Raw genomic sequence first — 288,358 nt, 5'->3', positions numbered from 1 at the left:
TGGCTGCGAAACCCTACATTTCAGCAGCATAATGCATGACCGCATATTGCAGGTCCTGAACGGGCATATCTGGATACAGAAAATGATAGACTGCTGCCCTAGCCAGCACATTCTCCAGATCAATTGAAAACGCCTGGTCAATGGTGGCCGAACATCTGGCTCGTCACAATACGCCAGTCACTACTCTTGACGAACTGTGGTATCGTGTTAAAGGTGCATGGGCAGGTGTACCTGTACACGCCATCCAAGCTCTGTTTGACTCAATGCCCAGGCTATCAAGGCCGTTATTACGGCCAGAGGTGGTTGTTCTGGGTACTGATTTCTGAGGGTATATGCACCCAGATTGCGTGAAAATGTAATCACATGTCAGTTCTAGTATAATGTATCTGTCCAATGAATACCCGTTTATCATCTGCATTTCTTCTTGGTTTAGCAATTTTCATGGCGAGTAGTGTAATCAAAGATAGCGGCATGGTCTTGACTTTCAACCAGTGGAGTTGTCGGTGATAGTCTGAGCAGAGATCCACTGTAGAACGAATGGTCTACTGTGTGAGGGCGTAACTCCCTGGACGCTAGGAAGCCCATTCCGCGCTCCTTGGCGCAGCGAGCAGCCAATGGAAGGCCCCGGCTGGCGGACGTGGAACACCCGTCTTCCAAAGTAGACCGTTCCTCTCCGGGTCACCTGCGTCGCCAGGACTTTGCCCGCCATTCTTCCTGGGCCCCGGTCTCCCTGGAGTACTTCCGTTTGATGCACGGCGCGGCCGCTTCCTTCCGCTGGTCCATCTGTTCCACTCAGCGCTGACACCACATTCGTCTCAGTCGAGGCTGAGTTGCTCCTCCGCCAGCACTCATTTCCAGTTCGCTCTTAAAGTACACATACGAAATGTTGCTCTCAAATGACGAGAATCGGGAGCAGCTCAGTCAGATAACGTGACATTACGAGCGTTATCCACGTACTTTTTTAGACTGTCTTTATAAGGAGGCTGTTTAGGTTTTTATATTGGTAACGCCACGTAGCGCTCTCTATGAAAATCTCTGGCTGTGCTGTGTGCAGTCTGTGGCTAGTTTGCATTGTTGTCTTCATTGTAGTGTTGGGCAACTGGATGTGAACAGCGCGTAGCGTTGCGCAGTTGGAGGTGATCCGCCAGGTGCGGTTGATGTGGGGAGTGAGATGGCAGAGTTTTGAGAGTGGATGATCTGGACAGAGACAGTAAATTTGTAAGACTGGATGTCATGAACTGATATATATTGACTTTTTTAGAATTATTGGCAACTGCCCAAAACAATTTGTAAAATTTTTTTGTGGGGAGCATGGGGGCTATGTAAGTAGGCTGTTTAGGTTTTTATATTGGTAACGCCACGTAGCGCTCTCTATGAAAATCACTGGCTGTGCTGTGTGCAGTCTGTGGCTAGTTTGCATTGTTGTCTGTCATTGTAGTGTTGGGCAACTGGATGTGAACAGCGCGTAGCGTTGCGCAGTTGGAGGTGAGGGAGGTGGGGAGAGAGATGGCGCAGTTTTGAAATTTGTAATACTGGATATCATGAAGTGCTATATATATTATGGCTATTAAGGTAAATACATTGTTTGATCTCTATCAAAACCTTTCATTTGCTAACTATGTTTACCAGTAGTTAGTGCCTTCAGTAGTTTGAATCTTTTATTTAGCTGGCAGTATTGGCGCTCGCTGTATTGCAGTAGTTCGAGTAACGAAGATTTTTGTGAGGTATGAATTCATGAAAGGTATAGGTTATTGTTAGTCAGGGCCATTCTTTTGTAGGGATTACTGAAAATCAGACTGCGTTGCGCTAAAAATATTCTGTGTCATTTTAGTGTTGACCAGAGTAGGTAAAGAGCGAAATGCGAAATGTCTGAATACGTTCAGTTCTGCTCAGCTGTTTGAAAATCAAATAACGTTGGGACTTATCTGCATAGTAATACATTAAGTTTTATAAGGGGACGTTTCACATCTTGAAGGGCCGCATTTAGGCACAGGCTAACTATCCACGAGCTTAAGGACCTACACCACAAAGGGGCACACACAACAAATATTTGAAATAAATGACTGTCTTGGAAACGTGATGGGAGCCGTCTTGCCAAGGACGTACATGCAGTTATTTTGTATGGGTTTTGCGGATTAATTTTTTTCAGTAACAATCATAATTAAAATCTGAAATACGGCGCCTCTTCGTTTCCAGTTTGCAGAGGTGCCCGGCCAATAGCGTGGAACTTCGGATATTAAAATCGCTAAAACTCTTTCAGAAGAACGGTTTGACGGAATTTTGACAGTTTGAGGTACATTAGATTTCGCGAAAAGCCGATTTCTTTCACAGTGCATTCAATTCGTACCAGGGCCATAAAATTTCATGTTATGCTAGGAGCGGATTCTTGAAGTTTTGAAGCTGGGGAAAACCACTTTCAGACATTGTTCCCTAACGAGATATTGCGGAAATAGTGTGTGGCAGTTACCTTAGTGACAAGTGACGTAATCGCAAGGTCACGCGGTCAAAATGAACGTTTTCGCCGGAAACAAAAAAAATAAATGAAAGAATGCGTAAAATAATAGAAACAAGTATTTTTGCCTTAATAGTTGTACTACTACCAACTGGAAACAAAACAATTCAAAAAAATGGTTCAAATGGCTCTGAGCACTATGGGACTTAACATCTGTGGTCATCAGTCTCCTAGAACTTAGAACTACTTAAACTTAACTAACCTAAGGACATCACACACGTCCATGCCCGAGGCAGGATTCGAACGTGCGACCGTAGCGGTCGCGCGGTTCCAGACTGTAGCGCCTAGAACCGCTGGGCCACCCCGGCCGGCAACAAAACAATTCATAAGATCACTATTACAGCAATACGACGACTGTACCCGTTAGTGGAGCGCAGTACAAAGAACTGGCAACGTTGTTGTATCCGCCATTGCAGGCGCAAAAAAACAATGTCACAGCAAAGACATCTGCCGGTGTAATCGGAAATTACAGTAAAACTTCGTACAATTGCAAAGCAAACCTTATACGTTGCGTTATAGTCTTTTAACCCCAAAACTGCTCTGAAACCAATTTTTATGGGTTATTTACCACAAAATATCTCCTGAGAGAGCAGACACCCAGGTTTATCCTAGGGCTCTATAGATGAAAAATATGATCCCACTACCTCGCTCTTAAAGACTTCTGTCAATCGCGAAGTGTTTACTCAAGCTTAAGATTGTCCACATTAGAAAGCCTCTAGCTTGCGAAGGAGAAAATTACAATACATCTGATGTAATTATTTTTTTTTTGCCTGTTTGAAATCGTTGTGTTACAGTTATATTGCAGCCAAGTAGATGATAAACTGGAAGTATACTCGGATGAAACACATCTGCCCATGAGCTCCAGCAGTTTCTGAACTAATTTATGTAAGAAGCATACTATAACGACTCACTCTACACACAGACTGAAATCAAACGAAATTAAATTAGTTAATTTGTTTTAACGGAATCTTGATAGTGAGTAAATCATCCAACAAACCCGCAAAAAATCGTCCAACAATAAGTCGTGACATGTTAATTACGATACAAGAAAGTTTTAAATACAAATCATACCAATAACTAGGACTCCTTTCACGTCAGTGTTTCGAAGGATTTAATTAAGTTTTTTATCAGTACAATAATAAATAGATATAATCAGATCATGCAGACAGACAGAGTAATCTGGATAAATTTTAACCCTAGCTCCATTCAGATTGAGAGATTACTTCAAAATAATGACCGAAACATTTCCCAGGGTAGTAACTTACAACGATTTCACATTTACCGGTAGAGACACAACCACCCTTTAGGGTTCTGGGAGAGTGGAGCTTGGGTGAGTGGTGAAGGGGGGGGGGGTGAGGGGGGGAGGGGGGGAGGCGATTTTATCAGGATTTCATTAATGTGAATGGTATCTATGCTTCTTGAAAGCAAAATTTCAGTAACAGCTTTTTAGCAAACACACTGCAAAGATGGGGAAATTTTGTCATTCAGATAAGAATCGTATCTCACCAATTTCTGACACAGTGTATGCGTTCAACAATAGGTTCCTGTGAGCTGTCTCAAATATAGGTGGTTGCCTATAATATCGTAACATTGTACGAGTAAGAAATATACATTATTCAATGGCCAAGCCGGAAAGCCTTTGGGAACACACAAATTTGGGACACTTAGGAAGTCAGTATACCAAAAATCTCGGTGAACTTCGTCAAGTTCATCATTGGCGACTTCGCTGCGTAGTTAAATCGAGAGAGGAAATACGGGAAACTAGTGCAACATTACCCAGCGTACAAAAAATCGTGTAAGAGCAGAAAAAAATCAATCACAATCATTTAAAAATACGCATGCTTCCTCCACTTACACATAGAACGAACAACATGAAGATTTCCAAACGTAGTTCTTGAAGGGCTGCAGATAGATCATATCACGATATGGTTCAAATGGTTCGAATGGCTCTGAGCACTATGGAACTCAACTTCTGAGGTCATCAGTCCCCTAGAACTTAGAACTACTTAAACCTAACTATCCTAAGGACATCACACGCATCCATGCCCGAGGCAGGATTCGAACCTGCGACCGTAGCAGTCGCGCGGTTCCAGACAGTAGCATCTGGAACCGCTCGGCCACTCCAGCCGGTTATAACGATATCTCGAAAACATAGCTCTGAAATAGTGAATGTTTGGATAAAAAGAAATCTGTTATCAATATCAGTAGTAATGACTTACTACAGCAATACCACAGAAATCTGAGGACGAGGGTCAAAAGATCGAAGCATCCCGCCGTTTGATCCCAAAAGAAAGACAGAATTCTGTCAACCTTAAAAGAAGAGAATTGAAAAATATCCATTCTAGCCTAAAGCGTTTGATTCGGAGCCGCAAACAATATTTCCATGGCTTATGTGTCTCAGGAAACAATTTGAAGAAATGTGTGTACAGTCACAAGACGCATATGATGAAGACACTTGAACAGGGTAAAAGGACAGATTACCACTGTGCTAGATTCAAAAGGCTAAAGGAAATGAAGCTGGTCTAAGAAAATGGACAACAGTGTGAATGTCCAGTGCAAAGTTGTAAGAATTTCTATATTGACTGTTAGATCCGTAATATCATATTGTATTGTTAAGGTCTCGTACTTTTGTTTACTGTCTTTATTGTGTCTTGTAAAACATTGGTGTGTTTCAAAATACAGTACAGTTCTCGTTATGTTAATGTCCTACTCGACAATTTAGAGCGATATGTCGTTTTGAAGCGTGCCTGTAACACGTAAACACGAAGAACCATAGACACCACTGCTACATTATGTTGGCTTGCTTGAGATATTCCGTTTTAATTGAGATCGGCTCATAGAGTAGTGCAATAGATATTTTAAGGAAAGAAGCGGAATGTGGCCTGTATTTAACGATGAAATATTCGACGCCTTCCAGAACTTTTGGTTGAAGTAAATCTCTTCTGAAGTTGTAACACAGAACACCACTATGTTTTACTAGGAATGATCCTGCTGGAAATGGTCTTGCCTACTTCGGATACTGGAGCCGCTTGACATAGGATAACAGTTCAATACGGGCTTCAACTCCTGAACTCGGCATTCTAAACGTCAAGAAGGGAACTCTAGGACCGACTGCAAATAACGTCATGATGACAGTTTTGATTGTAGTGGGACAACTCTTAGCAGCCAATGTACGATGTGCATTGTTATCCTGTGATAAGTTGAATTGCACTTTCGTTCCACAGTTGGTAACGGCGAACTGAAAAGGTAGAAGAGTCTGATGTCAGTTGTGGACAAAAATTACATTTTAGCTAATCATGAATCTATAAAATAATTGCGTAATTTATTCAATGAATTTCCGGTTTCCTTGCAGTTATGGATATGTTTCAATTAACGATGTGTATGATATAACACAAACTTAAAACTCCATTGTATTACACTTGCCCCCTGGTGTGAGACAGCAGTAACAAACACAAGTGTCAGTTGTAGCAAACATTATACATTTGGTGTAGATAATAGATGTATACCTTCTTCAAGTTATTGATTATGCATATAATTACTACACATTGTAAGAAAGGTAGTATTAAATGGCAATTTAATACTTAAAAGTAATCATAACATGAATGTATAACCACATGAAACTCCAACATTCGTACGACAGACAAGTAATAAACATAAATACAAATACGGAAAAATAGCGTTCATATTGCGGTCTACCCTTCGTCTATCTAACAGTACGTTCCCACTTCGATCATGTTATGAACTGCACCGATTATTCACATGATCAATTGTAATTGTCCATTCAGACCGATGAAAGGTAAGTTTCTTCGTCATTGTTAGTGTGGTAGAACTGAAATTTGAGTCCTTAGAAAGGACGGCATGTCTTCATCTTTTTCTGGAACTCTTTTTTCTTAGCATTTATTTTCCTTTTATTTGAAATTTCTTCAGGCACACGTTTTTCTGAAATACAGTAATAAATTTACTTTCCCCAGTTCTTTTGCTGGGCGTTGTGTGAAAATGTCCTTCATGCTGGATTTAGGAGACGTGTGCACAACACCAAGTGGAAAAACTGAAGCCCCAAATCCTCAAGGTGAGGCGGCATTGCAAGGCGAGGCTACTGTTACTCTGTCATGAGCACTAACAGGATTAATTTCTGGATCTGGTCAGTCCGTAATTTGGCAAGGTGCGAAATCCTACTCCTGAAGAAGCTTTCATTAAACGGCCGAATACTATTTTCTGAGAACCCTTACAAAATATTACTATTTGCAGCTGACTGAGGCAGGACCATTGTAAATATATCTACAATATCATTGCAGATTTCATACAAATCTTGAAGGATTCATAAAATTCAAAGTAAAGCAGCTTGAACGGGATTTGAACGTTGAAGTGCGAATAACAAAAGAACTACTACACTCTCTGTACCGAATTCAACTGCAAATATACTTACATTCGTGATTTTAAGAAAGAAGCAAAATTGACCTATAGAGAAGGTTCCATACGTTTTGCAAAGTGCTTCCCAAAAACTAAATATTCAGCCCTCTGCATCCATCCAGAACCACTGGCAGGTCCATTACAACCTACGGAAGCATACGATCCACGGGAGCATCTTACAGAGAATCATCTCGAAATATTTTAGAAAGAAACTTAAAAACTGGAGGAACGCAGTTCCCTGTACTTTTGCTTCAACTAATTTGCCACATGACATCCACCTCATGCGGAAGTAAGTTTCCCTGCAAGTTTTTTTTGTTTTTTTTGTTTTTTTGTTTTTTCTTCGCTGTCAATAGTTTTGCTGAAGCTTTCTCTTCATGGACACTATGCTACTCTATATTAAACACATCTTGACTCATCGTGAGATGGGGGGGGGGGGCGGTGTTTACACGAACATTACATCGTGAATCAAGTGTAGCTAAATGCTGTGATAATGGAACTGGCGAAAATGACGGAAATTTCACTTATTCACAGAATGTAAACACTGGGTGTTATTACAAAGAATAGGGATGCGATAGCTATGACATTTTCCTACGTCACAATCTTTGGCCTTAGATGCATTGTATTACAGGCATAATGTTAAGACACAAGGGAGTAATAGGCAATCGCGGACGTGTATCGGTAGTAGTTTCTTAGAACGTCGAAATTAAGAACAACCCTGTGAAACTGGAACGAGCAACAAAACCTGTACATAGACGTGCAGCTAAATGGGTAGAACACGATGGAGACATTTTTCAACATTTATTATGAATGTACTGTGAAATTGTAAGTACACTGTACAACTTCCTTAACAGTGGCCTTTGTTTTTTCCGGTTTAACATGAATTCACGTGTGCTATAGTATTAATAAAAGCAGATCATCTGACACATTCGTACAGTTTCAGTTAACGTTATTACCATCATTTTTCCAAAATTAAATTCTCTGCAACTTCTGTTGAAAACTTTGTGGAGTTGTCTGGAATTTAAAATAGGTGTTCGGCCAAGTAGTTAATAAAATAAAAATTTAACGAAATTATGTCTTTGCTTCCCTGGATGTTCGGGAAAACTGCTGGAGATATACATCTGAGACATGTTTTAGATTCACCAGATCAATAACAATAAAATAAATGGAAATCGTGCTTTATTTTAACCCTGTACAGTTTAGCGAAATTTCAGGCAAAATCTTTTATTAGCCGTAACTCCGTGACTGAACATTTGCAGACCTATGTTTATATGAACTTTTTTCTTTAGTTTTACTTGTAGAATAACATATTAAAATATTTGTACATCTTCGTGAATCACCCTCTGTGTGTGTGTGTGTGTGTGTGTGTGTGTGTGTGTGTGTGTGCATGCGTGTCCTTTCGGACGCGTCCGAAAGAAAGAACACTATTTTAATCCCGCAGCCATTATGAATTAACACTCAAAGGAATTATAAATATTGGCGGCAAGGTGGCGTTGATTGAAAACAATGGGGAGAATTTAAAATTTGTGCAGGGTTGTGATTCAAACTTGGGTCCCCTGCTTACTAGGGAGAAGCTCTGACCGCTAAGCCTTCTCCATTGATTTCAATCAGTGCCCGCTTGCAGCCGATGTCTGTAATTGCTTTGTGTTTTGATTCATAGTGACTGGAAGATCAAAGTGGTGTCTGTTGTTTCGGACACGCCCCAAAGGAAAAGACGCCACATATTTAGACACAATGTTCCTGTAACTCCTGAAAGGTGGCTACACACAGTCACAGCGCCAGAGATTGCGCCAAAGATTATTATTACGCCGCCTCCACTGGGGCAGTAGTAGTTCAGAGGATGTCGAGCGCAGTTGTTCTGTTGGGCGAGAGAGTAGATGCTGTTCGGTGGGTGTAATGTTTAGATGGAATATGTTGCAATGATCATAGTGTATTTTTCGTCAATATATATGGAGGTAAAAAAAAATCATTTCACATTTCTTAAATGACAATGCCTTTTGCTCACAGGTTCAGTCAACAAAGCATATGGCTCGTGTTCATGTATTAGACTTGTAATTATGGTTTCTATGTGCAATTATAGTATTTCTGGTTTTTCAATTAGTTCATTGTAAATAGTGTTTAAAATATCTCGTATTGAGGAAGAACCGTGCCAGATACATGTACGTTCAATCACACTACCACAGACAGAACAGTTACACTTGTGCTTTGTTGTTTCGTAGCTTTCATAGTTGGAGAGGACTTAATTAATCAACTGCGTTAACGGAAATTTCCGTTCATTCTTTATTGTTATTTTATGAAGTCAGATTGCGTACTAATACTACTTAGGGCCAACCGGTTACGAGACTTCGTAACCGGATACACAGCTACTAAAATTATTGCATTTTAATAATTAAGCCCCCATACACACCTCCATCTGATGAAGAGCCCGCAGTGGCTCAAAAACATATTAATGGTACAATTAGTAGTAACAAAAACCCAGAAAAGCAATTTGTTTGCTATTTATTCTCTAATTTGTCACCAAGCGGAAAGTAGTTGTTATCGTAGGGTAATATACGAGGTGCATTCAAGTTCTAAGGCCTCCGATTTTTTTTCTAATGAACTACTCACCCGAAATCGATGGAACTCGTGTTACTTCTCGACGTAATCGCCCTGCAGACGTACACATTTTTCACAACGCTGACGCCGTGATTCCATGGCAGCGGCGAAGGCTTCTTTAGGACTCTATTTTGACCACTGGAAAATCACTGAGGCAATAGCAGCACGGCTGGTGAATGTGCGGCCATGGAGAGTGTCTTTCATTGTTGGAAAAAGCCAAAAGTCACTAGGAGCCAGGTCAGGTGAGTAGGGAGCATGAGGAATCACTTCAAAGTTGTTATCACGAAGAAACTGTTGCGTAACGTTAGCTCGATGTGCGGGTGCGTTGTCTTGGTGAAACAGCACACGTGCAGCCCTTCCCGGACGTTTTTGTTGCAGTTCAGGAAGGAATTTGTTCTTCAAAACATTTTCGTAGGATGCACCTGTTACCGTAGTGCCCTTTGGAACGCAATGGGTAAGGATTACGCCCTCGCTGTACCAGAACATGGACACCATCATTTTTTCAGCACTGGTGGTTACCCGAAATTTTTTTGGTGGCGATGAATCTGTGTGCTTCCATTGAGCTGACTGGCGCTTTGTTTCTGGATTGAAAAATGGCATCCACGTCTCTTCCATTGTCACAACCGACGAAAAGAAAGTCCCATTCATACTGTCGTTGGACGTCAACATTGCTCGGCAACATGCCACACGGGCAGCCATGTGGTCATCTGTCAGCATTCGTGGCACCCACCTGGATGACACTTTTCGCGTTTTGAGGTCGTCATGCAGGATTGTGTGCACAGAACCCACAGAAATGCCAACTCTGGAGGCGATCTGTTCAACAGTCATTCGGCGTTCCCCCAAAACAATTCTCTCCACTTTCTCGATCATGTCGTCAGACCGGCTTGTGCGAGCCCGAGGTTGTTTCGGTTTGTTGTCACACGATGTTCTGCCTTCATTAAACTGTCGCACCCATGAACGCACTTTCGACACATCCATAACTCCATCACCACATGTCTCCTTCAACTGTCGATGAATTTCAATTGGTTTCACACCACGCAAATTCAGAAAACGTATGATTGCACACTGTTCGAGTAAGGAAAACGTCGCCATTTTAAGTATTTAAAACAGTTCTCATTCCCGCCGCTGGCGGTAAAATTCCATCTGCCGTACGGTGCTGCCATCTCTGGGTCGTATTGACAATGAACGCGGCCTCATTTTAAAACAATGCGCGTGTTTCTATCTCTTTCCAGTCCGGAGAAAAAAAATCGGAGGCCTTAGAACTTGAATGCACCTCGTACGTGTTTCGTACGATCCCAGTCGATTTAGATTCGCCAGAAGCGTGACAGCGCTACAGAGCGGCGTGTCTTCAGTCGCGTGGGTGGGTGACAGGAGGCAGTCGGGTGAGGGGTGTGGGTTTCTCCAGACGGGTGAGACGCCTTCAGGGGGAGAGCGGTGAAACCCCAGTGCGGGCCGGCGCGGCGCCGAGCGCTCCCGTCCCGGAGAGGTTCTGAGCGGGCCCCATCAGATAACGAGCATCCCCCCCCCCCATCACCATCACCGCCGCGCAGCCATCACAGCGTCACCATCACTCGCCGCTCAGCATTTCTCTGCGCGGCTGCTGTCAGCCGCAGTCTGCTACTCGCGAGCCGAAGGCGCCGAGGGCCATCAGACAAGAAAGAGAGAGACCCGGGAAGAGAAGCGAAACAGGCTAAGGGAGACGGTTGGCCGGGGTGTTCACCTGTCTAGAGGTGGACGCTCCCACTCCACGTCTGCTGCGACCACTTCACGTCTACCAGCACTGAAGGGTCCTCTACAGTGCCTAGCTCTTATTTGTAGGAGAATGTCTGCATGTAATATTCTTTTATATTCTTCCTTTCTTGGAAAGCAAGACACAAAAGAAGTCTAAGACTTCTCCCGACATCAGTCTCTCCGCAGTATATTTCATAACTTCTGCTAAAGATGGTGTGGTGTGGGTACTGTAAGACCTTCAGTACACACACCATCAGAGTATTTTACTTGTCGCTTTAACGAAGTAGGCGAGTGTCAGTATGTCTCGTGGTCTTATTGTGGCGTGTTTATCTTCTGCCGTTAAGTCAGACGATAGAAATGCCACTTGCACGCTTAGAGTAGTTGAATGACGGTGACCCACTTTAAACAGAACTTGATTAATTTTCACACACATTTATTAAAATAATAACCAGCATAAAAATTACTTAACTTGGTTCTGGATGCTGTTTACAATTGACAGTCTGAAGTTCCTTTGGTCTTGGTACGTTAATCTTATTCTCACATATCTCTGATACTTGACAAAGTGTCTATACATTTCTCTTCATGGCTATGTACAGGAATATGATAATCTTCTTAGGTGCAGACTGAAACTTGACTATAGACTGATATAGACTAATGCAGACTAGTACAGGCTAATGCAGACTAATGCAGACTGGTACAGACTGGTGCAGACAAACGCAGACTGACTAATCGGAGGTCTGTACACTCGTTACAGTACCTGGCGCGTTCAGGTATCACTGCGCGAGTGTGATCCGCAAGGAGAAAAGGTTCTACGATAGCAGCAATCTCATTGGCTGCGTTACATATTAATACGCGGATCGGCGGAAGCAGAATTTGGTCCGGCTTTATGGCAGCGCCATCTCGTAGAGCGGAGACGGACGAGCACTGCGCCTGCGCTGTTGTGCTTAGCGGGGCGCGCTCTAGTGGGAAAGTTGCGTACGCGCTGACTACGCGGAACTATGTACACAACAGATTGCTAGATTTAATTTCCTTCTTTCTTGTGTAGCGTGACACTAAAGATCACGATGTGTGGCAGCCCAAGAATTCTCACAACTGACGTCTTTGTCTAAGTTACTTGAATATTCTTTGGTTCACTTGTCACGTGCAGGGTGGAGAGGAACAGCTGAATTATAATGTGACAGCAGAGTATTCGTCGTAGAATGGAGCAAAATCTTTTCAATAACCATAGGTTGAATACAAACCATTATCGAGTTTCGCCCACAAAACGACAGCCAATGACTGGCGATCGTTGTGGAAATGTGTGCCTTTAACCATCCTGCCGTAGCTAGGACCTGTTATGCTGATTAAAATCATTGAGAGTGTGGGACCACGTCATTGTATAGAATAACTTTGAACAAATAGCCCTAACTTCTGAATCTGAAACCTCCCATTAGAAGAATTTATGAATGATTGTGCTGATAAACCCCTTACGTTATTTAATTTTCAAACAGCTGAGCAAAACTGAACGTGCACGCACATTTCTCTCTTTACTTATTCAGATCATCAATAAACTGACACACAATTTTTTAGCACAACGCAATCTGACGTTCAATAATCCCTACAAAAGAATGGCCCTGACTAACGATACCCTATACCTTTCATGAATCACTTACCTCACAAAAATCATCGTTACTCGAACTACTGCAATACAGCGAGCGCCAATACCGCCAGCTAAATACAAGATTCTAACTACTGAAGTCACTAATTACTGATAGACATAGTTAGCAAATGAAAGATTTCGATAGAGAACAAACAATGTATTTACCTTAATAGTGTTAAAAAGCCATTATATATATATATATATATATATATATATATATATATATATATATATATATATCAGTTCATGACATCCAGTCTTACAAATTTACTGTCTCTGATGGACACACGTCCAGATCACCCGCTCTCAAAACTCCGCCATCTCTCTCCCCACATCCACCACTGCTGGCGGCTCACCTCCAACTGCGCAACGCTACGCGCTGTTCACATCCAACTGCCCAACGCTACAATAGCGAATATTACAGCAATGCCAACCAGCCACAGACTGCATACAGCAGAGCCAGTGATTTTCATACAGAGCGCTACGTGGCGTTACCAATATAAAAACCTAAACAGCCTACTTACAAATCGTTATTCCCCCGTCTTGTCTACTGTGTGTAGAGGACACATTTGTTATCTGGTCTCATATTTAAGCTAACCACAATACTAATGATCCTACAGCAGTGAACGCTGCTGTAATAAGATTGAAACCCCAATTACCTGTTACGTTGGACTTCGTTTATGTCCCAATTATTTGCAAAAAGCTATACATTTCTAGATGAACTTCGTTGGTTCGGTTCAAATGGCTCTGAGCACTATGGGACTCAACTGCTGTGGTCATCAGTCCCCTAGAACTTAGAACTACTTAAACCCAACTAACCTAAGGACATCACACACATCCATGCCCGAGGCAGGATTCGAACCTGCGACCGTAGCAGTCACACGGTTCCGGACTGCGCGCCTAGAACCGGGAGACCACCGCGGCCGGCTCGTTGGTTCGGTCTACGATTTCAGGGAAAGAGGATACGAGCCTTACTTAATGTTAGATTGCTTAAAGTGACATATTGCAGGTATTTGAATTATTTTACACGAAGAAAAACTGAAATTCTGTTCATACATTGCTAATTGACAGTTCTTCATTGCACAGAAAAAAGCAGAAATAGATTAAGCAAGCTTGTGCAATATGGCAGTTTATCAACGTACATCAAACGCTACTCCTCAAAACCGTGAGCAAAGTTCAAACTCTAAGTCTGATTTGGTTAACGACCACAAGTGAGGATCACATTCACACTACTAAGATATCCGCTTCAGTAATAAATGAAATTTTACTAGCACGACTAGTTTCGAAGCCTATTAATCTATCATCCTGTGCTACATATCATATTCTTTGCAGGGTCTTGGGAGTGGGAAAGATAGGGCAGTTAATCGCAGTTTGTTTAATCCACGCATATGTGACAGCAAGATGCACCGGAGCTACGAGAGAAGCGCCTGTCCGACAGCCATGACTTGACAAACTGTGTTGTGTAGCAACCGAGTATGGAGCACTGGTTTGAGAAAATAGTCATGTTAATAAAACAGCAATTGCAACTAAAGCGGGTTTCTCAGTCTTATCAATGCCAAACGCATGTGTGTCCCCAACGTACTCAGTGGCCAGAGATGCTCATATCCTCCCCTGTGTAATTAACAATCGACACCCTGCAGGCAAGATACCATGTAGAGATACAGGAATCCTCCGGCAACAAGTCAGCTAATGATATCACAAGTTAAGTAACACTGCCTGCCACTTCAGAACTCCTTAATCTTATGCCGATGGACGAATACAGTTGCATCAGAGTGCAAAACCATCAAACCCTCATTACCGTCCAGCGTGCATTAAAAACGAAGTGAGCGCAGAATACAGGGTTAAAGCTCAACCCATGAAAAACTGAAGTGGTACTGGTTGGTCATTCTACGTTCATTAGCCCAAAATATTTGGAATCCGTGCCTCCTTTCGCCGTAAAAGGAACAAATATCAACGGCATTCCTTCAGCAGAAAGTCTGGAAGTAATAAAAGACGAAAATCTAACTTGGACTGACCACTTAGCTGCAGTGTGCATGAAGGCATCAGTATCTCTCCATGCCCTACTGATCTATAAAGAGCTCTTCCCCCTGAACCCGAAAAAGAAACTCCTTACGAAGACTTATACTTCCAATATTGATTACAGTAATGTCAGTCTGCAAGATCTTTCTCAGAAAAGCTTATTTCACCTGAAACTGATTATGAAGTCCTGTGTTCGTTAAGTTTATGATGTTCGACTCTTTAATCGTATTTCACCATCGTATGTACAGCTGTCCTGCTGCGTGCAGCAAACACAGATATTTCCATATCTTCTGTCTTCCCTAGTGTCGTATCAACATACACCATCGACGTAACTCTCCTCCACATGAACACTCTTTTTCTCAATAACATGGCAGAAACATCTGTTCTCATTAGACCAAAATCTTTTCTGCTCCATACCACCAGGCAGCCACATTCATAAGTTCTTCTGAGTACAAGGAATTGATTTCTAGGGTTCTGGAATAATCTCCCGCATTATATTAGAGAACTGGATAGCGTCTGCAGACGACAGCTAATGACACATGTACTAAAGCAACAATTATAATTACCTTTAACCCTGTGCACAGTCGTTACCTTTGCACAGCTGTCTTTCCAACCAGATCTACCTCATTTCCCATTATTCTTAGCTGCTGCAGTCTTCTTAAATTTCCTTTCACCAGAAGTCGAATCAGAAAACATCTATTTTCTGCACCTACAAATTTCTTTTATTTCTGCCAGTATTATTATTATTACTACTACTGTTAATGTCAGCAAAAGCATAAATACTGCCAGTATCAACTTCTTTACTTCACAGTACTATTTACTCACATCGTCACTGTAGATAGTCAAATCACTGTAATAATGTTTCTCATTTTAAAATTGTCATTTCTTAGGCGATTCTAATGTAAAAGTGGTACTGTAAGTGCGAAATTCCAGTCCAACGTACAAGAGGACCTGATGGCTATTATTACATCAGATTAAATAAATAAAGGAATACAAAAATAAATAAATCACGTAGTTTAATTTTGTAAATGTTGGGATGCTTTGCAGGTGAAATTCGAGACTTAAAATGTAACTGTTTACTGACACGTAGTTTCATCGGCTTCCATAGTAAAAAGCAGATTGCAGTTTATATCACATACTCCATTATCGCTTTTAAACTGTTGGTAATAACACAGCGATTTCCATAAGAATTTCTTAAGGCATATTCATAAACAATCTGAAATGTTATTACAGCAGTTTTTGTGAGTTCTTTCTACCGACGTCTGAGACTTATCTTGGACATAGGGAAAGCTATCCTTGGCTTTCTTAGTATCAATCAAACGAAACAAGTTACTCAGCTACACAAAATCTGTTTCTTCCACAAATACTAACCTCTTTACTCCGTAATCTAACAGCTGCATGTTCAATAAAACTCCGAGATTTGTGTCCTCATAATCAAGTGCAGTTTTTAATAGACATGTCAATGATATTCTGTTGAGCTTTTTATTCTAGTAGTTTATTGTAATTTTTTTCTCTGTATCTTTTTGGTCCATCTATCAGTTTTTCAACCATGGATATCGATGTATTATCAACGTGATACGCATTAAAGCAGTACCTGAAAACTCTGAGGATCTCCAGATTCTGTTTTTAACATGTTTCTATTACGTCGCTTTCTTGTTTGGTTATTGGTCTTTATACCACAGTTGATTTAAAGTAACCTGTCAATGATCTGGAAACTTGAAAATATTAAGCATGGTTCAGAACTGGTTTATAATGGAATATTAATTCACTCTCTTGTCTGTCTGCACAGTAGAGATGAGTGTGGGACGAAAAAATTTGGTGACACCTATCATCTAGGCTGCATTGCAAAACTGGTAGGTTGTGCTGGTAGTATCAGAACGTGTATCAGGGAGTATAGGTGCAGAAAGGCATGTCGAAGCAGAGAAATGAGGCAGGAGAAGAAGGTTAGTGAGAGAGAGAGAGAGAGAGAGAGAGAGAGAGAGAGAGAGAGAGGATAAGATGGACTGTGGTGGAGTTTGGGGGGGTGGGGGGATGGGTAGCATGGACAGGTACTGGAGTAGGATATAGACAGAAATAGAGGGAGAAGCTGAGATGTATGGCGGCTGGTAGAGGGGAGGGACAGAGAGATGCCAGAGGAGGACATGGAAAATAAGAGGGGTTAGGAAGAGATGGGAAGAGGTAAGGAGAGGGAGATGATGGAGAGAGGGTGAGAAGGTGAAGGACTGAGACAGAGGGAGGGAGGTTGTAGTGGGGTAGGTAGAAGACTGGACAGAGTGGCAAAGGAGAAAGGGACACAGATGTTATGAAAGGAGAGAGGACAGGAGGCAATGGAGAAAGAGAGGGGGAAGAAATGGGCAGAGCAGAGGAGGAAGAGAAAGGAAAGGTCAGAAAAATCAGGAGGAAGTGGTGCTGAGAGAAATGGGAAGAAGAAATTGCATAAAGAGGGTGTGGAGAAGATGGACAGAGAGAGAGAGAGACAGACAGAGATCGGAGGTGATGATGATCAAGGAGAGAGGGAGGTAAGATGTGTTGGAAAGAGAATGATGAGGAGAAAGTGGATGAAGACAGGGAAAGATATGGACAGAGAGGAAGAAGTTGGGGATGAGGAGAGAGGAGTGAGGGGGACAGAGATACGGAGAAGGAGGAGATGGACAGAGACAGGATGGAAGTATGCGGCAGACATGGAAACGGTCAAAGCTGTGTGTGTAAAGTTAGTAGTGAAATAAAAACATTTAAAAAATCAAGTAAAGTTAATTATTGTTGCTTCTTTAGTTTTTTAGGAAAATTACAATTAGCCTGATATTTTATTAGCAGGCAGCCATAACACCACGTGTTCAGGATTTGGTCTTGTGAAAAACACTGACATAAACCTAAAATGTAATAAATGTCTGTCTTAAAATCTCTCAAAACTTAAATTTCTTTGAGACATTTCGCATACACTATACTGTAATGCAGAAATTAATTATTTAATTAACAACAATCAAATGAAACTCGAATGAAAATTACTACCGAAAGTGACAAAGCCGTTGAGTATATCTGCCAATTATGACGGCCAATGTGGTCTTGATGGAAGACGGATTTTTTTTAAAGAAATGTATAAGAATTCGGACTACTGATGTTGTAGCCTTAAAAAAAGATACTGCAATAACGCACTAAATCACACTGGTAATGACAGAAAGAAACACGCCGATTATGCGACTACGCGAGATTAGAAAGACAGAAACTGGTAGTCAGACGCTGGAAAAAAGAAATAAGACACTGCGGTCAGGAAGAGATAAATGAAAAACATTGTGTGACAATAATAGTAGCTAAGGAACTGGCGAACGTGTAGGAAATGTATGCGACGGAATAATTAAATTTAAGGTAACGATGGAGGGAGGTAATCTTGATGTGGTCCAGGTCTACGCTCCCAAAATGGCAAATAAAACGGAAGAGAAAGAAGAGTTTATCACTAAACTGGAATACGCTGTAAAATTTAATAAGATTGTGATTATAGGAGACATAAGAGGACAAGAAAGAGTCATAGAAAGCCACGGAGAAGATCACAGAAGTAGGGAAGGTGAGGTATTACTAGAAACATTTCTAAGAAATGAATTGATAATTGATAATGTGTAGTACAAGAAAGGAGATAATCATAAGTCTACCAGATACAGTTGCAGTTTGGAACACAAAACCATAACAGACAACATGATAATGACTGAAGAAATGAAAAGATGTCTGACAGAAGTGGAATTGGTGCCAAACATTAATCTCGACGGAGACTACACACTATTGGTAGGGACACTAAAGAAAATCAAAATATGTATGGGAGAAACAAGCAGGCTAATATCGAATGCTGGAAAATGAAAGATAGGGAAACCGAAGAGATATACAAGCAGAATCTGTCTACAGGACAGATGATACATGGAGATAATGGTTCAAGAACAGAACATGACAGGGACAAGGGGAAACGACTAAGAAGAGCAGCAAGGGAGACGGTAGCACTGGCGAAGAGGAAGTAGAATAGAATTTTAATGATGCCAAGAAGTCATTATACCGCATAAGTACACAACAGAAGGAGGCAAAAATAAAATACTGCAAAAGTCATCAACAGAGTAGGAAAACCCATTTCGGAGGAAGAAGAAGTATTGTAAGTATGGAAAGAATACTTTTAAAAACTATATAAATGACAGGAGGAAACAAATACACGTAATGAGATAGAGGGAGACGAAAGAAATTTCACCAGTACAGAGTAAATAGAAAGGTAAGATCTACAGATATTACATGTAGAGAAAACTGCCATAGAAACGAAAAGTTGCGAAGTTCCTGCAGTAGGCAAGACCACACTGGAAATAATGAAAGCTACAGAATGTATCGAATTTAGTGGCTGTATAGAATAATGAGAATAGTATGGATTGGACAAAGGCAACTTTTGTCCCCATCTTGAAGAAGGGTATGAAGCGCTATGTAAGATTTACAGAGGAACTACACTACTATGACACTGAAAGAAGTTTTTGAAATGATAATTATACAGAAAACCAGAAACAAGATAGACAGACAATAGAAGAACAACATGGACTTCATCCACCAACAGTTAATGCATATATACACAGCCAAAGAGGTTAGAAAAAGGAATTGGTAATTTACGAAACACGTAGTAGTCGCATTCACAGGAATTCACAGATATAAAATAAGGAATGCACAGTACAGGGCGTCTGTCTCGGCGCTTTAATTGAAGTAACCTTTCGTCATGTCACAGGGGTGCCAACTGTTGCTCAAATTGCTGCTGCAGATTCAGTACGATACGCCAGAGCCATACGCACGACACAATTGCCTTCCCCTCCGGTAGTATCACGTGGTCGTCCAAAGCACTGTCTTCTTGCGAGCGTACATTCTCGTGAGCACCACTGCGAGCAGTCATGTAGAGTGACTGCATTCCTACCAAGTCTAGCTGGAACATAGCAGAAGGAACATCCAGCGTCTCGTAGCCCCGTTCAGACTCAGTGAGGTTTTGACAACGGTGTCTTTGCCGCCTGTAAGGCATTCTTGACTAACATCAACTCACCATGTCCAACCTCAAATGTAACTAACACAACCGTTACAGCTTGCATATAAAGCACACGTGATTTGCATCATGACAATGGCGCAACTCTTACGCAACTGGTGCAAAATCTGAACAGACATTATCTTCCACATGTGGAAACAAAAGTACGAACTATCATTTATGTCGCACCACTTCTTATTTGTGCTGCGATTTCTTTCCGTCAGTATATATTCGCAACTGGCGGCTGTAATCAAGAGGATCAGCTAGACCCCGTTAATTACTGGACTGCTAGCTCAAGGCTTACGGACCAACGACGCGGACGTATCCGACTCGCCGCTAGCACCAGATAACTGGTGGTTGATTTTAAAACATTAATAGAAAGGAAGCTCAATTTCCGCGAACTATTTTTTTAAATGATGTGGTAAAAGCTTTTGCAAAAGCGATGGTAGTTCCTCATTGTCACTGGTTTTGCGAAACTTCATATTATCATGCTGAAATGCAATTCCTTTTCTTTTCAGTAATATTCACAATTGAATTTAAAAATTTGTTTGTTTCATGAAACCACTTTTTACCATAAACGTTATAATTATGCATACCCATTAACTTCCAACCTGACCTTTATTATTGTAAATAAATACTATTATCACTAATGAGATCAAAGTTATTCAGTCGTCGTCTCCTTCGCTCTTTAATTGGTTACGCATATTTCTTTGTGTAACTTGTAAATGTACATGTGCATTTGCTAGCTTTCGTTTTGTTATGCTCATGCTCGTGTGGATTATGATACTGTGCCTATCACGAATCGGCGTTGTGCAGCGTCTCCTGTGCCAAACTCTTCATACCAGAGTACTATTTGCAACTCACGTCCTCAATTATTTGCTGGACGTATCGCAGTCTCTGCCTTCCTCTACAGTTTATGCCCTCCACAGGTACCTCTAGTACCATAGAAGTCATTTGCTAATGTCTTAATAGATGCCCTGTCATCCTGTCCCTTCTCCTTGTGTGTTTTCCACATATTCATTTGCTCTCCGATTCTGCACAGAACCTCCCCGCTTCTCGCCTTATCAGTCCACCTAATTTTCAACATCTGAAATGCTTCGATTCTCTTCCGCTCCGGTTTTCTCACATTCCATGTTACATTCTCTTCCTCAAATTGAGGCCCTATGTTTGATATTAGTAGATTTCTCTTGACCAGGAATGCCTTTTTGCCAGTGATATCTGCTTTTGATGTCCTCCTTGCTCCATCCGTCGTGGGTTATTTTGCTGCGTAAGTAGCAGAATTCCTTAACTTCATCGTGACCATCAACCCTGATGTTAAGTTTCTCGCTTTTCTCATTTCTCCTACTTCTCATTGCTTTCGTCTTTATTCGATTTCCTCTCAATCCATACTGTGTACTCATTAGAATGTTCATTCCGTTCAGCAGATCATTTAATTCTTCTTCGCATTCACTCAGGATAGCAATGTCATCAGCGAATAGTGTCATTGATATCCTTTCACCTTGAATTTTAATTCCACTCCTGAACCTTTCTTTTATTTCCATCATTTTTTCCTACATGCACAGATTGAACAGTAGAGGCGAAAGACTACATCCCTGTCTTTCACCAGTTTTAATCCGAGCACTTTTTTCTCGCTCGTCCACTCCTATTATTTCCTCTTAGCTCCCGTACGTATTGTTCGTTACCGGTCATTCTCTGTAGCTTACCCCTATTTCTCTCTGATTTTCGAACATCTTGCACCATTTTACGTTGTCAGAGGCTTTTTCCAGGTCAACAAATCCTATGAACGTGTCTTAATTTTTCTTTAACCTTGCTTCCATTACCAACCGCAACGTCAGAATTGCCTCTCTCGTGCGTTTATCTTCCCTGAAGCCCAGATGATCGTCCTCCAATTTCCTTTTCCATTATTTTGTAAGTTATTCTTGTCAGCAACTTGCATGTATGAGATGTTAAGCTGATTGTGCGATAATTCTCGCACTTACATCTCTTGCAGTCTTCGGAACTGTGTGCAGTCAGATGGTATGTTGTCAGAGTCATACATTCTACACACCAAAGTGAACAGTCGTTTTTTTTTGCCACTTCCCCCAATGATTTTAGAAATTCTGATTGGAACTTATCTGTCCCTTCTGCCTTATTTGATCTTAAGTCCTCCAAAGCTCTTTTAAATTCTGATTCTAATACTGGAGCCCCTATGGCATCTAAATCGACTCCAGTTTCTTCTTCTATCACATCAGGCAAATCATCCCCCTCGTAGAGGGCTTCAATGTACTCTTTCCACCTATTCGGTTTCTCTGCTGCATTTAACAGTGGAATTCCCGTTCCACTCTTAATGTTACCACCCTTGCTTTTTTTTTTCACCGAAAGTCATCTTCACTTTCAATACTCTGAGTCAGTCCCTCCGCCAGTCATTTCTTTATCGATCTCTTCACATTTTTCATACACCCATTTCGTCTTAGCTTCCATGCACTTCCTATTTATTTTATTCCTCGGCGACTTGTAGTTCTGCGTTTCTGAGCTTCCCTGAACATTTCTGTACTACCATTTTTTATCGGTCAACATGAGTATGTTTTCTGTTAGTCGTGGTTTCTTCGCAGTTACCTTCTTTGTACCTATATTTTTCTTTCCAACTTCTGAGACTGCCCTTCTTAGAGATGTTCATTCCTATTCAACTATACAGTTTACTGAGATTTTCCGAATTGTTGTACCTATAGCCTTAGAGAACTTCAATCGTATCTCGTCATTCCGTAGTACATCAATATCCACTTCTTTGCGTATTGGTTCTCCTGACTAATCTCTTAAATTTCATCCTACTTTTCATCACTACTACATAATGATCGTAGTCTATATCAGTTCCTGGGTACGTCACACGGTCCCTTATCTGATTTCGGGATCTCTGTCTGACCATCATGTGATTTAACTGAAATCTCCCCACGTCTCAAAAAATAAAAAATGTTCAAATGTGTGTGAAATCTTATGGGACTTGACTAAGGTCATCAGTCCCAAAGCTTACACAATACTCAACCTAAATTATCCTAAGGACGAACATAAACACCCATGCCCGAGGGAGGACTCGAACCTCCACCGCGACCAGCCGCACAGTCCATGACTGCAGCGCCTTGGACCGCTCGGCTAATCCCGCGCGGCTCCCCGCGTCTCCCAGCCTTTTCCAAGTATACCTCCTTCTTTTGTGAATCTTGCAGAGAGTATTCGCTATTACTAGCTGAAATTTACTGCAGAACTCCAAATTCTCTCATGACCCTTTCTTCTATTCGTTCGCCTACAACCATATTCCAATCCCTCATAACTATTAGATTTTCATCTTCCTGTACATACCACATTACCCTTTCAATATCCTTACATGTTTTCTCTATCTCTTCATCTTCAGGTTGCGACGACAGCATGTATACCAGCACTGTCGTGGTCCCAGTTGGTTTTCTCGTGATTCTGATCATTTGCTGCTGTTGTTAATATCACCGTATATTCACCGTTCCATAAATCCTTGTCTTCCTTCCATTTCACTTCAATGACCCCTACTGCATCTCGATTGAGCCTTTGAATTCCTCTTTTCAGATTTTCTATCTTCCCCATTACGTTCAAGCTTCTGACATTCCACGCCCCGACTCGTAGAACGTTATAATTTCGTTAGTTATTGAACCTTTTCCTCATGGTCACCTCCCATTTATCAGTCCTCTCCCAGATATACAATTGGAGGATTATTCCGGAATCTTTTGCCAATGGAGAGATCTTCATGACACTTTTTCAATTATAAGCCACGTGTTTTGTGGATATATGTTATGTGTCTTTAATGAAGTGGTTTCCATTGCCGTCTGCATCCTCATGTCCTTGATCATTGCTGATTCATTCGCCTTTAGGGGCAGTTTCCTACCCCAAGGAGAAGAGAGTGCCCTGAACCTCCGGCAGTTCCCCTGCCCTCTTTGACAAGGCCGTTGGTGGACTGAGGGTGACTTCTTACGTCGAGTGTCTTCAGCCGCCAATGCTGTTTATTGGATGTAGTAAGTGGGTAATTTCCCAACCTCCACAAAAAAAAATATTGAGTGTCATGTAATATTTTGTCTAATGTAATATCTAGTATAGGCACCTTTTATTAACCTGACACATTCCACATCATTACGAAGTATCGTATTCATGATCTATGGAAGAAGTACTAATCTAATCTAATCAAAATTTAAGCGGTGGCGGGTTTCGAACCTGGGGCGTTTTCATTATTAATCAAAGAAGCAACCCCTAGACCATTTGGTAAAACTTACAAATTGTGCTGTTTTGTCGATTTCATTTTATTGAAAGTTTTTCCTGAGACCACCATTTTTATATTCTGTGATCGACTTTGAATATTTTCCTACAACTTTCATCAAATATATTTTTAAATTTCCCATCACAGCTATCCTCCATTCTTTTAAATTATCTGCTACCGCCATACCGCAGTATTCAAATTCTCTTCTATCTACCATCCTGAATTTTTTTTTTTAGTTTACCACTCTTCGCCATCTTGATTTTTTCCCACCATTGCCTTCTTGCACTTTTTAAATTTTCCGTCATTGCATTTTTGACATTTCATACACTATATTTCATTTTTAATGTTCCTGCCATCACCATCGTTGCGACAGTATGCTTTCAATGTCTTTGGCCCTGGCATGTAGTCAGCTACACAATACTAGCATTTTCGAAAGTCTTTTGAAGTGCAAAGATAGCCAAACGGACATAGTTATGTTGCTAGCAAATGTTGAGCTGTGTGAGCTTTTCATGCCAAAGAGTATACAAACTATTTACCTTAAGGTTACTTTCACTTAACACTCTTGGGTTTTATTAGATTTTAATACATGTTGGTCTTTTTTAGCATTACTTCTATGTTTAATTATTATAAAGTAATGTCAATTTACTCTTGTAGAATGTGTTGTACTGTGACCTTAGCCAGGACTAGTGGCAACCAGTGTGACGTTCTCTATGACCAGGTGTACCTGTCTTTTTTTACCTAGACCCTGACTGAGGCTTGGGAAATATTCGGTTTCAAAGTGAGCAGGCGCATTTTTATGGAAACAGTGACAAAGCACCCTCTAGCACATGGATGAATATCAGTTAGTGCTGTTGTTTTAATACCGATTCTGCCATCGTAGAGCTATTTGAAGCGGTAGCTAACACTATTTAACACACTTAACACTCCTCATCATTTCATTCGATGAGGAGGGAGGGGGGCGTCAGGTTGGTGAATCAAACTATACATTCAGCACAAAGCAGATGATTGCGAAAACCAGACTACTGGAGGTTGAGCCTAAACATTGTTCTCATACCATCTCTCGTAAGCAGTAATTTAGAGTAATACGTGTCTGAATAGCATGTTATGAATTTCCTGGTATACCAATACGTGAATTAAATCTAGAATTGGCATATTAAATGTGACGGAATATATACTCCTGGAAATGGAAAAAAGAACACATTGACACCGGTGTGTCAGACCCACCATACTTGCTCCAGACACTGCGAGAGGGCTGTACAAGCAATGATCACACGCACGGCACAGCGGACACACCAGGAACCGCGGTGTTGGCCGTCGAATGGCGCTAGCTGCGCAGCATTTGTGCACCGCCGCCGTCAGTGTCAGCCAGTTTGCCGTGGCATACGGAGCTCCATCGCAGTCTATAACACTGGAAGCATGCCGCGACAGCGTGGACGTGAACCGTATGTGCAGTTGACGGACTTTGAGCGAGGGCGTATAGTGGGCATGCGGGAGGCCGGGTGGACGTACCGCCGAATTGCTCAACACGTGGGGCGTGAGGTCTCCACAGTACATCGATGTTGTCGCCAGTGGTCGGCGGAAGGTGCACGTGCCCGTCGACCTGGGACCGGACCGCAGCGACGCACGGATGCACGCCAAGACCGTAGGATCCTACGCAGTGCCGTAGGGGACCGCACCGCCACTTCCCAGCAAATTAGGGACACTGTTGCTCCTGGGGTATCGGCGAGGACCATTCGCAACCGTCTCCATGAAGCTGGGCTACGGTCCCGCACACCGTTAGGCCGTCTTCCGCTCACGCCCCAACATCGTGCAGCCCGCCTCCAGTGGTGTCGCGACAGGCGTGAATGGAGGGACGAATGGAGACGTGTCGTCTGCAGCGATGAGAGTCGCTTCTGCCTTGGTGCCAATGATGCTCGTATGCGTGTTTGGCGCCGTGCAGGTGAGCGCCACAATCAGGACTGCATACGACCGAGGCACACAGGGCCAACACCCGGCATCATGGTGTGGGGAGCGATCTCCTACACTGGCGTACACCACTGGTGATCGTCGAGGGTACACTGAATAGTGCACGGTACATCCAAACCGTCATCGAACCCATCGTTCTACCATTCCTAGACCGGCAAGGGAACTTGCTGTTCCAACAGGACAATGCACGTCCACATGTATCCCGTGCCACCCAACGTGCTCTAGAAGGTGTAAGTCAACTACCCTGGCCAGCAAGATCTCCGGATCTGTCCCCCATTGAGCATGTTTGGGACTGGATGAAGCGTCGTCTCACGCGGTCTGCACGTCCAGCACGAACGCTGGTCCAACTGAGGCGCCAGGTGGAAATGGCATGGCAAGCCGTTCCACAGGACTACATTCAGCATCTCTACGATCGTCTCCATGGGAGAATAGCAGCCTGCATTGCTGCGAAAGGTGGATATACACTGTACTAGTGCCGACATTGTGCATGCTCTGTTGCCTGTGTCTATGTGCCTGTGGTTCTGTCAGTGTGATCATGTGATGTATCTGACCCCAGGAATGTGTCAATAAAGTTTCCCCTTCCTGGGACAATGAATTCACGATGTTCGTATTTCAATTTCCAGGAGTGTATAAAGACTAACTTTAACATGCATTGATTGACCAAAAATATCACTTGTTATTGTTGAATTACTTAATCAGCAAACAAGATATCCATGACCAATTTCGAAACCCATGTGCCAGTGAAAGGGCAAGATACAGTATCTTAAACAACACTGATCAAATGAACCATTCCCCAAATTCTCTCATTTTTAAAGAACTGTATATGAGGTTTTTATATTGGAGGGCGCAGTATACGAGCGGATAGTCCTATAAGTTACTTTACTGTAGACTTCTAAGAGTAGACGCTGATGTAATCATTCATCTTGATATGTTGGGAGAGGTAGGTATGGCTGTGTGCGTGTAATCAATGGCTACTCGGGCATGTCAGTCGCTCGGCTAAACTCACAGACAACCAACACAGGTGTCGCAGCATTCCCAGCAGTTGGTGGCAAGGTCGAGTCCTCTTGATTGAGGGATGCGAGAGCATGAGGAGAACAGCAGGTACACTACTGCTGTGGCACATAGTTTGGATAGACCAGATGCACAAAACAGCAAAAGGACAGGCAGTGGTAAAACTGAATTGGCACATCATACACTAAATAAACGTAAGCCCAATAAAAACCAATTCAAAATGGTAACACAAAATTAGCAATACCGTAACGAAGAGAAAAATAAGACGAGCGTGTACGTGAAAACGCGCCGGCCGTGGTGGTCTCGCGGTTCTAGGCGCGCAGTCCGGAACCGCGCGACTGCTACGGTCGCAGGTTCGAATCCTGCCTCGGGCATGGATGTGTGTGATGTCCTTAGGTTAGTTAGGTTTAACTAGTTCTAAGTTCTAGGGGACTGATGACCTAAGAAGTTAAGTCCCATAGTGCTCAGAGCCATTTTTCGTGAAAACGCGCCCCTGTCCAAGCAAGGTATTCAATGTCACGGCAGGGAGAGCGATGTGCTGACCATAAGCCCCTCCATATCCGAATCCAGTGATGCTTGTGGTTAGAGGATGACACGGCGGCCGGTCGGTTCCACTGGGTCTTCATGGCCTGTCCGTGTGTAGTTTAACTTTTGTTTAGTTATTCAGTGCCAAAGGTTTCGCAATTAAAAGAAACTTTAAAAATTAATATCTCAACAATGCCTTGTGCAACTTTTATAAACTGTCTATGGGCGTAGTTCATAGAGTTCTATCAGATCATAATAGTAGATTTTTATAAACTCTATGTATTTCAAACTACATACCTGAAGATGCATTTATACATAGAAACATAAAATTCCAGTAACATTTAGCACACTACAATGAAATCAGTGTCAGAATTTGATAAAAATAGCAAAATCTCGCTTCTTATAACGAATTTGCTGCGGTTACACAGAAATGCACATTTCTCTCTTAGAGTGGGCCAGGAAACAAAAGTCCTCTCTGAGTGTGGTTTCACGTTTTCGCCAATGTCAGTGGCTGCGTGTATTCAATTGCAGGTCTTCACCCTCGCTACAGAAACAATTTTTGCGATCAGTCCTGGGCTCCCAAGCAAGATTTGAACATGAGTTACAGCAGGTCTCCTATGGCTCCAAGAGGTTCTTATTGCTGCGAGTTCCTTGTGCTGCTGCTGTTTTCTGTTTTGTTTAGAAGGTGTTCTTTACGCTGCTTCTCAACGTGGAAGTTTACAGGCTAGGAGACGCCTCTCCTGCCCCCTGTGAAGCTCTTCTCAGAACTTGGGACACTAAGTAAAGAACTACTTATTAAATTCACAGTCATTGTTGCTTGTTTCTGTTACTTCTGTACTTTCATGAGTCACTAGTCATTTTTGTTGATTTGGTAGTCGAATTTGAATAGTGGGTTTTTAATTACGTTATGGAGAAGTCCTGGAAAAATTCTGTCCCATAACACGGGGTAGCAACGGGAGTGTGTTTTGACCTGACTGGTCTTCAGCATACAGGTACATGCAAATGTTAGGTGACTCATTTTGTGATTTTGTTTCCAGCTTTCCTTCATGTCAACTAGCTGGCAAGACAGTTTGCAAGAGGGCCAATGATTTGGGGTTATCACTGTAATCTACATCTACATTTACATCCTTACTCCGCAAGCCACCTGGCGGTGTGTGGCGGAGGGTACATTGAGTACCTCTATCGGTTCTCTCTTCTATTCCAGTCTCGTATTGTTTCTGGAAAGAAAGATTGTCCGTGTGCCTCTGTGTGGGCTCCTATCTCTCTGATTTTATCCTTATGGTCTCTTCGCGAGATACACGTAGGAGGGAGCAATATACTGCTTGACTCCTCGGTGAAGGTATGCTCTCGAAACTTCAACAAAAGCCCGTACCGAGCTACGGAACGCCTCTCCTGAAAAGTCTTCCACTGGAGTTTATTTATCATCTCCGTAACGCTTTCGCGATTACCAAATGATCGTGTAACGAAGTGCGCTGCTGTCCGTTGGATCTTCTCTATCTCCTCTATCAACCCTAGCTGGTACGGACCCCACAATGGTGAGCAATATTCAAGCAGAGGGCGAACAAGTGTACTGTAACCTACTTCCTTTGTTTTGGGATTGCATTTCCTTAGGACTCTTCCAATGAATCTCAGTCTGGCATCTGCATTACCGACGATCAACTTTATACGATCATTCCAATTTAAATCACTCCTAATACCTACTCCCAGATAATTTATGGAATTAACTGCTTCCAGTTGCTGACCTGAGAAATGCTCAGGAAGACGAAGAATGTGTTGTGAAAAGTAGTGTTGTTTGTGCTACGAAAGACATATGGAAAGGTGCAACGATATATATGTGGTGTCACCGCCAGACACCACACTTGCTAGGTGGTAGCTTAAATCGGCCGCGGTCCATTAGTACATGTCGGACCCGCGTGTCGCCACTGTCAGAATCGCAGACCGAGCGCCACCACAAGGCAGGTCTCGAGAGACGTACTAGCACTCGCCCCAGTTGTACGGACGACATTGCTAGCGACTACACGTACGAAGCCTTTCTCTCAATTGCCGAGAGATAGTTAGAATAGCCTTCAGCTAAGTCCATGGCTACGACCTAGCAAGGCGCATTAACCATATCTGGAGAGAGTCTCACTTGTATTATCAAGAGAAATGTACCACAATGAATTAAAGTTAAGTATACGAGAAGCTCCGTTCTTTTCTTTATAGCTTTCATCACGTATCCTGTTTCAGACTTAACGCCAGTCGGCGTGTGTGTACGCGTGCCTTTCGGTTACCCGTCACTGTGGACTGGCTGCCTTGTCAGTCCACTACAATATATGTCTAATTTCCTAAATCATTACAAAAGGACAACATGTGCAGAACTTGTATGTAACGTTTAGAAACTGATTGCTATACCGTGACCACATAATGTGATTATCATTTATTTACTGTATTTCTCAGACCAATTATAACTACAGAAATATGCAGAAATTATCGGAGATAAGATTCATTAGGATATTAGGTTCAGATTTTACTGTCTAGATTTTTATTCAGACATGTGTACATATCTTTTGTTACGCACAGACACACATATATTTAAATATGTTCTAGAATAATAGTGTAGGAAGTGGTGCATGAGTCAGCAGAGCTACAGCCTGATAAGTTTAATTTTAATTTTGTGTATCTGAATTTGAGAACAACTTTGTAAGCTGCTTTGATGCAAATACTACAGAGCGTGATGCTACATGTGTAAGTAGGCTTTTTATGTTTTCTTATTGGTAAGGCCACGTAGCGCTCTGAATGAAAATCACTGGCTGTGCTGTGTGCAGTCTGTGGCTACTTTGCATTGTTGTCTGCCATTGTAGTGTTGGGCAGCTGGATGTGAACAGCGCGTAGCGTTACGCAGTTGGAGGTGAGCCGCCAGCAGTGGTGGATGTGGGGGAGTGAGCTGGCGGATTTTTGAGAGCGGATGATCTGGACGTGTGCCCATCAGAAACAGTACATTTGTAAAAAAAATGGTTCAAATTGCTCTGAGCACTATGGGACTCAACTGCTGTGGTCATTAGTCCCCTAGAACTTAGAACTACTTAAACCTAACTAACCTAAGGACATCACACACATCCATGTCCGAGGCAGGATTGGAACCTGCGACCGTAGCAGTCGCACGGTTCCTGACTGCGCGCCTAGAACCACGAGACCACCGCGGCCGGCCAGTACATTTGTAAGAATGGATGTCATGAACTGCTATATATTTTATGACTTTTGAACACTATTAAGGTAAATACATTGTTTGTTCTATATCAAAGTGTTTCATTTGCTAACTATGCCTGTCAGTAGCTAGTGCCTCCAGTAGTTTGAATCTTTTATTTAGCTGGCAGTAGTGGCGCTTGCTGTATTGCAGTAGTTCGAGTAACGAAGATTTTTGTGAGGTAAGTGATTTGTGAATGTTAGTCAGGGCCATTCTTTTGTAGGTATTATGAGAAGTCAGATTGCGTTGCGCAAAAAGTATTGTTTGTCAGTTTAGTGTTGATCAGAATAGGTAAAGAGCGAAATGCGAGTACGTTCAGTTTTGCTCAGCTGTTTGAAAATCAAATAACGTAAGGGATTTACAAGCACAGTAATTCAATAATTTTTCTAAGGGGACGTTTCACATGTGATAGCACTCAAGGTGAATATGGAGCAACATGGGGGAGGGTGAGTTATTTATTATAAGGGTGCAGCCCTACATGGCGCTGTACTTGAAACATGAAAGAGTTGATGCGGAAGTGAATGGGCATCTTATGGAGACGGGGGACGTCAGCACAGTCCTGTGTGCATACGATTGACAAGTGAGGTGGTGTTCCAGGTGCTAGGCTTGTCACAGACGGCATTTGCAGGTGTCACAGCGTCGCAAGTAGATGGCAGCAGCTGGTGGACAGTCAGAGTATGAATACTCGTACGGCTGTAGAAGAGCGGCAGGTAAACTCGTGCCGTGGTTCATATCTTCACAAAACCAGGTGATCGCTTACCGTTGAAGAGAGGCATAAAAGGGGTACTAGGCAAGGCGGAACTGAATGGATATGTTGTTGTTGTTTTGGTCTTCATTCCTGAGACTGGTTTGATGCAGCTCTCCATGCTACTCAATCCTGTGCAAGCGTCTTCATCTCCCAGTACCTACTGCAACCTACATCCTCCTGAATATGCTTCGTGTATTCATCTCTTGGTCTCCCTCTACGATTTTTACCCTCCACGCTGCCCTCCAATACTAAATTGGTCATCCCTCGATGTCTCAGAACATGTCCTACCAACCCACCCCTTCTTCTAGTCAAGGGTTGCCAAAAGCTCCTTTTCTCCCCAATTCTATTCAGTACCTCCTCATTAGTTATGTGATCTGGCCATCTAATGTTCAGCATTCTTCTGTAGCACCACATTTCGAAAGCGTCTATTCTCTTCTTGTCTAAGCTATTTATCGTCCACGTTTCACTTCCATACATGGCTACACTCCATACAAATACTTTCAGAAACGACTTCCTGACATTTAAATCTATACTCGATGTAAACAAATTTATCTTCTTCAGAAACGCTTTCCTTGCCATTGCCAGTCTACATTTTATATCCTCTCTACTTCGACCATCGTCATTTATTTTGCTCCCCAAATAGCAAAACTCCTTTACTACTTTAAGCGTCTCATTTCCTAATCTAATTCCCTCAGCATCACCCGACTTAATTCGACTACATTTCATTATCCTCGTTTTGCTTTTGTTCATGTTCATCTTATACACACCTTTCAAGACATTGTCCATTCCGTTCAACTGCTCTTCCAAGTCCTTTGCTGTCTCTGACAGAATTACAATGTCATTGGCAAACCTCAAAGTTGTTATTTCTTCTCCATGAAGTTTAGTACCCACACCGAACTTTTCTTTTGTTTCCTTCATTGCTTGCTCAATATACAGATATAACATCGGGGATAGGCTACAACAATGCAATATAGAACGCTAAATAACCTTAGATTTTGTAAACAATTATCCCAGACCGTTACACATGTGAAAATGCTCTCGCAATCAGGGAAGTAATTTTTAAGTTACTCATTGTCACGGTATTATAATTAAAATGAACTTTAAAAATTAATTCCTCAAAAGCCTTTGTCCGATGTTCATAAACTAAGGATATGCAAACAGAGTTCAGGGGGATCTGCGAGAAGATAATAGCAGATTTCTTACAAACGTTATGTGTCTTCAACTAAGTTCCACAACATGCATTCGAAAATTGAAAAGTGAATTTTCTGTAAAATTATTGATACAAGAATGAAAGTTGCGACAAGGTATCAAATTAGAATTAGTTTCATTTGTTTTTATTTATCAGCAACAAAACAGCTTAAAATAGTGTTTACGAGTACAAAGCACTAAATATGGGACAAACTAATAGACTTGACAGAAAATGAAGCATATCAGTGAACAACTAGGGAAATTTTCATGTCACTTGAAGTATCACACATACGTATATCATAAAATTAGTAGCTAATGAGTATATATTGGAAAACAGAAGAATGTGTATTTCACTACGTCCAGTGTGGTTGTTTAAATAGCCAGCGACCGTCTTGCTCGTGATCATGTGGATGAATACTGGTAGGTCATTCGTTTGCCAGAACCAGAGCAGTGAACGTTTATGCGTGACCAGTGATTGGGTCACCTTTCGGTAGTTTCTGGAAAATTTTATAAGTATGAATTCGGACACTAGTTTTTTTTTGGGTGGAAGTGCATACATGCGAATATTTTAGCGAGTTAGCTTGCGTGTGGACTCAGAATTATTCACGCTAGGTAACAGGATACAACTCTAAAATATTTTCGCCATTACTTTGTGAGCCATTTGAACTTGTAGTTTTCAGTCACTAGCCAGTGTGGAACTTTAATTTTTAAAGACACGCGGACGAATTTTGAAATAACTTTCGTTATTTTTAATGGAATTTACAAGTTACCAAATGTGTCATACTGTTAAGGTTTCATAGGGCTTATGTATTTTAAAGCTTTCGCAAAGTCGTTACTTTGATTCGGTGCAAGGAAGAGAACAATAAACTCAGTTTTCACTAACTCAAAAGTACTGTGAGTTCTCAATATTAATTATTTTCAATACAATATCATGCCTGCATATTTGATTATTCAACTTTTGTGACTATTTATCAATGTTAATTCCGACAAATGCCTTTGATTGGCCCTAGAGAGTAGCGTAGCGAAATCGCAAAAATCAGCCATGCACTCTGAAACGAAGGAACAGAGCCTAGACCAGAATTCATCGATTTTTTCTTCATTATTTCAATTTCGCATTTGGAGCCTCTCAAGTACTTCAGCCGGCTGAATAAAATCAATATATAAAGATACAGAAAGATTGAAATGTAATGATATCTTTATGAGGCCGAAGAAAAATCTTCTTTAAACAGTGTTACATAGCATTGTAGAAAGATATTCTTATACATATGACCAAAAATCTGCGTAAATGCTTTGTTTTGCTGAAATTTGTTTCGGCCAATTCATCACCATCTGGCTTACTCTGGCACAAAGTGGTATATACTACTTGTCTATAACTCCAATACTTATGTCGTAATTATGGATATGTGGTGTGAACTAACCACTCTGAGACTTAAATTCTGTCAGATGAAGACAAAACAAAACAGTTGCACTGATGTCAAATTCGGAAGCAGCTTTTTAGAGATGCTGAAATGCCATTTAATAACGCTGGACTACTTCAAGTTTTAAAACGTTTCTGTTTTGCGAGTAGCTTATTTATGTGCCTCTTTTTTCTGAGTACGAGCACTTTCGGAAACCTTCGACTGTTGTTTCGTAGCCGTCGAAGTTTTTTCCACTTTAGTTATGAGCTTCCGGCTGATGAGGAAGTCGTGAGAGACCGTCACGTCTGTAGCCTCGAGAAGAATCGTTGGGGACAAGAAAGCCCTTGCTGGTAGCGGCTTCGGCCCTCATTAACAGCGAGTATGCTGCGATAACAGTTTTCATCGAGGGACTAATTGCTTTCATTCAGTCGCGTAGGCTTTCAAAATGTACGCAACAGCATGCCAACGAAGAGAACTCTCCCCCTGACATAAAATCTTTTTTATGTAGACAATTTACAGAAGCTTTCAAATACAGTAACTGGAATCTAAACTGATTACTAGAATCCGGAGCGAAGAGAACAGCAGTATAAACGAAATTATTCTATGCTACGTGAACACTTCTTGTGCAATAAATTGATCCAAGAGTGGACGCATAGTGCCTCGTTCCTTAGCGAATGAGAAAATATTTGCATTTTTTCCGAAAATTAATAACGTGAGAAATTCTTATTGCAGTTAATCGGAAATTTTGAACTGGAAGCATTTCAGAGTAAACGAAACCGACCCTGTGTCGTTGTGTCAATCTGCCTTTTACTTTGAACCACTGCCATGCACGTAATAGCGATACTTTTATATTATATTTCCCCGAATCAGTTTCTCCGATCGCGTGAATCATATATACACAATACGGACAGTTAAGAAATTAACTGACAACAATTAATGACGTATCACTTCATGTACTGTTTATTACTTGAATTGTTCTACGTCCCCAAATCCTCTTCGAGCTGCACTTGGGTTAGGAACGTCCCATATTCCACAACATATAATGTATTTCTGAGGTACACTATAACCGCAGCACGAAAAATTAATATGAAGACATTGTCGAGATGAGATCAATTTCTTCCTCGTTATTTCGAAACAGAGCCTCCAAAACGCAAGAATGCTGCCGACAAACTGTACTGAATGAAATGTTACCCTCAGCGAGCCCACACAATAAAAAACGATAATTCAGCAACAACTCTCAGAAGGGAAAGATTATTTTTATTATTGGATACGACTTAACTAGCTGTTACTACATTACCATCCATACTCAGTACACACATAAACCAAAGATAAAACACAAAAACGTCCAAAACAGTTAATAATATGGCATTTAAGGTTATAGAGCCCTCAGATACCACTTGCGTTTCAATTCGAGTTTGTTCTCAATATGATGGACATAAAGATAGACCTTCAGTTGCTATCTTGCGCTGCAGATTCTTTAACGAGACCATTTGAATAACATCATCCTCTGCGACCGATGACGACATAGGTAGACCGCACATGTTGAGGATTACTTTGTATGCGCATAAGCCAATACGCTTTCATATACACAAGGCTTCAAACACTTTTCTTATTGTCTAGGGTGTAGTGTGCCAGAATTCAAAGCAGGTCCAATCCTCCATTTATAGCCAAAGTTATCTGCTTATTTCCCATTGCTGCAAGGCAAATGGCAGGACAGAAAGTCCCCTCCCGAGTATGCTCACTTGGGATCTCCTTTTCCCTAATTACTTCTCGTAGGGTATTGTAGGCATTGTAATTCTATCAGAGACAGCACTTGGAAGAGCAGTTGAACGGAATGGACAGTGTCTTGAAAGGAGGATATAAGATGAACATAAACAAAAGCAAAACGAGGATAATGGAATGTAGTCAAATTAAATCGGGTGATGCTGAGGGGATTAGATTAGGAAATGAGACACTTAAAGTAGTAAAGGAGTTTTGCTATTTAGGGAGCAAAATAACTGATGATGGTCGGAGTAGAGAGGATATAAAATGTAGACTGGCAATGGCAAGGAAATCGTTTCCGAAGAAGAGAACTTTGTTAACATCGAGTATTGATTTAAGTGTCAGGAAGTCGTTTCTGAAAGTATTTGTATGGAGTGTAGCCATGTATGGAAGTGAAACATGGACGATAACCAGTTTGGACAAGAAGAGAATAGAAGCTTTCGAAATGTGGTGCTACAGAAGAATGCTGAAGATAAGGTGGGTAGATCACGTAACTAATGAGGAGGTATTGAATAGGATTGGGGAGAAGAGAAGTTTGTGGCACAACTTGACTAGAAGAAGGGATCGGCTGGTAGGACATGTTTTGAGGCATCAAGGGATCACAAATTTAGCATTGGAGAGCAGCGTGAAGGGTAAAAATCGTAGAGGGAGACCAAGAGATCAATACACTAAGCAGATTCAGAAGGATGTAGGTTGCAGTAGGTACTGGGAGATGAAGAAGCTTGCACAGGATAGAGTAGCATGGAGAGCTGCATCAAACCAGTCTCAGGACTGAAGACCACAACAACAACAACAACAACAGGGTATTTACCTGACAAGTTCCTGATTCTGCAGTGGGTCTTTACCCCAATAGTCTCCTCTACCTAGAGAATGCGATGTAAGTTAATAAAGTTAATACCAGGTGGTCAAAGTTAAAAAGACAGTGTTGTAGTGCTGCACGTGCACACGGTATATCTGACAGGGCGCTGCAATATCGTAGGTATGTTAATTAATCGGTGGGGTCTTGGGGAAATCATCTGAAGCCAACTAACCAGTTGGCTATATGAGTCCACTTACCAACAGGATGTGGGACACACTCTGGGCTGGATGCATGCAATGATTCGGTTGGAAAGGGTGCCGTTGTAACACCATGAGGCAAGCACATTCACAGATTTTGTAACTGGTCCTCAATATTGTGGTGGATACGTGCACTGGAATGTATAACATTACTTCTTTATGGTTCATTCAAATTTTCATATTTTAGTTTTTTTGCTTTAAAATATTCCCGTAATGTATGTAAAACACTACGTAACACACTACGTTTATTGCGTTAAATAATTTTCTGATGACATTTTGTGTTTAAAAATATTTGTGTGTATAAATTGTTCATGTTGATGTAAATTTCACAATTTAAGAAATGGTCACATTTAGGAACAATGTAAGAAATTGGTGTTACGTAAAAGCCAGTGGGCTTTTGTCTGAAACGGATGTTGCTCTGGGGAGTGGAAAGGGTGGCAAGGGCAATTGGCGTGCTACCCAGAGCAAGCGCGGGAAGTAAGTCACACAGTCTGCAGGCAGCAGCGACTGAGGCTACATCTTCGCGGAGAAGGAGATGCTTTGTCTGCATATTTGGACAAAAATGCCTCGGATGAAGACTGCAAATGGCTTACGGCATAGCTGCGAGCTGTTGGGCTACTGTATGTAAAGCCGAACGACGCCAAGAAGATACTTGCAGGCCGTACTGCGGGTAGCGTAGCCGTCAACGCCACACCCAAGTCCACAGCCACCAGATTAGATTTTTTATTTTTGTATTTTTACTTCTGCACAGCGTAAACCATTAATTGAAAGTGAGTTTTAATAAGCATTCTCTAACTTTAAGGGGCTCCGGAACGCCCTATACTTGCAATGTTAAAATAACGCTTATAAATTACATCTTTCCTCACAAAGTATTTGAGGTAGGAAGTTGAACTGTTTACAGATTATTTACTGCAATATGGGCTACAACTTAACACAGGGATTTTACAAAATTTTAGTTCAGTTATTAAAGATGATTTTTTTCAATTGTAATGAAAATTCACAACATTTTTTTGCAATTTTTTATTTATATATTCAAAAATATACAGTTTTTTGGAAAAGGGCTGTGTTAAATTATGCAGAAGGTACTGTGTAACATTTACTGAAAGTTTGAAACAAATATGTTTGGAAGATCCTTAGAAAACATGTAATTAGTATCAGAAAATAAAAGTTTTGGGAATCGAGCGACAAAGATTGGATTAACTTTTTAGTGCATTCCAGGTCCATAGGATGGATTATCTTCATCCTCTGCAAACTCCTCCTCCAGCTTCCTCTTGTTCCTCCTCCTGTTTACTCTTGCTTGTATTTCTAGACTCTTTACAGCCCTGTCTGCAGCCCGAAGGCGTTCCTTGTCTAAAGCAAGCATCGCTCGTACCATGTTAGAACCTATCTTCATTCCCAAATTTCTAAATACCTTGCACCTTACAATGTTGCCATCATTGAAAGTCGCAACAGCATCATACACACCAAAGTGAAGTGTTTCTATTCCAACAAATACAGTCTTGGGGATTCTCGACCATATAACACTATTTACACTTTCATTGGGTTTTTGAGTTTTTCCGTGAATACACTTTTTCAACAGTTCAGGTGCTGCTAAGTCTCTGAAAATAGGTTTTATCACCTCCATTATTGCATGAGGCAGACTATGCTTATGAGTGTACACTTCACCAGTTAGCAATCCTTTGTTATATTTACACCAACTGTCTTCTTCTTTGGGACACAAGCTATGTTGGGGATTTTCATCGTCTTTATTGTTTACAGTAATAACACATACCTTTGGCTTTCCAACATTTCTCCTTTTCTTAAAAGCCTTCAGAGGATTTCTAATAACTTTATTTTTACTCATTATTATACTTCAACAAAACAGAGACTCAAGAAACAGAATTAATTACGAATATTTTCGAGATAACGACAGAGTAAATAAACATGAAACAATCCACAATCAGACCAGCGATATATATTGAACCATCACAGGTTACCCACAACACATACTTTATCTCACTTCACTAAAATGTACCTGATGAACACGGACGTTAATAATAACACCATTTGACAGCAGTTTAACAGCGCCACAGTGGGTCACGCCCATGTAGAACACATTTCAAAAAAAATTTAAAAATAGTTGTAGTCTTCGGAATTGAATAAATTATATATCTATTAAAAGGTAATAGTCTGCAGATTCAGAAAACGCAAAAAAGTAAAAATTGAACTTTTCATGATTCTGAGCCTTTCCGGAGCCCCTTAAAGAAACTGGTTCAAACTGTTAATTGATCCTAATCATACACCTACATAGGGTTCCTTCCTGGTGTTTGATTAATCCGATTACCCTGTTTTAAAGACTAATGAAGTGCGAAGGTTATATAAAGATGCACCATTTCAGTTGTTTTTGTATAAATAATGAGAAAATTTTCCGAAGTTTTGCAAAGTGTTATAGTAAAATTTTACTTACGTAAAATTCAATGAGAGTGAAGCCAACTTACTAGATTCTATTAAATCACTATACAGAATTAGTTCAAAGAGTAATAGGTTTTGAAATTAAATTCCAGGAAGAAAGAGGTTTTCTTGTAGAAAAAGGTTCAGCATAAAGAGTGTGTGCTTTAGTATCTAAGTACTTCAGTATTTAAGTTAGTTGGTTATGGAAAGTGCTTTTCAGAAGGTCCTCCCCCCCCCCCCCCCCGGCAGCCAAATTTTTTTAGTTTCTTCAAGTTATCTACTGGGCTTTTCTCTTTTAAAAACGTAATGTATAAGGGTGTAGTCTAACATTGTTTGAGTGAGGTAATATTTATTTGAATAACCAAATTAAATAGCAGCAAGAAAATAGGTACTGAAGACGCCGGCCGTGAAAGCCTACACGCTATGAAAAATAGGTAAAATTCATACTTCCGCTTTTCCAATAGTTCACTGTTTCATTGCCTGGGTAGGCTGCCGACTGTAAACCACTAAATGAACTTTGAGCTGAGTTGTCCTAACTTCGGTATAATATTATTCATACTGCTTTTCTATCTAACCGCGAAGTGATATCTTAGGAAAAGAAGTGAATAGTCTGATTTACTTATCCATTATACACAACACATGATCAAATGCTGTAAAAAGGTAACCTTATTGATTAGCTTTTCCTATTAACAGGACTACCCTCCCATAGGGTACTCTATTTGGAAACTAAACTAAATTTTAGTAAGAGGGTTATACGTGTTAGCATAGAGGTAGGGTTTCTGATATTTAGGTAAAATCATACTAAATTACAATAGCAGTAGTAGGGTTATAAATAGAGTTGGGGTTCCAGCAGGTCCCACATACGTTCTTTTCAAGGCAGACCTGGTAATCTTGCTGGGCACAGAAACACATCATAATAAAGAGTATACTTCATGGAGACACGTGAAATGTATGTGAGGGCATTGTCCTCTTGAAAAATGGCAACAGGATAGCTTCTCATGAGTGTGTACGTGAAGTACGGTTGAGCCGTTACAATTTCTTCAAACCTTTACCAGTCGTGACCGTCAGTCATACTAGATGGATCCCCACATCATGACGTCATTAGTAACCCCACTGTACGTTCCAGAAAAATCAGGAGAACAGGACCCCTCTCAACGTGGCTGCAATACTCGCCAAAAGTGGTCAACAGGAGCGGCGCAGAACCATGATTCATTATTGAACACAATGTCACACCATTTAGCAGCGGTCCATGCACTCCTGTCACGGCACCACTCCATACAAACGCAGCCGTTCACATTTTGCTGTTAACGGAAGTACATGACTGGGACGGTCGTAACCCTGTACGATTGCAGCTTGTCTGGAACCAGTGGTGCGGTATGGCACAGAATGTTGGCAGGAGTCCTTTACTTGTTGTCAAATGGCAGGCCCAGATATTGCGATGTGGGCACAATACGACGATTCATCCTTGTCGTGGTCACATGTTTCGACCCCAACCTTGACGACGAATATGCCTACCCTCACGTTCCCTTTCATTCCAGCATAGGCCCACTGCCACATCCAAATTCCCCACTAATTTCTATACTAATGCCCTCGCGTTCCCATTCAATCCAACTTCAGACCACTGCAACTCCCAAATTTCGTAAGCCTCTGGATGTTATGCGATTAGACCTGCTGGACAAGCGGAGGCCCACAGGGAGGCCACTTTCTAACTATGGCAGGTGCTGATAACGCTGTCTCACACGGTTATGTGGCTTCTCAGTGTCCATCATAGTGACCAGTCAGCTTCTGATCCTGCCCACACCCCTTATACTTCCCAGCAGACTGAATAACAACACTAATCACGAATGACGCTACGCACTGTAATGGCGGTTGTACATGTCTCAGCAAATTGCAACTCTATTTTTTTCGAACAGTGTAGTACATATGCTGAGGAAATTATAAAACTTACTTTTGTCAGTAGAGCACTCAGGTGCCAAGGAGTAACAGCGGCTTTTGCTTTTAGGATGAAAGTGAGTTACAGAATTGAAATGGTTCCCCTTAGATAAATTGACGAGATTTTTGTTGATATGTATACACTCTGAAGGCGGAAAAAACGGGGATGACATTTTTTTCTCATTTTACTGACCTTTTTTTTAAGTTCTGATTACTTGCAATGTCAATAAAGCCAGACTTACTGGATTTACCTACTAAACGAAAGTTAAATTCGGGACAAAATGGTTCAAAATGGTTCAAATGGCTCTGAGCACTATGGGACTTAACTTCTGAGGTCATCAGTGTCCTAGAACTTAGAACCACTTAAACCTAACTAACCTAAGGACATCACAAACATCCATGCCCGAGGCAGGATTCTAACCTGTAGCGGTCGCGCGGTTCCAGACCTTAGCGCCTAGAACCGCTCGGGACGGAATGGTAACTGCCTGTTAACGGTGCACTTGGTTGTGATTAACAGTGTACGTACTCAATATTCACGCAAGAAAATTACTTCATAAAAAATGAATCGGTTCTCGAAGGAAGTTGCAGGTTCTACTTTCGAAAGACAAAATAACTGGCGATGGAGCGCTTATGGCACTCTGTCGTTGCGTCATCAAACAAGTCGTTTCCAATTTATAATGAACGGCTAGAAATTACTTTCTTCATGTAATTAACGCAGGGAAACTGAAAAGTTGATCACAACACAGAATAAAAATGTATTTTTTAAAAGAACATTCCAATATTACTGGCAAAAATCTATAACCAAGAAACTCACATCTGTATCTTGCCGCTACCAAAAAGCGAGCAGGAAATAAAGTCACATCGTTTTTTGCATAGGTACCGTGATTATATGTCCATAAAACACAGAGTGCTACAATATCACGAGTTTCCAGATATGCCTGTTTTTCGAACAGTCTTAGTCTTATTACAAATTAAGTTTTTTTTTTCTTTTCGTTTGGTATAATTGCCGTACCTCCCCATGAACCATGGACCTTGCCGTTGGTGGGGAGACTTCGGTGCCTCAGCGATACAGATAGCTGTACCGTAGGTGCAACCACAACGGAGGGGTATCTGTTGAGAGACCAGACAAACGTGTGGTTCCTGAAGAGGGGCAGCAGACTTTCAGTAGTTGCAGGGGCAACAGTCTGGATCATTGACTGATCTGGCCTTGTAACAATAACCAAAACGGCCTTGCTGTGCTGGTACTGCGAACGGCTGAAAGCAAGGGGAAACTACAGCCGTAATTTTTCCCGAGGGCACGCAGCTTTACTGTATGGTTAAACGATGATGGCGTCCTCTTGGGAAAAATATTCCGGAGGTAAAATAGTTCCGTATTCGGATCTCCGGGTGGGGACTACTCGAGAGGACGTCGTTATCAGGTTTAAAATTGAAGTGAAACATGGACGATAAATAGTTTGGACAAGAAGAGAATAGAAGCTTTCGAAATGTGGTTCTACAGAAGAATGCTGTATATTAGATGGGTAGATCACATACCTAATGAGGAGGTATTGAATAGAATTGGGGAGAAGAGGAGTTTGTGGCACAGCTTGACAAGAAGAAGCGACCGGTTGGTAGGATATGTTCTGAGGCATCAGGGGATCACAAATTTAGCATTGGAGGGCAGCGTGGAGGGTAAAAATCGTAGAGGGAGACCATGAGATCAATACACTAAGCAGATTCAGAAGGATGTAGGTTGCAGTAATTACTGGGAGATGAAGAAGCTTGCACAGGATAGAGTAGCATGGAGAGCTGCATCAAACCAGTCTCAGGGCTGAAGACCACAACAACAACAACAATTGCCGTAATTCCACAAACAATTTAATCGAATACAAGAGCCCATCTTCTAGGTTCTATCAAATCATGCATTATACAGCGAGCCAGCAGAGAGCGAGGAAATAAAACTGAACAACAGTTGGGTATAAATAAGTCCTGAAAACAATGTTTGGATACTAAATATTGATAGAGTAATACAGATAAATACATACAAAGTGAAAATGTAACTCTGGCATCAAAACAGTAGGTCTACGCGTTAAAACTCCACATAATCCGCACTACATGTCCAGCAGACGACCCTCAGTCAGCGACGACATATCCAGCATCCCAAGTCAGCGGTAACTCATAGCTGGATTAGAGGCGGGTGCTTTGCTGAATGCAACAAAGTAGCCCGTTGTGAACAGTAAGGGCCGACCCCGGTCTTACCAAATCTTTTGGTGTAATTAAATAACAATACAGCGGCCTGAAGATATGAAAATGTAGTGCCGTATGTGACCATTTTCTCGTTAGTGGTGTGTAATTGTCAGTTGGCCTACTAAGCGTGTTATAATGCCTGCAGGTTGCAAGGGACACCTAAGCAGTTAAATTGATTTCCGCATCCCCAGACGCAAGTGACACGCATCTGGAGGTAATTGTCTTCATTAGCGCTGCACACAATAGAGACGTCAGCTGCAACCAGCCGGCCCTCAGATGTTTCTGGGACCCAACAAAGAGACGCGGCTAGTTACCCGTGCGGTCCTTAATGAAGCGGCGTCTGTGTTTCCCTTTAGGGTCCCTTTCTGAGTAGGCAGAACAGCTTAGCGTACTCCGCAAGCAATTCGGAACGTCTCCTCTGCAATGCTCTCGTAATTGGTCAGCTTAACTAGGCGGCGTCTCCATTTAGGAAACAGCCGTCTGCTACTGACTCCGTTGCTCTATCGTAAATTGGAACTCCAGCTTCTCTCGATTTAACGAACAAACTTTGCTGACATATATCGTGATGGAGGTTTCAGTAACAGAAGTGGGTACTCAACTTGCATGGACGATAAAACGTCAGGAGACTAAGGTCCTGGGTAATGAAAAATCTTCTTCAGTTACTAAAAATGCGTTAAGATTTGTTGTTAAACATATTCTCGTGTCTACTGATGAACTGCATTTGGAAACAGAGGAAACTTTTCTCACTGGATGTTGATACTGATAGAAGTATAGGAGATCGACGTATTGTGGAATATCATTTCGATTTTTTAGGATTATTGTCTAGCAGAATGATTAAAAATCTGAAACCAACAGAGACTAAAATTTATTGTTGTATCTTGGGCAAAAGTAGTATCTGAAAACCTTTCTCATTAAAAATGAATGAAATGAAAATGTGTCAAATGGAGGGTAATATTTAATAGAAAGATAATATGGAATAATAATATAAATAAATGGTTGAAAATACAGGTAACTAACTACTTTTGGTAAAACACAAATTGCAATGAGAATGAGATAAAGGAGAATGGAGGAGAAGGAAGAACGAAGAAATGTACCTCTCAAAGCATCAACTAACAACCGTTCTGAATCTGAAGAGCAAAAACGCAACAAAAATTCAATTGACAGTCCATGTAGCTCGGACTCCATAAGAATGACAGGTGAAGAAAGCACTTGTGGAGAAACCAAACACCAGATGGCAGCTTTCGTGATTGAGGACGTCTGGAGGAACCGAGAACAAAACAGAAAGGAATGAAGGCAGTTTGTGGAAGGAGCTCGTGCTCTGCACGGCCTTTGGCCGCTGGATATTTATCTACGTATTTATTAGACATTATAGTTTTGCAGTTCAGTAAGATACATCAGCATATTTTACTTGTAGAAAACACTAACATAACTTAGCAGCTGTACGACAGCACAGTCGAGGTGTACTCGCAGAGATCGAGGCAAACATTGCATTCATATAACTCATTCCACTTTTTTCGAAAAGTAAAACATCAATTTTTTTTTTGGGGGGGGGGGGTGGTTGGTAGAAAAACTGTGACGTCATCTATAGTAACCTACTCTCCGTACAATAGTCACTTAGGGATCGGTAGCTAAGGAGCAGTCCAACGCTAGAAAGGTTCTAAGGGAGAAAACTTAAATCGCATTGCATTAGAAATATAAAAAAGATTAATCATAAACTCATCAAGAAATTACAATTTAATGTTAAGGATGGCAGGCACATTAGGCAGCACGAAGTCCATTTCCGATGATACATTCTGCATGGGAAGCTTCATAATTGACTCCTGTCATCCGTCGAAGCACGTCTGAATTTGTTGAAGAGTTTTGGTTTCTTCTCTTGTCGTAAGGTTTCTTGTTTCTTGCAATTTAGTTTTCGGCCGTTAGGACCTCTGTTGAGTTCTCGCTGTTGTTTAGCGCTTACCTCGGCCTCCAGATGATTTTGTATGGAGAGTAGGTTGCTATAGGTGACGTCAGAGCAATTAAGAAGGATCAGTTGGATCAGAAATTCCAGATGTTCCGAATAACGCGAAAAGGTACTTTAAAAAATATCGACATCTACTGGAAAGTATCTTGAGAACCATCGTTCTGCCGTTAACAGAGGAGAAACATCGGTATCCCATATTTACCGAGTATTACATAGCACCTGGATGTCCTCTATAACAAGGCTTTAAGTAGTGACTTTAAATTTTAAAAAATAACCATGTATCTTTTTTTTATTTGATTACAGTGATTTATTTCTCGGGTCTGACAATGTAACACCCATTTGTTGACAACTGTTTTGTTCGTGAATTCCGCTAACACAGTCTTTCCTTCCCACGAAACATAATCCCCCGTCAGGTGGGCGAAAGAGTCAAACTCCTCGGCTTCACAGACTCTGAATCTATTTGCGTCCACTAGCGGCTCCCAATCGGCCATTCCTTCCGAGATGCAAACTGGTGTAACTAGTGTACAGCAGTAATACTAGGTATCAGGATGGGATTTTCGGCAAATTTCTGTACACGGAGAGTGTTCCACACAGCATGGGGATGTGTATAAAATTTTTATCATCTGTACCATTAATGTGCAGAAAAGAACAAAAGATTTGGAAACATGGTGGTGCAGAAGAATGGTGAAGACCAGATGGATAGATAGAATACCTAGTGAGAGGTATCTAAATCGCACTGGGGAAAAATAAATTTATGGTGCAACTGAACGGAAGAAAATGGATCGAATAATAGGTTCAACAATGGTTCAAATGGCTCTGAGCACTATGGGAGTTAACTTCTAAGGTCATCAGTCCCCTAGAACTTAGAACTACTTAAACCTAACTAACCGAAGGACATCACACACATCCATGCCCGAGGCAGGATTCGAACCTGCGCCTAGAACCGCTCGGCCACCCCGGCCGGCATCGAATAATAGGACCCATGACTAGGATTCAAGGAACTGTCTATCTGATGGCGGTAAAAATTGCAGAAGAAGGCTCACGTTCGGACATAGCAAGCAGGTTGAAATAGGTGCACTTAACAGAGGTTTCGCAGGTAAGGAGGACTGCACGGGGTAGACTAGCGTGGAAGGTAAAGCAAACAAATCATCAGACTCAAGACCACTAAAAGACATTAATAAGAAAAAAGCACTCCGTCTTTCAGGCACGAGTGGCCTGCGGGGACCATCCGACCGCCGTGTCATCCACATTGGTGGATGCGGATAGGAGGGGCGTGGGGTCAGCAGACCGCTCTTCCGGTCGTTACGATGGTATTGTTGACCGAAGCCGCTACTATTCGGTCGAGTAGCTCCTCAATTCGCAGCACGAGGCTGAGTGCACCCCGAAAATGGCAACAGCGCATAGCGGCCTGGATGGTCACCCATCCAAGTGCCGACCACGTCCGACAGCGCTTAACTTTGGTGATCTCATGGGAACCGGTGTATCCACTGCGTCAAGGCCGTTGCCACAAAAAGACATTAATACCACAGCGGTTTTTTTTTTTGCTTAAAGATACATATATGCTTTAACGAACTTTACTCGAATGCAATACATTTCAGTGAGTACATCACGTTTTCTCCAAATGTACCAAATCTCAGGCGGAGTGTTCCGACATAATTGTCCACCTTCATTCCTATTTATGCTTTTATTTCTTTATACACATTAAAGTGTTTCGGCCAGCACCATCATCAGAAACATATTTAAAAACTCAATACACTATATTTCATCAGTAAGTATGCACACACGTACCAATGAACGGACAAAATACAGTGTGTCGGCATTTCTAATGTGATTCTGCTTATGGTTCTGGCAAAACGCTTTAAGTTGTGTACTTTTTTTCGAAACATAAACATAAATAGCGATCTAGATAGACAATTGTATGGACTCGTGATAGCGATAGTGGATTCATACAACGACTTCAGGCCGTCTATGGTCACAGGAGTTTTCCTACACCAAGCCTGCGCCTTTTCGTGCTGTCATCTTCCGGGAAAAATAATTTGATTTTCTTATCCATTTCGGTAAGGTTCATGTCTTGAACCCGTGGTGTAGTGGTAGCGTCTTTGATTAGTTTTCAAATCGACCTCGGTCCCGGGTTCGAGTGAGGTTGCCTCTTACATTCTGAATAAAAATCATTAGCAGTGGCGGACGAAGACTGCGGGCATAAGAAATCTCCCTCATTCAGCAAACAGCATTGTCAAAGAGGGCGGAGGAGCGGACACAACTTCAAGACACTCTGCTGCCCTTGTGGCGGGAAACTGCCCCCAAAGGCGGAAGCATCAGATATAATCAAAAGCGTGAGGAAGCAGAAGGCAGTGGAGGCCACTGTACTAAAGACACATACTGTATCCGCAGCACATGTAGCCTGTAATCGAAGAAGTGTTGTGATGATCTTTCCATTGACAAATGATTCCAGAACAGTTGCCAATTCGCATCTCCGGGATCTCCGGGAGGGGACTGCCAAGAGGGAGGTAATCATGAGAAACAGTTGAATAATCAAAGAAAGGATAAAGTTCATCGAGTAGGGGCGTGGAATATCAGAAGTTTGAACACGGTAGGGAAACTAGAAAATCTGAAAAGGGAAGTGAAAAGGCTAAATGAAGATATAGTAGGAATCAGTGAATTGAAATGGAAAGAAGACAAGGATTTCTGGTCAGATGTGCACAGGGGAATACCAACAGCAGCAGAAAATGGTATAAAGTGAGTAGGACTCGTTATGAAAAGGAAGATAGGGCAGAGTGTTTGTTACTGTGGACAGTTCAGTGAGAGGATGGTTATTGTCAGAGTCGACAGCAAACCAACCCCGACAACGTTAGTTCATGTATACGTGGCGACGTCGCAAGCCGAAAATGAAGTGCCAAAGAAAGTATACTAGGTTATTCAACTGGTAAATCAGTACGTAAACGGAGATGAACACCTAATAGCCATAAAGCATTGTAATGGGGTTGTAGGGAAAGGAAAATAGGAAGAGTTACGGGAAAAACGGGCTTGGTACCAGGAATGAGAGAGGAGAAATATTAACTGAGTTCTGCAATAAATTTCGGCTTTTAATAAAATAATCACAAGGGCAGAATGTATACTCAGAAAACGCCATGAGACACGGAAAGGCTTGAGTCAGATTACGTCATGGTTAGACAGAGATTCCGAGTTAAGATATTGGATTGTAAGGCGTGCCCAGGAGCAAACATAGACTAAGACCACAGATTAGTATTGTTGAAGAGTAGGCAGTAGTTTAAGAGATTAGTCAGGAAGAATTAAACGCAAAGAAGTGAAATACAGAAGTACCAAGGAACGAAGAGGCACGCTAGAAGTTCTCTGATGCTACAGATAATGTTATAAGGAATACTTTAGTAGGCAAATGAGCTGAAAAGGAATTGGTGCCTCTAAAAGTCAGTCACAGACGTTAGGAAGAAACGCATCAGTAAAAGAAGGTAACAGCGAAGAAACCATAGGTCACAGTAGAAATACAATCGATGAAAGATGTAAGTACAAAAATGTTCAGAGAAATTCAGAAATAGAGATCTACAAATCACTAGGGAATGAAATAAATAGGAAGTACTGGGTAGAATTGGAAGGAAAATCAGCACTGACCGTATTTTTGTTATTTTAATGTCAGCAAAATCGATTTTCAGTCACTTAGTGACCATCCTCCGTGCTGTAATATACAATTACAATTGGTAGGCACTGGTATCTAACTATAACCACAAGCTTAGAGCGATCACATAAACTAGTTTGTGGTTATAGCTAGATACCAGTGCCTACAAATTTTAATTGTATATTACAACACTGAGGATGGTCACTAAGTGACTGAAAATCGATTTTGCTGACAGTAAAACAACAAAAATACGGCCAATGCTGATTTTCCTTCCAATTCTATCCACTATTTGGTCGTGGTGCACACAACACTCCATGGAGTCGCCAATCGATAAGTACTGGGTAGTTAAGGCGAAATGGCTGCATGAAAAATTTGAAGAAACCGAAAACATATAAGCATGATCGTCAGAAGAACTACCTCTCCATACGGGAATAACAAAACAACCTTCGCTAAACTGAAAGCAAGGGTCGTAACATTAAGAGTGCAATGGGAATACCAATGTTAAGTTCAGACGAGAGAGAAAATAGGTAGAAAGAATACATTGAAGGACATCGTGAGGAGGGAGAACTTGTCAGATTATATAATAGAAGAAGATACGGGAATCGATATAGGACAGATAGGGGATCCTGTACTAGAATCACAATCTCAAAGATCTTTGGAAGACTTAAAGTGAAATAAGCAAGTAGGAACAGATAACATTTCATCAGATTTTAGAAAATCATTGGCGGAAGTGGAAATAAAACGTTTATTCACATTGGTGGGTAGAATATATGAGTCCAGTGGTATACTACCCGACTTTTAGAATCATCATCCACGCAATTCCGAAGACTGCTAGCGCTGACAAGTGTGAGGATGATCACACTGTCACTTAACAGCTCATGCATCCAAGTTACTGACAGTAATAGTAAACAGAAAAATGTAAAAGAAAATTGAGGATCTGTTAGATGGTGATGTCTGGTTTTAGGAAAGATAATGGCACCACAGAGGCAGGTCTGACGCGGTTGATGATGGAACAAGACTAAGGAAGGATCAAGAGACGTTCATAGGATTTGTCGGCCTGTCAAAAACCTTAGACATTATAAAATGGTGCAAGATATTCGAAATTCTTAGAAAAATAGGTGTAAGCTGTAAGGAAAGTCAGGTAATACAGTATGTAGAAGAGTGAAGAGAGAAAAATAAGAATTTAAACCCAAGAAGGAAGTGCTCGGATTATGGAGGGCGTAAGACAGGAATGTAGTCTTTCACCTCTGATGTTCAATCTATGCATCGAAGAAGAAACGATAGAAACAAAAGAAAGGTTCAAGAGTGGAATTAAAATTCAAGGTGAAAGGATATCAGTGATAATATTAGCTATCCTCAGTGAAAGTGAAGAAAAATTACAGGGTGAGTTGCATGAAATGAGCAGTCCATTGAATACAGAATATGGATTGAGATTAAATCAAATCAACATGAAAGTAATGAGAAGTAGCAGTATTGAGAAGAGGAAGAAACTTAACGTTAAGATTGATGGTCATGAAGTAGATGAAGTTTAGTAATTCTGCTACCTAGGCAGCAAAATAGCCCATGATGGATGGAGGAAGGAGGACATAAAGGGAAGAACAAGAAGAAGGACAGAATGCTAGGAGATCAGTTAAGACATCGGGGAAAACGTCTGTGGCACTAGAGGGATCTTTAGAGGGTTAAATCTGTAGTTGGAGACAGAAATTGGAATACATCCAGCAGGTAATAGAGGAGGTACGTTGCAGGTGCCGGAGAGCAGTGGTGGGCTTCATCAATGCATTCAGAAGACTGATGGAAAAGCGGATGTTGGCTGTCCGGGGCGTCTTCAGATACATCATCGATAGTCATCGGGGCCTAATTCTAAGCATGCTTCTCCAGTCACTGAAGATGCAATTCCATGCTGAAGACGTGACTCACTGTACAGCAGTGGAATATCAACCTGCATTTCGTCCGATGTATAGCACGACAGCCAAGAACTATGATCTGGCGTGCCAGTTCTACTTATAGCAGTACCCCTTTGGTTGTCATCCGTGGCATAGTGGTATGTCGGCGATATTCCACTACCTGTTGTGTTGCCTTTTATGGCAAGCCTTCCTGGGTTTGCATTTTACACGAAATGACTTTCGTGGCCATTGTGATTTGGACGAACTGTAGGTTTCAAATATTTGGCATTTATAAATCACAATATATTAAACTGTACTTGCGTGCGCCATTTTCGTTGTAAATAAAAGGATTTGGGCCGTCAGGGACAAAAATACAAGGAAATTAGACACAAACATTAATTTTTGTGAATTAACTCTATCTTCAAATAATTGGAAGGCCACGATCGCTTTAACATCGTTTACTAGATGACCGGTTTCAGCACTCTCAAGGTGCCATCATCGGATCTGTGAAGGTGTAACATAACATGTTTGAGGGAGGGCTTACATGAGTTAACTATATACATTACAATCATTACAGAACCACATACCTAAAACGTGGATTAACATTCATAAAACCAAATGGACATCATTTCTAAAATCATTGGGGGAAGTGGCAACAAAACGACTATTCACGTTGGTGTGTAGAATATACGAGTCTGGCGACATACCATCTGACTTTCGGAAAAGCATCATCCACAGAGTTCCGAAGACGGCAAGAGCTGACAAGTGCGAGAATTATCGCACAATCAGCTTAAAAGCTCATGCATCGAAGCTGCTTACAGGAATAATATATAGAAGAATGGAAAAGGAAATTGAGAATGCGCTAGGTGACGATCAGTTTGGCTTTAGGAAAAGTAAAGGGACGAGAGAGGCAATTCGGACGTTACGGCTAATAATGGAAGCAAGGTTAAAGAAAAATCTAGACACTTTATAGAATTTGTCGACCTGGAAAAAGCGTTCGACAATATAAAATGGTGCAAGCTGTTCGAGATTCTGAAAAAAGTTGGGGTAAGCTATAGGGAGAGACGGGTCATATACAATATGTACAACAACCAAGAGGGAATAATAAGAGTGGACGATCAAGAACGAAGTGCTCGTATTAAGAAGGGTGTAAGACGAGGCTGTAGCCTTTCGCCCCTACTCTTCAATCTGTACATCGAGGAAGCAATGATGGAAATAAAAGAAAGGTTCTGGAGTGGAATTAAAATACAAGGTGAAAGGATATCAATGATACGATTCGCAGATGACATTGCTATCCTGAGTGAAAGTGAAGAAGAATTAAGTGATCCGCTGAACAGAATGAACTGTCTAATGAGTACACAGTATGGTTTGAGAGTAAATCGGAGAAAGACGAAGGTATTGAGAAGTAGTGAAATGAGAACAGCCGCCCGAAGTGGCCGTGCGGTTAAGGGCGCTGCAGTCTGGAACCGCAAGACCGCTACGGTCGCAGGTTCGAATCGTGCCTCGGGCATGGATGTTTGTGATGTCCTTAGGTTAGTTAGGTTTAACTAGTTCTAAGTTCTAGGGGACTAATGACCTCAGCAGTTGAGTCCCATAGTGCTCAGAGCCATTTGAGCCCCAAATGAGAACAGCGAGAAACTTAACATCAGGATTGATGGTCACGAAGTCAATGAAGTTAAGGAATTCTGCTACCTAGGCAGTAAAATAACCAATGACGGACGGAGCAAGGACGACATCAAAAGCAGACTCGCTATGGCAAAAATGGTATTTCTGGCCAAGAGAAGTCTACTAATATCAAATACCGGCCTTAATTTGAGGAAGAAATTTCTGAGGATGTACGTCTGGAGTAAGCATTGAATGGTAGTGAAACATGGACTGTGGGAAAACCGGAACAGAAGAGAATCGAAGCATTTGAGATGTGGTGCTATAGACGAATGTTGAAAATGAGGTGGACTGATAAGGTAAGGAATGAGGAGGTTCTATGCAGAATCGGAGAGGAAAGGAATATGTGGAAAACACTGATAAGGAGAAGGGACAGGATGATAAGACATCTGCTAAGACATGAGGGAATGACTTCCATGGTACTAGAGGGACCTGTAGAGGGCAAAAACTGTAGAGGAAGACAGAGATTGGAATACGTCAAGCAAATAATTGAGGACGTAGGTTGCAAGTGCTACTCTGAGATGAAGAGGTTAGCACAGGAAAGGAATTCGTGGCGGGCCGCATCAAACCAGTCAGTAGACTGACCAAAAAAAAAAAAAAAAACGGAGATCATGGCACATGAGGCAGACCATCTGATAGAAATCATTGTGACAACCAATAAAAAAGAATAAGAAGCTGCTCTCATGGTCTTTCTTTCCATAAAATATAAAACTGAAGTGACCAGACGAAACTACCACTGCTCGCCTAACACCAGTCGCCATCATCGCTGCCCGATTCCGCGCAGACTTACCTGCTGCGATTCTAGCGGTTCACAACCGACCACCAGATAGCGCTGTCCAAGCAGTCCACACACAGTCCCACGGTATAACCACTCATTACTACTAAAACACAACTTCACTATAACTGCTTGTCACATATCCGTGCAAAGCCCACATTTGGGCATACATTTCCTGTTCCGCTAGGATCACAACAGCAATGCCTGCGTGGAATAGGGCAGTGGTTATGTCGTCCGGTGTTAGGCGAGCAGTGGTAGTTTCATCTGGTGACTTCTGTTTCGTATTTTATGAAAAGAACGACCATGAGAGCTGTTTTTTATTATTTTTTATTGGTTGTGACAATGATTTTTATCAGATGGTCTGCCTCATGTCCATATGGTTTTATAAATGTTAATCCACGTTTCATATATGTGGTTCTGTAATAATTGAAATGTACACTGCTGGCCACCGTAAATGCAACACCCTGAAGGAAGCATCCGAATCAAGTGAAATTTACACCATGGGTTTGCAGCGATGAGATATGCAACTGAATAGAATTTCAGCGCAGACGCACATCACGCGCGCCTGTGGCACCACCTCATAGCGCCATTTAAGGCTTGACGATTTCGACGAGTGTACGTTCGGCACGTGTGTTTACCTTGTGGTTGTTTCACAAGACGATCAGTTATGCCTCGTAGACAACAGCGAAGATCTTTTGATCAAGTATCCGAGTTCGACAGAGGAAGGATAGTGGCTTACCGAGATTGTGGATTATCATACAGAGAAATCGCTAGTCATGTTGGACGAAACCAAACAACTGTAATGCGGATATGTGACCGTTGGATGCAGGAGGGTACGACGGACCGACGTGGTCGATCGCATTCACCTCGGTGCACCACTGCACGTGCTGATAGGCAAATTGTGCGCATTGCAGTGACGGATCGCTCAGTGACATCCCGAACCATAGCACAGCACATTGCGTCTGTAACGGATCATCCAGTGTCTGCGCGCACCATTCGACGCCGTTTACAGCAGAGTGGTCTGTCCGCAAGACGTCCATTGCTTCGTCTACCATTGACGCAGAACCACAGACGTCTCCGTCGCCAATGGTGTGATGACAGACGGATGTGGGCGGCAGAATGGAATGACATTGTCTTTACTGACGAGGCACGCTTCTGTCTGCAACACCACGATGTTCGGATTCGAGTGTGGAGACACCGTGGAGAGAGGATGCTGGACAGCTGCATTATGCACCGCCACACTGGTCTTGCACCGGGTATTATGGTATGGGGCAGTATTGGATATTTCTCTCGCACGCCTCTAGTACGCATTGCCGGTACTTTAAATAGCCGGCGCTACATATCCGAGGTCCTGGAGCCAGTTGTCCTTCCTTACCTTCAGGGCTCAGCCACAGCCATATTTCAACAGGATAATGCGCGACCACACGTGGCACGCATTGTCCAAAGGTTCTTCGTCAATAACCAGATTGAATTGCTTCCCTGGCCGGCTCGCTCTCCGGATCTTTCGCCGATAGAAAACATGTGGTCTATGGTTGCTCAACGAGTGACCCAGATTACATCCCCAGCTGCCACACCAGATGATCTTTGGCAACGTGTGGAAGCTGCTTGGGTTGCTGTACCCCAGGAACACATCCAACGTCTCTTTGACTCAATGCCGAGACGTGTGGCATTGGTGATCTCCAACAATGGCGGCTACTCTGGCTACTGATTCTGGCAGGAACCACATGTCACAGACGTCTGTAAACGTAATCATTTGATACTTGGTCAACATGTTATCTACAAAATAAATCTTGTTGTGCTACCTCTTGTCTTTCCTCGTGTTGCATTTACGGTGGCCAGCAGTGTATATAGTTAACTCATGTAAGCCCTCCCTCAAACCTGTTATCTTATACCTTCACAGACCCGATGACGGCCGGCCGGAGTGGCCGAGCGATTCTAGGCGCCACAGTCTGGAACCGCGCGACCGCTACGGTCACAGTTTCGAATCCTGCCTCGGGCATGGATGTGTGTGATGCCCTTATGGTAGTTAGGTTTAAGTAGTTCTAAGTTCTACGGGACTGATGACCTCAGCAGTTCAGTCCCATAGTGGTCACAGCCATTTGAACCAAACAGATCCGATGATGACACCTTCAGAGTGCTGAAACCGGTCATCTAGTGAACGATATTGAAGCGATCGTGGCTTTTCAGTTATTTAAAAACAGAATGATCGCCCCACGACACACCATGTGTTCACTGCAAAACTCTATCTATCATGGTTATATAAATACAGCTTACAAACTACAAGTACTACTCGTTAAAAGAAATAATTACACGTCCGTTAACACTAATAAGCTTCCCAGAGTCGTTACAGCGGTTTTGCAGTGTGCAAATGAACTGGCAGGCAGACTTTGATGAGAGATTAGTATCGAATTTCCCTGGAAGACGCTAGACTTCTTGTCGCTGAAGCTGACGGCTTGCTGTGGTCGTCCAGACATATCTCCTGATGGTGTCACCGGAGCTAACACCGTACAATGAGAGTTTTTCAGCAGAGGTACAGGGTGTTTCAAAAATGACCGGTATATTTGAAACGGCAATAAAAACTAAACGAGCAGCGATAGAAATACACCGTTTGTTGCAATATGCTTGGGACAACAGTACATTTTCAGGCAGACAAACTTTCGAAATTACAGTAGTTACAATTTTCAACAACAGATGGCGCTGCGGTCTGGGAAACTCTATAGTACGATATTTTCCACATATCCACCATGCGTAGCAATAATATGGCGTAGTCTCTGAATCAAATTACCCGAAACCTTTGACAACGTGTCTGGCGGAATGGCTTCACGTGCAGATGAGATGTACTGCTTCAGCTGTTCAATTGTTTCTGGATTCTGGCGGTACACCTGGTCTTTCAAGTGTCCCCACAGAAAGACGTCACAGGGGTTCATGTCTGGCGAATAGCGAGGCCAATCCACGCCGCCTCCTGTATGTTTCGGATAGCCCAAAGCAATCACACGATCATCGAAATATTCATTCAGGAAATTACAGACGTCGGCCGTGCGATGTGGCCGGGCACCATCTTGCATAAACCACTGTCGGCATGGATTATTTTGCCACCTACTGGCAGAATTCCTTAACTTCATCTACTTTGTGACAACCAATCTTAATGTTAAGTTTCTTGCACTCCCCATTTTTGCTACTTTTGATTACTTTCGTCCCTCTTCGGTTTACTCTCAATCCCTATTCTGTACTCAGTGAACTCTTCATTCCATTCAACACATCCTAAAATTTTTCTTCACTTTCGCCGATGGTAGCAATGCCGTCAGCGAATCTTATCATTCACATCCTGTCACCTTGAATTTCAATTCCATTCTTGAACCTTACTTTTGTTTCCGTCATTGGTTCTTCGATGTATAAATTGAATATTAGGGGCGAAAGACAGCATCCCTGCCTGACATCCTTCATAATTCGAGCACTTGTTCTTGGCGTTCCTCTTCGCTTCGCCCGTCTTTTCTTATTGCTTACCCCTATTTTTCTTAGAATTTCTAACACCTTGCACCATTTTACATTGCCTAAATCTTTTTACAGGTCGACAAATCCTATGAACGGGTCTTGATGTTTCTTTAATCTTGTTGCACTATCAACTGACTCTGAACTGCCTCTGTGCTGCCATTACCTTTCATAAAGTCATACTAATCGTGATCTAATAGATCCTCTATTTTCTCTTACATTGTTTTGTAGACTGCCAGTTTTGTAGATTGAATGCGTGAGCCTGTAACACTGCGCTATTGCACACGATACTCTTTAAAGCCTGTACTATGGTAAGTTGACGGGCTTCACCTTAACAGAAAGGATTTTAGTATAGATATTGACCGCGTGTACCTGAATGGAGGCAAAATCAGACTTACACCCACTCAGTAATAATAATGATACGTCAAGCAAGTCCGAAGTGCAACTATACGTTAGGACGGACAAGAAACAACACAGCAGATGCTACCAATTTGTTAATCATACGGTCGCCAGCCTAATTAGGCATTAACTGAGTTTCTTCCCTGTACAAGTTGATGTACGTTTATACAAAACAACACGTAATAACACTGCATAATATGGTAAATTTTAGAACCAGAAAATCTACTGAACTGATAATTTCACTTTCTGTACTAATATGGACAAGTCATAAATACACAACATTGCACTATAATGTTTACCACAAAACTTCGTACTGTCTATTGGTCTGATTATAATCGGGCATAGGTTACCCTAGAAATAGCACTTTCGAAACACACATACAATGTCAATTTTGATAAAGGTAAAACACTGATAACTTTTGGTTTTTATATTGACTTTAACTTTGCTGGTCAAATCAGTTCAGTACAATTCTGAATTCAAATGAATAAGAAAGAAGGGGGGGGCGCTTAAACTGTTATGATCACTGTATTGAAAATTTTGATTATTGAAATCATTAAGCACTCAAGATTTCCAATATATGAGTTATTACTCTTTTTTTTTTCTTATTTCCTGCTCATTTAACTACCATTATATCTGTCTCAAATTAATTAAACTTCATTACTAAACCAATTTCAGAATTATCTTCCAACTTTGTCAGACCTTTGTTCTTCACTTATAGATTCATTAACAATAAAGTTCTTTAAACATCATACTAACATAGCTAGGTCTGCAGGTAATTATTATTAACATAAACTTTAAATCTTCATTTCGGGACACTCGGATTGCACAACACATGGAAAGGACCCTGTCTAGGTTAGTTGTGAGGATAATTAACTGATAGGACAGTTCTGGTAAAATTCAAGTCGTTATTGAACAGTATGGAACAAAAGTAACACTGGTCCACACGAATACAGTACTAAAAGTTTCAACCTGTTCGTATCGATGCGGCGGTCGGCAGGCGGCGAGATGGCGAGGCACAGAGCACACATACAATCACTGCAATGGCTCTTGATGTATCGGCACTTTGCTTCTTCTTAGCATCGCAATACTTTTCCGTTTAGTGCCTATGGAATATTGCCATGCTGTATAGTCGTCGGGACGGCACATCCGAGGCTCAACGAAATCACGTTTTCCAGGAGAGCCTCCTCGATCCAGAACGTGTGGTTCAGACCAATGCCCAACTCCGACTACTACTGCTGAGCCCGTTATGCCGTGCAGCGCCCGTGTGCATTTTCCCGCGCTCGCCTGCCATCCACCTTTTACCACTCCCCTACAGACAGGGTATCCACCAGAGGTTTTGCATTCCACATATCCTAACACATTGCCTACGTATGGACCAGACGCTCAATTACAATTTTAACATCTTACAATAGTTTCAACGTTTCTTACATTTCAATTCTGTTATAATATTGCTTGAAATTTGACATAAACATTAATATTCACATCGAAAATTGTTTACAATTTCTTTAACACAATGGCATGAAACAAAAAAGAAATGAAATTAGAACATCGATTACACTAATTTATCAAAAATCAGAAAAAAAATTATTATATGTACAATAGTACAGCGTTGTTGTTGTTACAAGCCGTTAACTGATAGTGCGGTGATTGTGCGATAATTATCTCACTTGTCAGCTCTTGCAATATTCGGAATTGTGTGTATGATGGTATTCTGTTAGTTGGTCACACATTCTATCACAAACGAGAATAACTGTTTTGTTTCCTCTCCCCTCCCCCCAATTGATTTTAGAAATTCTGATGGAATTTCATCTACCCATGCTGCATTATTTCATTTCAGGTCCTCCAAAGTTCTTTCAGATTCTGATTCTAGTACTGGATCCCCTATCTATCCTTTATCGTCTCCTGTTTCTTCTTTTGTCACGTCATCAACCACATGGAGGCCTTTAGCTCATTCTTTCCAACTTTTCGCTCTCTCCTCTACGTTTAACAGTGGTATTCCACATGCACTCTTAACGTTACCACTCATGCTTTTAGTTTCAGCTAAATATGTTTTGACTTTCATATTTGCTGAGGCAGCCTTTCGACAGTCATTTATTTTTCGATTTCTTCAAATTTTTCATGCAACCATTTCACATTAGCTACCCGGTACTTCCTATTTATTTCATTCCTTAGCGACATGTATATGTATATGTATATGTATATGTATTCCTGAATTTTTCTGGACATTTTTGTACTTACTGCTTTACTCGATCAATTGAAGTTTCTGTTACTCATAGTTTCTTCACATTACCTTCCTTGTACCGACGGATTTCTTTCTAACTTCTGTGATTGCCTTTCAAAGATACCCATTCCTTTTGAGTTGAACTGCCTACTGAGCTGTTCTTTATCGTTGTATCTACAGCATCAGAGAACGTCAAGCGTAACTTTTCATTCCTTAGTACCTCCGCCCACTTCTTTGCGCAAGGATTCTTCCTGACTAGTCTCTTAAATTGAAGCCTCCTCTTCATCACTACTAAATTGTGATTTGAGTCTATATATTCTCCTAGTTGCGGCTTATAATCCAGTATCTGATTTCGGTATTTCTGCTTCACAATGATATAGTCTAACTGAAATCTTTCTGTTTCTCCTCACATTTTCCAAGTGTACCACCTCCTCGTGATCCTTGAACAGAGTATTCTTTATAATTAACTGAAATTTATTGCAAAACACAATTAGTCCTTTTCCTGTATCATTCCTAGTGCCATGCCGATATTTTCCAGTAATCCTTTCAGTACCTATCCCTGCAACCACATTCCAGCTCCTCATGACTATTAGAATGTCATCTTCCCTTACGTACAGAATTATCCGTTCAATATCCTAATATACTTTCTCTATCTCCTCATCTTCCGCTTGCGACGTCGGCATGTGTACCTGAACTATTGTTGTCCGTGTTGGTTTGCTGTCGACTCTGGTGAGAACAACCCTGTCACTGAACTGTTGACAGTAACTCAGTCTCCACCCTACTTCCGTATGCATAACGAATCCTACTTCCTTTATACCGCTGTTGATATTACCCTATATTCATCTGACGAGAAATCCTTGTCTTTTTCCCGTTTCACTTCACTGGCCCCCAGTAAATCTAGACTGAGCTTCGTCATCTCCCTATTGCTTCTCTAAGACGTTCAAACTTCTGATATTCCATGCTCCAAGCCGAAGAACGTTATCCTTTCGTTGGTTAATAATTTTTTTTTCTCGTGGTCACCTCCCTTTTGGCAGTCCTCTCCCGGAGATCTGAATGGAATACTATTCAGGAATCATTTGTCAATGTAGAGAACGACACGACGTACCATCACGACACTTTTTACGTTATAGGCCACATGTCCTGTGGTTACACAAATGCTGTTGTTCCCATTGTCTCCTGTATCCTTATGACGTTGATCATTGTTTATTCTTCCGCCATTAAGGGTAGTTTCCCACCCCAAAGGCAAGAGAGTACCCTGAGATCAGCTCCTCCGCCCTCTCCCACAAAGCCGTTGGCTGAATGAGGGTGACCTCTCATTCCAGAAGTTTCATCTGAAGTCAGCAGAGGAAACCAGAATTTTCAATCAAAGTTCTCAGACTGCCCAGAGATGTAGATTTTTAAGGAAAAAAAAAGGAACATACCAATAATTCAGACACTGTTGGTGCCTAGGATAATGAATCCGCGCTTCCAGAATTCTCAATGGACACAGATTTCCGATGTGCTGATCCATGATGGAGCTTAGTGGAGTAAAACACTGCCACTATGCAGCAAAATTCTAGTACATAATATCACGAGAATTCTTCGTAATCCCGTAATAGGTGGTGTTACTGTCACTCAAAGAACGTATCGGGCTATTTCATCTCGCATAGAATTTTGGAGGAGATCATGTATTGTACTAATTTAGAAACTAGGTGCACTGTTGGTATAAAGAAAAGGTTGGCACAATTTTAAGTCTGTGAGAATGCTGCGGTTTTTTTTTTTTTTTTTTTTTACTCAGACAAAACAAACCAGGCTTACTGCTACTACAGTAAGGACACTAAGGTAGTCGCCTTGTGGGCTTGCCACAGATAGGCCTATTACAATGGGTTTTTTGACGAGGATTTCATAATTTGAAGAACTAATGCAGGAGCAGATGATAGCAACGGTAACTTTGAGACAGAACAAGAAGGAAATTCCATCAGAAGTCAAGACTTCGAGGTCCACAAATTTTGCTAATCGTTTAATTTTGAAGGCAATTTGACAGCTGGTATGTAATTTACCCAAAAAGAACAAAAGTGTCAAATTGTTTTGTTCTCTGCACAACAGTGCCACAGTAGACGAAGGACTTAAAAGAAGTAAACTAAATCTAAATCTGGAGCTGATTCTCTTTACCAGAAAGTACGCACATACAAATGCAAGGCGAAATCAAGAGCATTGACTTTTGACCTCTGGTCAAACGTAATTGATGTAACACCCACGAATACTCTGTGTTTATTTTCAGAGCAAAGCCTAACCAGCAGGAAGACAGATCTGACGAAAGGAGAATTTTTCTCAAGGAATTGCGGCAAGAACTTATGCGCCCTGCCACGGAAACGAGACTCGGCAACCCACGTCTCCAAAAGATTGTTCTGCAAGCCATGGTATGTTGTGGAGTAACAAGCCAAAAGCTGAAGAATGTGGAAACTTAAAGATCGCCACAAAGAAGATTTTTATGTGCCCGCATCGATTAGACAGAAAAAAGTAAACTTTTTTTTAATAAGAAAAGCTGCCGGTGTGCCGCTAGCAAAACTGAGAGTTCATTGTTTAATGTAAGAAAAAATGCAACATTATTTATGATACTGTATTTCATTTCATAAAATGAACACAACATGCTATTAAACACATTTTTAGTCGTTCTATGCCACCACACCGATATTTTTTTCCGACGTAGAGGTCTCATAGGCCTCCCTGTGGGACCCCTTTTATGCGTTTTTGCGAGTTCAGATACTCAAGTGTACTAGGGTCAATCCCAAGGTGGATTCGATCCGGTGCAAACGCATGTCCCGGAATCTCAGAAGCCACGTGAAGGCGCGCAACTGTATGATCAGGTCTTTCTGCCGCATTTCGCTATTATTCAAAATCACCTGCCCGACTTTGAACTTTTGTGATGTCCTTCGGTCCTATTCGTTAAGGACGATACTCCGCACAGCAATACTCTAGAGATGAATGGACAAGCCGAGTGTAGCAAGTCTCTTTAGTAGATCTGTTTCTGACCTCCAGTCTTATGTCATAAGGGGAGGCCACTACGGTGGGATCAGGGTCTTATTTCAAACTTTGTACACCTTTAGTAGGCCATTAGGAGGGCGCGGTAGTCTAGCAATTCCGAGGAAACAGTAAGAGAACTTTTATGCGTTAATTATCTAACTGTGCGTAGGTGGCAGACGTTAGAGTTCATGGCGGTCAAGTGCCATCCTTGAGCAGCACAGGTCACGGAATGTGGTTGAGGGGAAGCATACGAAGGTCGACTGGCGTACCGTTCGGCGACCGGTGTGCGCTCCTTATCTTGATACTGACGCCCAGTCTGCATGGCACCTTCCTGTCAGTGGGAAGCAAGAATGCCGGTCACGCCATCACAAGATTCACCTGGCCGACACCCTGTTGTGTGATGCCTTGTGATGCTTTGGACACAGACGAGCACCGTCTGGTGTGCAAATTGGCAACAGATGTCTGGTTCTTGGAGTGACAGGTGTTGTCCCTGATTACTCGTACGATTCCTCATCGGATATCTGATCAAATGCTCCTCCTTCCGGACGCGGGACACTTCCCGCAAAGGAAGACGAACTCTTTGCAATGGATTTTTGGACAAGCAGCTCACTACCTGTTTGCTGACAGCGAGAGAAGTGTCCTTAATTTATGGTACTTTCTTAACGAACACCATTGTTCAGCTGTCCGCAATCCAAAATACAATTTCCTTTTGCAGTGTCTTCCTTAACCCACCCCAGAGCTGGGCCGTTCATGTCATGAAGAGGTGGTCCCTGCCTCTTCAACACTTGGAACCGATATATTCTCTCATCATCGAAATGCTTTTCTCCGAAAAACTATACGCTGGTAGTCTCAGCGAGCCTGACGACTTGCTATACATCTTTGTCGGGAAACCGGTTTCCTGCTATTCTCGGTACTATTAAGGGGCTCCGGAAAGGCTCAAAATCATGAAAAGTTCAATTTTTACTTTTTTGCGTTTTCTGAATCTGCAGACTATTACCTTTTAATAGATATATAATTTATTCAATTCCGAAGACTACAACTATTTTTAAATTTTTTTTGAAATGTGTTCTACATGGGCGTGACCCACTGTGGCGCTGTTAAACTGCTGTCAAATGGTGTTATTATTAACGTCCGTGTTCATCAGGTACATTTTAGTGATGTGAGAAAAGTATGTGTTGTGGCTAACCTGTGATGGTTCAATATATATCACTGGTGTGATTGTCGATTGTTTCATGTTTATTTACTCCGTCGTTATCTCGAAAATATTCGTAATTAATTCTGTTTTTGAGTCTCTGTTTTGTTGAAGTATAATAATGAGTAAAAGTAAAGATATTAGAAATCCTCTGAAGGCTTTTAAGAAAAGGAGAAATGTTGGAAATCCAAGGTATTTAGAAATATGGGAATGAAGATAGGTTCTAACATGGTACGAGCGATGCTTGCTTTAGACAAGGAACGCCTTCGGGCTGCAGACAGGGCTGTAAAGAGTCTAGAAATACAAGCAAGAGTAAACAGGAGGAGGAACAAGAGGAAGCTGGAGGAGGAGTTTGCAGAGGATGAAGATAATCCATCCTATGGACCTGGAATGCACTAAAACGTTAATCCAATCTTTGTCGCTCGATTCCCAAAACTTTTATTTTCTTGTACTAATTACATGTTTTCTAAGGATCTTACTTTCAGTAAATGTTACACAGTACCTTCTGCATAATTTAACACAGCCTTTTTCCAAAAAAACTGTATATTTTTGAATATATAAATAAAAAATTGCAAAAAAAGTTGTGAATTTTCATTACAATTGAAAAAAAATCATCTTTAATAACTGCACTAAAATTTTGTAAAATCCCTGTCTTAAGTTGTAGCCCATATTCCAATAAATAATATGTAAAAAGTTCAACCTCCTACCTCAAATACTTTGTGAGGAAAGATGTAATTTAAAAGCGTTATTTTAACATTGCAAGTATAGGGCCCCTTAAGGTAAGAAATAAATAAACAAGTAACAAAAATAAAAAAAAGGAAGAGAAGGAAAATAAATAAATAAACGATGTTGACTGTACCTCCAGTCCCCTTCCCCTATACTGGAACATGATTGCCAGTCCTCGGGTTGCGACCCTTGCTCACTTTGCGCCCACCCCTCCCTTTGGGCGCCGGGAAGGTTCATAAAAAAAAAGAAAAAAGAGTGGTTAGCGCTCGAGTTCCTTAAGGCGACCGTGTATGAGGCGATTGGTGACTCTCACTCAAACCTTCAATTTTGTAGTACAAGTGTAAATTCCGTGATGTTAAAAAATGCAACTACACTATTCGTTCTTTCTATATGAGCAACGTCTCACCGCCACGCAGGTCAGCAGCCAAATTGGGCTTGCCTCTTTGTTTGCAGCTGGAAGCATCGAGGTCCAAAGTTGTTCTGGGTACCTTACCAGAATGCATGTATATGGGATTTCGGAAATCACGGCAGGAAAAGATTTTCACGAAAATATTTGGATTTCTTAATTTACTTGTCGATAGTAATAAAAATGTTTGTTCGAATAATAAAGTTTCATTACAAATAGTTGTTGTTGCTGTTGTCGTCTTCAGTGCAGAGACTGGCTTGATGCAGCTCTTCATGCTACTGTATCCTGTGCAAGCTTCTTCATCTCCCAGTACCTACTGCAACCTACATCCTTCTGAATCTGTTTAGTGTATTCATCTCTTGGTCTCCCTCTACAATTTTTACTCTCCACGCTGCCCTCCAATACTACATTGGTGATCCCTTGATGCCTCAAAATATTTCCTACCGACCGATCACTTCTTCTCCCCATTTCTAGTCAATACATCCACATCAGTTATGTGATCTAACCATCTAATCTTCAGCATTCTTCTGTAGCTTTTCGAAGCTCCTATTCTCTTTTTGTCTAAACTATTTATAGTCCACATTCACTTCGATACATGGCTCCCCTCCAAACAAATACTTTCAGAAACGACTTCCTGACACTTAAATCTATATGTTAACAAATTTCTCTTCTTCAGAAACGCTTTCCTTGCCATTGCCAGTCTACATTTGATATCCTCTCTACTTCGACCATCATCAGTTATTTTGCTTCCTAAATAGCAAAACTCCTTTACTACTTTAAGTGTCTCATTTGCTAATTTAATTACCTCAGCACCATCCGCTTTAATTCGACTACATTCCAGTATGTTCGTTTTGCTTTTGTTGACATTCATCTTATATCCTCCTTTCAAGACACTGTCCATTCCGTTCAACTGCTCTTCCAGGTCCTTTGCTGTCTCTGACAGAATTACAATGTCGTCGGCGAACCTCTAAGTATTTATTTCTTCTCCATGGATTTTAATACCTACTTCGAATTTTTCTTTTGTTTCCTTCACTGCTTGCTCAATATACAAATCGAATAACATCGGGGAGAGGCTACAACCCTATCTGACCCCCTTCCACACCACTGCTTCCTTTTCATGTCCATCGACTCTTATAACTGCCATCTGGTTTCTGTATAAATTGTAAATTGCCTTTCGCTCCCTCTGTTGTACTCCTGCCAACTTAAGAATTTGAAAAGGAATATGCCAGTCAACATTGTCAAAAGCTTTCTCTAAGTCTACAAATGCTAGTAACGTAGGTTTGCCTTTCCGTAATCTTTCTTCTAAGATAAGTCGTAAGGTCAGTATTGCCTCACGTGTTCCAACATTTTTACGGAATCCAAACTGATCTTCACCGAGGTTGGCTTCTACCAATTTTTCCATTCATCTGTAAACAATTAGCGTTAGTATTTTGCAGCTGTGACTATTTACACTGGTGGTTCGGTAATTTTCACATCTGTCAGCACCTGCTTTGTTTGGGATGAGAATTATTATATTTTTCTTGAAGTCTGAGGGTATTTCGCCTGTCTCATACATCTTGCTCACCAGATGGTAGAGTTTTGTCAGGACTGGCTCTCCCAAGGCTGTCAGTAGTTCTAATGGAATGTTGTCTACTCGCGGTGCCTTGTTTCGACTTAGGTCTTTCAGAGCTCTGTCACAGTCTTCACGCAGTATCATATCTCCCATTTGATCTTCATCCACATCCCCTTCCATTTCCATATTACTGTCCTTAAGAACATCGCCCCTGTATAGACCCTCTATACATTCCTTCGACCTTTCTGCTTTCCCTTCTTTGCTTAGAACTGGGTTTCCATCTGAGCTCTTGACATTGATGCCTGTGGTTCTCTTTTCTCCAAAGGTGTATCTATCTTAACCCTAGTGAGATAAGCCTGTACATCCTTAAATTTGTCCTCTTGCCATCCCTGCTTAGCCATTTTGCACTTCCTGTCAATCTCATTTTTGAGACGTTTGTATTCCTTTTTGCCTGCTTCATTTACTGCATTTTCATATTTTCTCCTTTCGTCAATTATATTCAATATTTCTTCTGTTACCCAAGGATTTCTACTAGCCCTCGTCTTTTTACCTACTTGATCCTTTGCTGCCTTCACTACTTCATCCCTCAAAGCTACCCATTCTTCTTCTACTGTATTTCTTTCCCCCATTCCTGCCATTTGTTCCCTTACGCTCTCCCTGAAACTCTGTACAACCTCTGGTTTAGTCAGTTTATCCAGGTCCCATCTCCTTAAATTCCCACCTTTTTGCAGTTTCTTAAGTTTTAGTCTACAGTTCATAACCAATAGATTGTGGCCAGAGTCCACATCTGCCCCTGGAAATGTCTTACAATTTAAAACCTGGTTCCTAAATCTCTGTCTTACCATTATATAATCTGATACCTTCTAGTATCTCCAGAATTCATCCATGTATACAACCTTCTTTTATGATTCTTGAACCAATATACTGCGGTCAATTACATGGTACACAGCGTTTGCGCGCCTGATGGCGTCAGAGCTGGGGAGTCGGGGATGCGTGGCAGGGGCGGTTGCGCTACCCGCACGGCCCGGCGAACATCGCTTTTGTGGCGCTGTCGGCACCGTCCCACACCGTGGTGCGACCTCGTAGTGTGGATCGGGTCGCAGGCCCGCGGCTTGTCCGCCGGACAGACGGACTCAGCGCAGCGTTGAACGCTCGCCACACGTCCGCCCGCTGACCCGGGGCGACGCCCACTGCCAGCCACTGTGCTCTGCTGTCCGCCGCCCACTGTGTGGGCGGCAGCGAGGCGCGAGGTGCGGCCGCCGCCAGACACGCCCCCGGCACCTGCGGAACGGCCGCTGCTGCGATCTCCACATGTGTTTACAGCTGCACAGTTGTGATGGTGTTGTCATTTCAGCGCATCTAGATAGTTGGGCTTGACGTGCAAGACCTAACATTAAATTTAGAAAATTGTCAGTGTAAAACATCTATCAGAACTGAGTAGCGAAGGCCAACAAAACAGTCAAAAACTGAGAAATTTACGAGATTGCTCAAAGAAATTAATTGGATGGATGTTTACAGCATCCAAGACACAAATGGAAAATACAAAACATTCATTAACCCTAGGACGCCCAAGCCTTTTTTCTAACCTGGATGCGTAGGACGGGGGGGGGGGGGGGGGGGGTTCGGCGAGCCCACAGGTATTAAATAAGTTTACAGACGAAAAATTACAACTTTCAAAATGGTTTATGTATTTTAACTAAGGCATCGGTTTATAAATGCTGTTAATTGTCATAAATATTGGATTGAATGAATAAAAATTTCACATATTACAATACAAAGTACAGTTGTGTTCATATAGTACTCTGAGTCCTCAACTTCAAGGCAAGAGACACACTTCACAATTTTTTCTGAATGTGTGTTACACACATGTTTGTGACACTGTCCACAATACTGTTTTGATTTACTTAGATTGTTGTACTTCTGCGTCTTTGTTTTAGCTTTTCTTACACAAATACGGCACCCACCTTTCCCTGCAGGAGGCTGACGTGCTTCTGTTGTTACTTCTTTGATTTTCTTTTCTAGAATAGTCTCCATTGATTGAACAATTTGGATAGATAACCCTCTTGCATTGGCACTTCTTTCTTCTACCTGGAATTTCACTAGTTCTATCCCAGCTTGCAGAAGATAAAGTTTCCTTTTGTTGTGTGAATACGGTGGTTGCATTGATAGCAGAAATGTCGCTGAGAAAGTAAAATACTGATAGAGACCATCTCTTTGTTCCCCTCTTGCAGGTGTACATATGTGTCATTTGATCAATGGTATCAATTCCACTTTTAGTGGAATTATAATATGCATTTATCTCGGTTTTATTCTTCTCTCCTCCAACAGTGCCTTTATCTTGGTGCATTGTTGACAACATCAGTAAGTTTTTACTTGGTTTCGTTTTTGCTATGTAGGACACCAAAGTTACTGGAATCCTACGTGTTGGGAACTGCACTAACTCACCGCACCTTTACAAGATAAATAACCGCTGACTGACATCAACAATCACTTCCTCTGAAAGTAAACCGATTGTTGTGAATATCAAGAATACCAACCAACAAAAACTAACTTGCGTTGTTGTACAGATGAGAAATACGAAATCCTACTAAGGGAAATTTTCTATAGCATGGATGCCTAAGGGGGGGGGGGGTTGTTGGACCCATAATAGGTTTATTTATTTTTTCTTTCAAAGCAGGAAGTTTCTATACAATATATTGACACTAACGTTTCATAAAATAGCCAACAAACAATAACTCAAAGGGAATATGTAGTATGAAAGTTACTTGGGCAAAAGCAGGGGACACAAGAAAATTGTGGGTTCAACGAACCCCCGCCCCTCCTTAGGCGTCCTAGGGTTAATAAAGTTAGCACCTTATTTGAAAATTGTTTTCTCCTGACAGTAACTCAAATTAAGCAGAAGTCCAATAAGAAACCATGGATCACACGAGGGATAAAGATATCATGTGAGACAAGAAGGAAACCCTATTTGATCGTAGGGACACCTTTGATACTAGCATTATAGCTCATTACAAAAATGACTGCAAAATGTTGGAGAAGGTTATCCAGAAATCTAAACACCTGCGTTATAAGAAGAAGATAAATACATCCAGGAATAAAATAAAAACAATATGGGATATAGTTAAGTCAGAGACAAGTAGGACCAGAAATGAGGAGGAACAAATAGCTATAAAAATAAATGAAACCCTGGTAACAAACGTAGTTTGTGTTGCACACCATTTAAACAAGTATTTTCTCTCTGTTACTGATGGCATGGGGTTGTCAGGTTCAGTAAATAATACAATGGAATATTTGCGACCAGTGCACACAAGCAATCTCAGTAAAATGGAATTGACACTTACTTCACCCAAAGAAATAGAATCCATCATAAAGCCCTTGAAATCAAAGCATTCTAGTGGTTATGATAACATATCAACAAAGTTAATAAAAGACTGTTCATGTGAGCTTACTGATATCTTAAGTTATTTGTGTAATCAATCACTTGTCATAGGAACATTCCCGGACTGGCTTAAATATGCTTAAGTTATACCTCTCCACAAGAAAGGGGACAAAGAAATGCCGTTAAATTACCGACCGATCTCACATTTGCCAGCTTTTTCAAAAAACTAAGATAAGGTTATGTTCAAGCGTCTACTTAAGCACCTTAGTGAAAATAACATACCGTCAAAAGTCACAGTTTGGGTTTCTTAAGGGTTCTGACGTTGACAAAGCTATTTACACTTAAATCGAAAACGTCCATAATTCATTGGACAACAAATTAGAGTCAACCAGCATATTCTGTGACCTGTCAAAGGCGTTTGACTGTGTGAATCACAGCATTCTTTTAAGTAAATTAAAATATTATGGCGGCACTGGTGGTGCTGCAAAGTGATTTCAGTCATATCTTACTAATAGAAAACGAAAGGTATCATTACGTAACACTTCATCAGTAGGCAATCAGACATCATCTGACTGGGAAGAAATTACAAGTCGTGTTCCCCAAGGTCCCATACTAGGTCCACTACTGTTTCTTGTGTATATTAATGACCTGTCATCTGTTACATTACTGATATTAATAAGTGGTTCTTAGCCAATTCACTGTCATTAAACTTTGAAAAGACCCAGTATATGCAGTTCACAACTTCCAAAAGATTTCCTTCTGGTGTGTGTATAAAATATGATGACATGGAAATAGGAGAATTTGAGGGTGTAAAATTCTTGGGATTACAACTTGATGATAAATTCATTTGGGAGCAACATACTAACGAACTGCTAAAGCGCCTAGGCAAGTCTGTGTTGGCAATGCGAATTATGTCAGACATAGGAGATATAAATATAAAAAAACTGGCATATTTTTCTTATTTTCACTCCATTATATCATATTGTATCATATTTTGGGATAACTCCACAAACAGAGAAAAAAATTTTAGAATACAGAAGCGTATAATAAGAGTAATGAGTAGTGTAATTCCAAGAACATCATGTCGAAACCTTTTCAAAGAATTGGGCATATTAACCACAGCTTCTCAGTATATTTATTCCTTAATGAAGTTAGTTGTAAATAATACATCTCTTTTTCCAACTAACTGCTTAGTACACAGTATCAATACTAGGAATGAGAACAATTTAGATAAAGATTTAAAATCATGTACTCTTGCCCAGAAAGGAGTCCAGTATTCAGCTATGCATATTTTCAATAAGCTAACAGCAACCATTCAGAGTTTAGTTTCAGACACGACACAACTTAAACATGATTTAAAAGAATTTTTGGTGGCCAACTCCTTCTATTCCATCCACGAGTTTCTCAACAAGTGCAGTAGACCATTTCAATGAAAATTTATTATACTTTAATTTTTGACAATACCTGGTTGTAACAGCCTAGTAAATACCTACTGTGTGAATGATGGATGTATGGAAAGCAGATGTAAGTGTTAAGTCTGTAAATTGTGGAAGTTTAATTTTAAATCGTGTACATAATCTGAATGTTCTTAACTGAGCATCACTGAAATGAATAGTTTATTTTAATTTTTGACAATACTTGGTTGTAATAGCCAAGAAACTAGCAAATGTCTGAATGATGGATTTAATGACAGCAGATATAAGTGTTAAACCTGTAAATATCAGAAGTTTAAATTTAATTCATGTACATAATTTTACTGTTTATTGACTAGGATCATTAAATTTAATGAAACTCAAGTTTTTCTAATTACATTTTTGTAATTGGTTTATCTGACATGTTCCACACCCAGGAGGATTCCCTCTTTTATGTATCTATGGAATGAATAATTAATCTAATCTAAAATTTTATCTTTGTGTTAACACCAGTTAACAATTTTTGGAGCATTTTTCGTAGAAAAATAGTGATCGATAATTTCATTTAAAATCATTTCAATAAAACAGTGTACCTCGCATGTAAGTTGTATGTACGAGGCGTATTCGGGAAGTAAGGTCCGATTCCCCCCCATGAACCATGGACCTTGCCGTTGGTGGGGAGGCTTGCGTGCCTCAGCGATACAGATAGCCGTACCGTAGGTACAACCACAACGGTGGGGTATCTGTTGAGAGGCCAGACAAACGTGTGGTTCCAGAAGAGGGGCAGCAGCCTTTACAGTAGTTGCAAGGGCAACAGTCAGGATGATTGACTGATATGGCCTTGTAACAATAACCAAAACGACCTTGCTGTGCTGATACTGCGAACGGCTGAAAGCAAGGGGAAACTACGGCCGTAATTTTTCCCGAGGGCATGCAGCTTTACTGTACGATTAAATGATGATGGCGTCCTCTATGGTAAAATATTCCTCCATTCTGATCTCCGGGTGGGGACTACTCAAGAGGATGTCGTTATCAGGAGAAAGAAAACTGGCGTTCTACGGATGGGAGCGTGGGATGTCAGGTCCCTTAATCGGGCAGGTAGGTTAGAAAATTTGAAAAGGCAAATGGATAGGTTAAAGTTAGATATAGTGGGAATTAGTGAAGTTCGGTGGCAGGAGGAACAAGTCTTCTGGTCAGGTGACTACAGGGTTATAAACACAAAGTCAAATAAGGGTAATGCAGGAGAAGGTTTAATAATGAATAGGAAAATAGGAACGCGGGTAAGCTACTACAAACAGCTTAGTTCAAATGGTTCAAATGGCTCTGAGCACTATGGGACTCAACTGCTGTGGTTATCAGTCCCCTAGAACTTAGAACTACTTAAACCTAACTAACCTAAGGACATCACACACATCCATGCCCGAGGCAGGATTCGAACCTGCGACCGTAGCAGTCGCACGGTTCCGGACTGCGCGCCTAGAACCGCGAGACCACCGCGGCCGGCAAACAGCTTAGTGAACGCATTATTGTGGCCAAGATAGATACGAAGCCCACACCTACTACAGTAGTACAAGTTTATATGCTAACTAGCTCTGCAGATGACGAAGAAATTGAAGAAATGTGTGATAAAATAAAAGAAATTATTCAGATAGTGAAGGGAGACGAATATTTAATAGTCATGGGTGACGGGAATTCGGTAGTAGGAACAGGGAGAGAAGGAAACGTAGTAGGTGAATATGGATTGGGGCTAAGAAAAGAAAGAGGAAGCCACCTGGTAGAATTTTGCACAGAGCACAACTTAATCATAGCTAACACTTGGTGTAAGAATCATGATAGAAGGTTGTATACATGGAAGAACCCTGGAGATACTAAAAGGTATCAGATAGATTATATAATGGTAAGACAGAGATTTAGGAACCAGGTTTTAAATTGTGAGACATTTCCAGGGGCAGATGTGGACTCTGACCACAATCTATTCGTTATGACCTGTAGATTAAAACTGAAGAAACTGCAAAAAGGTGGGATTTTAAGGAGATGGGACCTGGATAAACTGAAAGAACCAGAGGTTTTACAGAGTTTCATGGAGAGCATAATGGAACAATTGACAGGAATGGGGGAAAGAAATACAGTAGAAGAAGAATGGGTAGCTTTGAGGGATGAAGTAGTGAAGGCAGCAGAGGATCAAGTAGGTAAGAAGACGAGGGCTAGTAGAAATCCTTGGGTAACAGAAGAAATATTGAATTTAATTGATGAAAGGAGAAAATATAAAAAGGCAGTAAATGAAGCAGGCAAAAAGGAATACAAACGTCTCAAAAATGAGATCGACAGACAGTGCGAAATGGCTAAGCAGGGATGGCTAGAAGACAAATGTAAGGATGTAGAAGCTTATCTCACTAGGTGTAAGATAGATACTGCCGACAGGAAAATTAAAGAGACCTTTGGAGATAAGAGAACCACTTGTATGAACATCAAGAGCTTAGATGGAAACCCAGTTCTAAGCAAAGAAGGGAAAGCAGAAAGGTGAAGGAGTATATAGAGGGTCTGTACAAGGGCGATGTACTTGAGGACAATATTATGGAAATGGAAGAGGATGTAGATGAAGATGAAATGCGAGATACGATACTGCGTGAAGAGTTTGACAGAGCACTGAAAGACCTGAGTCGAAACAAGGCTCCCGGAGTAGACAACATTTCATTGGAACTACTGACGGCCTTGGGAGAGCCAGTCCTGACAAAACTCTACCATCTGGTGAGCAAGATGTATGAAACAGGCGAAATACCCTCAGACTTCAAGAAGAATATAATAATTCCAATCCCAAAGAAAGCAGGTGTTGACAGATGTGAGAATTACCGAACAATCAGATTAATAAGCCACAGCTGCAAAATACTAACACGAATTCCTTACAGACGAATGGAAAAACTGTTGGAAGCCGACCTCGGGGAAGATCAGTTTGGATTCCGAAGAAATACAGGAACACGTGAGGCAATACTGACCTTACGACTTATTTTAGAAGAAAGATTAAGGAAAGCCAAACCTACGTTTCTAGCATTTGTAGACTTAGAGAAAGCTTTTGACAATGTTGACTGGCATATTCCTTTTCAAATTCTTAAGTTGGCAGGAGTACAACAGAGGGAGCGAAAGGCTATTTACAATTTATACAGAAACCAGATGGCAGTTATAAGAGTCGAGGGACATGAAAGGGAAGCAGTGGTTGGGAAGGGAGTAAGACAGGGTTGTAGCCTCTCCCCGATGTTATTCAATCTGTATATTGAGCAAGCAGTAAAGGAAACAAAAGAAAAATTCGGAGTAGGTACTAAAATCCATGGAGAAGAAATAAAAACTCTGAGGTTCGCCGATGACATTGTAATTCTGTCAGAGACAGCAAAGGACTTGGAAGAGCAGTTGAACGGAATGGACAGTGTCTTGAAGGGAGGATATAAGATGAACATCAACAAAAGCAAAACGTGGATAATGGAATGTAGTCGAATCAATTCGGGTGATGTTGAGGGTATTAGATTAGGAAATGAGACACTTAAAGTAGTTAAGGAGTTTTGCTATTTGGGGAACAAAATAACTGATGATGATGTTCGAAGTAGAGAGGATATAAAATGTAGACTGGCAATGGCAAGGAAAGCGTTTCTGAAGGAGAGAAATTTGTTAACATCGAGTATAGATTTAAGTGTCAGGAAGTCATTTCTGAAAGTATTTGTATGGAGTGTAGCCATGTATGGAAGTGAAGCATGGACGGTAAATAGTTTGGACAAGAAGAGAATAGAAGCTTTCGAAATGTGGTGCTACAGAAGAATGCTGAAGATTAGATGGGTAGATCACATAACTAATGAGGAGGTTCTGAATAGGATTGGGGAGAAGAGGAGTTTGTGGCACAGCTTGAGCAGAAGATGTGATCGGTTGGTAGGACATGTTCTGAGGCATCAAGGGATCACCAATTTAGTATTGGAGGGCAGCGTGGAGGGTAAAAATCGTAGGGGGAGACCAAGAGATGAATACACTAAGCAGATTCAGAAGGATGTAGGTTGCAGTAGGTACTGGGAGATGAAGAAGCTTGCACAGGATAGAGTAGCATGGAGAGCTGCATCAAACCAGTCTCAGGACTGAAGACCCCAACAACAACAACAACAACAGGTCCGATTAGGCGTGACATGGAAACCTCTGTGAAAATCCGATGGAACTTTGCACAGATGTGTTGAGCAGTGTCTTTAGGGCGCCTGTCGATAGCTTCATGTAGCTCTTTTCAGTTCAGAGCGCAAAGTGATAAAGTACGCCTAAAACAACAGTGTCTCCCGCCAAGTACGTGGATATGGTGAGAGATTTCGCCTGAATCTATACAGCCGGCGTAACATACAAATGTCGTTCAGAAAGTTTTGCACAGTCGTCTCTAATTTGTTTATTTTTTACATGAGGAGAATAAACTTTTTTTGTGAACATACTTGGAACATTTAGCTATAAATTGGAACATAAAAGTATTTTCTTTTATTTACATGTGAGCCATAATGGACCGTGAAGTAGATGTTAGGTTGCGACAACGGTCGGTGGCGGAGTTTGTCTTCAAGACCGGCGATGACTCTGCCACATCGATTCACTGGTAGTTGCTCCCTGTTTATGGGGAGGACACAGTGGATCGCAGCAGTATCCAGTGGTGATTCCAGAGGTTTAAAGAAGGTGATTTCTCTCTACTGGACAATCCACGAGGCGGTAGACCATCGATGGCAGTGAGTGATATGAATAAGGAGATCATTGATCAAATCATCCAAAATGACAGATGTGTGACGACACTACAGCTTGCTGAAGTCACTCGATTGTCATTTGGTAGTGTAGTATCAATGGTACAGTCACTAGGGTACAGAAAAGTCTGTACGCGTTGGTTGCCTAGATTATTGAGAAGAGAAATTCAAACGATGAGGAAGAACGTGTGCGGGGGTCTCATGAAGACCGTTACTGAAGAGTGGGAACAGTGTTTTGACGGCGTGATTAACAAGGGTGAAACATGGTTGTTTTCTTCCGAACCTGAGAGCAAAATCCATCCATAGAGCGGCGTCATCGGGGTTCCCTTTGGAGGAAGAAACCAACAGCAGGCAGAAAGGTGATGGCCTCCTTCTTGTGGGACTAGTGTGACGTCATTTTTATTGACTTTTTTGAACCTGACTCCACAATTAACCGGGACCGTTACTGTCTGTCATTGGACAAGATGCGACGTGCCATCAAGACCCACAGATCACAGCTTCAGGGTCAGCACATCAGACTACACCATGACAATGCCAAACCCCATACAGCCGTTACGACGCAGGAGAAAATCAGGAAGATGGGTTGGAAAATTGTTCTTCATCCACCCTACAGTCAGGACTTGGCTTCGTCTGATTCGTACCTCTTTGGTCGTCTGAAGGCCCACCTGCGCGGTAAAAGATTTGATAGTGAGAAAGACCTTATTTCCTATGTCAAGCGATGGTGTGACAGTCAATCCTCAGAATTTTACCAAAGTGCATTTACATCATGGAAAGAACGTTGAACCAGATGCGTCACATCTGATGGAGACTATACTCAGTAGGTTCAATATACAGATTAATAGCATATTCACAAAAATTTCATTTTCCTCCTGCAAAAAATTAAAAAATTAGAGACCACTATGCAAAAGTTTTTTAACGCCCTTTGTAAATGTCACGCGTTTATTTCTTCAAAACAATTTTCAGCCGCATTCTGCAGGGCAATGAAGACGCTCCTGCAGCGTTTTCGATGAGAAGTGTTTGATCACCCACAATACAGCCCTTAATTGGCTCCCTCCGTTGTGCATCTCTGCTCACGTGAACCGCTCGCTACGAAGACAACATTTTGGTACAAACAACGAAAGGCAAACTAGCTTCGAGAATTGGTGAAAAGCACAGGCGGCTGATTACTGTGACTAGGGTACTGGGAAGTTTATACAACGCCACGGCAGAACTAACCACGACAAAACTATAAGTCGGAGCGGTGACTATTTAGAAAGGTAGCTGGAAGGTGTGGCTAACTGTTGCGAATAAAAAATTTTTGATTTTCACTGTGGTTTTCATTTCGCGACCGATAGGACCTTACTTTACGTATTCCGTTTAGTGAACGCTTTCGCTCTATTATCAGACCACTATCGGACCAGTGTTTCACTCCATAAATAAGAGCATTACATATTGTGTTCGAGGAATGAAAACCGTCGTAGAAATAGAATAACGTAAAATAAATGGCTGCTGTACGTTGGTGACAGCAGGGAACTGTGGCGTGGAGGAGGTGTCTGGAATGCGGCTGAGCAAAGGTCCGTGGCTAGTGACTTTGTAGCGAATGATCCTCTCACCGCCTCCTGATTAATGTCACCAACCGCCGGTCGTAAAGAACTGCTACCTTAATCAGCGAGAGCTGTTCGTAACACATACTATCACAAGTTAAACTCAAAGAAAAACTCATAGAAATCACAGGTATATTATGCATATACATAAAAGACGTGCATTATAAACTGTTTTTTAAGCAGAGCAGAAAGTCGCGCCCAGTGTCACTAGCTCATTTCAATACATACTGCCTCCACAGGTGTTTGTATTAATGGGAGTGTGGCAGAGATGGTGATAGGAAGCCAAGAGATTACTAACGCGACGAATGTGAGGAGGTAAGTTGCGCCGTGAGCCAAAGTTGTTGCGGTTTCCTGTCGGGAACGAAGTCTGTGAGCACTGCCCTCAGTCAAGTTATCTGCAGCTGTTCCTTCCGTATAAGCACAAACTTTAGTTGCCTACTGTACAGTTATGGTAAAATAGCTGTAAAATTATCTTTTACAACCCCATGCCATTTTTTTATACAAACGTTGTAGTTAAGACATTGCTTATGCATATTCGGCAACGGCCTTGCGCAGTGCATACACCGGTTCCCGTGAGATCACCGAAGTTTAGCGCTGTCGGGCGTGGCAGGCACTTGGATGGGTGACCATCCAGCCACCATGCGCTGTTGCCATTTTTCGGGCTGCACTCAGCCACGTGATGCCAATTGAGGAGCTACTCGACCGAATAGTAGCGGCTCCTGTCAAAGAAAACCATCATAACGACGGGAGAGCGTTGTGCTGACCACACGTCCCTCCTATCCGCATCCTCAACGGAGGGTGACACGGCGGTCGGGTGGTGCCGATGGGCCACTTGTGGCCTGAAGACGGAGTGCTTTTTTTATGCACATTCAGAATACCCCTAATTGTTTTTTCTATGACTTTAACTTACAATAACAAAAGCAATAAAGAGCTCTCGCAGATTAGGGTGCCGGTTCTTTACGGCTGCCTGCTGGTAACGTTATGCAGGAGGCGTTGGGAGGAGCTTTCGCTATAAAACCCCGAGGAACTGACCTCTTCTCCGCCGAGTTCCTGATGCCTCTTCCATGCCACCGGCTCCTGGAGTCACCAAGGGCGTAGGAGTCATTTATTTTATGTTATTTTAGTTCTGTGATTGTGTTTATTTCTCGACCACATACAATATGTAGTCCTCTTCTTTACAGAGTAAAAAACGGTCTGCCGATGGGCACCAAGCGAAATATGTACAACTTATATGCGATCTATACCGTTTTACTCAAATAATTTCAATTTATAGTTGTTCAAGAAACATAGGGCAGTGCAGCCGGGTGACGTCTTCGACAACCGCTGGTATTTAAACAGGAGTACGCCCTATCGTTCTCGACATAAATGCTAAGAGGCAGCACTGTGCTAGCAAATTTAGAAGCTCTGCTTGCAGAGCGTATGCCAGAAGACTGCACGCGCGCGTGCCCACGCATAAACACAAACACAAACCAAATACCGCCCACTCCGTATACCATGTATAGAGGTATGAAACCGGAATTTCCTTATAGATGGGGTAGCTGTCAGTGTAGGTTCTTTGAGACCGCAACTGCAGCGCCATCTGCTTCCTGTAACGGGCTGACGACGAATGTCAACACACAGTAACCCATGCTCCATACGTCGGTATCTGTTTCAAACCCGTAAACATGTCGACTTTTGAGCCTACGAACTATGATTTGCGGACAGCAATGATTTTCTGTTATCATTTGAAAAAAATTGCTGCAGAATCGCTTCGAATATTTGTCGAAGATTTCGGCACAGTTTCTCTTGGGAAAACATTGTTTCGAGTGGTTCAAAACACTCTAAAGTGGCCATTTTGACGTGATAAACGACTAGCGCGTGAAAACATCGAAAAATTTCGAAGACAACGAATTATAGGCCTTATTGGATAAAGATGAACTCAACAGAAACTCCCGGGACAATTGAATGTGACACAAAAAGCAGTTTCTCTTCGGTTGGAACCTATGGGAAAGGTGCAGGAAGGGGGAGAATGGTTCCGCATGAACTGAATGAAAGACAGCAAAGAAAGCGAAAGACCACTTGTGAAATGCTCCTCGCCAGATACAAAAGAAAGTCATTTCTTTATCGAATAGTGACAGGTGATGAAAAATGACTATAGTTTTAGAATCCTAAGCGTTTTAAATCATGGGTGAATCCAGGCAAACCATCGACACCCGATGCAGCACCATATCGCTTTGTAAAGAAGAAAATGCTCTATGTCTGATGAGATCAAAAGGGTGTCATCTATTATGAGTTGCTAAAACCTTTCGAAACCGTTAACACTGATCGCTGCGACAATAAATGGTCGATTTAAATCGAGCATTACGTGGAAAAAGACAGGAATATGGAAACAGGCAAGACAGTCATATTACGCTATGATAGCGCCCCATCATACAACGAAACTGGTCACGAAAACGATCGAGGCGTTCAGGTGGGAAACACTAGGACATGCGGCGTATTCTCCAGACTTGGCTCCGTCAGATTACCGTCTATTTGCAATACTCGGACACACTACCGCTAACAACGCTTCAGTTCGTATGAAAATGTACGAAAATGGCTCTCTGACTGGTTCAATTCAAAAGAAGAACTGTTATTTTGGAGTGTCTAACATTCTGCGTGGTATGTGTTGTTCTATATCGTGTCTCCCTACCACTTTCGCGCAACGACGCTCTGAGCGTGTTTTTTAGGGAATTGTCTAGTTTGAACCTGGGGTCTGTTGCTGGTAAGGAGACGCCAGACCACACATGACATGTAGAGTTCAGAAGAGGTCAGTGAGACTAGCGATGATATAACCAAATACTTAATGATTTCAGCGTCAGCTCCACTGCACTCCCTGTAAAAGAATCTTAATACTAACTAATTTTAGTGGAAGGGGTTCAAGGCTTTCCTATTTTTATTTAGCTGGTAAAATAACGTCGAAAAAGCAGTTGAGTTTACCATTGGAAATTTTATTCTACTCACAAAACATTGTCTATAAATTGCACTATTGATAAAAGGAAATGTTTTAATACAGGATGGTAAAAACCAACTGCGTTCAACAAAAATTTGAACGAATATTCCCTGAATGGGTTTCCAAGTTCATCGAAGGATGACCTAAGCCATATCACATCTATAATCTAGGTTTAAATTAAGTTTCACAAGAGAGAAAACTATCAAAATGGTCTACAGTGACCCACAATTATCTTTAATTACTTATCTAACTTGTCATAAATTACAGTGGCTGATGTGGCTTCTCAATAACTTTATAACAGAAAAATCATCGCGTTTCAGATTTTTACTTCAAGTGGCAAATGTGAACACTATGAGATTTAATTGACGATCGACACTAGTATTACGCAAAAAGGGGGTGTAACAGATGAGACTTCTGCAGTTCTGAGTGAAGCTTTATGCGCTGTTATGCGGCATTGCGTGCGTTCATTACCTTGTCGGTGTTCGTCAGGGGGCGGCGGACAGCACAGCTCCGCTCACCTCGCCGTCTCGGAAGCAACTCTCTCCTAACTTCTGCTTGCTACAATTTACCGAAGTTGGTTTGAAAAAACTATCTAGCTGTGTTGATTTCACACATTCACACAATCCTATGAATGTTTAAGCATGAGGCTGGCGAATGTTTTTTGCACAAAGGTGATGGACTTGAGAGAGATGGATGTGGGCAAGTATTTGATATACAGCTTCGTTCTCCGTTCCTTGTTGGCTTTGCAAGTGTGTGTTGCTGTTGTGGAGGTTCCATAATGGAATGGAGCTGTAAATGCAGAATCTTGTGGTTTACTGGCTTTGTATGCGTGAAAGTCATCGTTATGTGTCAATGAAAGCGGTCGTTTTTCGTTGTAATACTTCGCAGACGACTAGTTTATAACAGGATAGGGATTTGGGAAGGTATGTTGTCTATTCTTCACCCATCTTCTTTCTTGGTCTCAGTCTTGCGAATCTTCAACTTTCGTTCTTCCCGCTTTTTCTCTGCTTCTTACTTGCTTCTTGGTTCTTCTCTGGGAAGGATATGGAAATATTTATTGATAACTAGTCGCTTTGAAGTTCACCTTCTAGTAACAGCTTGATAAATGGTTTGGGCATGTGATTTCTACTTTGTGGACGTTTTCTTCAGTTTCTTGCATCACCGTGCTGTTTAATAGCGGTAGTGTGACTTTTACACATATTTTTTTGCCAGTGGTGGCTTGCCCAAGCCGTCTTCTTGTCGCGCCGTTTTTTGATTGCTCCGCTGAGTCGGGGCGTCCCGGGGTTTACGAGCGGTGAAGCTTGGTGTTTGCTTGTCAGTCCCTGCACTGGTACCTTCCGTGTTCCGCCACTCTGTGGTTCCTCTTCTGTCCCAGCAGGGTTCCGCCACCCTGTGGTTCTGCAGATTTACTGCCCACTTCAGCTACCCTCTGTTGGTCTTGCTGTTCTTTCCCTTCTCTCGATGCTTCTGCCTTGTAGGAATTGTGTCTTGCTAATTACGTCATTTTCTTTCTTGATACTTCTCGCAATGCAACTTGTGGGTGGTTGCATCTGGTGTTTGTTGGAGTTTTTACAATGGTTCTTACAAAAAGTTTTACTTATAATCATCTAACATATGTCTAGTACCTACATTGTTTTACACCTTCTTAAAAAGCTTTACAAATTTCGGCACCCTTTCCATGTTACAATTCTAAGATATTTTGAGTCTTAACTTCTACAAAAATCCTCAAATTAGATTTTTTTATTTTTTGTGTAGTGTCGTGGTGTATAGCGTTTTAGTATTTAATGCTGTTAGACTATCTACGATTTATCCTTTCACCTTAATCTATGGTACTATTGGTGTTACTTTTGTTTTTGTTTTTATTGAAACTACTTTCTTTTTCCCACCTTCCTCTCTCTTCATTCTTCTTTCATCTGACGATCTTATCTGCAACATAATCTTGAAATATTGCGCTGATTATTTACCAGTCATAAAATTAATCTTCAAACTTTTTGATATAGCTCACATGGTGAAGTCCTAAGGTTTTGCCTGTTTTTGGGTTCATTAGTTCCACAGCATTATCATGAGCAATTCGGCTAATTATGACAGGTCCTTTGTATGCAGTGTAAAACTTATGTATTTTGTGTTTCTGTTTGCTGGAGAGATGGTGTGTTTTTACAAATAATTTCTGGCCTACTGAGAATGTTGTTTTAAATGCTATCTCCTCTTTCTTTTCTTTTAATGGCTGCCTTTCTGATGTTGGAGAGTGCTGTTGCTATGACTTGTTTGTGCTGTCTACGTGGTACAATAGGAAACCTAACATTTTCTCTGGTTATGTTTGGGGGTTCAATATTTTTAAGTACAGTAACTGGAGGTAGTAGTGTAGTGCTATGTGGCATTTCATTTATTACTTCTTGAAAATCTTTCAGGTATATATCCCAAGTGTTGTGTCTTTTGCCTGCATATAACCGGCATAAAGTGCCTATGTCCTTCATAGATCGTTCTGCTGGATTTACGCTAGGTTTGTACTTAGATATGTAGATGGGTTATATTTTGTGTTGTTTTAACGTGTTCTGCCATTTCACTGATTTGTATTGTGGGCCATTATCCGAAATTATTCGTTCCACTCGACCTACTTATCTGAGAATATCTTGTCTAAATGCTTTACTTATAGTAAGACCTCTTGCCAGTTTTAATGGTGTCAAGGTAACTTATTTAGAAGTAAGTTCCAAAACGACAAATATGAAAATATATCCATTTTTGTGCGTGGGAGGGGCCCCATCAAATCTGTTGCAGCTATTTGTTTTAATCTTTTAGGGATTATTGGAAACATAGGTGGTTTAGTTTCGAAAGTAACGTGTTTAGCCCTCATACGTTTTTTGCATTTGACTAATACTGTTCTAATTCGTCTTTCCATATTAGGAAGATGTCTTGTTTGTTTTATTTTTAAAAAGCATTTCTTTGGTCCAAAGTGGTCATTACTTAAATTTTTATACCATATGTACTCATTAATTAGTTCATCTGGGATATAAATTAACCATTGATTCGTTGCAACATTTCGTCTAAAAAATAACACATTGTTTTTTACGAGATAGTGCTGTCGAATGTCTGGAAAATCCTTACTTCTCCACTTGTGTTTGATTCCTAGTATTTCGGGATCTTTGTCCCATTCTTTGCCTATGGTTTTCAATGCTGTCGTAATGTAGTTTTCGAATGGTACTTGTTTCGTAAAGTACATTGTAAACTGGTCTTCTGCTGCTTCCAAACCTATGTTATTGGATGCACCCTGTGAACATCGTGATAAAGCATCTGCTAATACATTCTCTGGTTCTGGTATGTGTGTAATAGTGAAGTCAAATTCTTGTAGTATTAACATCCATCTGGCTAACCTCCCATGAGTTAGTTTGGCGGATAACAGAAATTCTAATGCTTTGTGGTCAGTGTATACTTTTGTTTTTCTTCCGAATAGGAAGTATCGAAAACGTTGGAAGCCCCATACAATGGCCAATGCTTCCAGCTCCGTGACTGAATAGTTTTTGTCGCTTTTTATGAGTACCTGACTGGCAAATGCAATTGTTCTATATGATCTTAGCCCTGCCTGTTCGTATTCTTGGAATAAAATCCTCCTAAACCTGTTTTCGCGCTATCAGTGGCCATACAAAAATTTAGTGTTAGATCAGGATGTGCTAAAATCGGTGCTGTTGTTAGTGCATTTTTCACTTTTAAAAATTCTTCATTGGCTTGTTGGTCCCAGACACATGGCGCGTTTTTTCCAGTCAATGCACATAGGTCTGGTGTTGCGGGAGAGTCGATCCAAATAAATATTTTATAGAATGCGGTGAGACCTACAAATCCTCTGAGAGTTTTCTTAGTATATGGAGTACAGAATTCTTTGATTGCCGTTAGTTTTTCTGGGTCGGGCATTACCCCTTTCTTGGAAATTATGTGTCCTAGAAATCTGACCTGTCGCCTTCCAAATTTGGATTTTGTTATATTTACTGTGACACCATGCTCTTCCATGATCTGTGAAAACTGATTTAATGTGTCGTTGTGATGTTCCCAAGAGGGTTCTGCTATAATCACATCATCAACATAACAAGTAATTTTTTGTAGAATTTCAGGACTGAGTATAGTATTAAATCCCATACTAAACGCTGCTTATGATATGTTTAAACCAAATGGCAATCGTTTAAATTGGTAACATCTACAGAATATGATAACTGCTGTAAATTTTCTACATTCTGGGGCCAGTTCTATTTGCCAGAAACTACTCCGTAAATCAATTGACGAAAATATCTTAGCACCGTGGAAGTTTTGTATCAATTCCTCTAATTTTTCTGGGCGATCTGTCTCAGTGATTATGATTGCGTTGATCTGTCTGGAATCAAGCACTAACCTGATGCTCCCATCTCGTTTTTGTACAATATGGAGCGGGCTGTTGTATGTGGAGGTAGCTGGTTCAATGATATCATCATCTAACATTTTAGATATCTCCTGGAATAATTTATTCCTGTAGCTTAATGGGATTGTATAGGGTGGCACTATAAATGGTTTGTGCTGTTTTACTTCAAACTTGTACTGAAAGTGTTTAATACTGCCAGTCTTAGGTAAAAATACCTCTGCTTTATCTCGTAAAATACCCTCTAATTCTCTTTTACTGTGTTCCTAAATACCTTGAACTTCTTGCAATTTTTCATCGATTTCTTTATGGACTTCTAACATGAGTTGAGGCGATTGCCCCATTTGTACATACCATTCTAATCCTTCATCCTCTTTATCTCGCATCATTCTTAATTGTTTGTTTATAACTGGTATTTTTTCTAATTATAGCTTTTGCTCAAAGAGAAGTGTGACATTCCCGAATGTTACGCTACCTTTCCCCATATCTGTTATCGCTCGTCTCTCATTTAAAAAATCTTCACCTATAATCAAATCTACAGTTAGTTTAGGTATAATTACGAAGTTGGCTTCGATCCTTTGACCTTGACACGAAAGAGTTAACCTTGTTTGTCTCGTAACTTCCGCAGCATTGTTTCTAATAGGACCTCTTACTTTAATCCTACGTGTTTTCAGAACTGGCAATTCCTCATTGGCATTACACTGCATGAATAAATTTTCTGAGATCGCAGTCAGTTCACTTCCGCTATCAATTACAATATTGACTGGGATATGCTTTACCATGGCCTTCACAATTGGTTGAATTTGAAAGGGTTGGTTCTGTTCTTCTTCTTTTTGCATCAACGAATCCTCCACTCAATCATACATGAGTCTTTTTAGGAATTTCCCTTGTGAATTCGAACTTTCTGTAGGATAAGCTTCCACTGCTACTTCTCTCTCTTTTACTTCCTCTTCTCTATTTCTTCCTTCATTTACGCTTTCTTCAACATCCTCGTCTATCTTCTCCTTCTTCGTCGCTACTTCCACATAATCGCATCTAAATGCTCTAATTGTCGCTTCATAACTTCCTTCATTATATACGTTGGGTTGTGTGCCCACTCGTAACGTATTTTCAACTTCTGTCGACTGCGCATTATCCTCACTCAATTCGCTTTCCCTGGTTTCCATCTCAAATATCTCTGCAATACTCATTACTTCGTCCTTTCCTCCTACATTCGTTGTGCATGCCTCTGGTAATTCATCTTCCTCGTCAGTATTTTCCCAATTAATTTCGTCCAAACACGATATTGTTATTTTCTTGTCTTCGTTTTCATCTGGTCCCTGCGGATTTGTTTCTTCGTTCTTCTCTTCTCGTGATAAGATTTTTACTTCTCTGTTCAAGGTGCTGCAATTGTCCTGGGTCGGTGCGTCATTCTCTTTGGCATGGGCGCTTAGCTGTCAATTCGTCGGGGTTTGGTGGTCTTACCTCCACCTCTTATATCTGTATCCTCTTTTCTTGTTCAGCTTGTTGATAGTGGGTTCTTTGTTGATAATTTGTCGGTCTATTGGTTCTCCAGTACCCGTTCCGGTTGTCGTTATTCCCTCTGTAACAGTAGTTGTCGTTCCTGGTTGAATTATAGTTATTGCCATATTCTCTTCCAACTCCATAACCGGTTCTTTGTTGAAATCTATTGTCGTTCCTTGGTGCGAAGTTATCACGTGGTTCGTAATCATTGTTTCTTCGTACTGTGTCTTGTGGATTCCACTGCTTTTTGCTTTCGTTTTCACGTGCCCTTCGTCTTTTTCTTGCATCATCTTCCGAAAATATGAACTCTAGTTCCCTTAGAATACCTTTAAATGCTTCGACGTCATTGCCTCCGCGACCTACTAATGATTGCTGGTATTTCAATGGTAGCTTCATCGCGCATAATTTAATCAACTCTCCGTCACTGTATGGTACATCTAAGCATTGATTTTTCTTTGCCATTAATTCGAAAAATTTCACGGGAATCTTCTCTCCTGAATTTTTAAAATATGGGTTCTGTAATAATTCGTACTTCATTCGGTTCTGTGCTTCGCTGGACCAATATCGTGACAGAAACTTCTCTCTGAGAGCTTCGTACGATCGGCATGTTGCTGCAATATTCTGCATGGTTTCTGCGACTGTTCCTGACATGTGTGCACATATAAAGCCTAATTTGTGTGCTAGCGTCCAGTGTTCTGGTTGTCCTACTCGGAATTGATCAATAAAAGTTCGTGGATGTAATGAGTTTCCTTCTCCCTAGTGTTGAAATTTTCTGTGAGGAAATAATCGTTGTCGTACTTCGTCATAGTTCCATATGAAATTCGCAATTCTTCGCCACTTTTGTTTCTCATCATTTCTCCCGTCGTTCTTTCCGGTTGTGCTAGATCCATTGAATATTGTCCACTGTAACTTTCGCCTACCCTTGCGTAGTATCGTTGGAGTGGTACGCAATAATTTTCTTCTATGGGTTGTGAACGTGTAGCTGAATGCATTGCACTGTATTCTTCGCGACCAGGCTTTCCATTGTCAGGTATTGGTTCGGTATCTTGTCTGGCTGACCTTGCTGCTTCATTCCACATTCCAGACTGTCTTGAAACATACATTTGTGGTTCCGCATGTGTTTGTGATGACGTTTGTTCATCAAGAATTTCGAAACGTGTTTGTTGCTCTGCAGGCTGTCTGATTTCACGTATGTTACTTTCCGCCTATGACTGGAATCGCAAATGCGTACTATCTTCGTTAATTGCTTGTTTTTCCGGTGCTGTTACAGATACGGATGTGGTTGCAGACTCTGTGCTTGTTAGATCCTGTTCACTACGCTCTTCAATGGTTAGCAACAAGTCTGTTCGCAATTTCTGAAATTGTCGCTTCGTTTGCGCTTCTATTTTGACTATGCGGTTATCATATATTTTCAGCGCTGCTTTTGTGATACGTTTGTGTAACACACTGTTTTCAACAACTTCACGCGCTGTACCTGCTGCTTCTCTAATTATTTCGCTTATCTATTTCTCTAGTTTCTTGACTTCTCCCTGGGTGTTGTTACGTAGTGTTTTGATCTCGTCCTGAATGTCATTACGCAATGTTTGTACGTCCGCTTGTACCTTGTCAATGTCTGTTCGCAATTGGTTGTGACCTGTTATTAAGTTTGCTATCACTTCTCGAGATTCTTTTGCCTCGTCTTCAATATGGCTTAGGTGTAACTGAATTTTTTTGTTTCGTTCTTTAGTCTCACGCATTTGTCTCGTGGTTTCTGCATTTTGAATTTTAATTTGGTTCGCTACGTCTTTATTTTGCCTTGCCATGGTTTCCGTAATTTGTTGTAATAATTCTGCCAGATTGGTGGGTCCTATTGCGTTTTCTTCCGACGTCCTACGCTCTGTGTTTTCGCCCAAGTGTTGGTTCGCAACCGATTGCATTGAACTGTGTTGTGACACGTTTCTGTTCGCATTCCTTGTACTCTGTGGTGAGGGAGCTCTGATTACTTGTACTATGGGTTCTACGTATTCAAGACGCAAGTTAGAATCCTCATCGACTGTCTCTGTCGTATGCTGACTTATGTTTTCTATGCCTTGACGTACATTATCCTCGTTATGGTGCGTTATATGTCCTATTTCTAGCGATACTGCATCGTCTGTTGTCTTGTCCTCTATTCTCTGTCCATTTTCATGCTTGGTCTCTACCTCAATTCGGTCAAAGTCTCGATCTGCCATTGCTAATCTTTCTGAATCCCTTATTTTCTGTTTTAAAAGCAATTCACGCGCCCTACTTCGAGTCAAGATGCGCTCATACGATCTCACGCGTCTCATAAACTTTTTGTTCACACGACTTGACACTTATTATACCCAAGACTGACAATCCATTCACTTACTTGTTGGGTCAGAAACAGCTTGTCAACGATGTATCCGCCACCTGTGCGCTTGCATTGAGGAGAAAAATTAATTCTAACAGTTTTTAAAATTCATAACTTAATTATGCTATTGTCTCTGCTAGGATGTCTCACTATCTATCGCTGCAGCTACTGTCTTCAAATATTTATGCCATTAAAAAAAGTTTTTTTTTACGAATTTTTTTTAACAGGATATTTTTCTGACCTAGTTAGGCATGTGGTCGACCTTCAATCATGGTATTTTACCATCCTGGCAGGGTCGCCATTCTCTAACATTCTGCGTGGTGTCTGTTGTTCTATATCGTGTCTCCCTACCACTTTCGCGCAACGACGCTCTGAGCGTGTTTTTTAGGGAATTGTCTAGTTTGAACCTGGGGTCTGTTGCTGGTAAGGAGACGCCAGACCACACATGACATGTAGAGTTCAGAAGAGGTCAGTGAGACTAGTGATGATATAACCAAATGCTTAATGATTTCAGCATCAGCTCCACAGCACTCCCTGTACAAGAATCTTAATACTAACTAATTTTAGTGGAAGGGGTTCAAGGCTTTCCTATTTTTAGTTAGCTGGTAAAATAACGTCGAAAAAGCAGTTAAGTTTACCATTGGAAATTTTATTCTACTCACAAAACATTGTTTATAAATTGCACTATTGATAAAAGGAAATGTTTTAATACAGGATGGAAAAAACCAACTGCATTCAACAAAAATTTGAATGAACATTCCCTGAATGGGTTTCCAAGTTCATCGAAGGATGACCTAAGCCATATCACATCTATAATCTAGGTTTAAATTAAGTTTCACAAGAGAGAAAACTATCAAAATGGTCTACAGTGACCCACAATTATCTTTAATTACTTATCTAACTTGTCCTAAATTATAGTGGCTGATGTGGCTTTTCAATAACTATATAACAGAAAAATCATCGCGTTTCAGGTTTTTACTTCAAGTGGCAACTGTGAACACTATGAGCTTTAATTGACGATCGACACTAGTATTACGCAAAAAGGGGTTGTAACAGATGAACTTCTGCGGTTCTGAGTGAAGCTTTATGCGCTGTTATGCGGCATCGCGTGCGTTCATTACCTTGTCGGTGTTCGTCAGGGGACGGCGGGCAGCACAGCTCCGCTCACCTCGCTCTCTCGGAAGCAACTCTCTCCTAACTTCTTCTTACTACAATTTACCGAAGTTGGTTAAAAACAAAATATCTGGCTGTGTTTTCATCTGACCAATCAGGGTCTCAATGTTAACCTTAAGCTCCGCCTACAAAAGTTCTGTCTATCCAATGAGAAACGTTATACTTTTCATGGTGGGGCAATGTTTTTAAAGTTTGCAACATAATAGAGACGCGAAAAAGTCTCACGCTAAAACTTGCAACTGGTGTGGTCCTTTTAGTGTTATCGTAAGATCTGTACTGTTCTTCTGGAGGGCTCTAGCTTTTAACATGGGCTGGGGGGTGGTCCTGACGTAACTGAGACGCGAAAAATTCTCACGCTAAAAATTGTGACTGGGGTGGCCCTTTTTGTGTTATCGTAAGATCTATACTGTTCTTCTGGAGGGCTCTAGCTTTTAACAAGGGCTGGGGGGCGGTCCTAGCGGTTACCTGGCGACGTGGGTGTCCGTCCCTTATCGTAGGGCCTTCCAGCTTACCACGATTCTGCTCTCGACGTCTGTTCTCGTTTCTCCCCTCGGAACTGCGTCTTTCTCACGGTGGGAAGGTATGACATGCATTTAGGCATTCTTGTGTTAGTCTGTGGTATTCCATTTGCTCACTCGTTACTCGTATTACTTTGGTTAATGTAATGTCACGATATATTCGGAGCTATGTGACATACCACTGGATTTTCTTATCATGTCAGGGTTTTCATGGAAGGTGTTTGATTTGCCTGACACCTTACAAGTGGCATTCATAGCCTGCCAGAGAGCTGGGAGAAATGTATAAATGGCAATGGAGATTATTTTGAATAAAATATTGTTTATCAGTTTCAAGTAACAGACGTGTAATTATTGCAACCAAATGCGGTGTCATACTTCTACACCTGGTAAACTAGCACTACCGCGAAACCTATGAGCGTCTCAATTTATCGATAATTGTGTGATGACGAACAGGTGAGGTGGGATTAAATCTGCCCCTGTGTTAGTTGTCTAAGCAGAGAGCAGAATCTCAAACAGAATTTAAGCTATTACCTCCGTCATTATTTATAAACATTTGTGTCTTGAAATTGACCAGGTGTGCACCTGTCGAAATATCAGCAGTTATCGAAGACATCACCCAGTTCCATTCTCGTAAGTTATTTGAAATTTCTTTTTCTTTAAATTCAATGTACTATCAAAAGGCTGATGGAGTTGCGGCGGGGAGCCATTTGTCACGTATTATTGACACTTTGTTTATGGAAGATTTCGAGGATCGTGCCCTAGTCGGCAGCACTGAAACCTGCTTTTATTCGTAAATATATATGATGATTTTGTTGAGAATGTAAAAGGCTTTTTGTAACATCTGAATTGAGTCCACTGAATATTCACTTGGCGATGGAGGGGGAAAAGAGTAGCTGCCTTCCCTTTCTTGGTGAATTGAGCAGAAGGAAGACTGATGGTACGCTGGGACGTGCCATTTGCAGGAAGCCAATTCACATCCATAATTGTCACAATCCTGTTTAGCGTGAAAAGACACCTCGTTCGTAAAGCCAGTTTCATTTCACACACTGAAAGTATGTCAGAGGGTAACACCGAAAATGCAGGATGCATGACATTGGTACCGGTATATAACTTTTCTTTTTTTTTTTTAATTGCATGTAAATATTTGTAATTTTAATGCTCTGTTTAATAAGTAAGGACATTGCTTCTTTGTATGTGGACATTTAGGTAGAATTCTGTTGTTGTTTCATTGTATTTATCTGTGTTTTACTGTGAATATTATAAGCTCTGGGAAAAAGCCAAATGAACTGTTATTTGCATCGACTAGCAACGATAATAGCAGTGCTTGAGCGTTGTAAAATCTTTGGGTACGGAGTTGTTGCGCAGAGCACGCTGAGAGAGGGGAGACGGGTTCCAGCGCTTGTACTCGTAGTGTGCGGAAGTGTGGTGTTACGCTCCCACAGTAGAGAGTACGACTTGGGGCGGCACCATGTACGCGCGCCAGCCAGAAATCTAGTAGCAGGAGTATGGACAGTGGACGGGCGGAAGAGGCTGTATTAATTACGATTGCCCATTCCGATAATTAGCCGTGGCTCCACAATGTGCTACCGTCTTCAACAACAGCAGCAACACTGTTTCGTTGTCGGCTCCGAGCTTCGTCATATGCACAGCACTGAAGTAAGACTGTTCATTGGTAGAAAGTATTAACGGCTAACCCAGCAGCACAACTGAATGTGATTTGATTGATAAGATTTATTTAAATAATAATCAGTTAAGCTCAGAGCGACTGTGTCCTCATTGCCCCCATACATTCTTACCAATCAGGATTCTTGTTCCTTGTTTTTAATTTGCTAACTGAATGTCATAAGAAACAAACTGAATAGTTACAGCCAATTTATTAATGAATATTTTCTCTTTTAAGAATTTTAGCCTCAGCCCATTTTTAATTAACTGTTGCGCAACAGACGCTTCAGTATATGACTAAAGTAAAGCAATTTCATTTTTCAAGTTTGAGAATCAGTGACTGGAAAAATTCCAAATCTAAATAAACGCACAAATTAAGAATGCGGAAGTTTTATTTATTTTACATATAGCTTGGAGCACATGGCTGTTTAGTTTGGTACGTATTCTAGTACTTAATACTGTTCAAGTCAGTAAAAAAGGCTCAGTTGTTTACACAATTATATGAAATTCAATTTGCAAAATAAGTATCGGCAAAGTAAAATGTACTCGCTTTTTTCTAAATTTATTTCATGACGTCATGCTGAGGTCACTGAAAGTCATTGTTCACGTAATGAAGTTCAGTACTAACATACAGCTTAATAGCATATTTTCAAATCATTGCTCGATTGCCTTTTTCAAAATTAAATGCCTAACATAATTTAAGAGTGACTTCTGAGTTTTCTTCAGCATTACATACTCACTTAAAATTTGTGGGGAAAAAAAAGTGGCAACCTTTAGTTACCACGTCAGTGTTTAATAATATACACTCCTGGAAATGGAAAAAAGAACACATTGACACCGGTGTGTCAGACCCACCATACTTGCTCCGGACACTGCGAGAGGGCTGTACAAGCAATGATCACACGCACGGCACAGCGGACACACCAGGAACCGCGGTGTTGGCCGTCGAATGGCGCTAGCTGCGCAGCATTTGTGCACCGCCGCCGTCAGTGTCAGCCAGTTTGCCGTGGCATACGGAGCTCCATCGCAGTCTTTAACACTGGTAGCATGCCGCGACAGCGTGGACGTGAACCGTATGTGCAGTTGACGGACTTTGAGCGAGGGCGTATAGTGGGCATGCGGGAGGCCGGGTGGACGTACCGCCGAATTGCTCAACACGTGGGGCGTGAGGTCTCCACAGTACATCGGTGTTGTCGCCAGTGGTCGGCGGAAGGTGCACGTGCCCGTCGACCTGGGACGCTGGGCTACGGTCCCGCACACCGTTAGGCCGTCTTCCGCTCACGCCCCAACATCGTGCAGCCCGCCTCCAGTGGTGTCGCGACAGGCGTGAATGGAGGGACGAATGGAGACGTGTCGTCTTCAGCGATGAGAGTCGCTTCTGCCTTGGTGCCAATGATGGTCGTATGCGTGTTTGGCGCCGTGCAGGTGAGCACCACAATCAGGACTGCATACGACCGAGGCACACAGGGCTAACACCCGGCATCATGGTGTGGGGAGCGATCTCCTACACTGGCCGTACACCACTGGTGGTCGTCGAGGGGACACTGAATAGTGCACGGTACATCCAAACCGTCATCGAACCCATCGTTCTACCATTCCTAGACCGGCAAGGGAACTTGCTGTTCCAACAGGACAATGCACGTCCGCATGTATCCCGTTCCACCCAACGTGCTCTAGAAGGTGTAAGTCAACTACCCTGACCAGCAAGATCTCCGGATCTGTCCCCCATTGAGCATGTTTGGGACTGGATGAAGCGTCGTCTCACGCGGTCTGCACGTCCAGCACGAACGCTGGTCCTACTGAGGCGCCAGGTGGAAATGGCATGGAAAGCCGTTCCACAGGACTACATCCAGCATCTCTACGATCGTCTCCATGGGAGAATAGCAGCTTGCATTGCTGCGAAAGGTGGATATACACTGTACTAGTGCCGACATTGTGCATGCTCTGTTGCCTGTGTCTATGTGCCTGTGGTTCTGTCAGTGTGATCATGTGATGTATCTGACCCCAGAAATGTGTCAATAAAGTTTCCCCTTCCTGGGACAATGAATTCACGGTGTTCTTATTTCAATTTCCAGGAGTGTATGTTTTTCTTTCCTATCATTTTGTACAGGATTTGGGATGTAAATTGCCCTAGTGTGCTGGGGACCGTTAATTACTTCCTTTTGTTTCATTAGTGTAACTTTTGGATTTATGATCGGTGGTACCCCTTTCTGTCCAGTGTTGCTCGTCAGTGAATACACAAAGTAACTGTCATTTTCCAAATTATAGCCCTGTTCGGTTTAATTACATTTATTTTTAGTAGGCTTTCCATCAGAAGTGTTGGTTGTACACTTTCCCCCTACTTGTCGGTATCACTTCATCGGGAAAGATATCCTTATAGAATTAGAAAAAAATCCGTTAGGCATGCACGCGATCCATAAGCATATTTTATATCGCAAGCAGGATAGGCCGATCAGTAAGAGGGAGGTTACTAGCTAAGTTAGCTCACCTCGAAGTCATCTTTCTTCAGAGTGTTTATAGTGATGGCAGGTCGGATGACCATCGCGCTGCTCGCCAATAGTGAATCTGTGGAGTGGTGATATCAGCGAGGCGGTACCAAAGTCTACGCACGTTTGCCTTACACCAGTAGCGTTTCCCACTGGACTGGCCGTATTCTGCTGAAATCCGTAAAATATGATCTTGGTTTGCGTAAGGCAAGTGTCTAATGTATTCCTTGCGGTTCTGGCATGTCATCTAATGGTGAGACTATTAGGACCGTGGAGGAGAGGTGCCTAGAGCATGAGCTTCACACAACAGCCAAGGAAATCTGCTATTACAGAATACTTCCTTGATACTGGTGACCCTATGGAATATGACACAACAGACGTTCTGACATGCACTGTCAGCTCTCGGGGTAATGTTATTAATGCAGCAGTTGAGATTAAATTGGCACGTGTGACACAAACAGAGACAGAAGCTTTTGCCATAATTCTAAGTGGAATCCTATGCTCTTCTGGTCAAATATTACAGTAGTAGAATCACTCATTGTTGAGAAATTCTTACGTTGGTTTTCGTTGGTCATGTGGTGGGGTTAGCGTTTACAGTGTGTGTGTGTGTGTGTGTGTGTGTGTGTGTGTGTGTGTGCGTGTGCGTATGCGTGTGTGTGTGTTTGTTTTATCTTTGGGTATGAAGTCTGTATACCAGGTTTTAAATTTCTGTGCGCGTCGTTCTCTCGTTGTATTGAAAATGACAGGTAGTGCACCAGTCGAAATAATGGCTCTTCTTCAAGACGTCACTCGATTGCCTTCCCGTAAGTTCATTCGACACTCAGCTTTCACATCCGTACGCTTGTTACACTTTGATAATTGTAACTTTTGTTGGAATGAAACTCCCTGCATCATTATGAAGTATTGAAGTTAGATTGAGAAGCCGTTACATGCTGTGGCATGGTCTCCAAGTATCGGCGCGTATTACATATTCGACAAATGCTACACAACGGTGCTCCAGATCGTAGAAAATACAGAGTACGCACCAAGTACTGTTCTAGCAAATCAGGGTAGTACAGAGATAAACACGAATAGCTATCGTAAGAGATAAATAGTAGCTAAAAACGGACGCAATGCTGACGAATGAGAACAGTAATGTATAGTATTGCAAATATTGATTAATAAGTAGTATCTGAGGGAAGCAACCTGTCAGACGAGTTACAACATCGTAACAGCAAAAGTACACAGTGATGCGAGGAGTACTATTTTTGACATACAGGCCATAAGATTTTATATCGGTGTATTAATTTTGGTCTATGATGACCGTCTTCAGTTTGAGTACGAACAAAAATTGTTTTCACTTTTCTTGGAGGGGCCATTTTCACAGCAGCTGTATATAAGTTGCAATTGTTTCAAAGAAAATGCCTTTTGCATGCTGCACAATGAATTTTTATTTTTGCGCCCAGACGCGTTTCGCCTTTTTTACAGGGCATCTTCAGTGGGTGTCCTGAAATATTACATGATTTGTATGGTGTCACCGCCAGACACCACACTTGCTAGGTGGTAGCCTTTAAATCGGCCGCGGTCCGTTAGTATACGTCGGACCCGCGTGTCGCCACTATCAGAGATTGGAGACCGAGCGCCGCCACACGGCAGGTCTAGAGAAACTCCCCAGCACTCGCCCCAGTTGTACAGCCGACTTTGCTAGCGATGGTTCACTGACAAAATACGCTCTCATTTGCCGAGACGATAGTTAGCATAGTCTTCAGCTACGTCATTTGCTACGACCTAGCAAGGCGCCATGTTCAGTTACTATTGATATTGTAAATCATGTACAGACAAGAGCTACGTTCAACATTAATGGATTAAAGTTAAGTATTCCACAAGCTACATCCTTTTTTCTGAAGTCTAAAATCCTTATCCTGTTCCAGACCTCACGCCAGCCTGCGTGAGCTTAAACGCGTGCCTTTCGGCTTCCTCTAAAATTCGTGGGTTGGCTCTCCTGCCAATCCACAACAATTTGTCCTTTTTACAAACAGGTTGTGGTTTTACTTCGAGGTTATAGGTTTAAAAACAGTTCCTTAACGTTTTTTTACGAAATGCAAAAGTACTTACAGGTAACTTCCAATTCACGGCATCTAAGCGAACTGCTTTTTGTCATCTGGCTACCAGGTGGACATCGTACAGTTCACTTTCAATTCACTGTTTTCGTTACACATCACTGTAACTGCCATCTTCTTCATACAGAGATTCATTTGTTTTTCTAAGTGTTACCAACTGTTTTGTGAATGTATGTATGTGTGTGTGTGTGTGTGTGTGTGTGTGTGTGTGTGTGTGTTAGAGAGGGAGAGATATTTTTAATGTGGGTGATAATAATGATAATTATTATTATAATTTCCTGTATATACCTATGAGAGGAAACACATGTGTAATCATTTTTTTGGGATTTCTGTCTATTATATGATCTATCAGTGTAAACAGTGAGTTGTTAGTCATATTTACTTGGTCATTTAGTAGCTGTTTCTTTTCAGCCTTTCTTCTGTACATATTATAATTTTCCTCGAATTATAGGAGATGTCTTTCATTACTTATTCTAATTATTTTCATATCATTTTCTCTTGTAGTAGGTTTGTGGTTATTTTCACTGAAATGTTCTGCAGAAGTTGAGTGGCTCGTTCCATATTTCCATGATCTGATGTTCTTTGTACTGGGTGTCAGATGTTCTGCTGGTTGGTCCTATATTCCTTCCATCACATACGTTGCACTGCAGTTGGTATATTCCTGCTTTTTGGTACATATCTGTGTACCTGCGCTCGTAGGTAGCAAACCGCGTCTAGGACAAGTCTACCGCGGAGCTCGGGGGACACAGCACAGTTGCGACACCTGAGGATGGGCTCATGAGAGCCCGAAACCGCTCGTGATAATAAGAGAAATTTACAACTGATGCCGATTTTCAACCTCTAGTAATCGTACAAAGCCTGTTATGAATACACTCCTCACCTTAATTTTGAGAAATTTTTCAGGAAAGACTTTTGAGGCACCTAAGGTTTGTCAATTGAAGGACGAGATCACAGATTCTGTTAACTAGATCTAGTTAAAAAAACATGCTTTAATTACTATTAATTAATTCAAATACTGACAAAGATAGATCGATAACGCTTGTAATGCTGTAGTTGCACAAAATCCTATTTCAGTTTCGAAATCATCTGCCCAAATAATGTCACCTGATTCATTCAGAAACATTGTACTCTATTGGTTTCGGCATTTTTCTACTGATTTAATTTTTATATGTTTCTAGCCCTTCTACCCGTTTGGAACCAGCTCATTCAGTATATAAGAAACACAATAAAAATCCTAACAGACTAACAATCTATGACGCTCCCTGGAAATTCTTCCGATCCACTGAAACGCATGGAAAATACGCGTTCAGAGTTATTAAAAATAGTTCGAAACTTAACTTTATACATACGACACATCGCAATTCTGATCTACGGTCGTTTGACATCAAGGGACTGACGTCACAAGACACCTGAATGGAAAAACGAGCCTCGGCTGATGAAGTACAGTTGCGTTGATAATTTTAATTTTAGGGAATTAGTTAGGCCAGTGATCCTAATTTTTCAAAATTTTGTTTTATAATGGTGGGATCACTGACAATGTCTTTTTTTCAATATACTGAGCTATAATACACAGACATTATTCAAAGTACTTGTAGCGCCACGATCTCTCATAGCATAAAATGAATCCTAAGACACCGTACCTTTCACAATCGAATACTACAAGATAAGTGTATCAACGGAAGTTATTGATTGGAGAACGTCTGATACGGACTGACTTTTAGTAAACAAAACAATGGAACAGTGGTAGACTTCAAGTGTATTTGGAAACATACACTACTGGCTATTAAAATTGCTACACCAAAAAGATGGCGTGCTACAGACGCGAAATTTAACCGAAAGGAAGAAGAGGCTGTGATGTGCAAATGATAAGTGTGGTGTCACTGCCAGACACCACACTTGCTAGGTGGTAGCTTAAATCGGCCGCGGTCCATTAGTACATGTCGGACCCGCGTGTCGCCACTGTGTGCTCGCAGACCGAGCGCCACCACACGGCAGGTCTCGAGAGACGTACGAGAACTCGCCCCAGTTGTACGACGACGTTGCTAGCAACTATACGGACGAAGCCTTTGCTCTCATTTGCCGAGAGACAGAATAGCCTTCAGCTAAGTTAATGGCTACAACTTAGCAAGGCGCCATTAGCCTTACATAGTTTGGTAGTTATCGTATGAAATGTCTCATCAAGAATGCTGTATTCACAACAAGGATAAATAAAAGTTAAGTATTCGAGGAGCTGCATACTTTTCTTATTAGAATTCACTACTTATCCTGTTCCAGAATTCACGCCCGTCTGCGTTAGATAGCGTGCATTTTCGGCCTCCTCTATCTACAAGGTGTTGGCACATTCACCAACACATCAATAAGCTTTTCACAGCATTCACACAAGGTTGGCGTGTGTGAAAACATCTACAACGTGCTGACGTGATGAAAGTTTCCAATCGATTTCTCATACAGAAACAGCAGTTGACCGTCGGTGCCTGCTGAAACGTTGTTGTGACGCCTCTTGTAAGGCGGAGAAATGCGTACCATCACGTTTCCGACTTTGATAAAGGTCGGATTGTAGCCTATCGCGATTCCAGTTTATCGTATCACGACATTGCTGCTCGCGTTGGTCGAGATCCAATGACTGTTAGCAGAATATGGACTCAGTGGGTTCAGGAGGGTAATACGGAGCGCCGTACTGGACCCCAAGGGCCTCGTATCACTAGCAGTCGAGATGACAGGCATCTTATCCGCATGGCTGTAACGGATCGTGCAGCCACGTCTCGAACCCTGAGTCAACAGGTGGGGAAGTTTGCAAAACAACAACCATCTGCACGAACAGTTCGACGACGTTTGCAGCAGCATGGACTATCAACTCGGAGACCATGGCTACGTTTACCCTTGACGCTGCATCACAGACAGGAGCGCCTGCGATGGTGTGCTCGACGACGAACCTGGGTGCAGGAATGGCTAAACGTCATTTTTTCGGATGAATCCAGGTTCTGTTTACAGCATCATGATGGTCGCATCCGTGTTTGGCGACATCGCGGTGAACGCACACTGGAAGCGTGTATTCGTCATCGCCCTACTGGCGTATCACCCGGCGTGATCGTATGGGGTGCCATTGGTTACACGTCTCGGTCACATCTTGTTCGCATTGACGGTACTTTGAACAGTGGACGACGTTCAGATGTGTTACGACCCGTGGCTTTACACTTCATTCGACCCTGCGAAACCGTACATTTCAGCAGGATAATGCACGACCGCATGTTGCAGGTCCTGTACGGGCCTTTCTGGATACAGAAAATGTTCGAGAGCTGCCCTGGCTTGCACGTTCTCCAGATATCTCACCAATTGAAAACGTCTGGTGAATGGTGGCCGAGTAACTGGCTCGTCACAATACGCCAGTCACTATTCTTGATGAACTGTGGTATCGTGCTGAAGCTGCATGTGCAGCTGTACCTTTACACGCCATCCAAGCTCTGACTCAATTCCCAGGCGTTTCGAGGCCGTTATTACGGCCAGAGGTGGTTGTTATGGGTACTGATTTCTCAGGATCTATGCCCCCAAATTGCTTGTAAATGTAATCACATGTCATTTCTAGTATAATATATTTGTGCAATGAATACCCATTTATCATCTGCATTTCTTCTTGGTGTAGCAATTTTAATGGCCAGTAGGCTATGTATAAGGCTATGTGTCTGAAGTTACATTCATTTTATTGGCGAACGTAATTATGCCAAAAAAAAAAAATCGGGATCGTGCTTGACTCTTGCGAAAGTTCTCGCATCGCCTGTCGCAGGTGGCAACTCCAACCGGCATCGCAGGCGAGGTGGGCGCTGAGCCGATAAAGAATCGCCGATCGTAACGGGGAGCACGGCGGCCCATCCGGGATCGGCGCGTCCCATTTCTGCGAGAGACTGATCGTCCGCGATCAGTCCCTCGGGATGGCGCCCCGCTGCAAAGTCGAAGAACACTCGCCGCTCCGCGAGGCCGCGATGGGGTGGGGGGAGGAGGGCGGCGGCGTGGGTGATAGAGGTGGCGGGCAACGGGCAGCGTGGGGCAAACGGTCCGCTCGCCTGTCTGCAGTTCAGGCGTTGAAGGTAAGCAACCTACCAGCTGGGTCGTGTGCAGCCCGAAAAGAAAAGAAAAAAAAAATCCTCTGTTAAGTCTGCAAAATAATAACAACACATTGGCACTATTAAGTACACTTTTCCTAGAAAATTCACAAATATTAATACGAGTTTAGAAGACCACTCAAATGCATAACATAGATTTGTCCGTCTGTATGTGGACGCTACTGTCAGGTCTGCCGAAAGTTTTTCGTAAAGAAACTTTCACCTGGATGATTTTATGTATTATTTGAAAACAGTCTTCGTTGACGTTTTAGTGTTTTTATTAATCAACTACGCGTTTCACCTTATTCACGCTTCTTCAGGTTAATCTTAATTTGATATTTCTTAGGACGATCCTTCAGACCATGCAGGTCTTGGAGTCACTCAAGTCCCCCTAGAATGTATTTACTGAGGTTAACGAAGGCGATGATGGCCTGATGTACTCGACGATGCCCTTTAGCTACACTATCTAAAGGATCTTCCTAAGAAATATCAAATTAAGATCAACCTGAAGATGAGTAAATAAGGTGAAACGCGTAGTTTATAAATAAAAAAAGTAAAATAGCAAGCCAGACTGTTTTCAACTAATACTATTAAACACTGGTTTGCTATTTCATGCCACACATGGATTTAAAGATTTTATGTATATAATTATTGTAATGATAAGCGTATTATGCAGGGTGCTTCAAAAATACTTTTACAAATAATTGGGGACACGTTCCTTATATTAAAACATGCAACAAAAAAAAATCATATGTAGCTATTGTCGGAAATGCCTCGATTTCATGTTCTTAATAAAACTTTCAGTTAAGGTGATGGGAGCTCATCAACACGTAAATACGTAAATTCCTCGAAATATCCTTCACTTTCTTCTAAAGAGGCCCACAATCGTCGAATCATGTACTGTTCCAGCCTATCAAATACTCCCCAATGGCTTCGAATGAACAGTTTCGCTGGCACCCATGACACATCGATGAAGAGTTTCTGCTGCATAGACCAATTGTTTACAGTATCCCGTCTCCCTCATATACAGGGTGGTCCATTGATAGTGACCGGGCCAAATATCTCACGAAATAAGCATCAAACGGAAAAACTACACAGAACGAAACTCGTCTAGCTTGAAGGGGGAAACCAGATGGCGCTATGCTTGGCCCGCTGGATGGCGCTACCATAGGTCAAACGGATTTCAATTGGTTTCTTTTTTAATAGCAATTCCTATTTTTTATTACATATTCGTGTAGTACGTAAAGAAACATGAATGTGTTAGTTGGACCACATTTGCCGCTTTCTGATAGGTGCCGCTGTAATAGTCACAAACATATAGCTCACAATTTTAGACGAACAGTTGGTAACAGGTAGGTTTTTTAAATTAAAATACAGAATGTAGGTACGTTTGAACTATTTATTTCGATTGTTCCAATGTGGTACATGTACCATTGTGAACTTATCATTTCTGAGAACGGATGCTGTTACTGAGTGATTACCTGTAAATACCACATTAATGCAATAGATGCCCAAAATGATGTCGTCAACCTCAATGCATTTGGCAATACGTGTATCGACATTCCTCTCAACAGCGATTAGTTCGCCTTTCGTAATGTTCGCATGCGCATTGACAATGCGCTGACGCATGTTGTCAGGCGTTATCGGTGGATCACGATAGCAAATATCTTTCAACTTTCCCACTGAAAGAAATACGGGGATTTCAGATCCGGTGAACGCGCGGGACATAATAGGGTGCTTCGACGAGCAATCCACCTGTCATGAAATATGCTACTCAATACCGCTTCAACCGCACGCGAGCTATGTGCCGGGCATTCATCATGTTGGAAGTACAGCGCTATTCTGTCATGAAATGAAACATCTTGTAGTAACATTCGCAGAACATTACGTAGTAAATCAGCATACATTGCACCATTTAGGTTGCCATCGATAAAATGCGGGCCAATTATCCTTCCTCCCACAATGTTGCACCATACACCAACTTGTCGCAGCGATCGTGGATTTTCCGTTGCCCAATGGTGCATCTTATGCTGATTTACTTTATCTCTGCTGGTGAATGACGCTTCGTCGCTAAATAAAACGCGTGCAAAAAACTGTCATCGTCCCGTAATTTCTCTTGTGCCCAGTGGCAGAGCTGTACACGATGTTCAAAGTCGTCGCCATGCAATTCCTGGTGCATAGAAATATGGTGCTGGTGCAATCGATTTTGATGTAGCATTCTCAACACCGACGTTTTTGAGATTCCCGATTCTCGCGCAATTTTTCTGCTACTGATGTGCGGATTAGCCGCGACAGCAGCTAAGAAACCTACTTGGGCCTCCTCATTTGTGGTTGACGTTTCACATGTGGCTGAACGCTTCCTGTTTCCTTAAATAACGCAACTATCCGGCGAGCGGTCCGGACACGTGGATGATATCGTCCAGGATACCGAACAGCATACATAGCGCACGCCCGTTGATCAATTTGATCACAATAGCCATACATCAACACGATATAGACCTTTTCCGCAATTGGTAAACGGTCCATTTTAACACGGGGAATGTATCACGAAGCAAATACCGTCCGCACTGGCGGAATGTTATGTGATACCACGTAGTTATACGATTGTGACTATTACAGCGCCATCTATCTCAAAGCGAAAATGTGGTCCAACTAAAATATTCATATATCTTTACGTACTACACGGATATGTAATAAAAAATGGGCGTTCCTGTTTTAAAAAACGCAATTGATATCCGTTTAACATTTGGCAGCGCCATCTAGAGGGCTAACCATAGCGCCATCTGGTTTCCTCCTCCAAGCTAGACGAGTTTCGTTCTTTGTAGTTTTTTCATTTGATGTTTATTTCGTGAGATATTTGGCCCGGTCACTATCAATGGACCGCCCCGTATTATTTTCTACCATTTCAGTGCTTCCCATGTTAAGGCGTGCTGTGCGCTAGTCGTATAAGGGACAGTCAAACGAAAAATAGACAGCAGGGGAAAAGTACCTAAACCGTTTACTATTTGAAAAGTAGTCAATATAAAAGTTACCCCACTGCGAGACAGGACGCATCTCCGGCGGTAATCCGGAAGGATACTGCCCTTCGATTGGCCTTTCGGTTCTAATCGAAGCGTTAGCTGTATTGCAGGTGCCAGCCACCCTGCAGCAGGCCAGCCAGCAGCCAGCAGCCAGAGGCGGTTCCTGCCAGCAGCCTGCAGCCAGCGTCCTAGCAGCCAGCAGTGGTTCCTGCCAGCAGCCTGCAGCCAGCGTCCTAGCAGCCAGCAGTGGTTCCTGCCAGCAGCCTGCAGCCAGCGTCCTAGCAGCCAGCAGTGGTTCCTGCCAGCAGCCTGCAGCCAGCGTCCTAGCAGCCAGCAGTGGTTCCTGCCAGCAGCCTGCAGCCAGCGTCCTAGCAGCCAGCAGTGGTTCCTGCCAGCAGCCTGCAGCCAGCGTCCTAGCAGCCAGCAGTGGTTCCTGCCAGCAGCCTGCAGCCAGCGTCCTAGCAGCCAGCAGTGGTTCCTGCCAGCAGCCTGCAGCCAGCGTCCTAGCAGCCAGCAGTGGTTCCTGCCAGCAGCCTGCAGCCAGCGTCCTAGCAGCCAGCAGTGGTTCCTGCCAGCAGCCTGCAGCCAGCGTCCTAGCAGCCAGCAGTGGTTCCTCCCAGCAGCCTGCAGCCAGCGTCCTAGCAGCCAGCAGTGGTTCCTGCCAGCAGCCTGCAGCCAGCGTCCTAGCAGCCAGCAGTGGTTCCTGCCAGCAGCCTGCAGCCAGCGTCCTAGCAGCCAGCAGTGGTTCCTGCCAGCAGCCTGCAGCCAGCGTCCTAGCAGCCAGCAGTGGTTCCTGCCAGCAGCCTGCAGCCAGCGTCCTAGCAGCCAGCAGTGGTTCCTGCCAGCAGCCTGCAGCCAGCGTCCTAGCAGCCAGCAGTGGTTCCTCCCAGCAGCCTGCAGCCAGCGTCCTAGCAGCCAGCAGTGGTTCCTGCCAGCAGCCTGCAGCCAGCGTCCTAGCAGCCAGCAGTGGTTCCTCCCAGCAGCCTGCAGCCAGCGTCCTAGCAGCCAGCAGTGGTTCCTGCCAGCAGCCTGCAGCCAGCGTCCTAGCAGCCAGCAGTGGTTCCTGCCAGCAGCCTGCAGCCAGCGTCCTAGCAGCCAGCAGTGGTTCCTGCCAGCAGCCTGCAGCCAGCGTCCTAGCAGCCAGCAGTGGTTCCTCCCAGCAGCCTGCAGCCAGCGTCCTAGCAGCCAGCAGTGGTTCCTGCCAGCAGCCTGCAGCCAGCGTCCTAGCAGCCAGCAGTGGTTCCTGCCAGCAGCCTGCAGCCAGCGTCCTAGCAGCCAGCAGTGGTTCCTGCCAGCAGCCTGCAGCCAGCGTCCTAGCAGCCAGCAGTGGTTCCTGCCAGCAGCCTGCAGCCAGCGTCCTAGCAGCCAGCAGTGGTTCCTCCCAGCAGCCTGCAGCCAGCGTCCTAGCAGCCAGCAGTGGTTCCTGCCAGCAGCCTGCAGCCAGCGTCCTAGCAGCCAGCAGTGGTTCCTCCCAGCAGCCTGCAGCCAGCGTCCTAGCAGCCAGCAGTGGTTCCTGCCAGCAGCCTGCAGCCAGCGTCCTAGCAGCCAGCAGTGGTTCCTCCCAGCAGCCTGCAGCCAGCGTCCTAGCAGCCAGCAGTGGTTCCTGCCAGCAGCCTGCAGCCAGCGTCCTAGCAGCCAGCAGTGGTTCCTCCCAGCAGCCTGCAGCCAGCGTCCTAGCAGCCAGCAGTGGTTCCTGCCAGCAGCCTGCAGCCAGCGTCCTAGCAGCCAGCAGTGGTTCCTGCCAGCAGCCTGCAGCCAGCGTCCTAGCAGCCAGCAGTGGTTCCTCCCAGCAGCCTGCAGCCAGCGTCCTAGCAGCCAGCAGTGGTTCCTGCCAGCAGCCTGCAGCCAGCGTCCTAGCAGCCAGCAGTGGTTCCTGCCAGCAGCCTGCAGCCAGCGTCCTAGCAGCCAGCAGTGGTTCCTGCCAGCAGCCTGCAGCCAGCGTCCTAGCAGCCAGCAGTGGTTCCTCCCAGCAGCCTGCAGCCAGCGTCCTAGCAGCCAGCAGTGGTTCCTGCCAGCAGCCTGCAGCCAGCGTCCTAGCAGCCAGCAGTGGTTCCTGCCAGCAGCCTGCAGCCAGCGTCCTAGCAGCCAGCAGTGGTTCCTGCCAGCAGCCTGCAGCCAGCGTCCTAGCAGCCAGCAGTGGTTCCTGCCAGCAGCCTGCAGCCAGCGTCCTAGCAGCCAGCAGTGGTTCCTGCCAGCAGCCTGCAGCCAGCGTCCTAGCAGCCAGCAGTGGTTCCTGCCAGCAGCCTGCAGCCAGCGTCCTAGCAGCCAGCAGTGGTTCCTGCCAGCAGCCTGCAGCCAGCGTCCTAGCAGCCAGCAGTGGTTCCTCCCAGCAGCCTGCAGCCAGCGTCCTAGCAGCCAGCAGTGGTTCCTCCCAGCAGCCTGCAGCCAGCGTCCTAGCAGCCAGCAGTGGTTCCTGCCAGCAGCCTGCAGCCAGCGTCCTAGCAGCCAGCAGTGGTTCCTGCCAGCAGCCTGCAGCCAGCGTCCTAGCAGCCAGCAGTGGTTCCTGCCAGCAGCCTGCAGCCAGCGTCCTAGCAGCCAGCAGTGGTTCCTCCCAGCAGCCTGCAGCCAGCGTCCTAGCAGCCAGCAGTGGTTCCTGCCAGCAGCCTGCAGCCAGCGTCCTAGCAGCCAGCAGTGGTTCCTCCCAGCAGCCTGCAGCCAGCGTCCTAGCAGCCAGCAGTGGTTCCTGCCAGCAGCCTGCAGCCAGCGTCCTAGCAGCCAGCAGTGGTTCCTGCCAGCAGCCTGCAGCCAGCGTCCTAGCAGCCAGCAGTGGTTCCTCCCAGCAGCCTGCAGCCAGCGTCCTAGCAGCCAGCAGTGGTTCCTGCCAGCAGCCTGCAGCCAGCGTCCTAGCAGCCAGCAGTGGTTCCTGCCAGCAGCCTGCAGCCAGCGTCCTAGCAGCCAGCAGTGGTTCCTGCCAGCAGCCTGCAGCCAGCGTCCTAGCAGCCAGCAGTGGTTCCTGCCAGCAGCCTGCAGCCAGCGTCCTAGCAGCCAGCAGTGGTTCCTGCCAGCAGCCTGCAGCCAGCGTCCTAGCAGCCAGCAGTGGTTCCTGCCAGCAGCCTGCAGCCAGCGTCCTAGCAGCCAGCAGTGGTTCCTGCCAGCAGCCTGCAGCCAGCGTCCTAGCAGCCAGCAGTGGTTCCTGCCAGCAGCCTGCAGCCAGCGTCCTAGCAGCCAGCAGTGGTTCCTGCCAGCAGCCTGCAGCCAGCGTCCTAGCAGCCAGCAGTGGTTCCTGCCAGCAGCCTGCAGCCAGCGTCCTAGCAGCCAGCAGTGGTTCCTGCCAGCAGCCTGCAGCCAGCGTCCTAGCAGCCAGCAGTGGTTCCTGCCAGCAGCCTGCAGCCAGCGTCCTAGCAGCCAGCAGTGGTTCCTGCCAGCAGCCTGCAGCCAGCGTCCTAGCAGCCAGCAGTGGTTCCTCCCAGCAGCCTGCAGCCAGCGTCCTAGCAGCCAGCAGTGGTTCCTGCCAGCAGCCTGCAGCCAGCGTCCTAGCAGCCAGCAGTGGTTCCTGCCAGCAGCCTGCAGCCAGCGTCCTAGCAGCCAGCAGTGGTTCCTGCCAGCAGCCTGCAGCCAGCGTCCTAGCAGCCAGCAGTGGTTCCTCCCAGCAGCCTGCAGCCAGCGTCCTAGCAGCCAGCAGTGGTTCCTGCCAGCAGCCTGCAGCCAGCGTCCTAGCAGCCAGCAGTGGTTCCTCCCAGCAGCCTGCAGCCAGCGTCCTAGCAGCCAGCAGTGGTTCCTGCCAGCAGCCTGCAGCCAGCGTCCTAGCAGCCAGCAGTGGTTCCTCCCAGCAGCCTGCAGCCAGCGTCCTAGCAGCCAGCAGTGGTTCCTGCCAGCAGCCTGCAGCCAGCGTCCTAGCAGCCAGCAGTGGTTCCTGCCAGCAGCCTGCAGCCAGCGTCCTAGCAGCCAGCAGTGGTTCCTCCCAGCAGCCTGCAGCCAGCGTCCTAGCAGCCAGCAGTGGTTCCTGCCAGCAGCCTGCAGCCAGCGTCCTAGCAGCCAGCAGTGGTTCCTGCCAGCAGCCTGCAGCCAGCGTCCTAGCAGCCAGCAGTGGTTCCTGCCAGCAGCCTGCAGCCAGCGTCCTAGCAGCCAGCAGTGGTTCCTCCCAGCAGCCTGCAGCCAGCGTCCTAGCAGCCAGCAGTGGTTCCTGCCAGCAGCCTGCAGCCAGCGTCCTAGCAGCCAGCAGTGGTTCCTGCCAGCAGCCTGCAGCCAGCGTCCTAGCAGCCAGCAGTGGTTCCTGCCAGCAGCCTGCAGCCAGCGTCCTAGCAGCCAGCAGTGGTTCCTGCCAGCAGCCTGCAGCCAGCGTCCTAGCAGCCAGCAGTGGTTCCTCCCAGCAGCCTGCAGCCAGCGTCCTAGCAGCCAGCAGTGGTTCCTCCCAGCAGCCTGCAGCCAGCGTCCTAGCAGCCAGCAGTGGTTCCTGCCAGCAGCCTGCAGCCAGCGTCCTAGCAGCCAGCAGTGGTTCCTGCCAGCAGCCTGCAGCCAGCGTCCTAGCAGCCAGCAGTGGTTCCTCCCAGCAGCCTGCAGCCAGCGTCCTAGCAGCCAGCAGTGGTTCCTGCCAGCAGCCTGCAGCCAGCGTCCTAGCAGCCAGCAGTGGTTCCTCCCAGCAGCCTGCAGCCAGCGTCCTAGCAGCCAGCAGTGGTTCCTGCCAGCAGCCTGCAGCCAGCGTCCTAGCAGCCAGCAGTGGTTCCTGCCAGCAGCCTGCAGCCAGCGTCCTAGCAGCCAGCAGTGGTTCCTCCCAGCAGCCTGCAGCCAGCGTCCTAGCAGCCAGCAGTGGTTCCTGCCAGCAGCCTGCAGCCAGCGTCCTAGCAGCCAGCAGTGGTTCCTGCCAGCAGCCTGCAGCCAGCGTCCTAGCAGCCAGCAGTGGTTCCTGCCAGCAGCCTGCAGCCAGCGTCCTAGCAGCCAGCAGTGGTTCCTGCCAGCAGCCTGCAGCCAGCGTCCTAGCAGCCAGCAGTGGTTCCTGCCAGCAGCCTGCAGCCAGCGTCCTAGCAGCCAGCAGTGGTTCCTGCCAGCAGCCTGCAGCCAGCGTCCTAGCAGCCAGCAGTGGTTCCTCCCAGCAGCCTGCAGCCAGCGTCCTAGCAGCCAGCAGTGGTTCCTGCCAGCAGCCTGCAGCCAGCGTCCTAGCAGCCAGCAGTGGTTCCTGCCAGCAGCCTGCAGCCAGCGTCCTAGCAGCCAGCAGTGGTTCCTGCCAGCAGCCTGCAGCCAGCGTCCTAGCAGCCAGCAGTGGTTCCTGCCAGCAGCCTGCAGCCAGCGTCCTAGCAGCCAGCAGTGGTTCCTGCCAGCAGCCTGCAGCCAGCGTCCTAGCAGCCAGCAGTGGTTCCTGCCAGCAGCCTGCAGCCAGCGTCCTAGCAGCCAGCAGTGGTTCCTGCCAGCAGCCTGCAGCCAGCGTCCTAGCAGCCAGCAGTGGTTCCTCCCAGCAGCCTGCAGCCAGCGTCCTAGCAGCCAGCAGTGGTTCCTGCCAGCAGCCTGCAGCCAGCGTCCTAGCAGCCAGCAGTGGTTCCTGCCAGCAGCCTGCAGCCAGCGTCCTAGCAGCCAGCAGTGGTTCCTGCCAGCAGCCTGCAGCCAGCGTCCTAGCAGCCAGCAGTGGTTCCTGCCAGCAGCCTGCAGCCAGCGTCCTAGCAGCCAGCAGTGGTTCCTGCCAGCAGCCTGCAGCCAGCGTCCTAGCAGCCAGCAGTGGTTCCTCCCAGCAGCCTGCAGCCAGCGTCCTAGCAGCCAGCAGTGGTTCCTGCCAGCAGCCTGCAGCCAGCGTCCTAGCAGCCAGCAGTGGTTCCTCCCAGCAGCCTGCAGCCAGCGTCCTAGCAGCCAGCAGTGGTTCCTGCCAGCAGCCTGCAGCCAGCGTCCTAGCAGCCAGCAGTGGTTCCTCCCAGCAGCCTGCAGCCAGCGTCCTAGCAGCCAGCAGTGGTTCCTGCCAGCAGCCTGCAGCCAGCGTCCTAGCAGCCAGCAGTGGTTCCTGCCAGCAGCCTGCAGCCAGCGTCCTAGCAGCCAGCAGTGGTTCCTGCCAGCAGCCTGCAGCCAGCGTCCTAGCAGCCAGCAGTGGTTCCTGCCAGCAGCCTGCAGCCAGCGTCCTAGCAGCCAGCAGTGGTTCCTGCCAGCAGCCTGCAGCCAGCGTCCTAGCAGCCAGCAGTGGTTCCTGCCAGCAGCCTGCAGCCAGCGTCCTAGCAGCCAGCAGTGGTTCCTGCCAGCAGCCTGCAGCCAGCGTCCTAGCAGCCAGCAGTGGTTCCTCCCAGCAGCCTGCAGCCAGCGTCCTAGCAGCCAGCAGTGGTTCCTGCCAGCAGCCTGCAGCCAGCGTCCTAGCAGCCAGCAGTGGTTCCTGCCAGCAGCCTGCAGCCAGCATCCTAGCAGCCAGCAGTGGTTCCTGCCAGCAGCCTGCAGCCAGCGTCCTAGCAGCCAGCAGTGGTTCCTGCCAGCAGCCTGCAGCCAGCGTCCTAGCAGCCAGCAGTGGTTCCTGCCAGCAGCCTGCAGCCAGCGTCCTAGCAGCCAGCAGTGGTTCCTGCCAGCAGCCTGCGGCCAGCGTCCGGCGGCCAGCCGCGGTTCCTGCTAGCAGCCAGCGTCCAGCTGCGGTCCCAGCCAGCGTCCAGCAGCAGCAGCAGCAGCACTAGCGTCCCCACTGGCCGGCCAGACAGGTCACCTCCCCCACCAGCAGCAGCAGAGTGGGGCTTCGGCCCCAGTCTCCTACATAGTTTCTCCGTCCCTTCCACTCTGTGTTTCTCGTCGCTTTCTTTGTCCTGTCCTGTGCTTTTCCGCTTCTCGTAATGTCGACCCCCACCACCTCCACTACTGCCACCACCACTGCCATCATATACACATCCCCTCCGCCGCCGCAACCACTATCACGTGGTGTGCCACATTACTCCCCCCAGTCCATCCCCCCACTCCTCACTCTCCCATCTCCCTCACTATTTGTCGCCCCATCCCCGGTTCCTCCCTCCCGTGCCTCCTCTGATCCCTTCCCTCCACTCCCTCCCTTTGCTCCTTCCGTTTCTGCAGCCCCCGCTATGGTGGTCGCCCGGAGGGCTACGGCCCACGCTCCACTCTCCCCTTCGCCTTCCTCGTCCTCGTCATCGTCTTCACCATCGCCTTCGCCATCGCCCTCACCATCTCCAGCGCCGCCTCCAGGACTGGAACCTGCCACTCCCCGCCACCTTCCAGTCGCTCCCATCCCCCACACCTCGTCCATCGCTGTCAAGCGCCCCAGTGGCACCCCTGCCTCCTCTACTCCCAAAAAGGCTCCGCCTCATCCCCCTTCCCCCACCCATGATGCCATGGATGTCTCCCCGCCTGTCTCTGCCCCTTCCTCCTCCTCCTCTACCCCCCTCCTACCGCTACCTCCTCTCCCGTCCTGATCCCTCCCTTCATGAAGCCCGGAACCTCACCCTCTTCCATCGCCAGAATTTTCCTGGTGCCCCCATCTCCCTCCTCGCCGTGATTTGGTGCTCATCTCCTCCCCCAGCCCTACCCTCCACACAGACCTCCTTTCCCGCATCCCTGTCACCCGCTTTGGCCCTAATGCCTCCCTCAGCCCTGCTCCTTCCCCGTCTCTCTCCCGCCAACCCCAACCCCCGTGTCGCCCGCCAACCCACACCGCCATGATCACTCGGTTTAGTCCGACGATCACGGAGGAGGAGGTGTTGGCGGAGATTCAGGCACATCCCCATCTGGAGGAGCGTGCGGTTCGTCGCAAACGCAATGCTGCCGGCCCCACCCGCCTTATGCGGGTCTTTTCCGAGCACGCCCCCTCCGTAGACCGTCTCCTGAAGGAGGGTGCCCTCCTTTTTAACCAACGTTATAAAGTTGACCCCTCCCGTTCCCCTCCTCAATCTCTCCGCTACCACAGGTGCTTGCGGTATAATGCACACCCGACATCTGAGTGTCGCGAGGCCCTCACCTGCCCGCACTGTACGCAAGCCCACTTTTTACGGCAGTGCCCCAATCTCCAGTCCGCCCCCTCCTGTAATACCTGTAACCTCCCTCATCCTACCTACTCCCAGAAATGTAAGGCCCGACCCCCTCCTACCACTCCTGAACACACCATTCCTGTCCACCCTCTGGACGCCCCCACCCCTCCCGGCAATTCCCTTCGTCCACCCCCTACCGCTGAGGACATCATCAGATCCCTCACCATCGTCCTTCAGAATGTTCATCCTTTTCAGCGCCCGCACACCCTCCAACAGATCTCCCTCGCCGCCCGTTCCGTTTTCCAACTCAAAGTGTACGCCACCTACTCCAACAACCAGGCCCATTTCACCTTCTCCTGTCATGACACCCTCGTTTAAATCCCTGTCATGGCGCGAGAGCACCGTATCCTTTTCAACAACATCCGCTCCCTTCCCGCCAACAAGAACCTCTTCCTGCACACCCTTGCCACACACCGTGTGGATGCCTTCCTCCTCAATGAAACCTTCCTCCAACCCCACCACACCATTCACACTTCGCCCTTCCTCCTCCACCGCTCCGATAATCCCCTCCCGATTGCTTGTGGCGGAGTTGCCATTGGTCACCACCGCCAGATCCCCGTTCGGCTCCAACCTCTCCTTCCCGACCCCACCGAACACCTGATCCTTAGTCTCTTCTTCCCTGGCCTTAACGTTACCTGCGCCACCATCTATGTCCGCCCTAACGCCCTTATTCCCTTCGACTTCCTCTCCCACATTGACCGTACTTTCTGCTCCTACGTGATCGCCGCCGACCCCAACATCCATAGACGTCCCGCCGCCCAGTTACGGCGGTGGCATCGGTTCCTCTCCTCCCTTCAAGGCGACCTCATCCCCATCCCCCAGCACACCCGTCCCAAATCCAAATCCACTCCCGATGTTATCCTTTCCTCCCCCAACCTCCTTGGCCACATAACGGTGGATGTCATGGAGCCTATTGGTAGCGACCATCTCCCTGTCCTCCTTACTGTTTCAGACGGTCTTCGCCCCTGCCCCGATCCTCGCAATGACCCTCCCCCTAAGTACATCCATGACTATTCCCGTTCCAACAGGAATGCCTACCGGGATACCCTTTCCACCCAGGTCGATCGCCGCCCCTTCAACTACCACCACCCTGACGATGTAACCCATGCCGCCTCCTTTCTCCAGCAGACCTTGTCTGAGGCTGTGGAGGCCTACGTCCCTACTGTCGCCGTCCACCCCCACCGTCCTACCATACCCCCACGGGCCGTCCTCCTCCTCTGTGAATTCCGCCGTCTCTACTGTGCCTTCCTCCGCACGCGTGACCCGGACACACTACGCCGCCACCGGCAACTCCAGCGACACCTTCGTAATTTGCTCACGGCTACGAAACGCCGGGACTGGCGACAGACATGCACCTGTTTAAATGCTACCCCACCTATCAACTCGTTCAAGTTCTTGTCAGCCTTTAGTCGCCTTACCGGAACTAAACCCTCCCCCTACTATCCTCTTCTCCATGATGATCACCCCTTCCCTGACTCCCTTAGTAAGGCCAATCACTTTGCCTCTTACCTCTCTGATGTCTTTTCCATCCCCGATGATCCCCAGTTCGTTTACTCCCTCTTCCCGGATGTCCGCGATCGAACTGACCCCTCTGTCCCTCCCCTCGCTCCTGGTTTCCAGTACTTGGACAACATTGCACACACGGAACTCAATGCCCCTATCACTACACGGGATCTCATTGCTGCACTCCACACAAAACGCAACACCACTCCTGGTCACGATCGTGTCACCTACCGTCACCTTCGTAAAGCTCCTTCTCTTTCCTCTCCACCCTGGCCAGGCACTACAATGTAGTCCTGTCCACCGTTTACTACCCCGACCTGTGGAAAACCTCCCGTATCCTGATGTTCGTTAAACCTGGCAAACCGCCGTCCGCTGTCTCCTCCTACCGTCCCATCAGCCTTACCTCGGTCTTCAGCAAGGTCCTGGAATCTATCCTCACCCGCCGCATCCACCAGCATCTCCACCAGCGCCACCTCCTTCCCATTACCCATTGTGGCTTTCGGCCGTCCTTCTCTTCCGACGATCTTCTCCTTCACCTCATTCATCTCCTTTCCGACCAGCTTAATTCCCGTCACTCCGCAATCTTCCTCTCCCTGGACCTCGAACGAGCTTATGACCACGTATGGCATTCCGGTCCCCTATTCAAGCTCCAAACCTTCGACCTTCCCATTAACTACGTCCGTCTGATCGGCTCCTTTCTCTCCCACCGTCCTTCCTATGTCACCATCCATAACACCGACTGCTACACCTTTTCCCCTCTGCCGGTGTGCCATAAGGCTCCGTCCTCTCCCCCCTTCTGTACCTTTTGTATACGGCGGACATGCCGCCGCCGTCAGCCCCCGTCCACCTCCTCCAGTTTGCCGATGACACCGCCTTCCTTGCCCTTGCCCCCACCCTGCAGCGCTCCCAACACCTTCTCCAATCCCATCTTGACCGTTTCACCACTTGGTGCAACCAGTGGTTGCTCAAGGTCAATCCCTCCAAAACCCAGCGTTCATTGTAGGCAAAACCACCCCTTCCTTCCGCCTCCTTGATTTCTATCTCACCATCTATGGCCGTCCTATCGCCCTCACTCCCACCCTTAAGTACCTTGGCGTCACCCTCGACCGTCGCCTCTCCTAGAGTCCCCATCTCCGGACAATCAAAACCAAAGCATGCTCCTAACTCCGTCTCCTCAAGCTCCTTTCCGGCCGTATGTGGGGTCTGGACCCCTCAGCCATCCTCCACACCTATAAATCCCTCATCCGCCCTATCCTTTGTTACGCCCATCCGGCCTGGATCTCCGCCCCCCCCCCCTACCTTTTATAAATCCCTCCAAATCCTTGAACGCCATGCTCTCTGCCTCGCCTATCGCATCTGTCACCCCTCCCCCACGCGGATCCTGTAAGATCTCATCCCCTTCCCCCACCTCCTCCTCTTCCTTGAAAGGATGCGGATCCTGTACACCTCCCATAATCTCGATCCTCCTCATCCGCTTGTCTCACCCATCCTCTCCCAGCCCCGCCCACTGCCGCACCTGTATTCCCACGTCCCACCCGGTCTCCATCTCTCCACCCTCCTCACCCTCTCCCAAGGTGGCTTCCGCCAGCTCCCCCTCCCTGATGATGTCCTCCTCCCCTCCATCTACCCCTCCTATCAACTTTGATCCTCCCCCCCACTTCCTGTGTCTTTTCCTTTAGGCACCCTCCCTCCCTTCTCCTTCCTTTTCCCCAATCCCCTCCCTCCTTCCCTCTTCCACTGGGCTTCCCCTCTACCTTCCTCCCTTCCCCCTATCTCCCCTGCCCATGGCATCTGCTCTCCCCTCTCCCTCTCCCATCCCTTCCCCTCCTCCTCTCTTGGCAGGTCCCCGGACTCGTACACAGTTAGTGAACGTTCGCGCGCCGGAGATCACCGCCTCGTGTTCTGTGTGTGCCGTCGTTTTGTGCTTAAGTGCTTCAGTGTTATTCGTTTTGTGCACCTACGTTCACGTGTGACAATTTTCGTCTCTGTCTGTGTCCAAGTGTCTGAACAATTTTATCTTGGACTCTACGCCCGTGGCCGGCCGAAGTGGCCGTGCGGTTAAAGGCGCTGCAGTCTGGAACCGCAAGACCGCTACGGTCGCAGGTTCGAATCCTGCCTCGGGCATGGATGTTTGTAATGTCCTTAGGTTAGTTAGGTTTAACTAGTTCTTAGTTCTAGGGGACTAATGACCTCAGCAGTTGAGTCCCATAGTGCTCAGAGCCATTTGAACCATTTTCTACGCCCGTGAACGGCACCTTGTATTTTAAAAAGTGTTTGTCTCCGTTTATATGTCCACCATGTTTTTTCTCTAAATGTCTTCATTTGTCTATTTGTGTTTCTCTGCGGCCAAAGAGCGGCGTAGTATGCTGCTGCAGGCCTGCCTGTAATACAGGTTTCAAAATCACAATAAAGAAAAAAAAAAAAAGAGACAGGACGATTAATGGCTTCATGGAAAAATGTTTGCGGCTGCCTACGGAATCATGATTGCACCCAGGTGTGCCCTACTTCGCCTGAAACAAATAAACTGCCACGAATGTTTTTGTTCAGAGGTCCAAAGACCCCGACATGGGCCTGACCACATTTTGCCAAGTTTGGTTCGACTACACTGCAGAAGTTTTGCTGGGAAGCCACTATACATTCGCCATACAGTACCGATCGCTCCCCATACGACTTCCACAGTTTTGGAGCCCTGAAGAAAGACATTCACGGCCGCTTAAAAGAGGTGCACAATTAGGTACAATCATGGTTCCATAGACAACCATAAACATTATTCGATGAAGGCATGAACCATCCTCTCTAGTAATGAGGTAAATGCTATGGCAATTGCTATTCTTACAACTAACAATTTAATTATTATTATTCTATCGGTCTCGATTTCATTTCACTGCCCCTTATAGATAAATCCTGAAGGGCTTTCAGACCGTCTTCAAAGGTATGAATCTACCCGAGGTACATACAAACTCACGGCATGTTCCCGGTGAATCATTACTACTTTGAAGATTGTTCACGGATGTTTTCATCGTATTTTGCTATCAGGAATCTGCTGTTTGCTGTGGGACCTTACAAAGTTATATAGCAGTTAATGTTTATTTCTTCCGTTACCAAAATATCACAGATCGTGTGAAAAAGCCTGTAATATGGAGTGACGAACAGCCCTCAGACGAAATCGGTACCCTCTATCTATTTGTCTTCACTCTCACTATGTAGTGCTGTCTATAAAAAATGCAGTGTGTTCCGTTACTTGTACTGCTCAAGCTATCGACCACCATAATCACTGCAGAGTGTGGGTGGCCGAGCGGTTCTAGGCGCTGCAGTCTGGAACCGAGCGACCGCTACGGTCGCAGGTTCGAATCCTGCCTCGGCCATGGATGTGTGTGATGTCCTTAGGTTAGTTAGGTTCAAGTAATTCTGAGTTCTAGGGGACTGATGACCTCAGAAGTTAAGTCGCATAGTGCTCAGAGCCATTTGAACCATTTTTGAACTGTAGAGTGTACAGTGAGTCGGTACCGATTCACCTACACGGGCAGGAATTCCAGAAGTTTAGCATTACTTCTCTGGATGCGTCAGTGAAAGCAATCAGATCCATGTGAATGGAACTTCCTGGCAGATTAAAACTGTGTACGGGATCGAGACTCGAACTCGGGAGCTTTGCCTTTCGCAGGCAAGTGCTCTACCATATGAGCTACCCAAGCAGGACTCACGACCCGTCCTCACAGCTTCAGTTCTGCCAGCACCTCGTCTCCTATCAGCTGTGAAGACGGCTCGCCAGTCGTGCTTGGCTATCTCAGTAGCCGGCACTGTAGCTCAGCGTTTTCGACTAAGGGCTGACTTGTCTCTGTGATGAAAAATAAAAAAATAAAATAAAATAAACTAACTTCAGCAGATGTCTTGTGACGTCTGCTACCACCAAATACAACCAACAACGACAAAAAAAAAAAAAAAAAAAAAAAACTTGCCCGAGAGAGGCAAAGGTCCCGAGTTCGAGTTTCGGTCCGGCACACAGAGTTTTAATCAGCCAGGAAGTATCGCATCAGCGCACACTCCGCTGCAGAGTGAAAATCTCATTCTAGTTCCATGTGTCGACCGTGGTTTGATGAACTAAGTTCTTGACCTACCGCAGAAATGAGGGAACCGAGTTGGTTATGCAACAGCATTGTCGTGACCAATCCATTATTGTCCAAACGAAACGAAATTGTACCGTAACGAGCAGCCTGAGAGCAAGGATTCTTTACATCAAAATTGTCAGTAAATATCCCTGAACGGCCTCCGAAATTTTTTCGTCGCATCTCGCATTCACCCTGAAAATATTCACTTCGAATGTGTCATTTCGAAGATTGTGCCTTTAGAGCGATACTGAAACGTAACTTAGCTTTCTGAGAAACGGCCCGAAGTGCAGGAAAGAAGGCACTACATTTGCATCTTTATCAAACATTTCGCTGCGAATTTTTATCCTCAAGACATTAACCGAGATTAAGGAGAACGTATCGGAGAAGAGGAAATTTAGATTTACGACCTACAGTGCAACAGCTTTGATTTCTTTAGAAGATGGCCTACCAGCAATCGCACCACGGTACAATTCTGTAAGGGACTACCACGACGAACCCCCTTAGCAATTACGAATACGTGAGTCAGTTCCATGAAATGCAATAACATCTTTCAAAACTTCTGTAATTGCAATAACTAACACGTATTACTTTAAATTTCACATCTATTTCTGAATGTCATCAAACTGGAGCAAGGTCTTCTAACGTGATTTTTAGGGTTTCATACCTCAGTGGGTAGAAACGGAACGCTCAGAGGATCAAACGGCATTACTGTGCTGGTACTGCGAACGGCTGAACGCAAGCGGAAATGAAATGAAATGATGGTATGGCGTTTATTGCCAGGGAAATCTCCTTCGGGGTTCGGCCGCCGTATTGAAAATCTTTTTAGTTGACGCCACTTTGGCGTCTTGCGTGTCAATGATGATGAAAATGGTGATGAAGGACAGAGAACACCCAGTCCCCTGCCTGGATTCTATCCGAGGGCCCCCTTGCGTGGTAGGCTGTAAGGCTACCGCTGCGCTACGGAGGCGGAAACTACAGCCGTAATATTTCCCGAGAACATGCATGGCATGTATGGTTAAATGATGATAGCTTCCACTTCGGTAAAATATTCCGGAAGTTAAATAATCCCACATTCGGGTATCCGAGCGGGGACTGCTCATGGGGATGTCGTCATCGGGAGATACAAGACTGGCACCCTACAGATCGGTACTTGGGGTGTTAGTACCCTTACCCGGGCAGGTAGGTTAGAAAATTTAAATAGGGAAATACGTAGGTTGAGGTGAGGTATAGTGGAAATTAGTGAAGTTCGTTGTCAAAAGGAGCAAAACTTCTGGTGAATACAGGATTATAAATACAAAATCAAATAGGGTTAAGGGGCTCCGGAACGCCCTATACTTGCAATGTTAAAATAACGCTTATAAATTACATCTTTCCTCACAAAGTATTTGAGGTAGGAAGTTGAACTTTTTACAGATTATTTATTGGAATATGGGCTACAACTTAACACAGGGATTTTACAAAATTTTAGCTCAGTTATTAAAGATGAGGTTTTTTTTCAATTGTAATGAAAATTCGCAACATTTTTTTGCAATTTTTTATTTATATATTCAAAAATATACAGTTTTTTGGAAAAAGGCTCTGTTAAATTATGCAGAAGGTACTGTGTAACATTTACTGAAAGTTTGAAACAAATATGTTTGGAAGATCCTTAGAAAACATGTAATTAGTATGAGAAAATAAAAGATTTGGGAATCGAGCGACAAAGATTGGATTAACTTTTTAGTGCATTCCAGGTCCATAGGATGGATTATCTTCATCCTCTGCAAACTCCTCCTCCAGCTTCCTCTTGTTCCTCCTCCTGTTTACTCTTGCTTGTATTTCTAGACACTTTGCAGCCCTGTCTGCAGCCCGAAGGCGTTCCTTGTCTAAAGCAAGCATCGCTCGTACCATGTTAGAACCTATCTTCATTCCCATATTTCTAAATACCTTGCACCTTACAATGTTGCCATCATTGAAAGTCGCAACAGCATCATACACACCAAAGTGAAGTGTTTCTATTCCAACAAATACAGTCTTGGGGATTCTCGACCATATAACACTATTTACACTTTCATTGGGGTTTTGAGTTTTTCCGTGAATACACTTTTTCAACAGTTCAGGTGCTGCTAAGTCTCTGAAAATAGGTTTTATACTTTATCTCACATCACTAAAATGTACCTGATGAACACGGACGTTAATAATAACACCATTTGACAGCAGTTTAACAGCGCCACAGTGGGTCACGCCCATGTATAACACATTTCAAAAAAAATTTAAAAATAGTTGTAGTCTTCGGAATTGAATAAATTATATATCTATTAAAAGGTAATAGTCTGCAGATTCAGAAAACGCAAAAAAGTAAAAATTGAACTTTTCATGATTTTGAGCCTTTCCGGAGCCCCTTAAGGCAGGAATGGGTTTAATGACGAATAAGAAAATAGGAATGCGGGAAACAGGAATGAGGGTAAGCTGCTATGAGCAGCATGGTGACTGCATTATCGTAGCCAATACACACACAGTAGTACAAGGCTGTATGCCAACTAAGCTCCGCAGATGAATAAACGTACAAGATAATACATTATTCAGATAGTTAAAGGACACGAAAATTCCTTTGTGACCGGGGACTGGAGACCAATAGTAGGAAAAGAAAAGGAGCTCCATACTTGAAAATCACATCCAACTGATCGCTCGCCGAAAGGTCCGTACCCAAGGACTGGAAATTAGCACAGGTCGCACCAATATTCAAGGAAGGTAGTAGGAGTAATCTACTTAATTAAAGGGCCCTTATCATCAACGTCGATATGCAGCAGGATTCTGGAACATATATTGTGTTCGAACATAACGAATTACCTAGAAGAAAACGGTCTATTGACTATCTGTAAACATTGGTTTAGAAAACACCATTCTTGTGAAACACAACTAGCTCTTTATTCACATGAAGTGTAGAGTGCTATTGACAAGGGATTTCAGATCGATTCCGTATTTCTGGATTTCCGGAAGGCTTTTGACACTGTACCACACAAGCGGCTCGTAGGGAAATTGCGTGCTTATGGAATATCTTCTCAGTTATGTGACTGGATTTGTGACTTCCTGTCAGAGAGGTCACAGTGCATAGTATCTGACGGAAAGTCATCGAGTAACACAGAAATGATTTCTGGCGTTCCCCAAGGTAGTGTTATAGGCCCTTTGCTGTTCCTTATCTATATAAACGATTTGGGAGACAATCTGAGCAGCCGTCTTAGGTCGTTTGCAGATGACGCTGTCGTTTATCGACTAACAAAGTCACCAGAAGATCAAAACAAACAGCAAAACGATTTAGAAAAGATATCTGAATGGTGCGAAAAGTGAAAGTTGTCGCTAAATAACGAAAAGTGTTAGGCCATCCACATAAGTGCTACAAGATATTTGCTAAACTTCAGTTACACGATAAATCAGTCAAATCTAAAAGCCGTAAATTCAACTGAATACCTAGGAATTACAATTACGAACAACTTAAATTGGAAGGAACCCACAGAAAATGTTGTGGGGAAGACTAACCAAAGACTGCGTTTTATTGGCAGACACTTACAAGGGAACCTCCCCATCGCACCCCCCTCAGATTTAGTTATAAATTGACACAGTGGATAGGCCTTGAAAAACTGAACACAGATCAATCGAGAAAACAGGAAGAAGTTGTGTGGAACTGTGAAAAAATAAGCAAAATATACAAACTGAGTAGTCCATTTGCAAGATAGGCAATATAAAGGAGAATATCAGCTGATGAGCGCCATGGTCTCGTGGTTACAGTGAACAACTGCGAAACGAAAGGTCCTTGGTTCGAGTCCTCCCTCGAGTGAAAATTTTACTTTCTTTATTTTCGCAAAGTTACGATCTGTCCGTTCATTCATTGACGTCTCTGTTCACTGTAATAAGTTTAGTGTCTGTGTTTTGCGACCGCACCGCAAAAACGTGCGATTAATAGACGAAAGGACGTTCCTCTCCAATAGGAACCTAAAACATTTGATCGCAAGGTCATAGGTCAACCGATTCCTCCACAGGAAAACACGTCTGATATATTCTTTACGACACTGGTGACGGCATGTGCGTCACATGACAGGAATATGTTGTCGACCCACCTAACTTGCACACTTGGCGAATGGGTAAAAAGATTCTTCTACCTTGCCCGATTTAGGTTTTCTTGTGGATGTGATAATCACTCCAAAAATAGTGATGAAAACATAAGAGTTTGTCACATAAACTGCATCAAATGAATGCAACAGTTTCAGAGTCGCACAGTTTTCCCTGTGCTCTGTCAAAAAATATGTTTTTTACGTTTTCAAATGTTTCCGTGCGTAGACCGTCACATTCTGCATATGTCCAAGCAAATCTGAACAAGTCCTGGAACTTTGGAGAGCGAAGTTGATTATGTGTGAGTGCCTGAACTTTGATAATTATCTGAAAATAAAAAATTAAAATTTTCACCCGAGAGAAGATTTGAACCTGCCTACCTTGCGCATGGACTACTCAGTTTGTATATTTTGCTTATTTTTTTTCATATTTCCACACAACTTCTTCCTGTTTTCTCGATTGATCTGTGTTCAGTTTTTCAAGGCCTATCCCTGTGCCAACTTATAACTAAATCTGAGGGGGGTGCGATGGGGAGGTTCCCTTGTTAGAAAATGTGACAGATCTCCTAAGGAGACTGCCTACACTACGCTTGTCCGTCCACTTTTAGAACACTGCTGCTCGTTGTGGTATCCTTACCAGATAGGACTTACGGAGTACATCGAGAAAGTTCAAAGGACAGCACGTTTTGTATCACCGTGAAATATGGAGAGAGTGTCACTGAAATGATATAGGATTTGGGCTGGACATTATTACAAGAAAGGCGTTTCTCGTTACGTCGGAATCTTCTCACAAAATTCCAATCAAAAACTGTCTTCTCCAGATGCGAAAATATATTGTTGACACCGACCTTCGTAGGGAGAAACGACCACCACGATAAAATAAGGGAAATCGTAGCTCGTACGGAAAGATATAAATGTTCGTTCTTTCCCCGTGCTATACGAGATTGGAATAATAGGGAATTGCGAAGACGGCTCGATGAACCTTCTGCCATGCACTTAAACGTGATTTGCGGAGTATTCATGTACATGAAGATATAGATGTAGTAAGTGAATGTAGACTCAGGGAACGGCGGTGGAGGTTCGAGTCCTCCCTTTGGCATGGGTGTGTGTTTTTGTCCTTAGAATAATTTAGGTTAAGTAGTGTGTAAGCTTAGGGACCGATGACCTGAAGAGTTAAGTCCCATAAGATTTCACACAAATTTGAACATTTGTTTTTCAGGGAACGGATTGAAAGAGGAAGTTGCTTGGTAGAAAGAAGTTTGTGTACGTAGAAGTGACATAGAGACAACGGAAGATTTCACATTGATTATGTAGTAGTATGAAGAGATTTCGGCCCAATTTTTAAGTTGTAGGACATGTCCAGGGGCAAAAGTAGACACTGACCGTAATTTATTGGTTATAAACTGTAGATTAGAAATGAAGAACTAGAAAAATAGTAGCAAATTAAGGAGATTGATCCTATATAATTGAAAGAATCAGAGGCTGCTGAGAGGTGCACAGGTGGTAGCATAAGACGAATAGGTACCTTTAAGAAATGAAATGCTGAAGGCAGCACAGGATCAAATAAATAAAAAGGCAAGGCTTTGTAGAAATCCTTGGGTAACAAGAGATATTGAATTTAACTAATGTAGGGAGAAAGTATAAATAAGGCACAAAATGAAGCAAGAAAAATCGAATACAAACGTTTAATAAATCACATTGACAGAAAGTGCTAGATGGCTAAGCAAAAAGGCTACAGAACAAATGTAAAGATTTAAAAGGAAATTTCAATAGGCGATAGACGGATACCGCGTACAGGGAAATTAAAGAGATCTTTGGGGAAAAGGGAAGCTGTTGTCTGAATATCAAGGGCTCTGATACAAAACCAATCATAAGAAAAGAAGGGAAAGCTGAAAGGTGGAAGGTGCGCAATTTCAAATACGCGTGCTGCCAGTTGCACCACCGCGTTTCTTACATCCGCCGCACACGAGGGCGCTGCCCCAAACGATTACGTCGCTGACAATGAGATGCAAGCATCCCCTCGCCGCAGCTCAAGCAGTGGGTGTAACACTCATGCACCGATCCCATTGAATAACATTTACAAACTTCCATATAGGCCACGGTTTAACATATTCTGAATAGACATTGACCGAAGAGTGACAGATTTATAAATCTTTTGTATCTGCACATGATTTCTGCATTGAAATCTACTGTTAGCAGCGGACGCCGCATCTACAGCAACAAAGTTACGTATTATTTTTCTGTTTGATATTAGACACAAAATATATTAATTTCTGTATTCTCTGTTCTTTAACAGCATCTTTTTCTCGCTTCTGTGCCCTCTAAATAACCACACAGCGTGCAAAGAAGTTGTAACAGAAAGAGTACATGGAGTGTCTATACAAGGGAGATGAAGGAAATATTGTAGAAAATGAAGAGATGAGACTTGCGATACTGTAAGAATAATTAGACAGATACCTGAAATGTCTACCTCGAAACAAGGCCACAGAAATAGATAAATAGATGATATTCCATCTGATAGCATTGGAAGAGACAGCCATGACAAAACTTTTCCAGGAGGTGAACAACATGTATGAGATAGGCGAAATAGCCTCAGACTTCAAAAAGAATGTAGTAGTTCCAATTCCAAAGAAAGCAGTTGCTGACAGCTGTAAAAATTACTGCGCTATCAGTTTAATAAGTCAAGGTTGCAAAATACTGACAGGAAATCTTCACGGAAGGATGGAAAAGTTAGCAGACACCGACCTCGGGGAAGATCACTTAGGATTCAGGAGAAATGTAGGAACACGCGAGGCAATACTGACCTGGCGAGTTAGAAGAAAAGTTAGAAAACAGGAAATCTACAATTTTAGCATTTTTAGGTTTACAGGAAGCTTTTGACAACGTTGAGTGTAATACTCACTTTTAAATTCTGAAGGTAGCGGCGGTTACGCTGTTTACAACTTCTACAGAAACCAGATGGCGGTTATAAATTGTCGAGGGGATGAACGAGAAGTAATGGCTTCGAAGGGAGTGAATGTTGTAGCCTACCTACCATGTGATTCAATCTGTACATTGAACAAGCGGTGAAGGAAACCAAAGGAATATTTGGAGTAGGAATTAAGACTCAGGGAGAAGAGACAATAACTTTCAGGTTCCGATGTCAATGTAAGTCTATCAGAGACAGCAAAGGCGTTGGGAGAACAGTTGAACGGAATGTACGGTGTCTTGAAAGGAGGATATGAGATAGACATCAACAAAAACATAACAAAGATAATGGAATGTAGTCGAAATAAATCGGTTGATTCTAAGGGAATTAGCATAGGAAACAAGATATTTAAAGTAATAAATGAGGTTTGCTATGTGGGCTGCATAATAACTAAAGATGGCCGAAATAGAGAGGATGTAAAATATAGATAGGCAATGGCAAATAAAGCGTTTCTGAAGAAGAGAAATTTGTTAACATCATCGAATGAAGATTTAAGTGCTAGGAAGTCTTTTCTGAAAGTATCTTTATGGTCAGGGACGTAGCCAGAATTTTGTTAAAACGGGGTGGGGAATTCTTTTTGTTAAAAAGAGGACCATAAAAAGGCTCATGTTTTTATTTATACTGTGAACATACTTCTTCATTTTTTAAATTTTAAGTGCATAATTTCCTTTCGGAGGTCTTCATACAAAAAGTATTTGGTCTATAAAATCAAGCATGAAAAACTTTTCTGCAATGAGTATAATATAATTATATTCTCAATAGTTTATAATTCTTTATTGTCAAACCAATTAAAAATTAAAGCTGTAGTATAATGTATTTAGTGTTTGGTAACAAAACACAGCTCAATAGTTTCACTGTCGCATTGTAGAAGAACCTTACCGTTGGCCTGAATAACTTGTAATGTCAGAGTGCTCAACCCTCTTTTGACAATAGCTACCTTTCTCTTACTACAAGGTTACATTTAAAGGTACCGATTTAACTGAAAAGAAATCAGAATTCCTTCAGCGCATCAAAGCATCCCAAGTTCCTCAATTCAGTCTCAAACTATGCATCGTTTCATTAATTCTTCAATTTCTGTAAGTGACCAAGAACTTCTTTTTACATTGTTATTTCGGCAGTCAACTTCGAAAAAAAAATTTTTTTATTAAGTAAAACTGAACGCTATGAGCTACATTTGTGGAATATTAACATTAATTCACGCATAAATTTCAAATAGTCTTTTAGCCTATTCGACGTCACAAATGAGTTTGCGTTTATCCACGATAAAATATTTATACAGCCTTCGGTGTTAATAAACTCCTCTGAGACGTAAAACATAATTTTCAGTTACATGACGTTTATTTACAAATAAGGTGCAGTTGTCAATTGCGACAGTTGGACGCCTTGTTTCGAGGGTGTTATGAATAAGCCATTTCACTATAGAACATTTTTCTTGCAATAAAAATTAAAGACATGGGATATTGCCGTTTCACAGGTGACCCACATTGAAGTACATAGTGTATAGTATAAAATGACGATTGTTAGCTGCCTCAACGTAAGAAACGCTGAAGTACGAGTTTTGTAGAAATTTTGCACAAACCAACAGTAAAACTAAATACTACCTGCCCGATATATAAATAACTGTTCCCCAAACCAAGATAAGTTTTCTTACAAAGTTAAAGAAGAAATAATTTTTTGTATAGCTGTTCCAACAACTTAAAGACATTACTGTTTGAAGGTAATCATAGAACGTCTGAAAACGCTTCGTTGTTGTAGTGTTACAAGAGCACAAGTAGATTATTGACGAATGTGGTATGGGGAGGGGGGAATGGGCGAGAGCGGCGGTACAGTCCGCGTTCGGCGCGGATGGCTTCTCATCTGATAACCCGCTGAAAAAAATCTTGTAGAACCAAACGAACTACATAATGTGCTGTCATCATATACCTCTTCCGTTCTCCACAAACCCCTCCGTCTCCAAAACTAAGTACCACCCGGGTGAGGAGACTTGGCGATATTTTGCGCTTTTGCCTACAGACGATAGAATTTTGAGCAATTTTTTTAAAGAAATGCAACCACCGCGTTTGATCAACGCGATTTTTGAGGGAAGCAGCCAATTTCAGGAGTATTTTTTCGCGCTTATTTTGTTTTAGTATTATGTGTAGTTATCTTTACCGCTCCGTTGCTTTGGAAATTGTGAAATATTGCAAGCCCAAAGTTCTACCAGTATCCAAGTAACGACTCCATTGCTAAATTAAACTGCTACAGATAGGTGACTAAACTATTATAGTAGAACCATAAACATATTTTAGCTCATCATAAGCAAAATTGGTTTGCTTCTTCTTTCTTGTTAGAAACATGTCCTTAATGAGAAACTGCCACAACAGCACATGGAACAAAAGCATAGAACGGAAACACTGCAAATAAGAAATGAACTGATTAACTAAACTGTACCTGAACAGTAAAGCCAACAATGTGCAGTAGTTGGTCTTGATTGAAGCACGCATCGGCGACAGTTGATGGTGCTATCAATATCTTCATAATTTAAATCCATCGTTGGCCTTCTTGATTGTTGACAGTGCGTACCCCTTTCTCGTCGTTTCACTGAAAAGGAAAATACCTCTCAGTTTCACTAAACATCAACTAAATCGTGTGTAATTTCATTTTGGTGATAGGAGGTGGGGTCGGGTTACGTCCTTGGTCTGGAGTGTAGCTATGTATGGAAGTGGAACATGGATGGTAAAGAGTTTAGATCTGTATATATAAAACAAAGTCGGGTTTGTTACAACACTTATAACTCGAGATCTGCTGGACCAATTTTCATGGTTTTTGATTTGTTGGATTTGTCTCCGCCCCGAATAGCAGAATACATCTTAAAAATAATGAAAAATTGAAGAATAAAAATTTCCATGGTTTTTGATTTGTTGGATTTGTCTCCGCCCCGAATAGCAGAATACATCTTAAAAATAATGAAAAATTGACGAATACTTGAAAAATGCGTTATTTTCCCTAAAAGTTCTTTAGTTTCGGAGCTGTCAAATTTTTTTGTCAAAATCTGTAAGTAATGATTGACATTTATGTATGCGTTCATAAACTATTTAAAATGGATGAATAAACTATTATGTGTATTTTTTTTAAAAAAAAGATTGAAAAATATTACGCGTGCGTTCAGAAATGTGTAATGAATACTTAATCATTTCAATAAATGCTCATTTGTTTATTACATGTCAAACATTTGTTGTCCAATCCTGTCAAATACTGTAACAACTATTTATGTGTGCGTTCAGAAATTTATTTAGTGTAAAATGTCTCGAAAGTTCAGGTAGGTACTGTTATATTTGTTTGTTTTAGACATTAATTTGTGTAAATTATTTATTAAATTAATTAAAGATTTATTCTACAGGTTAACAATAGTGTAAATGTCTTTTCATAGGTTGTCTATGATTTTTCTTGATAAGTTATTGTCTATGTCTCGATTGTTTTATGTGGTTTTGTGCGAGTGCATATTCAGTACTACTATTAATAAAAATGCCGCGTCCTAGAAGATCTAATCTTTCCCAGCGGAGCCGTAATGCAATTAGGCAACGGAATATCGCGAGTCAATTATCTGACGAAGAACGAGAAATTGCCCGAGAAGAGCGCCGCGTTAGGATGGAGCAAAGAAGGGCCTTAATTCGTGCTTCTCAAACACAAGAGCAAAGAGAGGCAGCCCGTGAAACGGCTAGATTAGAAACGAGAAATCGTCGAGCTTATCGTACAGATGAACACAGGAATAATCTTCGAAGTGCAAGAAGAAATGGTTCAAGTATTGATTTGAATCGAGCAGCGTTTCGATGTGAGTGCACCATCGACTACAGCTTGCATCGTTTAGTTTGCATTGGTCCAATGGACGTTGTTTGCCAGCATTGTGGCGCATTGAAGTTTGCTGGTGAAACGCCTGGTTTGTGCTGCCTTAGTGGTAAAGTGACATTGCCATTAGTGGTCCCGCCACCAGAGCCATTGCGTTCCCTGCTTTATGGCGAAACACTAGAATCACGACATTTTCTAGCGAACACTCAAAAATACAATGTCTGTTTCCAAATGAGTTCATTTGGGGCGGAAATTATCGAAGAACACGGATATAATCCGACATTTAAGGTAATTTACGTTAAAAACTTTATTTTCTATGATTGAAAAAAAAAATTTGGAATGTAGTTTGTTAGATTTCTGTATTTGTCTCTAAAATAAAAATGGTATGTTATTATTTGAAAGAAAAAGTGTTTGTAAATCTAACTATAACTATGGCTTTGAATTTACAGATTCAATGCCAGATTTGCCATCGCATTGGATCATTGCAACCTATTGAAGGTGCACAGCACAAATTCTTGCAAATATACTTCATGGGCAATATGGAAGAACAACTTGACCGGCGTCAAGGGATCAACACAGCTACGAAAAGAACAATTCTCCAAGATTTGCAGCAAATGCTTCATGAACATCATGCATTGGTCAAGCTGTTCAAGACTGCTTTAGAGCGCATGCCAAGTGATGACTATAAAGTTGTAATCAGAGCAGATAAAAGACCAGCTGGAACACATGAATGCAAATTTAATGCTCCAACAATCGATGAAGTGGCAATCCTGATAGTTGGTGAAAACTTGGAAACACGTGATATTGTGCTTACACGACGTAATACTGGGCAACTACAAAGAATATATGAAACACACCGTTCATATGACGCGTTACAATAGCCGCTGATGTTTTGGCAAGGAGACGATGGATATCACTTTAATATCAAAATGATTAATCCATTGAATGGTAAGATCAATATCATTGTTTTCATTTTAACTTGATATACATTTTATTCTGTTTGCTTTTGGTACACAAAAAAAGTTGTCACTCCTAATTTAGTAGAGAGTAGCTGTAAGAGTCGTTAACCTATTAGGGGTTCTAAAATACAATTTTTACTGTATTTGTTTCAGGTGAGGAAACTACCAAGAAGGTTAGTTCGATGAATTATTACGCATATCGTTTGATGATTCGTGAAAATTCTGACAATTATTTGTTGCGATTTCGTCGACTGCTTCAACAATACTGCGTTGGCATGTACGTTAAAATCGAAACGGAGCGCCTGACTTTCATCCGGTTGAATCAAGCTAAATTGCGTTCGGAAGAATATATTCATTTACGCGATGCAATAAGCACAGAAGGAGATTCAGAAAATGTTGGTCGATTGACTATTTTACCAGCGACATACACAGGTAGCCCGCGTCATATGCATGAATATGCGCAAGATGCAATGACATATGTTCGTCATTATGCTCGGCCAGATCTATTCATTACATTTACATGTAATCCGATATGGATGGAAATTATTCAATTGCTGCTTCCCGGACAAACATCAAGTGATCGACACGACATCACCGCACGGGTTTTCAAGCAAAAAATTCGGTCACTAATAAATTACATTGTTAAGCAACACGTCTTTGGGATTACTCGATGCTGGATGTATTCAGTCGAATGGCAAAAACGAGGCCTACCGCATGCTCACATTTTAATTTGGTTGATAGACAGAATTCGGCCAGATCAAATAGATGACATCATATGTGCGGAGATTCCTGCTCCTGAAACCGATCCAGACCCACATGATGTTGTAATCACAAATATGATTCATGGACCATGTGGCACTATCAACCGCCAATCACCGTGCATGGTCGACGGCAAGTGTTCCAAACGGTATCCGCGAAAATTCACGGCAGAGACCATTACAGGTAACGATGGTTATCCATTGTATCGGCGTCGATCGCCCGATGATAATGGTAGAACTATCACAACTAAAGTGAAAGGAAACGATTTCATAGTTGACAACAGTTGGATTGTTCCATATTCGCCACTTCTTTCCAAATATTCAAGGCACATTGTAATGTTGAGTATTGCAATTCGGTGAAATCTATTAAATACATTTGCAAATATGTCACGAAAGGGAGCGACATGGCGGTTTTTGGTATCCAAACATCCAATATCAACGATGAAATCACGCGCTATCAAGTTGGTAGATATGTGAACTGCAATGAAGCAATTTGGCGTATATTCTCATTCCCTATTCACGAACGTCATCCCACTGTTGTACATTTGGGGTGCATCTAGAGAACGGTCAGAGAGTATATTTCACAGCGTCGAATGCTGCTCAACGTGCCGAAACACCTCCAGCGACAACACTGACCAGTTTCTTTGCGATTTGTCAAAACGATCCGTTCGCACGAATGTTGCTTTACTCGGAAATGCCACGTTATTACACTTGGAACGCTACATCGACGAAATTTCAACGTCGGAAGCAAGGCGATGCAGTTCCTGGTCATCCAGATATGCGTTCTGCTGATGCTCTTGGTCGTATTTACACAGTTCATCCGAAGAATGATGAATGTTTCTATTTGCGGTTGTAGCTGGTACATGTTCGAGGGCCAACATCATTTGAATCACTACGAACTGTTAATGGTATAGTGTGCCCCACATTTCGTGCAGCATGTCAAGAGCTGAATTTGCTTGAAAACGATACTCATTGGGACACGAAAATCGCTGAAGCAATTATTTCTGCATCTCCAAGTCAGATACGCACATTATTTACTATCATCATTTCGACATGCTTCCCATCGAACCCACGTGACCTGTGGAACAAATACAAAGGTAACATGTCAGAAGACATTTTATATCGAATTCGTGTCAGCTCAAGAAATCCCGATCTTGAGGCGAATGAGGAGATGCATAACCAGGCTTTGCTCTTGATCGAAGATATGTGTTACCTCATGTGCGGCAGTTTGTTAGTTAGGTTAGGAATGCCAGCGCCAGATCGCGGAATGAATGACGCATTTAATAGAGAATTGGAACATGAACGTGAATATGATCCACATGAACTAATCCAATCAGTTCAAACGAATGTACCACTGTTGAATCCTAAGCAGAAGGAAGTCTATGATACACTGATTAATGCAATTGATGATGGAAATGGTGGCTTATTATTTTTGGATGCCCCCGGTGGAACTGGGAAGACATTCCTCATGTCATTGATTTTGGCCACTGCACGTGCGAGATCTGAAATTGCGGTAGCAATTGCTTCTTCCGGAATAGCGGCCACATTGTTAGACGGATGCCGTACGGCTCACTCAGCGTTAAAATTGCCATTAAACCTTCAAACTACTGAACAACCGACATGTAACATTTCGAAACACTCCGCAATGGCCAAAGTTTTAGTAGCATCAAAAATCATCATATGGGACGAATGCACAATGGCGCACAAACGCGCATTGGAAGCACTAGACCGAACATTAAAAGATCTGCGCAATGACTCGAGATGTTTTGGTGGTTCAATGATTTTATTATCTGGCGATTTCCGACAAACACTACCAGTAATTCCAAGATCTACTGCTGCCGACGAAATAAACGCTTGCCTCAAAGCATCAAATCTGTGGCGATATGTAAACAAACTTCAACTGTCTGTAAATATGAGAGTTGCATTGTTGAACGATCTATCTGCTGCTGATTTCTCGAAGCAATTGCTGACTATCGGTAATGGCCGTGTTCCTGCTGACGAATCGAGCGGTTTGATTTCATTCCCTCCAAATTTTTGCAATTTCGTCTCATCAAAAGACGAGCTTATAAACAAAATATTTCCGGATATCATTGCTAACCACAAAAATACTAAATGGTTAAGTGAGCGGGCACTTTTGGCGGCTAAAAATAAAGATGTAGATGTTCTCAATTTTATAATTCAAAATCAAATCGTAGGTACTCTGTATTCATTCAAATCTATCGACTGTGTAACAAACGAAGAAGAAGCCACTAATTATCCAACTGAATTTTTGAACTCCTTGGATGTGCCTGGTTTACCACCGCACAATTTACAACTGAAGGTTGGCTCGGTAGTCATCATGCTTAGAAATTTAAACCAACCAAAACTGTGCAACGGAACGCGTTTGGTGATAAGAAAACTGATGAGCAATGTGATTCACGCGTCGATACTTAAAGGAAAATTTAAAGATGAGGAAGTTCTTATTCCAAGGATTCCGATGATCCCAACAGATATGCCCTTTGAGTTTAAACGAATTCAATTCCCGATTCGTCTTGCCTTCGCCATGACGATCAACAAATCACAGGGCCAGTCCTTGACTATTTGTGGCCTCAATCTAGAAAATGCGTGTTTTTCTCATGGTCAATTGTACGTGGCATGCTCACGTGTCGGCAAACCATCAGCATTATTTGTTCTTGCGCCTGACCAAAAAACAAAGAATGTCGTTTACCACAAGGTGCTTGAATGAAAATCCGATTAATGAATTAATCAGAGTGTATCCCAACCTGCACAACATTGTTTTCAATGATTTTTTTCTGACATGTGTTTGAAATACTTAATTATTATTATTTTTTTAATTTTTATTCTCATTCTGTATGTATTCATCATCATTCATCAAAATAAAATACTTTTATATTTCTATCTATATTAATATTATTTTGTATCATTGTATTACGTTCATCAAAGCCTAAATTAGTTCAGCTAAAAGGTAACACGACATTCGTTGACTGTTAGGCAGTACGAAGTTCGCCGGGTCAGCTAGTAGTAAATAGTTTACAGAAGCTTTCGAAATGTGGTGCTACAGAAGAATGTTACTAATGAGAAGGTCTCGAACAGAATTAGAGAGACAAGAAATTCGTGGAACAACTTTACCAAACGTCTTCAAACGCGACACATCCAGAGACATCAAAGGATCGCCAATTTAGTACCGGAGAGAAGCGCGGGGAGTAAAAATCGTACAGGAAGACAAAGAGATGAATACAGTAAGCATGTTCAAAAAGATATAGGTGGCAGTAGTTATTCGGAGATGAAGAGACCCGCACAGGATAGAGTAACATGGAGAGCTGCATCAGACCAGTCATCGGTCTGATCACCACAACGATGGCAACAAACTCTCCCATCGGAACCTATGGAAGAACTGTTTATACACATCACTAGCTGGCTGCTCGCCACAGTGCCGGTGCATAATTATTCCAGTTCTGCAGGATGGGGCGAATAAAAGTGCTCCAGACGAGTTAATACGATTGGAAGTGAATGTACGAGTATGTACATAACCACACCTGTGACGCGCACGTCATGTGTACATCCACTATGTGGTCCACATGAGTTCAGATCCCAGTGTGGGCTTTGTCAGTGTGAGTGGATCAGTGCAGAGAGAACGATGGTACTCACAGTGTAGCAGCTGGTGTTCGTTCTGGAAAGTTACGTGACAACTAAGTAGTGGAAATAGTTTGGTCATTTATTTGCTGAGAAGTTAAATGATGTCAGAGTGCCAGCAAAGAGTTCTATGCATCGCTTAGTCCGAAAATAGGTAGGACAGTTTGTGTTTTAAACAAGTCCAAAACCTACCAAGGGATGAATGGTGGTCATTTTGAACCTCAACGATAGTCAGGTTAGTACAGTTTTTCCTTTCCTCTGCTGTGTTTATATGTACCCTCAAACTCTCTCCTCTGGGCCACTTTTATTTGCTACATCCTATATTATTCCATCTCCTCCTTCCCCACCCTCCTTGTCCCTCATCACCTTCTGCGATCCACCCTCTGTCCACTGTCTATGTCCACCTCCTGCATCATCCACTCTCTTTCCATTTCCTACAAACCCTATCTCTGTCCATTGTTCATCTCTTCCCCCCCCCCTTGCCCAGTCTAGCATGTCTTCACCCTCTCTACCTCCAGCTTGACCCTCTCACTGTCTACCTGTTCCCCCTCTCAGTCTGTCTCCACTTTCCCTGTCTCTGTCTCACTGCTGTTACCATTCTCTACCAATTTCCTCTTCCCTGAATCTGTGCCCATCGCCTGCGCTTCCCTTTTTCTCTCAAGTTCCCTTCCTCAATTCTCTGTCCATGTCTGTGTTGCTCCCCCACATCTGTGTCGGACTCCTACTCCTACCCCTCCCCCCCCCTCCCCGCAGCTCTCCATCTCTTCCTCCACCGTTCTTTGTTATAACCCTTAAACCCTTAATCTTATAGGAAGTTGCTGGTTCTTACCCCCAATGTTTTTTTCCAGATAGCAAGTAACATGTGGACCGAGTGTGGCTGAAATCGATCTAGGTATTTAGGACCAGTATTTTGTCCGCGACTTCGCCCAAATATGCATATGCCACATATATTTAACATATTTCACACATATTTGTACACAAACTTCACCTATATCTCTCGTGAAATTCGGCTGCAGTGTCGTTTTCTCCCTGTTCGACGTTTTTAACGTCATATCTCCAGGACTATGTGAATTTCCAGCACACTGGATTAATTACAGGACAGAAACTTGTGTTAATCACTTCGATACAGATAAGCCAGAATTGCAAGATTCAGTTTTTATTCAGTTTATGACTAATTTCAGGTTACCTGAGCCCATTTTTAAATTGTCCAGACAGGCAAAACAGTTTATTGCCAGATAGCATACAAACCATGTCAAGGTTATGCAAACATGTACCACAAAGTTAAGTTAAACCATGAACAGAGACAGGTCAAACACCTATGCCATCAACCGAATAAAGCGTTAATCTTGCAACTTCCGTTGTTTCTATAGCGAAGTGGTCATGAACTATGTATATTACAGTGGTATAATTTTATAGGTACACCAAGCGGCGTATGTAATTATTGTCTCCAAAATGTGTTGCGACTAGAGTTAGTAGCAAAGGAATAATAATTTTAAATGACTTTCATGAAGCAGCAGTTTTTCACGCATCTCAGTGTTTATGGTGTCATATCACCCGAACTATGTGTTGTACAGTGACATAATTTTGTGAGTACGTTTACATATGTGGTTACTGTCTAAAAGAAATGGTTGAGAACAGAATTAGTAGTAAAACAGTAATAAATTAAAATGTGACGCCTGATGCGGCAGTATTACTGCGGAGCTGCGAAAATATAGTAAACTAAAACCTTTCTTCCTTTCATGATTTTACGGGGGCTGTTGCCGAAGAAAGTTTCTTATATTTATTTTATTTATTTATTGTTCCGTGGGACCACATTAAGGAGAAGTCTCCATGGTCATGGAACGAGTCAATACATGAAATTATAACACGATTGTAGAAACAGATAAAATGAAATATAAGAAACATATTCAGGTGACACGTCGTTAGTTTAAATATAGAAAATCAAGAATGTAACACTGGAATTTGCTTAATTTTTTAGCTCTTCCAGGAGCTCCTCGACAGAATAGAAGGAGTGAGCCATGAGGAAACTCTTCAGTTTAGACTTAAAAGCGTTTGGGCTACTGCTTATATTTTTGAGTTCTTGTGGTAGCTTATTGAAAATGGATGCAGCAGAATACTGCACTCCTTTCTGCACAAGAGTCAAGGAAGTGCATTCCACATGCAGATTTGATTTGTGCCTAGTATTAACTGAGTGAAAGCTGCTAACTCTTGGGAATAAGCTAATATTGCTAACAGCAAACGACATTAAAGGAAATATATACTGTGAGGGCAATGTCAGAATTCCCAGACTATTGAATAGGGGTCAACAAGAGGTTCTCGAACTTACATCACACATAGCTCGAACAGCCCGTTTTGGAGCCAAAAATACCCTTTTCGAATCAGAAGAATTACCCCAAAAAATTATACCATATGACATAAGCGTATGAAAATATGCGAAGTAGACTAGTAGACTACTTTTCGTGTTGAAATGTCACTTATTTCAGATACTGTTCTAATGGTAAATAAAGCGGCATTTAGTTTCTGAACAAGATCCTGAACATGGGCTTTCCATAACAGCTTACTATCTATCAGTACGCCTAGGAACTTGAACTGTTCCGTCTCGCTTATAACATGCGCATTCTGTCTGATTAAAATATCAATTCTTGTTGAATTGTGAGTTAGAAACTGTAAAAACTGAGTCTTACTGTGATTTAGCATCAAAATATTTTCCACAAGCCACGAACTTATTTCATGAACTACATTATTTGATAATGTTTCAATATTACACACAAGATCCTTCACTACCAAGCTGGTGTCATCAGCAAACAGAACAATTTTTGAATCACCTGTAATACTAGAAGGCACATCATTTATATAAATAAGAAACAGCAGTGGCCCCAGCACCAATCCTTGGGGAACGCCCCATTTAACAGTGCCGCATTGGGACTGAACATCATTACCACTCTCAATATTTCGGAGAATTACCTTCTGCTTTCTGTTCTTAAAGTAAGAGGCGAACCAATTGTGAGCTACTCCCCTTACTCCATAATGTTCCAACTTCTGCAGTAATATTTTGTGGTCAACACAGTCAAAAGCCTTCGTTAAATCAAAGAAAACACCTAACGTTCCCTACCTTTTATTTAATCTGTCAAAAACCTCACAGAGAAAAGAGACTATAGCATTTTCAGTTGTTAAGCCATTTCTAAAACCAAACTGTACATTTGACAGCAATTTATGTGAATTTAAATGCTCCAGTAACCTTGTATATACAACCCTCTCGATAACTTTAGCAAACACCGATGGCATAGAAATAGGTCTATAATTAGAACATTATCCCTGTCTACCTTTTTATAAAGTGGCTTCACTACCGAGTACTTTAATCGGTCAGGAAACTGACCACTCCTAAAGGAAAAGTTACAGATATGGCTAAGTATTGGGCTAACATACATGGAACAATACTTCAGTATTCTGCCAGATACCCCGTCATATCCATGAGAGTTCTTGGTCTTTAATGATTTAATTATTAACTCAATCTCCCTCTTGTCAGTATCATTGAGGAGCATTTCAGGTAACAGTCTCGGAACACTTTTTTCTACGAGCGCTATATGATTCCCTGATGGGACTAGGTTTCTATTTAGTTCACCTGCTATATTCAGAAAGTGATTATTAAATACTGTACATATATGCGACTTATCAGTAACACGGACATTCCCACTACGCAATGATTCTATATCCTCGACCTGTCTCTGCAGACCAGCCACTTCCTTTACGACTGACCATATGGTTTTAATTTTATCCTGAGACTTAGCTATTCTATCTGCATACCACATACTTCTTGCCTTCCTAATAACTTTTTTAAGCACCTTACAATACTGTTCGTAATGGGCTAGTGCAATTAGGTTGTGACTGTTTCTAACGTTTCGATATAATTGCCACTTTGTTCTACAAGATATTCTTATACTTTCAGTCAGCCGCCCAGGCTGCCTGTTTGTGCTAGTACCCTGTTTTGAACGTCCTAACGGAAAGCAACTTTCAAAGAGCACGAGAAAAGTATTGAGGAAAGCATTATATGTATCATCTACTGTTTCAGCACTATAAACATCTTGCCACTCTTGTTCCTTGATAAGGTTTACAAAAGTCTCTAGAGCAACTGGATCAGCTTTCCTAAAAAGTTGGTAACTATATTTAACATGTGTTGCAGCACAAAAATCTTTTAGACTTAAAATTTGTGCATCATGATCTGAAAGGCCATTCACCATTTTGCTAACAGAATGCCCTTCTAGTAATGACGAATAAACAAACATATTGTCTACGGTTGTTCTACTGTTCCCTTGCACTCTCGTTGGAAAGAATACGGTTTGCATAAGATTATATGAATTAAGGAGGTCTACCAGCATCCTTTTCCTTGCACAATCACTTATACAATTTATATTGAAGTCACCACATATAACTAACTTTTTGTATTTCCTATAAAGTGAACCAAGAACCTCCTCTAGCTTTAGCAAAAGTGTTGTGAAATCGGAGTCTGGGGATCTATAAATAACAACAGTAAGAAGTTTAGCTCCACTAAATCTAACCACACCTGCACAAAATTGAAACACCTTTTCAGTGCAGTACTTTGAAACATCAATTGACTCAAATGGGATACCGTTTTTCACATACATGGCTACTCCCCCACACCGCAAAGAGCTCCTAGGAAAGCTGCCAGCCAACCTGTATCCTGGTAAAGGAAACCTCTGAATTATCTCCTCATTTAAGAAGTGTTCAGATATACCAACAATTTCAGAGTCAACATCTATAAGTAGTTCACTAACTTTATCTCTAATGCCTTGTATGTTTTGATGAAATATACTAATTCCCTCATTAATCGGATACCTAAGCTTTGTCGAAAGTGGTTTCTTTGTTAGAGAGACTTCCCTTAAGCAGGAATACCTGTCAGCTGACTTCAATCTAAAAAATGTACGGCTCTAACACCCACAACTACCGGAATTTTCCCATGAGTGATCCCCCCACCCCCACCTATGCTGTCACCTATAAGCTTTGCCAACCTCCCCTTTCCATACCTGTTGAGGTGCAGGCCATGTCTAGTGAAACCCGTCCTGCTGATAGACTCCACCGACACCACTGAAATGTGACTCATGCCTTCTGTCATTAGCGCACCCCCTAGTCTCATGTTATTACGTCTGACGGCTGTATTAAGATGACGCCGATCGTGACGCTGAAACAGTTCCACGAAATGTACCAAGTTTTGAAATTACGTGTAAAGACTGTTACAAGTCATTAAGTTCTCTCCTACTCAATTACAGAATGAATAAATTCTTGGAACTCGCATGTCGCTGGGTACACGTCTTCCTCACGCCTCACCTAGACCCCTTTGATAGATAGGTGAAACCCACACCCCCCACACCATCCCCACACACCCATCCCAACGACTCTTTCGAGACAGTTATGTGTAACAAGTTTGACTGAAATTGGTCCAGCGTTTTTTGCGAAGATGTGGAAAATCCATACGTACATTTATGTAATTTGTGTGGGTTAAGTTTGTACTTAGCCATCAGAACGCTAGCCGTACCCGCGCTTGTCCCCTTTTATCTGATTTACTTACATTTTTATGTGAAATATTTTGCTTTATGTTAGGAACTTTAAATTTTACTTTATATCCCCCTATTCAGGACCAGAGGAAACTACCTGCCAGATATCGCAGCGGTGCTCGTTTGACTATCGTTCGTTTCAGTCGCCATTGAAGAAAAGGACCTCAGTTTGCAAGGGGAAAGTTCTCCAAGGTAATTTGTATCCGAATTGAAAACAATGCCAAATAAAGAGCTGCAACTGCGAAGCTAAACAAAAGAATTAAAGAGACAAAAAATTTAAATGCTAAAATGTTTGTTTAGAGTTAGTCTCTTGGACTTTTAATGTAAAGGATGTTGCTATTGTATCTGAGCAAATAATTAAGTATTTAACGAGCTTCAACAGCTATAGCGGCAGAAGACTTCCGATATAAAGCCCTGTCAAATGAGGGCGGGATAGTGGATGGAGGTTCAGGACACCCCCTTACACTTCGTGTGGGTAATTGTGCGTGATTCAGGTCGAAAAAAATAGATTTTCGGTTTCCATATATTTCGATAGGTTAATGTTTTATTTAAGTACTCTGAAAAGGATTTTGGTGAAAAATTTTTTTCCAGTATTTAAAGAGGATTTTCATACTACGTGTCTTTATGTGCCACACCAACGTTTCTGTCACCCACTGTCAACCTACCCACTGTCAAGTGTAAGCCATATGGAGATGCCATTATTAGCAAAATAGAATGTTTAGGCCATGTTCAAAAACGTTTGGAACAAGGCTGAGAAAACTAACTGTTGATATGAGAGGGAAAAAATTAGATGGAAAATTGTTGACCGGACAGGGTCTGTTAACTAAAACTGAAATAGAGAACTTGCAGGTATACTATGGGCAGACAATAAGGAGAAATAGAGAAAATCTGGAGGCAATGAATAGAGATGTTTGGGCTATATTCTTCCATAAGTCGTCTACTCATGAAAAGCCATGTCAAGGATTGTGTCCTTCAGGAGAAAATTCGTGGTGCAAATATAATAGGGCTCAGGCAACTGGAGAATATGAATCTCACCAGCACTCTCTACCTGCTGCTGTTATTACAGCAATGAAACCTATTTTCAGAGACTTGGCATATCCTAACGTTCTAGGCAAATGTCTGCATGGACAGACACAGAACCCAAATGAACGTTTCAACAGCATAATTTGGGACAACCTTCCTAAAAGTCTATTTGTAGGCATGCAAGCAATGAAACTAAGAGTTCATTATGCTGTTATTACATTCAATTGTGGTAATACTTGAAAGTGTTGGGTACTGAAAACGCTGGCAGTTAATTCTGGTGAAAATATGATCACTGGGCTGCAACATTTCAATAAAATGAGGATAGCCGATGCAGACAGGTCCGCATCTAAAATGGGCAAGAAAGCAAAACGAACATCCCTGCCACCGTTGGATAAGCAGCTGCAGCAGCAAGTCGTATACTCCTAGCTCACTCATTTCTTACATAGTTTAATTCTTAATTTCTTTGAGTGTTTTTGGTACTTGCATTGTTTGATACATAAATTTCGGGCGTATTATAGTATTTGCGAGTTGTAGCATCGCGTTTTAGTACCTGAATAGTGTAAAATCGCGTAGCCTCCTTCCGCTGCCGAGCAGTGTGTCAGCAGTGCGTTAGTAGCAGCATTACTGCATTTACTAGGCAATCTTGTATTTTAATAACCGTTTAAATTTTGTCGATTTGTTTGCGCTCTCTGTAGATTAGTTCAGACGTTCTTTGCACAACAGTTTTTAGCATGGATAGGGACTGCAATTACTGTGTTCGGATGCAGGCTGAGTTGGCATCCATTCGCTCCCAGCTTCAGGCAGTGTTGGCTTCGGTCACACAGCTTGAGGCTGTTGCCAATGGGCATCACTGTGGGGGTCCGGATGGGGGTTTGTCGGGGACGGCCAGCTCGTCCCACGCATCCCCCGATCGGACTAAGACTGTGGTTGCCCGGGATACTGCCCGCATTGAGGCTGATCCCTCACCTGTGGTAGAGTGGGAGGTCGTCTCAAGGTGTGGCAGGAGGCGAAAGACATTCCGGAGGGCTGAACGGAAGGCCTCTCCAGTTTGTCTGACGAACCGGTATCAGGTTCTGTCTCAGGCTGATACTGATCTTCGGCCTGACATGGCTGCTTGTCCTGTTCCAGAGGTTGCCCCTCAGTCTGCAAGATCCGGGCGGTCGCAGAGGGTGGGCTTACTGGTAGTTGGGAGCTCCAACGTCAGGCGCGTAATGGGGCCCCTTAGGGAAATGGCAGCAAGAGAGGGGAAGAAAACCAATGTGCACTCCGTGTGCATACCGGGGGGAGTCATTCCAGATGTGGAAAGGGTCCTTCCGGATGCCATGAAGGGTAGAGGGTGCACCCATCTGCAGGTGGTCGCTCATGTCGGCACCAATGATGTGTGTCGCTATGGATCGGAGGAAATCCTCTCTGGCTTCCGGCGGCTATCTGATTTGGTGAAGACTTCCAGTCTCGCTAGCGGGATGAAAGCAGAGCTCAACATCTGCAGCATCGTCGACAGGACTGACTGCGGACCTTTGATACAGAGCCGAGTGGAGGGTCTGAATCAGAGGCTGAGACGGTTCTGCGACCATGTGGGCTGCAGATTCCTCGACTTGCGCCATAGGGTGGTGGGGTTTCGGGTTCCGCTGGATAGGTCAGGAGTCCACTACACGCAGCAAGCGGCTACACGGGTAGCAGGGGTTGTGTGGCGTGGACTGGGCGGTTTTTAGGTTAGATGGCCTCGGGCAAGTACAGAAAGGGCAACAGCCTCAAAGGGTGCTGAACAAAGTCAGGACATGCGGGGACCAAGCAGCAATCGGTATTGTAATTGTAAACTGTCGAAGCTGCGTTGGTAAAGTACCGGAACTTCAAGCGCTGATAGAAAGCACCGAAGCTGAAATCGTTATAGGTACAGAGAGCTGGCTTAAGCTAGAGATAAATTCTGCCGAAATTTTTACAAAGGTACAGACGGTGTTTAGGAAGGATAGATTGCATGCAACCGGTGGTGGAGTGTTCGTCGCTGTTAGTAGTAGTTTATCCTGTAGTGAAGTAGAAGTGGATAGTTCCTATGAATTATTATGGGTGGAGGTTACACTCAACAACCGAGCTGGGTTAATAATTGGCTCCTTTTACCGACCTCCCGACTCAGTAGCGTTAGTGGCAGAACAACTGAGAGAAAATTTGGAATACATTTCGCATAAATTTCCTCAGCATGTTATAGTCTTAGGTGGAGATTTCAATTTACCAGATATAGACTGGAACACTCAGATGTTTAGGACGGGTGGTAGGGACAGAGCATCGAGAGACATTATACTGAGTGCACTATCCGAAAATTACCTCGAGCAATTAAACAGAGAACCGACTCGTGGGGATAACATCCTGGACCTACTGATAACAAACAGACCCGACGTTTTCGACTCTGTAAGTGCAGAACGGGGAATCAGTGATCATAAGGCCGTTGTAGCATCCCTGAATATGGAAGTTAATAGGAATATAAAAAAAGGGAGGAAGGTTTGTCTGTTTAGCAAGAGTAATAGAAGGCAGATTTCAGACCACCTAACAGATCAAAACGAAAATTTCTGTTCCGACACTGACAATGTTGAGTGTTTATGGAAAAAGTTCAAGGCAATCGTAAAATGCGTTTTAGACAGGTACGTGCCGAGTAAAACTGTGAGGGACGGGAAAAACCCACCGTGGTACAACAACAAAGTTAGGAAACTACTGCGAAAGCAAAGAGAGCTTCACTCCAAGTTTAAACGCAGCCAAAACCTCTCAGACAAACAGAAGCTAAGCGATGTCAAAGTTAGCGTAAGGAGGGCTATGCGTGAAGCGTTCAGTGAATTCGAAAGTAAAATTCTATGTACAGACTTGACAGAAAATCCTAGGAAGTTCTGGTCTTACGTTAAATCAGTAAGTGGCTCGAAACAGCATATCCAGACACTCCGGGATGATGATGGCATTGAAACAGAGGATGACACGCGTAAAGCTGAAATACTAAACACCTTTTTCCAAAGCTGTTTCACAGAGAAAGACCGCACTGCAGTTCCTTCTCTAAATCCTCGCACAAACGAAAAAATGGTTGACTTCGAAATAAGTGTCCAAGAAATAGAAAAGCAACTGGAGTCACTCAACAGAGGAAAGTCCACTGGACCTGACGGGATACCAATTCGATTCTACACAGAGTACGCGAAAGAACTTGCCCCCCTTCTAACAGCCGTGTACCGCAAGTCTCTAGAGGAACGGAGGGTTCCAAATGATTGGAAAAGAGCACAGGTAGTCAGAGCCTTCAAGAAGGGTCGTCGAGCAGATGCGCAAAACTATAGACCTATATCTCTGACGTCGATCTGTTGTAGAATTTTAGAACATGTTTTTTGCTCGAGTATCATGTCGTTTTTGGAAACCCAGAATCTACTATGTAGGAATCAACATGGATTCCGGAAACAGCGATCGTGTGAGACCCAACTCGCGTTATTTGTTCATGAGACCCAGAAAATATTAGATACAGGCTCCCAAGTAGATGCTATTTTTCTTGACTTCCGGAAGGCGTTCGATACAGTTCCGCACTGTCGCCTGATAAACAAAGTAAGAGCCTACGGAATATCAGACCAGCTGTGTGGCTGGATTGAAGGTTTTTTAGCAAACAGAACACAGCATGTTGTTATCAATGGAGAGACATCTACAGACGTTAAGGTAACCTCTGGCGTGCCACAGGGAAGTGTTATGGGACCATTGCTTTTCACAATATATATAAATGACCTAGTAGATAGTGTCGGAAGTTCCATGCGGCTTTTCGCGGATGATGCTGTAGTATACAGAGAAGTTGCAGCATTAGAAAATTGTAGCGAAATGCAGGAAGATCTGCAGCGGATAGACACTTGGTGCAGGGAGTGGCAACTGTCCCTTAACATAGACAAATGTAATGTATTGCGAATACATAGAAAGAAGGATCCTTTATTGTATGATTATATGATAGCGGAACAAACACTGGTAGCAGTTACTTCTGTAAAATATCTGGGAGTATGCGTGCGGAACGATTTGAAGTGGAATGATCATATAAAATTAATTGTTGGTAAGGCGGGTACCAGGTTGAGAGTCATTGGGAGAGTGCTTAGAAAATGTAGTCCAGCAACAAAGGAGGTGGCTTACAAAACACTCGTTCGACCTATACTTGAGTATTGCTCATCAGTGTGGATCCGTACCAGATCGGGTTGACGGAGGAGATAGAGAAGATCCAAAGAAGAGCGGCGCGTTTCGTCACAGGGTTATTTGGTAACCGTGATAGCGTTACGGAGATGTTTAATAAACTCAAGTGGCAGACTCTGCAAGAGAGGCGCTCTGCATCGCGGTGTAGCTTGCTCGCCAGGTTTCGAGAGGGTGCGTTTCTGGATGAGGTATCGAGTATATTGCTTCCCCCCTACTTATACCTCCCGAGGAGATCACGAATGTAAAATTAGAGAGATTAGAGCGCGTACGGAGGCTTTCAGACAGTCGTTCTTCCCGCGAACCATACGCGACTGGAACAGGAAAGGGAGGTAATGACAGTGGCACGTAAAGTGCCCTCCGCCACACACCGATGGGTGGCTTGCGGAGTATGAATGTAGATGTAGATGTGGAAGATGAAAAAGAATCTGGAAGACCTGCTAGAGGCCAAAGAGCAGCCATCATATGCAGCAGGACAGTTTTAATTAATTGTAAGTAGCAAATTTCAAAAGTTTTTTTCTTTAAAGTCAATTTACCCACAAACTAAAATTTTCAGTATATATGCCCCATTATATCAGAAACTATCGGAGATAAATAAGTGAAATTTTCAGAGCCTCAGGATAAAATAAAAAGCCACCTCTGGTACTATATTCATTAACAGTCCCTTATTAAGAAGTTCAGAAGACATATTGTCTGCAGAAAAAGTTAATATTTTTTGTTAATAAATTTAAAACAGTATTTCTTAAAAACTATAAAATGGATAAAGTAGTTTCAGTACAGTTGACTCTATTAACGGCATGTAACATATGGTAAAAATATTTAGCTCCGGCATCAAATAGTTTTTTTAAGAAATGGATCAAATACTTGCCTAAATTAACATGAGCTAGAAAGGCAAGGTGTGCTCCCCTTAAAGGTGAAATTATTACCAATGATCAACGGCATAAAGCTGTAGAGGACAATGGAAAACTTTAAAGACTCATAAACTGTGTCCATTGTTGTTGTTGTGGTCTTCAGTCCTGAGACTGGTTTGATGCAGCTCTCCATGCTACTCTATCCTGTGCAAGCTTCTTCATCTCCCAGTACCTACTGCAACCTACATCCTTCTGAATCTGCTTAGTGTATTGATCTCTTGGTCTCCCTCTACGATTTTTACCCTCCACGCTGCCCTCCAATGCTAAATTTGTGATCCCTTGATGCCTCAAAACATGTCCTACCAACCGATCCCTTCTTCTAGTCAAGTTGTGCCACAAACTTCTCTTCTCCCCAATCCTATTCAATACCTCCTCATTAGTTACGTGATCTACCCACCTTATCTTCAGCATTCTTCTGTAGCACCACATTTCGAAAGCTTCTATTCTCTTCTTGTCCAAACTGGTTATCGTCCATGTTTCACGTCCATACATGGCTACACTCCATACAAATACTTTCAGAAACGACTTCCTGACACTTAAATCTATACTCGATGTTAACAAATTTCTCTTCTTCAGAAACGATTTCCTTGCCATTGCCAGTCTACATTTTATATCCTCTCTACTTCGACCATCATCAGTTATTTTACTCCCTAAATAGCAAAACTCCTTTACTACTTTAAGTGTCTCATTTCCTAATCTAATCCCCTCAGCATCACCCGATTTAATTTGACTACATTCCATTATCCTCGTTTTGCTTTTGTTGATGTTCATCTTATATCCTCCTTTCAAGACACTGTCCATTCCGTTCAACTCCTCTTCCAAGTCCTTTGCTGTCTCTGACAGAATTACAATGTCATCGGCGAACCTCAAACTGTGTCCATACGACCATCAAACTTTAGAAAGTGGTGAGATCATAAAACCAGAGTTATGAAGGACTTCATGTTATCTATTTAGCCTCAAAGTATAGGTCCAAGTCTACCACTTAGTTAAGTATTTTCTAGCAGCTTTCATTGCCACTTATGGTACTAATGATATATCTTACTCGTTGGTCTGAGTTCTATGTAACTTTAGACTTCAGCCCATTCTAAAAGCAGTAATATGTTCCAGTGACCTTGGAGAAATTACTGACAATGCTTGACTTCTATATTCAGTAAATTGTTCAGTGCTTCTAGATGTGAACGGATTTAATGACTTGTTACGATTACTGCATTAATTTTTAAGTGGTGACGTGTACTAAACATTTTCCTAGTTCGACATTAACTTCAAGCAAATAAACCCGAAATAAGGTTACAGTTTACGTATTTAATTATTCTGACGAGTACCACATCCTAGAGGATCAATTCCCGATAAATGTGTGGAGTAAACACCGTAATTTAATCGTATCTCAATGGAATGGAAAACGCTCAACTGAAATACTTCAGACTTTCGGTAACTGTTAGAGACAAAGCTCCACGGCGAGCATTAGGAAAATTTATGTGGAGATACTGATGTGTGAAAATACGATTTCTCTGCTCACGCTATGGTATCTTTCATGTATGCAGTTTCTGACTCTCTTCTACCCACTGTGAAAAGTGTATTTGTTTGGCCACTACTTAAATCAATCACAATGTGCAGTCGCCTCAAGTGTTCCATGCAGAATGCTAAAAGTATATAATGAAAGATGAGAGAATATAATTTTTTAACAATAAGTCACAGGAGGTATATTTCTATGATGCATGTACGGAGTGAGATGCTAAAGTGAAGTTTAGAATGCACGGAAAATGGAGTGCCAACTGGAGAAATCGGAACGTTTCCGACATATTCTTCTGTTTGAGTTCAATACAGGGGTGACAACAGCCGAGGCAGCCGGAAACGTTTGCGCAGTGTATGGGGAAAACGTTACTGGACAAAGAACATCAAGCCAATGGTTCTCTCGTTTTAAGTACGATCGTTCTGAGATTAGTGACTCTCAACGTTCAGGAAGACCTTCGGGGTTTGATGATGATCGTTTAAACCTATTAATCCTTAACTATTCCGGTCCGTGTTCTCGATAACTGGCAAAAGTGATGACCAGTGACATTTCACAATCGTGCGACATTTGCATACAAAGGGGAAGGCAAAAGAATCGGGTGTATGTATGCCGCAAAATCACAAAAATCAGTGGGTGGCCATACGTGCATCTCGTGCCATATGTTCTTGCTCGTCATCAACAAGCTCGCGAACAACACTTTCCATTCCTATCCTGTTCCGTCACTGGTGAGGAGAAATGGTTTCTTTATGCTTTCAGAAGGAAAAGAAAGGAATCACTGAGCATAAGTAGGCCTGCGCTCGTCCGAAAAATATATTTTTATGCACCTGCTGGAAAAATAACGATGTAACAGTTGTGACCTCCCCCTACCAATCGACCTATACTGCTTGCGATATAAAATATGACCGTGGATCGCTTGTAAACCTAATGGAATTTTTCTAATTAGATAAGGATATCTTTCCTGAAGAAGTAAAACCGATAAGTAGGGGGACCGAACAGGGCTACGATTTGGAAAAATGAAAGTTATTTTGTGCATTCACTCACGAACTACACTGGACAGAAAGAGGTACCACTCATCATGAATCCAAAAGTTACACTAATGAACGAAAAGGAAGTAATTAACGGTCGCCAGCCCACTAGGGCAATTTACATCCCAAATCCTGTACAAAATGATGGGAAAGAGAAACATATATTATTCACGTTTTTTTACACTAATTTTGAGTGAGTATGTAATGATAAAGAAAACTGAGAAGTCATATTTACGTTAAGTTTGTCATTAAATTTTCAAAAAGGCAATCGAGTAATGATTTGAAAATATGCACTTAAACTGTATGTTAGTATTGGACTTCGTTACGTGAGCAATGACTTCCAGAGACCTCAGCATAACGTCATCAAAGAAATTTAGAGAAAGGAAAGCACCTTTTTCTCTGCAGTTACTTCATTTTCAATTTGTATTTAATATTATTGTCTGAACAACTGAGCATTTTTTACTGACTTGAACAGAATTAAATATTAGAATACGTACCAAACCAAACAGCCATGTGCTCCAAGCTATATGTAATATAAATAAAACGTCCGCACTCTTAATTTGTGCATTTTCTTTAGATCTGGATTTTTTTCCGGTGATCGATTCTCAAACTTCGGTTAGCATATAAGGAAAAAAGGGAGCAAGGAACCTGCTTGGGAACAAAGCCTGGGGGCAATGAGGACACGATAGTCCTGAATTTAACTGATTATTATTTAAGTAAGTTTCCTTAATCAAATCACATTCAGTTGTGCTGCTGGGTTAACCGTTAATACCTTCTACCAATGAACAGTCTTACTTCAATGGTGTGCATACGACGAAACTCGGAGCCGACGACGAATCTGTGTTGCTGGAACTGCTGCTGTTGTTGAACACGGTAGCATTTTGTGGGGCCACGGCTAGTTACAGGAACGGGCACTTGTAATTAATACAGCCTCTTCCGCCCGTCGACTGTCCTTCCTCCTGCTACTAGTCATCTGGCCGGCGCGCGTACATGATACCGCCGAAACGGTACTCTCTATTGCGAGAGCGTTAACACCACACTTCCGCACACCACAAGCACTGGAACCCGTCTCCCCTCTCTCCGCGCGCTCTGCGCAACAACCCCCAACCCAAAGATTTTACAACGCACAAGCACTGCTATTATCGTTGCTAGTCGATGCAAATAATTTCTTTGGCTTTTTCCCAGAGCTTATAATATTCACAGTAAAACACTGATAAATACAATGAAACGTCAACAGACTTCTACCTGAATGTACACATACAGTGAAGCAATGTCCTTACGTATTAAAAGAAGGTATTTAAATTACAAATATTTACATAGAATTAAAAAATATATATATCGGCAGCAGACCCTTTGCATCCTGCATTTTCGGTGTTACACAGTCTCTGCTGACATTTATTGTCAACAACTGAGACCTCTTGCGGACGCAGTCCAAGAACAACGACCAGGAAGATTGCGTGAAGATATGCTACTCCACGATAACGCCAGACCGCGTTCTGCTTGACTGACAAAAAACGGTATGCATTAACTGTGTGGGGAAGTAACTCGTCACACTTGTTTTGCGCCTGATCTTGCACCTGATCTCCGCTCCCTATCTAACAACCTTCAAGGAACTTCCATTCCGGATGTAAATTGGCTCCGAACACGGCTCGACGAGGTCTTCGCCTCAAAAACGCATCATTATTACAGTCGTGGAATTGAAGAGATACTCTGGCACTGCCAGACTGTTGTACATATTGAAAAAAGAATAGCCTACTGCCTAGTAGGATCTCTGTTACGAGTACCTGTTGTGTTTATTAAACTTGCGAAAAAAAAGCTACGACTTCCTGCACCAAGCTAATACCTAAAAGCTAAAGAAATTACTGAAGCACGAAATATTATGAGAAATTGGGAAAGATTTTTCAAATTTGTGGACCTCGGATGTTAGCGATGCTCATACGAAAACTGAAACTGAATTACGTACTATGGAAAACGGATGGTTGAATTAATGATGTATTCTTAATAACCAGTTTCTAAATGTAGCATCAAAAGTATGGGTAAGTAATTCAGTGGAAGAAACAAGCTGATACATTGAAGGAATCATTACAAAAAATTTCAAACAATTAGTGGAAACACAGACGATTTTGAATTAAAGTTCAAGAAAACGAAGACAACACGCTTATGCCTACCCCATGTTGTTCTGATTTATACACTACTGGCCATTGAAATTGCTACACCAAGAAAAAACTGCATATGATCAACGGGTATTCATCCGACAAATATATTATACTAGAACTGACATGTGATTACATTTTCACGCAATTTTAGTGCATAGATCCTGAGAAATCAGTACCCAGAACAACCACCTCTGGCCGTAATAACGGCCTTGATACGCCTAGGCACTGAGTCAAACAGAGTTTGGATGGCGTGTACAGGTACAGCTGCCCATGCAACTTCAACGCGATACCACAGTTCATCAAGAGCAGTGACTGGCGTATTGTGACGAGCCAGTTGCTCGGACAGCATTGACCAGACGTTTTCAGTTGGTGATAGATCTGCAGAATGTGCTGGCCCGGGCAGCAGTCGAACACTTTCTGTATCCAGAAAGGCCCGTACAGGACCTGCAACATGCGGTCGTCTATTATACTGCTGAAATGGAGGGTTTCGCAGGGATAAAATGAAGGGTAGAGCCACGGGTCGTAACACATTTGAAATGTAACGTCCACTGTTCAAAGTGCCGTCAATGCGAACAAAAGGTGACCGAGACGTGTAACCAATGGCACCCCATATCATCACGTCGGGTGATACTCCAGTATGGCGATGACGAATACAAGCTTCCAATGTGCGTTCACCGCGATGTCGCCAAATACGGATGCGACCATCATGATGCTGCAAACAGAACCTGGATTCATCCGAAAAAATGACGTTCTGCCATTCGTGCACCCAGGTTGAGTACACCATCGCAGGCGCTCCTGTTTGTAATGCACCGTCAAGGGTAACCGCGGCCATGGTCTCCGAGCTGATAGTCCATGCTGCTGCAACCGTCGTCGAACTGTTCGTGCAGATGGTTGTTGTCTTGCAAACGTCCCCATGTGTTGACTCAGGGATCGAGACGTGGCTGCACGATCCGTTACAGCCATGCGGAAAAGATGCCTGTCATCTCGACTGCTAGTGATACGAGGCCGTTGGGATCCAGCACGGCGTTCCGTATTACCCACCTGAACCCACCGATTCCATATTCTTCTAACAGTCATTGGATCTCGACCAACGCGAACATCAATGTCGCGATACGATAAACCGCAATTTGGGTGCATAGATCCTGAGAAATCAGTACCCAGAACAAACACCTCTGGCCGTAATAACGGCCTTGATACGCCTGGGCATTGAGTCAAACAGAGCTTGGATGGCTACAATCCGACCTTTATCAAAGTGGGAAACGTGATGGTACGCATTTCTCCTCCTTACACGAGGCATCACAACAACGTTTCACCAGACAACGCCGGTCAACTGCTGTTTGTGTATGAGAAATCGACTGGAAACTTTCCTCATGTCAGCACGTTGTAGGTGTTGCCACCGACGCAAACCACGTGTGAATGCTCTGAAAAGTTAATCATTTGCATATCACGGCATCTTCTTTCTGTCGGTTAAATTTCGCGTCTGTAGCACGTCATCTTCGTGTTGTAGCAATTTTAATGGCCAGTAGTGTATTTAAGACAACCTTTCCGACTAACATTGAGTACGTCTCTCATATTTAAAAGTTACTTCTACAGTCGGTGCCGGCTCATGAATAGGTTTCCGGTATATTCTGTAGCGACGGCAAATGCTCTGTAGCCGAGATTCTAATTTGTTCTACCGCCTGCCCTGTTTCATGTTTACTAAGGTATAAAAATGGTGAAGACTTGAAAACATATCACGGCATCAAGAGATTATCTGCGCTCTCAATAAGCTGGTAATAATTTTAAATATATTTTTAAAGGAACGTACCAGTTCACTCTTGTAAATGCAGGAATTAATAGGTAAGACAGTCATGATATTTGAATTTTGAGACATTTTTTCGGATCGGCCCCTCGTAGCATATGCTGACTGATGGGCAGCACGAGATGGGATGACGAGAGCACGAAGACCAGTCGTGTGCTGTCCTGGGACGCTTCGTGTGCGAGTCGTAGTGTTGCCTTCGGCAAATATTGACACTGCAGCGAACAGCAGCGAATGCATTGTCTTTGGGCGGGGCATGACACACAGATAAGGGCGCATGGTAACTACGGCCCCTGCGTAGTGTCAACATGGGGAAACGAGGTCACGACTCCTCCAGGTCTCTTCCAAAGGAGGAGACGGTGCGGAGAGTAAACGGGGGAATTGAAGGACAGAGAAACAAGGAATGAAGCCGAACAGCCAAGTGGCTCGGGAGGAAGCGTGTAGCCGGCAAGGGGGCTATGGAGGGGTTTGGGGAGGGGGAGCGAGGAGCTGTGACGTCACAGCTTGGAACGTACAAGGGGGAGTCACTGGCAACTTTTTCAGGCATTGTGATTCGAAAGTCATATGATAACGTCTTTATAAGCTGATATTAGGACAGACGAAACTGTTGAGAAATGTGAAGGAGTGATCCGTTTTAATGATAAAATATTTTCTAAAGGCAAGATCGTATAAATATTTCTTTATTTTCAGTAACATGTTACGACAGTCTCTGCTGCCGTATAAATATTTCTTTATTTTCAATAAGATGTTACGACAGTCTTTGCTGCCATGTTTAGCGTGTTCATTGTGACTTGGAAACAGTGCATAAAATGTAGCAAATCACACAAAGTGCCAGTTGTACTTAATACACCGTCTCAAATGGATCATCAGTAAATGCAACATGCCAAGCTAATGTAAATAGATTGCTGCTGTGCATTTCATTTTATATTGTGTTTTTTTATGGCGTGCTACATATGCAGACATGGCTATGTGCATAAGGTTCTTTCTGACTATAAATATTTTATTTGTGACAAATCTTTGTGTGATGTACTACATCTTATCCTCATACATGAAAACCAAACATGAGGTTCCTATTCCCAATTAAAACGTTTTGTAACAAGTACATTGAAGACCTGAACATGAAGGAAAAAGTTTGTCAAAACCAGTCGTTGAAAGTGAAGACACATTTCTGCGAGCTTGTCTTTAGGAAATTTTTTACCAAGTCAAAATTGTGATATATTTGTATTTGAAACAGATTATCAAATACAAAGAAATCGTTATTTTGTATGGTTAAATATTAGTTGCAGTACTCAACCACGGCATTTCTTCGATATTCTGTCCACAACTATAGGCCAAAATACATCGTAGATTAATTGTCCCCCAATACAATATTAACATAGAAAATATTTTCAACATCTCATCCTTCAATAATTTACTCAGTCCAAAAATCCAAAAATTACAAATGTCACAATCCAAAAAGTAATTGAGATTGCAGAACAAAATCTTGGCTACACGTAGTAAAAAATTACAAATACCACAATGGAAAAAACTCGGTTGTAATTAGTAAAAAAATCAATAATTAAATAAATTTAAAGGAAAAAGTGATTATAATCTTCTGCATTAGCCATGTTTCTGTAACATCTTCAGCAATTAATCAAACTTGCTAAAACTAAAAAACTAAACTTCTCCCGAACAGGCCTTGAAGGCCATTCGCAGCCCATAGGCGTCACTGGGTGCTTATATGGAGGGGCATGTGGTCAGCACACCGCTCTCCCGGCCGTATGTCAGTTTACGAGACCGGAGACGCTACTTCTCAAGCAAGTAGCTCCTACGTTTGCCTCACAAGACAAGCGCTTAATGCACCCCGCTAGCCAACAGCGCCCGGCAGACTGGATGGTCACCCATCCAAGTGCTAGCCCAGCCCGACAGCGCTTAACTTCTGTGATCTGACGGGAACCGGTGTTACCACTGCGGCAAGGCCGCCGGCGGACTCAGACTTGCATCACTTCTAGGATCAGTAATTCGAAGCCGTTGTCTTACTGGTAACTCTCCCACAGCAGTTTTCTCTTCCTTCGTTTCTTTTTTTCGTCATTCTGCGTGTTTGACGTTACGATTGCACCCGAAATATTACTTTCATGTACCACAAATTAGGAATCGCCAATGATTACGCCAACCGCACACGACGCTACCATTACGCGGCTTCGAAGTCAGCCCAATGCAGTAACAGAAAGTGGATGCTTCGCTCGATTCGAAATTGCGATGATCAAAAGGAGGGTCAGTACGAAATTTTCACTCTGCAGCGGAGTGTGAGCTGATATGAAACGTCCTGGCACATTAAAACTGTGTGCCGGACCGATACCGAACTCGAGACCTTCGCAAAAGAGCTTCTATGAAGTTCGGAAGGTGGGAGACGAGGTACTGGCAGAATTGAAAATTTTGGGCGGGTCAAGGTTCGTGCTTGGGTATCTTAGATGGTGGAGGATTTGCCCACAAGAGGCAGACGTCCGGAGCTCGAGTTTCGGTCTGGCACACAGTTTTAATCTGCCAGGAAGTTCCATATCAGCGCACACTCCGCTGCGGAGTGAAAATTTCATACTGACCCTCCTTTCGATCATCGCAATTCCGAATCGAGCGAAGCATCCACTTTCTGTTACTGCATTGGGCTGACTTCGAAGCAAACAACATAAAAATGTTATATATATATATATATATATATATATATATATATATATATACTTACAGGGTGGTCCACTGATCGTGACCGGGCCAAATATCTCTCGAAATAAGCATCAAACGAAAAAACTACAAAGAACGAAACTCGTCTAGCTTGAAGGGGAAACCAGATGGCGCTATGGCTGGCCCGCTAGATGGACTGCCATAGGTCAAACGGATATCAACTGCGTTTTTTTTTTAAATGGGAAACCACATTTTTGTCACATATTCGTGTAGTACGTAAAGAAATATGAACGTTTTAGTTCGACCACTTTTTTCGCTTTGTGATAGACGGCGCTGTAATAGTCACAAATATATGGCTCACAATTTTAGACGAACAGTTGGTAACAGGTAGGTTTTTTAAATTAAAATACAGAACGTAGGTACGTTTGAACATTTTATTTCGGTTGTTGGAAAGTGATACATGTACCTTTGTTAACTTTTCATTTCTGAGAACGCATGCTGTTACAGCGTGATTACCAGCAAATACCACATTAATGCAATAAATTCTCAAAGTGATGTCCGTCAACCTCAATGCATTTGGCAATACGTTTTACTACATTCCTCTCAACAGCGAGTAGTTCACCTTCCGTAATGTTCGCACATGCATTGTCAATGCGCGTTGTCGGTGGATCACGATAGCAAATATCCTTCAACTTTCCCACAGAAAGAAATCCGGGGACGTCAGATCCGGTGAACGTGCGGGCCACGGTATGGTGCTTCGACGACCAATCCACTTGTCATGAAATATGCGATTCAATACCGCTTCAACCGCTCGCGAGCTATGTGCCGGACATCCATCATGTTGGAAGTACATCGCCATTTTGCCATGCTGTGAAACATCTGGTAATAACATCGGTAGAACATTACGGAGGAAATCAGCATACATTGCACCATTGAGATTGCCATCGATAAAATGGGGAACAATTATCCTTCCTCCAATAATGCTGTACCATACGCATTTTGATCACAATAGCCATACGTCAACACGATGTCGACCTTTTCCACAGTTGGTATACGGTCCATTTTAACACGGGTAATGTATCACGAATCAAATACCGTCCGCACTGGCGAAATGTTACGTGATACCACATACTTATACGTTTGTGACTATTACGGCGCCATCTATCACAAAGCGAAAACAATGGTCCAACTACAACATTCAAATTTCTTTACGTACTACGCGAATATGTAATAAAAAATGGGGGTTCCTATTATGAAAAACGCTGTTTTTATCCGTTTCACCTATGGCAGCGCCATCTAGCGGGCCAACCATAGCGCCATCTGGTTTCCCCCTTCAAGCTAGACAAGTTCCGTTCTTTGTAGTTTTTTCGTTTGATGCTTATTTCGTGAGATATTTGGCCCGGTCACTATCAATGCACCAATGTCGGATCGCAGCCACTTTCGCCAACGTATCACGAGCGGCCAAGGAGAAGGAAGAATCCGCACCCTTGTGGCGAGCCCCTAAGAACAGGGACACGGCTCTCACTCTGCAAGCACACAGCGGGCGGCCGGGCCGACGTCCTCGCCTCGCTCAAAGATGCCACGATGCGAAGGGTCCAATAGACAACGAGAAGCGTGCCGAGAGCTGATGGACACCTGCAGCCATTAGGACGGAACGCCTCCAAGAATGTACGCAGCGGGCGGCCGGGCCGACGTCCTCGCCTCGCTGAAAGAGGCCACGATGCGAAGGGTCCAATAGACAACGAGAAGCGTGCCGAGAGCTGATGGACACCTGCAGCCATTAGGATGGAACGCCTCCAAGTATGTACGCAGCGGGCGGCCGGGCCGACGTCCTCGCCTCGCTCAAAGAGGCCACGATGCAAAGGGTCCAATAGACAACGAGAAGCGTGCCGAGAGCTGATGGACACCTGCAGCCATTAGGACGGAACGCCTCCAAGAATGTACGCAGCGGGCGGCCGGGCCGACGTTCTCGCCTCGCTCAAAGAGGCCACGATTCGAAGGGTCCAATAGACAACGAGAAGCATGCCGACAGCTGATGGACACCTGCAGCCATTAGGACGGAACGCCTCCAAGAATGTACGCAGCGAGCGGCCGGGCCGACGTCCTCGCCTCGCTCAAAGAGGCCACGATGCGAAGGGTCCAATAGACAACGAGAAGCGTGCCGAGAGCTGATGGACACCTGCAGCCATTAGGACGGAACGCCTCCAAGAATGTACGCAGCGGGCGGCCGGGCCGACGTCCTCGCCTCGCTCAAAGAGGACACGATGCGAAGGGTCCAATAGACAACGAGAAGCGTGCCGAGAACTGATGGACACCTGCAGCCATTAGGACGGAACGCCTCCAAGAATGTACTCGAAAAGCATCTGCGTTCTTCTGGCCTGGCGGCAGTCATTTCACCTGCAGGGATGTGCCGACAATCCCAGCAACCCCTGAGGCACAGGGAGGAGCGTGCCAAAAGCGTGAACAATTGGCGCAGGGAGGCGTGTGAAAGAAGCCAGCATTCTCTACAAGATGTTTTTCTCGACTGTGCGGACATTCCTTGTAAACCACGGACGGCAGGAAATTTTGAGACGGAGCCCAAACATGAGGCTCACAAAGAAAGAGAGGTTATAAAGAAGCGTTGTGTAACTGCTCTCCCAACAGCCACGGAATGCAAGAAAACATTTTAAGGATGTGAAATCGTGAGAAAGAAACCGATCCACGAGCCGCACGCCAGCCCTAGCCAGATTTGGTATTTCCACCCACACCGAGAGTCGTGGCGATGAAACGGCGATCAGTCATTGGGTTGCATTGAAAATTTCGTCCGCCAATGACAACGCCGAAAGAAAGAATATTTCGACGAGGATTTGAGCTGGTAGAGGGATGAGAAGACAGTGGAGGGGAGTCGTAGAGACACCGCCGAAGTGAGAGGACACGGGCGCCCCTCCACTCATCGTCAACATCCGCCTTCCGACATCGTAGTAGCAGAGCGTCGGCCACGCAACGCGGAGACCGTGCCTGGGCTCCGGCGCAAACCCGCGATTGCAGATGAGGGCAGCCGACTGGCGCCGAACAGCTCCGACGTGACGCGCCACTCCGACGCAGCGCCGGCCGTTGTGGCCGAGTGGTTCTAGGCGCTTCAGTCCGGAAACACGCGACCGCTACGGTCGCAGGTTCGAATCCTGCCTCGGGCAGGGATGTGTGTGATGTCCTTAGGTTAGTTAGCTTCAAGTAGTTCTAATTTCTAGGGGAATGATGACCTCAGGGATGGAAGGAGCAAGGCAGAAGTGAGAAGTAGAATAGCTCAAGCAAAGGCTGCTTTTAACAAGAAGAAAAACATATTAACATCTAAGAGCATCAGCCTTGAAATCAGGAAAAGATTTTTGAGATCATATGTGTGGAGTGTGGCATGCTATGGGTGTGAAACATGGACTCTCGGGACAGAGGAAGACCAGAAGCCAAATTCTTTTGAAATGTGGTGCTATAGACGCATGCACAAAATAAAATGCATCGACAAGGTCACAAACGAAGTGGTTCAGGATAGAGCAGGTGAGAAGAGAAGCTTCTGGAGTTTTATTGTTAAAGGAAGAGTGCAATTTACAGGCCATCTATTAAGACATAAAGGACTCCTGAACACAATCATAGAGGGATATGTCGAGGGAAAAAGACCAAGAGGAAGACCACGACTGAGGTACATGGATCAAATCGTGAAAGATGTGGGATGTAACACCTATAAAGAAACGAAGAGAAAGGCTGAAAGACGCACAGAATGGAGACAAGCTGCCTTTGTAGCTGTTGCAAACCAATCCTTGGATTGACCATTACAGAAGAAGAAGAAGATGACCTCAGATGTTAAGTCTCATAGTGCTCATAGCCATTTGATTTGAACCGACGCAGCGCCTGCCTCCGATAGCAGTACACGACGAACGATAACGAAGAATGGTTACACGATTCATTTCCTCCTCCTTCCCCTTAATAACTGAGTCGTGACTACGCCTAGTCAAATCGGCCCTGAGATTTGTCCAAAAATGGTTCAAATGGCCTTGAGCACTATGGGACGTAATATCTAAGGTCACCAGTCCCCTAGAACTTAGAACTACTTAAACCTAACTAACCTAAGGAAATCACACACATCAATGCCCGAGGTGGGATTCGAACCCGCGTACGTAGCAGTCGCGCAGTTCCGGACTGAAGCGCCTAGAACCGCTCCGCCACCGCGGCCGGCTCCTGAGATTTGTAATTTTTTTTTTTTTTTTTTTTTGTAACCAGCACGAAAATGAATACATTTCTTTTGTGGTTTGATCATATAAGCAGTCTGTTACATCCATGCTTGAACCCTTTAATTTTGTACCCTTTGTCTTTCATTTCATCTAGTTATTGATATCAGTTAATTGTTGGCTCCTAACGTGGGGCAATCTCATTAGTTAACTGTTACTCATCTCATGTTTGACAGCAGAGAGAGAGTAATTTCTCGAGTTCACAAAATTTTTTTCGCCCAGGTTTGGCGACAGGTATCTGAAGTTAGAAAGTAGTTTCACGAGTTCAGCACATTTATAGCGCCCAACATGGAGCTATCTCGTCAGTTATATGCTCGTCATTTCTTGTTCGAAAGCAGAGAGAGAGAGTAATTTCTCGAGTTCAGTATATATATAGTACTGAACTCGAGAAATATAAATATATTTTACTGTGATGCAAAACTTTTATATATACGTATATGTAAAGTACTGTCTCACAGACACAGTCCCTTTGTCTCCTCGGATGTGTCACGAAACCCGATCAAAGATGTAAACAACCATGCTTGAGCAACGCGTATGAGACGGTGGTGGTTAGGCGGCCGATCAGTTCCAGTCATTCCACTGGGAAGGAACTACACGACTCGTGTTGTCTGTAGTTCAACCACGTCTAGACGGCCAACACCGCGATTCGATCGTGCCCCCATTGTTACTTAGGCAGGGATCTCAACAAGGGAAGTGTCCAGGCGTCTGGTAGTGAACCAAAGCAATGTTGTTCAGACATGGAGGAGATACAGAGAGACAGGAACTGTCGATGACATGCTTTGCTCAGACCGCCCAAGGGCTACTACTGCTGCTACTGCAGTGGACGACCGCTACCTACGGATTATGTCTCGGAGGAAACCTGACAGCAACGCCACCATGTTGGATAATACTTTTCGGGCAGCCACAGGACATCGTGTTGCGTCTCAAACTGTGCGCAATAGGCTGCATGTTGCGTAACTTCACTCCCGACGTCCATGGCGTGGTCCATCTTTTGAACCACGACACCATGCAACGCAGTACAGATGGGCCCAACAAAGTGCCGAATGGAGCGCACAGAATGGGCATCACGTTCTCTTCACCTATGAGTGTCGCATATGCCTTCAAGAAGACTATCGTCGGAGACGTGTTTGCAGACAACCCTGTCAGACTGAAAGCCTTTGACACACTGCCAGCAAGTGCAGCAAGGTGAAGGTTCCCTGCTGTTTTAGGGTGGCATTTTGAGGGGCCGACGTACGCCGCTGGTGGTCATGGAAGGTGCCGTAACGGGTGTACGATACTTGAATGCCATCCTCCGACAGATAGTGGAACCATATCGGCAGCATATTGGCGAGAGATTCGTCTTCATGGACGATAATTCGCGCTCCCATCGTGCGCGTCTTGTGAATGACTTCCTTTACGATAACGGCATCGCTCGACTATAGCGGCCAGCATATACTCCAGACATGAAACCTAACGAACAAGCCTCGGATATATTGAAAAGGGCTGTTTATGGACGACGTGACCCACTAACAATCGCCGAATCTCCCTTGCGGAATGGGTCAATCTGGACCAACTGTGCCTTGAAGAACTTGTGGGTAGTATGCCACGACGAATACAGGCATGCATCAATGCAAGAGTATGTGCTACTGGGTACCGGTGAGCACAACAGTCTGGACCACCATCTCTGGTCTCGTTGTATGGTGCAATGTGTGGTATTCATGAGTAGTAAAAAGGGCAGAAATGATGTTTATGTTGATGACTATTCCAATTTTCTGTACAGGTTCCGGAACTCTTGGAACCGAGGTGATGTAAAACATTTTTGATGATATAAAAAATTAATAAACGGAAAATAAATTGTCAATGAAGAGACCCGATTCCACGTTCATATGAAAATATGATTTAAAGACTAAAGCGCTATTACCTCCGCCACATCAATTGTGTACCTAACCGCTCTATTAGCCTGTACCCACATTGTCAGGTCGGCTGAGAGTACTATCGCAATGGATTAGCACTTTGAATGAATGTCAACGATGTGTTGACAAGAAAGTAGTGAAGAAAGCTGCCAGGAAGTGGATTCAGGACGGTTTTCTGCTTTTAATTTGAATGTCTCTGGGTTTCAAGATGAAATGCAGTATAATGTTATTTCGTCGTAATTGTTACTTTATCCAACATTAAAGAGAAGAAACAGAGATGATTCTAGATATATTAGTGTCACAAGATGTTTGTAGATAACACTTATTGATTTACGCATAATGGTATCCACACTGCTAAGTTTGGGTGCAATTATAAAGAGTATTTCTCCCATTTCCGTCGCTATCGCTCCCTTAAATTTTCTATATCATTGTTGATGTTGCATCACAAGCTCTACAATGAGATTCTTGCGTGCTCAAAAATCGTCTCTCAGCTTAATCCGCTCACTAACACAGTCGTGTTTTTTCATTAGTAGTATTCAAAACACAGCTGGAGCCGACGCTCTTCCATCGAAAAATCTCCCCTCACGCACAGAACTACAACAGAAAAATCAGGATCGTACAGACACACTCACCCTGCTTTGGGTAAACGCATCCAGCATTTGCTCTCGCAACAATCTCAGACATTTACAAGAAGTATTCGCAAAAAACTATCAGACAGTAGCTGTCAGCGAAAATTTGCCACTAGTGTAAACAATTCTGCGGGTACTGTCTGAGAGTACCAAACTGTTGAAAAGCCAAAAGCTCTCACGATTATCCAAACCCGAAGACTTATCAGACAGTGAACTGCCCGCAGACCCAGCAGAGTCGCTTGTAACTCCTTGCTTAAGGAAAATGAAAATTTCCGAAATGTAGGCTGAATCCAGCATTGATTTATGCTAATTACTGTCAATGACGCCGTGTGTGGAGACTACTCACCGGAGTACGTCGTTAGAGAAGGACACAAGTATTTCCCGTATCACTATGCGTTAAAATCGTTTGGCCGGCCGAAGTGGCCGTGCGGTTAAAGGCGCTGCAGTCTCGAACCGCAAGACCGCTACGGTCGCAGGTTCGAATCCTGCTTCGGGCATGGATGTTTGTGATGTCCTTAGGTTAGTTAGGTTTAACTAGTTCTAAGTTCTAGGGGACTAATGACCTCAGAAGTTGAGTCCCATAGTGCTCAGAGCCCTTTGAACCATTTTTTTGAAAATCGTTTGTACCTGAGAATATCACAATACTCCTGGAAAACACATTCCCAGTGAGCGTTTGGAAAGTGCTGCTGCCCCCTGTACTCCCCCCCCTCCCCCCCTCAATGCACCGTCAAAAACACCTTTCCACCCGCCGGGCGGGTTAGCCGCGTGGTCTTAGGCGTCTTGTTACGGTCCGCGCGGCTGCCCCCGGCGGAGGTTCGAGTCCTCCCTCGGGCATGGGTGTGTGTGTCGCCCTTAGCGTAAGTTAGTTTAAGTTAGATTAAGTAGTGTGTAAGCTTAGGGACCGATGACCTCAGCAGTTTGGTCCCATAAGACATTACCACAAATTTCCAATTTCCTCTCCATCCCACTCATCGCGGAACAACATGTGATTCTTGTATACGGAACCTACACTGCCACACGAAAGACGAGTCAGTTTATTTTTGGTTTAAAAAAAGCTAGAACAGGTAACATACGCTGTGCAGTAGCAAGTGTACCCAGAACAGTTTCTCTTGGAATCTGAAGTTTCGCCTTTCACATCTGTTAACTCTACAATTAAAAATTTCATATCGTACTTGTGTCTACAAGCTTCCAGTAGCGTTTTTATTTCCAGTAGTGAAGCTCCTTGTCGTATTGCCAGCCAGTGTCAACATCGCAGTTTCAAACTTCATATGTTATTAAAACTGTAGAGATAGAAAGTATTCGCATGAACATGAACGTTACCTGCATGCTACGAAATAATCCGGGGTGTCCTAAGGAAAGATAGATTCTTTTTGCTGCTCATAACTACAATGCTTGTTTTCCCTTTTGCCAGTGTCAGTGCTTGAGAGATGGCTGGAGGCAGGCTGAATGTTGACGAAACAAAGTTTACTTTGAAGAGCTGCTGGAAGACTGCGAATGTAAGTGAAGTGAAAGGGCAGTTCAGAACGAAGTTTCAAAACGATGAACAAACGCAACTCACAATTACTCGTCTACGAGATGAGTTTGAGGAAGAAGGAACTTTCCAGAATACCAGAAAGAAACATTCCAGAAGACTACGAGAGATAGAGAGAGAGACAGAGAGAGAGAGAGAGAGAGAGAGTGAAGTCATCACAACGCTTCAGCAGCCTACCAGAAAGTCTGTGGGGAAAGTGGATCGTGAGGCAGCTCCATAACCGAGTTACCATCGCAATTTGAAGCGAGTCCAATAGAAAAGCCCTGTTCCTGGATTACACCACACTGTGAATGAGGATGATGGTCACCGGAGAATTTAATTTTGCGAGAGGTATCATCCAAGATGCGCACACAACAAACATTACTGGTACACCTCACGAAATTTTGCCTCTATGGAATTTTTTATGGGGCATGTGAAGCGTAATGGTTATAGCTCAAGGGCAGCTACAGATGAATTGAAAGCAGTCGTACGAGGCAGATCTACCAAGACACGATTTGTTAACGATTAGGAACGCGTTGGATGCCATCGGTCAGCCTCGTCAGCTATGTTTGGACCACAATCGCCAAAATTTTGATCGTTTTCGATAAATGGCTGGTTTATACATTTGTTCGCATTATTTTGAATTTCGATATGTGTCCGTAACTCAATTAATATTAATTTTACAATCATAAAAAGAGAGAAAAACATTTCTGAGGAGACACACAAGACTTATACAAACTGTATATCTTGTACACAGTTGTATCATGTGTGATTTATGAACGCAGTTTTTCAAAATTTTGTTTTTTATTTTCATTTCCCGCGCACATTCTCCTTAGAGGAACCTAATATTATTTCGCTCACAGGCAGTGCAAATCCTAGGTATGCAATCAGTCAGCTGTTAGCGTCTGTCGACTGACACCTGCAGCCTGCGTTTTGATTGGTCCATACTGAAAGGGCCTCAGTCCGTTTAAGCGACTTTCTATCAATTTAGAACAAAGGTAAAATGTTATTCTCTTACTACATCTCTTATATTTTAAAGAAACGTCTAATGTGAGTGATGAATTATGTTGACTTAGGCTCTCAGAAACTGCCCCTGAAGCACTTCCACTATGGACTTATTAATATCGAAACAGGATCACTGTGCTTATGTTAATATCGAAACAGGATCACTGTGCTTATGTTTCGCTACATACCACTACAACAACATGAATATGAAAATTGTATTGGGGAAGGCACTTTAATCACTGTGAGGCCGTCAGTTTTGTGCAGCTCTTCACCCAACAGATTCCATGTCCAGAAAATCTGCCGCTACCCTCATTCTTACATGGATAAGATAAAAACATTAAATTACAAGTACAATAATTTGTTTGAGTTGGATAAAAAGTTAATTTGTAATGAATGTGCTCAGAACCATGAGATATACGACCGTCTCATGTTGTATGGTAACATTCAGCAAATAATTACAACAATCTAGTAAACTGAACATCAACAAAAACATGACATTGCCTCTCTGTACTTCAGGTGCGCGTTTGCTGAATGTTACAGGTGTCGTCTTTCCTCTCGTGTACACATCATAACAAATTAATGCAACTGGACTCCCCAAATACCTTTCTGTAGCCATGAATAGCTTTATGCAAATTACATTATACGTAAACCAGTGCAATAAATAAATTAATAACAGATTTCTCAATGGTTCAGTTCGCTAAATGAAGAAAATTGGTCAATGACAATTAATCATTCGCTACTTGTAGTTTACGCAAGTTCTGGTGACGACAACGTAATTTAGCTATTAATGATGTGATCATCATTACCATCATCATCATCATCATCATCATCATCAATAACGTCTGGCACAGTTTCCAGCTCCAGGCTGGATCGGTTTGGAAAATAAGCCTAGCCATATAGCCCTGTTTTCCCACCAGCTTTCTGTGTTTTCTCTGATCAAGTCCTCACCTCTTTTTTCAACACCATCTCCACACCTTTCAGCCGTTCATCCCTTGGTCTTCCTCTTGGGCGATCTCCAGTTCATGTACCTTGGGAATCCTCTTGTTTTTCATCCTCATTAGCTGTCCGTACAGTCTTACGCTTGACGTTTCTGTGCTACTCTGCGACGGTTTCTCTTTCACTGTTTCCCTTGCCGTTTCATTCCTCCCTGTTACTCCTATCCTACATCTGATGAACTTTATTTCACTTGCCTGTAATTGGCTTACACCTTAATTTTCGATACCCGTGGTTCAGATGAGCAGGTCAGTGTTCTGATTTAGCAGACTGTATATTACTTAATTTCTTTTTTGTGGGATGTCTTTGTTCGAAACCATGCTCATAACACTTCTGCCTTTTTGCCACGTTAACTGATCTCTGTCTCATTTCTTCCATTTCTCTCAGTCACACTCCCCAAGTTCTTGATACTTTCTACCTTCTTTAATTGTTCACTTACAATCCTCATTTCATCAGCTGATCTATCTTTCTTTGCATCTGCAACCAAGATCACATTTACTTAGATCATGTTATACTCCATACTGTCTCCCAGTTTTATGCCACCCATCTAGGTGGTCCTCACTCTCCTCCTTCCTGTCTTCCCATATCAACAAGCCATTCGCAAACACCATTACTTTCATGTTGCCTGCTACAGTTTTATTCTGCCACCTTATTCATTATCTTCTCGAAGACCGCAATGAAAAGGAGAGGTAAGAGAACACAGGCCTGTTTCACATAATTCCATTGCAGGAAGCAATCCATCTTGTCATTAAGCACGATCACCAACTCAGAATTCGTCAGTACATCCCTTCCATTCTATGTGGCTATTTTGTCACTCCCTTCTTTTCTAGGGCTTTCCAGACTTTTCTTCTACAGACATTATCAAATGCTTTTTCTAAATCGAGTAAAGCCACCACAATTTCTTCCCCAGACTTATAGTGGTGACGCAGGGGCTGCCTCAGTGTAAATATCAGTTGACCTCTGAGGGTTGAAGCCATGCTGTCCCTCAGTTCCTTCTCTACTCTTATTCGGATTCTGCTCTCCAGAATCTATTCATGAACCTTGTCACAGTGTGGTATCAGTGTGAGTACCATGTAGTTTCTACAATACTTCTCACACAGTTTTTTGAATATATGGACAATTAGTGTCGTCTTCCGATCTTCTTGAGGGTTTTTCTCATCCCTCACCACCCTCATCACAAGATACATCCACTGTTTCCCTACCTCCACTACTGCCTTCACCATTTCGAGACATACTTCGTTCACATCTGGTGCCCGAATCAAAGGTAAAAACATTGGAATCACACGTGTATATTCTGTAGGGTAGAGGCTCAATAATTTCAGTCATTGAACGTCATCCAGTATTCACTCAACAGTAGAATCTTTTATTTCCAGAATTCATATTGGAAACGGTCCCCCAGACTGTGGCTAACCCACGTCTCCACACTACTCTTTCTGCCTGGAGTGCTAGTCCCACATGGCGTGCAGGAGAACGTCTCTGAAGTCTGAAAGATAGGAGATGAGGTACTGGCGGAAGCAAACCTATAAGACGTGTTTGGATAGCTCAGTCGGTAGATAATTTATCCGCGAAGGTCCAGGTTTTGAGTCCAGTCAGGGATACAATTTTATCCAGCAGGAAATTTCAGAATAATTTTCTGTCTTATATATATATATATATATATATATATATATATATATATATATATATATATGATATCCAGTATTACAAATTTACTCTTTCTGATGGACACACGTACAGATCGTCCGCTCTCAAAATTCTGCCATCTCTCTTCACACATCCACCACTGCTGGCGGCTCACCTCCTACTGTGCAACGCTACGCGCTGTTCACATCCCACTGCCCAACACTACAATAGCAAACATTCCAACAATGCAAACCAGCCTCAGACTGCACACAGCAGAGTCAGTGATTATCATACAGAGCGCTACGTGGCGTTACCGACATAAAAATCTAAATAGCCTACTTACAACTTGGCTGCGCAAGAGGCAAGGGACCAGGTTCGAGCCTTGTGTAACTGTGCGATTCATGTGACTACACACACTAGAACGACGCTTCACACCCATTTATGCATTTACAAATGAAGATACAGGTCGAGCAGTTGTGCCTAACGAAGTAGTCACTGAAAACAAGTAGCCTGGTGGAATCGACGTTTTTCCTTAATTTAGTCACGGCTGCGATATCCAACCAGAAGACATCATGAAACTAAAGGATTAGAAAATTATTCGTTTGTTACACATTCTAGAACAAATTATAAAATTTCATTGAAATAGAAGCAGGGAATATATCGATATCAGGAAAAAATTGTAAGCAAAGCGACAGAAGAGATGAAAATCAGAGGAATAAATTAGATAGATTTTACCTTATGAGTTATACTATACAAACAACAATCGGTCAAACACAGAAACGAAATTTTGATGGCAATTCTAATGCTGTTACATGTGAGATTTAGACGCAGAATACAAAGGTGAAGAGAGATACTCAAATACTAAAACCAAATTTGTTGAGAAATATTAAACGTAACTTGAGACAGAAATTTAAAATATGTAATGTGAATGAAAAGCTTTAGATACAAGCACTTCTTATTAAACTTTCGCGCCAGTCGGTGTGGTCGAGCGGTTCTAGGCGCTTCAGTCTGGAAACGCGCGACCGCTATGGTCGCAGGTTAGAATCCTGCCTCGGGTATGGATGTGTGTGATGTCCTTAGGTTAGTTAGGTTTAAGTAGTTCTAAGTTCGAAAGGACTGATGACCTCCGAAAACCATTTGGTTCCACAAACCAACATATTGGAGATATGTAGGACACCCGTGGAAGAGGTGGAAGTGTTAACTTGGAATTCCTGTTGGAACGCAGCGGACTTCATGGTTAATCATGAAGATAATAACGATGAACAAAGTAAACCTAATTAGCTTTATATTTCCAAGTTTGTTGGAACCACTTCCGACATTTGGGATAATGAGTCTATCTGTGAAGAGAAGGAATCTCGATCGTAAGTGGTGAAAAGAACCACCACGGTAGAACCGTTCAGCTTGTGCTTTTTTTCTAGGTGCAGCAGTTTCACAAAAGTAAGTGTACCGACTGTACGACAGAGCTCCGTCGCGCCGTAAAAGTATGCGGAACTTGGTCCCACGATGAAGCGGCGACTGGCTCCATATGTGCGCCGAAGGGATCCATTAAAAGTTGCCAGAAGTCCGCCGCCTCCACTTCTCCGTCGCTTTACGGTGTCTGTCTGCTGCAAGTCAGTAGAGAATCGGCTTTTCCATAGCTGCTGCCAAACAGCCAGTCGTTATCCCAAGGTGCGATACGTTTCCTTACGTCTCATTATCAGCGAAACTAACATTCGTTCATGAAGGCAGATTAGAGTTTAACGTACGCCTACATGCAGGTTATTAGAGACAGAATTAGAGACAGAATGTTTCAAGGATGGGGAAGAAAGTCGACAGTGCTCTTTCAAAAGTCCCATCTCAGTATCTGCCTGGACAGACTCAGGGAAATGCGAGCCCTGAGTGCTTACCATTACACCACGTCACCAGGTATGATTTGTTCGGGCTCACCATTGTTGCTACAGGATATTGATCGTAATTTGTTGTTATTACATTTCATTTTAGTTATCAGGGACAAAGAAATGATGACTAGCATCTTCTCTCAAACTTATTAAGCATTTAAATACAATCAGTTCTTCTATTAATGAAGGACTGCACTGTTTCATGACTTTAGAACAATAGTTATAGATGAAACAAGTTCAGTACTGCAAATACTACGGTACTTGTTTAGCACATTGCTTTGGCTGAATCATATTTACATATAAGAAAATCTTTTATACGGCTAAAGTGACAACCGCAGACTGAAATCTTCTTTTAGAAATAGTAAACAGCCAATCTATTGTAAATTTAAGGGTTATTTATTTATTTTATGACTACACTGGGCTATTTTAGTCAATATTATGAACTAAGTTATTCTGGTTTTTTTGACCCAATACTTTCCGATCTTCCAGATCGCGCCTTTCTCTCTTCATCCGAAATCACCCTTCTTATTCACTGTTTTTTTAATTTTTATTGGTTTAGGCGGTATGTTTCTCTTGAAGTATCTTGAGTGCGTCTGTCTTGCCTTTCAAATCCTCCCTCGTAATCCATACTTTGATCATTTCCTCCTCGATTTCATGGGATCCAGCTGTTACTGTTCTTACTATTCCAAAATTTCTCAATTTTTCTCCTGCTGTTTCTATTTTCTGTTGTCCTCATCAAATGTCCTAAGAAAGAGATCCGTTTCTTTTTCATTGTTCTTGTCACTGGTTCTATTTCTTTATAAACCGTTTCATTTGAAGCTCTTCTCCAAACTCTTTCTTTTTCGTTTTTTTTATTTATATATATATTCTAAATATCCTTTCTGTTTCGAGTAATCTCTGTATTGCAAAAATGTTGGTTGTTTTAAATATAATTTCGCTAGCATGTGTTATTTGTGTTCTGTGACTATTTTGTGATGTTTCACTTTTTTGGCTACTGGAGGCATTTTTGTTACGTACGTTCTTGGTAACATGATGTGTTTTAATCAGCTTGTTTATTCTACTCTGCAGTGATGGTTTTCCATTCAGTTTGTGTGTCATTATTTCTCCCAAGTATTTAAACGTTTCAACAATTTTTATGTCGTGTTCTCCAATTCTAATTTCATTTGCCGGTAGCGGTTCTGTTAGCATTGTTCCTGTTTTTTCAAAAGATATTTATGACCGATACTCTCGGTTATTTCGTGTAATGATTGCATTTGTTGTTTGGTTTTTTGAATGTTGTTAGCGAGAAGAGCGAGGTCATCTGCATATCCTAAACTCTTCAACTTTGTGTCGTCTTTTTGTCTTCCAGTCATAATGTTTTTTGGATGTACTTGTACGATTCCCTCACTGTGTATTCAAGGGTACAATTAACAAGAAGTGGTGACAGGCCATCTCCCTGCCTCAAACTAGTTTTTACCAAGAATTATTCAGAAAGTTCACCTCTGAAATTTTCAAATTTGTATTATTTAAGTTACGCTCTACCATTTCAATTAATTTTGGATGGAGTCGGAAATGTCTAAGAATTTTTAACAGTGAGGGTAAATGGACAGAATCATGTCCATAGAGAAAGGCTTGTTTCGTTTTCTGTAAGCCATAGTTAATTTCAGAGTAATTACTTGGTCGGCACAGCTTCTCCATGGCCTGAAGCCTCCTTGGTATTCCCCCAGATCCTTATCCAGCTGTTCTTTGACCCTACTGTGTAAAATCTTGTAAAAAATCTTGTAGATACAGTCTAAGAGAGAATTCCTCTACAGCAGTCTGGATCACTTTTGTCTCCATTCTTATAAAGTTGGTTAATTATTGCTGCGGTTCATTCGCCTGGGAATTTTTCTATTGCCCAATTTTTTTGTAAAATAATATGTAAGGATGACTGAGTTGTTTAACCAGGATACTTCCACATTCCCGCAAACACCTGATTTTCCCCCACATTCTTTGTAGCTTCTCATTTCTTTAAGTGAAATTTCTATTTTATGTGCTGCAGGTGGGTTTAAACTTTCAGGTATGGTTTCTGCAGGGGTGCTTGTATCTACTTGTATTGTCTCTTGCAGCGGTATCTACGCGATATTTTCAGAAAATTTTATAAATTATATAACTCAGTACATATCTCGAAATATCTCTTCTGATCTTACCGATTATCAATGCAAAGTAGTTTCAAGCCCAATTATTCCTTGGAGCGTCCATTTACTCCATGGAATAGCTTCTCTGCTATCTATGTTTTCTCTTATGAAAAGAATCAAGGAATTCTTGCCGATTAGTCGGGAAAGAAGGAGGATGTATATGTATGTATTGTTGAGCTAGTCGCCATCTTGATGAGATTCTGTATGAGAAGGAATGTAATACATGAACTAAACTAAAGTAAGTGTGTTCGCGTATTATTTAACGGATTATTGTTATTGACAGTGTCTGCTTACTACGCTGTGTTGCACGGGATCAGTGGGGAACGTCTGATTTACACTGGACGAACCTGCCGTTTTGTATGCTCAAGATATCCAGTTACTTCAAATAAATAGGCTAACACGGTCTTACCAGCAGATCTCCGGTCTTCCCCTTGTGATCAGCGAAAGTTAATAATTATTACAAATGTTTCCAGGAGATCGACTGACAATTTTCGTCGCACCGAGACTTCGAAATAGCCTCACTGCCTTATGGAATTTAAGTTAAGCTCAATTTAATCAGGATAGAACAGTATTGAACTGTGTGAATGTGATAAGCCTGCTTTGTGATTGAAAATTCCCTTAACATACGCATTTTTTTACTATCCTGATCAGTGAAGCTAAATCAGGCCGGTGTGAGAGAGGTTTTTAAATTTTAGAACACACAAAAAAAATATTAAATACTGTTAAAAGCTTTTCAGCTTCATCTCAGTTTAAGAGCTTGCTGAATACGTCTGCCATGATCTCCACGTTTTCCTTGTTAATATGGACTATAGTTCCACCTTTATTTCTCAGAAACAGTGTGGGTGGGTTGTAATTACGTAAATACTACTGGAATTGGCTTTGAAATACTATCTGAAATTGGTTTTATAGAGGTTTTCTTCTGTGGAACTCATTAGGCCCTTTTCACATTTCGCTTTGTTCTTCTGATCATTTGAGACAAATTTTTCTCTGAAGTTTTTGAGGTTGGCTGCATTTTCTTCTGTTTTGTGAAATAGAAATTTTCTCCAAGTCTGATGTCTTTGAATACGAACTTTGTCACATTCTGTAGCCCACCTTGCATGCTTTTTATGTTTATTTACTGGGGCCGATTCTTCAGTACACTGTTTTAAAACTGGTATTAGTCCCTCAAGATTATCGGTTATATTGTATTTGGTGTGTTATCTGACATTTGTCACTTTTCATTAATTTATGTGGCTTATACTTTCTTTTAATTCCAATTGTTCTCTGTCTTTTTTTTTCGTTTGCTTAATAGGGTGAATTTGATTTTCCTTAATAATGATCTGAATGTGCGTCTTTTCTTCTCAGTACTTTACCATGTCGAATTTCTTTATGAAAGAATCTGTCTATGCAGACGTTGTCCTGCTGCCACTTTCCATTTGTCCAGTCAGAATGTTACCATGTCATAAGTTCGCTTGGTTTTCCTTTAAAATATGTACATTTAGAGATGAGCCTGCGTGTTCTGCAAATTTCAACGAGTCTTTGTCCATTTGTATTAGTCTGTTTATGTGGAGCCCATTTTCCAGTTATATCTCTGTAGTTCTTTTCCTTTCCCCATTGAGCATTAAAATCTCCTATTAAGATCTTTATGTTGTTTTTATTGACTTGATTTATTGTTTCATTCAAAAGATCCCAGAAACTTTCTGCTTGTACCATAGTTCTTGTTAGAAAGCTTTTCTCATTGGTATGGGCATGGGTATTTATGATTATATGAAACTTATTTGTAGTTTTCAGACTTAAAAATGCGATTCGTGCAAAAATAGCTTTAAAATCAGTTACTGAATCTATCAATTTCATATTTACTACAAATCCTGTTCCGAATTGTGGACACTTTCATAACTCTTTGTGCTGGTTTTCTATTGTAAATTCTATGACCTTGAGATTCAAATGGATCTTCTGTTGTGTTTCTCATTTTTTGGAGTCCTGCTATTATGTCGTTTCGACTGTCCGATTCATTTCTGAAGTTTCTGAGATTTACAGTTTACAGTAAATAATTTATGTTATGTGTAATTGGAAGATTTATTGAAACCCTTTACCATGGCTTCAACTTTACAAAAACGTCTTCTTCTGAAGGAAACATAGCTGGCTCGATTACGTTTTATGGCAGAGATACGTCACAATATAGACGAGAGGCGTCATTCAAATACAAAATTTCACCTCCATAATAAATTAAAACACATACAACGTTGTTGCTGTCTTATGGTACTTCCTCACAAAGCTACAGCTACAGCTACTGCAGAGGACACAGAGGAACACAACATTCTCGACAGACCGTGTATTGCCGTTCTGAAGATGCATACAAAGGGCTTGTTTCAATAGTAGTACAAGTCAATTTTTGTTCTTTCTGAGATAGTCCTAAAGTTAAATGAGCGCTGAAAAAGGTACAAGTCAATTTTTGTTCATTCTGAGATAGTCCTAAAGTTAAATGAGCGCTGAAAAATCTGCAGTTGAGATACCAGAAATATTCCAGTATATATACTTGAATATTCAAGCATATATACTTGAATATTTCTGATATCTCAACTGCAGATTTTTCAGCGCTCATTTATCTTTAGGGCTCTGTATCTCAGAATGAACAAAAACTGAAATAAGCCCTTCATATCTTCACAAAGCACATTGATAAGGAGGTTGACAAAATTCTTTTTCTGTAAGTTATTCGTGAATATTTTACATTTGCACTAGCTTTTCTCGTAGCAAAAGCAGTAACTCCAGTATCGTTGGTGCAGATTATACCACACAAATTTCCTTTCGATAAAACTTTGCGTCTCATGAAATAGTTTATACAGATCAGTGCCCATCCACAAACCGTTCTCCGTGCAGTTTTTTGTTTTGTATGCATGCTGTAATGGCCCATCTCTCGGCCTGTGGATTAGAGTCGACTAGTGGAAAGTCCGGGACAGCAAGTGTGAACAGGCACAGGGAAGGACATAAGCAATGATTTCAAGGAATTTAAAGAGAAGCTGTGACATAAAGTGGCGAAGATGGTCTGCGCTACAAATTCTCACTGTGCAATATGATAAAAACTTCCTGCTGGACAAAGAAATGGGAACACCAAAACTACAACACATTATCATGCCTAATATGGCGTATAAAATTCTTCGGACTCAAAACAGTTTCCAGTAATGGATAAGTACTAGTCCTTTATAATTTTCAAGGGAATGGTATACCATTCTTTTCTGGTAAAGAATGATAGAGATCTGTAGTGGTATTGCACCCTAGTTCTAGCAGAGTAACCGTTTGGCCCATGGAACCATGATACGGCTCCCCAAATCGCCACCGAACCCACCGCCGTTTCTCACTTTTGGGAAGTAAACTCTCACAGATGTCGGAATCAGTGTGCAAGAAGACCCTTCCGACCCAATGACTTCTTTCCATTACTGCTTACTCCAGGTGTCGTGGCTTCAGCGCTAGGCATTCCTGTTAAAGGCATTTGCATCAGTCATGTGCGTCTTCGGAATTCCAGCACGCCCTGAAGTTTTCAGCCTGTTGAGCTCCCTTCGTGTTTTTTTGGTGTTGACAGGGTTGGCGAGTATGACGTTCAGTTCTGAACTGATTTTTGCAGCTGCCGTCCTCTTCTTTTTCGTCACATCCTCTTCACGATCACTCAACAGACACTTCGGTCCACGTAGTGAATTAGCGGATGAAGTTTTCCCGCTTCCCCTCTATGCGTGTACACGTTCGAAACGATGCCTCTTGGAAGACGAAACACTTTGGCTGCCTTGTTTACGAAAGCACCATCGTTCGAGCAACGACAGATTCCCCACGTTCCAATTCATTTAGATCCGATATGAAGCTAACAGATGTTCTGACCACAACTGGCACATACAATGTGTTGTGCACTTTGGACAAATGTAATTCGCGGTCAAATACAATACCCCAGTCTGCATGCTTGACCAGCATTTGCATTTGTGCTCAAGCTTGTATTTCTCTCTGTTTTTCCATATTTTTGCCCAGCCCTTGTATATATTTGCACCGGGAACAAGTGCCCCGTATATCGCTGAGATAACAAGTGCCTGAGGCACGAACTCACCCAGTAGTGTTCGCAACATCGTCTCAATAACTATCACGTCGAAGATAGATAGTTACACTTATGTAGATAACACTTGCGAGAACACTGAAAAATTGAGACCTTACTACAGATATCAGGGATGGCTAGTGATCGCCTGGAAGGTTCGACGCCATAACTAATTCAGTTTTTTCATGTACCTTCCATACTCATGCTTTATTAGTAGTTTGAAACCTATAACGTGGTTATCTCCGAGATGGTAGAAGATAAAGAAAATAGGAATTCCATTAATGATATTATAAAAAGTAGTGCTTGTGTACTGAGGTTAAGGTATAAGCAAGCGAAGGAATCTAAGAAAGATTCAGTTGTACGTATCGGATACGTGAGGTGTCGCAAATGGGTCTAAAAATATTTCTTCGTTGTTTCGCACGTTACATACCACGCAATAAAGCATAGATATGATTGTCCGGTACCAGTAACAGTGGCATTACAAACTGTTACGTCCCATGGTAGTATCTCCGGAAGGCACTAAAAATTTGTCCAAGTTCTACCGTGGCAGCTCTCGGAAGACAAACTGCCTGTGTCAGTGAAAAGCGAGTTGTGGCAAACACGAAAGATATTGCAGCATTGGAGAATGACCAAGCACCCAAGTCTGCAAGTGAAGCATCATGGAAACCGAGAGATAGCTTCATACTAATAACAAAGCAGTATTTCATGAGGAAGCCTAGGTACAGCGCAACAATAAGTATTCAGGTGTCGAGTAAGCAGAACAGGTCCTCTGAAAGCTGAAGTTGCGGTAGTTTTAAGTCAGCAGAAGAGCTGATAGCGGGAGAAAATAAGGGCACATGATGTCATTGCTACCTCCACCACCTCAAAGCGCACCGGATGCGCCAACATAAATGCCCGACTCTACTTAACAAGTGTCTGGTTGCCGATGAAGCTTGTATGGTCTCTATCCTTGCGTCAGTTGTAGCTATTCAGTGCGAGAGGAGACTATGGAGACCGAGCCACAGCACACCTAGCAATTTTTGATCGTTTGTGGAACCGTGAGTCTGGCTGGTAGGCCAAAGCTGCTGGTGCTAGATGCACTGCCGACTTCCGAGGCAACACTGATGGAGCACGAGGGCTGCCATCACCCTGCAGGCCTGCTGGAGGCTCCGTCATCCACCTTCAAAAGGGTGAGCACAGCTGCTGCTCCACCCTTCTTGTGGCAGACACGGATGCTGTTGCCTCCTGTGTCCTAAACGGGAGCTAGGAGCTGACAGCTGTGTGGCAGGTAATATTTCAGGTGGACCTGGAGCCTGCGTACTGAGTGTGGATCGTCGATGTCAACGGAAGCACTTTGGAGATTGATATGTGGAGCCATGATGTAGCAACCCCTACCTGAGACTTTGCTGCGTTGGCTGTACTGCTGCAAGTCGAATACACACGAGCTTTCCTCGGTTGATGAGACACTGTCTCACCAGCCCAGCTGGTGTTGTGATTCGGAGGACAGTTCTGTATTACTGTCTAAGAAATTTGTTACTATCAATGATTTTTCCTAGGCACTCTTCAGCATAACTAGGACATCACAACTGCATCCAGCGTGACTCTTTCCTGACGACTGTAGAGGTCTGAGACCATAACACTGTATAACTACCTTGATATTCGTAGCTTCCTTAAAAAACACGTTTGTCTGTAGAAGTATGTGCAATAACTGCCTTTTTGCAAAATTTTTTACAGTATTGTCTGGAGCACACAGTGCCCTGTTTCACATAGTCAAGTCGTTCAAATCTCTGGGCCTAACGTTGCAAAACGATTAGAGATAAAAAGAGCATGTGAGAACTGTGGCAGGGAAGGCGAATGGTCGTTATCAGTTTGTTGTTGTTGTTGTTGTTGTCTTCAGTCCAGAGACTGGTTTGATGCAGCTCTCGATGCTACTCTACCCTGTGCAGGGTTCTTCATCTCCCGGTACCTACTGCAACCTACATCCTTCTGAATCTGCTTTGTGTATTCATCTCTTGGTCTCCCTCTACGATTTTTACCCTCCACGCTGCCCTCCAATGCTACATTTGTGATACCTTGATGCCTCAGAACATGTCCTACCAAACGATCCCTTCTTCTAGTCAAGTTGTGCCACAAATTTTTCTTCTCCCCAATTCTATTCAATACATCCTCATTAGTTTTGTGATATACACATCTAATCTTCAGAATTCTTCTGTAGCCCCACATTTAGAAAGCTTCTATCCTCTTCTTGTCCCAACTATTTATCGTCCATGTTTCGCTTCCATACATGGCTACACTCCATACAAATACTTTCGGAAACGACTTCCTAACACTTAAATCAATACTCGATGTCAAAAAATTTCCCTTCTCCAGAAACGCTTTCCTTGCCATTACCAGTCTACATTTTATGTCCTCTCAACTTCGACCATCATCACTTTTTTGCTCCCCAAATAGCAAAACTCATTTTCAACTTTAAGTGTCTCATTTCCTAACCTAATTCCCTCAACATCCCCCGACTTAATTAGACTACATTCCACTGTCCTCGTTTTGCTTTTGTTGATGTTCATCTTATATCCTCCTTTCAAGACACTGTCCATTCCGTTCCACTGCTCTTCCAAGTCCTTTGCTGACTCTGACAGAATTACAATGTCATCGGCCAACCTCAAAGTTTTTATTTCTTCTCCATGTATTTTAATACCCATTCCGAATTTTTCTTTTGTTTCCTTCACTGCTTGCTCAATATACAGATTGAATAACATTGGGGAGAGGCTACAACCCTGTCTCACTCCTTTCCCAACCACTGCTTCCCTTTCATGCCCCTCGACTCTTATAACGACCATCTGCTTTCTGTACAAATTGTAAATAGCCTTTCACTCCCTGTATTTTACCCCTGCCACCTTCATAACTTGAAACAAAGTGTTCCAATCAACATTGTCAAAGGCTTTCTCAAAGTCAACAAATGTTAGAAATGTAAGTTTGCCTCTCCTTAATCTTTCTTCTAAGGTAAGTCTTAGGATCAGTATTGCCTCACGTGTTCCAATATTTCTACGGAATCCAAACTGATCTTCCCCGAGATAGGCTTCCATCAGTTTTTCCATTCGTTTGTAAAGAATTAGCGTTAGAATTTTCCAGCCGTGACTTATTAAACTGATAGTTCGGTAATTTTCACATCTGTCAACACCTGCTGTCTTTGGGATCGGAATTATTATATTCTTCTTGAAGTCTGAGGGTATTTCGCCTGTCTCATTCATCTTGCTCACCAGATGGTAGAGTTTTGTCAGGGCTGGCTCTTTCAAAGCTGTCAGTAGTTCTAATGGAATGTTGTCTACTTCCGGGGCCTTGTTTCGACTCAGGTTTTTCAGTGCTCTGTGGAACTCTTTACGCAGTATCGTATCTCCCATATCACCTTCATCTACATCCTCTTCCATTTCCATAATATTGTCCTCAAGTACATCGCCCTTGAATAGACCCTCTATATACTCCTTCCACCTTTCTGTTTGCCGGCTGAAGTGGCCGTGCGGTTAAAGGCGCTGCAGTCTGGAACCGCAAGACCGCTACGGTCGCAGGTTCGAATCCTGCCTCGGGCATGGATGTTTGTGATGTCCTTAGGTTAGTTAGGTTTAACTAGTTCTAAGTTCTATGGGACTAATGACCTCAGCAGTTGAGTCCCATAATGTTCAGAGCCATTTGAACCATTTGAGCCTTTCTGTTTTCCCTTCTTTGCTTACAACTGGGTTTCCATCTGAGCTCTTCATATTCATTCACGTGGTTCTCTTTTCTCCAAAGGCCTCTTGAATTTTTCTGTACGCAGTATCAATCTCACCGCTTGTGAGACATGCCTCTTTATCCTTACATTTGTCCTGCACCCATCCCTGCTTAGCCATTTTGCACTTCCCGTCGATCTCATTTTTGAGACATTTGTATTCCTTTTTGCCTGATTCATTTACTGCATTCTTATATTTTCTCCTCTCATTAATTAAATTCAATATTTCTCCTGTTACTCAAGGATTTCTACTAGCCCTCGTCTTTTTACCCACGTGATCCTCTGCTGCCTTCACTATTTCATCCAACATAGCTGCCCATTCATCTTCTACTGTATTTCATTCCCCCATTCCTATCAATCGTTCCCATATGCTCTCCCTGAAACTGTGTACAACCTCTGGTTCTTTCAGTTTATCCAGATCCCATCTCCTTAAATTCCACCTTTTTGCAGTTTCTTAACTTTTAATCTACAGTTAAAAAACAATAAATTGTGATCAGGGTCCACATCTGCCCCTGGAAATGTCCTACCTTTTTAAACCTGGTTCCTAAATCTCTGTCTTACCATTATATAATCTATCTGAAACCTTCCATTATTTCCAGGCCTCTTCCATGTATACAACCTTCTTCCACGATTCTTGAACCAAGTGTTAGCTATGATTGTGCTTTCTGCAGAATTCTACCACCAGGCTTCCTCTTTCATTTCTTACCCCCTTTCCAAATTCATCTACTACGTTTCCTTCCATTCCTTACCCTACTATCGAATTCCAGTCACCCATGACTATTAAATTTTCATCACCCTTCACTGTCTGATTAGTTTCTTTTATCTCATCACACATTTCATCAATCTCTTCATCATCTTCATCGCTGGTATGTGTTGGATTCTTGTCTACCTCGGCTACAGTAATGCGTTCACTATGCTGTTCGTAATAGCTGACCCGTGCTCCTATTTTTTTTATTCATTATTAAACCTACTCCTACATTACCAAGTCAAATAGGGGTCTATTTGACTTGGTATTTATATCCCTGTATTCGCCTGACAAAAAGTCTTGTTACTCCTGCCACCGAACTTCATTAATTCCCACTATATCTAAATTTAACCTATCCGTTTCCCTTTTTAAATTTTTTAGCCCAACTGCCCGATTAAGGGATGTGACATTCCAAGCTCCGATCTGTAGAACGCCAGTTTTCTTTCTCCTGAAAACGACGTCCTCCTGAGTAGTCCCCGCCCGGAGATCCGAATGGGGGACTAATTTATCTCCGCAATATTTTACCCAAGCGGACGCCTTCATCATTTAACCATAGAGTAAGGCTGCATGCCCTCGGGAAAAATTACAGCTGTAGTTTCCCCTTGCTTGCAGACGTTCGCAGTACCAGCACAGCAAGGCCGTTTTGGTTAGTGTTACAGTCAATCATCCAGACGTCCCTGCAACTACTGAGAAGGCTGCTGCCCCTCTTCAGGAGCCACGCGTTTGTCTGGCCTCTCAATAGTTAGCCCTTCGTTGTGGTTGCACCTACGGTACGGCTATCTGTATCGCTGAGGCACACAAGTCCCCCCCACCAACTGGAAGGTCCTTGGTTCATGGGAGGAGGGGCGCAGGGGACTTCAGTTTATTGGGAGAATTTTAGGGAAGTGTGGTTCACTTGTAAAGGAGACCGTATATAGGACGCTGTTGCGACCTGTTCTTGACTATTGCTTCAGTGTTTCGGATACGTACCAGGTCAGACTGAAGGAAGATATCGAAGCACTTCAGTGGCGGGTTGCTAGATTTGTTACTGGTCGGTTTGAATATCACGTAAGTGTTTCGGGTAGGCTTAGGGAACTCAAATGGATGATCCTTGTACGGAAGGCGACGTTCCTTACGAGAAACTCTACTGAAAAATTTAGAGAACCTTAATTTCAACGATTCTACTGCTGCCTACATATATCGCGCACAAGGACCAAGAAGATAAGATACGATGAATTAGGGCTCATACGGAGACGTATAGACAGTCAACAATGAGATTTTCACTCTAAAGGGTAGTGTGCGCTGATATGAAACTTCCTGGCAGATTAAAACTGTGTGCTGGGTCGAGACTCGAACTCAGGACCTTTTCCTTTCACCAGCAAGTGCTCTACCGTCCGAGTTACCCAAGGACGACTCACGCCACGTCCTCACAGCTTCAATTGTGCCAGAGCCCTTGCCATCGAAAGGCAAAGGTCCAGAGTTTGAGTCTCGCTCCGGCACACAGTTTTAATCTGCGAGGAAGTTTCATATGGACAGTCGTTTCTCCTTCGCTCTATAGGCGATGAGAACAAGAAAGGAAATGACTAGAACTGGTACAGGATGCTCTCCACCACGCACCGTACGGTGGCTTGCAGAGTATATATGTAGATGCAGATGTAGAGATAAGGTAAAATTTCCGTTAGATCACAATCGGCGAAAGTTTGAGAGAGTAGTCAGGAAAAATCAATGCATAAAAAAGTGGGATAAGAAAGTACTAAGGAGTGAAGAGATACACTTGATGTTCTCTAAAGCTTTGGTATTGAGATAAGGAATAGTTCGGTAGGCATTTCAGATGAGGATGGATCCATATCTCTAAGAAGGGCATTCATAGAAGATACAAAGAACCACACAGATACGAAGAAGGTAATTATGAAGAACCCAGTTGGTCGATGAAAGAAGGAGGTAGAAAAATGTTCTGTGATTCTGGAATACAGCAATAAAAGTCACTTAAATAGTAAGTGCAACGAAGGTAAGGCAAAATGGCTACATGAAAATAGCAAAGAAACCAAAATAGCAATGATTGGCTGAAGAGCTGACCCAGCATATAGGACAGACAACACATTCGGTGTAATTAAAATCAAGGGTAGTAACATTAAGAGTGCTATGCGAATTCCGCTGCTAAATGCAAAGCAGGGAGTGGACAGGTGCAGAAGAGTCCACTGAAGGCCTACTCGTGGGGAGGTGGGAGACACTTGTCTCTTTGTCTGAACACGTGATATTAGAAGAAACGGGAGTCGTGATAGAAGACCTAATATTAGAATCAGAACTCAAAAGAGTCTTGGAAGACTTCAGGTACAATAAGGCAGAAGGGATAGATAACTAAACGACAATTCACAGTGATGTGAAGTATGTTTGAGTCTGGCGATGTACCCTCCGATTTTAGTAACATCATCATCCACAGAATTGCAAAGATTTCAAGAGCCGAGAAGTGGGAGGAATATCGCCCATCCATTAAGTTACTGACAAGAATAACAAACAGAACACTGGACAAGAAAACTGAAGATGTGTTAGCTGATGAACAGTTTGGTTTTAGAAAAGGTAACTGCACCAGAGAGGGAATTCGGACGCTGCAGTTCAGAATGGAATCTAGAGTAAAGGAAAATCAGGACACGCTCATAGGATTTGTCGATCTGGAAAAAGCAGTCGACACTGTCAAATGGAACAAGACGTTAGAAAACCCCAGAATAGTAGGGATAAGCTATAGGGAGAGACTGGTAATATACAATATGTACAAGAACCTAGAGGGAATAATAAGAGTGGAAGACCAAGAACGAAGTGGTCGGATTAAAAAGGGTGCAGGACGGGATGTAGTCTTTCACCCTCGCCTTTACTGTTAAATATATATGCTGAAGAAGAAATGCTGAAAAAAAAAGGTCGAAGAATGGAATTAAAATTCAAGGTGAATGGAGATCAGTGCTAACATTCACTGGTATCGTTTCTATCCTGAGTACAAGTGAAGAAGAATTGCAGGATCTATTGAATAGAATTAACTGTTTAAAGAGTAGAGAATACATATCGAGAGATAATCGAAGAAAGACAAAAGTTATGAGAAATAGCAGAAATGAGAACAGCGATAAACTTAACATCAGGTTTGGTGGTCACAAAGGAGATGACGTTAAGGAATATTGCTACGCAGGGAACAAAATAGCCGATGACGGATGGACTGAGGAGGACCAAAAAAGAGAACAAACATTGGCCTTAATTTCAGGAAGAAATTTCTGAAAATGTCCATTTGGAGTACAGCCTTGTATGGTAGTGAAATATGGACTGTAGAAAGACCGGAAAAGAAGATTATTGAATCACTTGAGATGCAGTGCTACTCAACAGTGTTGAAAATTAGATGGACTACTAAGGTAAAACATCAGGAATAACTTCCATGCCGGCCGGAGTGGCCAAGCGGTTCTAGGCGCTACAGTCGGGAACCGCGCCACCAATACGGTCGCAGGTTCGAATCCTGCCTCGGGCATGGATGTATGTGATGTCCTTAGGTTAGTTAGGTTTAAGTAGTTCTAAGTTCTAGGGGACTGATGACCTCAGAAGTTAAGTCCCATAGTGCTCAGAGCCAATAACTTCCATGGGACTAAAGGGAGGGTAAAAACTGTAGTAGAAGACAGAGATTTGACTACATCCAGAAACTAATTATGGATGTAGGCTGTAAATGACACTGTGAGAGGAAGAAGTTCGCACAGGAGAGGAACTGGTGGTGGGCCGCATCAAATCAGTTAGAAGTCTGACGACACACAAAAAAGTGTGGGGAAGAGATGGAGAGAGAAAGGGGAGGAGATGAATAGAGAAAAGGGAAGGATGCAGAAATGGGAGGAGGAGATAGAGAACGAAGTGGATATAGACAGAGAGAGGGTGTGGAGAACGCGCAAGAGAGGAGAGGAGGAAGTGGTGAGAGATACGATGGACGAGGACACAGAAACTGAAGAGGAGAAGATGTACAGAGAGGGGAGGGGAATGATATGGACAGAGAGAGGGAGAAGGAGGAGGGCTAAAAGAAGACTGGACGCCCCGGCAACACCAGGTACGCAGCAAATCATTCCATAAATGCTAAATAAATTTTATCAATTTGTGGCATTACTTCCATTGTGTCATGTGTGTCGATGAAGGTCCACAAAGTTGATGAGCTTGAAGTGTGCTATTTGTTAAAGTATGAAGTGACAAGGATGGTTTTGGCTCATTGGCGCTACGACTGACTATGCAGACGTACAGTCTTAGACATAAAAACTGACCGCCGGCCGGCCGCCACAAAGACTAAGTCGGAGTCGTTCACTTAAGGTGGCCAATAAAACTGACCGCCCCTGACAACTCTAAGTCCGGCCATCTGCACAATCTGGCAACACTGTAAGACAGAGAAGTGTCAAGAGGAAGTGTTGTCTACTTGCGAGTTGTTGTTGCAGTGTGTGAGCCCGTGGATTAGTGGTTGCCGGCATGGTAGCTCCGCGTGATCGGTCAGAGGGTTTAACTACCCTCTATAATAAAAAACTGAGACAACGGATCAAATAACAATCTGAACGAGTGTCATCGGACGTCCGCCACGAACAAATTCAACGAACAATACAGAACAAAATGAGATTAAAAAAAAAAAAAAAGGTGTGGTAATGGTCGTGCATTCTACACTTGCAGTCGCGTGTTCGCGTCCGACTGTATCTCTTAACTCTTTTTAACCACATTTCGGCTGTCGTTTAAAGTTACGGGTATGACTGAACATCGAAGATAATTCGCTTCAATTTCTACCCACCAGTAATAACAAGAACTTCCAGAAAGAATTCCGCAGGACAGCTCATGGCTGCGTCGCGATCATGAAATCTTACGCTCGAGCGTTCGCTCGCGCTGCAGCGGCTACCGGCCACCGGCCAGACGCCACCCGCCGCCTGAAATCCGGCGCCGATCAGGTGAACGCGGCGCCACGCCGTCAGTGTCTGTGTCAACTGTCATTTTCGAATTTGAAGCTCTGGTTATCATCTTACAGTTAAGCATTGGATTTTGCATACCTGAAAATCATGAACTATGGTTAAGCATTGTATAATTGAGTTGCAAGTGGAAAAAGGTGTAACATCTGTAACACAATATATGTTGTTGTTGTTGTGGTCTTCAGTTCTGAGACTGGTTTGATGCAGCTCTCCATGCTACTCTATCCTGTACAAGCTTCTTCATCTCCCAGTACCTACTGCATCCTACTTCCTTCTGAATCCGCTTGGTGTATTCATCTCTTGGTCTCCCTCTACAATATTTACCCTCCACGCTGCCCTCCAATACTAAATTGGTGATCCCTTGATGCCTCAAAACATTTCCTACCAACCGATCCCTTCTTCTAGTCAAGTTCTGCCACAAACGTCTCTTCTCCACAATCCTATTCAACAACTCCTCATTAGTTATGTCACCTACCCATCTAATCTTCAGCATTCTTCTGTAGCACCACATTTTGAAAGCCTTCTAGTCTCTTCTTATCTAAGCAATTTATCGTCCACGTTTCAATTTCATACATGGCTATACTCCATACAAATACTTTCAGAAACGACTTCCAAACACTTAAATCAATACTCGATGTTAACAAATTTCTCTTCTTCAGAAAAGAAAGATCAGTTTGGATTCCGTAGAAATATTTGCACACGTGAGGCAATACAGACCCTACGGCTTATCTTAGAAGCTAGACTAAGGAAAGGCAAAAGTTCGTTTCTAGCATTTGTAGACTTAGAGAAAGCTTTTGACAATGTTGACTGGAACACTCTCTTTCAAATTCTGAAGGTGGCAGGGGTAGAAATTGAAGCGAATTATCTTCGATGTTCAATCATACCCGTAACTTTAAACGACGGCCGAAATGTGGTTAAAAAGAATTTAGAGGCACAGTCGGACGCGAACACGCGACTGCAAGTGTAGAATGCACGACCATTACCACTTCTTTTTTTTTAATCTCATTTTGTTCTGTATTGTTCGTTGAATTTGTTCGTCGCGGACGTCCGAGGACACTCGTTCAGATTGTTATTTGATCCGTTGTCTCAGTTTTTTATTACAGATAGTTAAACCCTCTGACGGAACACGCGGAGCTACCGTGCCGGCAACCACTAATCCACGGGCTCACACACTGCAACAACAACTCGCAAGTAGACAACACTTCCTCTTGACACTTCCCTATCTTACAGTGTTGCCAGATTCTGCAGATGGCTGGACTTAGAGTTGTCAAGGGCGGTCAGTTTTATTGGCCACCTTAAGTGAACGACTCTGACTTAGTCTCTGTGGCGGGCGACTGACGGTCAGTTTTTATGTCTAAGACTGTACCTCTTCGTGTTGCCGCTGCCCCATCCAACTGTACACGCTGCACGTCCCTGAAACAATGTTGTGATGCAAGCTTCGCTACATGAGCGAATTTGAATATCATTTCATAATATCTTTAGATGTTACAATATGTATTATAATTCCTTGAGAGTTGATTCAGGTTTCTTTCTTATATTTGTATCAATTTCAGATTCTTCTAATAGGTTTAAAACACAGCCTTTTGGTTTGTAATGTAAAACAGTAAAGTATTTGTGGTATCGCGTATCTGTACCACCCCATGGGCGTCGCGAATTTGATAGCCGAATCGCAGGTTCCTATTTGTCACCCATAGTAGTTGCGCAGTATCTGGCAGACACAATGGTGCGTGCTAGCTAAGCCACGCCCCCATTGGCTCCGTAACACGAGCGCCCTCTGATGCCCTCATCTAGGATGATGGCTGTCAGCTGCTGCTCAGCCACTTACAATAGGAGCCTCGCCACTGTGACACCATAGTTCGTGTTAATGTAGCAAACCTAATCCTATTTTCTGTTGTAAGAGCTGGACTCTAATTCTTTCTGCATTATTTGTAATCAGTCTTCATAGGTCTGGAGAAATACGAGTTAAGTAAATCTTTATTTACTGTGCTAATTTGTTCGTTAGTCATTTCTGCTGCTGTCCAGCTTTCCTACGACGACAGTTGTCATACAACACTGTAACCCACCTCTCCTTACCTTTGTGTACAAAGTCGTACATAACAGTATTCTTACATATTATTGGTCAATAGGTGAAAATCACAAGCCGTTTTGTTTTCTTGAATGCGTAAATATTCGTTATTATTCGTTATAACGTATTTCAAAACGTCTCAATAACTGCCCTTGTAATTGCTTTTTTTATGTTTGTTGATGGATATTCTGAAAGGAACGATTATGGATTGGCTTGCGTTTTACGAAAATGAACGTACTTACTGACAGCTATACAGAGAATACTGTAATGTAACTTCATTACTGCTGTCTTCGTGTGTCAGTTGCTGTAATAGTGCAAGCGTCTGTTGTATGTTAAGATGCGGAAGCCTGTTTATTACTTTTGGGCTTGTAATTTCCGTCTTAGCTGCTGAGAAGTGTTGTTTACTGCAGACATTCCAACATTTTTCTTTCCCTCCTTCGCTGGCGCCCGAAGTGACGAAGAAATGTTAGGAATGTACCTCATTAGCGCTCGCCCAAGAAGATCACACTTTGTTTCATTTGCAGGTTGGCTGTTGCTTCCGCCTGAACAATAGGTCGCCATTTGGGGATGCCAGAGTATAGTACTAAATTATTTAAGAGCAAATATGAACCCAATCGGTAAACCTTCACTCCTCGGACAAAAACATAATACCCACTTCTTCTTCCGTGCACCAATTTTTCATATTTCAGTGGCGTGTTTACTATTGTGAAAATCAATGACATATTACAGTAATAGGCGGAGTGGTAGTCATTCCTAGATTTTCACCTTTCAGGGAAATATTTTCACCAACTGAGCTATCCAGTTTCGTCTCATGACCCAGGACGCAGCTCACAACTGCGAGTATCTACCTCTCTTCTACCATTCTAAGAGAATTTCCTACGAAATGCATTCAATTAGTTTGCAGATACATTCCGACACAGAGTGTAACTTCGTAATGACATGCCATGTAATCCTACAGTCGACACAAAATTCATCATCGAATTAAATCCTACACGACGTCTCTTCAGCTCTTCGTCACCCCTCGGTCGAACAGTTATTCTCAAAGAAGGCTCTGAGCACTATGGGACTTAACATCTCTGGTCATCAGCCCCTAGAACTTAGAACTACTTAAACCCAACCAACCTAAGGACATCACACACAACCATGCCCGAGGCAGGATTCGAACCTGCGACCGTAGCGGTCACGTGGCTCCAGACTTAAGCGCCTAGAACCGTACGGTCACAACGGCCGGCCAAAGAAGGCCTGTGATAAGGTACGAGATAAGCAAGGTACGTGCGAATCACCAAATTTTCTTTTCTTTTCCGTTCTACTATATCTCTAACTTTCTGAGATGCATGCAAAGGCACAGAACACCAGCTATTGGTTCCATAGATAGGATTGTATGGTGTGTTTTCCATATGTATACGGATAACTTACCCTGGAATGTGAGCGTTCATTTTAAACATGAAACTACAGGGAGGAAACAACTACTGGAAGAGCAACTGGGCCCAGATTTCGTTTGCAGGCTGTGGAGCAAATTATTTTCAACGCGAAACGCAGTTACGTCATTGAGACATAAAATTATTTCAATACAGAAGTCCCTACGGTTTCTATTGTGTAGGGATGTGACCATGGTGTTTATAAATATCGCAGTAATAAAAGTCCATAAGCTTCACTGAATTATCAAGAACAATTCTTTATTTTGCTAGTTCAACTGCTGTGATCTTCTTTCCTGTTGCGCTGATTGAATGGTACACGTTACCCTGTACTCATTCCAGCTATGTCGTCCTGTTCGTCGCAGACTGAAACATTGGTTGTCCAGGAGAGGATGCACTTTCAACAAGAAAGTGTATTTGGTGGTCTGAGTCATAAGTCTTCTGGATGGTTTGATGCAGCCCGCCACGAATTCCGCTCCTGTGCTAACCTTTCCCTCTCACAAGGGAACCTCCCCATCGCACCCCCTTCAGATTTAGTTATAAGTTGGTACAGTGGATAGACCTTGAAAAACTGAACACAGATCAATCGAGAAAACAGGAAGAAGTTGTGTGGAACTATGAAAAAAATTAGTAAAATATACAAACTGAGTAGTCCATGCGAAGATACGCAACATCAAGGACACTCGCAGTCTAGGTGCGCCGTGGTCCCGTGGTTAGCGAGAGCAGCTACGGAACGAGAGGTCATAGGTTCAAGTCTTCCTTCGAGTGTAAAGTTTAATTTTTTATTTTCAGTTTATTTGACAAACTCTTATGTTTTCATCACTATTTTGGGAGTGATTATCACATCTACAAGAAAACCTAAATCGCGCAAGGTAGAAGAATCTTTTTACCCATTCGCTAAGTGTACAAGTTAGGTGGGTCAACAACATATTCCTGTCATGTGACGCACATGCCGTCACCAGTGTCGTATAGAATATATCAGACGTGTTTTCCCGTGGAGGAATCGGTTGACGTATGACCTTGCGATCAAATGTTTTCGTTTCCCATTGGAGAGGCACGTCCTTTCGTCTACTAATCGCACGGTTTTGCGGTGCGGTCGCAAAACACACACACTAAACTTATTGCAGTGAACAGAAACGTCAATGAACGAACGGACGGATCATAACTTTGCGAAAATAAAGAAAGTAAAATTTTCAGCCGAGGGAAGACTTGAACCAACGACCGCTCATTCCGCAGCTACTCACGCTAACCACGGGACCACGGCGCTGCTGAACGTGAAGTGTCCTTGATGTTGCCTATCGTGCATATGGACTACTCAGTTTGTATATTTTACTAATTTTTTTCACGGTTCCACACAACTTCTTCCTGTTTTCTCGATTGATCTGTGTTTAGTTTTTCAAGGCCTATCCACTGTGCCAACTTATAACTAAATCTTAGGGGGGTGCGATGGGGAGGTTCCCTTGTCAGAGTACAAGTTGCATCCTGCGTCCTAAATTACTTGCAGGATGTATTCCAATCTCTGTCTTCCTATACCAGTTTTACACTCTACAGCTCTCTCTAATCCCATGGAAGCTATTCCCTGATGTCTTAATACATGCCCTGCCTTCTTCTCCCTTTTTCTCGTCAACCTTTCCCGTGGATTTCGTTCCTCGCCGATTCTGAGGATACGTCCTCATTCCTTACCCCATCAGTCCACGTAATTTTCAACCTTCCTCTGTAGAACCAAGTCTCAAATGCTTCAGTTCTCCCCTGTTTCGATATTCCCACAGTCCAAGTTTCACTACCGTACAATGCTATGCTCCAGACGTACATTTTCAGAAATTTGTTCATCAAATTAAGGGCTGTGTTTGAGCCTAGCATATTTCTCTCGCTAAGGAATGCCATATTTGCCATTTCTAGTCTGCTTTTTTGTGTCCTGGTTGCTCCGTCCATTATGGATTATTCTGCTGTCTTAAGTTCATCTACCTCGTGGTCACTAGTTCTGATCTAATTTTCTCGCTGTTCTCAGTTTTGCTATCTACTTCTCATTGATTTCGTCTTTCTTCGATTTACCCACAGTCAGCATGCTGTAGTGTTCATTCAGTTCAAACATCTTGCATTTCTCCTTCACTTTCACTGAGGAGAGCAATGTCATCAGAAAACCCTATCACTGATATCCTTCCGCCTTGAATTTTAATCCCACTCGTGAATCTTCCTTTTACTTCCGTCAATTTATGCATCGAAGATGCATAAACTGAACAGTAGAGTTGAAAGACTTCATCTCTGTCTTACACCCTTGTTAATTCGAGCACTTTGTTTCTAGTCTTAAAGTCTCGGTTGATATTTTGCAAAAACAGACATAATGTCTTATGGGATAACAGTAATCAGTGATTTTATAATGTTACTTAAAATCCGTCTTGATTTGCATTTTCGGTTGATAATTGTACATACTGTACATTATCCATCGTTCCCTATAGCTTACACATATTTTTCTCAGAATTTCGAATATCTCTCAGCATTTTATATTGTCGACCTTTATTTTCAGGTGACAAATCCTATGAACATATTTTCCTGCTGTCTGGCTTCCATTCTCATCCGTAACGTCAGATCTGTCTCTCTGGTGCTTTTGCTATTCCTAAAGTCAAGGTTCTTATCATCTAATACAACCTTTATTTTATTTTCCACTCATCTGTATATAATGCTTGTTAGCACCTTGTATGTATGAACTGTTAAAGCTGATTGTGCGATAACTGTCCCACTTGTCGATTCTTGCAGTCGTCGAAACTGTGTGGATGGTGTTTTTCCGAATGTCTGATTGTGTGTCGCCAGTCTCATACATTCTTCACTCCAACGTTAATAGTCATTTTATAGCCATTTTCCCCAATAGCGCTGTGCCTTACTTAATCTTAAGTCTTCCAAAGCTCTTTTAAATTCTGATTCTATTACTGGATCCGGTGTCCGTTCCCTATCGACTTCTGTTAATTCTTCTTTGACGTCATCCGATACCTTCTGTTCTTCATAGACAACTTCAAAGAATTCATTTTATTTATCCTCTTTCTCCTCTGCCTTGAACAGCCGAATTCACATCACACTCTTAGTGTTAAGGTCATTTCTTTTTATCTCCCTAAAAGTTGTTTTAACTTTTCGGTATGCTTCCAACGATCATTTCTTTTTCAATTTCTCCAGTTTTCATCCATTCATTGCACCTTAGGTTCCCTGCATTTATAATTATTTCATTGCAAAGTTACTTGCGTTTTTGTATTCCTAAATTTCTCTGAACATTCTCCCTTCTTACGACGATAAAGTATTTATTCTGTTGCCCATGGTTTCTTCACGGTTATCTTCTTTTTTCCTATATTTTTCTTTCCAACTTCCGTGACTGCCATTTTTAGAGATGTCCATTCCTCTCCAACGGTGCCTACTGAATTATTGATTAATACAGAAGCCGTAGCCGGCCGGTGTGGCCGTGCAGTTCTAAGCGCTTCAGTTTGGAACCGCGTGACCGCTACGGTCGCAGGTTCGAATCCTGCCTCGGGCATGGATGTGTGTGATGTCCTTAGGTTAGTTAGGTTTAAGTAGTTCTACGTTCTAGGGGACTGATGACCTCAGATGTTGAGTCCCATAGTGCTCAGAGCCATTTGAACCATTTGAACAGAAGCCGTAGGGTCAGAGGGCATCAAGCATCGCTCTTCATTTATTAGTATGTCTGTATCGCACTTCCTTGCGCACTGATTCTGCCTGACAAGTCGTTCCAACTTCAGGCTACTCTTCACCATTTCTAAATTGTGATGTGACGTTATATCTCCTACTGGATACAGCTAACGATACAACATCTGATTTCGGAGACTCTGCATGGCCATAACTCAAATATTCCCCTATCTCACGTTTTTCTTCCAAACATTCCTCCCCCTCTTGTGATTCGTGAAAAAAGTATTACCAGCTGAAATTTGTTGCATAACTCATTCTTCTTCCTCTCTCACGCCTGCTATCAAGCCCATTTTCTCCTGTAACTCTTTCTTGTGCTCTGTCTCCTACAACCGCATTCCAATACACCATGACTATCAGATTTCCATGTACCCTTACATACTGAATAACTCGTTCAGTATCTCTTTATCTTGTGCTTGCAACATTGGTATGTACAGCTGAACTATTGTTGTCGGTGGTGGTTTGCTGTCGACTCTGATGTGAGGAAGGCTATCGCTGAAATACAGTAAACCACTCTCTGCACTCCTTTCTACCCATAAAAAAATTTTCTCTCATTTCAACAGTTTTCTGTTGTTGATATTACCCTGGACACGTCTGGTCAGAAATCCTTGTCTTCTTTTCACTTCCCGTACCGATCACCGCAATGCGTAGATTTAGCAATAGCATTTGCCTTTGGAGATTTTCGAGCTTCCCGATCACATTAAGACTTCTGACAGTCTTAGCCACGGATTCTAGATCTTTATCTTCTGTTTGGTTATTCGGTCATTTTCTCGTGGTCATCTCGCCCTTAGAAGTCCTCCACGGCAATGAGAATAGGGGACTAGTCCGGAATGGAGAGATCACCACGATATTTTTCAATTACAGGTCACATATCCTGTGGATACACATTGTGTACCTTTGATGCAATGGTTTTCATTGCCTTCTGCATCCTCATGCTGTTGGCTATTGCTGATTCGTTCACCTTTTAGGGTCGGTATCTCAGCCCAATATCAAGAGAGTGACCTGAAAATCTGGCCTCTCCTCCGCCCTCTTTGACTGGGTCTCTGGCAGAACGAGGGTGACTTCTTACTCCGGAACTCTTCTGCCGCCATTGCTGACGATGTTTATTCAATTTTTAAGCAGTACCGAGGTTCGAACTGGACAAGAACCCTTCGATTACTAATCAGAAACACTACCCCTTGTCCAAGATGTACCACTTCAACATTGATGTAAGTGGGACCTGGACGACAGATATCATCAGTCAGATATGTCATGGCAACTCACTCCTATTGTTTTTTCCCCTAGGGGCACTTGACACCGCCTGTGGATATCCTTACCAGAAAGTGATAAGGAAGTGGGTCGTACACCATGACAGTGTCATCCTATAAAAGGGATATCTCAGATAAAGCAGTGAACCTCTGTGCACCACTGTAATGTACTGGGACTGTGGTCGTCGTGGTTTCTATGAGCCCATGCTGTTGCTATCATGAAGAAGTTGTTTATGTGTACGAAACTAAATATTAAAGTCTGGCCTTCGAGTTACTCAGATTAAAACATCACGTGTGTAATTCTGAAACTAAACAATGTGGATACTCTCTATTAGTAAAGGCAGGACAAAGTTGTACACAAAGTACATAATGAAACAAAAATACTTCAAAATTTCAAGCGATCATTGGCAATAAGATGCTGAATAAATACTTAAAATGGTAAAATTCAAAAGGAGTGAGGCCAGAAGAACCAAAATCATCAAAGATACACTCCTGGAAATGGAAAAAAGAACACATTGACACCGGTGTGTCAGACCCACCATACTTGCTCCGGTCACTGCGAGAGGGCTGTACAAGCAATGATCACACGCACGGCACAGCGGACACACCAGGAACCGCGGTGTTGGCCGTCGAATGGCGCTAGCTGCGCAGCATTTGTGCACCGCCGCCGTCAGTGTCAGCCAGTTTGCCGTGGCATACGGAGCTCCATCGCAGTCTTTAACACTGGTAGCATGCCGCGACAGCGTGGACGTGAACCGTATGTGCAGTTGACGGACTTTGAGCGAGGGCGTATAGTGGGCATGCGGGAGGCCGGGTGGACGTACCGCCGAATTGTTCAACACGTGGGGCGTGAGGTCTCCACAGTACATCGATGTTGTCGCCAGTGGTCGGCGGAAGGTGCACGTGGCCGTCGACCTGGGACCGGACCGCAGCGACGCACGGATGCACGCCAAGACCGTAGGATCCTACGCAGTGCCGTAGAGGACCGCACCGCCACTTCCCAGCAAATTAGGGACACTGTTGCTCCTGGGGTATCGGCGAGGACCATTCGCAACCGTCTCCATGAAGCTGGGCTACGGTCCCGCACACCGTTAGGCCGTCTTCCGCTCACGCCCCAACATCGTGCAGCCCGCCTCCAGTGGTGTCGCGACAGGCGTGAATGGAGGGACGAATGGAGACGTGTCGTCTTCAGCGATGAGATTCGCTTCTGCCTTGGTGCCAATGATGGTCGTATGCGTGTTTGGCGCCGTGCAGGTGAGCGCCACAATCAGGACTGCATACGACCGAGGCACACAGGTCCAAAACCCGGCATCATGGTGTGGGGAGCGATCTCCTACACTGGCCGTACACCACTGGTGATCGTCGAGGGGTCACTGAATAGTGCACGGTACATCCAAACCGTCATCGAACCCATCGTTCTACCATTCCTAGACTGGCAAGGGAACTTGCTGTTCCAACAGGACAATGCACGTCCGCATGTATCCCGTGCCACCCAACGTGCTCTAGAAGGTGTAAGTCAACTACCCTGGCCAGCAAGATCTCCGGATCTGTCCCCCATTGAGCATGTTTGGGACTGGATGAAGCGTCGTCTCACGCGGTCTGCACGTCCAGCACGAACGCTGGTCCAACTGAGGCGCCAGGTGGAAATGGCATGGCAAGCCGTTCCACAGGACTACATCCAGCATCTCTACGATCGTCTCCATGGGAGAATAGCAGCCTGCATTGCTGCGAAAGGTGGATATACACTGTACTAGTGCCGACATTGTGCATGCTCTGTTGCCTGTGTCTATGTGCCTGTGGTTCTGTCAGTGTGATCATGTGATGTATCTGACCCCAGGAATGTGTCAATAAAGTTTCCCCTTCCTGGGACAATGAATTCACGGTGTTCTTATTTCAATTTCCAGGAGTGTATTCCCGCCAGCCCTAGAGAAAGAACTTGGTTTTGTAAACTGCCTTGCTTTACTTGTGACACTGTGTTATATAAGGTTCGAGAGTAAGTATAAGACTTACTAGAACAAGACTGATATCAGATCCGAGAATCAGCTGCAATAATACCTAATAATTTATGATCATGTGACATTGATTCCAAAGTGTTGAAAATTACGAATAAGTACATAAAACCATATGTAGAGCCAAGGCAAACGGCAGCTGACGACAACTAATGGATCGACAGCTATATACGGAAGAAGATAAATTTCCTGTATTGTATTTGGCTAACTAAACACACGTTTCAAAATTCTTATTGGAAAAATTTTAAATCAGTGTGTCTAACTTGTCTCATCGTATTTCTCAGAAGTGGATACCTTATTGGTTGCGAAGCAACTCAAATCACTTGATTCGGGCATGTCTTCAGTTCCAGATTGTATACCGATTAGGTTCCTTTCAGATTACGCTGATACAATGGCTCTCTACTTAGCAATCATATACAACCGCTCGCTCACCGATAGATCTGTACCTACAGATTGTAAAATTGCTCAGGTCGCACCAGTGTTTAAGAAGGGTAGTAGGAGTAATACATCGAACTACAGACCTATATCATTGACGTCGGTTTGCAGTAGAGTTTTGGAGCATGTACTATATTCAAACATTATGAATCACCTCGAAGGGAACGATCTATTGATACGTAATCAGCATGGTTTCAGAAAACATCGTTCTTGTGCAACGCACTAGCTCCTTATTTGCACGAAATAATGGCCGCTATCGACAGGGGATCTCAAGTTGATTCCGTATTTCTAGATTTCCGGAAAGCTTTTGACACCGTTCCTCAAAAGCGACTTCTAATTAAGCTGCGGGCCTATGGGGTATCGTCTCAGTTGTGCGACTGGATTCGTGATTTCCTGTCAGGAAGGTTGAAGTTCGTAGTAATAGACGGCAAACCATCGAGTAAAACTGAAGTGATATCAGGTGTTCCCCAGGGAAGCGTCCTGGGACCTCTGCTGTTCGTGATCTATATAAATGACCTGGGTGACAATCTGAGCAGTTCTCTTAGGTTGTTCGCAGATGATGCTGTAATTTACCGTCTAGTAAGGTCATCCGAAGACCAGTATCAGTTGCAAAGCGATTTAGAAAAGATTGCTGTATGGTGTGGCAGGTGGCAGTTGACGCTAAATAACGAAAAGTGTGAGGTGATCCATATGAGTTCCAAAAGAAATCAGTTGGAATTCGGTAACTCGATAAATAGTAAAATTCTCAAGGCTGTCATTTCAACTAAGTACGTGGGTGTAAAAATTACGAACAACTACAGTTGGAAAGACCACATAGATAATATTGTGGGGAAGGCGAGCCAAAGGTTGCGTTTCATTGGCAGGACACTTAGAAGATGCAACAAGTCCACTAAAGAGACAGCTTACACTACACTCGTTCGTCCTCTGTTAGAATATTGCTGCGCGGTGTGGGATCCTTACCAGGTGGGATTGACGAAGGATATGGAAAGGGTGCAAAGAAGGGCAGCTCGTTTTGTATTATCACGTAATAGGGGAGAGAGTGTCGCAGATATGATACGCGAGTTGGAATGGAAGTCATTAAAGCAAAGACGTTTTTCGTCGCGGCGAGATCTATTTACGAAATTTGAGTCAGGAACTTTCTCTTCCGAATGCGAAAATATTTTTTTCAGCCCAACCTACATAGGTAGGAATGATCATCAAAATAAAATAAGAGAAATCAGAGCTCGAACAGAAAGGTTTAGGTGTTCGTGTTTCCCGCGCGCTGTTCGGGACTGGAATGGTAGGGAGATAGTATGATTGTGGTTCGATGAACCCTCTGCCAAGCACCTAAATGTGAATTGCAGAGTAATCATGTAGATGTAGATGTAGATGTAGGAAATGGGCTTTTCATGCATACTGGGAATTGCCAGAAGAGACAGAATCGCTATATAAGGATCACCTAAAGGACTAAACTGGAAGATTTTATTATGACTAGACAGTAATGAACATGAACGTCACCTTAGATGATACGATACGTATATTGACTAAGGAAGTTTTTTGCTGGTCCAGTTCCTTTGTTGACGTGCAGATGCACAAAGGGTCGACACAAGTGTGGAAACACCAGAGGTACGTTACCGTGCCTAACAGGGTGCAGGAAAACCGATGACATTCTTAGCAGCTTCCAGTCTGGAAATGGATAAATACAGGCACTATGTGGTTAAATTATTTCTGCAAAATAGAGGCAACTTGAAGTAACGATGATGGAGGTGCATAGCGATCAGGCACATTTCTCTCCAAAGTAGACCACAGACGCTCAGAAATATTGAAATCTGGTGGCTGGTGGCGGCCACAGGAGATGTGATGAATCACCATCGTGCTCATAAAACCAGTCCTGGATGATGCGAGCCATGTGAACAGTCGCTCTGTCGTGTTGGAACGCAACATCGCCACTTGGAAAGAAAAATTGTACCATGGCATGAATCTGATCAGCCAAAATGATGACATAATCCTTGGCAGTAATTAGACCTTACAGAGTAGTCGTGGAGCACATGGAATACTATATACGGCTCCCCAAATTCACACATAAACTCCGCCATGTTTCCCTCTTGGGACGTAAGCTTGGCCGGAAGTTGGAAACATTTTGAAACGAGACTTTTCTGACTGAACGTTGAAACGAGACTTTTCTAACTGAACGACATTCTTCCGTTTCTTCGCACCCACGTTTTCTGGTTATAGGCATTTACATCATTGATGAGAGGCTTCGGAATTCCATCTAGCACGGCAGTTGACCACTTATAGACCTTACTCTGTATTGTTTTGGTGCTAGCAGGGTTCACGAGAGAGATACTGTGTTCTGCAGTGACTTTTGTGGTTCTTGTTCTCTTAATTCCATCGCAATCCACATCAAAGACCGTCCGCCAGGACCACTCAACAAACACTTTCGTCCGCTTTGCGACTTACCTGTTGCTGCTTCTCCGCATTCCCCAAACGCGGAACAAATATTCGACACCAAACACCTCCGCTCCCTGTTTACGAAAGCATCATGTAGTGTCTCCTTTCCTGGGGGTTCTGCCGTGAAAATACAAAATAGAAAATCTGATTGGGTTTTGAATTTCGATGGAATAAGTCACAGATAAGGCGGACTTCGTATTACTGATTGAGATAGTGCTGTAATTTGACCGTGAATGGCAGATCGGGTCGGGAGCACTACAAAAAGCGACTGTAAGGAAATAGCATCAGAAATAAGTTGAAATTTATCTTATAATTCTCTCAGAAACGTAGTATTTATTATAATACAGGTATAGTCTTCCTGGCTGCGTCTGGAATACTTCTTAATTTTCTTGTAGGATGTCCTTGCGCGGCCGGCCGAAGTGGCCGTGCGGTTAAGGCGCTGCAGTCTGGAACCGCAGGACCGCTACGGTCGCAGATTCGAATCCTGCCTCGGGCATGGATGTTTGTGATGTCCTTAGGTTTAACTAGTTCTAAGTTCTAGGGGACTAATAACCTCAGCAGTTGAGTCCCATAGTGCTCAGAGCCATTTTTTTTTGTCCTTTTTTTTCATTGTTCACTAGTCCTCTTGTTCTCCGTCTGATGAAAATTTCTTGAAGTTGCCACTGTCAGGTTTAATTTATAAATTTGGCGATAACCATTACGAATCACTACTGAAATAACTTCGTTTCGTAACATAGTTTTAATTTCCACTTGAAAGCATATTTAACACGGCGTCGAAAAATACACGTCTTGAACTTATGGAGACAAAAGAGACTAGTTGTTAAAAACAAGCACCAACGCAAAAGTAAGAAAAAAAGATCAAAATTATTTATAAAACTCTGTCGCTGGCGCAGCGCTCTTCTGAATGTGCGATCGTAAATCATATCTTTGTACTGGCGGAGGCGCGGTAGTCAAAGTACCGTTACAATCACTATGCAAGCACCGTCAAATTCCTCACGTTCGAAGTCACTTAACTCCGACATAACGCACTCTCAGATGCACGGGACACCGTTCTGACCATGAAGGCACTTGCTACGTATTGAGGACATCGCACTGGTGGTTTTTGTGGTCAAATAAAACAGCGCAGCATGCAGGCATGGTTGGCATCTGCGTCTATGTCTAAGCGTGCATTTATCGCGGTGTTTTCATATTTTCGGCAATCACTGTGCGTCACAAAGGAAGTTACTTACTACGTTGCGTGCTATCAATATTTTCAGTATCTAGAAAAGTTTACATAATATTAAGAAGAATCGTTACCAGATTCACCTCATACAGGGTGTAATATAATTACCTCCGAGAACGAACACATTGGAAATTATACTATAATGAAAGCAAAAGCGTTGCAGTAAACATGGGTTTGCAAATAATCGATTTGGGACGTAATTACGAAAGTTTGATTACAAGCCGCCATTGACTTCAGTTAGCACCACTCTATATGAAAAGTAAACTTGTCACTACCTACCTGGCTCAAGTTTGGCACATAACCTACCTTAACAAAGAGACATTGCTTAACACGTTACATGTTACAATCTACTATACACTCTTACCTGTTCAAGGAAATGTTCCGCTTACCGTTTCCGTATTAGAAAGCAGTACGGAACGCCTCTCTGTAGTGTTACATATTCTTTCAAGTGCCCGTTGTTCATCTCATCTTGTAAATCTTGAGGAAACTACATAATTCGCTGATCGAGATCTTCAAGCGTAGATCAGACAGAGAAATCCTCAAGAATGAAATCAGGTGAACAGGACGATCAAGCAAAGGCCCAGTTCGACGTGACTGTCTTGGGTCGAATCGGAGCGTCAGATGTCACTTTACATCAGCAGCTAATTGTCGTGGTACTCTTTCACACGCCACATTCAGCAAATGTGGTCCTTGGGTGAAACTGAAGCCCAATTGTGTAGGGACTTGATCGAGAAGTTTATATTTCAATGACTTTTTTAACAACTAGGATCATAATTCAAACTGAAATTGGTACTTGTTCGTAATCAAACTTGTCAACACGATCCTCCAGTGTTATTCCTTTTCTGATATCTCGTCATAAGCTGAAAAGATTTTTAAATCTGATCTTATTGTTTCATTCCTTATTTTATCCATTTTATTACAGCCTCTCATCAACCTCATCTCTGCTGCTTGTATGCGTGATATTCCTTTATCTTGTTACTGTCCATGACTCGAAACCATATGGAAGGGTAGGTACAGCCTTAAATTTATATAATTTCATTTTTGTTCATTTTCTTGTTTTTCTTCCCAAAGTTCTTCCAATTTTTCCTCAAATTGCTTGGTATTTATTAACCCTCTTCTCAATTACTTTGTCATAGTTAAAACTAATATCACGTTCTACATAACTAAAATAGGATACCTGTTATAAAATTTTCTGATTTATTACTGTTTTCGATCCGACTGGACTCATTCTTCTGCAACTCATTATCTTTATCTTATTTGCAGGCATCGTTAAATTGTAGTGTATCGCGTTATAGCTCAGTGCAGATAATGTTTTTCAAATTATCTTCCCTTTCCTGTATAATTATCTGGTCAGGAACACACAGCAGTTTAAAGGTACGCTGCATCCTATTTTCATTGCTAAGTGTAATACATCTTTCGCCTTCACAAATAAGTCGTCAATATGCAAAATGAATAAAGTGAACCCATATCGAACACCTTGATTTATTAAAATATAATTTCCTGTGTCTTCCCTACTATCATTCTTTAATGTAGAAGAAACTTCAGGTGTGTTTCATTCTTCAGGTTCAGAGCAGCTCTTAGAACACATTCTTAGAAAATTCTGGAAGAAAAATTCCAAAATGTTTCCTCCGTATTTGATTAATCTATGATTAATGTCATTTAGGTCAGCAACTTTTCTATTTTTTGTTACTTTTGAGGCTGCTTTTAAGTCTCTTATGACTGTTCGATCGATAGAGTGATTATCAATTTTTATAGAATATCTCGCTGAACTGTCCTCATCGTACTATAAATTTCTGTAGTTTCCGTTATTATATTAATGTTTGCAGTATCCTTTTGTTTTATTCATATGTTCCAAATGCTTAATTACTATATTCTGCCTTCCGTGAATGTCATGTTCAACATAACCAATGAATATATCCCAGGGTTCACTGTGGCTTCTTTGAATTAAGTTCATTGTTTTATTTCTTTTCCGTTTATACATTTCCCACGGTTAACAACTGAAAGTGAAGGCAGTATTGAAGGAGAGTGGGAAACCTAAAACAGCAATGTTGAAGGTAGCTATTGAGGTACGAGGAAAAGGTAAAGTATCAAACCAGAAATGATATATGAAAATACAGAATTCAGAAATAGTTAACGATATTAAAGAGAAACAAAATGCTTATGTTGCCTCTTTGGAAACATTCCAACTTACCTGACAAACGACCAAACATTTACAGAAAATTTATGCTTCTGGTATCGTTTCTCCCACGTCAATTTTCTTCATTCGTTACGACATACACTGTGCGTGAGCCGTGCGTGGTTCGTGTTCCCGCCATCATGTATTTCACACCCTGTTTTGTACGTATTTCCATCCCGCTACGTTAATTTAAATTACTACTGTCAGTGAGTTGCTGCTTTGCCTGACCGCGCCCGGCGCTAAAAGCGCGTATCTATATATCCCCTCTCGTAGTATCTTTGTTCGACTGCTATTACTTACCAGTCGTTGTCTGTCGTAAGGCAGTTCGGGTCGCGTGTTCGGGCTGGCAGTCAGTTGGAACGCGTGTGGAGCGCAGTCCGGACCTCCCAGTCGGGGAGTTGCAGTGCGGCATTAGTGTAGTCGGGTTGGACCAGTGAGGTGTGCGCCGACATGGCTCGCCCGACCATTGCTGTCACGCATCACTTGAGCCGGGCCACGGTCTTGGTGGATCGTCGCTCGGTCGTCCTACCGGACGGCGCGTTTTGGCTCGCAGATCGTTCATGAGTCGGCTGTGTGTGTGTGTGTGCATCCACTCCCGATTTGACTTTGTGCGTGCTTAGTTACTGTTGGGTATCGTTCAGGTCTTCGTGCAAGTGTTTGTCAGGTTGTGTGTGTAGTTGGCGATATTTTCACTGGCGACTGTTTTAGATGTTGTCGGAATTCTGAGGGGAGTCGGTCGGTTGCTGCGGACCGGGGAAGTTATCTCCGCGCGGTGCAGTCGGCTGGGTCCGCTGGCGGTCACTGCTCAGTGTCGGAGTGTGTGTGGGGCTGTCCAATCGCCACGAGCTTCGTGGTTCAGGGCGTCAAAGTTGACTGGTGTTTTAAGTACCCAAGCCACGCCCATTCGTGTTGTGTGGTTCGTTTCGGTGGTTCACTGTTGGGGAGGTTTAGAGGATGACACACGTAAAGCTGAAATACTAAACACCTTTTTCCAAAGCTGTTTCACAGAGGAAGACCGCACTGCAGTTCCTTCTCTAAATCCTCGCACAAACGAAAAAATGGCTGACATCGAAATAAGTGTCCAAGGAATAGAAAAGCAACTGGAATCACTCAACAGAGGAAAGTCCACTGGACCTGACGGGATACCAATTCGATTCTACACAGAGTACGCGAAAGAACTTGCCCCCCTTCTAACAGCCGTGTACCGCAAGTCTCTAGAGGAACGGCGGGTTCCAAATGATTGGAAAAGAGCACAGGTAGTCCCAGTCTTCAAGAAGGGTCGTCGAGCAGATGCGCAAAACTGTAGACCTATATCTCTGACGTCGATCTGTTGTAGAATTTTAGAACATGTTTTTTGCTCGAGTATCATGTCGTTTTTGGAAACCCCGACTCCACTATGTAGGAATCAACATGGATTCCGGAAACAGCGATCGTGTGAGACCCAACTCGCGTTATTTGTTCATGAGACCCAGAAAATATTAGATACAGGCTCCCAGGTAGATGCTATTTTTCTTGACTTCCGGAAGGCGTTCGATACAGTTCCGCACTGTCGCCTGATAAACAAAGTAAGAGCCTACGGAATTTCAGACCAGCTGTGTGGCTGGATTGAAGAGTTTTTAGCAAACAGAACACAGCATGTTGTTATCAACGGAGAGACGTCTACAGACGTTAAAGTAACCTCTGGCGTGCCACAAGGGAGTGTTATGGGACCATTGCTTTTCACAATATATATAAATGACCTAGTAGATAGTGTCGGAAGTTCCATGCGGCTTTTCGCGGATGATGCTGTAGTATACAGAGAAGTTGCAGCATTGTAATTGTAGCAGAGAAATTGTAGCGAAATGCAGGAAGATCTGCAGCGGATAGGCACTTGGTGCAGGGAGTGGCAACTGTCCCTTAACATAGACAAATGTAATGTATTGCGAATACATAGAAAGAAGGATCCTTTATTGTATGATTATATGATAGCGGCACAAACACTGGTAGGAGTTACTTCTGTAAAATATCTGGGAGTGTGCGTGCGGAACGATTTGAAGTGGAATGATCATATCAAATTAATTGTTGGTAAGGCGGGTACCAGGTTGAGATTCATTGGGAGAGTGCTTAGAAAATGTAGTCCATCAACAAAGGAGGTGGCTTACAAAACACTCGTTCGACCTGTACTTGAGTATTGCTCATCAGTGTGGGATACGTACCAGATCGGGTTGACGGAGGAGATAGAGAAGATCCAAAGAAGAGGGGCGCGTTTCATCACAGGGTTATTTGGTAACCGTGATAGCGTTACGGAGATGTTTAATAAACTCAAGTGGCAGACTCTGCAAGAGAGGCGCTCTGCATCGCGGTGTAGCTTGCTCGCCAGGTTTCGAGAGGGTGCGTTTCTGGATGAGGTATCGAATATATTGCTTCCCCCTACTTATACCTCCCGAGGAGATCACGAATGTAAAATTAGAGAGATTAGAGGGCGCACGGAGGCTTTCAGACAGTCGTTCTTCCCGCGAACCATACGCGACTGGAACAGGAAAGGGAGGTATTGACAGTGGCACGTAAAGTGCCCTCCGCCACACACCGTTGGGTGGCTTGCGGAGTATAAATGTAGAATGTAGATGTAGATGTAGTTTTTCTGTGAGCAACACCGAGTGTTTGTATTGCTGAAATTTAGCCGCCATGCGGTGGAATTAACTATATTGACTGCAGTTCAAATGCACCAGCGGAATTTTCCGCCTTGTGCCCGTTAGTGTTCCGATTACCTGCCCTGGCCATTAACGTAATTTCAGGCAGTGTCCTTTCCTCAGCTGTTGTCACTGTCCAACACGGTGTGTAGTTTTGACAGCTTAATACACATACATATTTGATTGTGGATAATTACGGATGTAACATTTTATGTTTGAATTCTCATGTTGGTGTGAAGCAAGGTATTTCTCGGTCGGTCCGTGGCTGTCCCTTGGTTGGGTTCCGACGGATCAAGTGTAGTTGGGCTCACCTCCTGTCTCACCTAAGTTAACGAGGGCAGACCAACCCATGGAGGCTTCTGAGTGCTGTTTTCTTTACTGTCTTTCTCACCGGAGTTTCATTGTCTGTTTGTAATCCATCATAGCCAATGATAAAAAAATGTTCTTGGTATTACTGTGTTTTATGTGAGTAAGTTTGAATTCCGGCAAGTAGATATGTGCTGAAAGATTATTGCCGTTGCGTTGTCTCTTTTCCTTTAGTCCGGTTTCAGCTACTCAGTACTTAAGGCTTATGGTTATTGTTGTGTTGGCTGAAGAGCCAACACCGTGCTACGAATGGAGGCCGAAATGCACGCGTTTTAGCTCACGCAGGCTGGCGTGACGAGGGAAGAACTATACTGACGTGAGGTCTGGAACATGACAAGGAATTAGAATTCAGAAAGCGGACGTAATTAGTTTGATACTTAACTTTAATCCATTAATGATGAACGTCGCTCTTGACAGTACATGATTCACAATACTATCTGTTCAGAATACACTCTTGAAGAATGTGGCGCCTTGCTAGGTCGTAGAAAATGACGTAGCTGAAGGCTATTCTAAACTGTCGTCTCTGCAAATGAGGGCGCATGTAGACAGTGAACCATCGCTAGCAAAGTCGGCAGTACAACTGGGGCTAGTGCTAGTAAGTCTCTCTAGACTAGATCTGCCGTGTGGCGGCGCTTGGTCTGCGATCACTGATAGTGGCGACACGCGGGACCGATGTATACTAACGGACCGCGGCCGATTTAAAGGCTACCACTTAGCAAGTGTGGTGTCTGGCGGTGACACCACAGTTATATTATTTTTTAATTTTAGAAAATTAATTGTGGGCCTTTAACCTTGGAACCTTATTCTTAAAATTACCTTTCAAGCTTAAACATTGCGGCCTTCTGCCTTTGAAAGGTTATGGTAATTTATTTTAAAATCTTGAAAATTTATTGTGGGCGTTTAGGCGTTTGTGTTGCATCTTGTTTATGTTTGTCTATCCACCCTTGCATTCAGGATTTCACCCTAGCTTCAATATGTTTATATTGTACTTGTAATTTTAACTGCGTGCCTTCGTTTACTTAAAATTTATTTTTTGCTTGTAAGATTTATTGTTTGGAGGCCTTTAGCCGTGAAAGAATTTGAGTTTGAAACTCGTAGTTGTAAAGGTTCTGCTATGTGCCGCTTTTGTTTAAAGGTGTTATTAAACTACAATAAATTACAATTTTGACGTGAAACTGACCGAGACCTTATTTGGCCCTTTCCACAATTCTAATCACCTGTTCTGCTCAGCGGGTTTAGCCAACACCGACTCAAAGGAAGGCCTCGGCGCTTGTTGGTGACGTCACGTCAACTAGGCAAGGCGAACGCAAGGTCTGTTGCAGGTAGAAACGCCTGGGCGTGCTTATCGCTATAAATCTCTTATTTTTGAACAAACTGTTTGGTATTGTTTTCGATTCTGCAGTTTTATTTAGATGAAAGATTTTCTTGCTTCTTAAACTTACACATGAAGATCATAGTTCTGTATTACTGAATCCTGTCGAAACAATCGTAGATCAAAATGAGAAGATGCTTTGCCCCATTGCAAGCTTCGGATATTTTACATTCAAGAAACTATATTTACTTGATCCATTTTGTCATCGAAACTCACCCCAACCCCTTTACAATGAACTCGTTTCATTTATTTATTTATTTATTCATTTATTTATTTATTTTTCGTTTGACATCGTCACTGGAAATGTGAACTAATTTAGATGTGTAAATGTCCAACTGTTGCCAGTCATTAAATTACAGTCGTTTTCAACGAAAGGAATTCTAAACAGGAAACAAAATAGCTTCATACATCGAAAATACTGCTGAGCTTGAACTTTTTTAAACATGCACATTAGAAAAGATAAATTTTCCCCTCTTGCAACTGAAAGGAGAAACTTTATAAGATAAAAAAATTTTATTTGATAAAACAAGTATCTCTCTTTTGCCTCTTCTTCTGTACCCCACCCCCTCCCCCAACGTATACAATCCCACGATATTTCATTAACATTCAGTGCTCCTCACCCCATAGCAAACCAAGATACCTAAAGAAGAGCAACAATATGTTCACAGTTTCTTGTAACAGCAAACCAGTACAAACGTAACTTCCTCAGATTTACAAATAAGGTAAAGAAGCAAGAATTCTGTTGCTGCTTGACCATGAAGTTGTTTTTGTATGTCAATCCTTAAAACAGGTGGAAATGTAAGTTCAGGAGTACACTATTTGTTAAGAAGTGTAATGAATTGCACAATTAATTGACTGCAGAAATCTCTCGGAACAATGTGTGTTGGTCAACTACCGTCAATAGTTTCACATTTTCCTGTGTCAGAGAGGGAGACACCACCATTATGAGTATGCCTGCAACAGACCTGGCGTTCGCCGTGCCTAGCTGGCCTGACGTCACGAACAAGCGCCGATGCCTTCCTTTCAGTCAGAGTTGGTTTAGCGGGCGTTTCAGTATGTACATTTATAAGACCAAATACTGCTGGTAGCAGATCGCGCCACGTAACTGCAGCGCTGGAGAAAGCCAACACAAAGCTTGAATACTTCCGGTGTTACGTCAGAAGTCTGAGGAAAGCCATTCTCAGGCACTTAGGCGTAACCGCCCGTTCTTCCAGCAGCCTTTGGAGGCACCGTTAGCAGAAAAACAGCCTGGGCACTTGCCAGGCCCAATATCCCGCGTAAACAGAAACTAATAACTGGAATTTACGGCCTGCGTCGCTGCTAGCTCGCCTTCCAAGCCTTCGCCAGCGAGTAGCTCGCCCTGTGTAGGCTTCGTCCCGTGCCTCTATCCACTTCCAACACCTCTGGGTGTTGGGCTTGCTTTATTTTGCTTTGCTGAAAACTACTTTTGTCATGGATAATCATTACATGAGAAGAAACGACGTTATTACCCATTATTTAAGCTGTATGTGGCTCATAAAGGAGTTCGGTCCGGGAAATTGACTCGTACCACATCATTTCGATAAAAATGCCTTTCGAATGTTCAATGGCACATGTAAATACATAACTAACATGTGAAACGAGGTGGCATTGGGATGGTGTTACATAAGAAGCAGGGCAGAAATTGTAGTGGATTGCTTCCCGCATGTTAATGTGTACTTCCTCAGCAGAGAAGCACCGCGAGCCGACATTCACTGATGAGCTAGAACATTACGACCACAGCCCATCGCGACGTTTGATGCCGCCTGGTGACGTTCCGGCCACGTGAAGCGGTAACAAACGTTGGAAGTGGCTGGGTTGCTATTCTGTCGTTCTGCGCAACGCATTAAACTGAGATGTACCCTTTACCCTGTGGCTCCTGCAAGATGCAATTTCCAACCCCACACTACTACAGAAGTCAGACAGACGCTCCTAACGTTCTAAAGAGAAGTGCCTCAAAAACATTCAGCAATAAATATCTTCTGGAGTCGTCCGCTGTAAGGAAATGACACAAAAATTCACAAGATTTCTTATGTAACTAGTGGGATAAATTCAAATGGCTCTGAGCACTATGGGACTTAACATCTGTAGTCATCAGTCCCCTAGGACTTAGAACTACTTAAACTTAACTAGCCTAAGGACATCACACACATCCATACCCGAGGCAGGATTCGAACCTGCGACCGTAGCAGTCGCGCTAACTAGTGGGATACTTGGGTACTGGAGTAGTGCTAGTTAGTTTAAGAAAAACATGAAACTAACGAAAGTTATTATTTATTTTCCAAAAATTCTGATAAATCACAATGGCACTTTTAGTTACGAATTTAACACGTTATTTCCGGGTTCTTTTCTGAATGTGAAGTTACTTCTGAAGGATAGGATTCGCGAATGAAATTTCTATACAAAGTTTAAGATTTTTATTGGCTTGGCAGAATGGCTGAGAGCCGCACCTACTCAACTTGAATAATTATCCGTTAGAATGTTGCCAGGTACAGCTGTCACGTGTGAAATGCAGAGACGTGTACTGTTGTGGAGGAAATATGGGGCTCGCAAGTGCTGTAGCATACAATACTGTAAGCTCCGATGACTGCTGTCTTCGCCGCTCACTGCTGACAAATAAGATAACTCTCGTTCTATCTGGATTCACCTTCGCCAATCAAACTCTCCCCATGCCTTGATGAAGTCAAGGATTCCTATTCGCCCCTAGTCTAACTATTGGCGTGGTACACCGGTCAGATAACCAGTCCACCGCGATGAGAGTCAAAATTCGCTAGCAGGCGTTTAACTATAACTCTGTCCGTTCAACTGCACAGTAATTGTGGCGGGCAACACAGTGAACAGCGCTTAATCGCAAGGACACAATATAGAGTCGCCCTCTGATTCGCTCTCGACAGAAGTGCTCTCCCAGTGAAGTACTGAGGAGAGACTTGTTCCTCGCTCTTTGAGTACACGTATGTGCGCACACGCTCTCGTTACGTGTTCTCGCTCCAGGAGCGACAACGGAACGGCCCCTCTCCACGCCAGACGTGAAGGGGTATATCTTTCGGCCTCTTCCATTACTCCTTCAGCTCAAGGCATCAGGAATATCGTCTACCAATCAGCATTGCTCTTCTAAAATGGGAGAATGACTTTTCATTTAAGGGGCTCCGGAAAGGCTCAAAATCATGAAAAGTTCAATTTTTACTTTTTTGCGTTTTCTGAATCTGCAGACTATTACCTTTTAACAGATATATAATTTTTTCAATTCCGAAGACTACAACTATTTTTAAATTTTTTTGAAATGTGTTCTACAAGGGCGTGACCCACTGTGGCGCTGTTAAACTGTTGCAAATGGTGTTATTATTAACGTCCGTGTTCATCAGGTACATTTTAGTGATGTGAGATAAAGTATGTGTTGTGGCTAACCTGTGATGGTTCAATATATATCGCTGGTGTGATTGTCGATTGTTTCATGTTTATTTACTCTGTCGTTATCTCGAAAATATTCGTAATTAATTCTGTTTCTTGGGTCTCTGTTTTGGTGAAGTATAATAATGAGTAAAAGTAAAGTTATTAGAAATCCTCTGAAGGCTTTTAAGAAAAGGAGAAATGTTGGAAAGCCAAAGGTATGTGTTATTACTGTAAACAATAAAGACGATGAAAATCCCCAACATAGCTTGTGTCCCAAAGAAGAAGACAGTTGGTGTAAATATAACAAAGGATTGCTAACTGGTGAAGTGTACACTCATAAGCATAGTCTGCCTCATGCAATAATGGAGGTGATAAAACCTATTTTCAGAGACTTAGCAGCACCTGAACTGTTGAAAAAGTGTATTCACAGAAAAACTCAAAACCCCAATGAAAGTGTAAATAGTGTTACATGGTCGAGAATCCCCAAGACTGTATTTGTTGGAATAGAAACACTTCACTTTGGTGTGTATGATGCTGTTGCGACTTTCAATGATGGCAACATTGTAAGGTGCAAGGTATTTAGAAATATGGGAATGAAGATAGGTTCTAACATGGTACGAGCGATGCTTGCTTTAGACAAGGAACGCCTTCGGGCTGCAGACAGGGCTGTAAAGAGTCTAGAAATACAAGCAAGAGTAAACAGGAGGAGGAACAAGAGGAAGCTGGAGGAGGAGTTTGCAGAGGATGAAGATAATCCATCCTATGGACCTGGAATGCACTAAAAAGTTAATCCAATCTTTGTCGCTCGATTCCCAAAACCTTTATTTTCTCATACTAATTACATGTTTTCTAAGGATCTTCCAAACATATTTGTTTAAAACTTTCGGTAAATGTTACACAGTACCTTCTGCATAATTTAACACAGCCTTTTTCCAAAAAAACTGTATATTTTTGAATATATAAATAAAAAATTGCAAAAAAATGTTGTGAATTTTAATTACAATTGAAAAAAAATCATCTTTAATTACTGAACTAAAATTTTGTAAAATACCTGTGTTAAGTTGTAGGCCATATTCCAATAAATAATCTGTAAAAAGTTCAACTTCCTACCTCAAATACTTTGTGAGGAAAGATGTAATTTATAAGCGTTATTTTAACATTGCAAGTATAGGGCGTTCCGGAGCCCCTTAAGGTGACCAATCCGGAAATCTGTAGCATCAGCGTTTGGGGTTTGCTGTCTCCCTGTGAACACCTCTGAAAGTGCGTGCTATGTTTGTAAAGAATGTGTAAGCTGGGCGCTCCCACATAATGTAGCGGAATTTGCTTTTAAGCCAAACATGGGGTTATTCCTCCTTTCACTCGGGCAAACGCTGTCCACTCCACGGGCCGTCACCAGCCAACAGAGATAGGCTGAGTCGTCCTCTGAAGGGACTGGCGTCCCATTGTGCGGTTTCTCTCTCGAACTAAAAGCAATCCCCTGCGACCGTCGTGTCTTGAATGTGTGTGTGTACGCCAGTCTCGAGTTTTCAACCACGGTGCGCCTACTTGTTATTTGTGTATCGTTTACATGAATTCATACAACATTGACTTTATCTTATCGAGTTTGTGTTCGAATGAAGCGCCTTGATGTGCGGAATATGATTGTGAGGGCGGAATATGTAAGCAGTGAAGGTCAGGAGACCACGACGTCTTACAATGTATGTAACCAGAGCACATACGGGGATCACCCTAGCAAAGATATGCGTTGCAAATGGGGGAATCCACTGAGGTAAGCAGCTCTGACAAAGAACAGGTTATTATTAAGGAGACCCTGTGAACGAGTATCTCGAAAACGGCGAATGTTGACGTGCTACTGTCGTGAGCATCTACGAGAAGAGATAGAAGGGTAGTGAAACAACTGCTAGACGCTAAATGGTTGGAAGTCCACGACTCTTGACTGAATGTGGGGTTCAGAGGCTTGTCTGCTCTGAAATGTAGGGTAGATGGTGATCTGTGCCGAAAGAGCATAATGCTGGTGCGAGCACAAGTGTTTCGAAACATACCGTTCATCACACATGGAGCGGCAAACTACCCATATTGACCCAACGACATCGTCAGTTACGATCGTAGTGGGTACGGGACCATCGGGATTCGACGGTCGATAGCAATGGAAACGTGACGACTCTTCGCGTTAATTACACTTTTGCTACACTAGGTCGCTGGTCGTCTACACAAACGCCGTCAGCGAGTCGAACAGGAGCTCGAAACGTGCAGCGCGGCACGGTCACAGGCTGATGGGAGCAGTATTTTCGCATGGAACCTGTGGTAGTTATCGAAGACACGCTGACAGCTCCATCCCTTCATGCTTGATGTCTTCCCCGACGGGGGTGTCATCTATTTGCAGTACAGTTGTCCGTCTTGGACACACACTGTGCTAGTGTGGTTTTAGGAGCACTATACTGATGCCTCAGCGACCTCATTCGGAGGATGTAAATCCCATGGAACCCATCTGGATCGCTATCGAGCGCCATCACCGCGTACACAAATCAGCGGCCCATTATTTACGCGAATTACACGATCTGTGCGTAGACATCTAATGCCACATATCTCCACAAACCTACAAAAAAAAAAAAAAAGGAGGTCCAATACCTGATTGGCAGAATCACTGACGTATTTCGTTCCAAAGACGTACAAACAAGCTACTGTGAAGGTGGTCATAACGTTTTGGCTCATCAGCGTACATCTACGTGAAATCTGAGTACGCATGTGAAGACAAGTGATCCCATAGTGTAGTATTTTCTGCCAAAACTGACAGAACTCGAGGCTGTGATACAAGTATAATTGTGACGAGAACAGATAGATTTCACAGGATTTACATATCTGTAAGGTCACTGTTGTGATAAGTCGATTCATATCTGACGCGGGGAGCATAAGAGAAGGCTTAGTTTCAATGTTCGCTCTGGTATGTGTAGGAAAGTAGCTCCGCGGACGCTGGCAAACTTAATGGCGCGACGTACGTACCATGTAAGACACAGTGTCTTCAGTTTCAAAGAGCACTGCATTATCAACTCATCTAAAGAGCTCAGCGTCTGCACTAACCGTAGAGTGGTGGTACCACACCCACCTGCTGTGCAGTCTGCATTCTTTATTTCGAAGAGGCACATGATTCCAACACATCGCACAACGTCAACTATAAAGACGAGCTGAAGTTAGAGAAATTGTGCAGCTCAGTGTTATATCAAGCGAACAGCGCAATTTATATCACAGTAAAATGTCACTATCAAAAGCCGGCGCAAGGCCTGGATCTTAGGAAGGTGTCTGATTGCGACACGATCCGATCTTTGCGCTGATACGTACAGTCAGTTCTGGTTGCTCAACACGTTTGTGTTTAAAACTACAGTCTGAGCCATTAGAGCCTCTGATGATGTTTCCAGATTTTGGAAATAAAACTTTGGGCACAGAAATGTGGCTTAGAACACAGCCTGTTACCCATTTTACAAAAAAAAAAAAAAAAAAAAAATCAGCGTGGATGCAAATTCCGGAAGTGAAAGTATGCATTGCCTGAAAATTTTTTCATTGTTCAGTCCAAAGGCTCACTACATTTCTTGACAGAATTTATATTTATTTTGTTGTTGTTGTGGTCTTCAGTCCAGAGACTGGTTTGATGCAGCTCTCCGTGCTACTCTATCCTGTGCAAGCTTCTTCAGCTCCCAGTACCGACTGAAACCTACATCCTTCTTAATCTGTTTAGTGTATTCATCTCTTTGTTTCGCACTACGTTTTTTACCCTCCGCACTGCCCTCCAATACTAAACTGGTGATCCATTGATGCCTCAGAACACGTAAACCAAACGATCCAATCTTCTAGTCAAGTTGTGCCACAAACTCCTCTTCTCCCCAATTCTATTCAATACCTCTTCATTAGTTATGTGATCTACCCATCTAATCTTCAGCATTCTTCTGTAGCACCACATTTCGAAAGCTTCTATTCTCTTCTTGTCCAAACTATTTATCGTCCATGTTTCACTTCCGTACATGGCTACACTACATGCAAATACTTTCAGAAACGACTTCCTGACACTTAAATCTATACTCGATGTTAACAAATATCTCTACTTCAGAAACGCTTTCCCTGCCATTGCCAGTCTACATTTTATATCCTCTCTACTTCGACCATCATCAGTTATTTTGCTCCCCAAATAGCAAAACTCCTTTACTACTTTAAGCGTCTCATGTCCTAATCTAATTCTCTCAGCATCACCCCACTTAATTCGACTACATTCCATTATCCTCGTTTTGCTTTTGTTGATGTTCATCTTATATCCTCCTTTCAAGACACTGTCCATTCCTTTCAGCTGCTCTTCCAGGTCCTTTACTGTCTCTGACAGAATCACAATGTCATCGGCGAACCTTTAAGTTTTAATTTCTTCTCCATGGATTTTAATTCCTACTCCAAATTTCCTACTCTAACATACAAAAATATTACTGCATTTCATTAGTGGTAAACACTGTAATTAATTCCTTCTGCGTTTAGCTAATTTTGCCCCCTTCAGTATTACGTATTCACTACATACTGTCAGTTGGAACAGCGGCCAACACAATCTGAGAAAACTATGTGCCTAAGGCTACAGTCACCGTTTCTAATTTGCGTGCTGCCTCCAGTTTCAGTGCCAAGTACTACCATATGCGATCAACAGGCACGCAGGTCATAATGCTAGCTTCCCAAGTACGCGTCATACGACACACTGCTGGGGAAGCTAGCGCGGCGAGGCTAGTACGCGTCGGAACATGGCGTTACGATGTTACAAGGAATCGATAGCCAGCCGGCAAATTAAAAATTGCGACTCTAGGCATATGCAAGTAGTTTTTTCCCCCTTGAACATTTTCAAACGTGCTTGCAGTAAGTTACCATCTGCCATTAATGGCTCAACGCAAAAAAAGTAGGCAAAGTGAACATGAGTGAACCTGAAAATCTATTATAAAGCACTGCGTCTTCGGGCCACAAGTGGCCCATCGGGACCATCCGACCGCCGTATCATCCTCAGCTGTGGATGCGGATAGGAGGGGCGTGTGGTCAGCACACCGCTCTCCCGGTCGTTATGATGGTTTTCTGTGACCGGAGCCGCTACCTTTCGGTCGAGTAGATCCTCATTTGGCATCACGAGGATGAGTGCACCACGAAAACTAGCAACAGCGCATGGCGGCTGGATGGTCACCCATCCAAGTGCCGGCCACGCCCAACAGCGCTTAACTTCGGTGATCTCACGGGAACCGGTGTATCCACTGTGGCAAGGCCGTTGCCCGAAAATCTATTATAAGACCACTATGAAACTACAGGGTGATTCAAAAAGAATACCACAACTTTAAAAATGTGTATTTAATGAAAGAAACATAATATAACCTTCTGTTATACATCATTACAAAGAGTATATAAAAAGGTTTTTTTTTTCACTCAAAAACAAGTTCAGAGATGTTCAATATGGCCCCCTCCAGACACACGATCAATATCAACCCGATACTCCAACTCGTTCCACACTCTCTGTAGCATATCAGGCGTAACAGTTTGGATAGCTGCTGTTATTTCTCGTTTCAAATCATCAATGGTGGCTGGGAGAGGTGGCCGAAACACCATATCCTTAACATACCCCCATAAGAAAAAATCGCAGGGGGTAAGATCAGGGCTTCTTGGAGGCCAGTGATGAAGTGCTCAGTCACGGGCTGCCTGGCGGCCGATCCATCGCCTCGGGTAGTTGACGTTCAGGTAGTTACAGACAGATAAGTGCCAATGTGGTGGCGCTCCATCCTGCTGAAATATGAATTGTTGTGCTTCTTGTTCGATCTGAGGGAACAGCCAATTCTCTAACATCTCCAGATACTGTAGTCCAGTTACAGTAGCACCTTCGAAGAAAAAGGGACCAAAAACTTTATTGGCTGAAATGGCACAGAAAACGTTCACCTTAGGCGAGTCACGTTCATATTGAGTTGTTTCCCGCAGATTCTCAGTGCCCCATATACAGACATTGTGACGGTTGACTTTCCCGTTAGTGTGGAAAGTTGCTTCATCACTAAACACAATCTTTGAAACGAAGGATTCATCTGTTTCCATTTGAGCAAGGATAAAATCACAGAAATCGATTCTTTTAATCTTATCAGCTGCAGACAGTGCTTGAACCAATTTCAGACGATAAGGTTTCATAACTAACCTTTTTCGTAGGACTCTCCATACAGTTGATTGTGGAATTTGCAGCTCTCTGCTAGATCTGCGAGTCGATTTTCCTGGGCTGCGAACAAATGCTTGCTGGATGCGTGCTACATTTTCATCACTCGTTCTCGGCCGTCCAGAACTTTTCCCTTTGCACAAACACCCATTCTCTGTAAACTGTTTATATCAACGTTTAATACACCACCTATCAGGAGGTTTAACACCATACTTCGTTCGAAATGCACGCTGAACAACTGTCGTCGATTCACTTCTGCCGTACTCAATAACACAAAAAGCTTTCTGTTGAGCGGTCGCCATCTTAGCATCAACTGACGCTGACGCCTAGTCAACAGCGCCTCAAGCGAACAAATGTACCACTAAATGAAACTTTATAGCTCCATTAATTCGCCGACAAATAGTGCTTAGCTCTGCCTTTTGTTGTTGCAGAGTTTTAAATTCCTAAAGTTGTGGTATTCTTTTTGAATCACCCCGTATACTTATATGGATATGATGTCTGTTCTTGCGGAGATGTCCGAAAGAACAGACACCATATCCACATAAGTATATCGTTCTGAAAATACCGTCCATGATCTTCTTCTGTGCGGATGTATATAATTACACGAACCCTTACGGGACTTGGTAAGAATGTCTTCTACGAGTAATGAGTATGTTGGGTAGGGACATTACGAATGTAGTATGTGGACATATAAGGAGAGAATGTGGGTCTCGTGGGAGGCGTGCGCGAGGTAGACCCTGCAGACGCACTATCCTCTTTGCCCCCGGTGGCTCAGATGGATAGACCGCCTAACATGTCAGCAGGAGATCCCAGCTTCGAGTCCCGATCGTGGCACACATTTTCACCTGAGAAAGTTTTAATATACAACTCTAATTTCGTTCGCTGTAAAAGTGGGTATTTCCCAGCAACACGACATAAAGTCGCTTGATTGATGATGTGATTCGAAAGACTGGAATATCCATGGTTTATCAAAAATGTGTTAGAAAATAGCAAGAAAATATTTCGTTTTTGATTGCTTGTGATTCACTGCAGAATCACATACACAGTCTATCCGAACGGCATCAGCCTCAAAACCTACCTTATTTGTAGTTAAATTCGTGCACAATACGGAAATACGTAGTGTCTGAAATATGGGATATTACCTGTGGTAGGAAATAGTAGCGGAAATTTACCAAATACATCTTTTACGTGAGACAGAAGTGACGTCTTGTAACACACCGTCTTGTTTGGCGGCAGGATTATAGTTATATGCTTACAGTAAGTATAAAATCAGTAACTGAGGAGTTTCACATAAGAGAAAGTATGTGAATTTGACGTTCTATAAGAAATTTAAAAACCCATTAGGCAGAACAGTACACAGCCTCTTACAAGCAACACAAATGCTTGTGCGAAGTTAACAAAATATGGGAACATCAAAAGACCATGTTACACTTACGATATAAAATATTTAATAAACTAAACAGAATGGTGGAATGAATGAGATGACTGAACTAATGTTCGGAGTGAATGACTGAATTCCGGTTCTGCACCAAATTAGTGGCTAAGAACCTCGTGAAACAATGAACTCGCAACGACACGCCGAGCATACTTCCAACCACAATAACCTCGCTACTTAAAACAGTGGCCATGAAATGTAAAACTGCAAATAGGGAACACCTATTGATAATTCCGATAGTATCACCTCTTTCACCAAACACCAAACACAGCGAGCAGCTCCATTTAACACCACACTTCTCACTTGCTTCGTGACCAACTCGACGCACTTTTAGTTCAAACGCTTAAGCCAGACAACGTTACCTGACGTGGAACACTGCGATTGGCCCACTGCACCGGCACCATAACACATGATCGTTCATGTAGTGTCTAGAAAGCCTGCATTCTCGGTTCGCTAGACAAACAATCAAACAAGTAGTACAAATCAGTTTTGTTACAATTGATCAAATACAACACTTAACTTTCGTAATTACACAGCTGTGTCGCAAGCAATCGGCGACATACGAAATAATCAGTCTTTGCAATGACTACTGATCCCTAACTGACAAAAGTCTTTCCTGAACTGCTACCATGTGCCTAGTGTTGAAGCTGCTATTGAACTGGGCCGTCACCACTCGGTCGCGGAGCTTATGTTCTCTTCACATAGGGGCCGCTGGTGTTCCTTTGTCGTCCTGGTGGGAGGGCCGCTCAGCGTGCTATTGGCTGATCTCTTGTCACAGCCTTTACTTCCCTGTCGTTCGCGACTGGCGTGCCGGAGCTTGACTTTACGCCGTAACAGTTCAAGTTAACCAAACTGTTTACAGTCGATCCTTGGTACAGATTACCACCTTTAAATAACTTCAGCAATAAGTGACTGGCGAAATAAAGTGATAAAACAAATTAAAATTCTAAGTGACTGTCGTAGAGAAAATGTTCATGGTGTCACTAACAAGATTTAATACACACATCGTTCGGAAAAGGCTCCGTAAGCACAGATGTAAAGTCCTATTAGCAACCCGAAAACAGTGTATTTCGTATGCGGTATGTGAAACCATATATGTGTTCCGACTTTTTTCGTAGTTCTCGACGACAGGGCTATAGATAAGCTTGATATGTCTTTCTCCTGAGCGGAAGCTTCCGAATAAATGCCTGAGCGAGAAATGGGCGTAGCAGGCTGTTAACTCCCGTGCCACAGGGAAATCAGCCTTGGACAATGAACGTCCGTAACCTAATGTAGCCCGTGGCCGGTTGTGGTTTCAGGAGCGACTCGCAGTCCCATGTGACGCGAACACTACCTAGGAGCTAAACTGTTGTTTGTTTGCTGTTTTCTATTTTCCACTGCTGATTGGTGCCTCACACTCGGAGTTGTGAAATGCGTATGGGGTAAAGTCACAGATTCCTCAGATTCGGCGTACACAGTACCATCAGTAGACGGGCAAAGTGTACTGACATCTGTGGAAAATTTAATTTATAACATATATGAAAAGCACTAATATTAATTAATATAACTTCAACTAAGTGAAACTAATATATGACCTGTGATATTTTGACCTTCTGCTTCGAGGGAGGTACCGCAGTTGCTTAAAATGGCTTTGTCAAATCATTTCGAAATCAAAGTTAAGCCGTGCTCTCGTATAAGGCTTTGTCAGATAAAGTCACGGAAACTACGCCGGCCGGTGTGGCCGAGCGGTTCTAGGCGCTACAGTCTGGAATCGCGCGACCGCTACGGTCCAGGTTCGAATCCTGCCTCGGGCATGGACGTGTGTGATGTCGTTAGGTTAGTTAGGTTTAAGTAGATCTAAGTTCTAGGGGACTAATGACCTCAGATGTTAATTGGCTCTGAGCACTATGCGACTTAACTTCTGAGGTCATCACTCGCCTAGAACTTAGAACTAATTAAACATAACTAACCTAAGGACATCACACACACCCATGCCAGAGGCAGGATTCGAACCTGGGACCGTAGCGGTCGCTCGGCTCCAGACTGTAGCGCCTAGAACCGCACGGTCACTGCGGCCGGCAGATGTTAAGTCCCATAGTGCTCAGAGCAACGGAAAGTACTCCTCTCGAAGCTTACTATGTCAGTGCGGATAAGAATTAGTTCCGCCTTTAAGTAAATAATACTGGGCTTATAACGGATCACCTAAGACGCAAGTCAAGGTTTATTCTAATTCGTACATATGTGATATACACTTGTCTCTATTTTTACATAATGTCGTTTCTGAGGGGTCTATGGTCAACGGTTATGGGGAATGCACGCGTTTATTATGAAAATGTTACAGATCTCTGTCACTTCCTGGAGTCCACTACCCTTAGTGAGACCAGTGGACGTATAGCACCTGGCCTTTGGAAGAGTGCTCTCCGAAAGCTATACGATAGTATTAACAGCACCAACGAGCACCCGACTCCGCTCGCTGAAGAAATGAAATACATTACAATATCTCTTGATCTGCATAATAGACGAATGTCTGCGGCAAGCCGGTCCTGCTCGATGTGTTAACGGAATGGAATTAATGCTGAAAGAACAGCGAGGAACTCAAATGGCACAATTTTTGCGGAACTCGGAACAATATATCGTGCTTGAGTTAGAACAATTTCTGAACTGTGATTATTAGCTTGAATTTATCGGAGTGTATGTAGCTTTGTGTTTACTGGATTTGTAATACTGTGCATTTTTACTCAGTTTGGGCGTAAGAAATATTACGATCAGGTGCTGATTGTTTGTTCTTTCGCTGCCCTATGTGTTCCGGAGACGCTGCAGTTTTAGCAGTCGTGCGATCGCTCTATTGTAGCTTCATTAAGTGAGATACTGGAACATTTCAGATCTTATCAGTTACTGAAAATAACCTTTAACACGAGGTGAAATTGAGGCTTCCTTCTTGCGTTATTTTACCTGAATCACTGACAAATAAATTAGTACATCCAGATTCCGGTAGGCAGGTTCGTGAACTCCAAATCAGTCATCAAGGAAAATTATAAATCGTCGTGGCAGAAAATCTGCCAGAGGTGTTATCGCTAAAAATTAAACCATAAGCGAAAACTTCAGTCACACCATGAGAGCTGATAGAGTGAATAGATTTAAAATGACTCTCAATGTTGAACAAAGAATCTTCCGTCTGAATTCACCCATCAGATACGGGTCCAGTGATTTCAGAATTCAGTAAAATTATATTGCAAAGTGAACTTCCTCAAGAACCTACACAACGCTTCAAAAAAGGAAAACTGTCAGTTGTGAGTATTCTCTATTTTTAATTACGGTTCTGGTATGAGCAACCTTCTGTTATTTTGAAAGCTGTCGAGCGACGTTTTAAATTCAGTATTTTGAAGGGAGTCTCCTTCTTTTTGCAGTTACTTAACATTATCACTGTACATGGAGCAGTCTTATATTTCAGTGAATGTTCACTTTTATTAAATTTGTAGTAGCGAAAATGGCATATAGGAGAAATTGATAACTGAGTTCGGCCGTTTACGGGCAGGTTCGGATGTGACTATAAAAGCAGTGTTTGATAAGACGACGCTTTGTCAGTTGGTTGTTAAGAACGCAAGGGAATGTCAACGTCGAAATCGTGCTATTAACATGAGTGCATAGTAAGTATAGACAGCCACTGTTGTCGTGCGCACAAGTTCACATACGAAACAGCCGTGCCTGTCTGATGACAGCGACAGCCAAAGTTTTCATGAACTGGTCGTAAATAGACTGCTTCTGCTTGTCTGAGTTTTTCCCGAACGGCTGTCCAGCAGCTATTCTGCCACTGCTACGTACGAGAACACACGGACACCGGAGCATCCGAACCAGACCTCCACAACATACAAAAAAATTTAAATAACGCACTCAGTAATCCGACGCGTACCGGTAATTACAGACCAGGTGGAGTTCCGCGTGGCGTTATAATCAAATGAAATTTTAATCCGCCAGTTCAGTATTAGCGCACAAAATGTTTCCTCATATTTCATTGCGTAATGACATTTCCAAATAACAGGCAAAACGCGGCCCTGAAATTGGTAAGCAGAGAAACTTTGTCGAAAAATTCTCTTGTTATTTCGCTCTTCGGATAAGGAACTGGCACAGAGCAACCGGCGTGAAGGAAGAAAATTGTGTGTACTGGTGTCGGATTCAAAATTGCCATCGCTGAGGTCGGTTTTCGGTTACAACGTGCTTCACGCCAATAATGAATATGAGACTTGTATTGTGTATCGCTAATTTCATTTCGTGCTCTGTTAGTGAGAGCACGATTATTTCCATAATTTATTTGCATAGGAGTCATGTTTAGAATCTTTTAAACCGTAATTAGTCACGATGCAAGCAACATGCTCCATTCTAGAACGCAGGAAGAGTTTTTTTTTTTTTTTTTTTTTTTTTTTTCATCATCGGTTATTGGTTCGCAGCCTGTGGTTCTAATGCCTCTAAGCATTACGGAACTTAACATCAGAGGTCATCAGTCCCCTTGTCTTAGAACTACTTTAACCTAACTAACGTAAGGATTTCACACACATCCATGCCAAAGGCAGGATTCGAACCTGTGACCACAGCAGCAGTGCGGTTCCGGACTGAAGTGCCTCGAAGCGCTCGGCCACAGCGGCCGGCCGCCGTCTGTGGAAACTACGTTAAAATTGCCGGTATAAATGCTCACCACAATACAGAACTTACCATGGGAGACGAGCAATAGGATCTGTGAAACTTTGTTTCATCAGAAGAAGTATTTGAAAGTGTGCGTACGCGGTAAAACGAATATGGTTGTTATGGGTTTAAACTAGTCATCAAAATTTCTACGACTGCGGCCATGCGAGGAATATAAAACTTGTTAACGTCTCCAAGTCACTTCTTCACATCATAGAGGAGATGTTAGATTTCATAAAACTCTGGATATTAAACCGGGTGTGGTGAAAGCTTTGTGAGCCCACGGCTTACGGTATGCAGACAGAATTACTGACAAGCAAGTCGACGTGTATGTGTTTTTTGAAGTTACAGTTTTCTTCGATGAAGCGTAGGTAAATTCCGGTGACTTTATCGGAAAGAACTACACAGTTGTACTTGGTGTACTCTAGATTTCGTAGGAAAAGATCCATGAACTATTGTAGAAACTGTAGTGGTGAGTATGTAGTGGCTGTTTTACCTCTACGCCTAGGACTTGCGATTTCTAGCTGTCATATGTTTCTGTTATTGGCAGATCATTCGTGATGGCGGCTGTTCTCTCTGTAAATGTACAGATTACGATATGATACAGTTCTTTAAATAAAACAGTGGTGTCCAAAATTAAAGCAACAAACCGTTATTTTCCCGTCTTATGTCTAATTCACGGTATAGTCATACAAACTGTCAACAGATGCCCGTACAATTGTGTTCTGCAATGAAAGTGGCATTCCGGTCAACGGTCAACCACGACAACAATGACGTCAGGGCACCTATCAAACGGAGTAGTTTGTGCCAAGTACTTCCGCATCCACAATCGATGTGTACACAGTCACAGACGGGGCAGTATGGCTAAAGAAGCCTCCCACCGGGCTGTCTGCAGTGGAGGGCATTAAGAACAATGGAAGCAGGATAGTTGCAAACTGATGTTGCCCGATGGCTTAATGTGGATCGTTGTGTTGTTTCTATGCATCTCGAACACCAGGGCAGGGCCGACCATGTGTGATATCAGAAAGAGGGGAGTGTCATTCGGCTGTAAGGCCACGACGGTGCCCCCATAGTTCTGGACGGCAACTGGCATTTGACCTCGCAACGTACAATGGACGAGCTGTATCGAGAAAAGAGCAGACAGAAGGCTTCGTCAGAGTGGCCTTTATTGTCGGAGAAGTGCTGTTGCCGTATGTGCACCTCGGATGCTTCACGTCTTCACAGAAGGGAACGTCTAGAGCGGAGTCGTCAACACCCACTTGGATGTCGAACAGTGGGCCAATGTTCTTCTCTCAGATGGTCCTAAGATGGTCTGGTGAGTGATTCTCCACTTATTCGCATCTGGAAGGAACGTGGAACACGATTTCGGGTTCCAAGAACTGTGGAAAGTGACCGATATCAAAGAGGTGCCCCAATGGTGTGGGCAGGGTTATGTGGATAACTCGAAATTGTACAGGTGAATCGGGAATGTTTAAATGCTGTCCGGTATCGTGATGAGATCTTGGGACCACAAGTGCGGTTGTTGCGAGGTGGTGTGGAACCAGACTTGGTTTTGATGGTGGATAAAGCTAGACCTCATAGAGAGCGCATGGTTGATGTTTTCTTGGAAGTGGAAAATGTTCTACGCATGGCGTGACCTGCTTCCTCTCCCGATTTGAATTCCACAGAGCTTGTCTGGGATGCACTATGGAGACAGTTTGCGTCACGTCAGCATCCACAAAGCACTCTCCAAGACTTGAGAGCAGCTCTGCAGGAAGAATGGGCGTTATTGCCTCAACATGAGACTGATGACATTATTCACAGCTTACCCCGTCGTTATCGGGCGAGCATTGGTGCCAGAGGTGGTCATACCCCATACTGAGAATAGTAACCAGTAGTCGGAACGTTTGAGCAAATCCGTCACGTTGGAAGAAACGAAGGACAATTTTGTCTACCGCTATGAACACAGTTGTTGGAAGGGTCCTGTAGCCACCTTTCATTAGTCCGGTAGCCCACTCTCACTAGCATATCTCTTTCTCTTAGTTCTTTCTCTTTTTTCATAACTGGCTGAATGAATGTGGCTGCGTGTCACACTTCTCGACGGTGGCGTATTGTGCTGCAGAAAGTCTGCGATAGTCAGATTCAGCAGCAGTCGTAGATAATAGACAACTCTCATAGTGGTTAAGTAGGCAAAGAGGTTTGCGCTACTTGTGAGAAATCTACCTGCGTTAGGTTGGTGGCGGAAATCGCATATTTGGGTTTTCCGGGCCACGTGGAGCGTGGAAGAGGCTGGAGGAGAAAAAGCGAGGCAGTCTGCCGCCGGTACGGGAAGCGTCCACAGCTGTGCTCCAGTCGAAGAAGGGTGAGTTACACTGACCGCGTGGCGCGTTGTTACTTGGCGAGGGGAGAGCTGTTAGCTTTTGGTCTCGCTTTTGAAGTCTGAAAGATTTCTTTACCTTGTCGCTGCAAGGAGTGCAAAACTTTGGTGGATTTTTCTTTTAGTAAATTTTTATAGCAGACTAGGACCCGCCGGAAGAGCGCCACACAAAGGTGTCGATAAGAAGTGAGCACTCGCTTCTGTATGAATGTCTGTTTGCCTTCAGCTGTGCCTGTATGCACTTTCATTATTCTACATATTAATAGCTTTGAATTATCGTAAATTTTCCTTCCTTTATATAGCTTTCGTTCGTGCGGGGCCAACCATGTGGTTGAACATCAGAGTTTGTTGGGCTACCGTCATCACTAACTGTCCGAACTCATGTTTGTTTTAAAGAATGTTAACTGTTCATGATTGCGTGATGTGATATTGTTGCAACTTGGCCACGATATCTAGAAACTGCGTATCCACAAACCACGTGGGCACGCGGGTATACTGCGAAACGTGTACCGTTTCGCGAGCTATTGCAATCAGTTATCAGGCCACCGCAGTTGTATGAATGATTCACATCGATGATTTTAGGTGTAAATTATAACGGTGAATGTATCGATGCTTTTCTTTAGTGTTTTAGGAATTAATGTTATAAGGAATTGTGTACATGCCTCACATCCATGTCTTAGGAATAAATGATTTTATCCACAATTTTCTCTTGTATTCAGAGGTTACGTTTTTGCACCTAAGCCACTCACCTCGTAGCTTTCCCGTTAGCACATCCTACGCGTTTGCTTACGCACAGGTTCAGTGATTAGTTTCCCCTTTTATTTTAAAACAAATGCTTTAGATTAAGTCTTATTTTCAGGTGTGTTGCTGGGAGCTGATCTTATGCACAGGGTTCATGCATTTTCTAGTTTATTTTAAATGTTTGATTCTCGTGAACAGTGCTCGGGCAATGCTATTAATTACATCGCATCCCCTATGAGGGATATCACAACGTATGCACTTTTATGAGTTTTTGGTCTGTGATCAAATTATTTTATTTTCCCACTCGGCCAAGCCTTTGATTAGGTGCATGGTTAGAGTCGGTGGCGACCGTAATCTTCTCACGTTAATTTCAGAATCAAAAAGCATTTCCATTTGCATCTGGTTCATTTACATATTCGGGCACAGTTCCGAGCGCTACGTTTTGTTCACTCAAAGGCACTTCATGCCAATTACACGGAACGCAACAAGTACACGACTGTTCTGCACGATATATTCACAGGTACCGCACGACGACTGCTAGTAGCGACCATTTGCCTATGCTTTAGGTCAATAGTAAGAAGTAACCAAGTGAGTTACAAGGAGTCGGTGCCGACCCAATAATAATCTAATAAATTGTAGAACCAGGATAGTTACATTGTTATTTAAGTCCTGTATTATTACCTGTTTATACTGTTTTGTGGCAAAGTAAACGAAATCTTGCAAAATTTCCGTTAGTTGGTTTAATTTTGACACCACTGAATATGAAGAATCGTTACCTTTGTGAATACATTTCTCAATTACAGTCAGTGATTTCCATACAAGAAACGCATTATTTGTCAACGTTGCACTTCGCATGTACAGGAAGCGTGTGAATGTTTTTACTACAAAACAGTATATCTGTTGCTGGCGCAACTGCTTTGCATATGCTGGTGGTAGCGAACCGACAGCAACGACCCCTTTGATATTCAAATGAATATCAATAGCTTGAATGCCTGTAGCTGTTATAACCCGTCCCATTTACATTGGCGGTTAAACGGGAGATCTGGTCGGCTTTCATTTCACGCCTCATTCTGTAGAGTTGCAGGTACTTCATAGATTGTTACTTCCAATGTTGTTATACAAAATAATAAGGGGCATTCTGGCGAAATTAATGAAGTATTCTCGAGTCACCGGCCGAATAGTACCAACGTCTTGAAGTAAGATTTTCGAACATTTAATGTGTCCTGTTTTCAGACGAAATGCAAGGATTTCTGAAGGGCGCTATTCTTAAGATCTCTTTAGCGAGCTTCCCTTGTTTAGAAGGATCACTGAGCAGATCTACTGAAGCAGGGGTGATGAGGCCGCCTGCACTAGTGTAATTTCGGTTCCTGGTGCAAAAGTCACTCTTCCACTTCAAACGCACCACGCCTTCTCTCGTTAAAATCTTCCAATCACTCTTTAATCCTGATCGGAGATTAATGTGACTTTAACTAATATAATTTTGAATGTGTGTAACGCACAGTCCCAAGTGGCCATGTTTCATTGGTTCACGAGTTATATTTGTAATGCAATAACCATTGCGTTGAGTGTAGCGTCCGTTATTGTTGATTCTTTTTGTTTATATATATGTAATTGATCCTTAAGTAATTCTGCGTATTATATTGCCTCAAAATTACTATGAATTTTTCAACATGAAATGTTAAGTAACTTCTCAGCTGTGATATTAGGTTCACATAACAGTCAGTCTAAAATCTAATACCGTGTTTGTACACAGATCCGTTATTGCATGTGATCATTGCCTGAGTATCTGTGACGACAAAGCCTTTTGGTGATTCACTTCACTTGTTTTTTCTCGCAGTTACGCAGTGCGGACAGCCACGACATTTATGAAGATAATATTTTGCATAAGACAAAATGTATTGTTAAAATGAGGTCATTGTACGTTCAAAAGTACAAATAAAAATGCTGTAGCAAATGTTTTCACCTATGCTTTGTATTCCAATGTAGTGATTGTTGCTGTTGTGGTCTTCAGTCCTGAGACTGGTTTGATGCAACTCTCCATGCTACTCTATCCTGTGCAAGCTGCTTCGTCTCCCAGTACCTACTGCAACCTACATCCTCCTGAATCTGTTTAGTGTATTCACCACTTGGCCTCCCTCTACGATTTTTACCCTCCACGCTGCCCTTCAATACTAAATTGGTGATCCCTTGATGCCTCAGAACATGTCCTAACAACCGATCCCTTCTTCTGGTCAAGTTGTGCCACAAATTTCTCTTCTCCCCAATCCTATTCAATACTTCCTCATTAGTTATGTGATCTACCCATCTAATCTTCAGCATTCTTCTGTAGCACCACATTTCGAAAGCTTCTATTCTCTTCTTGTCCAAACTATTTATCGTCCATGTTTCACTTCCATACATGGCTACACTCCATACAAATACTTTCAGAAACGACTTCCTGACACTTAAATCTATACTCGATGTTAACAAATTTCTCTTCTTCAGACACGATTTCCTCGCCATTGCCAGTCTACATTTTATATCCTCTCTACTTCGACCATCATCAGTTTTTTGCTCCCCAAATAGCAAACTCCTTTACGACTTTAAGTGTCTCATTTCCCAATCTAATTCCCTCAGCATCACCCGATTTAATTCGGCTAAATTCCATTATCCTCGTTTTGCTTTTGTTTATGTTCATCTTATATCCTCCTTTCAAGACGCTATCCATTCCATTCAACTGTTCTTCCAAGTCCTTTGCTGTGTCTGACAGAATTACAATGTCATCGGCGAACCTCAAAGTTTTTATTTCTTCTGGATGGATTTTAATACCCACTCCGAATTTTTCTTTTGTTTTTTAGTGCTTGCTCAATATACAGATTGAATAACATCGGGGAGAGGTTACAACCCTGTCCTAGTCCCTTCCCAACCACTGCTTCCCTTTCATGTCCCTCGACTCTTATAACTGCCATCTGGTTTCTGTACAAATTGTAAATAGCCTTTCGCTCCCTCTATTTTACCCCTGCCACCTTTAGAATTCGAAAGAGAGTATTCCAGTCAACATTGTCAAAAGCTTTCTCTAAGTCTACAAATGCCATAAACGTACGTTTGCCTTTCCTGAAACTTTCTTCTAAGGTAGCTCGTAAGGTCAGTATTGCCTCACGTGTTCCAGTATTTCTACGGAATCCAAACTGATCTTCCCCGAGGACGGCTTCTACTAGTTTTTCCATTCGTCTGTAAAGAATTCGTGTTAGTATTTTGCAGCTGTGGCTTATTAAACTGATTGTTCGGTAATTTTCAGATCTGTCAACACCTGCTTTCTTTGGGATTGGAATTATTATATTCTTCTTGAAGTCTGAGGGTATTTCGCCTGTTTCATACATCTTGCTCACCAGATGGTAGAGTTTAGTCAGGACTGGCTCTCCCAAGGCCGTCAGTAGTTCCAATGGAATGTTGTCTACTCCGGGGGCCTTGTTTCGCAGGTCTTTCAGTGCTCTGTCAAACTCTTCACACAGTATCGTATCTCCTATTTCATCTTCATCTACATCCTCGTCCATTTCCATAATATTGTCCTCAAGTACATCGCCCTTGTATAGACCCTCCATATACTCCTTCCACCTTTCTGCTTTCCCTTCTTTGCTTAGAACTGGGTGTCCATCTGAGCTCTTGATGTTCATACAAGAGGTTCTCCTTTCTCCAAAGGTCTCTTTAATTTTCCTGTAGGCAGTATCTATATTACCCCTAGTGAGATAAGCCCCTACATCCTTACATTTATGCTATAGCCATCCCTGTTTAGCCATTTTGCACTTCCTTCCGATCTCATTTTTGAGACGTTTGTATTCCTTTTTGCCTGCTTCATTTACTGCATTTTTATATTTTCTCCTTCCATCAATTAAATTCAATATTTCTTCTGTTACCCAACGATTTCTACTAGCCCTCGTCTTCTTACCTACTTGATCCTCTGCTGCCTTCACTATTTCATCCCTCAAAGCTACCCATTCTTCTTCTACTGTATTTCTTTTCCCCATTCCTGTCAATTGCTCCCTTATGCTCTCCCTGAAACTCTGTACAACCTCTGGTTCTTTCAGTTTATCCAGGCCCCATCTCCTTAATATCCCACCTTTTTGCAGTTTCTTCAGTTTTAATCTACAGGTCATAACCAATAGATTGTGGTCAGAGGCAACATCTGCCCCTGGAAATGTCTTACAATTTAAAACCTGGTTCCTGAATCTCTGTCTTACCATTATATAATATATCTGATACCTTTTGTAACTCCAGGGTTCTTCCACGTATACAACCTTCTTTCATGATTCTTAAACCAAGTGTTAGCTATGATTAAGTTGTGCTCTGTGCAAAATTCTACGAGGCGGTTTCGTCTTTCATTTCTTAGCCCCAATCCACATTCACCTACTACGTTTCCTTCTCTCCCTTTTCGTACACCCGAATTCTAGTCACCCATGAGTATTAAATTTTCGTCTCCCTTCACCATCTGAATAATTTCTTTTATTTCATCATACATTTCTTCAATTTCTTCGTCATCTGCAGAGCTAGTTGGCATTTAAACTTGTGCTACTGTAGTAGGTGTGGGCTTCGTATCTATCTTGGCCACAATAAAGCGTTCACTATGCTGCTTGTAGTAGGTTACCCGCATTCCTATTTTCCTATTCATTATTAAACCTACTCCTGCATTACCCCTATTTGATTTTGTGTTTATAACCCTGTAGTCTCCTGCCACCGAACTTGACTAATTCCCACTATATCTAGCTTTAACCTGTCCATTTCCCTTTTATAAATTTTCTAACCTACCTGCCCGATTAAGGGATCTGACATTCCACGCTCCGATCGGTAGAACGCCAATTTTCTTTCTCCTGATAACGACATCCTCTTGAGTAGTCCCCGCCAGGAGATGCGAATAGGGGACTATTTTACCTCCGGAATATTTTACCCAAGAGGACGCCATCATTTAGTCATACATTAAAGCTGCATGCCCTCGGGAAAAATTACGGCCGTAGTTTCCCCTTGCTTTCAGCCGTTCGCAGTACCAGCACAGCAAGGCCGTTCTGGTTATTGTTACAAGGCCAGATCAGTCAATCATCCAGACTGTTGCCCTTGCAACTACTGAAAAGGCTGCTGCCCCTCTTCAGGAACCACACGTTTGTCTGGCCTCTCAACAGATACCCCTCCATTGTGGTTGTACCTACGGTACGGCCATCTGTATCGCTGAGGCACGCAAGCCTAGCCACCATCGGCAAGGTCCATGGTTCATGGGGGGGGGGGGGGGGGGTAGTGATTATTACACAAATATATAACAGTATGTTACTAACCCCGTGAAAGTTATACACCATTCTTTGTGCGTGTGATGGCTGGCAGCTACGAGTCTACGAAGGTTACTTACTGAATGAAATACATACCAGTTAATAAATTAAGAAAATCGATCTGAGACAAGTTAGTCACTTCAGTTACCTCGAAAATATTATAAGTTACCTGAATGAACGGGACACTGACAAGAAACTGTAGACATATCAAATAATATGCGGATCAGCCTCAACAGAACACTGAGAAAAAGTATTATAAGGTAATGGCCACCCCAACTGCTGTTCGGAAGTGAAACTTGGACAACCACTAAAACGCAAGGAAGTAGAATACAAGCAGCAGGAATGGTATTCCTAAGAGGGTTCAAGACAGACTAAGAATCGAAGAGCTTGGCCTGTATGCTGTAAATGAGACAAAGTCGACAAAGCTAGCTAAAACATCTAGAAAAAATTCCAAATTCTTGAGTACCATAACAGTCCTTAAATTTCAGACTTGTAGGTACAACACCCTTAGAGAGACCAAGAAATAAATGACTGGATATTTAGTAGGCGCATCAGGCCTGTGGCCAACACCATGATGAAAGAAGAGGAAGATGAAGAAGCAGTAGAGAAGAAAAATCTGTTGAGTTGCTACTTGGTGAACTCTATACAACAAGTGTGCCTCCTTCTAATAGCCGAAAACCTCTGCGTCCGAAGGAAAGATAGATGTAACACTTGTGTTGCTCAATGTCCAATCTGAATTTCTTGAAGACTCGGTTTCATATATGTTTGCCACATCAGCATTTCAATACCCTCCAACCCATTCCTCCTTCATCTTGTTCTTTTTCGTCCACTTAGTTTGCTTCCTCCTAATTCACACCCCCTGTTCCAGTTTCATTTTCCTTTCAGCTGTCTCAAAATTCGCTTATTTGACAACGGCGCTCATGCCACGCGTCCGAGATACCATTCCTTAGTAATGGCACCATGGGGGACGGAGCAGTGCGACATCCGAGCGTCGAGTCATGGTTCTGCCTGTTCAACGCATGTCTCGTAGTGCTGTGTGGAACACGAGAGTCCCCTGACACACTAGCGTGCAGCGGCAGAGCGTGGTCTCAACGAAGGGCGCATTTTAGATTTTGAACAGTTAGTTTTTGTACTCTTCCCATAAGTCCAGAGAGTGTGACATCACACAATAGAAGGAAAAGAAATCAGTCAACAGGACAGCAGTTGCCATCGAAGTTGTTCCTGAAATGTAGCATAAGTGCATATCCCTCAATGCGCAAACAGTAGACGGAAGAGACTGTAAGCACACTACCGTAACACCACTTCATATCGAGCCAAAATGATATTTCCTATTTGCCTATGCAATTCTGCAATCACTCCCAGAACTGGTTGGGGACACTCTCACACGTACACTTGCAATTCTTTCGCTATATTATCCCTCCACGCGATCGGATACGTGAGCTCAAGATTCAAGAAAGGATTAATTTCTACAGGATCTCTTGACCCTGGTCTCTTGATCAGAAGGCGACAATTGAGCGTCTTGTTATGGTTGCTTCGGCTAATAACGTGAATATTTAATGAGACTGTAGAATAACGTTACTGTGAATTTACGTTTACTGACTGTAAACTACAGTTAACGTCTTGGGCACCCACCTCAGCGTGTTAAGTCAGAATGACACTGCACGCGGTGACGCAACGGCAGGGGTTGTGGAAGCATCCAGAACTCTGTAGCGGGTGAGAGTCGTTGCTGTTGGTTGGTTCGTTGCTTAAAAGGGGTGAGACGGGACCAAACTGCTTGGTCATCGGGCCCGCGGTTGAGTCGCCGCCACCTGTGTACACAAGCTGAAGGCAGACGGCTCTGAAAAGGAACATTCACCTGCGTAAGATGAAACAGCTGACTCCCTAGCTCTTGGACGGTTCGTGTAGTCGTGACAGAGGACGGTGCCTGTCATGAACTCTCGATATCCACGGATTTCAACGATTGTGAAGAGAGGTGCATCCCATTGCGAGGACAGTGCCATTTCTGCTTCGTAATGTAAGACACCAAATGTACTGTCTGCGTCTGACCGCGGTGATTTTGAACTGCCTTCAGTTAGGCTACGAGTATGTTGTATATTTACCACCACTGTGATATGATAGCATTCAGGATCGTAAGTCAACTGCCCATTTCCTTAGACGATCAAGCATGCACTAACATAAAGCCGCAGTGGTAGCAGCAACAGAGGCAGCCCGAGACAACAGAAATACCATGCTCTTCCTAGGACACTCGGGTTGTGGTAGTGGACTCGAGCGTAAAGGTTCGGATACTGTCGGCGGAAACCATTATCAACTACGGCGACAGAAGCAGTCCACAGTTTCCGGGCATAAAATTCTGCATCGAGGCTGTAAGCGCCTTCATTCTCTAATGAATCAACGGTGTTCTTTTTTTTTTTTTTTTTTTTTTTTTTTTTTTGGTCATCAGTCTACTGAGTGTGAGTGGTTTGATGCGGCCCGCCACGAATTCCTTTCCTGTGCTAACCTCTTCATCTCAGAGTAGCACTTGCAACCTACGTCCTCAATTATTTGCTTGACGTATTCCAATCTCTGTCTTCCTCTACAGTTTTTGCCCTCTACAGCTCCATCTAGTACCATGGAAATCATTCCCTCATGTCTTAGCAGATGTCCTATCATCCTGTCCCTTCTCCTTATCAGTGTTTTCCACATATTCCTTTCCTCTCCGATTCTGCATAGAACCTCCTCTTGCCTTATCAGTCCACCTAATTTTCAACATTCGTCTATAACACCACATCTCAAATGCTTCGATTCTCTTCTGTTCCGGTTTTCCCACAGTCCATGTTTCACTACCATACAATGCTGTACTCCAGACGTACATCCTCAGAAATTTCTTCCTCAAATTAAGGCCGGTATCTGATATTAGTAGACTTCTCTTAGCCAGAAATGCCTTTTTTGCCATAGCGAGTCTGCTTTTGATGTGTTAGAGATTTCCTATTTTGGATGGCACGAGAGTAAACCGCTTTTTGGAAGGTGTGTTATGCACGTACACCTCATTTGTAGCGTAATACAGATCAATTGCATAGGCGTACACCGTACCGATGGCGATAGAATGTGTATGTAGGCTGTTTAGGTTTTTATGTTGGTAACACCACGTAGCGCTCTGTATGAAAATCGCTGACTGCGCTGTGTGCAGTCTGTGGCTGGTTGGACTCATTGTTCGAATATCCGCTTGTGTAGTGTTGGGTAGTTGGATGTGAACAGCGCGTAGCGTTTTGCAGTTGGAGGTCAACCGCCAGCAGTGGTGGATGGGGAGAGAGAGGTGCCAGAGTTTTGAGGGGTTACTATAAGCGGACGATCTGGACGTGTGTTCGCCAGAAAAAGGAAATTTGTAAAGATGGATGTCGTGAACTGACAGATGTATATATGATGACTTTTGAACGTTATTAAGGTAAATACATTGTTTGTTCTCTGTCAGAGTCCTTCATTTGCTAATTACGCCTATCAGTAGTTAGTGCCTTCAGTAGTTAGGATTTTTATTTAGCTGGGAGTATTGGCGCTCGCTGTATTGCAGTAGTTCGAGTAACGAAGTATTTTGTGAGGTTAGTGACTCAAGAAAGGTATAGGTTATCGTTAGTCAGGGCCATTCTTTTGTAGGGATTGTTGAAAGTCAGACTGCGTTGCGCTAAAAAATATTGTGTGTCAGTTTAGTGATGATCGGAATAAGTAAAGAGAGAACTGTCTGAGTACGTACAGTTTTACTTAGCTGTCTCTGTATCAAATAACGTAAGAGTTTTTCCAGCATTTTCATTCATATTTTTTCTGAGGGGACGTTTCAAATGTCACAAGAACACAGTTCATCAGTCATCTACTTTTGCGTCAATTCACAGATCAGCCATATATTCCGCAGTTTCACGCAGTTTCCATACTGTACCTAACGTTTCACTACGATATACAGGTGGAAAACGAGCTAAATAATGTTCCACAAGTTACTCCGACACTTGCCTAGTTCTGGAAGTATTTGGTCAAATTACTCAGATATCCTTAACATAGTTCCATGTACAGGGTGTTAGGTATACGAGTGTGGATATTGTGATCATTCGTAGCTTAACATGTGCCCACATTTTCTCAGTCTACCCGAAAATGCACAGTGGTAGCTGTACCGCTAACCTGGGAATCTCCCCATCGCACACTCCCCGTATTTAGTGGCAAGAGGATCCAGTGAACAGCCCATCAAAAACTGAACACAGATCCGGCATGAAAACTGGAAGAAAGTTTACTGAACCGTGACAAAAACAGGCGAAGTAGGAACAGTGAACGGTCGAAGCACAAAGAGTGCAACATAGAACAGAGCAAAAATCGTACGGCGTTGCGCTTAAGTCGTCACGGTACTAAGCAGGCGAATCTCCCTGGTGCCAATATTTTTTTCCGCAGTCGTCCCGCTATGACATGATACACTGATGGACGCTCTTGCGCTAACTCATCGTGTGCAGTGCCCTGACCATAGCTTCTTCAAGGTGGCGGCGAGAAAGAGATGTGGGCTGTGCCTTGAGACGATTCGCCATTTCCTGGCGCTCTGGCGAATACGGCATCATAGTACGAGGTGCATTCAAGTTCTAAGGCCTCCGATTTTTTTTCTAATTAACTACTGACCCGAAATCGATGAAACTGGCGTTACTTCTCGACGTAATCGCCCTGCAGACGTACACATTTTTCACAACGCTGACGCCATGATTCCATGGCAGCGGCGAAGGCTTCTTTAGGAGTCTGTTTTGACCACTGGAAAATCGCTGAGACAATAGCAGCAGGGCTGGTGAATGTGCGGCGACGGTGAGTGTCTTTCATTGTTGGAAAAAGCCAAAAGTCACTAGGAGGCAGGTCAGGTGAGTAGGGAGCATGTGGAATCACTTCAAAGTTGTTATGACGAAGAAACTGTTGCGTAACGTTAGCTCGATGTGCGGGTGCGTGTCTTGGTGAAACAGCACACGCGCAGCCCTTCCCGGACGTTTTTGTTGCAGTGCAGGAAGGAATTTTTTCTTCAAAACATTTTCGTAGGATGCACCTTTACCGTAGTGCCCTTTGGAACGCAATGGGTAAGGATTACGCCCTCGCTGTCCCAGAACATGGACACCATCATTTTTTCAGCACTGGCGGTTACCCGAAATTTTTTTGGTGGCGGTGAATCTGTGTGCTTCCATTGAGCTGACTGGCGCTTTGTTTCTGGATTGAAAAATGGCATCCACGTCTCATCCATTGTCACAACCGACGAAAAGAAAGTCCCATTCGTGCTGTCGTTGCGCGTCAACATTGCATGGGAACATGCCACACGGGCAGCCATGTGGTCGTCCGTCAGCATTCGTGGCACCCACCTGGATGACACTTTTCGCATTTTCAGGTCGTCATGCAGGATTGTGCGCACAGAACCCTCAGAAATGCCAACTCTGGAGGCGATCTGTTCAACAGTCATTCGGCGATCCCCCAAAACGATTCTCTCCACTTTCTCGATGATGCCGTCAGACCGGCTTGTGCGAGCCCGAGGTTGTTTCGGTTTGTTGTCACACGATGTTCTGCCTTCATTAAACTGTCGCACCCACGAACGCACTTTCGACACATCCATGACTCCATAACCACATATCTCCTTCAACTGTCGATGTATTTCAATTGGTCTCACACCACGCAAATTCAGAAAACGAATGATTGCACGCTGTTCAAGTAAGGAAAACGTCGCCATTTTAAGTATTTAAAACAGTTCTCATTCTAGCCGCTGGCGGTAAAATTCCATCTGCCATACGGTGCTGCCATCTCTGGGACGTATTGACAATGAACGCGGCCTCATTTTAAAATAATGCGCATGTTTCTATCTCTTTCCAGTCCGGAGAAAAAAAATCGGAGGCCTTAGAACTTGAATGCACCTCGTACGAGGGCAGTTCAATAAGTAATGCAACACATTTTTTTTCTGAAACAGGGTTTTTTTTATTCAGCATTGAAATACACCAGGTTATTCCCCAATCTTTTAGCTACACAACACTATTTTTCAACGTAATCTCCATTCAATGCTACGGCCTTACGCCACCTTGAAATGAGGGCCTGTATGCCTGCATGGTACCATTCCACTGGTGGATGTCGGAGCCAACGTCGTACTGCATCAATAACTTCTTCATCATCCGCGTAGTGCATCCCACGGATTGCGTCCTTCATTGAGCCAAACATATGGAAATCCGACGGTGCGAGATCGGGGCTGTAGGGTGCATGAGGAAGAACAGTCCACTGAAGTTTTGTGAGCTCCTCTCGGGTGCGAAGACTTGTGTGAGGTCTTGCGTTGTCATGAGGAAGGAGAAGTTCGTTCTGATTTTTGTGCCTACGAACACGCTGAAGTCGTTTCATCAATTTTTGAGGAGTAGCACAATACACTTCAGAGTTGATCGTTTGACCATTGGGAAGGACATCGAACAGAATAACCCCTTCAGCGTCCCAGAAGACTGTAACCATGACTTTACCGGCTGAGGGTATGGCTTTAAACTTTTTCTTGGTAGGGGAGTGGGTGTGGCGCCACTCCATTGATTGCTGTTTTGTTTCAGGTTCGAAATGATGAACCCATGTTTCATCGCCCGTAACAATCTTTGACAAGAAATTGTCACCCTCAGCCACATGACGAGCAAGCAATTCCGCACAGATGGTTCTCCTTTGCTCTTTATGGTGTTCGGTTAGACAACGAGGGACCCAGCGGGAACAAACCTTTGAATATCCCAACTGGTGAACAATTGTGACAGCACTACCAACAGAGATGTCAAGTTGAGCACTGAGTTGTTTGATGGTGATCCGTCGATCATCTCGAACGAGTGTGTTCGCACGCTCCGCCATTGCAGGAGTCACAGCTGTGCACGGCCGGCCCGTACGCGGGAGATCAGTCTTGCTTGACCTTGCGGCGATGATGACACACGCTTTGCCCAACGACTCACCGTGCTTTTGTCCACTGCCAGATCACCGTAGACATTCTGCAAGCGCCTATAAATATCTGAGATGCCCTGGTTTTCCGCCAAAAGAATCTCGATCACTGCCCGTTGTTTGCAACGCACATCCGTTACAGACGCCATTTTAACAGCTCCGTACAGCGCTGCCACCTGTTGGAAGTCAATGAAACTATACGAGACGAAGCGGGAATGTTTGAAAATATTCCACAAGAAATTTCCGGTTTTTCTAACCAAAATTGGCCGAGAAAAAAAATGTGTTGCGTTACTTATTGAACTGCCCTTGTACATTCCCGGAGATGGGGGAAGTAGAATTCTTGAGTCCGTCGCCGCCGCACCTCTTCCTCCCTTCCATAAGCAATCAAGGCCTTGCAGAGGGCAGGCCCTGCACAGACACCCACCAAGTTAGAGCAGACTGGTAGGCACCACGGCTTCGACGACAAGCTGTCCACGTGCTCTCGATGAACTGCCGCCATCCGGTAAATATAGGTGGATAATGTTCAGTTTCCATGGTCCACGTCCGCGCCACACCCTTAGCCGGCAAAGATTGATGGTGCAGACATATGCGTCATGGTCAGAGAGCGCAACGGGCCAGACTTCAGCAGCCTCCACCCCACTAACAACATCGCGGGAAATGTAAATTTATTTATTTATTTCATTTCATTAACCGTACAGAATAACCCACCGCCTTGAAATTAAGGTTGGTCATATGCTTCTGAATCTAACAGCAAAGACTTCTCATTGTTACAAACTTAAAAATTATATAAAGAACATCGCGTAAACACGATCAAGGCGGATCAAAGAATAGATAGTGAAATGAGTAAGCCCCTGACGATAGCCATAAACATGCTCCCAAGAATCCACTAGGCTGAGGAGCTGGAGAATTGTCGCTAGCGCCGCGTATGGGGAGTGGCGTGATAGTTGAACTTCGGGTGTCTGGATGCAGTTGAAGTCGGCTCCAATGATCAATGCATCCTGGCGACGCAGGAAGAGAGGCGTGACTGTCTCTGAGATGGAGGGGGGACGTTGGCGACCCGAACCAGATGGCGCATGGACATTGACGATCCTGACGCCACTAAATGTAGGAGCCGTACCTCTGGCATCAGGGAGATAGCCAACTGCATTAGCGAGGATCGCCACCTCAATACCAGTAGAAGAAGCATGAGAGACATGTGCTGTAAAACCATCTGGAGCAATCGGGAGAGCAGAAAGTTGCATCGAGCACCTCCTGAAGGAGAGCAATGTTGTAAGATGTGTAGGAATAATTAATATTTGTCATTTTGGAAAGAATTGTGGTATCAGGGAATGTTTGCACCAAAGTATTGTTGACGGGAGACACCGCACATTGATATAATTTTTAAAAAGGCGGGAGTGACCGCGTATGAATACATTTTAAGAAAAGAGCGGGATAGACCGCGCATTGATACATTTTGTAATGGTAGCAGGGATTGTCTGCACCAGAAAGCATTGTTGGCGGGAGAGACGGCACTTTAACGTTCGTAGGAAGTCAGTGGTAAGCGTGATGTGAAGCGAGTCGGTAGCAGGTCTGAAGCGAGAGGTTGAGAGGAGCAGTGTGCCTGCCAGCCGCTAGCTACGATTTACAAGAGATTATAAACGGCTGTACAGAGACATCAGCTAACTATTATCATAAGAGGAACTAATATTATTGAATTATTTTTTGAGAAACTCAGGACTATTGAAGGTATGTTTGCGGAATGATAGTTGTAAGATTATTGTAAAAAGTAAGTCCCATTTGAATGTTTGTAAAATCATTTCATTACCAACAGTAAATATTTCAAGAATCGTTTTCAGAATATAATTAATTTTTGCCAGCAATGTTGCATTACTGATTATAATCCATCCCAAAGACCATCAACTTAAAACTTTTCAAACTTTTATTGTTGTCAAGAAATAGTTTAACTATGAATTACGTAACTCTGTCAAATTAATTAAAGAACGTCAGCGTCGCTATTAAAGAATAACGTCAGCTTTGCTATTAAAGAATAACGCCACCTTTGGTAATAAATACTGCCACTTGTTATGACAGTCCACCAGTAGCTAACATAGTATAGTAAAACAGAATAAGTATAGTCATGTCGCAGTTCGATGTAGCAATCAGATGGCGATCCAGTAACTGTATAAAAGGTAAGGAAAAATTTTTGGTTATTGCAAGTAACGGCTAAGGGCCACGACGACGACACATTGTATGTTTCGTGGAAATAATCAGCAAATTACTTTTAATAAGCAGCATTTAAATTTGTACGTGAAGATCGCACTTATTATTATTGAGAAAGAGAATTAATTTCAAAGGGAAGATTTCATTTGTTACTATTAAGCAAGAGATAGAAATGCTAAGGGAACGTTTCATAGATTATTGTAGAAGGGAAGGTTGCGTAACGAAAGAGACGGGAAGGTTTCAATGTCAACGACCGCATGTCATGAAGTAGAGCTACAGGGTGTTTCAAAAATGACCGGTATATTTGAAACGGCAATACAAACTAAACGAGCAGCGATAGAAATACACCGTTTGTTGCAATATGCTTGGGACAACAGTACATTTTCAGGCAGACAAACTTTCGAAATTACAGTAATTACAATTTTCAACAACAGATGGCGCTGCGGTCTGGGAAACTCTATAGTACGATATTTTCCACATATCCACCATGCGTAGCAATAATATGGCGTAGTCTCTGAATGAAATTACCCGAAACTTTTGACAACGTGTCTGGTGGAATGGCTTCACATGCAGATGAGATGTACTGCTTCAGCTGTTCAATTGTTTCTGGATTCTGGCGGTACACCTGGTCTTTCAAGAAAGACCCCACAGAAAGAAGTCACAGGGGTTCATGTCTGGCGAATAGGGAGGCCAATCCACGCCGCCTCTTGTATGTTTCGGATAGCCCAAAGCAATCACACGATCATCGAAATATTCATGCAGGAAATTAAAGACGTCGGCCGTGCGATGTGGCCGGGCACCATCTTGCATAAACCACGAGGTGTTCGCAGTGTCGTCTAAGGCAGTTTGTACCGCCACAAATTCACGAAGAATGTCCAGATAGCGTGATGCAGTAATCGTTTCGGATCTGAAAAATGGGCCAATGATTCCTTTGGAAGAAATGGCGGCCCAGACCAGTACTTTTTGAGGATGCAGGGACGATGGGACTGCAACATGGGGCTTTTCGGTTCCCCATATGTGCCAGTTCTGTTTATTGACGAAGCCGTCCAGGTAAAAATAAGCTTCGTCAGTAAACCAAATGCTGCCCACATGCATATCGCCGTCATCAATCCTGTGCACTATATCGTTAGCGAATGTCTCTCGTGCAGCATTGGTAGCGGCGCTGAGGGGTTGCCGCGTTTGAATTTTGTATGGATAGAGGTGTAAACTCTGGCGCATGAGACGATACGTGGACGTTGGCGTCATTTGGACCGCAGCTGCAACACGGCGAACGGAAACCCGAGGCCGCTGTTGGATCACCTGCTGCACTAGCTGCGCGTTGCCCTCTGTGGTTGCCGTACGCGGTCGCCCTACCTTTCCAGCACGTTCATCCGTCACGTTCCCAGTCCGTTGAAATTTTTGAAACAGATCCTTTATTGTATCGCTTTTCGGTCCTTTGGTTACATTAAAGCTCCGTTGAAAACTTCGTCTTATTGCAACAACACTGTGTTCTAGGCGGTGGAATTCCAACACCAGAAAAATCCTCTGTTCTAAGGAATAAACCTTTTTGTCCACAGCACACATGCACGTTGTGAACAGCACACGCTTTCAACAGAAAGACGACGTACAGAATGGCGCACCCACAGACTGCGTTGTCTTCTATATCTTTCACATCACTTGCAGCGCCATCTGTTGTTGTAAATTGTAACTACTGTAATTTCGAAAGTTTGTCCGCCTGAAAATGTACTGTTGTCCCAAGCATATTGCAACAAACGGTGTATTTCTATCGCTGCTCGTTTAGTTTTTATTGCCGTTTCAAATATACCGGTCATTTTTGAAACACCCTGTAGTTTGTGGCGTACGCGAACGGTGTTGACATTTACCATGCCCATGCAATAAATCTGTAAAGTTGCCATCGCCAAAAAGATGAGCGATTCAAACACGGGGGAGCACCGGGAAGTCCCTGTTACCCCACGTGGAAGGCTACATCACTCTGACAGGGAGGCAGAACGTCCATCATCAGCAAAGACGGCGTCGGCCCAGGAGAAAAACGTGTCTGCGGGATGGTTCAGGTGCGCCCACATATTGCTTCAGACACGAAAGGAAGGCAACCGCATCAGACGCTGGCGGGGAAAGGTCGGTGTCCGGAAGATGGAGACGGGAAACGATGTCGCGCCGTCAGTCTAAATGACAGGGCAGCGTACCACCATTAGCAGGGTCGTCATCTTGTGCAGACTTCCGAAGGACGCAGTCATCGGAAGGGGTACGGCGTTGTCTCTTCTGTTTCCTCGGCGACCGTTGCTCCCTAACAAGCTGTTCAGTGTCGGATGGCGGCCGGCTATCGTTCGACATGTGGCCAGATGTCAGAAAAGTGGAGATAATTACTTTATGGGAGTGCTAGTGATCAATGTGTTACAAATATTTACTATTAAAAACAGTCTTGATCACGATTTATTTAGCAAGGTGACCGGTTTCGACCACTTCTGTGATCATCTTCAGACCATTGAGTAGGAACCTCTTTCTGTTGCAGAATCGCTACTCATTCTGTTGATTCTACAACAGAAAGAGGTTCCTACTCAATGGTCTGAAGATGACCACAACAGTGGTCGAAACCAGTCACCTTGATAAATAAATCGTGATCAAGACTGTTTTTAGTAGTAAATAAAGTGGAGATAGGTAAAGCGCCATGTTCAACAACCATCGTTCATTTACATTGCGTCCGGCGAAAGTGTGGAAGAGACAGGCAAAACGTCCATCGCAGGTGGCATAGCAGCCAGCACCGCCGCAGACACGTAAGCCAGAGGTAACACAGTGGACCCACAGGAAGTGCGACGTCTGCTATCGGCTTCTGGACCAGTCTACGTCGGACACATTCGGAACGGACTGGCCTTCCCGACATAACGGGAATAGGTAAGCGGCTGCCCATGATACATGACGACAGCCCTGCTGACGGCAATAGTAGGAAGGCACGTGTTTCAAACCACTGACGACACGGTGTGCTTCGAATGTCTTCCACGTTTCAACCACATGACTGACAGCGTAGCCGTAAGGTTTAAAGGTGGCCTCCACAACGTACGACGGTACTTCATGAGGGAGTTAGAAAACCCGCAACGTTCGGAGGCCAAAACCAGTGTTATCCACCACGACACTCCCTATATGTCCCTCAGAGTATCAGAACTTGAGACCGTTAGTGTGGCGCCGCACAACATCGGCGCACAGTTCGTCATTCGCCAGCTTTGTGTACGCAGTAGTTCTTTCAAATATGCTATAGGCTGACCTGAAGATTTGCTTTCGCTCTATTTCGCGTACCTGTTCTACAGTCAACTCGTGGTTAGCGTTTCGACGTTCTTGTTTCCAGCATAAACAGACAAATATACTGATTCTTTTTTCAAAACTTACTTATTTAGCGTTTTCTTAATTTTAACGTATTGATTATTCACACCGTGACTTTTGCCAAACATTAGGGTAAAGAAGCCATTGCAGTCAGCATTGAAACCACTGATACACTTGTACACTGCGTCTTTATAGCCAAGAAGCATATCAAAGATCATTATTTTTTTTTTAGTTAATGGTTTCGGTCAGTTATTGACCATCTTCGGACTTCATACCATGATGGCAGGCGGTGACCAGGACCGGAGCAGCCATTAGAGAACTCCACGAACGTCAACTTTTGTTGACTAGCACTGGGCGAAAGGCCATACCTAGACAAGAGAGGTCTACTAGTTACAATTAAATCATTACAATGAAATGAATACTCTTAGCTGCATACACGCGTTGATAATCGTCAATGGGGACAGTTGAAAATGTGTGCTCCGACCGGGACTCGAACCGGACACCTCCTGCTTATATGGCAGACGCTTTTTTGTTCTTTGTTGATCTCATTTTGTTCCATATTGCTCATTGTATTTCTTCGAGTCGGACGTCCCGTAACACCCGTTCAGGCACTTCGTTGATCCGTTCGTTTTTTTTTTTTTATTATTACAGAGGGCAACTAACTCTCTGACCGAACACGCTGAGCTACCGTGCCGGCAATCCATCTGAGCCACCGAGGACACAGAGGATAGTGCGACTGCAGGGAATTATCTCTGACACGCCTCCCGTGAGACCCACAAAAAAATGGTTCAAATGGCTCTGAGCACTATGGGACTTAACAGCTGAGGTCATCAGTCCCCTATAACTTAGAACTACTTAAACTTAGCTAACCTAAGGACATCAAACACGTCCATGCCCGAGGCCTGATTCGAACCTGCGACCACAGCGGTCGCGCGGCTCCACATTGTAGCGCCTAGAACCGCTCGGCCACTCCGGTCGGCTGAGACCTACATTCCCAACTTATTGTCCCACACTATATTCGTAGTGCCCCTGCCCATTACACTCATTACTCGCTGCTTTACCGATTCCCGTAAGAGTTGGGGTACTGTTTGTGCATTCACACAGAAGATATATTGTACATGAAGATGGTATCTATTCTTTCGGACATGTCCGAAAGAACAGATACCAGCTGTGACCGTGCAGCTCGTTAGAATGAAATTACAATTAAATCAATACAATGAAAAGAATACCGTTCCTGCATACAGGCGTTCATATACGTCAACGGGGACAGTTGAAAATGTATGCCCCGACCGGGACTCGTTGACGTATATCAACGTCTGTATGCAGCTAAGGGTATTCATTTCACTATATTGATTTAACTGTAATTTCATTCTCACGAGCTGCACGGTCACCGATGGTATGTGTTCTTCCGGTCATGTCTGAAAGAACAGATACCATCTTCATATATACAGACCGGCCATTTGACCATCTTCTGTGCCAATGCACAAACAGTGCCCGAACCTTTACGGGAATCGGTAAAGCTGCGAGTAATGAGTGTAATGGGCAGGGGCACTACGAATATAGTGTGGGACAATAAGTTGGGTATGTGAGTCTCACGGGAGGCGTGCCAGAGATAAGTCCCTGCTGTCGCACTATTCTTTGTGTCCTCGGTGTCTCATAAGGATAGAGCGTCTGCCATGTAAGCAGGAGATCCCAGGTTCGAGTCCTGGTCGGGGCACAGATTTTCAACTGTCCCCGTTAACATATATCAACGCCTGAGTGAAGCGAAGGGTATTCATTCTATTGATTTAATTGTAATTTCATTCTAACGAGTTGCGCTGTCAACGATGGTATCTGTTCTTCCGGACATGTCCGAAAGAACAAAAAATGGTTCAAATGGCTCTGAGCACTATGGGACTTAACATCTGAGATCATCAGCCCCATAGAAGTTAGAACTACTTAAACCTAAATAACCTAAGGATATAAAATCAAATGTCCAAATGTGTGTGAAATCTTATGGCTCATAACTGCTAAGGTCATCAGTCCCAAAGCTTACACACTGCTTAACCTAAATTATCCTAAGGACAAACACACACACCCATGCCCGAGGGAGGACTCGAACCTCCGCCGGGACCCCTAAGGACATCACACACACTCATGCCCTAGGCAGGATTCGAACCTGCGACCGTAGCGGTCGCGTGGTTCCAGACTGAAGCGCCTAGAACCACTCCGCCACACCAGCCGGCCCGAAAGAACAGATACCATCTTCATATATAAGTCTACTGCTATCAAACAAGCTGCAAGTTGAGGAAGAAATTTCTGAGAGTGAACGTTTGGAGTACAGACTTGTATGGTAGTGGGACATGGACTGACGAATGGAAGAAAATCGAAGCACTTGGGGTGTGGAGCTGCAGAAGAATGGTGAGAAGTAGGAGGACTGATAAAGTAACGAATGAAAAAGTTCTCCGGAGAATATTCGAGGAAGGGGGTATATGGGAAACACTGACAAGAAGAAAGGATGGGGCGGTAGCATATCCTTTACATGACGAAATAGCTTCCATGGTACTACAGGGAGCTGTAGAGGACAATAACTGTAGAGAATGACAGAGATTAGAATACATCCAGCAAATAATTGAGGACTTAGGTAGCAAGTGCTAATTTAAGGTGAAGAGGACGACAGAAGAGAGGAATCCGTGCCGTCAAACAAGATGAATTTAAAACACTTTTGTCACGCAAGCATAGGAGCCAACAAAATATCCTACGATTTTACAACTTTATGTGAATCTAGTTGAAATGATTCACAGTGCAGCTCTTTTCTTGTTTATAAAACAAGGCAACTAAATCAAGGCAAATACCGACAGTACTTCCATGAAGTTTTTAAAAGATGATGGCCTGTACGTATAGTACAATAACGAGGTAAATGGAAATGCCGTGTGGCTAGGGCCTCCCGTCGGCTGGTGCTAGTCTTCGGCGATTTGCGTGTCGATGGGGACGAAATGATGATGACAAGAACAACACAACACCCAGTCCCTGAGCTGAGAAAATTTCCGACCTAGCCGGGAATCGAACCCTGGCTGTTAGGTATGACATTCATTCGCGCTGACCACTCAGCTACGGCCTTGAGAGAGCCAGTCCTGACAAAACTCTACCATCTGGTGAGCAAGATGTATGAGACAGGCGAAATACCCTCAGACTTCAAGAAGAATATTATAATTCCAATCCCAAAGAAAGCAGGTGTTGACAGATGTGAGAATCACCGAACAATCAGTTTAATAAGCCACAGTGCAAAATACTAACACGAATTCTTTACAGACGAATGGAAAAACTAGTAGGAGCCGACCTCGGGGAAGATCAGTTTGGATTCCGTAGAAATACTGGAACACGTGAGGCAATACAGACCTTACGACTTATCTTAGAAGAAAGATTAAGGAAAGGCAAACCTACGTTTATAGCATTTGTAGATTTAAAGAAAGCTTTTGACAATGTTGACTGGAATACTCTCTTTCAAATTCGAAAGGTGGCTGGGGTAAAATACAGGGAGCGAAAGGCTATTTACAATTTGTACAGAAACCAGATGGCAGTTATAAGAGTCGAGGGACATGAAAGGGAAGCAGTGATTGGGAAGGGAGTTAGACAGGTTTGTAGCCTCTCCCCGATGTTATTCAATCTGTATATTGAGCAAGCAGTAAACGAAGCAAAAGAAAAATTCGGAATAGGTATTAAAATCCATGGAGAAGAAATAAAAACCTTGAGGTTCGCCGATGACATTGTAATTCTGTCAGAGACAGCAAAGGACTTGGAAGAGCAGTTGAACGGAATGGATGGTGTCTTGAAGGGAGGATATAAGATGAACATCAACAAAAGCAAAAAGAGGATAATGGAATGTAGTCGAATTAAGTCGGGTGATGTTGAGGGTATTAGATTAGGAAATGAGACACTTAAAGTAGTAAAGGAGTTTTGCTATTTGGGGAGCAAAGTAACTGATGATGGTCGAAGTAGAGAGGATATAAAATGTAGACTGGCAATGGCAAGGAAAGCGTTTCTGAAGAAGAGAAATTTGTTAACTTCGAATATAGATTTAAGCGTCAGGAAGTCAATTCTGAAAGTATTTGTATGGAGTGTAGCCATGTATGGAAGTGAAACATGGACGATAACCAGTTTGGACAAGAAAAGAATAGAAGCTTTCGAAATGTGGTGCTACACAAGAATGCTGAAGATAAGGTGGGTAGATCACATAACTAATGAGGGGGTACTGAATAGGATTGGGGAGAAGAGGATTTTGTGGCACAACTTGACCAGAAGAAGGGATCGGTTGGTAGGACATGTTCTGAGGCATCAAGGGATCACCAATTTAGTATTGGAGGGCAGCGTGGAGGGTAAAAATCGTAGGGGGAGACCAAGAGATGAATACACTAAGCAGAGTCAGAAGGATGTAGGTTGCAGTAGGTACTTGGAGATGAAGAAGATTGCACAGGATAGAGTAGCATGGAGAGCTGCATCAAACCAGTCTCAGGACTGAAGACCACAACAACAAACTCAGCTACCAGGAGCGGACAATAACGAGCTAACTATATCATTGATCACCATGCTAGGGACAAAATTCACGGACGTCCCCTATCAACCAGTCTGCGAGCGAAACGAAGTAGAAAATTCATTATTATATAAAATGACACAATGCATTCAAAAATGGCTCTGAGCACTATGGGACTCAACTGCTGAGGTCATTAGTCCCCTAGAACTTAGAACTAGTTAAACCTAACTAACCTAAGGACATCACAAACGTCCATGCCCGAGGCAGGATTCGAACCTGCGCCCGTAGCGGTCTTGCGGTTCCAGACTGCAGCGCCTTTAACCGCACGGCCACTGCGGCCGGCCACACAATGCATTAATTGAAGCATTCAACAAGAGTATCAGGATAGTCAATTCTCATTCTCAGGTCATTTTGAAGTTGATCAATGAACTGAATTCAAGTTCTGATGAACTGAAAAAAGCAAAAGAGACTGTATCAAGGTGTATAGTGTTCCAAAGTGTAGAGCAACTGGTCGACAAAATGTAAAGTCACTGAAGTGCGCAGGGCTGTCTCAGCGAAACTGCGATTGCTGAGGTGATGACACATGGAAAGAGACCAGTCATTCAGAGAAGCGTTGAGACCCGTTATTAAAACTATTGAAGAACCCCTGAAAGCAAATTACTCTAAAAAAGTACTGCTGACGATTTCATTAAACTTCACAGTGATACTTGGGTGGGTGGAACATACAGTGTACGCAGAAGAAAACATACATGCTGAATACTTAATCTATAAGTTTAACCAATAAAGCAGTACAGATCAGTTATACAGAATTTGAAAGAATGCCTAATTTACTGAACTTAATATTCCTGACAACTTCAATTCTCCTCAGGTATTCATCGGAAGACATAGAGACATGTGGTCAAAATTCCCATGTGACTGAAGTATGTAACACACAGTATAGATGTAAACAGAAGTCCCTAACTATTGGAAATACAAAAACGTTATTGAGCCAGCGTTGGAGGGCATACGAGGACTGCATTGTCGAAACTCAGTGCAAACAAATCAATTATTAACTTCCGCAGTAGATATACTATGACGAACCCAAAGAACTAATTGAAGGATTACACCTGTTTACAGCAGTGGCCACAGCCAGCGATACGGCACTTTCAAATTATATCATTTCAAAAATTTCAGAGCTTCGTTAAAGACATATAACTGAATAATCTTTTTTAAGCCGGCCGCGGTGGCCTAGTGGTTCTAGGCGCTCAGTCAGGAACCGCGCGACTGCTACGGTCGCAGGTTCGAATCCCGCCTCGGGCATGGATGTGTGTGATGTCCTAAGGTAAGTTAGGTTTAAGTAGTTCTAAGTTCTAGGGGACTTATGACCACAGATGTTGAGTCCCATAGTGCTCAGAGCCATTTTTTAGTCTTTTTTTTAATTTTATGCTTGGAAGACTTATGGCAAGCGGGTCTTGTACACATGAGACAATATTCATGGGAGAACAGAGGATACAAATATATTTTAGTGGTCATCGATAGGCAGTAAAAAATTGTGTAGGACACACCGGTGAAAAAAAAAGATCAGAAGGTAAATGGGGAGATGATTGAGCAATTTGCTTGAGACAAGGACAAATCGATTCCAGGCAACATTCAAGCAGACAATCCCAAAGGGAAAATGCGATATGATTGATCAGCTGCTGCAGACGGGAACCAATCGACCCGAGTAAACCTTCAAGCAGACCCATGGTAGAAGTAAAATACAGAAATGATTGATCAGCTGCTGCTGACAAGAACCAATCGATCCCAGGAAACCTTCAAACCGACTGTGGCAGGAAGTTTTGTAGCGCCTACTTCAGTAAGCTAATTGAATCGTTTGTCATACACTACCAATCAGCACTGTCAGGTGAGGGCAAGTATTCTAGACTGTTAGAACAAAATGATAAATGCTTCAGTGTGGATGCGTCTGAATCTTCACGGATCGTATAACTGGGCAGATATATTTCATTTTTATTGTTTGGTTCACAGTTTGGCTATACTGGTCAGTGGTTTGTGGAAGGATATCTGTCCTCCCACTAATCGCTGACCAATATAGGCAAACTGTGAACCAAACAACAAAACTAAAACCAACTGACATTCTTGATAATAGGCTTCTGCATACCGTATATAGTCTTATTCAAATGGTAGAACCAAACAAATTGAAAATTTAACGTAGGTTCTGTAGGTATGTTTTCGCCAATACAAATCTGCATACGTCAAATCATACCGACTTTACTTCCCAATACAGAAATTTACAGTTTGCAAGGTGTAAAAACAAAGTAACATCTTAAAGGATACTAATAGAGCTGAAATACACTCCTGAAAATTGAAATAAGAACACCGTGAATTCATTGTCCCAGGAAGGGGACACTTTATTGACACATTCCTGGGGTCAGATACATCACATGATCACACTGACAGAACCACAGGCACATAGACACCGGCAACAGAGCATGCACAATGTCGGCACTAGTACAGTGTATATCCACCTTTCGCAGCAATGCAGGCTGCTATTCTCCCATGGAGACGATCGTAGAGATGCTGGATGTAGTCCTGTGGAATGGCTTGCCATGCCATTTCCACCTGGCGCCTCAGTTGGACCAGCGTTCGTGCCGGACGTGCAGACCGCGTGAGACGACGCTTCATCCAGTCCCAAACATGCTCAATGGGGGACAGATCCGGAGATCTTGCTGGCCAGGGTAGTTGACTTACACCTTCTAGAGCACGTTGGGTGGCACGGGATACATGCGGACGTGCATTGTCCTGTTGGAACAGCAAGTTCCCTTGCCGGTCTAGGAATGGTAGAACGATGGGTTCGATGACGGTTTGGATGTACCGTGCACTATTCAGTGTCCCCTCGACGATCACCAGTGGTGTACGGCCAGTGTAGGAGATCGCTCCCCACACCATGATGCCGGGTGTTGGCCCTGTGTGCCTCGGTCGTATGCAGTCCTGATTGTGGCGCTCACCTGCACGGCGGCAAACACGCATACGACCATCATTGGCACCAAGGCAGAAGCGACTCTCATCGCTGAAGACGACACGTCTCCATTCGTCCCTCCATTCACGCCTGTCGCGACACCACTGGAGGCGGGCTGCACGATGTTGGGGCGTGAGCGGAAGACGGCCTAACGGTGTGCGGGACGGTAGCCCAGCATCATGGAGACGGTTGCGAATTGTCCTCGCCGATACCCCAGGAGCAACAGTGTCCCTAATTTGCTGGGAAGTGGCGGTGCGGTCCCCTACGGCACTGCATAGGATCCTACGGTCTTGGCGTGCATCCGTGCGTCGCTGCGGTCCGGTTCCATGTCGACGGGCACGTGCACCTTCCGCCGACCACTGGCGACAACATCGATGTACTGTGGAGACCTCACACCCCACGTGTTGAGCAATTCGGCGGTACGTCCACCCGGCCTCCCGCTTGCCCACTATACGCCCTCGCTCAATGTCCGTCAACTGCTCATACGGTTCACGTCCACGCTGTCGCGGCATGCTACCAGTGTTAAATACTGCGATGGAGCTCCGTGTGCCACGGCAAACTGGCTGACACTGACGGCGGCGGTGCACAAATGCTGCGCAGCTAGCGCCATTCGACGGCCAACACCGCGGTTCCTGGTGTGTCCGCTGTGCCGTGCGTGTCATCATTGCTTGTACAGCCCTCTCGCAGTGTCCGGAGCAAGTATGGTGGGTCTGACACACCGGTGTCAATGTGTTCTTTTTTCCATTTCCAGGAGTGTAGTTGGTATTTTTACACTAAAGAATTACAGAGGGACAGTGAACCAAACATTCCTCGCAAAGAACACCTCACAATGAGTTGGGGGAAGAAGGCCTTGTTCAATGGTTTGGCTTCGCTTCATCGAAAAACTGTTGGTTGGATGCGAATGGGTTGTTATAAAATAACGTACACAAATCTCAATCCATGCAACAGCACAACATCCGTAACAATAAACGCATCATCAGTAGTAGTGTTCTCAGCAATCTACCTGCATAGCCCCTGATATGGCTATAGCCGACCAGAAATGATGTTTCAAGAAGTACTCAGTTGTGGCGTTACGGGCATATGTGTACTAGATACGGTCTCCAGACAGCATGGTATTGCATGCAAAGCTTAATATTCCCTAGGACGTCACATGACGGACTGAATTGAGGCTAACAGAGTTTCTAGAAAACCTGGAACATTAGGTGGAATCTTCTTGTTAATAATTCCAACAAGAATTACACCACTATCTACCAGAAGCCATGTTGTTGTTGTTGTTGTTGTGGTCTTCAGTCCTGAGACTGGTTTGATGCAGCTCTCCATGCTACTCTATCCTGTGCAAGCTTCTTCATCTCCCAGTACCTACTGCAACCTACATCCTTCTGAATCTGCTTAGTGTATTGATCTCTTGGTCTCCCCCTACGATTTTTACACTCCACGCTGCCCTCCAATGCTAAATTTGTGATCCCTTGATGCCTCAGAACATGTCCTACCAACCGATCCCTTCTTCTAGTCAAGTTGTGCCACAAACTTCTCTTCTCCCCAATCCTTTTCAATACCTCCTCATTAGTTACGTGATCTACCCACCTTATCTTCAGCATTCTTCTGTAGCTCCACATTTCGAAAGCTTCTATTCTCTTCTTGTCCAAACTGGTTATCGTCCGTGTTTCACTTCCATACATGGGTACACTCCATACAAATACTTCCAGAAATGACTTCCTGACACTTAAATCTGTACTCGATGTTAACAAATTTCTCTTCTTCAGAAACGATTTCCTTGCCATTGCCAGTCTACATTTTATATCCTCTCTACTTCGACCATCATCAGTTATTTTACTCCCTAAATAGCAAAACTCCTTTACTACTTTAAGTGTCTCATTTCCTAATCTAATCCCCTCAGCATCACCCGATTTAATTTGACTACATTCCATTATCCTCGTTTTGCTTTTGTTGATGTTCATCTTATATCCTCCTTTCAAGACACTGTCCATTCCGTTCAACTGCTCTTCCAAGTCCTTTGCTGTCTCTGACAGAATTACAATGTCATATGATCTAGAATTTTCAACGTTATTAGAAATACAATGCATACCTCTGTGGTCATTTCTGTCTCATATTCATCCTGACATCTGCGAAAATGATATGAAGTAGCAGTGTAAACTCTGACTTTAATCCCTAATTTATGGCTCTGGCTCTGAGCACTATGGGACTCAACTGCTGAGGTTATTAGTCCCCGAGAACTTAGAACTAGTTAAACCTAACTAACCTAAGGACATCAGAAACATCCATGCCCGAGGCAGGGTTCGAACCTGCGACGGTAGCGGTCTTGCGGTTCCAGACTGCAGCGCCTTTACCCGCACCGCCACTTCGGCCGGCCCCTAATTTATGCGGTGTGCTCTCTCAGACCGCGCAAAAATTTTCGAACTCGTTCTCTAAGGTGAGTTCTGGCGGAATGCTACTATACTCCCACTACACTAGTTAAATCGACAACCCTACAACGTTTTTCTGTACGTTCCATTATCACTTTCCTTGTTCACTGTTGATACGTGTCACTGAGATGTACTGGGATCTGCTAGACTACACGTCTTTAACTACGTAACTGTTTTCTTCAGTGTAGTACAAAATAAGTTCGCAGAAACGTGTCAGTTTTAACGATCTTAAGTTTCATGAAGTTGGTGGTCGGTAGAGGAAAATGTCAGTGATACAGATTAGGAAATAGACGATAAAGGCGACGATTTTGCAGTAGCTAGTGATCACAGTTCTGGTAGCAGAGGATCATTCGGAGGAAGTTCAGGACATTTATGATGGGGACCTTTCTGTTTCTCCTGTACAATGCTGGAAAGTTATTTGAAATCAAATGTGTTCTGAGTGGTCACGAAAAAGGTGTAGACCCCAGCATTAAATGTCAATTATGCAGACTTCGTTTTTATACCTAGCGCGGCGATCTCTATGTGCAAGTTCGCAGTTGAGCGTCCCACAAACCAGTCTTCATTATCATCATCATCATCATCATCATAGATTTGAAAGTTTAAATCCTGGAATTTTGTATCATCTGCCAGTTTGATTGCTACAGTGATACAATAACTTTTCAGGATGTAAAATTCACGTTTCTAACAGTTATTTTGTGTGTACTGTATAAAAGATTCCATGAAAGTGAGTGATTTTGTGTGGTAAAAAGTTAAAATATGACAGGCTTTATTTAGTTTAATCAAAACTACAAGGAGCACTTAAGCGACACTTAAATAATTTTAAAAATAGATTTTATATAACTTAAATGAAAAATCTGAAATGATTTGCGCTATAAATATCGGTTTCACTGTAGGGTTCTGAGACCTCAGCTCGTATTACACATTACTTAAGAATTATGAACGCTATCTTCAGTGCTACATCCAAATTACACTCACCCAGTAGAATTAAGCAAAAGGGCTTGTGGTACTGCGTCGACACAATTCGAAACATGCAAAGTATAGTCTGTTTCATCTAGTACATCTTGGAACTAGCAGAGCTGTACAAATACCTCACATTCATGACTTAATCTTATATATTAAAATAGGTCATACCAGATTCCGAATCACGAGCATACCTCAATGTACTTAAGATGGAAATGAGAATGACCAAGGACGTAATAGACTTTATATCAGAAAGTTCTGTAATAGCACTAGGTTTCTCAAAGGGTCGCATATCAAAATTCATGTCGCATGCAGTGTTGCGACGAATTCATATCTTAACGACAAACAGATTCACGTAGTCTACAGATTCTTCTCTACAATCGGTCCAGGATGTAAAATTGTAGAGACACCGAGCAACTCCGTATACATCTCACTGCTGTCCAAACAAAAGATCGTGTTGAGTTGAATACTGTTGACCAGGATGGACACCTCAGAGTTTCGTGTTGAAGAAGTCTCGACACGGCTCCATCTGAAGTATGATCGGCATGCAGTATAAAAATCACCACACACAGCCGACAATATATCGCGTTACATCGGAAACACGACTTGATAACACCAAAGAACCTTTAATTCCTTAAATTGCTGGGCTTCAAACCATACATGAACAGTGATGTCACTCAACACAATCACCCTAGTCGAATGTGCTCAACAAATCGTTCGCCAGCAACAGTTCTGAAGCAGATCTTTGGCTTCAGCAACATTTGATAACAATGATGGTTTCTGGACTGTGATGAAGCGCAAAGCTGCTTTAAACATGCCCCGCAACGTTTTTCTATACTTCGAGGGAAAATTTATGAGAGAGGGAGATGGAAGCTCTACAGCAACATCTTGTCATGCATGGAACGAATTCACTTTTCTTATTCAGGAAATAAGACATCTGAATCATTAAAAAAGATTTTCCCCTTCAAATTCAGACTTTAACGGAGTAGCAAAGTTAGCTTATGAAGAAACCAGGATGAGGAGACAAATACAAACGATACATTGCACAATGCTCATAGGATTCGTCGAAGACTGAAAGTAAAATAAGAAGTTATTTTAGAACAAAGTGGAATGGACAGCAATGCGTCTGTACTTGGAGATGCCAATCCTAAAGCCATACCTCATATTAGTACAAAGTGGAACAGACAGTAACGCATATATAAAGGGAGATAACAATCCCGGAAAGAATAACAGTGTGGTTGGCAAATTAATGTTAAGAATGCTTAATATCTCTGTAGCGGAAAAAGAATTTTTCGAACTTTTAAAAATACTTGGCGCTGGCATTCAATTGTTATTAAATTTGAGGTCTTGGAGAAGCTGTTCCAGTGTACTCTAGTTCTTAATACATCCTGACAACTAGGACTACTAAGTACACTTCTCTTTAAAACACTTTAGATTATCATACCTACACTTCAAACAAATAGGAAAGTGAATCTGAAATGCCATTCAAGCGAATATGACAACTGTAAATTAACATACCCTGAACTTTAAATTAATTCGCAACTCTTCGCTGTCCAATCACATTAATGTGACTACCTGTCAAAAGCCAGAACATCAACCTTTTGCAGTGCGGACTACTGTGCCTTATGCAGCAGGAGAGTCAGTGAGGTTCTGGGAGTCACCAACAGGGACGTGAAGCCAAGCCGATTCCAGTGCTTTGGCCATCTGCGGTAGGTTTCTCGTCGATCCATGGCGTACAGCCTGATCGAGGTGGTCTCACATATTCGAGACTGTGTTTATATCTGGAGAGTTTGATGGCCAGTGAAGTGTGGTAAACCCATCGTGGAGCTCCTCAGACCAAACACGTACACTGTGAGCTACGCTAAGCGTTGCTTTGTCCTCTTGGTAGATGCCGATGTGATGAAAACAAAACGCATGTAAGGGAGCACTTGATTCCCAAGGATAGTTGTGCTGGTGTTGGTCCGTTCCAAAATGATGACACCACTAGGTACATTCCCAGACCGTAATATTCCCTCCTTGCTAGCTTTCAGACGTTACACTTACTACGCGTCAACGACTATCTGTCCTATGTAGCGGCCGGCCGGAGTGGCCGTGTGGTTCTAGGCGCTACAGTCTGGAACCGCGAGACCGCTACGGTCGCAGGTTCGAATCCTGCCTCGGCCATGGATGTGTGTGATGTCCTTAAGTTAGTTAGGTTTAAGTAGTTCTATGTTCTAGGGGACTGATGACCTCAGATGTTGAGCCCCATAGTGCTCAGAGCCATTTTTTTTTCCTATGTAGCGTAAGACGTGATTAACCTGAAAATAATGGAAGTTCAGTAGCGGTATCGGCGTCCAAATTCCAGCCCCCATCGCCGATGAACAGTTGTAAGAATGGGTGAATGAACCATCCGCTTACTGGGGAGGCTAAAGCGCTGCAACATTTTCTGAAAGGTCATTGATCAGTTGGTAGTCCTTGGCAGAGCTGGACATTTAGTAGTTCAACAGTTGCGCGTCTGTTCACATTCACCCATTCACGTCTCTGCAGCAGTCATCTACCCCGTCATCTGTGGGCTGTGGCGCCCACACCTGCTTCGGAGACATTCAAATGGCGCCATTCTGTCTTGCACGGTATAGTTTAACCATGGCGGCATGTGAACAGTTTATTAACTTAACCATTTCGGAAGAGCTTCCATCATTGGCCCGAAAGTCAAGATAAATAGCTCTGTTTTTGCATTAGTGCAATGACTGTACTGTTTTCCATGGCACCCCGATACACTTCATATCCCTCCATTGCTCATGCTCACACTTGCTCTCTGGTAGCGGTTACACAGTGGCCATGCTAATTTGACTGGACTGTGTACCCATATGGCAACTTTCAACAATACTGGGTTCATTGCCTGTAGACTGTTGTTCGAATATGTTTGTAAGTCTTAAACAGCGAACTATGAGCTTGAATAGAGTGAGCGGTGGTTGCTGTACGCGAAGGAATTTAAGAAGTTATCTCCGATTGTCGTTATAGACTGCTCGAAATAGAATGAGATTGTGAAGACCGAACTGACTGATGTCTGTGTTTTGAAGGCTTTTAAAACTTTTCACCATGCAAAGGAGCATTTGCGTTAATACTGTGTGACTGCATTCTTAACTACTCCTCATGTGTCTGCACATGTGTAAGTGTGTGTGTGTGTGTGTGTGTGTGTGTGTGTGTGTGTGTGTTTGTGTGTGTGTGTGTGTTGTGCGCGTATGTGTTTTGTATTCTTTCTGATTTTTTTAAATTTTCTATGATCTCTGAATGTTGATTTACCATTTATAGATTTCACAAGCAGCAGTGCCTACCCCATCGACATCATCACCGGCTGCTTCATCACTCAGACTTTCACGAATGGCAGTATCGCCACCTCTACTGTCAGCCTGCATCACCATCGTTCACACCGCAACTATCTACTTTTGTATCACTGACATGTTTTTTGGGTCTTACAAGTTAGTAATTGTGACGATCGTCCATCGGCCTGTGGCAGCCTCTCAGCCCATTTTCTTAGTGAGGCTGATTATCGGGTATATCATACGATATTGTCTACGAGTGTTTTGGGGTGATTTGGGGCACGACAAAATTTCCTCACGTAAATAATAGTGTCATGTATCAGGTCCTACCCCTTTCCTCTATGACTACAAGTTTTGAATTGGAAACATTCCAAGGTCGTAATTGTTCTGCAGTATACCACCACAAAGTGTAGCACTACACTATGCTGTCATTTAACTCTTCTGTCACAACCACATGTTGTTTCTAAAAACTCCATTATACATCCACATGGCGGTAACGCCATGTTATTGTGGGACACCTCAATTGTTGAGCGGTTTGCGAAACGTACCATGACTGTCGTTCTCATCGTTTTTCGAAATGCCAAGAAAGAGATTCCAATAAAGCTCTCGGTAGATTACACAGGTCTGCAAAAATATTTTTTTGAAAGTTGTTTGAAATTTGGTAACAGACTTTTATGTACTTTTAGCGCTGATCTCAATAATGCAACTATTTTTTCTCTATCACGTAAGGTTTTCTCACAAGAAAGGGAGTATTTTTGGGTAAAATAACAAAAATTAAACAATTTATCACATTTTTCCCAACGTTATAAAGTTTTACTTTATTTATAGATCATGTTCTAAACTACATTTACAGTACACTTAACATTTTTCTTTAACGTCATAAGTCCTTATAACAACGCTTTCGCTTTCTGTCGAGGCTTCTTTTATTGCTTTTCCGGCTGTGGACCCGTTGAGGATCATCTGTTTTTATCATTCAGCAGCAGTTCGCTATCATATTGACGTTCCACCTTCCTTGACATCTTCTTTCCATTTCTTTGATGTCTTGGTGGAATCTTTCGCCCTGCTCTTCACTTACATCACAAAGGTTTGCAGGGAAGTAGTTAAGATGTGAGTGGAGAAAATGAACTTTAATGCTCATGTTGCAGCCCAGCTTCTTAAGTTGTCGAGCATGTATGCGACGATTCTCTTATAGTTTGGATCTCTTTTGTTTCCTAGGAAACCGGTAACAACTAATTTAAGAGATGTCCATGTTGCCTTTTCTTTTGTTTCCATTTTGTCCACAAAGTTGGGATCTCTCATTAGTTTTGTAACGCCTGGTCCGACAAAGATTCCTTACTTTACCTTTGCTTCGGATAAACCAGGAAACTGTCCACAAAGATGTCTGAAACACTCGCCTTCTTTTGGCAATGCCTTAGCAGATTGTTTCATCATCCCTAACTTACTGTGAAGTGGTATAAGTAACACCTTTTTGGGATCCACAAGGCTTTTCTTCTCAACATTTTTAACCCCCACCTGTAAGGCTTTTCTGAAGGGCCAAGTTTTTTTATGAAGTGTTGCTTTCTGTCTCTACTTTCCCATTCACAGAGAAAGCAAGGGAGCTTTGTATAGCCACTTTGTTCACCAAGCAGCATTGAAATCACTTTTAAGTCACCACATAGTGTCCATTTGTGGTCTGAATAGCAGAGTTTGCTTAAAAATAGTTCAAGTTTTTCTTAACATTCTTTTGTGTGAACCGAGTGTTCAACTGGTATAGAAGCATACTTATTGCCATTGTGTAGAGGTACTGCTTTAAGGCTTCTTTTTGAAGAATCAATAAAAAGTCTCCACTCATCAGGAGAACATTCTATTTTGAAACGTGCCATAAGTCCAGGAACATCATTGCAGAACACCAGGTCGCCTTCTTGAGAGAAGAAAGATACAAACTCCTTTTACCTCGATCGATACCGAGAAAAGAATGTACCCGGAGTCAACATATGTTTATCTTTCAATCTAGATCCTAAAACCTCTGCCGATTCTTTAGAAAGGCCTGGATCTCTAACTAAAACGTTCAGTTCAGATTGTGACTATGGAATGGGATCGGTTGTGCAAGGATCATAGCAATCTCTATCGTCTTCACTATCACCTTGCTGAACCAATGGCTCGTGATCATCTATATCATCCGAAGAATCTGGAGGAGATTGTATTGGTACTTCAGGTCCATGAGCAACAGGGTGAAAGTTAAGGTAAGAACTATCCATTTTGTTTTTCAGATTGGAACCTCGTACGTCGCAAGAAAGAAATAGCAGTCGTCACTAGGAATTTTGGGCTCCCTCGAAACCATTGGTTTCCAAAACGTTAGGACTGCTTTTTACGTTGAAACCATTGCCACAGTTTTTCAACACGCGCTGAACAAACTTTGTGTGGGGCCCTCGTCTTATCTTTATCACCTAACTTTATACCAAAACTGGCGAAATATACTTTATTAACGGTATAGCTACCAAGAATGTAGCAGAAGCAGTCTAGCGAAATTATACAACCTCTGGTAGCCATTGTACATTGTACATAAAACAACTTCAAAACAAAAGAAATCAGTCACTACTTTAAAGAACTAGTAACAACAAGACGTGAATAGTACAGAGTGAAGAGGTACTTTGAACTGAAGGACAATAACAGAAGCTCACTGCTTGGTGATGGCGGGGGAAGGGGCAGCGCGACAGACAGGCACTGACATGAAAATACTGCTGGTTTCTCCCAATTACTCTTTATTTTAAGTCTATCTAGTATAAAAACTGCTGAATAACAGTTTATGGAGATCCTAAAAACGAAAAATTCAAACTCACTAGAGTGCTGAAATATATAAAAAATCTAAAACGAGAAAAGCGGTTTGTGAAATAACTGTACGTGATGGAATTCACTGTTTTCCCCGAAATCAGCGTTGAAACCAGTATAAAAACCACTTAATAAATTTGAAACAATTTTTATGTCGCAGACCTGTGTTATTTCATTTGCATGTTCATATGCTTGTGTGTTTCCAATACATGGGGAGTCTCCTATATCTTTCTACCAGAAGATGCAGTTAGATAAGAGGGCGTTAGTAATGTGAACTATAACCCCAGCTATTACTTTTTGTGGTCGCTTCTCATTAGTGAGAGAAGTTATAAGAAATATGCACAGCATACAAGTTAATATCGTGTGGATAATATTTGTAGTGACTATAAACATCATGATATTAAATTTCCCATGAAACTCTAGGGCATAGCTAAATTTGAGAGGCAGAATCCCCACAAATCTATTCATCTACTCAGCTTATGTGAATGCACATCATAAGCACAATGATGATATTTAGAATAAGCATATAGATGTTGGACTCCTTCACTTTTCCCATTTGCTGGCTGGAATATGACACACACACAGATTTGTTGTCAGTCTTCCAAAAGGCAAAAGGCTACTGCTGGATCAAGAACACGTCCTGCCTCATTTCATGTTAAATTGTTAGAACATAAAGCTGCATATCCTATACATCCTGGTGCCTGAACCTGTTTAATATGAATGAGCGATTAACAGAGCATCTGGAGGATTGCTCTACACAGAACATGGTATGTTAACAGATGCGTGTTTTGACGAATAATAAAGTTTCAGAACATTCTCCACAGGGAGCATGTACGCTTCATTGTATGTGCGGACTGTGAGTGCATCTCACCCCAGTTTGCAATGTATGGGTGATTCCATTGTCTCACTTAGTACTCTAGTTATTTTTATTGTACACTGGCGAGGATCCCTGGACACGGTTACTCTCTGATTTGCAAGAACTTGCAAAGTAAGTTGATACGATTTATCACACCTATGTTCCTAGTCCGACATCCCAGTGACCAACATGGAGGAAGATCGATCATTATGTGAGACAGCAGCTCAATGCTACATTTGTGGCCAGCCATTAGCTAATGAAGCTGAAACATCATGAAGGGTTCATTGCCAATTAACTGGTGAAGTCCGTGCAGATGATTCATGCAACTCGAATTATCAAGTACCATGATGCATACCTCTTTTCATTCACAATTTAAGCAGGTATTATGCTCATTTCCTAGTTGTGTTTTGGCTGATTTTGGTTTGTGGAACGACTGGATTGCTGTTCTAGCTGACAACACAGAGAAAGATAAGTTTTTAAAGAAAATCACCAGGACTGTCATTCTGCCCTTTCTGATCTCGTTGCAGTTCAAAGAGGCACCACTTCAGAAACTTCCTAGAACAATTTGTCGAGAGAATACGCATCTGACTCGAGCTGCACATGCTGATGCACTGATGATTCTGTCTCAGCTTGTAAAGGAGAAAGTTGTATTTCCATACGAATATCCGGATTCGCTAGAGAAACTTAACGAAAGCCCACTGCCCAACTTATTGCATTCTTCAGTAAAATTACAGTGATGCTATATTGGATGCGGTTTATGTTCATTTGGAGAAAGACTTCATCAAGTCAGGCGAGTTTCGAAGTCTTTATATGGACACAGATGTCCAGTTAATGAAAGACAGTTTCAAATAATTCGGAAGTGTATACACGGAAATATGCACGTTGTATCCTTCACTATACTACATTGTGCCTGAGCTATTTTGCACCCCGGTGCTCAATAATATATGCATCAACATCGAACTCTTGACCGATGTTGTTATGCTGCTGTTCTTTTCACTGCAGGGGGACTGTCCCAATCTCCCCATATGCACGCCAAGGCAAATAACCTATGAATGGGTGAAAAGTTCAATAAACAGGCTAAGGATTCACGTTGATCGTGTATTAATTTGTATGGGTATTTAATGCCTCGATGTCTACATATTGGAGGGCTTTGATGTCTCTCTAGCGATAAAATCATCATATTTTGTAATTTCTTATCTGTGGCTGCATATTCTGGAATCAAATACATTAAGGAGGTAGATTTAATGTGTCTAAGAGGCTGCATCACGCACACGAAGATATGCATTATGTTCAGATGATCGAGTTCTGAGAAATGGTTCCCACACCAAGCTGTTGACGACAATGGAGGAAGTTGAAGGTAAACAATGTATCTGAAAAGATTTGAATATATTAATGAACAATGCAGTTTGCAGGAAAGCTAGAAACCACTGCAGTCACTTTAAGGGGCTCCGGAAAGGCTCCAAATCATGAAAAGTTCAATTTTTACTTTTTTGCGTTTTCTGAATCTGCAGACTATTACCTTTTAATAGATATATAATTTATTCAATTCCGAAGACTACAACTATTTTTAAACTTTTTGGAAATGTGTTCTACATGGGCGTGACCCACTGTGGCGCTGTTAAACTGCTGTCAAATGATGTTATTATTAACGTCCGTGTTCATCAGGTACATTTTAGTGATGTGAGATAAAGTATGTGTTGTGGCTAACCTGTGATGGTTCAATATATATCGCTGGTGTGATTGTCGATTGTTTCATGTTTATTTACTCTGTCGTTATCTCGAAAATATTCGTAATTAATTCTGTTTCTTGAGTCTCTGTTTTGTTGAAGTATAATAATGAGTAAAAGTAAAGTTATTAGAAATCCTCTGAAGGCTTTTAAGAAAAGGAGAAATGTTGGAAAGCCAAAGGTATGTGTTATTACTGTAAACAATAAAGACGATGAAAATCCCCAACATAGCTTGTGTCCCAAAGAAGAAGACAGTTGGTGTAAATATAACAAAGTATTGTTAACTGGTGAAGTGTACACTCATAAGCATAGTCTGCCTCATGCAATAATGGAGGTGATAAAACCTATTTTCAGAGACTTAGCAGCACCTGAACTGTTGAAAAAGTGTATTCACGGAAAAACTCAAAACCCCAATGAAAGTGTAAATAGTGTTATATGGTCGAGAATCCCCAAGACTGTATTTGTTGGAATAGAAACACTTCACTTTGGTGTGTATGATGCTGTTGCGACTTTCAATGATGGCAACATTGTAAGGTGCAAGGTATTTAGAAATATGGGAATGAAGATAGGTTCTAACATGGTACGAGCGATGCTTGCTTTAGACAAGGAACGCCTTCGGGCTGCAGACAGGGCTGTAAAGAGTCTAGAAATACAAGCAAGAGTAAACAGGAGGAGGAACAAGAGGAAGCTGGAGGAGGAGTTTGCAGAGGATGAAGATAATCCATCCTATGGACCTGGAATGCATTAAAAAGTTAATCCAATCTTTGTCGCTCGATTCCCAAAACTTTTATTTTCTCATACTAATTACATGTTTTCTAAGGATCTTCCAAACAGATTTGTTTCAAACTTTCAGTAAATGTTACACAGTACCTTCTGCATAATTTAACACAGCCTTTTTCCAAAAAACTGTATATTTTTGAATATATAAATAAAAAATTGCAAAAAATGTTGTGAATTTTCATTACAATTGAAAAAAAATCATCTTTAATAACTGAACTAAAATTTTGTAAAATCCCTGTGTTAAGTTGTAGCCCATATTCCAATAAATAGTCTGTAAATTGTTCAACTTCCTACCTCAAATACTTTGTGAGGAAAGATGTAATTTATAAGCGTTATTTTAACATTGCAAGGATAGGGCTTTCCGGAGCCCCTTAAGTCTTTTAGATGAGCACTACGGTGTACAGAGCGAGGTGGCGCAGTGGTTAGCACACTGGCCTCGCATTCAGGAGGAGGACGGTTCAAATCCGCGTCCGGCCATCCTGAATCAGGTTTTCTGTGATTCCCCTAAATTACTCCAGGCAAATGACATGATGGTTCCTTTGGAAGGGCATGGCCGACTACTTTCCCCATCCTTCCATAACCTGATGGGACCGAAGTCCTCGCTGAATGGTCTCCTCCCCCAAAACAACCAACCAACCACCATTATCGTATGAAAGAATGTATCGGCATATCAGGTTGCCGGGCCACAACCTTTCATAAGGAACTCGCGGCTCTGAAGATGGCATACGTTTCAATAGGGTTCTTATAACTCTAAGGGTAGCGTCTTGATTTCATAATCAAAATACCTTCGGTCCTGGGTTCGAATCCCACCGCTGCTTAAATTTTGATTAATAATCAGCATTTGAGGCCGAAGACTTTCGGCATAAGAATTCGCCGATCAGATGAGCGGACAGAGGTTCAGGGCACTCTCTTGTCCTAGGGGTGGAAAACTGCCGCTAAAAGCGGAAGAATCAGCAACGGTCAACGGCATTAGACTGCAGAAGGCAATGTAAACCATTCCATTAAAGACACGTAACGTGTATCCACAGGACATGTGTCCTGTAATTGAAGAAGTGTCTTGACGATCTCTCATTGGCAAAAGATTCCGGAATAGGTCCCATTCGGATCTCCGGAAGGGAACTGCCAAGGGCGAGGTTACCATGAGAAAAGGATTGAATAATTAACGAAAGGATAACGGCCTACCAGTCGTAGCGCGGAATGTCAGAAGCTTGAACGTGGTAGGGAAACTAGAAAATCTGGTAAGGGAAATGCAAAGGCTCAATCTAGATATAGTAGGGGTCAGTGAAGTGAAGTAGAAAGAAGACGAGGATTTCTGGTGATATGAGTATAGGGTAATATCAACAGCAGCAGAAAATGGTATAACGGGAGTAGTAGGTTTCGTTATGAATAGGAAGGTAGCGCGGAGAGAGTGTCACTGTGAACAGTTCAGTGACCGGGTTGTTCTTATCAGAATCGACAGCAAACTAACGCCGACGACTACAGTTCAGGTATACATGCCGAAGACGCAAGCTAAAGATGAAGAGATAGAGAAAGTGTATGAGGATATTGAAAGAGTAATACAGTATCTAAAAGGGGATGAAAATGTAATAGTGTTGGGGGACTGGAATGCATTTGCAGGGGAAGGAGTAGGAGAAAAGGTTACAGGAGATTATGGACTTGGGACAAGGAATGAGAGAGGAGAAAGACTAATTGAGTTCTGCAACAAATTTCAGCTAGTAATAGCGAATACTCTGTTCAAGAATAACAAGAGGAGGTATACTTGAAAACGCCGGGTGATAAGGGAAGATTTCAGTTTTATTACATCATGGCCAGACAGAGATTCCGAAATCAGATACTGGATAGTAAGGTGTACCCAGAAGCAGATATAGACTCAGATCACAATATAGTAGTGATGAAGAGTAGGCTGAAGTTCAAGACATTAGTCAGGAAGAATCAATACGCAAAGAAGTGGGATACAGAAGTACTAAGGAATGATGAGACGCTGTTGAAGTTCTCTAAGACCATAGATACAGCAATAAGGAATAGCTCAGTAGGCAGTACAGTTAAAGAGGAATGTACATCTCCAAAAAGTGCCATCACAGAAGTTGGGAAGGAAAACATAGGTACAAAGAAGACAACTGCCAAACCATGGGTAAGAGGAGAACTACTTCAGTTGATCGATGAAAGGAGGCAGTAGTAAAACGTTCCGGGAAACTCAGGACGACAGAAATATAAGCAGCTGAGGAATGAAATAAATAGGTAATGTAGGGAAGCTAAGACGAAATGGCTGCAGGAAAAATGTGAAGACATCGAAAATCGGATGGACAGACTCAGAATAGAGGAAAGTCAAAACGACATTCGGAAACATTAAAGCAAAGGTGGTAGCAGTAAGAGTGCATCGGGAATGCCATTGTTAAATGCAGAGGTGAGAGCACATAGGTAGAAAGAATACATTGAAAGCCTCTATGAGGGGGAAGATTTGTCAGATGTGATAGAGGAAGAAACACGAGTCGATTTAGAAGGGATGGGGGATCCAGTAATAGAATCAGAATTTAAAAGAACTTTGGAGGACTTAAGATCAAATAAGACAGAAGGGATAGATAACATCCCATCATAATTTCTAAAATCATTGGGGGAAGTGGCACCAAAACGACTATTCACGCTAATGTGTAGAATGTATGAGTCTGGCGACATACCATCTGACTTTCGGAAAAGCATCATCCAGTCATTTCCGAAGACGACAAGAGCTGACAAGTGCGAGAATTATCTCACAATCGGCATAGTAGCGCATGCATCAAAGTTCCTTACAAGAACAATATACAAAAAAATGTAAAAGAAAATTGAGGAGGCGCTAAATGAGAATCAGTTTGGCTTTAGGAAAGGTAAAGTCACGGGAGAGGCAATTCTGACGTTTCGGTTAATAATGGAAGCAAGACTAAAGAAAAATCAAGACACGAACACAGGATTTTTCGACCTGGAAACGAGTTCGACAGTGTAAAGTGGTGCAAGATATTCGAAGTTCCGAGAAAAGTAGGGATAAGCTGTAGGGAGAGATGGGTCATATACAATATGTACAACAGCCAAGAGGGAATGATAGGAGTGGACGACAAAGAACGAGGTGTTGTTGTTGTTGTGGTCTTCAGTCCTGAGACTGGTTTGATGCAGCTCTCCATGCTACTCTATCCTGTGCAAGCTGCTTCATCTCCCAGTACCTACTGCAACCTACATCCTTCTGAATCAGTTTAGTGTATTCACCTCTTGGCCTCCCTCTACGATTTTTACCCTCCACGCTGCCCTTCAGTACTAAATTGGTGATCCCATCATGCCTCAGAACATGTCCTACCGACCTATCCCTTCTTCTAGTCAAGTTCTGCCACAAACTTCTCTCCAATCCTATTCAACACCTCCTCATTAGTTATGTGATCTACCCATCTAATCTTCAGCATTCCTGTATAGCACCACATTTCGAAAGCTTCTATTCTCTTCTTGTCTAATCTATTTTTCGTCCATGTTTCACTTCCATACATGGCTACACTCCATACAAATACTTTCAGAAACGACTTCCTGACACTTAAATCTATACTCGATGTTAACAAATTTCTCTTCTTCAGAAACGCTTTCCTTCCCATTTCTAGTCTACATTTTATATCCTCTCTACTTCGACCATGATCAGTTATTTTGCTCCCCAAATAGCAAAACCCCTTTACTACTTCAAGTGTCTCATTTCCTAATCTAATCCCCTCAGCATCACACGATTTAATTAGACCACATTCCATTATCCTCGTTTTGCTTTTGTTGATGTTCATCTTATATCCTCCTTTCAAGACACTGTCCATTCCGTTCAACTGCTGTTCCACGTCCTTTGCTGTCTCTGATAGAATTACAATGTCATCGGCGAACCTCAAAGTTTTTATTTCTTCTCCATGGATTTTAATACCTACTTCGAATTTTTCTTTTGTTTCCTTCACTGCTTGCTCAATATACTGATTGAATAACATCGGGGAGAGGCTACAAACCTGTCTTACTCCCTTCCCAATCACTGCTTCCCTTTCATGTCCCTCAACTCTTATAACTGCTATTTGCTTTCTATACAAATTGTAAGTAGCCTTTCGCTCCATATATTTTACCCCAGCCACATTCAGATTTTGAAAGAGAGTATTTCAGTCAACATTGTCAAAAGCTTTCTCTAAGTCTACAAATGCTAGAAACGTAGGTTTGCCTTTCCTTAATCTAGCTTCTAAGATAAGTCGTAGGGTCAGTATTGCCTCACGTGTTCCAATATTTCTACGGAATCCAAACTGATCTTCCCCAAGGTCGGCTTCTACTAGTATTTCCATTCGTCTGTAAAGAATCCGCATTAGTATTTTGAAGCCGTGACTTATTAAACTGATTTTTCGGTAATTTTCACATCTGTCAACACCAGCTTTCTTAGGGGATTGGAATTATTATGTTCTTCTTGAAGTCTGAGGGTATTTCGCCTGTCTCATACATCTTGCTCACCAGATGGTAGAGTTTTGTCAGGACTGGCTCTCCCAAGGCCGTCAGTAGTTCTAATGGAATGTTGTCTACTCCCAGGGCCTTGTTTCGACTCAGGTCTTTCAGTGCTCTGTCAAACTCCTCACGCAGTATCATATCTCCCATTTCATCTTCATCTACATCCTCGTCCATTTCCATAATATTATCCTCAAGTACATCGCCCTTGTATAGACCCTCTATATACTCCTTCCACCTATCTGCTTTCCCTTCTTTGCTTAGAACTGGATTTCCATCTGAGCTCTTGATATTCATACAAGTGGTTCTCTTTTCTCCAAAGGTCTCTTTAATTTTCCTGTAGGCAGTATGTATCTTACATTTATCCTGTAGCCATCCCTGCTTAGCCATTTTGCATTTCCTGTCGACCTCATTTTTGAGACGTTTGTATTCCTTTTTGCCTGCTTCATTTACTGCATTTTTTTATATTTTCTCCTTTCATCAATTAAATTCAATATTTCTTCTGTCACCCAAGCGTTTCTACTAGCCCTCGTCTTTTTACCTACTTGATCCTCTGCTGCCTTCACTACTTCAACCCTCAAAGCTACCCATTCTTCTTCTACTGTATATCTTTCCCCCATTTCTGTCATTTGTTCCCTTACGCTCTGCCTGAAACTCTGTACAACCTCTGGTTTAGTCAGTTTATCCCGGTCCCATCTCCTTAATATCCCACCTTTTTGCAGTTTCTTCAGTTTTAATCTACAGTTCATCACCAATAGATTGTGGTCAGAGTCCACATCTGCCCCTGGAAATGTCTTACAATTTAAAAAATGGTTTCTAAATCTCTGACTTACCATTATATAATCTATCTGATACCTTTTAGTATCTCCAGGCTTCTTCCATGTATACAGCCTTCTTTTATGGTTCTTGAACCAAGTGTTAGCTATGATTAAGTTGTGCTCTGTGCAAAATTCCACCAGGTGGCTTCCTCTTTCATTTCTTAGCCCCAATCCATATTCACCTACTACGTTTCTTCTCTCCCTTTTCCTACTACCGAATTCCAGTCACCCATGACTATTAAATTTTCGTGTCCCTTCACTATCTTAATAACTTCTTTTATTTCATCATGCATTTCTTCAATTTCTTCGTCATCTGCAGAGCTAGTTGGCATATAAACTTGTATTACTGTAGTAGGCGTGGACTTCGTGTCTATCTTGGCCACAATAATTCGTTCACTATGCTGTTTGTAGTAGCTTACCCGCATTCCTATTTTTTTGTTTATTATTAAACCTACTCCTGCATTACCCCTATTTGACTTTTTATTTATAACCCTGTATTCGCCTGACCAAACGTCTTGTTCCTCCTGCCACCGAACTTCACCAATTCCCACTGTATCTAACTTTAATCTATCCATTTCCTTTTTTAAATTTTCTAACCTACCTGCCCGATTAAGGGATCTGACATTCCACACTCCGATCCGTAGAACGCCAGTTTTCTTTCTCTTGATAACGACGTCCTCTTGAGTAGTCCCAGCCCGGAGTTCCGAATGGGGGACTATTTTACCTCCGGAATGTTTTACCCAAGAGGACGCCATCATCAATAACCATACAGTAAAGCTGCATGCCCTCAGGAAAAATTACGGCTGTAGTTTCCCCTTGCTTTCAACCGTTCGCAGTACCAGCATAGCAAGGCCGTTTTGGTTAGTGTTACAGGGCCAGATCAGTCAACCATCCAGACTGTTGCCCCTGCAACTACTGAAAAGTCTGGTGCCCCTCTTCAGGAACCACGCATTTGTCTGGCCTCTCAACAGATACCCCTCCGTTGTGGTTGCACCTACGGTACGGCTATCTGTATCGCTGAGGCACGCAAGCCCCCCCACCAACGGCAAGGTCCATGGTTTATGGGGGGGGGGGGGGGGGGAGAAGTGCTCGTATTGAAAAGGAAGTAAGACAAGGATGGAGCCTTTCGCCGCCACTGTTCAATCTGTACATCGATGAAGCAATGATGGAAATAAAAGAATGGTTCGGGAGTGTAATTAAAATTTGGGTTGAAAGGATATCCGTGATACGATTCGCTGATGACATTGCCATCCTGAGTGGAAGTGAAGAAGAATTACAGGATCAGCTGAACGGGATGAGCAGTCTAATGAGTACAGAGTATGGAGTGAGACTAAATCGAAGAAAGACGAAGATAATGAGAAGTTGTAGAAATGAGAAACTTAACATCAGGATTGTTGGTCACGAAGTAGAGGAAGTTAAGGATTTCTGCTACCTAGGCAGTAAAATAACCAATGACTGACGGAGCAAGGAGGACATCAAAAGCAGGCTAGTAATGGCAAAAAGGGGGCATTCCTGGCCAAGGGAAGTCTACTAACATCAGATATCGGCCTTAATTTGAGGAAGAAATTTCTGAGAATGAACGTCTGGTGTACAGCATTGTATGGTAGTGAAACGTGGACAGTGGGAAAACCTGAATAGAAGAGAATCGAAGCATTTGAGATGTGGTGCTACAGACGAATGTTGAAAATTAGGTGGACTGATAAGGTAAGGAATGGGAAGGTTCTGCGCAGAATCGGAGAGGAAAGGAACATGTGGAAAACACTGATAAGGAGAAGGGAAAGGATGATGGGACATCTGTTAAGACATGTGGGAATGATTGCCTTGCTACTAGATAGAGCTGTAGAGGGCAAAAACTGTAGAGGAAGACAGAGTTTGGAATACATCCAGCTAGTAACTGAGGAAGTAGGTTGCAAGAGCTACTCTGAGATGACGAGACTAGCACAGGAGAGGAATTCGTGGCGGGCTGCATCAAACCAGTCAGAAGACCGATGACCAAAAATATAACCTCTATATGCAAGTATGTATAAATCTGTTGTTTACAACGTGTACATGTACCAGTTTCATTACGAGTATGCAAAAAGTCATTCCCCAGACCAGAGTTGCTTCATATGGACATGAACCCATTGTGTGATAGCTACCACTCCGAAGCATTCAACACATCTGGGTATGCAGCTGATAATCATTGTGGCAAAATCAGGTAACGGAAAAGTTTTCAGCTTGATGAAATATGACGCAACTGTGTCTAAGACTGTGAAGTTTTCAGGTCCCCACTTGAAAATATATGCATGCCACAGAGAGGCAGGTACCACCTGGAGACAGCCCGAGGATGTGTGGCAAGAACGCTCAATGGTTCTCAGAGAGACCATTACCTGAACTGCCTATGACGCAGTGATGGTGGTTCTCCTCCTGCCCCTCCTCGCCTGAAAATGGTCCACTTAGTCAATTTTCAATAGTGGGACCTTATGTTGCACCCCGTTTTGTAGGTGATCATAATCCAGTCATATCATGACTAAGAGTGGGTCATTTCTGAGGATGGGATCCAAATTCTACTGTACTCACACTATTCACTTGACTGCTACTGTACGTCTTTGTTGCTTATACAGTGGAACTCAGTGAGTGTGTGTCGTATAACACTACACAGAATATCATATATATATATATATATATATATATATATGTGTGTGTGTGTGTGTGTGTGTGTGTGTGTGTGTGTGTGGGAGTGTGTGTTTGTACGTGTGAATCCCTATTGTGTACGCGAATGCATACTGTGCACACTACAGAGCAAGCTATTTTTTTTTTGCATACTCGAAGTTACACATTAACTGTGGAGTTTACATTGTTTGTATGCTACTTGCGATAGAGTAGTTTTCTTCCTGCTGTTGGCAGTACAAATGAAGATCGTATCTTTTTATGTGACGACCCGCGAGAGAAATGTATCATGTAAAAATACCTGCGTCATTAATTAAAATGTCACCTGTTTGACACTGTAAAATTTTTGCTACGTCTATTCTAAGGAGCAAAAATTGTTTAAAACTTATAAGTGCATTAACATCAACTGACTGACACAGTATACTGTAAGCTCCAAACAATTTTTAAGAATAGATAAGGCCTTCAATCTGTGAAAAATATGTTAAACTTCTCCAACCTCCGATTTTATTAAAATATTTTTGTAATTTCCAAGTTACTTGACATATTTCTGAAAAATGTATTATTGGGTGAAATGTAAAGTTGACGAGCTGTTAAACGCAAACCCTACTGAAAAAAAATAGAAAATTTAAAATACTTAGTTAAACTCTATTCACTCGTTTTTCCATCTGCAGTAACTCTCTTAAATGACTGGTTACAACGTGAGATTGCTGGACCATACAGTAGGCATAAACATCTGCGTAACAAGTCTTTTCTACAAGAAAGGATCCATTGAAAGTTTGGCTGGAGTCTTCACCTCGTTTCGGGCTTACTTTCCGAAGACTTTTTCTCAGAGAATCTTATCTGCTGGGATTCTGAAACGTCTCTTCCAGAGTGTGAAACAGCCCTGCGCTGCTGGATGCCCGACAGGTTGTGGCTAGCTCAGCCGGTATATGTTTTCGGCTGTTTGGTTTCCCATAGCAAGCTATTTCACACAAGTGGTGAAAATAAGCATCATAATAGGGAATCGGATAGTGACGTCAGATGAGGTACCAGGGTATTTCAGCAATACTTCGCGGCAGACCGCTCTATTGCAGGAGAGCGTTTGTTGTCCGTCTGGTGGAGGGAGACAGTGCCCCGAGTTATAGTTACGCCATTGTAATCGACAAACTTTGCAGCGAGTCAGTTGGCAGTTTGAATTTTTTAAAGTGCTCCATGAGGAACGATTTTGGAGCAGTAGGTTTCAGGGGAAGACTTCAGGGAGTCCATCTGAGGGACGACGTGGTGTAAAGATCGAGGAGATTATGTGGAATGTTGTAAGGTGAAGAGCGTAGTTCCCGCCCAGGGGTGGCGATGGGATGGAGTCAAACGTTCCATTCTGTTAAAGGGGGTATTGGTGGTGGACTTCCAGATTTGGATCGCTGATCACGGTTTCTGCTCACCGTCGGCTGCTGTGTGTGTTGTGCATCGTTGCAGCTCCAGCAAGTTAGGAATTTTCCTTGGTGCTTTACCAACCTCTGTGGCGTGTTCTTTCTAAATGCAGCAGCAGTTGTTCAATTAACGCAAGTGGTACAGTCTAATAGTGTAGTGGTTAACAGCCTCTGTCGCTTAGGACAGAATCGGTCAGATAGCGTCAACTGATACTCAGAGAGCGAGGTTTCGTGTAGCGAAATCCACCGCTTTCCGCCAACTTTGCCAGTTAACCGTTAGTAACTACATGATTCTAATTTACAGATGTTTTAACTGCATACCTGCTCTTTATTATTGTGTTTCAACGTCATACATCAGGCAAATCACCTGATAATTTTTGGTCTTTTTTTTGGATATTTCACGTCTTTTACTGTTTCACTACTAATTTTCCAACTTTGGAATCATTACTATGGCCACCCATTATTAATACGTATTTAGATAGTTCATTAGCACTCAGATTATAGCAGTGTGTCGTAGAACTTCTTCTGTGTCAATGGTCATTGTAGTGCAGAAATTAATCACAGGTCATTTGTCACACTGCCATACCACCGTGGCATTTCGTAAATGTTAAGAGAAAGATGACAAAAAAGGATGCTTAAGAACTATGGGGATTCGAGGATCAGAAAGTCTGTTAATTTTCCAAATACGTATGTGACTGAAATGTGTATCAACCTATATTCCCAAACAATATGGAAGCTCACACTTATTTTGCCCCCATCTTAATAATTATAAGAGAGAAAAACAACTGTGTTGCTACTAAAGAAGAAAAAATAAAGGAGTAAATAATAAAAAGCAGATGGCTGCGTTACATAAAGTCGACCTTTATTTACTGTAAGTCGGGAATGATCCCAGATTTTGGGCTCCCTGTCTTATCTGACTTGCTATAACTACACTCCTGGAAATTGAAATAAGAACACCGTGAATTCATTGTCCCAGGAAGGGGAAACTTTATTGACACATTCCTGGGGTCAGATACATCACATAATCACACTGACAGAACCACAGGCACATAGACACAGGCAACAGAGCATGCACAATGTCGGCACTAGTACAGTGTATATCCACCTTTCGCAGCAATGCAGGCTGCTATTCTCCCATGGAGACGATCGTAGAGATGCTGGATGCAGTCCTGTGGAACGGCTTGCCATGCCATTTCCACCTGGCGCCTCAGTTGGACCAGCGTTCGTACTGGACGTGCAGACCGCGTGAGACGACGCTTCATCCAGTCCCAAACATGCTCAATGGGGGACAGATCCGGAGATCTTGCTGGCCAGGGTAGTTGACTTACACCTTCTAGAGCACGTTGGGTGGCACGGGATACATGCGGACGTGCATTGTCCTGTTGGAACAGCAAGTTCCCTTGCCGGTTTAGGAATGGTAGAACGATGGGTTCGATGACGGTTTGGATGTACCGTGCACTATTCAGTGTCCCCTCGACGATCACCAGTGGTGTACGGCCAGTGTAGGAGATCGCTCCCCACACCATGATGCCGGGTGTTGGCCCTGTGTGCCTCGGTCGTATGCAGTCCTGATTGTGGCGCTCACCTGCACAGCGCCAAACACGCATACGACCACCATTGGCACCAAGGCAGAAGCGACTCTCATCGCTGAAGACGACACGTCTCCATTCGTCCCTCCATTCACGCCTGTCGCGACACCACTGGAGGCGGGCTGCACGATGTTGGGGCGTGAGCGGAAGACGGCCTAACGGTGTGCGGGACCGTAGCCCAGCTTCATGGAGACGGTTGCGAATGGTCCTCGCCGATACCCCAGGAGCAACAGTGTCCCTAATTTGCTGGGAAGTGGCGGTGCGGTCCCCTACGGCACTGCGTAGGATCCTACGGTCTTGGCGTGCATCCGTGCGTCGCTGCGGTCCGGTCCCAGGTCGACGGGCACGTGCACCTTCCGCCGACCACTGGCAACAACATCGATGTACTATGGAGACCTCACGCCCCACGTGTTGAGCAATTCGGCGATACGTCCACCCGGCCTCCCGCATGCCCACTATACGCCCTCGCTCAAAGTCCGTCAACTGCACATACGGTTCACGTCCACGCTGTCGCGGCATGCTACCAGTGTTAAAGACTGCGATGGAGCTCCGTATGCCACGGCAAACTGGCTGACACTGACGGCGGCGGTGCACAAATGCTGCGCAGCTAGCGCCATTCGACGGCCAACACCGCGGTTCCTGGTGTGTCCGCTGTGCCGTGCGTGTGATCATTGCTTGTACAGCCCTCTCGCAGTGTCCGGAGCAAGTATGGTGGGTCTGACACACCGGTGTCAATGTGTTCTTTTTTCCATTTCCAGGAGTGTATTTGTTAGATGTAGTCCAACATCCGTCATTTCCTACAGGTTTTACCCCACTTCTCCTCCCTCTCGTATCATGGAAGGTGCTTCCCATGTCCCAACAATGTGCTATTATCGTTTCTCTTCGTCATGATAATGGTCTCCATGTGTTCCTTTCCTCGTATATTCTACAGAGATCCCTCCCTATAAGTCCACCTTATTTTCGACAATATTCTATAGAACCACATCTCAAATACTTCGGTTCTCTTCTTCCCTTTGTCTTCTTCTTCAGTTTAAGGCCACTAAGTTCTCTTTTGTGTCCGCTGTATTTCAGTTAACTCTTGAAACGAGAACTTATCTCTTGTTTCGACAAAGTCTTCCGTCAAGAGCAGCGTAGATATCAGGTACCTACTGCTGTCTCGGAGAATTGTGGAATCTGCCTGGTGGCTGGTTATTTTATGCCGCAGCAACGACACAAAAATTCAAACATCCAGTTTACTTTTATTTCGTAATTGAATGAATGTTGCGTGACGAGGGCCTCCCGTCGGGTAGGCCGTTCGCAGGGTGCAAGTCTTTCGATTTGACGCCACTTCGTGACTTGCGCGTCGATGGGGATGAAATGATGATGATTAGGACAACACAACACCCAGTCCCTGAGCGGAGAAAAATCTCCGACCCAGCCGGGAACCGAACCGGTGCCCTTAGGATTGACATTCTGTCGCGCTGACCACTCAGCTACCGGGGCCCGACATTTCGTAATTTATGGTTGGTTACGAAAGAGGTATGGCACTGAATTATTCTCGCCTAGAGATACTATTGTAGTGACAAAATACATCAAGCTGTTTTCTGTTCTGGTCAATAATAAAGTTGATGGAAAGAATCTCTGTTTCTTTCGGGACTCTCTAATCACTGGCATTCTAGGTGAAACAGGTAACGCATATGTTTAACCCTCCTAAAGTAATTTGAGGTGAAAAAGTTAGTTGCCTTTGAATAAAGTACTGGTATTATCAGAAATACCTCGGAATTACGGCTACACAAAATATTAAACAGTCATAAAACTGCAGGTTTCTTCCCACACTACAGTGCTGTGGTTGGTTCAAATGGCTCTGAGCACTATGGGACTTAACTTCTAAGGTCATCAGTCCCCTAGAACTTAGAACTACTTAAACCTAACTAACCTAAGGACATCACACACATCCATGCCCGAGGCAGGATTCGAACCTGCGACCGTAGCGGCCTGCTGTGGTTGGCACGGTCCTATTTCAGACAATCTTTAACTATGTTACGTAGGTCTGGGTTACATGTTACGTTGCATTCAGGGAACGTGGAGAGTTAACCGAGTTGTAAACCTATCCCCTTTTGCCTTCCGTGACTCCGCCTTAGCTGTTGGACAGATTACGTAAGAAATAAACTGCCCGGTCACGCATTTCTCTCGAACTCTTGAATTAAGTCATACTGCAGATCGAATAAAATACTTCTCTCATGCTGAACACAAAATGACAGCAACGTAAAGGCCTACTCCTACTTATTTTTGTCTGAATAGTCATGGTGCATGAAAACAGTGGTTTTTGGACTCGCAGTGAGACTTTTCCGGTCGAGCGATCGATATGTCGTAAGTATAAGACGTTACCATAGTTAAGTAAAACTCGTGCGCCAGTGTACCTACAATGACAAGGGTATCAGAAAAGGCCCATTGCGTCATTATTCATCCAGATATTACGATCTTTGGATGCGGCTAAGATACAAAACTGTGCACAAGTAACAAAATAATGTCACGAGTTCCCTGCATGCACTATAAAATTTCTTCACATGTCATTCAGGGAAGCGTGACAAAAGAAATGCAGGAAACTGCTCTAAATGAAATAAACAGGAAAACAGGTTTTGCTGTTGCAAAGATTTTGACCTCCACTTATAAAATATGCACATTAACGGTGCAAACGCTTGTATGAATGCCGTAGCAAAATTCAGATTTAATGAAGACTCAATTGCGTCCAAATGAAGATATGCCACACTTACCAGTGAGATGTGTGTGTCTCACCCGACGATTCTCTCTGATGAGTTCATCAACCCGTTTCGGATGAGTCTCGTCAGTTGCCGTACGCGGTCATACATTCCTATCTACGTCACACTTGTTGAAGTTTGCACCACTATTCGCTTCATTACGAACACGAACATCTATGCTGCACATTAGTGACGTCGATGCACTCATCATGGTACACAGCTTTCATTCTTCTAACGATTTCAGTAGGAGGTACCCATTCTGCAGTTAGAAACTTTACTACAGCACGCTGTTTCCCACGCATCGACATACACTCCTGGAAATTGAAATAAGAACACCGTGAATTCATTGTCCCAGGAAGGGGAAACTTTATTGGCACATTCCTGGGGTCAGATACATCACATGATCACACTGACAGAACCACAGGCACATAGACACAGGCAACAGAGCATGCACAATGTCGGCACTAGTACAGTGTATATACACCTGTCGCAGCAATGCAGGCTGCTATTCTCCCATGGAGACGATCGTAGAGATGCTGGATGTAGTCCTATGGAACGGATTACCATGCCATTTCCACCTGGCGCCTCAGTTGGACCAGCGTTCGTGCTGGACGTGCAGACCGCGTGAGACGACGCTTCATCCAGTCCCAAACATGCTCAATGGGGGACAGATCCGGAGATCTTGCTGGCCAGGGTAGTTGACTTACACCTTCTAGAGCACGTTGGGTGGCACGGGATACATGCGGACGTGCATTGTCCTGTTGGAACAGAAAGTTCCCTTGCCGGTCTAGGATTGGTAGAACGATGGGTTCGATGACGGTTTGGATGTACCGTGCACTATTCAGTGTCCCCTCGACGATCACCATTGGTGTACGGCCAGTGTAGGAGATCACTCCCCACACCATGATGCCGGGTGTTGGCCCTGTGTGCCTCGGTCGTATGCAGTCCTGATTGTGGCGCTCACCTGCACGGCGCCAAACACGCATACGACCAACATTGGCACCAAGGCAGAAGCGACTCTCATCGCTGAAGACGACACGTCTCCATTCGTCCCTCCATTCACGCCTGTCGCGACACCACTGGAGGCGGGCTGCACGATGTTGGGGCGTGAGCGGAAGACGGCCTAACGGTGTGCGGGACCGTAGCCCAGCTTCATGGAGACGGTTGCGAATGGTCCTCGCCGATACCCCAGGAGCAACAGTGTCCCTAATTTGCTGGGAAGTGGCGGTGCGGTCCCCTACGGCACTGCGTAGGATCCTACGGTCTTGGCGTGCATCCGTGCGTCGCTGCGGTCCGGTCCCAGGTCGACGGGCACGTGCACCTTCCGCCGACCACTGGCGACAACATCGATGTACTGTGGAGACCTCACGCCCCACGTGTTGAGCAATTCGACGGTACGTCCACCCGGCGTCCCGCATGCCCACTATACGCCCTCGCTCAAAGTCCGTCAACTGCACATACGGTTCACGTCCACGCTGTCGCGGCATGCTACCAGTGTTAAAGACTGCGATGGAGCTCCGTATGCCACGGCAAACTGGCTGACACTGACGGCGGCGGTGCGCAAATGCTGCGCAGCTAGCGCCATTCGACGGCCAACACCGCGGTTCCTGGTGTGTCCGCTGTGCCGTACGTGTGATCATTGCTTGTACAGCCCTCTCGCAGTGTCCGGAGCAAGTATGGTGGGTCTGACACACCGGTGTCAATGTGTTCTTTTTTCCATTTCCAGGAGTGTAGTTACGTCACACACCGCCATGTTACACGCTACAGTTCGGAGCCCTCTAGCGGAAAATGGGGTTACAACTTACGTCAGCGAAGCGGCAAAGTCGATCGAGTAATACGCAGCACACTAAATGCCTCAACCGATATTGAAAACAAAATAAAAAATTCAGAGGCATTAATTTTAAGCACGCCCTTGTTTATACAGAGTGTTAGGCTGTAGCTGCATTGGTAATTGGTACCATAATATGCACCCACTTCAGTGCGTTACTTTTTATCCGCGTCTAATAGTTTTGCCGAAAACACATCACACAATTTATTACCTGATGTCTTTTCTCGTCTCTGTTTTTTGTGTGGTGTCACAGATGTACTACCACCTCGTGGCTAGACTTCCTAGGAAAGGAAGATGTGATTTTCTCTTTATTTCCACGTGAGAAGGGCATCAGGCACTAGCTTTTTTGACCATCTTAACGTGTTGGTTACGTTATGCATTCATTTAATGTTACGTATTGTTTCAGTTGACTTTACATTTCTGTCACACAATCTTACATTATTTTTTCCCCTTTTTTTGGTTATTAACACACAATACTTGTTATAGCATTCGGGTGCGTCGGTGATGGCGTGGGGATCTCTGATGTGATACCACCTCATAAGGGCGACGGACCCCACGTAATCAATATGTCTCATAGTGTGCCATAGTGCTTCGATGGTAACGAGCTGTTTTTGTGTGGATGGTGCAATTAATTCTCTGATGAACTACGCCTGTCAGTACAAACTTCCCTTTTGCCTCCACCCTTCCACACTTTAACAACTGACGTATCAAGGAAAAATGAACGTTAACAGATTACTACTATTAAATGTTTAGTTTCTGTTCTTTCGGAAAAAATGGGAAAGAGCACACATAACACATATAATAGTACTATCCAAGCCTTGACGGCAACTTATTATATCTTCAGTGTAGATGCACCATGTTTGAGCAGCCATGGAAGAAGCAGCGAGGAATGAGGAAAACGGACTGACGGATGCTAAGGAAGCAGTGTGCGACAAGTCTGGAATTCAGGCTGGACGGAAATCAGACACAGACAGCTGAGGCTGTTAAGCCGATAGCTCGCATAAAGTGGAAATCGGGGTCGGAGTCCTCATCTCGCACAAATTTTCACTTGTCGCCACGGAATTATTTCAGTGCCCTCATTCGGTTGACGGCGGTATTCCTCCTTCATCAGTTAGTGACTAGGAGACTCTAACCAACCTCAAACCATATTACTTGTAATAGGTATAATTATTAGTATGCGAATGAATTAGATACAGATGTGATATTGTGGAATTTAAAATTTTCACGACGAATTAAATGTTCGAAGAGGCTTCTGGATTGCAGTCTGTCGTAAACTTCACGATATTTCGACTGGACCCTTGCCAGTCATCTTCAGGTGACCTACCTCCCCTTCGTTGGAAATATTTCCTTCAAAATAGCAAGAATTCTTAGTAATGTTGAGGGCCTTTTGCTATCAGCTGGAGGACAATTTGTTATTGCCGAAGGCAGGAATTTACAGAATACCTTGTCAGTGTGGTATGGCCTATATAGGACAAACAACACGCATATTGGAATAACGTTGCACAGAACATAAATCTTGTAATCGCCTCCTACAACGCATCAAGTCCGCAATTGCGGAACATTTTATCTCCAACGAACACTCAATGGATGTGACAAAACATTAATTTTGGCCACAGCAATATCTTTTTGGGAATCTATTATAAAAGAATCTATTGAAGTACGCAAAGCGGGATATCTAATGAACCGTGAGAGCAGCTACCACATGGATAACTCATGAAACCCCACCATCTCCGAGATGACACCAGAATACTTCGTTGACTGCGGCGAGCGAAAACGCCGTAGAGAGGTGATCCTTGCACTTCCAGCATCGAGGGCGCAGCCGCCAGGCGGTGTGATTCTTCTGTCACCGTGACTGACGCAGGCTTCGCAATTCAGCGATCTATGTAATGTGGAGCGGAGAACGACCTCGTCAGTCTTCGGTGGCTCACCTGAAGATGATTGGCGGGCGTCCAGTCGAAACATCGTAGTGTGAAGTTTACGACACTCGTCAGCAATCCCGAAATCTCTTCGAACTGGTGCGATGTTTTTCAGTACGCTGTCCTCAGTCATCATTAGAAAAATACGCACTTATACCGTATGTATATATAGGGTGAATCACTTAAAACTTGCACAACAAATATTGCGGAAATGGAAAACGCTGTTGATGCGCGATATTCACAGAATGGATTGGTAATCAGGGGTTCGTATTGTTAGGAAATAAACAGATTGTAATACTATTTAGAAAGTGAATACTTTGTGCAAACATAAACTTTCTAAGTAGAACAATGCCTTTTGACATTAACAGACTAAAGGAAAGTTAAATTAGACTATCAGTGGCGTTTGTTGCAGGATTATAGCGCCAGTTGTTTACGAGATATCGTGTTTTTAACACCTAACTTGTACAGTACCTGTGGTACCACGCACTTAACAACAAGTTCATACACTAATTATGTGGATTCTGACCAGTGAAGAGACTATTGGCCATCACAGCTTTTGTTCAAACTGACCAAAAAACGCTTCCGGTCTGGTATGGAACCAACTGCTGCACACGTACTAGCATTTTAGCGGAGATGTCCGAGCAGGCTGCAGTAAGGCGTCGTTGCGTATTGTCGGGTGTAGTTGGTATCTCCTTGCAGACAGCATCTTGAAGCTTTCCCCCGAGAAAAATGTCTACAGGCATCAAACCCAGTGAATAGGCCAGCCAATGTATAGGTCCTCTGCATACATCATAACGATTTAGCAACAATTTATGAAAACGTGCTGTAGTACTCCATACACTGTATATTAGACAGCCATCATGTTGGTTCCGCAGTTTCCTCCTAGCTTGCAGAGGAACTTTTCCCAGCATACGTGGAAGATTATCTGTTAGCAGACTGCGTACTTTATGCGAATTCAGTGCTCCATCTATGAGAAACTGGAGTATGAGCTGATGGTTCACTATCCCACACCGCACGTTTACACTCCGTAGACGCTGATGTTTCACCTGAAAACGCCAACAGGGATTGTCAACAGACCAATAGCGCATGTTTCAGGGGTTCACATGGCCTTGACTGATAAATGTGGCTTCATAACTAAACAAGATACATGATGCATCTGGAGTATCCTGTCTAAATCCCAAGTACAGAAGTTCTCATAATCGTTTCCATAGAGCTCTTGATTGAGATAGCGTGATAGGGATGAAACATATCGCTGGAGAATGCATAGAACACCTGCCTGACTCATGCCATTTCCTTTTGGGATTGCGCGGGAGTTAACGTGTGGATCAGTTCCAACAAGAATATCCCCCCCCCCCCCTTGCCATCTGTCGTCAACGGCTTCCTTCTGTTACGTTGTGTAGGTATTACACTAAAACTCTCACATAACTGGTTGACGAGGCTGGTCAATAACTGCCGATGTGGTTGACGTCTATTCTGATATCTTGCCGTTACACTGTACAAGAATTAACTGCATTCTTCCCAAGTCCTCCACAAGTCACGATCATGTCAATTTTTCCTGCGTTGGCAAACTCACGACCTGATGCGTCGGCTGTTACACATTAACTGATTAGTAAGTCGCAGTGCAGTCAAGGAGCACAGAGGCACACTGTCAGCAAACATAAGAATGTTGTACCCAGCAGCTACGCAGGTTGAATGGCACAAACAAGCGTTGCTGTGGTAAATTTCCAAAATACGATATCCCATAAACGACTAGCACTATAACCCTGCAACAAACACCACTGACATTCTTATTTGCCCTAGTTTTAGTTTTTTAGTGTCAAAAGGCATTGCTCTACTTGAAAAGTGTATTTTTGCACTAGAAATTCATTCTGTGAAACCGCATATAAATAGCACTTCCCATTTTCGAAATATCTGCAGTGGAATGGAAGTTTTACGTAATTCACCTATATACACACTCAATTTACGAGGGCATGTTGCATAACTTATGGAAGCGCGTTAGCACCTTATTCTGTACTAAGAGTCTGCCGGTTTAGAGTCCAATTTTTGGTCACGTAAATTCTGAAATTAACTTACGCCTCGTCGTGAATGGTAAATTGCTCCGTTACAGGATCACACTACTATGATTGTGGTGTCACCGCCAGACACCACACTTGCTAGGTGGTAGCTTAAATCGGCCGCGGTCCATTAGTACATGTCGGACCCGCGTGTCGCCACTGTCAGGATCGCAGACCGAGCGCCACCACAAGGCAGGTCTCGAGAGACGGACTAGCACTCGCCCCAGTTGTACGGACGACATTGCTAGCGACTACACGTACGAAGCCTTTCTCTCATTTGCCGAGAGACAGTTAGAATAGCCTTCAGCTAAGTCCATGGCTACGACCTAGCAAGGCGCCATTTGTACCACTACATGTATCTCAAGATAGTCTCACTTGTCTCATCAAGAATGCTGTATACCAAAGGACGATGTAAAAGTTAAGTGTTCTAGTAGTTACGTTCTTTTCTTTATCACATTCATTACGAATCCTGTTCCAGACTTCGCGCCAGTCGGCGTGTGTGTACGTTGCCCATTCGGCTACCCGTCACTGTGGACTGGCTGCCTTGTCAGTCCACTACAATGATGGTGCAAGCTCTTAGTACATATCTTTCGTCAACATGGTGCCCATAACGAGTACACACTGTCTAAATCGTTCGTGTTATTCATTAGTTAAATACGTTCAAGTAGTTTACACTGAATGTGGTACTGCGTATAGCATTCCAGGTTCAATTTTTGAAATTAACTGTACCGAAATATGTGAGCGATTTTATCAAAGCACATTCATTGGGAGGTGGAAACCTTCTGTGTGTCTAACAATGACGTAATATCTCTGGCCCGTAGCTGCCACCTGTCTTTGGAATACTGGCAGAGAAACTGATTACCACGGACCTGACTGTACTACTGAGTGTTCGAAGCCATCGCGTAAAGTGCTAAGTAGCGGCAGCAAGTAGACACACGCGGCAGCTCTTGAACCCAGTGGGACTTGGCCAACCCGCTCACTGCCGCTGAGTCAACATTCCCAGTCGGCTACACCGCAGCGTGGTCTGCTGCGACGGACCGCTTACGTGTGGTAACAACACCGCAGTCAGCTTTGCCACAAGTAACGTGGTTTTCTTGGTAACTTAAAAAAAACAGGGACACGAAATTTTACTTGGATACGTAAACGTACTCTTTCTTCAGAAACGTGAACATAGTTTCTTCCGTCATCATGCAGAAAGTTGGAGTAACGAACTATAATTTTTTATATAGAACATTATTTTTCGTTATCCGTTTCCCCCTTCTTGTAGCTGGTGTACTTAATCCAACCGCCTACAAATTAGTTTACAGCAAATTTTTATCAATTTTGGTTAGGGAGCTAGAAATATTCAAGGATGTAAGTGTGGGTGTAACATATTGTGTATATTTGACTGTGTTCGGATAACTGTCCTTGTGGCGGGATATTCATTGAAGTGAAACGCGCAACTCTGTGCGCGTTCCAAACGAACTGTGGATGAGCTGCGTCCGCAGCTCGTGGTCGTGCGGTAGCGTTCTCGCTTCCCACGCCCGGGTTCCCGGGTTCGATTCCCGGCGGGGTTAGGGATTTTCTCTGCCTCGTGACGACTGGGTGTTGTGTGATGTCCTTAGGTTAGTTAGCTTTAAGTAGTTCTAAGTTCTAGGGGACTGATGACCATAGATGTTAAGTCCCATAGTGCTCAGAGCCATTTGAACCATTTTTTGGATGAGCTGCCAATTTCCAGTTGTCACCCAGTGGTAAACTGTCTCCGTTTTAGAAGTTACCAGGGTTCTGTGACACATAGTAATTGTTTACATATAACTTAAAACTGCTACTGTTTAATCGGATCACCCTGTGGACCATTCCTAATGACAACGGCATCATAGAAAAGAGCTGTGTGTGGCACACAAGTCACACATCTGAGATAATATCAGCATAAAGACATATAATTAACGCCTTAAAACAATATCGAAATATTGAAATCGAAATGTACAGTCAATACCATCAATACATGGTGGTAGTATACAAGTTTTCAGTGACACTTACTGGTGTAAAAATTCTTTTTTTCAAACCCAAGACAGATTCTCAGTTAACTACTATACAGGAAAATACTGATCAATATCGACTTGCATCTATTATACGTAACAATGGACTCTTTGTGAAACATAAAGCGTGCACCTTGCCTACGTAATAATGCTGGTATTTATGAAATTAAATGTCTGCAGTGTAGATATATTGGGCAGACAGGGAGAAGTTTTCAAACTAGATACACAGAACATGGTGCCACTTGGTAGTAACTCAGCTTTAGCGCAGTATTTGCCACCCAATACTCATAGCCTGCGTAAAAACTAAAGACGACTCAGAAATCTAGCATTTACGATCAAGCTGACCGGTCCTTAACATTATGGAAGAGTTAGAACTATTGAAGTGGAAGCTGCAAAATCCTGACAGCAGCCTCATTGAGTGAATTGAACATAAATATAAACAATGCTTAGCTACTATTTGCGTCTATAGTATTTCCAACTATAGCTAGTTGCCGTACTTGGTCATCCTCGCGTAAGCTGTATCTATAACATTCATAGTATCCCCTATATCGGAGGTTGAATGTCATGTCTAGTAGGAGGAGCCACATAAAATTTTCAGAGCTGGGTTCAATTTTTTTTGTAATGATTATGTACGTATAGTAGTGCTCCTCGGATATACACGTATGCAGCTCTGCAGCTATGTACATATGCAGCATTTGTTGGACTTGTTGGATGTTACTAGTCACGTTGAGTTTTCCTTTACTGGAGATTTTTTGCACGATTAGTGTGTAGGTTGCCTTTTACGGCCTGTTGCACCAACTGCATCCACAGCCTTGTATTATTAATATGACGTGCCATAAACCATGCAACTTTGTAATATTTTTCATGCTTTTAAAAAAATATATCACGTAAGTACATACTTTTTTAAATATCGCTGGTATTTATGATGTAATCATCTCAATTCTAGAATCTTCCGTTACTTCTTGGTAGAACAATTCCATATTTAATGTTGAATAAGAAGTACACTGTTTCTCTTCTAGTGGTTGTTGTTTACCTCAAACTAGTTTTCAGCTTATTGGGCCACATTCAGGAAACAACTGAGTAGCGCCTGGAAAGAACTCTAGTTCTAAGGTAACCAAACACTATCAGCGAAGGTACAACCGAGTTGCATAGTGTGTTATGCGTCACACTTGTCTCTTAATATTGAAATTACACTTCGCACAATGATAACATTAAGTACAATAAATAATTGAACCAAACAATATTATAATGTATTGCAATTTACAATGTAAAACATGTTTCTTGCACAACATAAGTTACCATTGCTCACACAGTTCTCCACTACCGTCACGACCTCACAAACTATGGCATCATAGTCACATAACCTGTAAAACTTTAAGGTTGTGTACTTAAGGAGTTTTGCTATTTGGGGACCAAAATAACTGATGATGGTCGAAGTAGAGAGGATATAAAATGTAGACTGGCAATGGCAAGGAAAGCGTTTCTGAAGAAGAGAAATTTGTAAACATCGGGTAAAGATTTAAGTGTCAGGAAGTCATTTCTCAAAGTATTTGTATGGAGTGTAGCCATGTATGGAAGTGAAACATGGACGGTAAATAGTTTGGACAAGAAGAGAATAGAAGCTTTCGAAATGTGGTGCTACAGAAGAATGCTGAAGATTAGATGGGTAGATCACATAACTAATGAGGAGGTACTGAATAGGATTGGGGAGAAGAGGAGTTTGTGGCACAACTTGATCAGAAGAAGGGATCGGTTGGTAGGACATGTTCTGAGGCATCAAGGGATCACCAATTTAGTATTGGAGGGCAGCGTGGAGGGTAAAAATCGTAGGGGGAGACCAAGAGTAGAATACACTAAGCAGATTCAGAAGGATGTAGGTTGCAGTAGGTACTGGGAGATGAAGAAGCTTGCACAGGATAGAGTAGCATGGAGAGCTGCATCAAACCAGTCTCAGGACTGAAGACCACAACAACAACAACAACTTAAATTATTGTGCAAAGTACTGTCCATTGCCCAAAGTTTAATTTACGACGTTAAATACATGTTTGTTGCACAACAATAATGAATGTCAAGACCTCACAAACAATATCATTTTAACCTTTTAACCTGTAATATTGTGCAGTTTGATTATTTGTTATGCTTAGTATTGTCCATTGAGTCAAGTGTAATTCCAGCATTAATAACATACAAAAAAACCTATGAAAGTGGATTGTATATTCGGTTTTAACGTTTTAATATTTTAGATCTATTGTCCTTTTCAGATGCTAGTCAGTTGTTTCTTGAAAATGGCCGAGTAAGCCGAACACTAGTTTGAAATGAATAAAAATCTGTAGAATAGAAAGAGTTTATTGGTCATTCAACCTCAAAGACGTAATTATCCTTTATTTATTAAATACAATGTTGTTTCATCAGAATTTAAATCTGTGAGAGTCAGAATTTTACTAAGTAGGTCATACAAAGTTGTATGTATTTGTAGTACAACTTCGTGAAAGTTGCATTGTACTTAACCACACACGTATATAGGGCCATTTCGAAAGATGAAATTGTGGAGGTACACTAAGGAACAGAAAATCGTAGTCAAAGTAAGAACAGTGTGTTCAGAGAGAATAAGATAAACAACCATTATTCAGAAATTAATGTTAACGTTGTGACCCAACGCAAGGGTAGCAACATCCTAAGTAAAATACAGTAACAAACCTCAAAACTGAAACAGTTCAGTAACATAAAAAATTAGTTTTTCCGTTGCTTCAGTGTACTTATTCTACAAACTATTTCCTCATTCTTATTCCGGTTATCATCTTTTGTTGTTGGCCATCACCAGTTTTTCCGTGCTCTGGTTATTACATCGGGATAATGTCCTGCTTCGTATTTCACCACAACATAGTTCTCCATTATTTTATCTACTTCCTTGAAATCCTCAGTTTCCTCCACGTCATCAGCTCCAGAGTCCAAATACCCAGACAAACTGAAATCTGATTCAGCATAACCTACAATGTCTTCATCATTTCTAGGAGAGCTGTAAGTGATGCGACCAGTTGACTACTTTTTTAACTTTATACTTGTATCAGCTAAGGATGGGTTCAGCCCACTTGAAGGTTGTATAGTAACACGCTCTGCTGATAAGCTCTGCAGAACGGGGACCGGGATATTCTTTCCAGGGACAAGACTGAGTCGTTTCCTCCTTAAAATCAGCTTCCTCTCTTTTCTTTTCCTTTATTGAATTTCGATTCCCCCGGAGGGGGCAGGCTGGCAGCAGCTTAGTACGCTGCTCTGCAGCCTACAGACTTTTTAAAACGTAAGAAGAAGAGAAGAAACAATAAAAGCAGGCGATAAAACGGTGACTTAAATTGTAAAACGGGGGAAAATTGTGGAAAGTGAAAACATAAAGCAAAGGGTAAGCAATGCTAATAAAATACACAGGAATCAGAGAATTAACATAGTAGACAGACAATTAAAAAACATGGCGACATTCTGGTTTCTGTTCGCAAGAGATATAAAAATCACACCCAGTGACAGTATGATGTCCGTCCGCAACACTTCCGAAAAGACACACAACACTGAACACTCACTGTAAACACTGCACGAAAATGTCGGCACAAAGATGACACACTCTAGCCAAGGGTAGATGGGGGGGGGGGGGGGGAGACCTGGACAGATGAGGGGGAAAACAAATAGGGAGGAGAGGAAAAACGAAAGGCGTGGAGGACCAAAGGAGGGAGAGGACTCATAAGGGGGGAGGGGTCGTGAGAGGGATTGGGAAAATGTAGACGAGGGAAATGCAGAAGGACTCGGGGAGAGAAGGGCAGAGAGAGGGTAGGCGGGGAAAAAAGAGGATGGAAGGGGGGAGAGGGAGCCCAGGGAAAGGACAGAGGAAACGAGGGGGAGTGAGGATCAGAGTTGATAAGAGGGATAAATGAAGGGAAAGAGGGCATCATCCGGGAGGGGAAGTTGATGGAAGCCACCTTGAGAAAGGAGATGAAGGGTGTAGAGATGGAGGATAGGGGGGACATAACAGTGAAGATGTGGCCGGGGGCGGGGATGGGAGAGGAGAGGAGCAACCAGGGGGTGAGGCGGATCAAGGCGGCGGGAGGTGTAGAGTATGCGGATATGTTCGAGGAATAGGAACAGATGGGGGAAAGGAATGAGGTCATAGGGGATCCGCGTGCGGGACGGGAGGCATATACGGAAGGCGAGGTGGAGTGCGTGACGCTCAAGGATCTGGAGGGACTTATAGTATTTGGGGGGGTGCAGATATCCAGGCAGGACTGGCATAACAGACGATGGGACGGATTAAGGATTTGTAGGTGTGGAGGATGGTAGAGGGGTGCAACCCACATCTCCGGCCAGAGAGGAGTTTGAGGAGTCGGGAGGCGGTTGTGGGCTTTGGATTGTATGGAGCGGAGATGAGGGATCCAGGTGAGGTGACGGTCAATGGTGAGGCAAAGGTAGGTGACGGTGGGGGAGAGGCGGACAGGACGGGCGCAGACGGTAAGGGAGGAATCCAGGAGCCGGAAGGAGCGAGTGGTACGACCTACGATGATTGCCTGTGTCTAGGGAGATTTGGTTTTCAGGAGCCACTGGTTACACCATGTGGAAAAAAATTCAAGGTGTTTCTGGAGAAGGCGTTGGGACCGCTGGAGGGCGGGAGCGAGGGCGAGGAATGCGATGTCATCGGCATATTACAAGCGGTGTACTGTAGGGGGGAGGGAGGTTGGGGCATATCTGCGTGTACAGGAGGTAGAGGAGAGGGGCACACAATCAGAGGAGTAGAAGGTCGGGGAATTGGCATTATGGATGGTAACATAGTAGGGGCGGCGGGAGCGGAAGGAGGCCATCAGATGGGTGTAGTTGACATGAAGGGCGTAGGTTTGGAGTTGAAACAGGAGACCGGGATGCCAGACACGGTCATAGGCCTTATCGAGGCCGAGGGAGACAAAAATGGCGGATAGACGGGAGTTAAGCTGGAGGGAGAGGAGATGAGTAAGGCTAGGCCCCCTATGACGC

At 43.1% G+C, this 288,358-nt stretch overlaps 1 protein-coding gene and 2 pseudogenes across 1 annotated transcript; 1 reads left to right on the top strand and 2 right to left on the bottom strand.

Moving 5' to 3' along the window:
- Positions 1-100,715: 100,715 nt before the first annotated feature.
- Positions 100,716-255,835, top strand: LOC126195237 (uncharacterized). The gene is made up of 3 exons (XM_049933763.1): positions 100,716-100,871; positions 104,305-110,230; positions 255,690-255,835. The coding sequence occupies exons 1-3, from the start codon at positions 100,716-100,718 to the stop codon at positions 255,833-255,835; spliced, it is 6,228 nt and encodes a 2,075-aa protein (XP_049789720.1).
- On the bottom strand, positions 153,695-153,812 carry LOC126196077 (5S ribosomal RNA; annotated as a pseudogene).
- On the bottom strand, positions 213,573-213,689 carry LOC126196462 (5S ribosomal RNA; annotated as a pseudogene).
- Positions 255,836-288,358: the final 32,523 nt, after the last annotated feature.

Source organism: Schistocerca nitens, chromosome 7 (genome assembly GCF_023898315.1).
Source record: "Schistocerca nitens isolate TAMUIC-IGC-003100 chromosome 7, iqSchNite1.1, whole genome shotgun sequence".
Lineage (NCBI taxonomy): Eukaryota > Metazoa > Arthropoda > Insecta > Orthoptera > Acrididae > Schistocerca > Schistocerca nitens.
This window is presented reverse-complemented; position numbering and strand designations above follow the sequence as displayed.

Coding starts and splice junctions, on each gene's coding strand:
- LOC126195237 (XM_049933763.1), top strand. CDS start 100,716: ATGGCGCCCCGCTGCAAAGTCGAAGAACACTCGCCGCTCCGCGAGGCC. Junction 100,872..104,304: donor CTGCAGTTCAGGCGTTGAAG/GTAAGCAACCTA, acceptor TCCTGCCAGCAG/CCTGCAGCCAGCGTCCTAGC. Junction 110,231..255,689: donor CATCCTAGCAGCCAGCAGTG/GTTCCTGCCAGC, acceptor TACCATTTATAG/ATTTCACAAGCAGCAGTGCC.